The sequence below is a fragment of the Nothoprocta perdicaria genome, unplaced genomic scaffold (assembly GCF_003342845.1).
Source record: "Nothoprocta perdicaria isolate Ctin4 unplaced genomic scaffold, notPer1 scaffold_315, whole genome shotgun sequence".
In the NCBI taxonomy this organism is placed as follows: Eukaryota; Metazoa; Chordata; class Aves; order Tinamiformes; family Tinamidae; genus Nothoprocta; species Nothoprocta perdicaria.
Genome location: NW_020455550.1, coordinates 370,591 through 621,131, shown reverse-complemented (window position 1 = coordinate 621,131; position 250,541 = coordinate 370,591). Strand labels below are relative to the sequence as shown.

At 39.3% G+C, this 250,541-nt stretch overlaps 4 protein-coding genes and 1 long non-coding RNA gene across 8 annotated transcripts; 1 reads left to right on the top strand and 4 right to left on the bottom strand.

Moving 5' to 3' along the window:
- Positions 1–54,108: 54,108 nt before the first annotated feature.
- Positions 54,109–198,555, top strand: CASK (calcium/calmodulin dependent serine protein kinase). 4 transcript variants are annotated; one of them, XM_026042843.1, is made up of 26 exons: positions 54,109–54,215; positions 82,076–82,181; positions 90,413–90,490; positions 92,590–92,662; positions 113,416–113,518; positions 121,887–122,062; positions 124,106–124,228; positions 125,384–125,467; positions 128,111–128,210; positions 133,433–133,450; positions 140,707–140,828; positions 157,867–157,944; positions 159,185–159,265; positions 162,324–162,512; positions 163,255–163,333; positions 168,846–168,931; positions 171,205–171,273; positions 177,645–177,713; positions 179,028–179,063; positions 181,295–181,491; positions 182,637–182,752; positions 187,760–187,840; positions 187,926–188,006; positions 189,433–189,635; positions 190,985–191,068; positions 196,151–198,555. In XM_026042843.1, the coding sequence occupies exons 2-26, from the start codon at positions 82,105–82,107 to the stop codon at positions 196,325–196,327; spliced, it is 2,580 nt and encodes an 859-aa protein (XP_025898628.1). In that variant the 5' UTR covers positions 54,109–54,215; positions 82,076–82,104; the 3' UTR covers positions 196,328–198,555. The 4 variants fall into 4 exon arrangements, with proteins under 4 accessions (XP_025898628.1, XP_025898626.1, XP_025898627.1 ...); XM_026042841.1 differs by lacking the exon at positions 177,645–177,713 and having other exon boundaries at positions 54,164–54,215; XM_026042842.1 differs by lacking the exons at positions 54,109–54,215; positions 82,076–82,181; positions 90,413–90,490; positions 92,590–92,662; positions 113,416–113,518 and adding an exon at positions 118,006–118,205.
- Positions 107,790–111,330, bottom strand: LOC112950344 (probable G-protein coupled receptor 34). The gene is made up of 2 exons (XM_026042845.1): positions 111,256–111,330; positions 107,790–109,568 (listed from the first exon to the last, which is right to left on the bottom strand). Exon 2 carries the CDS (start codon positions 109,543–109,545, stop codon positions 108,406–108,408), a length of 1,140 nt encoding a protein of 379 aa, XP_025898630.1. The 5' UTR covers positions 109,546–109,568; positions 111,256–111,330; the 3' UTR covers positions 107,790–108,405.
- A 13,019-nt stretch (positions 198,556–211,574) lies between the features above and the next one.
- Positions 211,575–216,543, bottom strand: NYX (nyctalopin). The gene is made up of 2 exons (XM_026042838.1): positions 216,522–216,543; positions 211,575–213,070 (listed from the first exon to the last, which is right to left on the bottom strand). The coding sequence occupies exons 1-2, from the start codon at positions 216,541–216,543 to the stop codon at positions 211,671–211,673; spliced, it is 1,422 nt and encodes a 473-aa protein (XP_025898623.1). The 3' UTR covers positions 211,575–211,670.
- Positions 216,544–233,436: 16,893 nt separating this feature from the next.
- On the bottom strand, positions 233,437–241,725 carry DDX3X (DEAD-box helicase 3 X-linked). Its single transcript, XM_026042836.1, has 13 exons — positions 241,473–241,725; positions 241,294–241,393; positions 240,759–240,894; positions 240,211–240,296; positions 239,561–239,659; positions 239,322–239,482; positions 239,001–239,145; positions 238,753–238,897; positions 238,336–238,517; positions 238,125–238,242; positions 237,207–237,363; positions 236,119–236,246; positions 233,437–235,965 (listed from the first exon to the last, which is right to left on the bottom strand). Exons 3-13 carry the CDS (start codon positions 240,877–240,879, stop codon positions 235,886–235,888), a joined length of 1,422 nt encoding a protein of 473 aa, XP_025898621.1. The 5' UTR covers positions 240,880–240,894; positions 241,294–241,393; positions 241,473–241,725; the 3' UTR covers positions 233,437–235,885.
- An 85-nt stretch (positions 241,726–241,810) lies between these two features.
- LOC112950340 lies at positions 241,811–249,204 on the bottom strand. Its single transcript, XR_003249998.1, has 3 exons — positions 249,125–249,204; positions 248,046–248,096; positions 241,811–242,698 (listed from the first exon to the last, which is right to left on the bottom strand). It is a non-coding gene; the product is annotated as an uncharacterized LOC112950340 (long non-coding RNA).
- Positions 249,205–250,541: the final 1,337 nt, after the last annotated feature.

The following is a 250,541-nucleotide window of genomic DNA, read 5'->3' as shown; positions in this document are numbered from 1 at the left end:
CGCGCGGGGGGCGGCGGGGGGAGCGGTGACCCGCTGCTTCCTCAGCCACCATGATTAACCGCCTCGCCATCGCTCAGCCGGGCTGCAGCAGCCGCTTCCCAGCCCCTTTTCTCCTCCCCCCCCCACTCCGTGTCTCCCATTCCTGGCACACCCGTCAGCGATCGCCTATTGGGGAAGGGGATCCACCTATCCACTGGGCCCCTGCGTAGTGGTGCGCCAGGTGTTGCGTTTTTATTTATTTATTTGCTGCTTTTGCTTTGCTGCATAATAAGCAGCTTGTTAGTGGCGGCACCAGTGACACTCAGGTAGTGCTCGGTTTCCTTGCAGCTCTCCATTCTCATTCGTGTGGAAATAAGGATGCACTGGGCAGTGAGGGAACTTGGCCTTTTTCATTTTATTATGCAACCGCTGTTAAACCAGTGCTCAGGGCTTGTGTCAAACCGAGGAGTTAAGGTACTCGCTAGCGTTGCCCAGCTGCCCATTTTTGGGTTGCCACTTGGATTGGTGCGTGAAAATGACAGCCCGAAAACCAGTCTTTGTATAATCACACCAAGAAAATGAGGAGAATCCTCCAGACCAGAGGGCAGTTCAGAACTAAAGCTCAAGTCCATTTTATGCCCTCCCCCCGTTTGTTGTGGCTGTCTGGTTTTGAAATCCATTCTATGTTTATTAGTCATCTTTTGTGGATCTTCTTTAGTTGTGCACATGTTGCAAATTGGGCACGAGGGGTGTAGCAATACTGAGACTTTGTAATTTTCTCTACCTTTCTGATTCAAAAAGTGAGATTGCTGGGGAAGCCTTAGTAGTGATTCTCTTCTTCGGCGCCTGCATTTTTTTTTTTCTTCCAGACAATTTGTTTTATGTAATTGTTTTGAATTTAAGCAAAGCTTTTTTTTTCTGCTTATGCTTTCTTGTCCACTCTCCACCAGTATGCTTTTCAGATGTTATATCAAGAGCTACCTACCCTCCAAGTTAGGGCTATAATAATATTTTGGAATTAATATTTACACAGAATTACGCAAAAATGCTATTTACAGACCTAGCAGGATTGCAAAGTTTCAGCACATAGTTCTGTCATTTAATGACATATTACCTTCCTGTTAACACAACCAACTTTTCAAAACACTGAGCTGCACTGGCCTGCTTTGCTGACGTAAACTGTAAGTGGTGGCTCCAACTTAATGCTGGTGGCTCATGGGGAGCTTTTCTAGGAGAAAACCCAAATTCTGCAGTTAAAACATGTTTTGAAGATCTTTTTTGGCACACTTATTTCACAAGTGTCTTTATGCCGTTCACATACTGTGTTTTATTTATACCTGATTAGTATTAGAGAGAATGTGCAGTGATTATGCTTAAGGTGACTACATATCCTTCTAGAGAATGGATCATTCACAGGGCTGCAAACCTCTTCACATTTCAAACAACTTTTTGTTTTGTGACCAGAGAATTTAAAGAGAGCACAAAAGCTGTGAGTTAAATATTAGCCACAGAATTTTCCCGTGAAATTTAGGCAATACAGATAGCATTGTGTTGCAAATTGATCGGACAAATATTAAATCACATTAGCATAATGATGCCAAGAGCACTGGCAGAAACAGGCTTGATCACTGAAATTAACAGCAGTGATAGCGTGAAGAGTTGATAGTTTAGTTGATTGCTTAGGTCCTGCATGCATGTTATGAGTCCTGTAAAAATATTTAAAATAAAATTTTAGTATCATACACTTACATAAGAAGTATTGTTTCTTTACAGCACTATGTAGGTGACTTCCTAGGGACCATGAATGCAATGTCTATTTTGTGCACAATTTTACTTAGTACTTTCTTCTTGTTCAAGCAACTTGAGGAAGGCTGCTGTAAATCTGCTTTGAAATGTTTCGTGTGCATCTTGGTAAACACCTTTCAGCGAAACATCAACTAAATGGGCACATGTTTCTGTGATTTACTATTGATTGATACTGTAATTCAGTCCTTGCAAATAGCATATCTGGCTTTAATCAGCATATCTGATTTTCGTTTCAAAGGTATGAAATATTTAACTGTGTGTACTCCATCTTTCCTAAGTAGGTAGTTTACTACCCTCATTTTAAATAGATAGGTATTTTCACTAGAGGTGTTGAGAAGAGATTTTAGGCTAAATATTCAGTCATGTTACAGTTAAACTTCTAAGAGAAATCTCTCAATTCCTTTTCTGTTGACTTGAAAAATGTCCTTTCTGTGTGATGTTTTTCTAGTAGAAAATACATGGTCTGGTTTCCTGAGGCTTATTATAAACTTAGATTAATAGTTTTAAATACAGTAAACTGGCTTATTTTATTTAAACACAATGACAATAGCTTTTGGTGTGCTGGAGTGTGTAACTGCTATGGTGTTACAATACATAAAAGAATCAACTGAGATGATAGAATGATAAACTGTTTATTACAGGCATTTCAAGTGTTTAAGTTCTCCAAGTATGCATTTTTCTCTTAAATGAGTACAGGAGAAGAGAAGGGCCAGGAGGAACAGGAGGAAATTTTAATCCATGTTTCTTCTAGAAGAACTTCAAGAAAGTCTTAATTTGTCCATATTTGCTTTACTTCTTTCAATTTCTGAAAGCTATACAGAGATAATAATTGGAGTAATAAATTCAATTTTATGTTGGCATTTATTATACTTAAGTGATAGTCTTTGTGGCACTGATGTTACTTAGTTATTTTTATTGTACTAGATCTACTACTTTCTAGATGTGTTCCAGTGCCTTTCTTCAGGCTTGTCTGACAAACGCCTTTCAAGCAGGAGTAAATTGGAAAGTTTTTGCATTACTCTCAAGAGAAGTCTTAATGTGTCTTGAGATAACAGGCCTCAATAAAAGTCTCAGGCCTGCCACTTTTTTCAGATTTCCTTGAGAGAGGCTCTTACACGTTTTGGAGTGGTTCTCCCTTGGTCTGGATTGGGAAGCACACAATCTAAAATATTTAACTCAGTGTGTTTTGTTATTTTTTAATTAGAATTTTTAGTCAGAATGAATTCAAGAATTCATAAAGTTTAGTGGGTATAGAGTTAAAACATCTTGGGTATTTATCTGATGTGAAAACTAAAAGTTAATCCTAGCAGCTCCAAATATATGCAGCATACAAATATATGTAGCAATAGCTTTCTTTATGCTGAAAAGAACAGGTGTCTTTAAGGTAGAATAGATATAGGTGGTATTGAATTTAGAAGAGTAGAACTGGCTTTTATGGTAGGAATAGTTTTGTGTCTAGTACTTGTTCTGTTTATTTCCTATTATTTACATTTGACTTAGGCACTTAAGATTCATGTTGACTTAAGTTAGCACTGGGGAAGTGCCATAAAGACTGTCAGATCTTTCTAACAGCAGAATTACAGATTGCTTTCAGAATAGTTGCTTATATTGGTAAGCATCTGTGCAAATTTTGAAATAGTAAGTCTTATGTGATTAAAATTAATAGAAGTTCTGCTTTGGGTATTGGTTACAGTTAAAATCATTTGTGTGCTAACAGGCACTTAAAATTCACTGTGCAAATTTTTGTTCTTTTTTTCCCCACATTTACTGGGTCATATATATGTGAAATCTATATGTGCACTTGTGCACAGTAGTAATGCAACTGTTGGTATTTTTAGTACAAAAAAAAAAAAGATGTGATGATAGATGTTAGCACTATTGGAATTTCTAGGATGTCTTTTGCAATGTGACTTGGTTCGGAGTAGTTCTTTTCTTCATTTTACACTGATGACTTTTGTTTGTTCTTTATCCCTCCTTCTTCAGTGATGGTCTGATTCTCTCTGCTTCGCCTCCTTGGTAACAGGAGTTAAATTATGTAAAAGTCAGAAAGTCTTCTGGACTTCCAGGCTTCCTAGTCTTATAGATGACGAAGTAGTATGGGAAGTGTGAGGGTAGGGGGATAGAAGTGAGGTCTTTGGGAGTGCACAGAGGAGGAGTTTTTATGTTCAAAGACTAGTATCTGAGTAAGGTCAGACATAAAGAGAATTGTTGTACTTCCATCCTGAGCTGTTACCTTTGGATGGAGAAGCTTTAGGTTTATGCCCTAGTGAGGGAATGAGTAGGGAAGGAAGGAGACAGCTCATGTATTCCTTGTCCAAAAAATGTGCTAATAACTTTGAGAACTGTGATAACAAAATCATACAGAAATAATTTGATGCTTTTGGTGATGCTGTTCATCATCACTGCCTCCATTTTCGGTGCTGGAGAATGAGAATACTCGTCTCCCACATGTGCCTTTTTCTCTAGGGCACCACTGAAGTTTTGAATAACCTGTAAAATTGATGCAAATAATTTATGGATATAAATTTGAGAAAACAAATGTGAAACAACTGCACCAAACACTCACTGTTTGGAAAGGAGTGAGAGGGAAGGGAACGCATGCAGAGAGAAAGTTATTTGTGTAATTTAACTACTGAATTTATTACTACTGTTTAAAATACTATTTTAATACTATATGTATTAGCAAAACATATTCCAAGTAGTTTCCTATATTAAAGTGAGAGTTAATGATGAATGGATGAATGGGTTATAATGAATTTGGCTTAAGCATGAGGCTGTAGGCATGCGTATTGCTTTGGGAAAGTAACATCAGATTACTTGAAGTGTTTAGTTGCTAAAATATATATTTAGCTAAGCTTCTGTGATACAGGCTTCAACAGTAATATTGACCTGTTTCTACCTATGAAGTTCTCCCCAAATGCAACTAAATACACTAAGAGTTATGTGATTTAGCTGCAGAATACAGCATGTTAACCAGTGCTCTGCTTTCCACTTGTTCAGCTTTTTCTAATGTTGTTTTGATAAGCTGCTGCACTCTTGCATACAACCTCATGATGTAGTACAAGATGACTGAAATGACTGAGAAGTAGAATCTTATTAAGGGCGGCTTTCCAAGGGCCATTAGGATTTTTATTTGATACAAGAAAGTGCAAACTGAGAAACATTGTAAGGACTTTGTAAATATATTTTTGTGGTTAAGCACTCCAGAAGACAGTTCTTGAGGGTAAGAGTAGATAAATAAATGTGTGCAAACTATCCCTGAAAAAATTTACATCTTGCAAATCAGAAGATTTTTAAACCAATTTACTACGAAGATGCCAGAGCAGCTTTCTATAAGAAGCTATAGGACAAAAAGCTGCCTTGCTTTGAAGAATTCCTGAGTTTGATCCCTTTATTAAAATAGTATGAAACTTTGTTGGCTTCAGTAATTGGGACCTAAGTGTTCTCTGATAATCATTTCTCTTTTACCTTCATTTTAATGAAGGACAAGGTAATATTAGGAGAAAGACAGGCCTGTGTATTTTGTCAGCAAGCATTCCCCTACTTAGTCCACTGTGATACACTGGTCTTATTATAATCCGTTGCATACATGTCATGATAGTGAAAAGTAATCAGGCAGTATTAAGCCTAAAATAGTATTGCAATGATAGTCATATTAAATGTGTCATCTAAAAATGTTAACTTTAGAATTGAAAGGGGTTAGTTTTAAAAGTGCTTATTTTATGCTGGATTATGCTGTTAATGGAAAGAAAAGTTTCTTACTAACTCTGCTTTTTCCAGAGATCTTTAATATTTTAACATATAATCTGAAAATGTATGTACTTCACCAAAATTCTCATCCCTAGTGATTTAAAAAGTTAGACCGATCCCTTAAGATAGTGCACCAGTTAGTTAATATACCCAGCAAAAGAACACCCCCGCCAAGAGCCTGTTTAATTTCTTTGCATGTATCAGATAAACATGTAAAAAAAAAGACACCTAAGTAAAGCCAACTAAAGCATGGTGAGAGGCCTTCACTTGAACTCATTTGTAAACTGAACTATATTTTAGAGGGTCAGGTTAGTTCTTTTACTGAACTTCTGCTGTATTCAGAATGAATTACAGCATTTCTTGGAAGATGTTCCTTGATAAACGGAATTCTTCCCTTCCTGGAAACAGAAACATGCATTTTCTTCAGGACATCCCCGCTGGCTATGATAGGCTTCTATAGCACATGAAACTTGTAATTATTATTGATGTGAAAAGTAATAATGCAATAGTTTGGGCTGACCAGAATCCAAGTGTAATGACAAAGAAATTATGATCAGAATGGGCCTTTTCCCCATTACCTGTAGGTTCTTATGCCATGGCTTTACTATCTTAACAAGTGACTCGAATGCGGTACTTGCTTAAGACCTTCTTCCCCCCAGAAGGTGAAGTGTGATATCATATCATGGTTATTTTGTGTGTGTGTAAAACCTGTTTACTATAATGGTGTGTCTATTGTGAAATAAAAAGGTATGAAACATCATATTTTGTGGGGCTGTAGAGGACAGTAGTTTTAATCTATTAGGGTATCTTTAACTATTAGTAAATTTCATTATGTTTGAGGATTAAGACTACTGACCATTACCATACTCTTTCTAGAGTCTTAAGTGGTTTATTAGTTACCCTGAACTCAAACTTTTTTGAAGTAGTCTTGAATTTCATTGTCAGTTTATGTGGAAAAGCCCTGTAGAAATGCCTATGGTAACAGGCATTGATGGGGAAATGCATACTGCAGCCTTCTTGTAGCAGTTTGAATTTCGGAAGATGTACTGATCTCATAGCCAAGTAGGTATACATTAGCATAGTGCAGTTAAAAGGTTATTAAAGGGTGAATATCTGAGGTCATAGTATAGAGCCTTCAAGCTAACAAAGTAATCATAGTTATGTTGATTTTTGAAAACAAAGAGTTTGAATGCAAAAGAATATTCAATTATTAATGTTCCTTATGAACTCTGAGTTCTTAAGCTTTTTCTTTCTGTTAATCAATGTTGTGTCCTATTAGCTTCAGCAAATTCTTCCCCTTCCATGATCTGACCCTGTCCACTCACTGAAACTTGCTGAGGCATTAGATGGCAAAGGAAATAAATTTTGGCATCATTTGTAGACTCATGTCTGATTATGTGCCATCTGAATGGTTTGCTCAGGACTGCCCATAGCTCCATAACTGTTGAGAAAGTTTTTTTTTTTTTTTAAATGCTTTCCTTAAAGTACACATAGTACATTGTTATCAAATGAGAGATTTGGATACTGAAAATAGAGAAACTGGTGGAGGAAAACAGAGGTGGTAGTCACAGATAGTGGAGGCTCAGTGATAAAGGGATACCAAACTGAGAATGGTGTTCCTTGCTTAGTTAAAACACTCCTATTCTATGGCATTCCTGATTCTGGTTATTAATTCAGGCTTTGCTCTTACGGATATAATAACTGAACTTTGACTATGTTTATGGCTCAGTATTCTTAGCATAGATAACTGGATCAAAAATAAGGTCCAGGATATGGTAAAATAGTCCATTGATAATTCCACAGAGAGAAATAAGGAGACTGCCTATTGGGGCTTTTGCATTGCAACCCAATAAGGTTTATTAATATGTTCGGAAGTAATGTGGGACAAAGTGCCAGCTCTTTGACTGTTGTTTTCAAAGCTGAACCCCTTTTATGAGCGCCAACGGGATGTTTATTAAGTGAGCATAACATCTGATTCAGTTGTCTTGTTAGGTTAATGTGTTCAAATGTTGTCTTTGACATGAATTTCATTTTGTAATGCAAGAAATGCTTTCTCATCGTTTCTGGGTTTGTGCTAAGTCAGGCACTCTGTGAGAAGGAAATGGATTAACACAATACTAGTATTGTTATTCAATCAAGTCTTGATACTGGGTAAATTTAGGAGTACAAGGACCGATAACTATATCTTGTCTTGAACAAAGATTTGCTATATTTCAGACTTATGAGAGTCAGAATTTAATACCAATATCCGGAGAAAAACTGTGAAAGAAAAAGAACAAATCAGTTGCAACCTTTGGGAGGATCACCTTTGTCACTAGAGTACCATTATTGCTAATATAATCTCCAGAGATATAGGTGACCTTTTCTTGATTTAAAAAGTCTTTGCTTCCACATTGTTATTTGCTGGAATAGAGTAAGATGGGATAGCCAGAAAGTTACTAGTTCCTCTCGTCTTCTGTTGCAGTATCCAGAGTACCCCGAGAGAAGTGGTAGTATTTCTTTCGTTTAGTTGTCTATCATATTCCACTGTAAAGTGATGCTAAAACACTGACATTTCTGCTGTTAGTAAAACATCTCTGTTATTCAGAAGGAAGGCGCTATTTAGCCTATAAAGAAAATGCTACTGCATTGACAAGAGTTCCAGTTAAACATATTTTCTGTGTTCTTAAATATTACTTTGGTTGCAAACAGTCCAGATCTATCCATTGTATGCCCTTTGGGTTCTATGTATTTTCATTTTCACCAGAGGTTTCCAGATAGCTTTTGGTTAAATAAGTCCTCACTTGGCTACTTCATTTGTTTTGGCTACTGGATGCCATGTCTAACTGTTCATAGCTACTCTGTGGGTGTTTTTTTTTGCTGGCATCCCTATGTTTTGAATAGTGTAAGCAGTAATTGCTCATTTCTGGCATTTAATAGTAAATTTCTAAGGATGTATGGACATATGGATTAAAAGAGTTATAGAGTGCTTGTCTATGAGCATCTATATATTTATAGATAAAGCCTATAGATAGGCTTAAGTCCTATGCAGATGTTTATTGTGGTTTAAAAGGTATTCTGTTTCAGTTTAATTGTTTAAGAAGCGTTTTCAGTTGAACTGAAAAACTGGTTTATTTCAAAGTATCAGCTCTGCTATAGTTAACACTGTTAACAGCTTGGAAAATAATTAAGATTTGAAAGTTTCCGAGTAACAGCCCTATAGGTAGGGAGTGTTTTGGCTGTGTACATCTCAAGTGCAGTGGCCATATTTTTCTCCCTTAAGATACTCAGAACTACATGTCTTACCGAAATCTTCAGATATGTTTATCTTTTTTTTTTTTTTTTTTTCTTGCCAATTTTGTTAGGGGAGAGGGTCTGTGAGCAGAATCTTGGCTGCATTCCTAATGTTCTAGCTTTGAGAAGCTAGCAAAAAGAGTCACCTATTACTTTACTCGCCATCCTTCACTAGGGAAATCCTGCAGCTGCTGCAGCAAATTGAGCTGCCAGCTGCCCAGTTTTCTTTTTATTTCTTCCAGATGTTGTTCCCCATTTTGAGCAGTGAGGAACAATTCTGAACAGCAGGAGGGCACTGATTTACACTCAGATTGGAAGGGTCTATTCACCTGTAAATGGGAAGGATGGTTAAGAAGCAATGGAGTTATTCTTTCTCCCCTCCTTCCTCCCCTCTTCTTCCTTAGCTTTTATGGAGAAATGATATAGAAGGTGGGGATGAGAGTAGCTTGGGAAGGTGAGAAGAAATTTAGGGAATAATGTCTTTCGGTTTTAGAATCCTTTCTGCGTAAGTAGAGAAACTTCTCCTACAAAGTGCTGAATGATGGGGAAGAGAGCAGGTTTTCTGTGGAGCTCTTTGTTTGCCACATTTGTCATGTAACCCAACCTCTTTGGTCCAGCAGGTTTCAAAGAGATTGAGAGCAAATATCCCACTATAGTCAGCACAGGTATAGCCGTGCAGACCAATTAGCCTGGGCAGAGGTTGTGGTGAAATGTAGCATCTCCATAAATTTTTCTGTGTCCCTGCACTGACTGTGGTGACCTCTTCATTCAGGTCTTCATGATTCCTGAGGGAGAACTGTACTGAGTTGTAGCTGGCCTATAGAATCAGTAAGCACAGGGATAGTAGCCTGTTTTTCCTCTTTTTGCACTGATATCTTGCATTGTAGGAATACATAATTGAGTTCACAGCACAAAAATCACACTTTTAAGTTTGTTGCTACTCAAAGAGGAAGGTCTAACTCTTTTTTTTTTTGGTGTGTTTCTGCTCCTTGCTGCGCAAGTCACCCGTTCTTTGTGTCCACTTTAGCATTCATATGATCTTTGTAAGCCAGATGTGCTATATAAGTATTCTCCATTTAGATGGAGTGTTTTTTTCTGATATTTTTGTTTGCTTGGATTGGGCTACTGTGCACTCAGAGCTAGCTTAGAAGGCTTAGAAGTGGGAGAGGTAACAGCTGGACTCTGCACACCTTGCAAGCAAGAATCAAATAGTAGGTAGGGCCATGGTGTGTGCTTGTTTATTTTAAGCATACTTGGCCCTTTTGCATAATAAGCATGAAGATAGTCCAATACCTCTAACTGCAAAAATCTAGAAAATAGCAAGGAAAGGGGGTGGGGGAGAGTGGGAAAATATGTATTTTTGAACTGTCTTCCTGTATTTGTGCCTTGAATATTTGGATTAAGAAGCTTCAAAGTTCTTTTTAGCTTATAATGTGGTCAGTTTTATAGATGTTTTTCAAGCATGCATAAATTTGGTGAGGTCCTTCAGAATGAAAATATTAGTGGTTGCATGCATAGCTTGCAGCCTGAACCTCCATCATGCTTAGTGTTCATAAATGATTCTGCTTTTAGAGAAGCCACATCTAAATCTGTTGCTTCTAGTTCTACTGTGATTGTGTGCAAAAGTACTGATAGTGTGGCAAAGAGTTTCAATTTTTTTTCCTGAGCTTCTCTTTTCATGTGTGTATATATACATGCACTATATGTATGGTATAAGTTTAAATTTAAAATACTTTGCATTGAGCTAAAACTTATTTGAATTAAAAAGCTTTTTTTTTTTTCTCTTTCCTTTCTTTGAAGCCCTCTGTGTTTGGATTGGAGAAAAACAAAACAAAACAGAGCTGACTTTATTTACATAAAACATTGTTTTCTTTTTTTTTTTCAGTCCCTGTGCCAGACACAATCTCCTCCTTGCTTGTGTTCATGCAAGCATCTTCATTCCAAACCTTCAACATGACTGAGATTAAAGCAGGAAAATGAGTCTTCAAAGCTGAAGGTTGAACAGAATTGTTTTGCTCATTTGCATCTGTTAGATTCAGGCTTTTTTCCTTTATGGAAAAGATGGTTACCTGTTGGCTGTATTTCTCGGATGTTCAGTCCTTAAACTTCAACTGTCTTTGACAGCAAAAATAAACAGGGTGCTTAAAAATATCAGGATCTCTTTCTCTAATCTTAGATCTCAAGTGTTCCATTTTTTTTTAATCAGTTCCAGGCACTTCCAGCTGGAAAGCACTCAATCCTTCGTAGTTGTTACTGAACCAGGGTACTTTCGTAGCTTGTGCAGACCTACCTTCTGTTTCAGCTTCTATGTTTTAGTAGTTTAAAGTTCTCCTAAATAGGAATTGCTGAACTCTGCTGATTAAGAATATTTTCAAATATATTGCTGGTATTTGAAAAACATACTCGGAATAGGGACCAGAATAAGTGGTGACGCAGTGATAAGTAGACACGGACCAGTAGGTTTCATTTGAAGTGGGGCCCAGTTGATACATAGGCAAAATAAGCACCAAAACTGTTGGTCTGGATATCCTTCTGGACAGTTTAGCTGTAAGATACCACAGTATTCATCGCTGTTAACATAGAGTGCTTCTCGTGTGCCTGGTTATGTTTTACAGCTAACCAACAAATGGAGAAGTGTGAAGGTTTAGAGTATCTGCAGGGGTGCAATCAGTGGGGCAGGGGGGTGATTGCTTACAATTCTGTAATTCTTACAGTGAATATTTATTGCTTTTGAGAATAGGACTTAAAGTCCTGCATTACTGAGGTACATTTAACAAAATTAAAGTGTCACAGGAGGCTGAGTTCAAAATTGTCTTTCCAGTGCTGAGCCAACTGGGACTTTTCCAGTACTTGCTACAGTCGCAAGGCTTGAAGGAAAACATGAAGCTAATACCTGGCAGAAAAGTGGTTCAGATGTACTGCTGGAACATTGAGAAATCAGTGGTGACTTCTGCTCATATTGACACGTGATAGACTTAAACATGCATATTTCTGATATATGCAAAAAATTAGTCTGAAATCATTGTATTTAAAAACACTTGCTGGGGTTTATAGCTGCTCTCTCTATTGAGCTTGCCTATGTTTTGCAATTGTTTATAATAAAAGGGAGAAAATAGCCTGAAAGGTTTTAGTGTTTTGGACAAGGATATAAGAATTATTTAGAACTTGTATTTTTCATCTGACTTTTCTTCTTGCTGTTCAGTTAATAGCTTGAGACTTTGCTGCCATCTCTAGTTTCTTGAGGAAATTCATCTTGAGCTGTTGGTCATATGTTCTCATCTGTACTTCTAAGGCAGATTTTGGCTGGATTTCATTACTGATTGTTGTTACAGGCTTTACAATACTGGTATTTGTATCAGCGAAGACCATAGCTGTGTCCTGAGTTCATTTCTTTAGAAAGCATGAAGGAGCTGCTCTGAGGAGAAATTTCTAGTATTCTTTCTTGTCACATCTTCAAATCTAGCTGTAGCTATTAAGCCAACTTTTAGCTCTTTTTGCTTTCTTTATACATGTTAAAAATTTACATCACGCTTATGTTCCTGTTCTTACTGTCACCGTGCCTTGAATATCTAGTCTTTTCTGTTTTGTTGCTTTTTTCTTTTATTTATTTATTTATTTATTTTAAGACACTTCCAATACGTTTTATTGTTGCTGAAAAATATCCTAGCTTATGCCACTTTTTTAGCTAGTCTTCCTTCCTACTCCTCTGAGTGGCTTCAGAGCATTTCTGGGCTCCCCAGTATAAGAGGGATGTGAAGAGGGTCCAGCAGAGAGCAACCAAGATGATTAAGGGACTGGAACATCTATCATATGAGGAAAGACTAAGTGAATTGGGCCTCTTTAGCCTGGAGAAGATTGAGAGGGGATCTTATCAGCATGAACAAATACCTGAGGGGAGAATGTATGGAGGAAGGGGCCAAACTCTTCTTGGTGGTGGCCAGTGTTAGCACAAGGGGCAATGGGTATAAGGTGAAACACAGGAAGTTCCATCTCCAGGTGAGGAAGAACTTTCTTGTGAGGGTGACGGCGCCCTGGCACAGGCTGCTCAGGGAGGCTGTGGAGTCTCCTTCTCTGGAGATCTTCTAAACCCACCTGGATGCCGCCCTGTGCTCTGGGTGACCCTGCTAGAGCAGGGAAGTTGGACCAAATGATCTCCAGAAGTCCTTTAACCATTCTGTGATTCTGAGGTGAAGCTAAGATTATACTAGATCTGACCATGCCTTCTATGTTGGTTGGTTAATGAAGGGTTATTGAAGTGATTTGTGATTTTATTTTTTTCCTAGTCTCTTTAAATATCAGCATTTTACTTCCAATTTGAGTCTCAACATAGCTTTACTGTTTTCATAGTCTTCATGATCATGGATATACATACGTGCTTCTCTGTCAGTTTTCATTCTTTCAGTATTTATATTATAAAGCCCCTCAGCAGTTCTGTCGAAGCAATTTTTGGGCTTGCCGCCTCTCCCCAGTTTGGCTTTCCACTTCTTTTTTTATATCGTCACTTTTTATACGTTGCTTCTGAATGTGTGTTGCTGGCATACGCTGAGATCTTGTTTGATTTACTTCAAATCCGCTCAGCTCCTGACAGACTGTAGGATGTCCCCCATCAGACTTGTTGCTCTCATGGGAACTAGTGTGCCACTGAACGGTACTGCAAAATGAGCTCTGCTTCAAAAAGTTTCTCAAATCAAAACTAACACAATGACTTGTTTTTATAGCTACAAGAAGCGAAACTCTTGACTAATGTCATTACAGACATCTCCATGAGTCTGTGGACAGTTCTGAGACATCAGTTGTTGCCCTTAAAGGGAGTAGAAGCACAGTAAGCTCTTCTAGTAACGTCTCCTGAAAGTTCAGATATCTAACAGGTGTTGATTCACTTTTCATTTACTTTTTTGTTTTGTTTTCTTTCATAAAGCTGTAAAAGCCTAGCATATAAGGAAGAGAGGTAGTTCTGCATGTCTTGATTGTGTCCCTGTGAGCATGTTTGGAAGAAGAAAGTTAAAATCAATATTTTGTCTTGCAGGGAAGGAATAAGATCTTGACCTTTTTGTTTGAATAACCATGCTTTTCTACAGGATTAGTTTGGGGAAAGATAGAGGCTTGTTATTACTATGACTCATGAGTATCTGTTAAATCTTTTCTACCTATGCATAGTATAATATTGAGTTGCAGATTTATTTTATTTTGTAAAGGAAAAGATGGCTGTTGTAATGCATCTGGAGTTAAATTAGGAGAAAATGATTCAAAAATCTTCTAGTTTGCATTTAGTAGAAATATATTCTCTCAGTCACTTTCTGATACTTGCAATTCATGGTCTTACAAAGTAGTTGTTCAAACTTTTGAAACATGGGAGCATAAATATTCTGTGATTATTTCTAAAAATGCTAAGGTGGTTTTATAAAATGTAATGACAAAAAATGTCTATATCTAGGGCAGTAAACAACTTCACAACTTTTTTTTCCTTTTTTTTTTTTTTTTTTTCCCCTGAGCAATGCTGAATAGTTTCCAATATGGAAATGTCATAAATTTAAGATAATCTAATGAGCTAATATGAACTTATAATTACTGTTAATGCTTTGGGTAATACAAGCTTCTTAACTCTGTGGACCTGGATACCTCTGAAGGATCAAATATAAACTCAGTAGCAACTGTGAATTCTTGAAGTGATTTCATGATTGATGTAATCATCATAAACTTTTAGTACAAATGTAAGAAGTACAGATGTCTACTCTACTCTTTTTGTGGAATTTCTACCCTAATATGTACTTATAATCACACTGAGGAAGTGAGTTTTCTGTGAAGAAGACAAGATGGCTTCACTTCAAAAGATCAAGTTAGAGTGGACAGTGTTCTGTAATGGTGTTCTCATCTTTTCAAGTGAATTGAGATGGTTGTTCTCATTGTTCACTTTATATCTCTATGCTAGAAAACTGTGTTCTCTGTGTGTTCTCTTTCATATTTGTCCTCTACTGCCTGTAAGTGGTATGACAGACTATTTAGGGATATATGTGAATAAGATGTTGTATCAAACATAATCCTTCAAACTACTTTTCACGTAAGAGTAGTTTAACCCGTACATTGTGTTGCTCGCTACCCCTTCAGCAGGAGCAACCCGTTGCTTTCTGCTCTGTTCAAGCAGCCACCTTTCTCTTCCAGGCAGGTAATAATAATCTGCTTATTTTATCCCATGCAAATATGGGATACAGTGCTAAATGTAGTTCTTTGGTAATTGCTACACATAGTCAATCTCTAGCAGCTGCAAACAAATAAATAAAAAGCAGATTGTAGAAAAAATCCAGCAGCCACCTATTTGTCTTTTGATAATTTACTTTATAGGCAGGGAAACGTGTATGGAAGTGAATTACAAACAACTTTATATTTCAAATTGGAATTAGTTTAATGGACTGCTTTCAAAGTGCTCAGCTCTCAAGCAGCATGCCTAAACATATTCATATACATGCCATTCTCTTTGCGATTTTGTAAGGGCTCTTAAGCATTACTGCATCATTTGTAGCTATTTGTTAAGTATAGACATGATCTAATCTTCCCTACATGTCTTGTCAATAGCAGGAAATTGCTTTTCTACACTTTTCTACTGAGACTCTTTGGGGCACGAGGGGATGTATCAAAGGGGGCAAGGATGCCCTAGGCGCAAACTGAAATTCCAGCTGATCCTTAGAAAACACATCTTTACTGTGAAGGTGGTTGAATATGGAAACGAGTTTCTAAGAAAGATGTTGGAGATGTTAAAAACTTGGCAGGACAGGTGTGATACTGCTCTTTCAGTAAACAAAGTATGGTAGTAAATGAGATATGATATCAACACTGTACTTGTTTGTTCTATTCACAGGGAAATGGGTCAGTGGTAAAATTCTTCTCCTCCGCCATTATCTTTGGCTTCTCATGATGCTAAATATGAACTTCCACACTATCAGCTTATGCACTACTTGGAAATGCTCTAACTTCCTTATGCTGCTTTTAACAACACAGAAATTTCTTTTGATCAGCTTTTTTTTTTTTTTTTTTTTTTTTAATATATGTCCAAAGGTCATTGTCTTAGTTGGTCAAATTTTTTACTCTGGAGTATCTAATGCATAGGAGTGGGAATATAGACAGTATTGATTTAATTTTACAGTGTCCTTTACTTTTGCTAGACTTCAATGATTTTTTTTCCAGCTATTTTCTATATTCTCTCTAGCCATGTTACTCAAAGTGCATGTTCCTAATTCATAACTTGTTTTTCAGGCTTAATCTGTTGCTTCATTTTCTCTAGCAGATAGATTGGGAAAGAGTGTAGGTTAGTGTTTGCAAGCTAGTAATCAGCAATGTAAATGTACTAGTATGACTTGGAATGATCCATTATCTAAAACTGCAATTGTATTGTTGAATGTTTGGCTCTGTTCAGATTGGGCTGAAGAATTCATACTTAACTTTCCAATATTGTTTAGGGGATTAGTTTGACCAATACAATTGAGTAGCACATGTTCCTTCATTACTTAAAGTGGTATTAAATGATTTCTCAATTGATATTCTTGAAAAAAATGTGTGTCTAACAGTAGCGATGCTAGCTTTAAAACTTTGCAGTTGTAACAAGAACTTATTTAAATTACACTCCATACTGTCCTTGATAAACCATTTATATTGTTCCTGTAGTATATGAAAATCTTAGATTTACATAGGTAATTCTGTATTCTGGAAATTAACTCCTTGTGATGAAGATCCAGTACAGATTAGGGGTCGACCTGCTGGAAAGCAGCTCCACGGAGAGGGACCTGGGAGTCCTGGTTGACACTAAGTTAACCATGAGTCAGCAGTGTGCCCTCGTGGCCAAGAAGGCCAATGGGATCCTGGCCTGCATCAGGAGGAGCGTTGCCAGCAGGTCAAGGGAGGTGATTCTGCCCCTCTCCTCAGCTCTGGTGAGGCCGCACCTGGAGTACTGTGTTCAGTTCTGGGCACCCCAGTATAGGAGGGACGTGGAGCTTCTGGAGAGGGTCCAGAGAAGGGCAACCAGGATGATTAAGGGAATGGAACATCTCTCGTACGAAGAGAGGCTGAGTGAGCTGGGCCTGTTTTCTCTGGAGAAGAGAAGGCTCAGAGGGGATCTGATTAACATGTATAAGTTCAGGAAGGGAGAATGCAGGGAGGAAGGGGACAGGCTGTTCTCACTGGTGGCCAGCGACAGGACGAGGGGTAATGGCCATAAGCTGGAGCACAGGAAGTTCCGTCTCCAGGTGAGGAGCAACTTCTTTACTGTGAGGGTGACAGAGCCCTGGCACAGGCTGCCCAGGGGGGTTGTGGAGTCTCCTACTCTGGAGGTCTTCCAAACCTGCCTGGATGCCGCCCTGTGCCACATGCTCTAGGTGTGCCTGCTTGAGCAGGAAGGTTGGACTAGATGATCTCTAGAGGTCCCTTCCAACCTTAAATATTCTGTGATTCTGTGAAGTTACAGCAAATGTAGTGAAAATGGTTCAAAATATTAATGTTGCAGATCAATTTGATCCTCATCTTACATAGAAAAGCATTTCTGTGTAAATGATCACTTGTAAAGATTTTTACACTTATTAAAATTTATATAGTGAAGGAAGTTTTTAAATCCTGTCAAGCAATACATTTGAAATAGTAACTGAAGTTCTTCTAAAGTTAGGGATATTTGGCACTAAAGCGTTTTTGGAACCAAGTTCTGCCTACTGTTGTAGTTAGTTCTGTGCCAAGAGCAACTTGTTGCTGTTCTGTGTAGCTCTGAGACCTGTCTTGAAATCAAATGCTGAACCTCAGCTCATTGTGTCTTGTCCTGGGATGTGATGAGGAGATTGTTGTTTCACGTGTGGTCTCCCTCCACTCCTACCTCCTGCACACTTGCTGTTCCACTTCATGTTCTTGCTCTTTTGGGGGCCTGACCTAGACTGGGGGGGAAGGCTAAAGAATGTGTCCCCCTTGGGTTTTTTTGCAGGCTTCTCATTGAATCCTTCCCTTCATGCATTTTTGCCAGCTTTGCAAATATAGAGCAGTTTCACTGGCAGCCTTCACTCCTACTTGGATAGGAATCAATGAACAAATAGGAATGCAATGGTTGTGAACAGCCATGTATCTTCATGAGAATGGTTAAGTCAGAAGGACAGTATATTGGAGAAGATTACATGTCTTTATCTTCAGAAGGGAAGCACAAGTGATAACTATTTTCTACCTCCCAGGTAACTGTTTTCCACGTTTCAGTGGATTGTGTGTCATTGTCACGTTACGTGCTCTGAAGGTAGATGGCATTCGTATGGAAAGGACCTTGGCTCCTTTCTGCTGAAGCTCACTTAGTGGTGTGTGGAATATGTGCTGTTTGGAAGCTGGTTTGTTATAGGGGAATGTCATATAGTAAACAGATTTATATGTCCCTTGAGGGGTCCATGTGCAGAAATTAATTTATTAATTAACCCGGTTAGCACCTTCCAGAAATGTCCAGGAGGAGAAGAGGAGACCAAGAGAACCAAAAGATCAATAGTGATTTCAGATATATATATATGTGTGTGTATATATATATATATGTATTTACATAATTTATTTTAGTTTGACATAATCTTCCCCCAAAATGTTTTGAAGCCACATTGTGACTAGATGCTGAACAACAGAGTAATGGTTAATAAAGCTTTATTCTTGTCTTGAAGGAAATTTAAGACTACTGTACATATGGGTAGTGTTCTAGCCCTCTGAAGGGAGTTCTTTCTCTTACAATAGGAAGTGAGTAATCAAATTCAGATTAGAAAGTCTGTTTAGAAAGTGTGTGTTAACAATAAGAGGGAAAAAAAAAAGGAAAAATACTACAATTGTAGACATACACTTTAAGCACTGTATCCAACTGCTAGATATAATGATTTATTAGGCATCTTAGAGCACTGCTCACTTCATGGATAATAGGATCTGCTTTTGGCTATAGCAGCTGGTGTTGAGTAAGATTTACATAATAAGTGGGGCTATCACCTTCTATTCTTAGGAAGATGGAGAGGAAGCAGTGTCTATTCTGCATGCACATTCTTCTCCCAGAGGGCAAAAGAGAATCAGAAGTTTAGTTGCAGAAATATGTGGATGATGGCTTTTTTTCATGTAGTTGCAGTTTACCCTCAAAATGAGGGAGAAGTCTTTATGCCCATTTATATTGAGAATCAGGAAAATGAAATCGGAAAATGAAATTTCTGGTAGCTTAATCTGTAAAAACTAGCTAAAATCATGGTTCTAGGTCTCTCCTGCTTCTCAGTGGAATGCAGAGAATGACAGTGTCCATGTTTCTACTAGGCTTTCATTAACATGTAATTGGATGCTCAGATAGAGCTAAGAAGACTTGTTTTTCACAGGGAAGGGTAGATTTGAAATGAATACTTGGACAAAGCAACAAAAGAAAATTTACTTAGCAGCTGCAAGGTTTTTATTTTGCTAAATATGATAACTTCTGAAATATAGCCTTGGGTGTACAGAAGAGTTTTATAATAGTAGATAAGTACGCAATAGCAGAAAATAGTTTGGTTGTCTTAAAGCATATCTAGTGATTTATAGAGTTATCATATTGAAGACCTGTAAATTTAAAAGGAAAATGATAAAGACAATCTGCTGTTTGCCCTCTCATTTTCTTATTACTGATTTCTTCTCCTCGCTTGATTTGTTTAAAATTTGTGTTCCATGCATATATAAAAACAGCAGATATCTAGCAAAATATGTTTTGGTCTCTTATTAGAGCTTGTGGGTATTTTGCTGCACAGGAAGTACAGTAAAATATGAAAAATACTGCCAAAAATGTTTTACAATAGTTTGAAGTCTGTGCCTATATGCATGTGAATAGATTGTTTAACTTTTACCTTGCAGAAAACTTAATTATAGTTTATGTTTGTGGTTTGTTATTAATGTAGATATTCTATGCAGTTGAGCTTTATGTAATGCCATCCTGAGGTGTAATTCCTGTACAGAGATGCACAAATGTCCTTTTCTAAAAGTAAAGCCAGATATTTGGTGTCAGCAACATTTTAAGAGACTCCATTTCCGTAATACACTGCTTAAGTTGCCAGTTCCAGTATTTGCTTGAATAGGATTCTCCAGGAGGAATTTGCTTGTGTGTTAAATTGCTGTAGGATTATGTTCAAACCAGTGACTTCTACCAAAATGCTGCTTTCTCTAGCCTTGCAGTGTGTCAGTTTGTCAGTTATTTTGCCTTTTATGCATGATCTTAATTTCACATGGTGATGAAAAAAATTGATCCCTCTGTTTTGTAGCAATAGAACGACCAGTGTATCTCAGCACAGTCTGGAAACATATGTTCAGATGCCCCGCTTTGGTGAGTGACATGCTCAGCATGAGTTTGAGCTCTGTTACATGGCAGCAGTGAAGGGGAGACCGTGTCAAGTCGGCCTCAACCCTTGAGTGTTCTCAAGAAACGTCCAGCCATTTTAGAGTGTCTTGAACTCAGTGCGGAGCTCTACAGACGTGGTTAGCATTGACCAAAAAAGTCAGGGCAGAAAGAGGAATGAGGAGGTCATTTCCTTTTGTCCAATGGTTAAGTGTACTGGCCCAAGTGCACTCTTTTTAATTTTTTTTTTTTTTGGAAGAGCCTAATTGACTAAATCTGTTTTTGAAATGGACTGTCTTATATGCAATTATATAAACCACATTTTAGTCCATATTATAAGGTTTAACACCTGTCATCATAATAAAAGTAGTAGAAGATAAAATTTTAAAATTTCATTAATAGACTTGAAGATAGCGCTAACAAGTTCAAAAGAAATCTTTGATAAAGGAGGATAGACGATTGTAGATATTTAAATCACTATAAAGTTCATTATAGTTGTATTCTGGATGCTATATATACCAACATATATTATCTTGATAGAAATTTTAAATACAAAGGAATGAAAACTGTAGGAAAAGAGTGGAAGCAAATATATTCTAGAGAATACAAGGCAATTTAAAATGTAAGGAAAAGCAGAATTACTGGTGAGGGGAAGAGGAAGCTGCTGGGAAAAGGAAAATCACAGAAGTATTTGCAGGGTCTTTGTGTTTATAGGAGCTACTGAATAATGTGAATATTAGAATTCTGGTTGAATTCAAGCAGAAAAGATAAATGCAAAACTGTAGGAAAAGTGGAAATGAGCTTGAAACAGCAGTATATATACAGTGACAACAGTATATTTTTGTACTTGGGTATATGAAGGGGCTGATAAGTCTGTAATAAGTCATCTGTAAAGTTTTGTTAGTACATGCATTATTTCATTTGCATGCTAGTAATTATGTTTTGGCCAAAAGTCAATTCTAAAGGGTAAGTTATTTTTGTTGTAAACTTTTTGAAAAAGTTTAGTTTTATGAACAACAGAAAGAAAATATCTCTGTTTTTTAATATTGTGATAGATGAGGAATCTTTAAACTGGCTTCAGTAAAAAACATGTTAACTTTTTTCTTCTCCAGTAAGCTTCTTGTCAATGTACAGGCAGACCGGTGAGAATGCATTACACTTTGTTGGTTAGATTTCAAGTTTGCTGTAGCTTATATGTGTTGCTAAATAGTGTGTTGCTGTGTGTACTTAAGAAAGCTTCTTTAAAGCGGCAAACCTGTCTGCAGTTGCTGTTGGGACAGATGGTCTGTTCTTATGATGTAGAACTACTTTTTCGATTCCGTTAAAGTCACTGCACTTATTAGTGATTTCATGTTAAATGTCAAACTGTTTGCCCTTTCTTTATGCCATTAAGTTAGCATTCCTCATGCATTTTAAGAATATTCTTTTGAACATGGCCGTGTTAGTTATTCCATTCCTTGTCTGTAATGATAGGATTTCTGTAGTGTCCATTCCGTACAAGTAAGCAGAACACAGATGTATAACGAGGTTGATGATCACTTAAATTACTCTTCTTCCTTAAATGTATGGTATTCGTAGTCTAAAATTTCACCTAGGACTATACTGATGTTTCATTCTGGATTTCCAAAATTCATCAGGCATGTCAGACAGAATTCTCATCTGGAATGAAGCCTGAATATGCTGCCTTTTTTTTTTTTCATTTTATTTTTTATTTTTTTTATTTCCTAATTTTGCCTTCTTAAGGAAAAGGAAAATTACATTTCAGAAGGGGACTTAAGTGTCCCGTGTTCCATTCACTTAGAATACATTTGGAAGTATTACTCTTGAAATACAAGCAGTGTAAGTGTAATTTACAGAGCTGAAGATCAATGAAAAATAATCCTGGCTTTTCTTTTTTTATTTATAGCTAAAATATTTGAGGAAACAAGCTGTAGCTTTGTAACTGAGGTTCGTTGTTGTTGTCATGCTCGGTGGAACAGAACAGAATGTTGCACACAGGACTGGTAATACTCAATTTCTCATTAAGTCACATATTGCAACATTTTATGGAAAACATGAAAAACCTGCAACTTGTATGTATATTGGTACATCAGAGAAACCAGAATCTTAGATACTTCAGAATTGTTAAGAGAATTTAACTGATTTGGTATGGTGTATGTTTGACTGGAGGACTTCAATTTTTAGAATTGGTCTGCTCCTTTAATAGGCTTGAAAACTTGCATTTAAAAAAAAAAAAACCCAAACAGTTAGTTTAAGGTGAATGTTTCTTTCTTCCAGGGATGTTCTTTTTTTGTTTCTGCGAGGGAGGGAGAATCATTGAAATCCTGGCAAATTAATCTTTAGCAGGTTGAATCTTGAGCGGAGCGTGTTCCAGCCCACTTCTGTTCAGGAGCGTGATTGCAGTTGGAGCAGGGTGAGAAAGCGAGGAGCAGAAGTTGGAGCTGGAAGCTCTAAAGGGAAAGACTGAGAGTGAATGCAGGAGGAGGAGGAGGGAGGGGGAAGGATGAACAGGCCCATAGGGAGGAAAAAGGAATTCCAGCTGAGAAATCAAATTGGATAATCAGCCCCTTGAGACTCTGTGACTGTCGGCCTGTAAGGACAGAGAAAACAGACTGAGTAGGGATGGGGAGCCACACGTGGAAGTTGCTTAGGAGGTTTATGAAACTATGTTTGAGAAACCATCAGAAGACATTCCAGTTGTGGACATGAAGCAGCTGGTGGTGGGAATGTGTGGATGGGGGTGGGTGGGAAATGAGCTGGAGGGGGAGAGAAGGGTGGGAGAATTCAAGTGGGCTGAGAATTCTTAAAGGGGAGATTAGGATTAGTGAAGTGATAATCAGGCATGAAAGAGGCTGTTTTGGCTAAGTAGAAGGGAGGCAGAAGGAGAGCATGTAAAAACTGATGGGGGTGACATTTGAAGGTTATTGGCATCAGTTCTCCCCCCTAATACTCGGTTGCTTTTCAGTGCAGCGTGTTTTAATTGCATGAATTCATTACTTGATTGATGAGCAGTTTAGCCATATATGCAAACAGAGCCAAAATCAGTCTGTGGAAGTAAACTCTGAGCAAAAATGTTGAGTTCAGAAGCTGTACTGGGCTGATTCATAGTGACCTTCCACAGATGTCCCGCATTAGCTTTTGTTAGCTGTCTCAAGTTACAGTCTTCCTGTTTCTTAATCCTGTATTTTAACTGTTTAAATTATTTTCTCTGCTTCTTAATTCTTGCTCTTTCTCGCCCTTGCCCCTCAGTCCTTTGGGCCTATCTCATTTAAAGCAAACCAGGTTAATTTCAATTCTTCAGATGTGTCTTTACTAACTTTACTCACTCCAAGTCAAAGCAAGTTAGTGGAACAATGGTCGAGGGAAGGGATTGACAGCAGGCTTCAACTCTGGGACAAGAGGCAATAGCTGATTATAGCCATTATCTGATAGCTCCATAGCACCTTAGATTCTCAGATTTTGCATGCACACATCCTACTCTTGCTACAGCTGTTCTGTGAGTGCCTACAGTGTACTAAAAGTTAGACTTTTTATTTTAAATGCCATATAAATAAAATATAACAGTATGTTAAAATTATGCAGATTTTTGTTACTAAATGACATTAATAAATTTATCTGTCCATCATAAATATTTATGCACCTGGCATAAGAATAGAAATCAGTGGTTGTGGTGCTTTGTGAACAAAGCTGTGCATCTTCATAGTTTTCTGTTGTACTCGGATTTTAATTCTCAGTATTTTGGCTTGTGCTGTGGTTGTGGCAACAGAAACATAACTCGAAAGGTGGAATTATCACTTTTAGATTAGAAGTTTTAGATTATAATCTTCAATCTATGTTAAATTTTTATGTACATAATTTGATGACTAGGTTCTGGTTTGGCAGACCTAATACTTCCCAACGTCTTGCACAGAGAATAGAATATCTTGTGATAGTGATTTTTCCCCCTACTCCCCAAATTTTGGAGTTGTTGCAGACATTTAATTTAAAATTTCCTCAAGCAGAGTGCTCAATATGAAGTATTAACTTTATGATCAGCAGTCTTGTAGATAGCTTTCAGCTACATACTGTTTCAACTTTGCCTTCCTTTTGAAAGGACCAGACTTTTCCACATTGAGATTCTTTGTCTTTTTTTCTTCATTGATGTCGTCACGTTACACCTATTGTCATTAAATTTTTTTTGTTGTTGTTGGAAATCTATATATGTAGGACATGCAAGTGTGAATCTTACCATGTTTCCCTGTAATGTTCAATGTAAATACTGTAAAGAGATGGGTTTTTAAATTAGTCATCTAGACTTAAGCGGGCTTAATAGAGGTTTAAACTTGCAACACAATAAAAACCAAAGATGTTCTATCAACATCTTTGCAGTCTTCTCGAGAAATGGTAGGATTGTACAAAGTTACCAGCACACAGAATTTGGCTTGTAGAGCCTCTGTTGTGGATAGTATTACTAAAAAGGAAGGAGGCTTCTGTATTTAAAAAAAAAAAAAAAAAAAAAAAAAAAAAGCTGAAAATTGTCTTCTCCTTACCTGCTCTGTGTTTTGTTTTCATTTAAAATAAAATGAAAATAAAGCAGGAAATTACTAGCAGGTCAGGGGCAGGGGATCCTGCCCCTCTACTCAGCTCTGGTGAGGCCGCACCTGGAGTATTGGGGGCAGTTCTGGGTTCGCCAGTGCGAAAGGGATGTGGAGCTTCTCGAGAGGGCCCAGCGGAGGGGAACCAAGATGATTAAGGGACTGGGACATCTCTCATACGAGGAGAAACTGTGTGAGTTGAGCCTGTTTTCTCTGGAGATGGCTGAGAGGGAACTTATCAACATGTACAAATACCTGAGGAGAGAATGTATGGAGGAAGGGGCCAAACTCTTCTCAGTGGTGGCCAGTGACAGGACAAGGGGCAATGGGTACAAATTAAAACACAGGAAGCTCTATCTCCACATGAGGAAGAACTTCTTCACTGTGAGGGTGCCGGAGCCCTGGCACAGGCTGCCCAGGGAGGCTGTGGAGTCTCCTTCCCTGGAGATCTTCCCAACCCGCCTGGATGCCGCCCTGTGCCCCGTGCTCTGGGTGTCCCTCCTGGAGCAGAGGGTTGGACTGGATCATCTCTAGAGGTCCCTTCCAACCTCAGCCACTCTGTTATTCTGTGAAAATAGCCTTCTGTATAAATACAGCAAACAATTCAGACCATTGCTCATGTCATTTTGTATACTAGGTTAGCAGAAATTAAGCATCACGATTTTTACATTTCCTTCTTTAAATATACAAGATAATGTAGTGACTTTGAGCTTTCTGTGGCTCCTTAGGATTGTGTGATAGCTTTATCCATCACTGGAAAAAGTGGGTTCCCGCATATGGCTGCGTAGCCCGAGGATGATGATTTCCCTCCATCAATCAGGCAGTTGTTTATATTCAGTCAACGATTAGAAACAGCGCTCAGACCCTCCTCCCCAAGCATGTTTTCTGTCTTTTATGCTGCTGGAGAGAAGCAGGTGGCTGTCAGCTCTGTGCTGAAGACTAACAAGACTGGAGGTGCTTAATGTATTATACAGACTGAATGAAGTACAAACTGTTTTGCTGCTGATTTGTCTGAATGTCTGAAGATTTATGGGTGGGAAGTGCAGAATATCCTTTTAATCTTTCATGGCTTTGACAATTCTCTTTCCTGCATGACGACCCATCAGTTTACAGGCAGTCGGATACATAAAGAGGACCTGGGTTGAGCTGCTATGTTTTCAAAACAAATGCAATCCCATGAAGACTCAGATGTGTGAGTTATTGGCATTGTGTTAGTTATGCTGGGCACAAGCCCTGTGTGTGTGCTGTTATGCCACTGTAAATGCAAGATAAAATGGATTTCATAGGCTATAGGTTGCATGTTACACATTAGATTGGAGACCTTCCAGTGACCCTCCTGTTCATAGCAGGGTCAAGCACTGAATTTCAAGACTTAAGTCTTGAAAACCTGAGCAACCCATGTTTAATTATTTTCCAATCCCCATGTTTAATTATTTTCCTATCATAAAAGGGTGGGTTTTTTTTTTTTTTCTATCCAGATGGAACCTTCCATGTTTTAATTTATGGCCAATCGTTTTTCTACTATACACCACAATAAAGATGGCTCCATCTTCTTAATCCTCCCTTTTTAGGTGTTGAGATACTGCTGTTAGTGAAATGAACTGTTGAAATGAGCTGTTAGGGAAATGAAAGCATTTCCCTCTCCAGGCTACACAGGCTCATTTTCCTCAGTCTTTTGTCTTGGGCCAGATATTTAAATTTGAGTTAGATAACAGATTAAACATTTTCATTTTCTTGAAAGACCTTTGTTTGCTACTCATGATTGGGCCCTCTTCATCTTTTCTGAGAAACATGGTTTAGAGAAATAAATGGGGCATCATCTTTTCTGCAGAGGCTCTGTGCCAAGTTTCTTCAGCAGCAGGCTGAAAAGTTTGAGTTTTAATTTGATCTCAGGTTTATAAGCAACATCTTTTTTTATTGTATCCAAGAGTGGAAGGGCCTATGAAAACAATTTCTTGTAATATTGTCCAATTTGCACAAATTGTAGAAATAGGATGCCCAATTCTGTGTGCTCAGGTTTACTCTGATCAGAAATATGTTGAAAATCTGACTGTATTAAATCTTTAAACATGTCATCCTAAATAAGATTTTTCTGTTTCGTACCGAAAATTATCAGACAGCATCCCAGATCTTGTTTCCCTCTAAAACAGAGGAAAAAGAGCAGACGGGGAAGGAGGAGAAAAAAAAATATTTGGAAAAACAATTCACCTTATTTCTGCTGTTCGTCGTTGCCTTGTTCCATCTGTGTGCACAAAGATGCTCTCTCCCCCACGGTGTGGTGCTATTGTGTTCAGCTCTGTAACGCTGGTAATATAACTGAAAGGAATAATCCTTCAAAAAGGCATATCACAGTAGTAGTACAGCTAGGAGAAGATCCTAATATTCCCTTCTTTCCAAACACCACATTTTGGTTAGCTTTGTTACTGTGGAAGTTTTCAGTGTGTTCAGGGTTTGCATGTAGTAATATACTAGGAAGTTTAATTAAGCGTTACAGTTTTAGTAGGTTCACAGTCTCTGTTCATTTTGCCTTACAAACAGAAAAAAGAAATGGGGTGTTTTTCAAAGGTAGTCCTTCAAAGTATCTGTAGCAGAAACATTCATGTTTCTGGTATGTTTATCCTTCTAGATTCCTTAAAGAAAAAGGAAAGGAAATCAATGCACAAAATGCCTGGATCCAATCTAATTTTGTTTTTTTCTTGTGTTTTTTGTTTGTTTTGTTTTTCTTCAATCTCTTGTCCCCTCGTATTATAAGGGAATTCAAACAAGTGTTAAACCTCTGACATGTTGTATTAAGACAGACTGGGTTTTCTTAAGTAGGGCATCAGAAACATGGTTTATTGTTATTTTTTTCTTTAATCTCTTCTAACATAAAATGGGCCTCACTGCTGCAGTTCACAAATACTTGTCATTTCTCCTATATGGGTTTTTTTTTGGTTGGTTGTTTTTTTTTTTTTTTTTCCTTTTTTAATTGTGTGCCAAGAATTTGGTGGTAGTGGCGGTTTCATAAAACTTACGGCCTTACTTAAGACAGCAGTGTTCTGAAGTGCTCTAGTAAAGGGCTACTAGGATGATGAAGGGACTGGAGTGTGTCTAATGTGAGGAAAGGCTGAGATGGCTGCGCCCGGTCAGCCTGGGGAAGAGATGGCTCAGGAAGCATCTGCTTAATGTTTTTAAGTATCTGAAGAAAGGGTGTAGAGAAGATGGGGCCAGACTATTTTCTGTGCTGCCCATAGACAGGACAACAGAAACTGGGCACCAACGGAAATGCAGGAAGCTCTGTCTGAATCTAAGGAATGTTGCCGAAAGAGGTTGTGGACCCTGTGTTCTTGGAGGTGTTCAGAGGCCACCTGGGCAGGATCCTGGGCAATGTGCTGTGCTCTAGGTGACTGTCCTGCTTAAGTGGGGGAATGGGCTAGATGATCTCCAGACATCCCTTCCAACCTCAACTGTTCTGTGATTGTGTGATATGGCTATGGGTGATGCTCATACAGCACTCTTCTCTGCTTTATTTGGCCAGTTCTTGAAGTATCTGTTTCTTTTGCCCCTTGCATTCACTGAATTCATCCTTTTAGGGGTGTGTGTGTGTGTTGCATCTTTCTGCCTGCAATAGCAACTGTGCAGCACTGAATTTTACCCTTTTGTCTCTTAACCGCATGAGTCTGTGATCTTAAACCTTTCTTCTGTTCCTCAGACCTAGTGCCAAAGATCAAAACTAGCTTATTTCAATCTAACTACAGAAGGGTAGTTAGATAAATTCAGGAACTTATCTTGGTGACTTAATATGTATATACATGCTTTTACTTGAAGGTGATGTAGTGTCTTATTTGCTCTGATTGTTCAGTTTGTGTGAATTCATCGCATTTTTAACATCACAAGATCTATAGTTGTTAAAGTTTTGATCTTCAAGATCTGTCTGGGTTGTCGTTCAAGCTTTAAAATGTTTCTGGCAAACTCAACCTTGGCCAGTTTATTTTAAGTTGTTGCATCTCAAATAAGCCAAGCTTCCAATAACTGTTAAATAGGCTAATAAGATTTATCTGGCCATCACTGTATTTCTGCTATAAATAGATCTAAAGCCAGTCCTTGGCATCAGGATACTTAACAGGCTTCTGTGCAGCTTTACAGCTACGGTTCTGTCTGGGAGAACCTGCCTGGTGAGAAAGCTCAGTTTTTAAGTGGACATTTTCAATGTTAAAAATGAATAAGAAAAGTAAAATGTACACTCTTGGGAAAAGAGTGAAGTTGATAAATCTGCCTAGTGATTTTTAAAATCACTATATATTTTTTTTAATCTTGAAGAGTTAAAAACATGCTGCCGTTATCTCTGCAATTAAATGAATAAATTGATCCTCAAATGTCCAAAGAGTGTTCTGTTTTTTTCCCTGTTCCTAGCTCCCTTCACACATCACAACTGAAAATTATAATTCCTTTAGGGGCTGAAGATCATTTAGGCAGAAACTTAATATGCAAAAGAGCATAAAGGATAAAGTGCTCCAAACTTGCTACTCAGGAAGAGTAAGCATAAAATATTCTCTTCATAGCTTAATCACACTTGAACACCAGTACAGATTAGGGGTGGACCTGCTGGAGAGCAGCCCCGCAGAGAGGGACCTGGGTGTCATGGTGGAGGACAAGTTGACCATGAGGCAGCAGTGTGCCCTGGTGGCCAAGAAGGCCAACGGGATCCTGGGGTGCATTAAGAAAAGCGTCTCCAGCAGGTCGAGGGAAGTGATCATCCCCCTCTACTCAGCCCTGGTGAGGCCACATCTGGAGTACTGTGTCCAGTGCTGGGCTCCCCAGTACAAGAGGGATGTGGAGCTGCTGGAGAGAGTCCAGCGCAGGGCTACGAGGATGATCAGGGGCCTGGAACATCTGCCCTATGAGCAAAGGCTGAGAGAGCTGGGTCTGTTCAGCCTGGAGAAGAGGAGGCTGAGGGGGGACCTGATCAGCGTGTATAAATACCTCAAGGGAGGCAGTGAGGAGGAGGGGGGCGGCCTCTTTTCAGTGGTGGGCAGGGATAGGACTAGAGGAAATGGCTTCAAACTGAAGCATCGGAAGTTCCACAGGAACTTAAGGAARCATTTCTTSACTGTGAGGGTGACARAGCMCTGGAACAGGCTGCCCAGAGAGKTTGTGGAGTCTCCTTCTTTGGAGATCTTTAAAACCCCCTTGGATGCAGCCCTGTGCCAAGTGCTCTAGGTGACCCTGCGTGAGCAGGGGGGTTGGACTCGATGACCTCTGAGGTCCCTTCCAACCTTCGGCATTCTATGGTTCTATGATTCTATGAACATTTGTCCCAATTTAAGGAATTGAAAAGAACGGCTTCAGGATTGCTACAGCACATGGGGAGACTGGATATCACCTGGTGCTATTTTAGATATTTAAGTTATTTTTACAAAGAAATGTTAAGATGAGGGGAAAGAGAAGGAAGTTGTAAAACTTTATTCCTGGGAGACAAAATTGAAGAACTGCTTTTAGGAGAACATAACACTGTTCCTTTGATGCCAACTGATTTTGTAGGTATTGAGGAATAATTAGGTCTTCAAAAAATGTATGTTTAGCTTAATTCCTGAATTTGCTTAAAATGGGAGTACATGGATATGTGGAAGCAGTTCTGATACCTCAAAGTTGTTCTTTATTATAATTTATCCCTAAAAAGAAAAAAACTGGGGGGTTAAAATACAGTTAAAATGCTATAGTGTACACTGTGCAGAGCAATAATGTCTTGTTTTCTGTGTAGTACAATAGTGACAAATGAAGTGAGGGATATCATGAAAGATAACAGTATGAGTGATAAATAACACCATGATTTCTGTTGTGCTAAGTGGCTACAGTATTGAAAACTGACAGTTACATACTGTATATAGGCTGGTTTTGTGCTTATACCTAATACTGGAATTAGTTTTAGTAGCCACTTTTTTACAAGTATTGGTCTCTTTGGACATTAGGCAAGTTTCTGGTTTTCAACTCAGTCATATACTTCAGAACAAAACTACTTAAAAACAGTTGTAAAAATAATGGTATTTCACTGTTAATTGTGAAACAAAAGAATGGGAAATCAGTTAACTACAGTAAGTGAAAGAGAAACTTTGCTTGGATGTTCATTCTAAAACCTAAAATAACATTGTAATACGTAAGAAATACTAATGGCTGGAACATCACTAGCAGAGGCAAGTGAGTATGATGAGTAATCACATTCTGTTGCTTTGAAAATGGTAATTCATTAATATGGACACTGATGTTTATCCTGCACACAGGATTAGTTTATAGCACAGTGTTTTAACAGCAACTTGAGGGGCTTCATTTCTCTTGTTTAAGGCTCTCTAAATGTGAGATGGGGGCCTGAACAGATGCTACTAATAAATGACCAGAGCGTTTTCTTAAAGTGAAAACAGAAATGAAGGAGTTTCCAAGTCAGTTGCCAGTGAGCAGTGTTTCTTTAAGACAATAATATTACTGGTTGCCAGCAGAATGGTGCAAGTTAGACACTGACAACTCTAACTCTGATTTCTTTTTTTTCTTTTCCTCTTGGTAACTTAGCTTTTAACTGCATTAACTATATTCCTTTTGCACATGTTGTTTTTTTCTTGTTCCAAAAATGTAAGAATAAGTTGGACTGTTAAAAGAAGTATTTACAATAGAGATATGTACTAAACATAATAAGTTAAGTGTATGTGGAATTCATGAACATTTTTTCCAAGTAAATTTCCTTATTCCTTGCTGCAAAAATTGCTGTGATGCTACTACATGGTATAATAAGCTGATAATATCCTTAAGGGTCTCTATATGTATTCTCTAACAGTCTAAAATACTTCCAAAGTGTAAAAAAGCACTTTAAAAACACTTTTTCTGAAAGTACAGTTAAGACAGTTAGGACACTACAGTGTATGAAATTTGGCATAATTCTGGGTGGACTCGCACTAAATGAATGTTATTTGGTTAAAACACAATCCAAGGAGAGAGGGCAGTGATTGGTATCATTCAATCTCACCATTTATCTCATAACTCGTTATCAGTAGTTAATGAGAGCTACTTAATTCTGCTTCCAAGGGAATACTACTGATGATCTTGAATTTTGCCAGTTAGAGCAAGAGTTTTGTCCTGTGCTTTGGATGCATTAGTTACATGTGTTCCTGCTAAAATAACAAATATTTCTGGAAGCTGGAATGTAATGTGGTTTTATTTCTTTCTCATAGTGGTTACGATCTAAGCACGTTATGCTATTAGTAGAAATTGTTTGCTTAAATTCTGTAATGGTAGTAATAGGACTGTCATTCAGATGTACAGATGTTTAGTAGCTGTCACGATTTTTAGATTATGACTTTCCCTTTGCAGTTAAAAGATTCGAGGCAAATGGAATTCTATTTTAATTAGAGAAGATTCAATATTGTCTTCTTTTTTATGATTCTTAACATCTCAAGGGTTTTTTTTTTTTTTTTTGCAGACAGCTAAAGGCTGGTGTTTTCTGTATAAGATTTCTCCCAATGTGTTACCTCTGTTTTGCTAAAAATAATACCCTCTTGGGTTTTGTGCTTATGAATACACTGGGAAATACGATAAATCTAGCAACTCAGCATATTGGCCTTGTGTTGATAAACCAGTAAACCAAAACAAATAACACAAAACCATGTATGTTAAATGTCCAGTGTTACTGTGTTACTAGTACTATCTATACATAGTCTATGCCATTTCTACATTTTTGGCGTTTTATTTCATAGTTTATATCCCATCTGATAGGATCCGTTTTTTGATGCACTGCCTCTGTTTTGTTATGAGAACTGGTACCAGTAGCTTGCTGCGTGATTCAGAGTCTGGCCTCTAAACTGAAGAACGGAAAGAATTAAATGCTCATAGAGTTTTTCTTTGTTTTTCGTTTTATGGTTGTTTGGTTTTGGTTTTCCCTGATGAGTTAAAGTTACCGTAGATGTTTCCTAAATGAAACATCTGCTTTACTGGTAGCCTGATGAAGACTGTAAAAAGAACAGACTAAATTTGTAATGTAGTGATGTCTAGGGATAAAACTTGGACAAATTACTGTAGTGTATAGTCAAGTAAATTTTACTGCAGTTGGAGAGTATTTGGAAACTTTTTTCTATGTTGTGTACCAAAATAGTAGTATCACTCACTAATGGAATGACAATGTGAGGAAGTAAAGAAAGTTATCTTAGTATGCTTGTTTTAACATTCATACATTGAATCCAGATATTTTCCATAGAACTTCCTTGCATCTTGTCCTCTAGATGGTCAGACTCTGCTTGATGGACTTTCAGGCACTCCAGGATATGTCTGTGACTTAGAATAAGTGGCTAGGGAATACATTCAAGTATAAAACCCACACTAATTGTTACCTTCCTCCTTGGCTTAGTTTGATTGCCCCCTATGTCTCTCAAAAGTGTGTGGAGTTGGTAGCTGTAAACAGTGTGGAAGTGAGTCTGGTGGGCTCTTCTTGCTTGTCCTTAAGTACAGCAATTCGACTGGTTTGCTCGTGTTTGGCAATACAGCCATAAGCTGCAAAGGTCAATGTCTAACTTCTAGCTAGGTGTATAACAGTATTAGCAGAAGTAGTTTGGTAATTATTTTTATAATCACAAATGTAACATTCCAGACTATCCAGACTGTTACAGTTAACCTGTTTGTAAGGTTATGACTATCTGTTTTAATTAGTTATTTTTCCAAATAATCTTAACTGCAGATTGATCTATTACAGAAGAGAGAAGTCAATCAGGATTAATAACCAAAAAAAGTATATAAAATGGGGAAGAATACAGTTTATATACAGAAGCTGGAGTCCAGAAAAGCAGGTACAAATTCTTTGAGACCTAGTAAGTGGAATAAGCAAATTAGTGTGAAGTTTTTGTTTGTTTTGCATTATGCTTTGCATTATTAGTATACACAGATACATCGATACATCAATTTGCAGAGGATCTAAGTAATTTTTCTTGGTTGCTATCATGTGATTTCTCTGGAGGAGGGAGAAAAAAAAAAAAAAGATTCAGGACCCATCAGTCAAGGTGCATTTGAGATGGTACATACTTACCTGCTGAAACACTTTTTTTTTTAAAGCTAATTCTTTGGTGGGAGAATATTTATCATGCTGCTTTTATTATATGCTACCTTTTTTTCACTAGCCTGATATTTCAATAAAAATATGCCCTTTTTCATATGTATATTACAGATATCAGATATGACTCAGAGTGGCATAACTTATTATGTACAGGTCACGTCTATATGTGTGTATATATATTATAATTCTTAATGGTGTTTGGGAGAAGATAATGGCTGTGGGGCTTTATCCAGAATGTTTGAGCCGTATTCCTCTTATTTATTGGATGTTGTCAGAATATTTTCAAACATTTTAGAGCTTACTCATCTGATATATTGAGTCAATGCACACAAGAAACATTTCCTGGATCACTGTAAATCCCTTTCTGTTTGCGGTATAGGTACAAAAAAAAGTATGTTTTGACTTGCTTTTCAGTGTTTCTAACGTGATCTTTTTCAAAGAGGACTGTATTTTTGATAGGAAAAGAATCTTGGAAATCCACAGATTTGCAGTTTTAAGCCTGATGTTTTATTTTACATGAGTGCACTTTTGAATGAAGACTCTTGACCATCCCACCTTAGTATGTTTTGCTGTGTTTCATGTAGTAGAGTGATCTCAGAACTGAAGTGAATTCTTTTGAAAGAAGAAAAACTGAAAAATGAGCTTTGAAGGGCACCTAGTGCACTACAGCTACTGGTATTTAGTCCTTGGCACCAGATGAGAACAAAGCTACTGAAAACACTTGTAGTGTGAATATTTGATTCCCTCTGTATACTTTCACTGTATTAGTCTGTGCCTGTTGTACCACACATCTTGCTAATTTAGACTCATCCTAAATTACATAATTTCAGATTTTTTTTGACGCTAGAGATGCTGAATGTTACCTTTTTTGTTTTGTTTTAGTTTTCCCTGTGAAATGACAAGTGGCTTGGTACTGTAGGTTGTCCTTTTGAGTATGTATGCTATCAAACTCTTGGTACAAATTGGTTTATTGAAACATTTTAATTAACATTTAATTAACATGAAGCATTTTAAAGCATTTGATTGCAGTATTAATAAAGTACAAGTGCTGTAGAGTATGTAGGTGTTTTATTACTTTTAAGTATATGAATAGCCCCATTTACTGTAGGGTTATTGGTGGGTTTAGGGGTATTTCCTGGCTCGTTTGCAGCGTCTGGCGCTTTATCAGTCTGGCACCATCATCAGGGTGTGTGAAAATGACCCTTGAGCGTGTAGCAATTGAGTGCCTCTTCAGCAAAGTTCCTGTCTGGTTTAAGTAGTGGCAAAGAACCATCAAACTGGCTGTCTCCTTTTCTCGGGCCGTGGCTTGAGGCAGCTCACTGCTGCCTCCTGTGCTAGTCAGGCTGCGCTTTGAACGCTAATCTGCTCATTTTGAAGTCTATCTTGGCAGACATAAAAGCTGTCGCTTTTGTCTGGCATCTAGGAAAATTGATGGGGACAATTGCTTACTCCAGTTTCTCCCGGGAAACTATTTCCTGCTGCTTTGCGTGTGAACACGAGCAACTTGTACGAGGGCAAGAGAGAACCTAGCAGGCAGCGCAGTACAAGAGCGAACAGCTTTTGGTTTGTGCCATTCCAGCTGTTCACCGTGATGTGCGTTAAGGCCCCCACAAACCTGCTTATCAGTGGCATGAGCACAGATGTGAAGAGAAGATTTAATGTGTCGTTGGCTTGTCCTGTAACAGCGGAATAAAATACTGCAGTGGGAGGCCTTGTGTAGTACAGACTTCTGTAGCGTTGCCGCCCTTTCTGCCCCTTCGCTTTCGTTTTTGGAGTGATAACGTGGTGGCTAGTGTAGATGATTAGAAATTGGTTGGAATTAAATGGGAACAATACGTATAGGAGCTAACGATACCTTCAGGTTTGCTAATATTTTGTTAGCTGAGTCGGTATGAATTATGACTTTGTACAGTCTCAATGCAAATGAACTTTGCTGGGCAAAAGCAAGTGTGATAAGAAGCACAGGTGGTCTGAGTGCTGTGGAAGATACCACTGTATTGTTTTCAGTATGTGTTTGTGCTTGAGAGCCAAGTCTCTTCATAGATTGTTTAGCAAGGTTATCTCCTTGTTGCTATACATTGAAGCAACTTTAGTATTAAAAAGCAGTATCTTTTTTTAATTGCAACCATGTGAACTAAAGAGTTTGCAGCTCATGTGGTCTATTTGTTATAACTGATTATATGTAACTAAAAAAAAAGGTTTCTTTTGTTCTGGAAACTTTATTGGCTGTGTGTTTCAGTAGGTAAAAGTAAATTGGATGCAGTATAAACTGATATGAAAATGGGATACAATTCAATTAGCAATTGTAAACTAAATATTGCTAATTAAAAAAATACACTTACTGTTTGTCACGTTTGGCTTGAGACTTGTAAGACTATTTCAGAAATATGTTGTACACAATATAACATATAATTGAATTGGATGGGTGATCTTACTGAAAATAAAAGAGGTTATGGAGAGCCCTTTTGTACTCTAGTTTCATATTAAACTAGCAGCACTCCCTGGTTGTTTTTCTGTCTGTTTCTATGAATATTAGAAATGGGTTTTTTGGGGGGTTTTGGTATTGTTTGTTTCTGAACTACTTAAGTATGTTTTAAAATGATTGGTTAATTCTTTGAATCTAAACCTTAGGCAAAGGCAAGTTTAGACAGAAGTCATGGTACATCAATATTGCTTTTATACCAGTGAGATCTTAACTGTCTTGTTATAATTAATGTTCTGTCCAGAGTAACTCACTATTAGTAGGGTATTTTTACTTGTACACTTCAAACAAACAAACAAAAACCTGTTTTGTAAGTAACATTCTCCACGGTGTTTTATTAGGGTAAGTGCAGAGACCTACTTCCCCTACCAATGTCCATAAGCACTGACCAATACTGGAGCTCTGCTTTCCTTTAAGTTCCTTTCAGTAACAACTGCTACTGAAAGAGGGGATATCCAGTAAAGAACTGACAACTAACTGATGCAAGACCAGTATTTTGTGGTGGGTTATTTTCTCTAGGCAGCTTTTCTTGCAGGCTTCATTCTTTGGACACAAACCAGCCAAATACCAACACAAGGAGCCAGAGAAACACATGCCTGGAAGAGCAGGATCTCTTCTTTTGGTGGCAACTCGTAACACTTAGTTTACCTTTAAGCAACCGCCAAGCAATAGTCCTAGTGACAGCTGGACTCGCCTTTGGTTTCGTCATGACTTTTCTGTTCTTAAAAAAAAGCGCAGAGGTGCAGTAGAGCACAAGAAAGTATGTGTGAAGTCAGGCCAAAATGCTGCCTTTGTGTGTAAAGGAGGTGCATGCTGGTTTAGTGTGGGGAGCTATTTGCACAAAATATCTTAAGCTGAAGTTCTTCATAATAAATAAGTTGTGGGGTTGTTTTTTGACTTTTTTGTTTTGTGCTTTTGAGTTTTTTTGTTGTGGGTGCTATTTATTTTTAGCCCAGTGCAGTATACCTAAATTATATGTAAATGATAGTAAGGCATGCATTAACAATATTTATACCATTAGAACATCTACTTAATAACAGTTTGCATTTTGTTCATTATTTAAAACCATGAGGTCAGGAAATATGCTTTTGAATAAAATAAAAACATCATTTATGGTCTGTTTTATATGTGAAGAAACAGTCTAATCTGTAACGTGTACAAGTATCTCAATTTAACATGCAGATTATTTTTAGTCTTGTTAAATATGGTATTACCAAACCATGCATAAACATTACAGTGGGAGAATTGCTAATTACATATCCAGAAATAACCTTTTATTGTAACTTCTGGATAGTTATGTGGCTAAATATGCTATGACCATAGATCATTTTATTAATATTTAAGCTGTGTTTGCTAAAACTCTGTATACTGCATGCAAAAGCCACTTCTTAGTGGTGGAAGAGATAGCTATAAAGACAAGCAGTTTCTCAGTGCTGCAGATACTTGCAGAACCCAGAACTTACATTTCAAAACTCTTCATACGTTAGAGCTGATTTAATATATAAGCTTCTCATGGGTCAGCCAGCACTTGCCTCTTTGAGGCCAAAGGCCACACAGAACCGATGGAAGTTTTCCATCACTATTAATCTTGATTGAGGTATTGCTGGTAAGAGTTGTTGGAACTGCAAAGCTGTTAGTAGCTTCATCACTTTTCTTAACCCTTCCGCTTGCTAGGGGCATGAACAAAAGCACAGGTTTTCAGAGACAATTGATCAAGAAAGAGGCCAGTGACAGTGCTAGGAAATTCAACATCTTTTGCTCACTTTGAATCCCAACTTTTTCTTGCCATGCGGGGAGAGGCCCTTGACCTGTTGCAGAGCTTACTGCAGGAAGAGGGTAAAGGGCAGTCAAACCTACTGCGTTTCTAGCTTCACTGTGCCCAGTGTTTGGCCGCAAATAGTCCAGTCTGTGTTGGCAAGAGTGGGACTGCAAAAAATGGCATTAGGGGCCGCTGACACCCAGCAGCAGGTTACAGTTCCTACAGTCCTTCTAATCTCTAATCTAGTCCTGGTTTCTTTGGTGAGAGAAAGTTAATGGGAAAGCATGCAGTTTTAAAAGAGCGCTCAGATATTGTAGAATTTTATTTTGAGCCTGATTGATCAGGCTGATTTGAGCCTGATTGAATTGTGGTCACTACTTCGCATTGGTACCGAGTCATAGTGGTAATATTTAACCACTATGACATGGCCTAAGTTGAACTTCAAGATGCAAAGAAAGACGGTGCTACATGTAAGGCAAGCTTAAAATAGAAAAGTAATGAATAACTTACAACACTTCTTTTTTTTTTTTTTTTTTTTNTTTTTTTTTTTTTTTTTTTCTTATTTTTTCCCCTGAGTGTTTAGTTTTCATGGAGAGCTTTGCTTTTAATTTTTTTTTTAAGAGAAATTTAAAAAAAAAGGGGGGGGGGCGGGATCCTGCCATAGAGAAGTTTGTCACCTACCAGGATTACAGCTTTACATTCTGTGTGCGCCCTTTCCAAAGTGTCAAGAAATGAAGGTCTTTGGGGGGAAAGTGAACAAGAATACCCAGACACTAGTGCTTTATCTACAGGGTGCTTTTACAAATAGGCAGGTTATGCATGCACAGATGCATCATTGATTCTCAAAACATCTAGTTCACCTTTGCTAAAGCAACTTCATAAATGAGGTCTCTCCAGGATTCGGATGATTTCGTGCAATTTTGCCTATGGATTTAAGCAACTATAAGCTGCTGAAAATGATCTGATGTGTTCTGCTGTTCCATTTATGCTCTCTGTAGGGGATTATTTTTTTACTTAAACCCAGTGAATGCTGTTTCTAGGTAAAGAATTGGCACACATCACAAATATTTTGGTCAATATTTTTGTGTCATCTTCTGTAAGATTGTGACCTGAAGCTAAATTCTTGTCAATGAATGGGTAAGATGGAGGATGAAGAAGAGAGAGGTTTTCACTTTTCATTCTGTCCACAAAAATCTAAGTCTACTTTTGTTTAAAATCCAGTAAAGTATGTTTAGTAATTCATGAATATAGACTTTACCAAACAATCATGGGCTTGCTCCATTGCTCTTTTGCTCTCAGTTTGTGTAGGATAAGTGCAGAAATCATAACAAAAAAATGAGGAAGTCTTCCGTGCTCTAAAGACAGTTATTCTTAACAGTTACATAGCAGGAATTGCCAGGAGGCACGGTAAATTTCAGTAGCACACTGAGTTTACAATTATATTGGAATTTAAATTTTTAACTTAACTTTAACTTTAAAATTTTAAGAAACAGGAAAATCTTTTACTTCCCCTGCCCTCCCCCCCTTACATTTTAGATAATGTGCGAGAAGAGTAAAAGGACAATTAATGAAAGGGGTTTTATTGCTTAACAGACTGACAGGAGGTATCAAAATCCTTCCTTTTTTGTTGTGTCCTGCTGTTCTGTGAAGATGAAACTTGAGGTGCTTTATAGACATTAGTGCTTTCCTGTCTTTTACTAAACTAAGATCCATGACTGTGTTTTGCTCAAATGTGACTTTCAGAAATAGATTAAATTGTAGAATTTTAGCAGTTTCTTTTGTATATATGCTTCTGCTCATAAGCAAACTTAATACGAGGTCTTAAATTATTGGCGTTGCCTCACTGTCAACCCATTATGTTAGATGCTTTTTGTTGCTAGAATAATGAAAATACATAGCTTTATTATTAATGTAGTGAAAATATATCCCAAAGGCATCTGCATTTTAAGGAAGGGTAGATGGAACTGAAAACTTAAAACATAGCAGTGTTTTAATTAATGTTTTAATGAGCTTTACTCAGAGTAAAGTAATTTTCCTCTATGGGGAAACTTTCTGTTGTGACTGTATGTACCAACTCACGTTCTTAAGTTTTGCAAAATAAGAAAAATAAGAACTCCAACATAATTATATGTAGAAGATAATATATTATTGCTTAGTACTGGGTTCAATAAGGTAGTTTCAGGAGCTCTTAAATTTCATTTTTCTTTTCCTTCCAAAGAAGGAAACCAGATTTAAATTTGGGGTTAGTTTCTTTTTTTTCCTGTACTTTTCTGTTGTTGTTCTTTTTGTTTGTTTTTGTGAAATATTTGACTTGAAGATATTTGAAATTGCTTCAGTATACCAGATTTTAAGTTTGCATCTGTGTATTTTTGTGCTCCAGCATGTGTGGACTCATATGTATTTTATTGATAATATGTGTGTATTCATATATCAATATGTTGTTTATTGGTATGTGTGTTTATCTCCTGTTTCACTACTTGTATATTTTACTTATGTATTTCAACTACCCCAGCTGAAACTTAATGGAAAAGCTAGATTCAGCTGGAATTCATCTACTTTAAACTGTCAACAGTTTGAACAAGTGCTTTAAATGTTATTGCAGCAATTAATTTTGCCAGACAATTTGGAATAGGAATTCCTCATGGTAGACAGACATTACTGCTCCACATGTGTTACCATGTGTTATTTGTTTGTTTTCATGTAAGAAATAGCTTACAACTATCAAAGTTTTGCATCTGCAGGGTTTTCTGATCTTCTAATGAAACTATGCATTCTAGCGGAGTATATGGAAAGAGATGATAAAATAAGTTTGAAAATAAAATATTCATCTATGAGCAGAATTCTTACTCTGACATTTATCTGAACAAGTCAACTTTCCATCTAGGTGACTAAGTACAAAGCAGCGTGATTAAATTCCCTTTCATTTCTGGCAGTACAAGATGTCAAATCTTTGTGACTTATTTTTTTCTTTCCTTGCTCTGTATTTCCCATAATTGTTTCTCCTCTTGATTTTTAGATACAGCCAGGTGTACTGGTGAGTTGCAAAATGTGCGTTTCTTGCTCTCCTGTCATTGCTCCCCTTTCATCCCTAAGTCTAGGGTTTTGGTCCAGCCTTTTGCCTTGCTGCCTCCTTGCGGCATCCTGAACTCTGCCATTTCAGGGTCACGGTGGCCGAGATTTCCCCCAGCTTTTTCATCCGCAACCAGTTCTTCCCGCTTTGTAAGTGTGAGGTCCGGCACTGTGCTCCTCATCTGCCTGTTCTCCTGTGTCAGGATGCTGTCAGCAGAGCACTCCAGAAGCCGCTAGGGTTGCTTGTGCCCTGCTGCGTTGCGCTTCCCGCAGGTGGCTTGGCCTTCCCCATAAGGACCAACGTCAGGTTTCTGCCAGTTGTCTGAAGAAGGTCTTGTCTTCTAGTTCCCAGGCAGGCAGTCTATGGCAGATGTTCACCACAACATCTCCTGTGTTGATTGCCTGGTAATGCTGACCCTAAGCTGTCAGCGGACTCCTCATCTTACCCCAGGCAGAGCTCCATGCGTTGCAGCTTCTCCCTTAGGTTAAGGGCAGCTTGCTTTCCTGGGCTCTCCTTCCCAAAAAGCCTGTTCCCACCTAGTCATGTGAGTTATCTCACCGCACTGTGATGGCAGTGAGATCACGGCCCTACAAGTGCATGCAACTCTCCAGTTCTTCTGGTTTGTTCTGCATGCCGCATGTGTTAGTGCACAGGCGCTGCTGAGAGGCACCCACTTGTGCTCGTGACCCACAAAAGATACAAGAACTGTCTCCCTGCTGGCCTGTAGGTGCTTCCTTATTTATATACAGAAGTAGTCCCTTTTAGTCCTGTTCTGTTGCTTCCAAGGATCTGCGCACATCACAGTGCTCATTTGCCTTGCCAAATTGGTCCAGTGCTTCCTCATTTAACTTTTGTCTTCGTCTTCCTCCTTTGTCCTCCTTTGGGTTAAAGGCCCTTCCCTGCCCCGTCCCCAGCCAGCCTGGCGCTGCTGTTGGCCCAAGATACTTGTGTCTCCACTAGCTGCATCCCGTCCCTTCACAGTGCTGCTCGGGCTTCAAAGAGAGTCTCGTGGTGCCGCTTGCCAACAGCTGTGCACGAGTTAGTGTGATGTAAAAATTCCTGGATGGCTGTTCAAAGGAAATACATAACATCATAAGCTCTCATTAGAATTTGGGGGTTTCTTTTTTTGTTGGCTTGGCTGGTTTTCTTTCTACTTTTTTCTCCCCCTCTCCCCCCCATTGGAAATATCAGATGTGAGGCATTTTTAACCTTCGCAAGTGATGCTGTACTGTTCTTTGAAAACTCTGGCAGTTACTTTCTGTGGTTGCAGTAAATATTCTTTTTATCTCTTTCTTGTATTTTTTTAATTATTTTGACTAGAAAAGTGAAATGGAGAAAAAATGTTTTTTTTTTCCCCCCCTTCCCTTCTCTCCCAGTCTTCTACCTCTCCTCTCTTCATTTCCTTTAGTTTCTAAATCCTACATTTCTCTGTAGTTAACATCTGGCTCTGCTTTATGTAGACGCAATTTAGAAATATGGATAGACTTAAATTTACAGTGGAATACCTAGTGTAAAGCAGTAATGTAAGGAGCTGTAGGATTCTGTAGCATATGTTCCGATCTGTTTAGTCCAAAAGCAATTATAAATACTTGCTTTGCTCAAACTTACCACCTCATTGTTTGAAGACTTAGGATTCTTCTACCTGCTTAGTACGTGCCATCTTTCAAAACACGTCACAAACTAAATTGTCTAATTTTGTCTTTTCCTTTAAAGGAGAAGGGAGTTGTTGGTGTGGGTATGTGCTGCTTCCTTCACACGAGCGTGGCCTGGAAGGGCTCTGGGAGCTGGATTGGTACCAAATCACTTCCTTTCTCGTGACAGAAGTAGCTGCTGTAACCAACCGCTGTGGCAGGCAAGCAACCTAAGCTTGGGAATGCCTGACAATTTGAAGCATAAGATGTTGTTATTTTGAGAGGACTTACTTGCAGTCTTGCTGAAAGACTTAAATACTGAAGCAGGAGCAGCAAGTTTCCTGCTGACCAGTCTCGTAGTTCTTTCTTCAGTGCTTATATCAGATTTTTGGTTTAGGACATCAGTGTACAGGTTGCTTTGTCCTTTGAGACTGGTGGTTAAGGAATAACTTTGATTCAGTGATCTGCTGCAGCTGGAATCTGTTGCAGTTTCATCTGAAGTCAGAGTGACGTAGCTGAGAAAGGTGTTAGACTCCTTGCTGATCTTCAGTATGTAACAAAACCAGCAGATCTGCTCCTTGCGTTCAGTATGTTGCTTACCTATCCCCTTTCTTTATCCGTTCATTATCCAGTCCCTGGAGTAAGACATATTAAGTGCTGCTAGTAACTGTTAAAATGACAAACTCTGTTCCTGACCTGGCCCATGATTTCAAATCCTTATGTTTTGTTGCCAAATGATCATTGGAGGAATAAGGATTTTAGTGTGTTCGTGTGTATATGTGTCTATGTACATTAGGTGGAGTGAGTATCAGCTCAGCTTCCTGCTGGTTTCAGAGTTCGTGAGTGGGTGGGTTTTGTTTTGTTTGCTTGTTTGTCTGAAGCAGAGCTAAAAATCTTGCCCTCTCCTGGCAGCATCTCTGTGCAGCTCAGAGATTTCTTTTTTTAGGAAAAAAAGAGTGTGAAATGTGTTTTCTTAGTAATGACTTTATGCTTAGTTTCCTTGCAAAGGGGGTTAAAAGTTTTGCTGAATGTTTAGCAATCAGAAAAATAGTGTTTTGACTTTTTTCAAGAAAAAAAAAAGCCAATACATTTTGATCTCCATATGTAATATCATAATTGTCCTTCATTCGACTGCACTTAACGCAGAATTACTTATTGCTCATATGAGATAGTTTGTGAGGTAGAGTCTTATTGTAGTGACAAGAGGAGGCTCAGAGCAACCTCTGGCTTTACGTTAGCACATGAAGTGAAGAATTGAGTTTAAAATTCATGAAAATCTTTCCAAGAAGCTTGTTCTTCACTTATGAAATTATAACTTTGTTACTTGTACAAACAGTAGCAGTTAGTTTTCCTGGTATACTGTGTAACACTACACCTTCCTTATTTAGTAAGGTGAGTGGCCCTACCAAGTTTTAAAAAATGTCTTTCTGTCTGTATCACCTTTGTCTAAGATGTCTGTATTTTTTGAAATTGAAACTGAAATTTTGAAATTTGAAACACTTTTAGTGCTAAAGCCTCAATCTTAAACAAATGGAACAGACTAATGCATTTCATAGAATTGCCCAGTCTTATGAACTGCCTGGTACTGATGCCTTTACTAATATAAAGAATCTGACTGACTTTGAATAGTGGTTCACATGCGTTAAATGTGTAGAAATATTTTTATCTAGGAATTACGATTCAAAAATTTGAGAGACTAAGATGGAAGAGAAAAAATGACTTTTCTCCTTTGTGTCAGATTATTCATTCTAGAGCATTTTTGAAAATATCAGATTTCAAGAGGTTAGAAGACAGGATTAGACTTTCTTCCTCAGGGAGAGAATTCAGCAGCTTTCTATAAATATCCTGACCTAGGAAGTTTTATTCCTAACATGTAGCTGAATGTTCTTAGTAAATACCATTAATCCCTCCATAATTTTAAATGTTATAAATAGCCCTAAAGGCTGGCTAGTTGAGTTGTAGTAAACTTGATTTCTGAAATACTGGAAGTCTTCCAACATGTTTACATGAAAACCTCAAGTATTTATGTTTCCCTTCACTTCCTATGTGATCTTGACAGCCCATGAAATTCAAAACTAATTCCATACTTCGGAGACATACAAGGCAGACTTTCAGGATGTTTCTCTTTTTGCTATTCTAGCACAAGAATGCGTTTGGCAATTCAGAGGCCAAGTGCATGAAAGAAATGGAAAGTTGTTGGTCCAGATCAAGATTTCTGGGCTGCACTGATCAGTGCTGCACCAGAAAATGCTCTTATTTGCTGTCTCTCTTGCTGACCTAAGTGGCTTCTTTTCCAAAGAATTGGTTTTCGCATAGGATTACCTTTGAGATTTCCATTTTAAGTGACAATTAAATTGAATTAAGATTTTTCAAGCAAAATTTGAGTACACTGAACTGACAAGAAGCAGCTTGGACTGAACTGGCTACCAGAAGTAATTCTGTTTAGATTCACACACTGGTTTTATCAGTGATTCTGAACTTGAGGAGATTGAGTTCTCAAAACTACTTTTCAGGAAGAAAAATAGGTGGCAGATCTTTCTTGCATGGGTTCAGTAAGCCTGTTTATATGTACTATGCAGAAGTTGCTTAGTGAGATGAAGGAAAACTAAGAAATTACAAGCAGAAAGTAATGGACTAAAGACCATGGGAAGCATTTGTAGGGAAAATAGGGAAGGTTTGTCATATTTCATCCTGAGGGTGGTTGTGTGTCACATTATTTTAAAAGAATAAAAGAAAAAAACACTAAATTGACTTGTGCTTTTTCATAGAAGATTTGAGGACTGTTGCAGACGAGGATCTGGACTTTCAACAGAAAAAAAAATGGGGACAATAGTAGTGCAGATTAATTTACAAATAGAGGATCTTTTACTTAAAATCAACTTAGCGGGAGAATTTCGCTGTAACAGCTGTTCATGTGATACAGTTAGGGAAGTACAGGATATACCAGGCATGGTGTGTCCAGCAGAAAAGAAAGCATCATTCCCACTTGCAAGCCTTTCCTAAGACTTCCTCTGGACTCTCACTCACAGTTTGGGTTGCTCCTATTGAGAAAAATTTAAACTGCTGTAGGTGCAGAAAAGAGATACTGGAATGAAAGGGCTTATCTTAAAACGTGCATCTTGTTAGACTTGGCATGATCAAGGGATGAGAAACAAGAGAGGAAGTAGTATGTGAGCTCAGTGATGTTAAAAGGACTTTAAGATATAGGATGGTCATTAATAAGCTTGACATGGAAATTAAATAAAACCCTTACGTGCCTGGATTGGCAGGTGGGAGTTTGCAGCACCACAGTGTGGGAGGATGAGTCCTTTCCTTTGGGTGGCAGGGAGCAGTTAATACCCGCACGATGCCTGCGGGTGTCATTTCATGAAGGAATTTTTGGCGGCAGTGGCCATTCTGTCTTTTTAATCACCCTCATATTGCTCTGTGTTGTCAAAAAAAAAAAAAAAAAAAAAGTGCTTGTAGTTTTGAAATGAACAAAGTTTAGACACTTTTTATAAAACACTTTTGAACTGATGTTCTTGACTTGATGCTTGGCTGGCATTATTTTTTTTCTTCTGCAAACCATTACAGAATTAAAGCCCCAAATAAGGTTTTGCCCGTACACTTTGACTCCATCCTTTTACTGGAGTATTTCCAGTAAATACTAGAAATGCTGTTCAAGTAAACTGTGTTTTGTGTTCAAGTCTCCACCTGCCCTACTTGTGTATGAAATAGATTCTCCTTTACCTTGAGGTGAATCATAAAGAGAGGAGAATCTCATTGTAATCAGTTTCTCGAGTTGTTCACGGATGCAAAGACAAGATCAGTCATCTCATATATTTTAGTTTTTTTCCCCTCATTTAAATAGCATAATTCAGAGACTCATAAAATTAATTATATCTCTATTAAGAGACCACCTCACACACGGGCTTTTCTTTTTTCTATAGCTAGCTAAGCCATCAGGGGGACACATAGTTGGTCGATGTCTTAAAGATTGAGCTGTTGGTGTAACATCTTCATACACTCCTGGAGGAAAGCGCAGGTTGTGTCCACTCCTACTTTGCAGCAAGAAGAGGTTACAAGTGAGTGTTTGGAAGGGGATCCTTGGAGCGAACAACTTGAATTCATTCTGTAATGTCTTGTACTAAATGAACCTATAGAACAACTTAGGAAGGCAATTTAGAAGTTCTTAGAATTTGAGGTCTTACCCTTTCTCTTGCTAATGACCTTTAATGTGTTTCAAGACAGGGTAATATAGGAAGACATGGTAACAGGCTATTGCAAGAGCAGTTCTGTGTCAATAACTATTACTTCCATTTAAAACCATCATCATACTTCAGTGTATTTCAGACACGAATTTGAAGTTATGCACTGTCATCTTCCTTTTAAAAAACTTGCCATCTTCTGTATCCTGTGGTTTGTACAACCTGCCTTGAGGAGCTGCCCCACAGTTGCTGCCCGGTGGTGTTGCGAGAGCGCGTTGCGCTTAACAGAGTGCAGGAACCTTCAGCCTTCCTCCTGTAGCAGCAGCTTTCAGACCAACTCCCGGAGGACTTGCAGCTGCTTGGTGTGGGGGTGGTTGAAAACCTGCTTGTCTATGTGCCGAGGTAGATAACTATTTGTAAAATTTTATTTAGGGAGAGTGAGGCAGGAAATAGTAATATGGATGTGTTGTTTTTAACAATGAATGGATGTTTTGGCAAAATCTATTAAGCATGTTCCTTCAGAAGTTCCCTGCAGCCTAAATTAATCTCTGATTCTGTCTAAAGAAAAAAGAATTTATACAGGTGCTGTCAGCATCAGCTGATAGTTATAGAGTTCTGGAGATGAAGGGTGCTGTATAGTATATGTGAATATGAAAATATTCTCTGAATTGCCTGCACATTCAGAGTGTTGCACGTGTCTGGTGCTGAAATTTTCTCCTGTGACAAAACAAAACACTGATTATTCTTTTCCATTTCTGTTATCCCAACTAGTCAGTGTAAAATAAAGATTTATTTATTTAATACAGAAGATGTGAGTTTTTAAAATACATTTGTTTATACCTGTTGGCATGTACTAAGTGCGTTATGTGCATGCCTAAGAAATTTTATATATAAAGATGTATTTATGTACATAAATGTATGTGTGTGTGTATATATATTTATAAATATATATATATATATAAAATGATAAGTGATACCTCACAATGTGACTGAAACGTTAAATAAATTCTTACCTTTCTGACCAGCAGGAAAAAAAAAAAAAGAAATCCAGGCCACAGTTTTGTTATTGCTAGTGATACTGCTTACAGATCTGTTGAGGATAGTTTATCCTCCTTGCAGACTAGGGCTAGAAGAGACACAGCAGCAGGAGAGAGCTCTTTATGGCAGTGTTTTGCCTTTATAGTGACAAAAATACTTAAGCCTCTGAGCTTTACTGGGAAATCTTAACGTTTCAGACAAGTAATTGTTAGCATGTCACAAATACAATGTCACAAAAAGAAGTGTGTTTAGGAAAGAAAGAAAAAATGCTCTGGAGGTTCATGCCATCTGCTCTCTCTAGTTCTTGCTTGGTCTGCCAACTTTTTAGCCCCGAATATAGTTGTATGGAATTGTCTTTAATTCTCACCTTTTATTTCCTCCTTCAGATTCAAGAGAGGCTGAAAAACAGAGGATTCAAATGTCACTGTGCCAAGAGGAATGCCCAGACCTGGGTCTGGGTCTTCCTGGGTTTCTGATCCATATTGGAAGTCAGTACTTAAGATGGGAACAGCCTTAAGCAAAGCAGCCTTGTTTGTGCCTTAGCTAGGAAAGTGCATAGTCCCTTAAATGACAGCATGGAGGACATTATGTGTCTGTATATTTATTTTTTTCCAAATGGTTTACATGACTTTATCTCCACATGTTCATGCTGTCTTAATGAAATAAGCTGATATAATCTCTCTTAGAAAACACTGATTTTCCATTTTAAATCTCTAGTGAAGTACAAATACAGCTTTAAGTCCTTTCTTTTGTGTTCCAAGATCTTGATAGCTAAACCCTCTTAAAATAAGGAAAAAAGATTCTAAGGCCTTTTTCCTCTAAATGAAAGCTTATTTTGGAAGGGGAATTCTATTCATTCAGAAAAGTTTTGCTCGCTGCTTTCCGGACTACTGGCATTTTTTTTTTTTTTTTTTTTTTTTTAACTTGTCTGTTTATGGAAACTTGATGAAATTGAATGTAGGAGCCAAGATGTACTATTTTATATTCAGTTCTTGAAAAAACATGATTCATACAGGGGGATGTTGAGTAAATTGCTGAATGTGTTGGTGGTCTCATATTTAAATGACTTTATTTAAAGTTTGGGGATTCTGAATCACAGCGATTCAGAAATGGTCTTTATAGCAGAAGTGCATTGGACATGAGAAGGAACGAGCTGTAGTTACTGGCTGCAAGTATTGGTGCTTGCTAGGGGTGATCCAGTTGCTTCTAGTTGCAACCTGTTTCTCACACTTACCTGATTGGCTTGCAGGAGAGGGGAGAGGAAGCAGAACAGACAAATCAACAAATTAAGATCTTTGCTCTCTCCTCTGTGCGCCCGAAAGCTTCCACAATGTCACCTATGAGCTTTGTCCTTCAAGTTGTAACGGCATGCAGTGAGTGAGAGGATTTAAAGTGAGAGAAAAGGCAAAAAGACTTGGATAGTCTAGGATTTCTAGGATTTTTTTTGCTAATTTCAGTATCGTACTTGCTGAAGGAGAGATCAATTAATGATTGATATTCATCACATTCTTTCTAGGTTGATGCATGAGTAACAGTTCAGTGTTAGACATCACAGAAAGTGCTAGAAAAATAGTTTCCGTAGAGTTAAGGTGATGCTAGAATGTGCTCTGCTAACTCCAGCACACCTGAGAAGCAAGAAGAGATCTGGTTATGAGGCATCTCTTTGGCATTACTATTTACTCTCTCATTGCCTATGTATAACATACATCTATGATCATACATACATATAATAAAAATCTGCTTAAATCTACATTGCTCCACTGTATTCCAGCATTTTTGTAAAGCTCTTTTTGATAGCAAGAAGCAGTATGTATCCCAACTGCAGGTGAGGAAAGCTGAAATACATTCTGCTGTTTGATATATGTTGCAGGTAGGAATCCAAGTATTGCAGGTGGTGGAATGTGCTGCTGCTGCCAATGTTGGCAAAATATCACTGGAAGGAATTAGTCAGTCCTCACAAATGTATTTGAGTGGTTCTCAAAGTTTGAACAAGGGCAATCTGTTCTGCTCATGTTAACTGCAGTGAAAAGTTTTGGAAGTTGGGGTAGGGGTGGGAGAATTAGTTGTAAACCAAGGGATTGCGCATCTCAGCAGGCAGGTCTTTTAAAGAGTAGCAGAGAGGAAAAATTAAATATAGAACTTGTTACACTGCAATCTGGAAGTAGTTCTTAATTCTCATGACTGTAGTAGGATGAAGGTGTATTTTGTAACATAATTGTGCAAGTTCCTTTGCTTTAATAAATGAACAAATTTCTCAGATATATCTGTAACACTTCTGATACCTGCATCTAGAGCTATAGCTTTACATACCCTCATGGCCTTACCTCTCTGTTTTAGATCTGTGTAATTTGAGTTGCAAGAGTAATAGGCAGAGGAATCGCTATTTAGCGAGGAGAGCAACTTAGTGCTGCCTCAGTGGCAGACACAGTTGTCGAATCACCTCTGGTATCACCAGTGGCACCTGAGCGAAAAATGTTCAGTCCTTTTCCGTCTTGAGGAAGAGAGTGTGATTTAGTGCTGAGACTGAAGGACTTGGTTGTTGTTTAACTTCCAAATAAGGTTATGGTGTAAAATGGCTATTCCAGAAAACATGGATTGTTTTTTTTTTTTTCTTTTCCTGAGAAGGCAGAGTATCTCTGTGAGGAGCTGTGAGGAAAATATAAAAAAGCAAGCGACAACTTTGAAAGGTCTTTTCTGTTAATTGGTACACGGAAGCCGTAGTAGCTGCTTAAAACCATTGTTTTAAAATTGCCTTTTGTAAAGAAACGCAGCAAAAGTAATAATTATCTTCAAGTAATCTTAGTCTCTCCACTTTATACTCCCTCTCAATTCAAATAGGAGGTTCCAGCAATTGAGAGGGTACCTTTCGTGAATCTTTTAAAAATTTGTGAAATAAGAAATCACCTGAAATTGGTAATAAGTTTTATTTTGTTGCTTTTCTCATTGAATGTATAACATCTAGTGCATACTGTATGTATCGTGTACTGCTTTGAGGTTCAATTATGAGAGTGCTAGTCTTGAAAAATTGGGATATTTGAGGCCTGTGAACACAGGATTATGTGAACATAATCTTGAAATTATGTTAAAAAGAACTTCTGATTTCCATGTGAGACTTCAAATTGATGTATTTTTAATAGAATGAGTGTATAGTGGGCACTGCTGGTTGTTCTGTAAATACCTTAAGTAAGGTTCCAGGTTATAGTGCATTTTTTTAGTACCTTTTGTTGTTATGGAACTGAACGGGTACTGTTTTGAATGTTTATTTGTGATATAAATGTTTCCGGTCTCTTGAAGTAATTATTATCCAATCACTTAGAAAGCGTTTTTGCAAGATAAGAATTCGTGAGAGATTTAGAACTTTCCTTATTTAGGGAGTTATCATCTCCAGGTTTTTCATTGCAGACTGTTGATTACAGTACTTTTGTCCTTAGCATATATAAGTTTAATGTACACGTGTCTGTTTCAGCTCTGCCCCAAACATAGCAGTATTCAGGACTGAGCTTGCTCAAGTTGGGGTTCTAAAGTTTTTTTAATGTACTGAGGAGGAAAAATATAAGTCACAGTTGAGAGAGAGGGAGAGAGAAAGGGACAGAGAGGGGGAGAGGGAGAAAAAGAAGGAGGGAGGGAGAGCTCAGGGTGACACAAAATCCAATCCTTTTGGCAGCCGGACTGTTCTTTTCTGTTTGATGCCTCTCCAGCCATCGCTCCTTGGCTGCTAGGAGTTTGTACGCTTATTCAGGTGGATGGGCAAGACTAGAGGAAATCTGGAAGTACCTTGGCCATCAGTGAGGGAAAGGTTATATTCACAGGGTCCCTATAGGATCATGAGTGAGCAGAAGTCATTGGCCTATTAATCAGTAGGGCTATGGTGCTTCTGTCAGGCTTCTCTACTCTCTAGTTATCGGCAGTTCTGTATAAGATTATGCGAAAAATGTTAATTAACACCTTCATAAAGATTTTCGGCAAAACTAATGAGAACAAAGAAAAAAGAAGCACCTACTTTAGTTAAATGAACTCAAATTCTAGGGATTTATGGTAATTATGGATGAAAATGAATATTGCTGGTGTTATACTGAAGCTGTAGTCAAGGTTTTGAAATGTGTTTAAATTATCATGGTTTAAATACATTTTACTCTATTTAAAAGCAGTTTTACTTTTGACAGGTGCTGTAACAGTCAACGGGGACTTGAGATAAGAAGGTAGCACTGGTCCACATAAACTGGGAATCCTTAATAAACGGTTACTCTGGGCAAGTCAGCTCCAATCCCGACTAGTGGAACCTTTTTTTACTTACAGATATCAGAAGAGTGCTACGTATTTAGAGTCTTAATTAAACACCTTTTTGAAACATTCAGGGTAACTATAAATACTGAGTCATAGTGAGGTGTGGATACAGATAAGAAGAAAATAGTCATCTGTTCGGATAATTTGCTCAGACAGTAGGAGTGTGTTTAAGTTGCCTTCTGTAAGTAGTTCTGTTTGAGTGAGGTTACATAATTTACACATATAGAATTGTGTTAATAAATGTTTTTGTAGCATCTGAATGTTTGTTTTTTCATTCATTATCTGGTTTGGTATTCATACTCTGTCAGAAATCATCCTATTTTAAGGAAACGGTGGAGTATGCTCTTTAAAGAATACAAAAATCAGCTTTGAGGGTACAGGTTTGGTAGCGTAATGAATTATATTCTTTGAGTCATCCAGGTGCATGCTGAAGTGGTAAGAATTTGTGAGTGCCCTCAGTTAGACCTTTTTACCTTTTTAAAGAGCCTTTTATTTGGGGGAATTGGGTTGGTTTGCAATCTCATTGCTTAAAAACCCATAAACCAATTTCCAGTTCACTGCCCAGGTGGAAGAATCCATCTTTTAAGCTATATTTAACCTTTTATTTCACTCAGCAGGTGATGGTTCAATCAGTAGATGAGCTTCACAGCATTGACTCTTTCTGCTCAGAATTTCCCCTTAATATCTTTTTGTGAAGACTGTAAAATGAGTTTCTTCATCTACAGGCATGTCAGTCACTGAATATGTAGCAACAAAAAGGACTGACTTTGTCACAACTGCTGCAGTCTTGAAAGGTCTTGTTTCATTTTCGCAACCCATTAGAACAATTTTTCATGTCTGAATGCCTTACTTGACATAATTGTCTGATTTTATTGTCTGTTAACAGTGTATGGAAGCACCAGAAACCTAAAGTCTTCTGCTGAAAGAAACCTCACCCCATGTATGCATTTCAGTAGTGAGGTTTTTAAAGTGGAACAGCTTAGAATTATCACTGAATTGGCTCATGTTTTGGAAAATAAAATTGCAATTTTCTAAATAACTTGTTATAAGTTAAATGTGGTATGAGCATCCACCTGCATTAGCTTTAATAGACCTTCAGTGTCTGCAATTTTGTGGGGAGGGTGTTTAAAGCACTAAAGTTGAGAACAAGTGATAGAATTTTGTGATATTTCACTGTTGCATAAGCTGTTGATGTGCACTGGTGTCAAATATATTCAAAATAAAGCTAATTGTTTAAAAAAAAAAAAAAGTCCATGACAACTTTAGTTGTTTTGCCATTACTCTAGAGTAATATCCTTTCAATTCTTTCAAATAATGGTAATTTCTAAACCGTAATATTGAACTGAAAGCAAGGGCTGACTTGTCCCCTCACTGTTTTGCTTTTTATTCTCTCTGGTGCTGTCAGTGAAGCTCTGAAGTCAATGCTGCTAATTTTTCTTTTTGAAGTCAAGAGGAATACGAGCTGCAGAATGTGATCTATTAGAGTATAAATCATGAATATTACTCGAGTTAAAAGCACTTCAGGAAGTTTGAAATTCAGTTGTATACATTTTCACTTGTCTGGACTGTGCATCAAAATAGCCATTTAAAATTTAGGAATAATATTATATAAAGTTTCTAAGAATATAGACCTTCTAAACTAGTTTGAAAAGAGAATATATTTGAGCTTTCTTTAATACAGAAATATACAAAGTTCATGAAGAGATCTTCATATTAGCCTGTTGTCAAACTAATATTTTACTTTACGGGCAACAAGGAAGAGTGAAACAAGCTTCTGTATAAATACTGTATTTGAATGATGTGTTGGAATCTACAGTTGAAATGGAAATAATTGGAAAAGAATGGATATTTTATTGCTGATTTTTCTCTGTTTGTCTTTCAGGGGTCCTTTCAGTGTTGTGCGGCGATGTATCAACAGGGAAACAGGGCAACAGTTTGCTGTAAAGATTGTCGATGTAGCAAAATTCACTTCAAGTCCTGGATTAAGCACAGAAGGTAGGAGAGGCACTTAAATCCTACACAGATGCTGTTTAAGTTTTGTTTTGTTTTTGTTAACCGTTTCCTTGCTTGCTTGCTCTGTAATAGCCTGCCTTGTTTGAAGAAGTTTTAAAGCAATATCCTGTACTTCCAATTTAACTTGATTTAACCCAGTGCCAGCATTTCTAAGCTAACAGGAGTATATTAAAATCGTGCAGACAAGAGGGCAGTTCTTGCACAGAAGAAATATTAGATTACCTTCCTGGGGGAATTGCATTTATGAAGTGTGTTAAAGCGCAAACTTAAATGATGAGAGCATTTAGAACATTCTAAGTCTCAGAGTTTTGGCTTTTTCAGTACTGTTTTACTCTTTTGAAATTATCTCTCTACAACTTTCCACCTTCTGACTCTCTTTGAGATATGAGTTTTGGGGAAAAGGACACCTGTTCATCTTAAGATGAACTTGGGAAGATTCTTACTTGGGAAGATTCCCAAAGTAACTTTTAAAGAAAGTCAGCCTTTCCTTACATAGTGTGCCATGCTCTAAAACTTGCTACAGAGTCACAGAATGGCTGAGGTTGGAAGGGACCTCTGGAGACCGTCTAGTCCAAACCCTTCTGCTCAAGCAGGGACACCTACAACACAAGGCACAGGGTCCTCTATTTATATTTCATTCTGTACATCCAAGGGATAGCCCTTCGGGAATACCTCCAGCCTCTGTCAGCAGGCAGGAGCAGCCTGGTATGAGCATGTTAACGAGGAATTACCAGGTAGAATGTGCCCAAATTGCTGTATAATTCTTTTAGCCTGTGACATTCTGAATCTGAAGGATTTTCTATATTTGACTACTGAGAGGGGCTGCCAACTGTTCTTTCTAAATTTTCACTAAGCATTATGCTGTTGCAGAGGCTTTTAGAGATAATCGTGTTTCAGCAGAGCAATCTGTGTTTCTTAAGGACATTTCTGCAGGCAACCTGTGCAGTTTGGGAGGTAATGCTTGGAATTAAATGTTGCATGAATATGATTATAAACAATTGATGGAAAGAGAATGAAGGCTATCAGTGCTTGGAAAGAGACTTTTATTGCTTATGTGTCCATTCAAAACCCAGCCTGCTTCCCTTCTTCATCAGAGTCTCATGGGACCTTCGTAGTCTGAGGGTGCCGATGACAAGTCCGTACATGAATTTCACGTGTATGTAGAGCGCTAAGAAGTAAGGGGTGAGTGTGTCCCTACAGTTACAGTTAGATCTGAAACGTCTCTTGGGTGCTTTGGCAGAAGTACCTGGCATGGGACCTTACATGGAATGGTATGAAGTATGTTTATGGGTGAGAACTTTGAGTCATTTCTAACGTGTTTACACAAGTTAGTAGTGTAGCCCTGTAGCAGAGGCAGCCAGCCACATAGACAAGAAGCAAGAACATAGCCAGGAGGTCAGAGGAAGTGATCATTCCCTTTGCTCTGTGTTTGTTAGACTGCACATGGATCAAGGTGCTCAGTTTAAAAAAAAAAAAAAAAAAAAAAAAAGAATTACTAGAATCAGCCCCACCAGAGTCCCCATCAAACAGTTTAGAGATGGGAGAACTTCATGCCAAAAGAGAAGCTGAGAGAACTGAGCTTCTTCAGCAAAAGAAGAGAAGCTAAGCTGAGATCTTAGTGCTGCCTTCAACTACCTAATAGAAGGGTACTGAGAAGATGGAGCTAGCCGCTTCCTGGAGGTGCACAGTGAAAAGGCAAGTGGCAATGGGGCAAATGACAGCCTGGGGAAATTCTCATTAGATATAAGAATGCACCCTCAGAGTGAGTGAAAACTCTGGCACAAGTTGCCAAGAGAGGTCATAGACTCTGTGTCTTTGGAGTCTCTGGGAACTGGGCTGGACAGGACCCTGAGCCACATGGTCTGGTCGGACCAAATTTAAAGAAGAGTTCAAGCTAGATGACCCCTCAAAGTCCTTTGCAACCTATGTGGTTCTGTGGTATTAGCACCAAAAGCCTACATGTGATCTGTACAGGAATACAGTTTTAACACTGTTCAGGGAGACAATTAAGACTCAACAGTACAATGCTCGAAAAGGAGTTTAGAACTGTTCGATACAAGAAAAAGTATCATTCCAATCTCTCAAAGCCCCCAGGAGACTGAACAGAGGATAGATTGGAAAAGAAAAACCCTTTGCTGGTCTTCACAGCTTTTACTATAGTAATAAAAACAATCAAGCTTTGAAAAATTAATGTTTCAGTAGGCTATTATCTGCTTATCAATTGATGCTTTTATGAGCACTTGTGGCGTTTGATAGAGCAGTAACCAACTAGTAAGTAAAACTTGTAATTAGTATAAACTTTCCATAAGGTTGCTTTATAAATGTGATGTGTATATGCACAGGTATCTCAGGTGATTTTTATGCATCTGTGCAATAGTTTGGTGATAAAGCAAAAAAAAATACTACCTAATAATGCCGAGCAGTTAACAAATTTAATTCGGACTAAATTCTATTGGGTCTAAGTATTAGTATTCATGCTTTTGCATACTGTGCATCGTCAGGCCCTGTAGTGTCCTAACTTATCTGTGTTATTAAAGTCTGTTGACCCTTTGTCTCTGCTCAAGGGACCGCATGATTTCCTGAGTGCTTTTAAAGCAATTGTAAAAATAAAGGACAGTGTCCTATGCATGTCTTTTGAGAGAGGAGAGGAAAAAAAAAAGATTGATAGAGGAGATTGATTTAATCATGTATTACGATCTATTATCTGTCATTTTATGTGGAAAAATATTTCAATCAAAATAAATGTTTACCATGATTGTTGCCACCTTCTAATAGACGAGAGATCTTATTTATTGGACAAATTGATTGGGCAGATTAGTGCAGGTTTGTATGCTCGCAGGCCACTGCAAAGCTTCGTAGAGGAGCTGATAGGAGAACCCCAACTGACTCTGGAAGCAAGTTGTGGAGCCATTTGTTTCGTCTGTGACAAAGGGCAAAACTGTAACGTAGGAAGATGTGTTCTCATTCTTTGATCGCTTGTAGTACTCGCAGGGACTAGGTAATTGAATGGAAGCTAATAGTGCTATAGGCAATATGGTGTCACAGGACAATCATTCCCTTTGTTTGTTTGTTTTTGGAAAAAAAATACCAACTAGCATCAGATTGTTTTTTATTCTACAGGAAGCACCCTGCTCTTTCCCTTGATATTCTTTCAGATTTTGAGTGATTTTTCTTTTTCGCATAATAATGACATTGCTCTTTTTTCTTTTTTTTTCCTTGCATAATTTATCCTTCTTGCGTGAAAGAATTGGGTTTTATTTATTTTCATTTGGACTTGTGTTTGTTAGATTACTTTGTTAGCCTAGTTCATTGGAAAAGCCTTGATTCAAAGCCAAGTATCTTAACCTGTCCATATTGGAAAACTAAGGTGAGTCACAAGCCGGGTTTTTTTTTGCAGAGGTATCGACATGTAAAAGAGACTAACTGTGCAAGAACTGTCCCTACCCCACAGGTTTTAAATGGTTAAACAAAAATATGATGTTACCATTGAGCACAGATCTGAGTGCAAAAATACTGTCAGTCTGTGTGTGGTGAGATTTTTTTTCAAGGGGGCTACAAACCCCTTGTGGGTGACATTTGGAGGAAGAACAAGGGAGACTCTGCCTTTAATTTAGAAATTGCCGCCTACGCCGAGCCTCAAGGAGTTGTCAGTTCTGTGGGGTACCATATTTCACTGCTATTTAACAAAGCATATATAAATAAAGGAAAATTTTCACTCTTGTAAGGCAGACTCCATGTTTGGCTGCTAAAAGTAGTATAGAAAAGGAGATCGAGGGAGGTTTCTTCTGTGTGGTACCATTGCAACCAAACTTAAGCTGTTGTGCCCAGAAAAGGGGTGCCATAATAGTAGCGGGCGGCCACTTGAAGGTGGCAGAGCCGAAGTGTTTTTAACAGTGACAGGGTAGTGCAGCAAAGTAACGGATGCTGATTTCGGCCTTTCAGAAGATTCAGATTGAGCACAAAGGAAAACTTGGCCCTTGGAGGGTAACACAGCAGGGCCTGGGTCACCCAGAGAGGCTACAGAACCTCTGTGTGTGAAGGCTGCAGGATTGCTAGATGAAGGCACAGTTATCCCAACGTGGTCTTGGTAGCAACCTTGCTTTGAGTCAGAGGTGAGATTGGATGAGCTTCAGGGATCGCTTCTCACTAAAATTTCCGTGATTTAGTCAAAATAGGAGGAAGGATTGATACAGATTTTCTTCCATTGGAGGTGGAAATAACAAGACTTTTTCAGAGGGGAAAAAAAAGCTGCATCAGTTTGATTTTGCTTTATTATCATTAACTACATGAAATCTTATCTAAGTGTTGTAGTGTTAATGGTATTATAGATAACACTGTTACACTGGAATATTTTGAAGAGTCACCGAAGATTCATTGAGTATTCGTTGAATTTTGGTACTGAGGGGACGGTCATCTCCATAGGCTGCAAAATCACATATTTAGTGAAACCTTTTGTTAATTTGAAAACACCCAAATACAAGATTTGGAAGCAGACATGTTTATAATGCTCGTAGTCCCCTGTCACTATAAAAAGTGAAACCTTTTTTTTTTTTTCTGAAGACATTTCTGTCTTCATGTTGAAGTTGACTAGCTAACAGATACAATGAATCACAAGAATGCCTGAAAGCATCATAAGGGTTTCTTTTTAAGCAGAAGCGGGTACCTGCGTGTTGGTGGTTTTTTGATTTATTTTTTTGATTGTGGTTTTTTTTTTTTNTTTTTTTTTTTTTTTTTTTTTTTTTTTTCAGGAGTAGGGAGTTACAGAATTCTGTTTCTGGCAATACATTTGCATAGTGTCATACTTAAAAGGTGTAAAATGAGGTTGTATTTGGTCAGGAGAGAGGGTATGATGCTGTTTCTATTATGGGTCCAGAGGTGGGATTTGACTAGATCTGTCCATGGGATAAAAATTCTGAGTGTCACTTGACCAAGTATCATTGTTTTACATCTTTTGGCTTCCCACATAGAATTTGAGTTAAGGAGATGAACAAGAAGATATATAAAGAAATAAAGTCTTTCATCTGGTCTGTAAGCAAAGAGTAATAATGATCAGCAATATAGAGTTTGCTTCCAAGAGCAGCAGGTTTTACAAGCCCATTCACAGCAAAGTTGACAACATAATGCTTTCCTTTCCATCTTCAGAAGGGAAAAAGTAGAACATGTGAATTTGGCACGCCCTTTAAAGAATATAGGAATATTTACCCAATTTTGATAAATTATTGCTCATGTAGAGGGAAAATCTTTGTTTATGCATTGCAAGCAATTTTTTTATTCCTTCCAAGCTGTCTCTAAAATAAGAAGGGCTTTGTTTCCTGTGTGACTTTAGTCCCTTGCTTTTACTGTGTGTCAGCTTACACTAAATTTTGTACGGTACTGAACACAGAAGGGCTTTGGAGAACTGCCTCTCCCTCCCTCCTTATTTTTTTTCCTTTATCTTTGCTATTTGTCTACACATGGTCCTATAACGTGGTTCGTCTTTTCTTGATAGTGCCCATGTTGTAGAAAGGAGTGTTGTGTTTACTGGTTGAAATCACTGTGGACTGTTGCACCTTGCCAGATTAGGTGTCCGTTTACATAACAACAGCGTCAAACTGCTATTGAGAGCTCTGCCATCCGACTGGGTAGCGCTATTAATCACCACGTGTCTGACTTCGTAAATGTAAGCAGTACCTTTCGTAGGATTCCAAATGCAAACATATGAAGTTTATGGTTGTAATTTTAATAATTATTCTAAAAATAACATATTTGACAATTAAGAAAAACTTGCTTCTCTTGAAATTCTGAGAATTCATGTAGTAATGAAATGCATACATAGTTAATACTAAACAATTCTTAAAATTTTAACTGCTGTGTTATGGAATTGCATTTGCTGTTTACATTATTTTTGAAGTAATCATAATGCTTTGAAAAATATTTTCTTAAGTAACAGTGTTTTGATCTTTTCTGTCATTCTGCATCACTTTTCAAACAAGAAAATAAAACCTAAATGGATGAATCTTGTTACAAAAAAATCCTTAAATTTATTATCATTCAAATTAGTGAAAGTCAGTGAATATCGTATGTCACTATGAAGGCAATTCCTCGTTGTACGCATAAAACAGAGCTTAGTTAGCGTTAGGTTTAAAATCTTCACTGAAATAGCGAATATCATTAAATATGCGAATCTTAATGGAAACGGTCTTTTTAGGTAATATGTAATGTGGTATCTTTTTTTCAGAGAAGTACATCCGTGTACATTTTATGTCTTTCCAAGCCATTAAGAAAACTTACTATTTGAGGAAGATTTCCATACTGACTTGTACTGGGGCATTGCTTCTCCTTAATCTGGCATAAAACTGGCTGGTCCTTAACTCTGTTGTTTGGAACCCACCTGTATCTAGGAGTTCACAAATATTTAGAATGTAAATTTCACTGAAAATTACAATTGAAAACGTTAATATTTGATGTGTGAAATGTATTACTTAATAGAATATTTATATTTAGGAAAAACATGCTTACCTAAATCATATTCATATGATTTATGAATCATACGAATCAATCATATTCAGCATAAATCCTCATAGAACTCAAAAGATGAGTGACAGTTGACATTTATTCCTTAACAGCAAAATGAGGACTATCAGGTAGTTGGGGCATTCCCTGCTTTACTGAATACCTTGGGAAAGTCTTGGGGGGAAAAAATACTGCCTTCCAAAGCAAATCCCATATCCTGTGAAGACTGAATGAAGATGAGTCCGGTGTAGAAAATGGTTCTTACAACTCTGCTGTAAGTCACTCTCTCCCTCTGAAAAACAAACAAAACAAAGCAGATCTATCTCACTGCTGATTTTAAATAGGCTTTCAATTTGCAAATTATTGTAAGCTTTTCTGTACCTTTAATAAATATTTACAGTTCTGTGCATATGGTAGTTTAAGATTAGTTAAGTGTATGAAGTATTCAGCAAAGATGTCTAAGAATTCTGTTTTGTGTCAGTCAAGCCAGAATTATCTAGGAGGATTAAATGTTTTAAGTGTTTGTTGCTTTCAAGTGTATTTACACAGATTCTACAGATGTGGCTTTATAAATTAGATTTAATATGATTTCTTATGAGTATTAAACACACACGATTTTTATAATTTGCTTGACTATATAGACCTCTTATGGCTATAAATCTTAGGCTTAAGTGCAAATTGTAAATGTGCAGTGAACAATATGCTGTAAATCTAGAAATCACTTTTTTCCGAGTGAGTAAATTTGAGTGGTTTAAGTGAACAAACCCACAGTAGACTGTTCTCTCCAAAATAAGCTAAAACCTTAAAACGTATGCTTCTTGTCTAAACTCTTAGTTTAATTATATCTCGCTCAAGTAAGCAAACTGTGTAAATTTGCTAAAGAAATCTGTGTTTAGGTGGTAGACTGTAGATATTACTGCTTGTCCAAGTAACTCAGCAGCTACAAGGGGGTGACAGTATTTTAGGAATGCCCTCCCGCCACCAGGTGTGCAGGAGACCCCCAGCAGCCCTCCTGTGGGCAGCCTGGGTCTGTCCTCCTCTTAGCCTTGGTGGAAGGTTTGTGTCTACAGGGCTTATGGGTGCAAGTTAGGAAAGCAGATTCCATTCTAATCCACAGCACAATTTGTCGGTGCATCTTCTAGCAGGTAAGCTATTTTTAGATTTGCATAACACAGCCAAGGAGCTTTCAAAAAACTGCAATCAGAGGGACTGCACCAGCTGCTAAAACTGTCCATCTCTTAAAAGTTAACATTTTCAACAAGTTTGGAGGTCAGTGTAAGAATAATCTACTGCATTGTGAGGAATAGATGAGTACGTCCCAAAGCCCAAATGCCCAGATCCCTCACCCAAAAGGGGGTCTCAGTCCAGAGGAATTCCCTCGGGCAGCATCTCGTGCAGAGGGGATAGTTCTCCACTGCAGGCCTCTGATGAGAACTTGGCTGACACTGGGAAAGTGCTGGGGTTGGCTTTATACCCAAGTCCAACAGGGCTGTGGGCAGGCAGGCATGTTTATAGGTAATTTCACAGGCCTCAAGGTTGTTGCCTCAATAGAAATTGCAGTCGTCATGCTCTTTTATGTGTCAGTAAATTCCAGCTTTCAAAGCTGTTTGCTCATAATGCAATGAATGTGTTAGGAGGTGCCATCAATCTTGACAATCCCATGGCCCTGACAGACTGGGGTAGGGGGTGAAAGTGCAACTGCCACCCCTGCCCTCTGTCACGATTTAGCCTGTGTCCTTGGAGTGGTGGTGTAGTCACCCCATACCTCCAAGATTTAAAATAAGCTGCAGTCAGATGAGGATTTGGCACTTTAGGCCATGATATGGGGAATATCGATATACTCTAAGCTCGTATTCTCAAGTTAGAGAAGTGAATCCTTCTGCTTCCATTAAACCTTTTGTTACAAGGTGTTGTATATGTTCTGTGATTCCACACACATAATCGTAATTAATGGTTGAAGCATCTTCTCCATTCGGCAAGCGAGAAACATAACATGTCTAAGACTTTTCCTAGTCATTCTGTCACATTTCCTTGCTAATGGTAATAGTTTCTTTCATGACTCCCTTTATTCTCTCAAAAAGGTGACGAAATGGTCGTGAGACAGTTGGGATATACACAGAAACAATGATCTTGTGAGCGCTGAAGTGCTCCCCACCCACCCATTTCTTTGAGCATCGTGACATCTGATACAGCCCTGATTTTCGAAGTCATCGTTGTACTGGCAGCTCGCAGTTGCTGATCTGTGAGCACGACGCTTTCCCTCGTGACGGTAGTGAGAGCAGTGCCTTTCTCTCCCAGCTCTAGAATAACTTCTCAGTTGCAAATTCTGGCAATTCTTGCACTGGAGAATGATTCCAGCCGCCCTGGGAGCTTGGATCCTGGCCTTTTCCATTCTTGTCTTTGATTTTGGGGAAGGTGATGCCACCACTTTTATAGATGATTTTATAAGACTCTTGCGCCCTCATCAGACAGATGCCTAGAATAGCACAAAGGCTTCCCTCTCCTCTGCTCCCCATGCCTTACCATGACATTCCACAGTCCTTTCCAAGATTTTAAGGGGGAGCCATACCAGTGATTTCTGGTCTGCTCCTCTCCTGGTGAGGAGGGCACAAGACCATGTTTCTGTAGTAATTCTGCTATCAAGACATTCTGCTGACTGTGCCAATTTAAATGTCATAGGAACTACCTTGCTGCAACGGGCACGTGTAATCTGGAAATGTCCTCCTCTTGAGCCCCAAGGTTCAGATGAGACCCACACACACACACCCTTCTTTTCCAGTGTCCCTCCTGAGGGATGCCTGGATATGGCTAGTTCTGACCCTGCTCCTAACCTTGGTTGAAGGTTTATGTCTATGGGTGTGAATTAGGCAAGTGGATTCAGTTCCCATCCACAGCACCATTTATTGGCGCATCTTCTAGCAGCTGAACTGGTTTTAGATTTGCAAAACACAGCCAAAGAGCTTTCAAAAACTGCCATCAGAGGGACTGCATCAGCTACTAACACTGACCATTCAATCTCTTAGAAGTTCAATTTTTCTACAAATTAGGATATTATGAGAATAATCTACTGCATTGTGAGGAAGAGGTGACTGAATCCCGAAGCCTAAATGCCCAGATCCCTCGTGTGGAAGGAGAGGGCTCTCAAGCAGCCTCGCATCCTGAGGGGAGACCTCTTGGCTGCAGACCTGCAGCTCTCCAGAGGAACTTGGCCCCAGCTCGGAAGGAGCAGGGGGCAGGTTTTATACCCGAGTCGAACCGAGCTGTGGGCAGACATTTACTGGGGCTCGTTCGGGGCCCTCAGGCTTATCGCTTGAGTACAAATTGCAGCCGTCGGGGCCTTTCATGTGTCACTAAGCTCAAGGTCCCGCGGCTGTTGGCCGATAACAACACAATGAAAAGGGCTGGGAGGTGTCAGCTGCTTTCCCCATCGCCAGGGCCTTCAGGGAGAGGGGAGTGGGGACAGGGGGTGAAAGTGCTCATCCCATGCCACTTAAAGTGTAAATAATGCTGGTGGGGTTGTGGGGTTTTTTAACCTTTTCTTTTTTCCTTCTTTTTTTCTTTTCTTTTAGCCTTTTTTTTTTTTTAAAGTGCAGTAATCCAAATCATAAATGTGTGGTTTTTAACTCTGCTTGCAGAGGGTTATAATTACATAATTATATAATAATAATTATTCAATGTAATTATACTTATGCAAATAATTCTGGAAACATGCTTTTTAAAGCAACTAATTTTTAAAATGGCCTAAAGTCTTGATTCTTCAATATTATTGTTTTTTGGGGAACTTCTGTTACCCCAAAATGCAAGTGCTTTCCAAACGCTTCTGTCGATGTGCGCAGGCTGTACTCGTCTAACCAGTCACAATTCTTGCCAATAATTGTCCTGAAATTGGCTTCCAAATAGGCTTGCCTTGTTATGGGCTGGTGATAAACACAGGGAAGATGAGCAGTATCAGCTGTATTTTCAAATATTTTCTATTTGGAGACAAACATGTATTCTGTTCTGGTTCTGTTCTGGTTTGCAACAGAACTCAGGATTAATTGCAGCTAAGCTGCAATTTCTGATAATCTGTTGGTCCAGAGAGACCCTTCTTTTTTATTTTGCTGCTCTATTTGTTGTCATGTGAATCTAAAGCCGTATGTTAGTCTTCAAGTGCTAGTCTTTAAGCTTTTCATGTTAGGATGATAAATATATATATTATGTCATAGCAGCAAGCCATAATAAAAAATCAGCCTTTCAGTTGGATAGTTTTTGCTTGGGACAATTCACATCCGGTGAAAATCTGGTCTGAAATTTTTCTTTCCAAAAAGAGAAATGATGCGGTTTACTTTGTCAAGGTCCATATTTTTTGTGCTCTTCTGGGTTGTCTGATAAGATAGGGTAGGAATGTCTTGATCTCGGATAATCTTCTCACAAATCATCTTGCAAACTTAGTTATTTTCTTCATGTATTGATATTTTTCCTGGATAACTGATAAACAAGTTTTGAGCCATAGGCAATGGAAACCCGCAAAGTGTTAGTGAAGTTTGAAGGAAACCTAAGTAATAATATTGAACAGAGAACGTTTTTTTTAATCTCATTTTATTCAGATACTTGGTTCAAAACTCTAGTACAGATATAGAGAAGGACAAGAATGCTATGCTATATTCAAATTAGTATTATTCGTATTAGACTTTAGTCCTTACTGCTTCTTGATCTCTACCTAAAAGTTACAACATAACAACCTGATGATTGATACCAGTTGCTGTGAATTGTATCAGCCTTGGTAAACAGAAGCTCTTCACTTTGTGATTTGCTGCACACACAAATGTGGCTGTAAATAATGTGTTTGTGGAAAAAGAACAGTTTAATTAAACCAAAACACCGAACAGAATCCTCTCACCAAATAACAGGTCTTCCAACTGAAAAATTAGTGAAATGCATTATTCATGCTGTAGTTTTAAAAATAAAAATTAGTGAAATGCATTATTCATGCTGTAGTTTTAAAAATAAAACAAAAAAAAAACCCTCTGTTCTTCAGTGATGCTGTTGTTCTGATTTCATTCTTTTTTTCATCAGCAAATATTTATGACTAACATATAATTCATGTAGAAGTTGAGAGGTCTCTGTCTTACGTTGAAGAATAGAAATACTTGGAGGGGAAGAAACTTCAACATGTGTGAGGTACCAGGAATTGTTAGTGTGCCAGTTGTTTGTTAGAACCAGGTAATTGTGTCAAATCAGCCCACATTAATTTTGTGAGATGCCAAATAACCCTCTTCTTGAGGGCAAATCAGTGGTTTTAGTCCAATTGTAAGTTTTGCTAAACAGTACTTGCATTTTCCAGGTTTTATTCCTTGGGGGAGGGACAGGGACCGTGCACACACACACTTTGGTTTCTCTTAGAATAAGGAATTTTTGGAGAAAAGAAAAAAATTTTAAGAGGAGCAATACCTTTATCTGATTAAAAAGTGATGGAAAAATGTTAAAAATGTTCCCATGTTGTTGGGAAGCTGCTTTTAAGACAATTAGAGAAATTAATAACATAGGAAATGGATCTTGGATAACATACAGAGCAGAATATTGATGATTTTTACTTTCTTTATGAAGGGAAGATTTTTGGTTGAAATAAATCAAAACCAAGAAGGATATAAAAAGACCTGTGATGTGAATATTATTGCTTAAGGACTTTCTACCTTTTACCTGCAATTCTATGTCCTACTGTGTCAAAGTGAAATGTTTTGTCAGTTCTCTTTACTGTGTTATTTTATTTCATACAGTGAAAGAAATGAGATACACGAATATGAAGCGATTTAAGAAACAATCGCTTAATAATCACAGAAAAAATACTTAAATTCATTGACTTTAAGTATTCAACTAAGCTGTTTTCCTCCCACCTCCAAAGTAATGTAATAGATGATGTGTGGTTTTAAAACAGTTTGTTCACTTAGCTGCCTAAAAGATAGAAGACAGAATATTTAATCTGATTTGGGCATTATAACATGATGGCAATGTTGATGGCTTAGCAACTTTTGTTAAGTTTTTTTTTTGTTTGTTTTGTTTTTTATTTGGTGCCAGAGGCTTTTGGAAGGGGACTTAAGTTTTTACAGCTTAGTGTATTGTTGCAGTCCAAGCTCTCTAAAGCAACACCCACTGGTTTGTCTTTCCCAGATGCAAGTCATTTACTTGAATGAAAAGTAATGTATATGAGGGATATCTCTGCACAGTCTGGTCATGCATGTTGGATTGTATACATGTTGTATGTATATGTATGTAATATGAATTCCATAAGGAATATGAATTCCATAATGTAACATGAATTCCATTAGGATAAGGGGGGAGATGTTGTTTCAGTTGTCAGATTTTTTTTTTTTTTGAAGCTGTTTTTGAGAAAAGAGCCTGATTGCAAAAGATTAGTATTAAAAAAGTGATGTTGTTTTTTTCAGAACATCTTAGCCTTTGTCAAGGCACTTAACTGAGAATTTCTTTTTAATATGTCATGGAAATTATTTCGGGACTGATTCTTAGAAAAGTCATGGGGTTTTTTGTTTGTTTGTTTCATATTTTTAAATGTGCTTTCTTACCACTTCATTGCTACTGGCCTTGGTGCTTTTTTGCCTTTTGCGTTGGCATAGTTCATTAACCCAAAATGGGGACTTAAAGGGAGTAGGGAAGACTTGCAGCCTAGTCTTCTAGTTTTCATTATCTTGTTGATTTGTTTTCTTTCTTTTTTTTTTTTTTTTTTCATTATCCCTCCTTTAAAATCCTTTCAAGTTTCAAGGCAAGTTGCTTTCTTAAGGGAGAAGTGTAAGAGAGATCAGCTTTAGTTAACTCAGCTGCTAGTTTGGGTATTGTCTTCAGAAGAAAATATTTCTTTGTGATGTGTGCTAATACAGAATCTGAGGTAATAAATCTATGTGAGATGCTTAAAAATCAAGAGAGAGAGGTTTACTTCTACTAAGGGCCACCAGGTTTTCTTACACATGAATCCAAACTGGTGTGGGGAAAGGAAAGGAATGAGAAGAGAAGATTGAGAGGAGATCTGATTAACATGTATAAATACCTTAAGAGGGAATGTAGGGAGGAGAGCCAAGCTCTTCTCAGTGGTGGCCAGTGACAGGACAAGGGGCAAATGGGTGTAAGTTGAAGCACAGGCAGCTCCATCTCCATATGAGGAAGAACTTCTTTCCTGTGAGGGTGCCAGAGCCCTGGCACAGGCTGCCCAGGGAGGCTGTGGAGTCTCCTTCTCTGGAGATCTTCCAAACCCGCCTGGATGCCGCCCTGTGCCCCGTGCTCTGGGTGTCCCTGCTGGAGTAGGGGGTTGGACTGGATACTCTCTAGAGGCCCCTTCCAACCTCAACCATCCTGTGATTCTGTGAAGTGTAGGAGCTTGTTTCTTAAATAGCTGTGATTGCTCGCTCAGTTGCTCCCGAAAGAGCTCACAGGCAATTGGCTTGGGTTTCTTTTTGCCTTATGAGCAAGCTGGGGCTGGAAGGAGTGGCACAAGGAAGTGAAACTCAAGGCTAGAATCCTGCCCAACCTGCTCTCCATTGCCCTGCTCCTGTCCAGCAAGTAGGACTGCCCAGAAGCTAAATACTGGTGTTGAACATCTGTGTTCTGTTTTAGAAATATATCTTGACTTCCAGGGTCTTTTCCCTCAGCCTCCCATTTGTTGTTATGGCCTGTGTGGGTGGCGGATGGAGCTAGGTGGTTGATCTGGTTGAGATTTGTGTTTCCTGTCATCAGTCCAGCCCCCTCAGTACTGTCCCTTTAATTTTGCTCGTATTCTAATTCCTTTTATGAATTTCTGCCTTTCTTTTGTTACCACTTTCTGGAAATCATCTCCAGTCTTGAATTTCAGTGTCCTATTTTAAGAGTTGGTTATATGCTGTTATTGGGGGAATGGTGGAGTTAATTGATCACAAGGGACATACGGGTAGGAGTTCAGTCCGGAATACTGCTTTATTCTTGGCTTGTCCCTTTGCATGTTATGCAACAAGAGAAATGTCTACCTTGGTTCTGTTGTATTCAGTAACTTCTTCCCTTTGCAGACCTCAGTTTGCACAAACTTTTCAGGAGTTCTGTGCATTGTACTCACTAACAGAGCAGTCTGCAATTCAAGGGCATCATAATCTCTGCAAATGCAGTGTAAACCTGCTTGAGGTGGAAGCACTGGTCTGGAGATTGAGAGCATATATATGTGTCACAGTGAGTTCTTATCACTGCCAAAAACCTTCAATAAAAGTATCTTTTAACAATTCCTGTTAATAATTTATATCAGCAGAAATGTTTTACTTTCTAATTATTTCATTGTCAACCACTGCAAAATGTCGGTGCCCTGAGTGATATCAAAGCTGTTGGGGAGAGACAGATCATTTACGTATAAAAGCTGGTCTCTTCTCTGTTAGTACTTAAAAGTGATATATGATAGAGCAGAGCTTTAGAGATGCTTATTGTGAGGTGGCAGGTTATTTGCTGATAGGCAGCTAGGTTCATATCCTGCATCAGATCTGTATCTTTATGTTACCTTCTGATAATTTGATTGCTCCTTGCTATCTGCTCTATCCTTGATATCTCCTTGATATTAGTTGCTATAGTGGTGTCACCTTTGTGTTTTAGAACCTGATTGCTGGATTGGATGTGGATATTTTATCAGATGAAGAAGATTCTGCTATCTTTCTGAAACTGTGATTGCTCTTCCTAGCAAAAAGCCCAGGAGCTTCAGTTTCCGCAGCATGCTTTGTTTCCTCAATTCTATGGCTATGCTTATGATCCAGTGCCTTCCCCTTCCTCTCTTCCCCCCAAAAAAGGAATGACTCTGTTTGGTCTTAGTTCTTAGTTTACTTGTAAGGAATACAGCAAGAGTAGCAGTTGATAAATTTGCAGCCACTGGCTTGGCTAACATGGGGCTGATTTCATCATTTGCTTCAGTCTTGGAAAATTCTCTTCTGTACCTGCTAATACAGAATTTCCGGATCATGCATCAGTCTGCATTTGCCACGCTAACATTTTGTAGATGCTGAGTGGCCCTTACATATAACTTGCTTTGCCCTTCTTACTTGCATATAACTTACTTACATATAACTTTCTTTGCCCTTCTTACTTTCCCGTAAGGCTCTGCCTTACGGGAAAGCTAAGAGTTGCTTAGTGGAATAGACTTTTGGTTTGGTATTCCTGGAAATGTACTTTTCCAGCAGCTGTCTAGAGCTGTGAAGGGCTCAGGAATCTTGTTTCTTTCATGGTGGGATCCAGTCTGTGTCATAGCACTTTATTTCATGTGTTCGTGTGGAGTTAACTGGTGTTCACTTAAAAGTCATATGTAGAAAAAGCAGAACTTGTTAAAAAATGACCCAGTTCCCAATGGAGTTTAAAGGCTTGGAAGACTTCAGTGGGGCTACACTTAGCCCTTTTTGCAGCGTGATATTTGTTAGGACTAATTTATGAAAATGATGATCTTGGTGGCAGACAATTCCTTTATGTGATATGGGGAGGATAAGGTTCACTAAGGTTAATTCTTCTCAAAGTGTTCTTTCACAAGAGGATGTTTCCTCAAGTATTCTTCCAAAGACAAATTCCACTGGGATAGATGGATGGATGTTGACTTTTCAGCTGTGCTCTCAGAACGCTGTAATTCTGTGGCAGAAGCTGTGGTTTACATCAGTTGAAGAATAGAGGAGTCTTCTGAATACTGGGAGTGGTTCCTAAGGCAGTCCCAATGCTCTGTGTGCAGTTAGTACATATACCTTGAGAAACATCCATCCTCACACACTGATGAACAATGAATAATTGCTGCATTTAAGATTTACTGTGACACTGACAGTTTGTAACTCTCTTCAGTTGTGAAAATTCGCTCCAAGGCAGAAAATACTTTGATTGCCCTGTTCAGTAATATCTCCACCCTGATCTGTCTGCTAATCAGCCACCTGGAGCTCCATGCGGATTTGAGTAAGCAACATGCTTGAGCACCCCTTCTTGGCAGAGGTGGTCCTGCAGTCAGGGGGCTTTGCTTTCAAAAAATGATGATTATGAGCTCTTAATCGTGGAGTCTTCAGAATCTGATCTTTTAAAGAAAATTAATTCCATGAAGACCGACTTTGAGATGTGAGGGTGACATGCAAATTCACCTGAATCCTCTGCTCTCCAGGCTCCCACTACTCTCAAATTCCTCGAGCATCTGGTTAGAGTGAAAGGGGAACTGAAGAGAAGCCAGTTGTGTTAAATCATTATTACTCAGCAGCTGTCGTGAGTGAATAAACTGGTCATACGTAAGTGCAATGAAAATATTGTTGGGAAAGCTGCCATTACAGACTTCCTTTTGCTCTAGCTGTAGAGTATGAAGCCTGATGGTACTGACCCAGGGTGGGGATTCAAGTTGGCTAATTGGGCCTGTTCTCTCTGCTTCTACTCTGGAGCACCAGGTGTTTTGTTTTGACATGACTCCATAATGCAGCAACCACTCTAATGATGCAGTAAAGCGGGGAGAGGAGGAGTTTAGGGTAGTTCTCTGTCCTGAAGTCAGATGATTTGCTTTGGTTGTTAGAAGAATTCCATCCATCGGCAAGGTTTCCAGGAGAGCTCTCTGATGGTGTTTCATGTACCTGCCACCTTTTCCTCTGTCAATAAAGACCTTGTAAAAACGAGTGAAATCTGTTTCAGGCTTCAAGTCTGATGTCTGGGCAGGTCCTAGTTGGTGCCTGCTGCAACTCCAGGACTTGTTAGATCTTCAAAGATTATAGAATGTTAAAGAAAAAAAAAAAAAAAAAAAAGCCACCTTTCCTCTTCATCTGATATGGTGGTGGTGCTGGTTATACTGAAAAAATAGTAATGAAGGACAGAGGTATATGGGTGGAGAAAGATTCCTGAGCTCTTAAAAATAGATTTTTTTTTTAAAAAAAGTTTTCTTACTTTTTTCTGCTTATTAATTACATTATGAATATATTCTGCATAGATAATAGATTATAGTATATTAGATCAAGTATATTAGATTATAGTATGTTATAGATCAAGTATATTAAAATACCTTTACAAAATAGACATAATGAATGAGATTTCCATGGATACTAACAGACAACTGGTTTCATGCCACTTTTAATTAAGTCAAATTTGCTATTAAAAACAGCAAAGCTCTGAGAGCAGTTAGTAGGAGAAATAGTCAGTATTAAGTTACAGTTCAGTCACTTTTCTCATTAAATTCCCCCGTCCATTGCAACTTGCTTTAAAGTTTACCTTGGCATTTAACTTTGTAGACTTCTGGCACATTAGTTTTTGCAGAAACTCTTCAATATTCTTATGAGAGATGCAACTTTGCTTTAGTCATTCTTTGATTCTAGTATTCACTGCTGGCATCACATTGCACTTTTGTTTCTGTGTTTGTTATTGAGACAGGAAAACATCAGTTCAACAGAATTGTTTGTGGTAAGATAATGTTTAAGTTCCAGTTTTGTGATTTTCTGTGGCTTTTAAAAAGGAGAAAATGAAAGGTAATGTCACAGAAAAGCTTCAAAAAATTTCTAAGTTTCAGGTTCAGATTTAGTGCTGAAGGTTCAATGATTTAGAAAGTTTTTTTCAGAGTTTTCAGTGAATTTTTCCCCCACTTACGGTTGTGGTGCTGTTTATTTTGTTTTAAAGTTATAGCCATGCTTACCTAGACTGACTGCAGTGTGTGCAAAGCATCTGATACCTGCAAACTGTGAACTTCTCTGTGCTCTGAAACTGCTTTGTTTCCTTAGTTGTTCATAGATCTAGATTAATACAAGACGATGGTTGAAACAGCCAGAGAAATGACTATGAGTAGCTGATGAGAAAAAAAAAAAAAATCCACCAAGGTGAGTGCAATGGGATGTGTGGGAAAGCAGGAGCCTGTTCCCAGTGCACACCGTGAGCTTGTGTTTGGCACAGTTTGCAAGCTCTCTGCAAAAGGGACCGTTCAAAGGGTTTCAGTTTTCTTGGTGCTCTCCTCCTGGCGGTGTTTCCACACGCCCGCAGATCCACAGCACAAATGTCATCCTGCCAGCTCGTGTCTGGCTGCCCTAATAGCTCATGTGCAATCAGGGGCACTGAGGCTTTCGGGTGAACTTGCATGGAGCGAACTCAGCTCCATCAGGGTTTATTAATTCAGATATTGACTGAAAAAGACTATCCTGTATCTGCATGCCTTGAAGTGGTTTTACATATACTGCCTTTAAGCTAATCAGTTCTGGAAGTTTGTTTTGCCAGTGCAGGGTGAAGAGATTTGTGAAGGGGAGATCAGGCCAGGAACTAGTATCTGCTTCCCCCGTCAGCGAGGGCGTCAGAATGTGTTTTGTCCAACTTTGATTCAAGTTGTTTTTCAGATCAGGGCAATGCTACATTCAGCTGGTGATTTCACCTGCCTTATGTTAAAAACCCAGTTTTGATTTTGCTATGTGGACAGAAAAGGTAGTTTAAGAGATCTATGAGTTGGAACAGGGCTCTCATTACTTGCATTGGTTAGCTAAATTTTGTTTTACATTTCTAAGTATCCCATCATATCCATGAAATCTTTCATCCTAATGAATGAAATATAGATAGGCATTTATTTATTTATAGCTAATGGGGAAAGGAAATTTGTTTGCCTCAACAAAAAGGCCCTTGTGAATTATGGTTTTTTGTTTTCCTAGTGCTTTTATAAAACTGAATTTTGCAGAGAGGATATGAATAATAGTTCTACTCTCTCTGTGAACTTGTAATATGTAATAGCGAACTTTGACCATTTAATCTGAAGTACAAAGCATATTGTTGTTAGCATAAGCTTTTGCACTCAAGAGCCAAGAAAAGAAGAAAATGCACCAGCTATTTGCTGAAAGCGCTTCTGGATTCATGTGAGTCCTGGAAACACACAGTAAAACACCTCACAGTGGAGAAAATGAGTCTGTTTTTTGAAAACTGTGGCTTCTGTTCGTAATGATTGATTCAGGTGTGGTTGTAGCCATTGACACCACCTGGAATTTCAGTGGGAGGGAGAAAGTCCCTCTAAAATAGTCAGAAAACAGTTCATGGGCAAAAGTAGTCATTGGATACGTTCAGCTGTAATTTTTTTTATGTATATAGTGTCTGTCAGTTTCCACTAGTTTGCAGAGAAAAGCTTTAGTGACTGTTCAGAAAATATTGCAATATTCTGAATCTCTTGTGCAGTCCCAGACAAGTTAAGACTTTATTCCTACAGCTGTGATTTGGGTGTTGCTATAACCAAGTTTTAGCTCTGTTGCACTCGCAACATCATTAAAATTAGATTTTTTTTTTTTTTTTTTTTTCCGAGTGAGGATATTTTAAGGGTACTGATTCCAGAGGCTGCATAAGCAGAAAAGGGGAAAATGATGTCTTTGAAGCATTGTTACTTTAATAGTGAATATCTAAATATACTTTATGAGTACATGGAAGTAATAAATTTGGTTGAATCTTTGCAGCATTAAATCCTGACAGTACTGAGAAAGAATGGATTCTGCAGAGTCTGTGCCCATGTCTTATAGAACTTGTTTTATAGTGTGTCAGGTAACAAAGGAGAGAAAAAGCTTGTCTTTAACTTGCTAATAATCGCATGCAGAAGAATAACTCACATGCAGAAGCAAAAACAAAACGAACTTTTTTTTTTTCTCAAGACCCTGGATTTTTACTGCTTGCTTTCATCCATTTAATAACCTCACTAACTGATGGTAATACTTAGAGAAAAGAGTTTGCTGGTTTCCGGCAGTGTTCAGTCATTGAACCACAGTGGAAGTTTTGTTAAGGTAATTAGTTATTCCTCAGAATTCATCTCTCACTCTGCTATAGTCAGACATAATTGGCATTATGCTAAAAGCTTTCCACTCACCTGTTCCTTAGTGCGCATCTCTTCAGTGCCTGATAGATAATCTTTATTTTAGAGCTTTTGCTGCTCGACCTGTCCCAGTACAGTATCATATAGTGGCATTTGCATTAATTTAGCCACCTAAGCACAAGAATGTATGAATCCCTGCTGCATTTCATACTTCCACAGCTAAAATGCTGTCATTAACTGAGCTATGCAACATTACAGAATTAATCTGTCTGGAGGTTGTTATTTCAGCTTCTGTTTATGCCTGTATTGTCTGGGCTTGATGCTATAGGCAAAACAGGTGTATAGTTGCTGCCTAACATGAGGAAACAACTGCTTTTTTTTTTTTTTTTTTTTGTCGTCTGTGCAGACTCCAGGAGTTCTAGACAAAGAAACTCTGATCCAAAACACTAAGTTTTGATGTTTGAGAAACACCTTTAACTGTGGTTCCCTTTCTGGGATACTTTTGGGCACCTTCTCGCTGGTGTTAGTGCTCAGCATCAGCAGTGTAATGGCTTATTTAACCCCTCTAGAAAAGTTTATCAGGAGTAGATGAATTTCTTAAGAATAGGTTTCCCTTGTCTTTCAGATTCCTGAATTCCTGTAAAATTGAGATTCTGTGCCGATACCAGGAATGACACAGATATGTGTCATTCAGGTAGAAGCTAAGCAACAGAAGGAAACGTTTCAAACTAAAGGAAGACAACAGAAATACAGATTTTACAGTTTTTAGACAATTTTTTAAAAAGTGTTTACACAACTTTTTTCAGGATCAGTATTTCGAGATTGTTCTTGATAATGTTCTTTTGCCTTTGAGGACGAAGTATTTGAGGTAATCTTAACTATCCTCACAAAACAAAAACTCATTTAAAGGCCTGATGAGACTGATCTTTAGCTATCTTGAACTGCTCAAGCAAATTTTGGCCAAAATACTTGAGATGTCCATGCTACTGCATAGTGAAATGTTGAACAGGAGAAACCCTAGAGATTTAAGCAGAACTTCTCACAAGGTCTGTTTTTCTAATGTTTTGTTGCTGGACTTTGAAGCAATAAATCCAGTTTTCTGTTGCAGTTTTATTTAAACAAAGAACTTCTGGCTTGCAGCAGCCAGAAACTCTGTTTAAATATATTATGGGCCTTTAATACAATTATTAATGTGTTTAATAGCAATATACAGTCATGGGCTCTGAACTGTTCCCACAGTGAAGCAGACAGAATGTTCTTCCACAGCATCTTGATAGGAGGTACTTAACTGTGGCTGTAGGTTCATTATTTTGGTGTGGAATACATTTTCTGTTTCATTTTGTGGTCTGAATTCTCATCCTCATTAATCAGACCAGTAGTTTAAAACTGACAGGTTCCTTCTCCTGAGAGCAGGTCAAGGCCTGATCTGTGTTGCCACCTTGTGAGAAGTCGGTGGGCACAGGGGCTGCCTCTGGGCGGCGGGAGCCCCACAGGCTGAGGCAGTGGAGAGCGCCCTGGGGCCTGGTTTGTAAGGGCAGTTTTCAATTTGAGTTTGAATTTCAGTTGAAAGTAGAAAAGTATAAAGCTACCACAAATGTGCATAGCCTGATAATACTGGAAAAACTCGAGATTGGAGTTTTCTGATTTCATCAGTCTTGATGCGGAGGAAACTGCTGTCATAAGAGACTACTATTTGACTGATTGTGAAATGCTTTAAGCCAGCACTGCTGCTGTCGCTGACGTGGGAAATACTGCTGTAATCTGGGCGGTGTAGCAGTGCTTGCTTGTGTTCATGCAGATATCCAACCTTTAAGGAACTAGTTTAACTGAGAAGTAGTTGGGGAGAGGAAAGGGAAAAAATGCGTTCACTGAAGTCTGTTCCCTATTCCCGTTTACTGTGCAGTTGCACAAATAAAATTGCGCAAGTGTGGAAATGAGGTGGTGCAGGAGAGGAGAGCGAGTTGTCCTGTAGGGAACAACAGTGGCTTTTAATGGAGCTGCTGCTTTAAAGTATTTGTCAGTTTGTTTTGCCTTTACAATTAGAAAATCATAACTGCCTTTCAGTCCTTTCATTAAAGGCTGCCTTTGTGACTTTTTAAGGATGAGCATTTTGCCAGGTCAGTGCTCCTGACAGAGGCCATACACTTTGACTCTTATTTATTTATTTATTTTATTTTATTAAAAGCAAAAAAATGGAAAAAAAAAATCACTGCATATTCTGACACATCTGCTCCATCCACTTCCTTTTAAAAAAGTTCATTGAATCACAAACTTTTTTTAATTGTGGCTTGTAATGTTAGCAACATCTAGTAGTTGGGAAGATTTTGAATGTCAGGCTATTATGCATACTAAGAACATGAAATTAAATAAAATATGGAATAGCGCTATCATTTGGGAACCCTCTTCCATAAAGTGGTACACTGTAGTTTGATAGCCAACAGCTATACCTAATTTTCTTTCGTTAACTGTTGAAGTCTGAGCAAAGCTGGAAGGAAAAGAAAGGCTTTCTTATCTTACAGCGGAGGTTCCTGAACTTTTTCGGCCACCCTATTTCTGTTTGGACACCCACACTTCTAATGGAGAGATGCATTTCTTTTTCCCCTTTAAAATAATGTATTGAGTTTATGATTCAGCTATTTTGCAGCAGGAAGCAGAGAGCCACTAGCATCGTTTTCCAGTACAGATTGTGAACTTGAATTTCAGGAAGTCTTCATTTTGCTTATGCGCATTTGCCATCTGCTTCCCTGTCTCCCCTACTTCACTGACCTGCTGTTGAGATAAACTGAGAGAAGGCTTATCTACCATTTTTGTGTGTTTGTTCAGTTTGGGAAAGGTGACATTTAGATTTTTTTATTATTATGATGGATACTTTATAAAAAGTGTAAAAAAAAAAAAAAAAAAAAAAGAAAAAGCTGGGGAATGAAAGTTGCTTTGAAAAGGTTCAAGACACCAAGCTCCTGATGAAAAGTCATTGTTACAACCAAACACAGGCTGAAAAATGAGTAGATAGATTAGAAGTTACTCAGAATGCAGAAAACTGCCTGTAAATGTCTGATGCCAGCAATCAGATTTCTTCCTTTAGTGTCTCCAGTTGGGAGAGCCCAAAAGGTTTCTGCATGGGGACTCAGAAATGGTAACTTGTTGCTAAGTATTAGTTGTTAATCACATTCTGCCTTTTTTTCCTTTTTTTTTTTTTTTTTTTTTTTTTTTTTACTTTTAAAGAATGATTTTGGGGGTAACTCTCTCACACGTGTTGTGGATTTAATTGTTGATTACTCTGCTGACTGCTTTTTATCAAGGGCCACATGCATTTGTTTCTGATACTTGCTTTAAGCATGTTTGTTAAGGTACAGATTGATTATAGAAGGGAAGATTTGGAGATGATGGAAATGCTGTGCTTAAGCTCCCATTGCCACAGAAGTTTCCCTCTCTGGACCTGTGGCCTCAGGCATGAAGCCAATTGGTAAAACAGGGATTTGCCGTTGGGCTGGATGTGGAGTTTGTTGGGTGTTCTTGCTGAGTGTTGTCCTGGGGCAGAGGGGTGCAGCAGCGTGTCCAGCTGGGAGCTCCTCCGACTTCCTGAAGCAGAGTGTCTGGCACAGCCTGGCACCGTCAATGCCAACGAGTGACGGTGCATTTAGAGAGTGAGACAGATGGTGCTGAGAAGCCACCATCTGCATTGTATGTGTTCTGGGAGGGATACTTGGAACTGGCACCGGTCTGGTCTTGCCACTCCAATGTCTGTTCACAGCTACGGTGTCAGGAATGTTCTTGGAGCACATCCTCCAGGTTAATCTTACCTGGAAGACTTGCGGTTCTTGTGCTCAGCACCTCTTCCATGATGTGAACCAAGGGATGGTGGTAAGTGGCAGCGACTGGAAGATGTGCTTCAAAAGTGCTCTCTTGCCCCAAAGTAAAACACTAATGTGAGTAACTTACTGTTAACCGGCCCGTGATCCATGACACTGCTGTCTGCAGTTCATAATCATGGTGAGAGTGGAAATCAAGTGGTAGTGAAGTACAATACTCTTAATTACTAGATGTTGGTAGGTTGGTATGTTGGTAGGTTGGGATGATTTCTCTGAGAAAACAAAAAAGATGCATTTATTTCATTCTAAAACTTAGTACTACCACTTCTATTTAAACTATATACAATCATAGACTGTATAAAATGTATAGAAGCATTATAAACAGTTTGCTGGTGATACAGATAGATACAGCTTTTCAAAATACTGTTGTACCCAAAGTGTGGATAGAGAATTAATTTTTTAGATGACTAAACTTGGACAATCAGGATACTGTATGTCCAAAAATGACATTTTCCTCTCTTCTGTCTAGCCAAGAAACTTGATGTCCTGCCCCAAAAAAGATGCAGCTCCTGCAGTCTCTGCATATGTCACTTTTAAGATTGTAAAAAGATTCTAAGGATGTAAAAACAGTACAATAAATTGGGCTGCTTGAGAGCTTCCATGCTGCAGGATACCATGAACATAGTTCAGTATATTTGATATGACGTCTAGAGCTCATATATCAGATTTTGAAAGGAAAATCTGAGTGTTTTCTAGAATGGTCAGTATGCTCAGGATATAAGATAGTCAACTCCCATGGGAATTTTTAAAGTGGTGCCTATGTTTTACGTTTTCTGTTAAGGAGTAATCTCTATTTTCTCACTGTTATTTATAGCAATTACCCTTCTTAATGCTTTTGAGGACTCCATTTTGGGGGTCAGTGTCCAAACACACATCAGCTGCTTAGGAATAGTAACCAGTGAGTGCTGGATCAGTGCCTCAGTGTGATGGAAAGGGGTTTTGTGATGTGAATTGAGTAGTCCCTGTGCGTGAAGGAGTATTTTGAATAGTGAAAACATACCACAGTTCTCTTATTTAGTAGAAATTCATCTCTCTGTAAAGATCAAATTTTACATTAATTTCGTTAAATTTCTTCTGCATCAGGAAAAGTAGGCAGCTACTTGCTTCTTTTCAGTGCTCTATTTGCACTTCTTAAGATGATGTTACATAATGATCCTTAAAGAATTGCTCTGCTCAATTTGCTTCTAGGCTAGAATTGCGAAGTTGTCGTGGACTTGTTCATATTAAAAGTGTGTTATGAAAGTTATAGGAAGTAAAACTGCCCTTTATGTTCCTGAAAAAAATTATTTCCTTGGATTAAGATGCAATTATTTCCAAATTTTGTATTTTATTTCTGAGTTTACTTTTAAAATGACTAGCAAATTGAGAATGTAGTATAAATCTTTGTAAACTGTTGAATGCTTTTTCACATGAAAGAATATTCATGTTGCTTCCTGAAGTCCTGAATGCTCTTAATTTATATTAGAAATTTGGTATTGCCTGTATAAAAAAAAAACTGCATTTTAGCTTTCTTTGTTGTGTAGCACAAGAGGATGCTTAAGTGTTCTTGAACAGAGGAACAGATTTTTTTTCCCCCTAAGCAGATATGTAGGTGCTTCTTGAACAACGGAAAGTCACACGAAGGGAAAGTAGAAAACTAAGACATCTGCTTCAGAACGTAGACTGACGTTTCCTTTCGCAAATTGTGATTGAGGCTGCTGTCTGTCTATATTCTGCTGTTTTTTCTAGAGTGAACCTTTTTAAAAAAAGTTTAGTGAAGAGCTTGTAATGCAGATAAATATTCCTATATTTTTAATAAATGAGGGGGAAAAATCAGTTCAGCACAGCATTTTGTGTGTGTTTTCTATGAAAATGGGATTGATTTGTACTCAGAAATAAAGAGCATTTGATATTAATATGAAAACCTGGTAACCTTTGAGAGATTTGATAGTAGCTTCTTCTCTTACCTTATTCACAACTGTTGGTTTGTTTTTTTCTTTTTTTTTTTTTTTTTAAATTCTCTTCTTTAGAACAGGAATCCAAGCTAAAACAGGTCACCTAGAATAAATGTCATCTCAAAAATTACAGAATCACAGACAGGCTGAGATTGGAAAGGACCTCTGGAGATCATCTAGCCCAGCCCTTCTGCTCAAGTAGGGTCACCTTACCCAGGACCCTGCCCAGATGGCTTTTGAATTATCTCCAAGGATAACCTCTCTTGGCAGCCTTGTCCAGTGCTCTGTCACATCCTCACAGTGAATTGTTTTTTCCTTATGTTCAGACAGATCTTCATGTGTTTCCATTTGTGCTCATTGCCTCTCATCCTGTCCCTGGGAACCACTGAAAACAGTCTGGCACCATCCGTCTTCCCTTCAGCTATTCATACATACTGATAAGAGAAGGCTGAGCGGGGGATCTTCTGCAGACTCGATACAGGCCCAGCTTTCAGCCTTTGCTTGTGAGACATGCTACGTTCCCCTGATGGTCTTGGTGACCCTCTGTTGGGCTCTTTCCAGTAGTTCCCTGTCTCTCTTGTACAGGGGAGCCAAGAACTGAAGCTAGCGTCCCAGATGCAGCCTCACCAGGCTGGAGGGAGGGGTGAGGATCACCTCCCTTGGCCTGCTGGCAACGCTCTTCCCAGTGCACTTCAGAATGCTATTGGCTTTCATGCCCACCAGGGCCCATTGCTGCCTCATGGACAGTCTGCAGTCCGCCAGGATTCCCAGTTCCTCCTCCACACAGCTGCTCTCCAGCAGGTCAACCCCTAATCTGTACTGTTACCCAGGGTTATTTGTCCCCAGGGGCAGGACCCTGCACTTGTCCTTGTTGAACCTCATGAGGTTCCTCTCTGCCTGTCTCTCCATCCTGCCTGGCTCCCTCTGAATGGCAGCCCAACCCTCTGAGCCTCTCAGCCGCTCCTTCCAGCTTTTATCACCAGCCGTCTTGTCAAGGGTGCGCCCTGTCCCTTCAGCCGTGTCACTGATTAATAAGTTGAACAATGCTGGACCTAGTATCGGTCAATAGTAGGCAACGCTGGAGCTGGGCAACACCGTCAGCTACTGGCTTCCAACTGAAAAAAAAAGAAAAAACTTAACTTTTTTTGTTGTTATGAGTTTTTGTTTGTTTGTTTTTGCTAAAATGGTGATCAAACACTGGAGTGGATTGACAGCGAGACTGTGGAGTCTGCACAACCTTAGGCAACCTGCTGTGGTTGATGCTGTTTGTGCAGGGAGTTGGAGATGTTGGGAAGTGCTCCCGCAGCAGTGCTCCCTGAGCTCCTCTGTGCTTCTGTGTGTGTTGGAGTTAACAGTGCTGACTGCAACGGAGTGCTATCCTGAATCTCTTGTATTTAGCGATAATTTTTCAGGGATGTGGGATATTTAGCATGAAAATCTTGATGTGGTCTACATATATGCATTGAAGGAATCTGTTACCATACAGCTCTTCAGGGTATGACCCAGAAGACATTTTGCTAACAGGTCAAATCATGAAAGCTTTTGTGTCTTTTGTGTCATAAATTTTTGTGTCTTTATATAGGTTATTTAATTTAATTCATACCTGAGGGCTGAAGGAGAATTATTATCTTGTCAGTGTTATGTATATTAAGGAATATTTTAGAAATGTTAGTTGTGTGCCTCCTTCCAAATATGTGTTCTAACCATTTTATATTCTTCTTTTTTCTTATTTATTTCTATTTTTAATGTACTCCACAGCTTGAATATACAACTAATATGCTACTTTGTCTTCTACAGATCTGAAGAGGGAAGCCAGTATTTGTCACATGCTGAAGCATCCTCATATTGTGGAGTTATTGGAGACGTACAGCTCAGATGGAATGCTTTATATGGTTTTTGAGTTGTAAGTTTCTCTCTTCAGTTTTTACCTTTTTGTTGCCGTTTGCTAAATAAAATCCTTTAAACTATGTTTGCTTCCACCTGCCTGTTTTGTAGCTTAGAAGTCTTGAGTGGTATGAAAGCATTTATTTCTGGCATGTATAGATTGACACAAATTAAAAAGCTATTACAGAGGCTAAGTGCTTCATGGTGCTTCTTGAAAGCCTTTTAAGGGACAGACTGTGCCTGCCAAGTGTCTAATACAGTACATGAGAGTAAGACTTAAGTCTCTTACCTGGTGGCCGTCTCTTTTGGGTGACACATAGTGTGCTGTTGTGGTTGTAGGGTTTTGTTTTTACACACAGTTTTTTTGTTGAGTACTTCTCCTTTACTAGATAAAAATGTATTCTGTGATTCTTAGAATTCATTATACCATTAATTTCATGTGGAAAAAAAGATGCATTTGTTCAAAAATGTATTTAGAAAGCTTTAAGGCAAACATTTTGGCACCATTACAGTATGGAAGAATGAAACAAAACATTACTTTTGAGCAGAGCTATTTTCACTTGAAAATGAGGGGAGAAAAGGAGAGGAAGCCCCCAAGGCTCCACATTCCTCCCTGGAAGGAAAATTACTAGTCTTCCTTAAGCTTTAGCTAACTGTGAGGAATGAAAACTGGCAGGTAGAGCACTAATTTGTGCTTCTTTTGTAGGTCTTTCAAAGTTTGTGGCCTTCCATCTTCCCTTTAAACATTAGTTTTCCTGTGTGTACCGCACAGAGCATAGTAGTTGGGTCACCTGGAAAAACATTGTAAATGTGTCTGCAACAAAGTTAATACATTGGTTTGTTCTTTCTTTTATGTTTTTCCATGCTCAGTCTTCCTTTTTTTGTGTCTATCAACTTGTTTTGCTGTTTGTCTATACAAGCTCAGACACACCATGAATATGTACATTTATATACTGTTAATTTCCCTCATCTTTCTACCTTATGTTACTGACCACGTCACGGTAGCCTGAATTGATACTTCCACAAGAATCGAGAATTTGGCTTTAGATGAGTAAACAGACAGTTTTCCTCATACAATGGGTGGTTTTGGTTGATGTTTTTTAAGGTAAATCTATAAAATTATATTTTTGTGAAATAATTGTTTTATACTGTCCTTTCTGCAAGCTTCACTTCAGTAGTGACTTTCATGTTCCGTTTTATTCCTCAAATCCCAAAGTGTGGACCAAGGGACTTCAATTATCGTCTTATGAAGTAGTTATGTATACCTTAGGGAGACATACAGTGATGATTAACAGGATTTTGAAAGAGGCAAAAACTTCTTTTTTTTTTTTTTTTAAACCTTGTTGGTAGCTCAGAAATATGAGACTAAAGCTGTAATCATCTTTGAGTGATGAACCTATAATCACTTATACTGTTTTATATAAAAAGCAAGTCTGACCAATTAGAGTTACAACACAAATATTGTAGCAGACTTCAGGCCACGTGAGAGAAGGAAATGAGGCAAAATTACCTGAAGGATAATGATTCTTTCTTGTCCAGCATGTGCCTTGTCTGCCCATAATGCTACTTTGCAACCACAACTTTACATTCCCTACTAAATTTTGAGAACAAGAAGTGTTATTTTCCTAGCGCTGCTCTTTACAAAGAGCTGCTGCAGAATGTGCTGTGCTGGAGGGGATGCTGTGGTAAAGGATGAAACAGGAGATTGCATCTGCTGTGGAGGAAGGCTGTGTACTTGGATCCAGGGCTGAGTTAGTGGCCTACTGTATAATTATGGCTGCCCTAACAAATGTGCTGATTAATAGAGAAGCGTCTGTGCATACATACATAAGTAAATTATTCGCTCTTGTGTTGCTTTCTGTTTATGTTGTTATTATGAGAAACCTGACTACTTTGCAGCTAAACTTTGTCTGCAGTAATAAATGTATTAGGAGATAGTTATTCTGACAGGACCACAAGGAGGAAGGCAGCACGGATCTGCAGAGGAGATGTGTGCCCAGCTGCTGACAGAAAGCCTCTCTGTGGACTGGCAGCTGCTTTGCATGAGAGCTAATTCAGGACCAGTAGGTAGAAGTACAATATCAGAGCTTAAAACTTCAGGTCATCAATTGCATATAAATGACACATAGTTTTTTATGTATTGGAAGCTGCAAGTATGTGTCATATAACTTAAGTACCAGCATAGTTTATGTACTGACTTCACTGCCCTGTACTGTTTTATAAGCTGTGAGCTACACAGAGCAGCTGCTAAAATGACTCTGAATAGCTTGTCAAAGTCAAGATACAAGTTTAAGGAAATGCACTACATGTGTAATGAGAGTGACAGATTGTACTGCTCAAAAAGAAGTATAGCTGTGCCCATTTCCAAAGGTTTTCATTAAATGTTAAAAAAAAAAATCACAATTCACAGTATTGAAGAACATAAACAGCAGCACTGAAGCTTCACACCAAAAGAATGAATTTTTAACATGGCATTGGGCCCTTTTCCACTCATGGAGGAAGTTACTTGGAGGCTCCTGAGAGGCCGTAACAGCCGCAGTCTTTATCGTACAGTCCCAGGTTACTTTATTCTTCTGTGGTATTAATTTGAATTTGCTGACAGCTGTATGTCAAGGGATCTATGATTAGTCTTAACTGTGACCTTTTACTGAATACAGGTGTTCTTGTTCTACCTAATCATCAGATCCTTATGTTTGGAAAAGACCTTTATGTTCACCAAGTCCAACCATAAACTGTCCCCACCAGGCCTGCCAAGCCCTGTCCCTACGGGCCTCATCCACGCGTTCCTTGAACACTGCCAGGGACCGGGACTGCGCCCCCTCCCTGGGCAGCCTGGTCCAGTGCTTCAGCACTTGTTCCCAGCAGAATTTTTTTCCGTAATATTCTAACCTCAACCTCCTCTGGCACAACTTGAGGCCATTTTCTTTTGACCTATCAGTGGTTATTTTTGTGTAATTAGTTAACTACCTCAACTATAGGGCATCAAGATACATGAAACCAGTCTTTTTAAAGGATTTACTTGCCATTGAACAAAGCAGTGTAGAACTGCCATGCTGTTTAAAAAATTCATTTATGAAATAAGGGGGAAAAAAAAAAGCTTTCTTCATATTTGTTTGGTATTGTCCTATTCCAGACAATACTGGACACCACAGAATGGTTGCTTTGCAGCTTGTACGTATATAGAAGGAAAAGCACTGTTTTTACATAGAATATTGTTTTGTATTTGCTGTGTAATTATTGCTTTTGCTTTTACAGTCTCTGACTCCTTTTTGTCTAAGCCCTGTTGCTCCTTATCAGTGAGACAGCACTTTGATAATCATAGAATAGAATCACAGAATGCCCAAGGTTGGAAGGGACCTCAGAGGCCATCGAGTCCAACCCCCCCTGCACACGCAGGGTCACCCAGAGCACGTGGCACAGGGCTGCATCCAAGCGGGTTTTAAAGTTCTCCAAAGAAGCAGACTCCACAACCTCTCTGGGCAGCCTGTTCCAGTGCTTTGTCACCCTCACAGTGAAGAAATGCTTCCTTAAGTTCCTGTGGAACTTCCGATGCTTCAGTTTGAAGCCATTTCCTCTAGTCCTATCCCTGCCCACCACTGAAAAGAGGCCGCCCCCCTCCTCCTCACTGCCTCCCTTGAGGTATTTATACACGCTGATCAGGTCCCCCCTCAGCCTCCTCTTCTCCAGGCTGAACAGGCCCAGCTCTCTCAGCCTTTGCTCATATGGCAAATGTTCCAGGCCCCTGATCATCCTGGTAGCCCTGCGCTGGACTCTCCAGCAGCTCCACATCCCTCTTGTCCTGGGGAGCCCAGAACTGGACACAGTCTCCAGATGTGGCCTCACCAGGGCTGAATAGAGGGGGACGATCACCTCCCTCGACCTGCTGGAGACTCTTCCTGCTAGCTCTTCTTAATGCACCCCAGGATCCCGTTGGCCTTCTTGGCCACCAGGGCACACTGCTGCCTCATGGTCATCTTGTCGTCCACCATGACACCCAGGTCCCTCTCTGCAGGGCTGCTCTCCAGCAGGTCCACCCCTAACCTGTACTGGTGTCCAGGGTTATTTCTCCCCAAGTGCAGGACCCTGCACTTGCCCCTGTTGAACCTCATGAGGTTTCTCACCGCCCAGTCCTCCAGTCTGTCCAGGTCCCTCTGGACACTTATAAGGGTCACTTATTAACAATATCTGTATAACAAAGAAGCTGTTGCACTTGGAGCATCTGAAAAAATGGCATTTTAGTTTAGAATATACTGCATTTTATGTAGTTTATCCTCAGCATATTCAAAGCACATAGACTGATAATGCTGAAAAGCTCCAAATAGACTGCAAATAGCTTATTCATTTACCATATATTCTCTCACTACTTAAGTGGTGTTAGCTTTCTTAGTGCATTCAGAGAGGGATTTATATCTTTGGACATTAGATGTATTGGTCTTATTTGGATTTACCTATTAGACCATATATGTAGTTACATAGTTGTACGTATACACTTTTGTCATTTAATCTATTTAGCAAATGTAAAAATCTTCTAGTTACATAATCTCAGCATCATAAAAGCAGTAATTTAAAATTGTGGCAGTTACTGAGTTAATTATGGATATAAAGTAATGAATGTTTAAATGACCATCAGTGCATTCAGTCATTCAACTTTGTTCAAGTGTTAAGAAGAACTGGAGAAAAAAAGGACTGCTCCATACAGCACACACAGTACTGTGACATCTGCTATCTAAAGCAGCTCTGGGTGCTTTTTTTTCCCCCCCTATGGACTGAAAGCCTGAAATGGCTATTTTTAAATGCCTTAGGACAGACAAATTCATCAAACTCCTACGTACTCAGAGTATCAAACGCTTTGACATAACAGATACTTTTGACATAACAGAACTCAGATTTACATGAGTAAATGCATGTGAGGTGATTTTTTTTTGTTTGATTTTCAATGCACTCATACCCAGTGCATTGTAGTCTGATTTGTGGAAAAAGAGTTTTCATCTCAAGGTTGTTCTAATAACTGTTGATTTCATCCATCTGGTGGATAGGAATTTACAGGAGACCAAAAGCCATTAGTTTTGATGCTCAAAGAATGGTCTTTGGGTGTTTTCTTGTTGACAAAGCTGTGTAAGGCTTGCAAGTCACAGGCTTTTTACCTTGGATAACATCTTGCCTACATTCTAGTAAGCAGCAAAATTTAGCAGAGAAACTGAGAATTCAGTGCATCAAGACACTGATGGATTGAAATTTGAGCATTAATTATAACTCTCCTCACTACAAGATGGTGATTTATTTTCTTAATTTTAAAGTTTCTTTTTTTTTCCTTAGCAAAAGTTCAGAAAAATTATAAGTAAAATTTATGTATAGGAACAAGTATAATAAATAGAGTATGATAATTCCTATATTTGTATTTTTGAGAATTCATATAGACAGGAAGAAATTCACAAATAATTGTAAAGTGAGTATATTTGTATAACCTCATGATACTGACTGACATGTGGAGATTTCTAAGATTTCATGTTAGATCAGAGTCTGTGTTAAAGATTTCAGATAGGTACCGTAGTTCTTTTATATTACCATGAAAGCAGTATTCTTAAGGTTGGTTTTGTTTTACTTTTTAACTGTTTAATAACTTTTTAATTGTTTAATAATTTAACATAATCATTGTTATGAAATCAGTAGTAGATTTTTTTCTAAGCATATCTACTCAAAATTACTGTTCTCCTAAGCTCATCTTCTAAACTGTAATTTATGAATTATTCAGTGATCATGTATTATTTAGAGAGGTTGTTTATTACTTATAACTCTAAATGGAGTGATGTAGTTTGTGAAGAGCACCAAAATTCATCTCTTAAATGCCAACAAAATTCTAAAAATGTCTCAGTTTCAAGTGTGGAAAGGAGATCTTCCAAGTAGCAACTGACAGGAGAGAAACTCAGAAGCATCTCACAATTACCTGGAATGAGCTAAACAGTGGATTCATGGACGACATGTAGGAAAAGAAAGTTCTGTACATTTTGATTTTAATTTTTGGAGAAAACTACAGCACTCCGAGGAAAGCTGCTGGGCTGCTCTGCATTTTCATCAGGTTTGTGCAGAACAGCAGAGAAGTGGTCCTGGTTCACAACAGTACTGACCAGAGCTATCAAAGCTTGCATCCCGACCTAGCCCCAGTTCTCTTGCGAAAAATGTGGGAAGATGAATAATAGCATATGGAAAATCCAGGAATGTAGTTGGCACTCAAAATAATTCAAATGTGGCTTTGTTCTGTGGAGAAGTCTTTTTGCTCTTCAGAGCTGCCTTGGATGGCACCCTGGGCATGAATCTTAGCTCATGACACTTCCAGGAGTGCCCTCTGCTGGTGTCTGCTGGCATAGAGGCTGAGATTGGCTGCAGGAATTAAATCACTTCTCCAACTTGATTGTGGCATCCTTAGCATTCGGCTACACTACATGTGTATTTGTGTGTGCATATATGTGTTAGTCTGCTTATTTTAATGAATTTTTAACTTAGCTCAGTTTTAAATGTTTTACAGTTTTTGCATGCCTAGTGCTGATAACCCTATGGTTTGCACCAGTCGTCTTGAATTTGCGTTCATCAGTACCTCAAGACTTACATTACCCCAACCTTTTCAGTTGCTATAGAAGTCTTATGTGATCCTGATATTACTGAATTTTTAGTCTGTAAATACACTTGAGTATTCCAGGGTTTTTTGGTCTGCTTTGGTTTTAATGAGACTGACTCTTGTTCTTGCAGCCTCAATTAGAATAAAAAAGTTCCATAAGGTTCTTCAGCCAAGTTCAATGTTGTCCCTGCTTCTTTCGCTGCTGTAGAGTGCAATGCATAGCATAGCACACTGCTGTCCATGTGATGTTTAGGTGTGTGTGAGAAATTGACCAGGATGGAAAAAATACTGGAAAAGGCTACGGAAGAATGTACTGATGTGATGAAGGCCTGCCACTATTTTATAACAGAGATTCACAGTTTGTAGGAGTTGATATCCCAATACCAGGTGCTCAAATAACTGGCCTGGGAAAGTCTGGCCCCTGCTTAAATGGATGTGCATTTCCTTTGGTCAGTAGTCTTTTTATCATCACGGATCTACCTGGTTTGTTTTCTATGGGGAAAATCTGTGGAAATTAGAACTTCTGCACATCATATAAAAGACTGCTGGCTTTGAAACAGTGTCTTGATTTCTTTTGAGAGAAATAACTCAGGTGGATTCTAGTAACAATATCTATGCAGAAAGGTAGCAATGAGATGAACTGGTAGTAATTACTTAGAGAACATCTGAGGGTTCCTGTACTCCGCAACCTACTTCTTGATGTTCCTGACCATGTTGCCTTTCTACATGTCCTGCAAAGTCTGCTTTTTTACTCCTTGAGTCTTCTTCAGTAGAGAGGAGAAAGAAAAGATGTTGGGACTGAAGCTGACAGAGGTTATAATTAATGTTCTTGCAAGCGCGTGTTAAGTTTCAATGATGGAGTGTGATTTTAACTCTCTCCTTGTCCCATCAAGCAATGAGCCTTTTTGGATATAAATCTACCTGAAGCTGCCTACAGAGGAAAGGAGGATGGTTAAACTACATCAAGCTTCTCCAGTAGACAAGTGGTAGCCTAATTGTAGCCTAGAGACTTTAAAACTAATATACCTGACTCTTCAGTGTTATACTATCCACATTTATTAGAAGTTATCAGGAGAGTACAGGCATTTAGGGAGAAAAGGAATGAGGTACCGATTAGTGATGTAGTATCTTTGCTGCCACAGTTTCCAGGTGCCTTCAGGAAGGCTCTGAGGTATAAACATCTTCTTGACCTCTCACCCTTTAAAGATTTTCTTTCTTTTCCCTTTTCTCTTTTCCCTTTTCTCTTTTCCCTTTTCTCTTTTCCCTTTTCTCTTTTCCCTTTTCTCTTTTCTCTTTTCCCTTTTCCCTTTTCTCTTTTCCCTTTTCTCTTTTCCCTTTTCCCTTTTCCCTTTTCCCTTTTCCCTTTTCCCTTTTCCCTTTTCCCTTTTCCCTTTTCCCTTTCCCGAGAAGCGGGGGAAGGGTAGGGAGTCACAATTTAAAGTGCAGTTTGATTTGGATTTTTGTATAACTGCAACAGTTATTCTCTGTTATACATTCTTCCAGTTCTTCCAGAGTATTTTATGTAAGATTTGAGATTTATAAATGAAATAGCAACATAGTGACATTTTTGGAGATACTTTACGCAGTGATTTTAGCTCTCTGTCTTAAACGCTTTTTTCCAACTTTCTGTTTTACAGTATGGATGGAGCAGATCTGTGTTTTGAAATTGTGAAGAGAGCAGATGCTGGATTTGTGTACAGTGAGGCTGTAGCCAGGTATGTATCATAATTTTAACTAATCCTACAGGAAGAATAGAAGAGAAAGGAATATATTGTTACACAGTCTGGTAGCTAGAAGTAGGAGGAACAGGGTACATAATACCCTTTCCCTGATCCGATTGTGACAGTAATTAGTGTAATTAGAATTCTAGAGAATTGTTTTATTTATTAGGTGTGTATTTGGATGGATGTATTGAAGAAAATACTATTTCACATTCAGCATTTAATTTTCTGTATTTGCCATTTAATGGATCTCTCATATGGCTTAACCTGATAAGAGTGGATTTTATTGGTCTTGCTAGGTTGAGAGTGTTGTGTTTTGTTATTTTGCATTTTCTTGTTTGGGGAGGGGAGAGGAGGAGTGTGAAGAGAGGGAGGATTTACTTTGTTTTTAAGCAACTTTTTCCCATGTGGCTGCTTCAACTTTCTGCTTGGTAGGTGTACTAACGTCCAAATGGACGTAAAATCTATATTTAAAAAAAGACAATGAAAACCCATTATGTGATTTCTTTTTGAAGTGCTTAGTTCTCTTAAGTATCACTAGAACTCAGACTTGGTGGTTGTTTCCTTTCAGTCAGATGGATTTTTTTTATCATCTGATAGTACGTTAGCTGAGATTCCGTGCATCCATGGCGGGGAAAATAAGTACTTGTGCCTTTTGATGAGGGAGCTTGGAAGCAGCATCATTCTAGAAGGAGTGGAAATTACATTGAAGGAAGCAGATGGGAGACTTCATAGCAAAGAAAATCCTTTGACAGAATTTGTATATGATGGGATAAAATTAATACTTTGAGAAAACACTCGCCCTCTTTTCACTGAAAATGGAGGTTTCTACTTTACATACCACTAACATTTGAGTGCCTCCTGGATGTATGAAAAATCAGTTTATTCCTCTAGTTATATTCTATGATATTCTTATAGAAGATAGTGTCATTAATTTTGCTGGTGAAGAAAATATAATGTCAGGAATGAGAATGCTACGAAATTCTGTTTATGCTCTTGAGGAGGCAGGGGAAGCTGATTGAACACCGCAGAAATTTGCTCAAAGAGGTTGGAGTCTTCACCCTTGGAGACAGAGCACAAGGGGACATGGTCCTGGGCAGGCTGGTCTAGCCGACTTTGATTTTGAGCAAGGACTTTGGACTAAATAATCTCCAGAGAACACTTCCGTCCTCAGTGATTTTCCCCAGGAAACTCTGCCTTCACAATATAGTTTTATAATAAAATTGTTGTAATGGAAGCTATTATCCTTTTTACTTTCGTTATCAGTTTTTCCATTATCGTATAGGTTTTTGTGTCATTCCTTCTTCATTTACAGATTTTCCATCTGTCATTCAATAACAACAACAGTTTTGTCGTCTTTCCGTATATTGGAAATAAGTGATTTTCATGGTTTAATAAAAAAAGAATTTTCAAGACCTTATCTTTTCTAACAAACACTTTTGTTTTATAGTAGATTTGTGTGTGAATTTTCCATTTAAAAATCTGCTGTGTCATTCAAAATAAAAGTCAAGATTGTTTATAACTTTTTAGTGCAAAATTTACCAGAATACTTTCTTGTGGACATGCATTAGTGGCCCAATGGCAATTTACTGTGCATGGCAAAAGAGTGCCAACAAGGCGGGTAGAGAAATGATCCTAATATAGTCACTTGTCTGTGGGGGGCTCCTTTCAAAATAGGGGGACAAATAAGTTGTCTTTCATCTGCCTCAGGCAAGTCAAAGTTTGATTCTTTGCTTCTATTCAGCACTCATGGTCATTTTTTTTCCTATCTATGCCTCATTATTAAAAAAAAAAAAAAGTTCCTTGGTTCTTTGTCATGTGAACAAAATTGCTGAATATTTCAAACTGTTACATAACAGAAAATGGAGATTTTTCTTCCCTTATTTTTCCTCAGCTTCAGTCAGAATAATCCTAGAACTTCTTCCTTTTTTTTTTTTTTTTTTTTATTATTCATTGTTATAAACATGGCCCCTGTGCTCCTACGTTAACAGGAAGCTGGTCGGTTATACAGTTAGACTCTTAATTGATTTGTAGCATGCGTATAGTAACTTTTCCTGCAGGTTTGTCATGTGTGATGTGTTTGGTTTTCACAGTCATTACATGAGACAGATATTGGAAGCTCTGCGCTACTGTCATGATAATAACATAATTCACAGGGATGTGAAGGTAAGGCCCTTTTTTTCCTTCACCACAATAATACAAACTACCCAAATTTTGGTAACTTTTGTAATGTAGAGGGACATGAGAATTAGTGTTTATGAGTATTCTAGTGTGTGTGCTTGCTCCTAAATGTGTCTTAATGTTGTCCATGGCTAATACTGGCAAGATGCAACGTTCAGGAAGTATGTATGCATTTGACTGTAGCTTACTTGGAAAGTCAATTTGTTTTCTAAGTTTTGATTGTTTGTATGGTATCTACTTACATTTTCTTTTTTTCCACTGGTATAATTTGACTACATAAATTAAACTGGTATTGGTAGATTAATGATCCATCATTTTGACTGCGTAATGACTAAATTCAGCCACACTAAATCCTGAGATTTATTAATGCTTAAGTGCTACAATGTTCATGGTATTACCTACTTTTGCCAACAGTTTCCAAACATTTGTTACAATGAAAACTTGTCTAATACAGTTCCAAACTAACACAATTGAATTTGGGAGGAGAAGTTCAGTTTTTATGAAACCTATGTACACATAATCTTTAATTTTGCATTTTTTTAAATATATGTATATTTATGGTATTAGCTTATCCTAAAGTACTGTCACATTAAATAATTGAGAGTTTTAATCTAGGCACTTGGATTTGACTCTCCTTAATTTGAGTACACGTTCCTTGTAATTTCATTCACCAGGATGGCTGTTCCGTCTTGGTTACCCTAAGACTTTGTTTCTTTGTTTCTATCCAGATTGAGTCAGGTACTGTATAGCAATTAATGAAACAGCTAACAAGGCCTGAGGGAGCCGGCCCAAATTCCGGTGAGCAGAGATGATGGAGAGGGAGAGGGGCAGCTCCGTGCACCCCCCAAGTGGTCCGCGTGGGCATCAAGCTCATGGTTTACCTTTAAGCAGTTGTTTGCTCTCAGGTGGTATGCAGGCACTGTAGGCCTTCTGCCAATTCATTTTTTCTTTCCTTTTTTTTCTCATTTTCCTCCAGACAAAGAAAATTATTCTACATAGTAGAGTTTTGTTTTATGTTTGTTTGATATCTTAAAGTTTGATACAGCAAGAGCTTCTGAAGGTGTCATCTTAGTCACTTACTGTTTTGTCTTGAAGGTTCTATATTCTAGTTTACTCAGGGTACGTATGATACTCCGTGAGAATTTTAAGCTGAACAAAAACCTTTACATTGCTTTGGTATCCTGAAAGTTACATCAGTTTTTGTTGGACTATATTCTTCAACAAAAATAAATAAAATTCAGAGCCAGTGGCCTCATTCAGTAGAACAGGAATTTGTTTTGCAGCCTCTCTGGACTTAAACTCCTAAAACAATGCTTTTTTCCTTTTTTTTTTTTTTTTTTAAATTAAAAACATTATTTTTGGAAATAAACCTGTTTAATAACAGTGAGTTATGAATTTTTAATCTTCCTGTCTGAAGTGAATGTGACTTGGTAGATATAGAGACACGTAAATACACACCAGGTGTTGTTTATTCTTGGCAAAAGCTGTGTAGAAGTAGTGTACCCCTAGGTTTGGGTGTAGAGCATTAAGCTAATTGCAGTATCCCAACTGTAGATGTCACTGTGGATGTTGTTTTAAAAGGAATTAATTGTCTAACTGACCAATTTCCAAATTATCCAAGCAGACGAAAGGAGTTAAATTAGGACTGCTTCAGTCTGCTATAGTCTGATGCCAGAGACTTCACCCAACTTCCTTAAGGACAAGATCTGCTAGAGCCTCGGGAACGCTGTGTCTGCAGCCTATATGGCCTGCTCCCATATGGTCTTGGCCTTGCTTCCTGTGCCAGAACCAAAACATGAAAAACTTGCTCAAGATGCTTTCTACTTGCTTTAATTTTCTTCAGTTGTCTGTGAAAACAGTCATTTATTGAGCAACTGTACCTTTGCTTCATCTTCACTTACCATGGTACTGCATTCAGCACCTACTGCTTGTAGCTGGCATCTTACTGTTACTAAAGCAGAAAATCTTGGAGCAGGAGGTTGGAAAACTCCAGGCCAATATTCTTCACAACATGAATCTCAGAAACAGTTTTCTTTCACTACATTTTCCTTTTAGTATGCCAGCTTGATGAAATATGATTCAACCTTTCTCTTTGTTCTTTCAAGGCCTTGCTGCATCCAACAGAGAGCTTCAGAAAGTAGCAACACTGAAATGGTCTTTTCTGAATGTTCTTACAGAATAGTTTGTGTGTAGAATTGTGCCTATGTAAAAGAACAAAAAAGGGGAGCAGGAATAATGAGGGTCTGAAATGCACCGTCTTCAGGAAAAAGGAAAAGCAGTAATATCTCTCTTAAGCTTTTAATTGTAAGGTATATCACTAATTATTGCAATTCCCTAGGCTCTATGCTGTATAGATTCATAGATCTGTACATAATCTTTCGGTCATCATTGAGTCCCACCATAAACCCCTCCCTGCCAGGCCTGCTAAACCACGTCCCTCATCTCATGTTTCTTGAGCGCTGCCAGGGACGGTGACTCCACCTCTTCCCTGCACAGCCTGTTCTGATGCTTCCCCACTCTTTCCATGGAGAAATTTTTCCTGGTAGAATTATTTTATAATTATTTGAAAATACGAAAGTGGCCTTCTTGGTGTAAAGAAATGGGTTTCAGTGTTGCCAGGTCTTACTACGCTTAATGTGATCTTAGAAAACCTAAAGCCAGATTTTCTTTTTCTCACAGCCACATTTGGTCAGTACTGAGTGTTTTGAGTTGTTAGGTTCTTACTGTCAGGAGAAATGTTTTTATCTTGGCTTGACAATAGAAGTGATTCAGGAGAATTTAATCACATCAAGAGCTTTAGAGACCACGTTTTATTCTTTTCTCACGCCAGATAGTTGATCCTATGATTTCCATGTAGTTTGAGAGCTTGTATGTGTTCCTGTGATGAATGAAACAACTGATATGCAATCGTCAGTCAAGCTTTGTTTTGCCTTTCGTCAGGCACAAAAGTTTGTTTCCAATGTGTGATCAGCTAAGTAGGTAAACTGGCTAAAGCAGATTCTGCCTTTTCTGTTCTTAAGATTTTCAGTGTAAAACTCTTTTTTCCAGACGGTAGGACTAAGCAGTATGCACTGGTTTGTGTCATGTGCAAATCTCAGTCTACGTGATCTGAGACTGGATCTGCCGGTAGATTTGCAAGCTGATTATGTGTTAGATGCAACTGAATTAAGCATGAAAATTCTCAGAGCACATTCAGTTAAGTCTGTCTTTAGTCTAAACTAATTATGGTCAGACACTTTTTGCCAGTGAAGTTCAAAGCTCCTACATGTCTGCTTTAGGGTATACCTGAAAACTAAGAAAGGTTGTACATGGTGGGGGAGCTGCACGCATGTGTGTATTTATTCCTTTATCTGTGTGCTTCTAAATGCAAATATATTTTCAAATATATTTAAAGTAGCCTGAATAGAAACTATTCTTTAATACCCATTCTCTTTTCAGTCTCTGAATAACAATGTGAGCACCTTCTGAGGGCAAGTAGTAGTAGTTGGCCTGTGTTCTCCAGAAGTTATTAGGTCTTTTGGATCCAGCAGGCATCTAGATTGTGTAGACTTTGTTATATACTCAATTGTTAAAAGAAATTGAGGTTTCAGAATAAATGGCAGAGAGAGAATTAGGGTTTCCTGTGTAGTTTTTCATGCAGGGAATGGAACATCTCTCGTACGAAGAGAGGCTGAGTGAGCTGGGCCTGTTTTTTCTGGAGAAGAGACGGCTCAGAGGGGATCTGATTAACATGTATAAGTTCAGGAAGGGAGAATGCAGGGAGGAAGGGGACAGGCTGTTCTCACTGGTGGCCAGCGATAGGACGAGGGGTAATGGCCACAAGCTGAAGCATAAGAAGTTCCGTCTCCATGTGAGGAGCAACTTCTTTACTGTGAGGGTGACAGAGCAGTGGAACAGGCTGCCCAGGGAGGCTGTGGAGTCTCCTGCTCTGGAGGTCTTCCAAACCCGCCTGGATGCCACCCTGTGCCACATGCGGTAGGTGTGCCTGCTTGAGCAGGAAGGTTGGACTAGATGATCTGTAGAGGTCCCTTCCAACCTTAAATATTCTGTGAATCTGTGAATCTGTGAATCTTGTTCTGAGTATTACTTCCAGAATAATCCTTATGTACTGTGTTTTTCTGGAAACATTCCCTTATTCAACAGGGAAGTTAAGAGGCCCCAAGAGTAAGGTATCCACTTTTTTTTTTTTTTTTTTTTAAACACCATATTCTAGGTACGTTCAGCCTAGATCTTTGTTTTCCCTCCCCTAGAAATGAATTCCTGTATTTTGCTTATATAACTCACAAGTCACTTGCTAGCTTTGAGTCAGCACACATGTCTGAGCCGTGCCAGGAGTTTTAGCATGAGCTGTGTTTTGCTGAAATATTTCTCTGCCTCTGTCTTGATTGTCGGTTTTGTGACATTTTTAGTTTCTGAACTAGTCTGCAGAAGCCTGGAGCACCGTATTACGTGATTTTTAGTTTCTCAAATTGCCTGTACTGTGCAAAAGCTTTTCCAGCAGCTAAATCAAGAAAAAAAAAAAAATCAAGAAAAGCTGTGATGCAATTCAGAAACTTAAAGGACATATCATACAGGAAACGAAGTAGAAGCGTATGTCATTTCATCACCCTAAGTAGGAATTACGGAGTTCTTTACGAATCTGTCAGAAAGTTGCATTTGATTGCTAGTTTCCAAAATTTTGCCCATCTTCTTCTCTTCTCCATAATTTCAGCACTGGGGAACAAATGCCTGTGACTAGGAAGGTGGAGAAAGAATGATGTGAGCCTGTACTGCCCCAAGACACTCTGTGTTGAGAATTTGTTCCTCAGGCACTTGCTGAGGTATCCTGTGAACAGAGCTCATTAAAAAGTGAATTTAAGGATAGACAGAAGTCACAGGTACTCGTTTGCACCGTGCAACACAGAAGCACTACGACTGTAAATGGGTTTGCTTTCCCAAACATTTTGCGGCCAATCTAGAAGCAGAAATCTAAGCAACACTGTGCTGTTATGAGACCTTAAACTGCTCAATTTAGTCCCAGTTTAGGGTTCTTGCCATTGGCTGCTTTATACAGTAAAACACACACCCACACAAACCATTTTTCTATGCTCGTATACTCTGTTCCTAGAGCACTATTCCTACTGGATTTTGTAGTATTACTCCCTAGAGTTGCCCACTTAAGGTTTATTCCCAGAGCCATTTGATAAACATCACATGGGAATCCTGTACTGGAAGTGAACACCAAATTATTTTCTCCTGGGTATTTATTGTATTAAAGTATTATGTTCCTGTGATTTTTCTGTCTTTTTCAGTTGCCTTTTTATTCAACTTGCAGAATCCGAAGCGAGTTGTAGATGATACGGGGGTCTTTGGGTCCTCCCCAGGGAAGTTCATCCAGATCCAGAGGGATCTGGACAGGCTGGTGAGTTGGGCAGAGAGGAAACTCATGAGATTCAATGAGGACAAGTGCAGGATCCTGCACCTGGGGAGGAATAACCCCAGGCACCAGGACAGATTAGGGCTCGACCTGCTGGAAAGCACCTCCACGGAGAGGGACCTGGGAGTCCTGGTTGACACTAAGTTAACCATGAGTGAGCAGTGTGCCCTCGTGGCTAAGAAGGCCAATGGGATCCTGGCTGCATCAGGAGGAGTGTTGCCAGCAGGTCAAGGGAGGGGATCCTGCCCCTCTGCTCAGCTCTGGGGAGGCCGCACCTGGAGTATTGGGTGCAGTTCTGGGCTCCCCAGTATAAGACGGATGTGGAGCTTCTCGAGAGGGTCCAGCGGAGAGCGACAAAGATGATTAAGGGAATGGAACATCTCTCGTATGAGGAGAGACTGAATGAACAGGGCCTGTTTTCTCTGGAGAAGAGAAGGCTCAGAGGGGATCTGATTAACATGTATAAGTTCATGAAGGGAGAATGCAGGGAGGAAGGGGACAAGCTCTTCTCATTGGTGGCCAGCGATAGGACAAGGGGTAATGGGCGTAAGCTGAAACACAGGAGGTTCCATCTCCAGGTGAGGAGGAACTTTTTTCCTGTGAGGGTGACAGAGCCCTGGCACAGGCTGCCCAGGGAGGTTGTGGAGTCTCCTTCCCTGGAGGTCTTCCAAACCCGCCTGGATGCCGCCCTGTGCCATATGCTGTAGGTGTGCCTGCTTGAGCGGGAAGGCTGGACTAGATGATCTCTAGAGGTCCCTTCCAACCTTGAATATTCTGTGATTCATACCTGCTGGCAGGAGAGTAGGGGACCTACCCAACATTTAGTGGCACTGTGTGGCGATCCCAGGAGTCAATGTCATGGAACTCAGTAGACTACTGAAGATAGAAGAGCTCGCTCGATTTTATTACTTAATATTGAGCAAATGACTGGATTTCTTCAAATACCTAATGTTCTAGTCCACTGAGCACAGACAGTACTAAATCCCTTTTGGTCTTAGTTGCAAAGAAGAGTCAAGAATGGAAAAGACCGTTAATTAATCTCAAGTGTTTTCCATTGAATTGATCAAAATTCCTGCTTAAGTCATCAGGATATTCTAATTTGGGGGGAGGGAGAAAAGAGAAATTCCCGTGCTTCATACTCCTAATAAACAGGGAGTGATTAATCAGCATTTATGTCTTACGTCTTCCCAGTTAAACCATAACATTTACCTGACAAGACTAGCCTGTATGTAGAAATTCTGTGATTTTTTTTTTTAAACTCAAATATTGCCAGATATTAGAAATAACTGCATGTATGCATTTAATCCTTTTTTTCCCTCAAAATTTGTGTATTCCAATATGTTACAATATTGTAGATCTTTTGTGTTAATCTCATGCAGCTATCTTCTATAAACAGCCCGGATTTAAGTGTTGTTTTGAACAACAAAATACTTTTTGTAGTAACATGTTTTAATTCACTTTTGAGAATTATGTATCACTTTTATATGAATACAGTATATTGAGCACACACAGGCCATGTACCAATAATGTAACCACTGCTGAAACTGTTCGTTAAATATAACTACCATGAGTAAGATTCCAGGAAAGAAAAACATTTCCTGACCAGCCTACAGAGCACCTAAAATGTGTTCTTCTTAAACACCACTTCAAATATTTCTGCTAGGCCACAAGAGATCTCCCAGGCTCTGGATCCTTCATCCATCTGCCAGTGCAGGTTGGCAGTCACCATCAAAGCTTTCTCTTCTGAATCACCCTGTTGCAGATTTAATTTCCATAACACTCATGATAGGAAATGCCAGAGCAAGATGATAAATGATCTACATCTTAACTTTAAGATTACCACAATTTTAAAACAAAGCTATAGAAAAGCTCTTTCTGTGAGGCAAGAATTAAAAAAAAAAAAAGCCTATAAAATATTTGAGTAGGGTTTTACTCCCAAGGAAACAGTTATTATAGCAAAATGCTAGTCGTGGACATAGGTAAAAAATATTATTCCCATTAAGAACTTTCCTTCCTAACCCAAATAATTTCAGCATGCCTTGTGATTCATTCCCCATTAAAAAAATAAAAACTAAGAAAAAAATCAGCCTCTTAGTCAAATATTCTTGAACAAAGAATACTTGTTGAATGCATTTTTTAGTCTTTACTATTTTTTTTTGCCTTTTTTAAGTCTGATAATAGTTCAGTCAGTGCAGAGAAGATACATCTATGTGTTTTTTTTTCTGTCCTATTCTTTGCTATGAAGGAAGCTACTGTCTGAAACTTAGAAATGATGGAGAGCTGTGTGATCTGCTTCAGCCTAGTTTCAGCCTGCTTCCCTGACTACTTAGATAGGAGTACATTGTTTGGATGTACGTGTAGGATTTATGTCTGATGCTGTAAGCAAAATAACTTAAAATAATACAAGTGATTTTTTTTGCATTTTATTTAAATACTTATTTCACACAAGTCTTGATATAGATAGTTAAAATGAGTTTATTGATAGTCATATTCCCTTGGCGTTGTCCCATCATTCTTCCTAGTTGGGGGTGTCTCTTCAGTAGAATTATCAGCTCTACGTTTGTGGTCTTTTGATGTGCATTTTCCAAACAGGCTGTAGAGACTTTCCTTAAACGTTTTATCTAGCAAAAGAGTTATAAGTGGATCTAAGCTACTCTTAGCAGCAGCAAGACAAGTAAGGAAGTTTTTGATTTCCACTAGGTAGTTTAACCTTTGGCAGTCTTTATTTGTAAGCAGAACATAAAAAAATGGCCTAAAAGTGTGATATGGGAGAAAGCAGACAATTAATATTATCTGGATGATGAGAATGTTTCTCCTGACTGTTCTGTAAATGAGATGTTTCTTGCCAATACAGGTATTTTTTTGTATTTTACTCAGATGCCTGGTAAGCGAGTAGTATGACATCAACACCGTAATAAAAGATACAAAAAAGCAGGCAGTAGCAACAGAAGCCGCGATCCTCGTGGTGTATTCACCAGATTCTACCTTGATATTATAGCACTGGTGAAACTCCTGCCCAGGCTTTGCCTCGGCATCGTACGTTATAGCTATTACAGTTACGCACACCACAGTAATCCATATAGTGATGCACAAGTTCTTAGCGAATTTTGGCTGGCGAAACTTTTCGAGGGCACGCCTGTAAAAGCTTTTGTTAACTGGCCGAGCGACCTGCGAGAAGTCGTTGCTTTTCTTCAGCGTGGCGTACTGGCTCAGAGCCGTGGAGCACAGAATGGTGATGGTGACGTACATGTTGACGTGCAAGACGACCGTGCTGGGGTGGTTCGCTATCCTGCATATGGCGGAATCGTATGGCCACTGAAACCCACCTGCAAAGTAGGCCGCCAGGAAGGGCATGGTGCTGCATATGAGTAAGTTGGCAGCAACAAGGTTTGCCAGGTAAATGTACTGTGCTCTTTTTTGCATTGTAGGTATTTTCCTTGAAAATATCCAAGCAGAGAGAATATTTCCCAAACTTCCAGTGGTGAATAGGATAGAGTAGATGACTGGTAGAGCTACAGTAGTAGCGAACGATGGCTGAAGGCATGTTGAATTTCTCATTGATGCCGCTTTTCCTTAAATGAATGGGCAGAGCTGAAACACAATTGAACACGTTATTTTTATGTAATAATGCATCTCGCTTCTCTTTTAATTGTTCTTGTTTTAACTGTTCCCTTTTCTCCCCTGCTTCTCTGTTACTAAATCCCGTGTGGCCATCTTGAATTTGCATGATGTTGCTCCCTGGGCACTTTCTCACTGATAGGTTTTACCGAAAAAGCTCTCCCATATCAAAACCCCAAGATTTTATATGCATGAAGTCTGATAACCCAAGTGAGGAAGCAGATGCTTTAAGCTAGGGCATGAGAATATCTTGTGTGGTCTCACTTAATCTTTTTGAACAGCTGTAACCAGCTTCGGAAAATATTTCTCAGTTTAAGTTAAATATGCAAAACAAATGCAAAATATTACCGTAATGGCAGATATGGAGTATTCCCTGCCTTCATTTAAGTAAGAAATACAGCTATATGTGATTCTGAAATCTGGCTATGTACGTTTATTTTGTGCAGATTGTAAACACCATCAGAATCTCATGACACCTTGTTCAAGCTGTATTCTTGGGTTATATATTTTGCGTAATCAATCCAGTGTCTGTTTCTAAACATAAGAAATGACTGCTGAACATACAAATACAGGGTTTTTTTCCATGTTTAATTTTCAATTTATTCTTGATTTATAGACCGTAAATAAGAAATGCAATCTATTTGGTGTTTAAAACTCTTTATAGCGACTGCATACAAAAAATATTTCAGTTTACTGACCTGTAGTGAAGATAGATCCTCTCTTGTACAGATATAAATTTAGTGACATGTATCCTAGTGAGCATATTCCATTAACATTCCATTTAAAAGCATATGTAAAAATTCTGACAGGTTCTTATAAATTGTCGAAACTTTTTTTCAGAAACTGAACTCAAATACTGAAGAGTATTCTGTATAACTCTGATTAAAAAAGCAGACACCAAGTAGATTAGCCAAATATACATATATGCCGATTAAATTGTCCATGTTTTACAATTTGAAAAATGACAGTTTTATAGTTGTTTTATCTTAAAGTCCCATGTAGATTGTTGAGTCAAAACTTATTACATTTTTTTATCCCAGTGAGTTAAGCTCACAAACTAACTGGTAGATTTAGTTATTTAGAGATCTAATGTTCGTTTCTGTGGGACAAAATGCCCACATTTTGTCAGAGGAAACAAAGAAGTATCAATTTAACCTTACCTATGCAAGCTGCAAGCACCTTCCTTTGCAGGGAGGAAATATTTCTGTTTGAAGCACTTCCTTTGTATCTCCGCTGCTGCAGTTTAAAGGATGGTATTTATTTAAATCTGGAAAGTACCTTTAAGTACCTGTCCTTTATAGGTAGGTTTTTCAGAATTTTTCCTTTCATGTACACAGTCAGCAATGAGCCAAGCATTAAAAGTTCAAAAGCATTAAAAGTTCAAACCTAAAGATGTGATCTGTGTAACAAAGACTTTGAAATTAGATCCAGGTGTAACTCCATTAGAAGAATAAGGAGAGGGAGGTGGTGTGGAAGAGTGACTGTAACAGCCAAAAGGCTCAAGAAGCTCTGGTGCAGGAAGAGCTTGTGGGGTTTGTGCAGCCCCTTCCACCTTCTGGGCGTGGAGGAGTGGATCCTGCCGGGCTCTTCAGGGCCGCCCACTTCCCAGAATGGAGAAGAGAAGTGTTTGAGGGGTGAAAACCGGTTTCAGTGCTGCTTAGCTTCAGCTCCAAAAGACTTCACAAAAGCAACAGGCTATTCTTGACAATGCTGCCCGTGCTGGGTTAGTATCCGTATCCTCATTCCAGGGTTAAGTGACCGACTGAATACATTGCGTACGTCCAGTTAGATGATGGATTTTGTGGAAGCAGTTTACAGCTGAGGTGATACTCTAGGATTACCAATCAGTTGGGGAAAATTCAGTGTTTTTCTGTCCAAAGAAAATAATATTTTGTACAAATCATCCACAAGTCTGCAGAAAGCAGCTTTCCCACTCCATGAATAAGGTCTAGTCACAGATCAAGTTCTGCTTCACCGAGCTTAAGACTAGATTTTTTTTTTTATTTGTTTTGCTTTTGTTTTTCTGTCGGAAATGTCTGTGGTTGTGAAGCAGGGCTTTTTGTCAGCTATAAATAAATTCCTCTGTGAGAACAGAGAAGATACCATGTAAAAGGTTCTGCAGTAAGATCCTTGTTTTGTTACTTTTGCCCTATTTTTGAACATTCACAGTGAGAATACACTGCAGTGATGTACTGTGAATTTTACTGTTCAATTTCTTTTTTTATATATATATATATGCTTTTTTTCTAAAATGGTGTCATGTATACTGGCCTCTTATTTAAACTAAACAATTACATTTAAGTGAGGGAAACATACTATGACATATTAGTAGTTAGTCTGTAATACTGCAGTTAAGTTGGTGTGCACTTTATGTCTTGTTCCTCTTAGGCTTAGTTGAACTTTGAAAAGTATTGGTTGTATATATATTTTTTTCTTTTCATTTGAATGCTTATATGTATTTAAAAGTTATTCTAGTAGAACCTTTGAATTCACAAACAAGAAAACCATGAGTTATGATCACAGAATCTTAAACTCTACAGACTGTAACCAACTGAATAATAATAAACTCCTCTGGTAACTGTAATTGCTCACACTGTTTTTGGCCTCTGGATATGCTCTCCTCTCAGAAATTTTTCTGCATGTATTGTTATTCAGTTGGTTATAGTCTGCAGCGTCTAAGATTCTGTGATGATAATTCATGGCATGAGAAGAGATAGTGCTCAGTTTTTTTTCTAAATGTTTCTAAACTGCGATGAGAGATATTTACATTGATTATAATCTAGCACACTTTGTTTTGGAACTATTTAGTAATATAGATGACAAAGAAATGGAATATTATAAATGATAGAAAAGCAAAACAGAAGTATGTTTTTGATCCAGGTTGTAAGTACCTTCATTGGATATTGAGTATTCATTGAATGTGGCACAAGTGTGTCATTTGTGCAATTCATTCTACGTTGTCCATGATGATTTCACATATGTTCTTTCACCTAAATATTGTACCCATGGCTTCTGTTCTTTGGCTGTCATAACATAAGCAAAGATGAGTGTTTCACAGGATTTTTTTTTTTTTACATAGACAAGACAAAAAGAAAACAATGTATCTCAAATTGGAAAACTTGGGTTGAATAAAAATCATTTTGCCGAATTCTTACCCTGCATGTCTTTAGTGCTAAATACTGCCTACATTTTTGTCTTTCCCAGTGCAATTCATTGTGTGGCCTCCAGAGGTCTCCTTTCCCGTGCTTATTTTTTTTCTTTAAAAAGAAGAAGTGGATCTGTATTTAGATCATGTTAAAAGTAAAAAATATCTTTAGAATTTGTTTTATATGAAAATTGAATTTATCATTATAAAGAAATTGTAATCTTTTACTATGCTTTGCTCTGCCATGTATTGGTAGAGCAAAACATAGTAAATGGAGAATCTACCATTCTCCATTCTTTTCAAATTAAATATATTTGTGTGTAACAACGTTTTGGTCTTTTTCGTGTACCTTTTGTGAAAACGTGAAAATAATTAAAAAATAAATGGCAGTAGAAGTGAAACTGTTACTGAAAAGACAGATTCTATTGACTCTAAGCAGGGAATTTGAAGCTGCAAAATGAATTACCCCGGGCTTTGTTTTTCTGCACATTTATATGGTTGTCTTAGCATAGTGATAATTTTGGTGGAAGGAATAGCAAGTATCTTTTTTTCTTCTCTTCTGCACCTGAAATTTTGTGTGTGTAATATGAGAATTCTGTGAGGAAACTAGCCTTGCTTTTTGGTTGAAAGGTAAAATACCCATCAGCATTTACAGACAAAAGCAAGAAAATTTTTGAAGGCTGCAGGTAGTGAAATAGGACAAAGTGGGGTCTTGAGTAAAGAAGCAAAATATGATTCATGCAGGTTGTACAAGGACATATGTTAGATTAGCTGCTTCTGACAGAAAGAAAGATATGATTCCAGAATAATATATATATAATCCCAGAGTTACCAATGACATGAAAATGAGTATCTGTAAAAGCAACATAAATTGATAATTCTGCAACATGTAGTGGACTTATGTGTAACAAAGATGCTAACTTATGTATAACAAAGATGCTACTGAAACCTAGAAAACTAGTCAAAGGCTGCAGAATGTGTATTGTGCAAATGAAATATCACAGTTTTATTTACTACCTGACATTTGAAAAGGGGGTGAGGAGTGGGCTGAATGGGTTATCAAGTCTCTTGTATTTGTGGCTCTTTCTGGGCATAAACTGAATGATGTTGGAATTCTCCTAAACTCAGACCTAGGAAGCACAGCTAAAAACAGCAGCAAGAAACAACAGTACCAGTAATATGATTACTGAAAATGTCACAGCATAACTTTCAGCAGACCTCCAAAGATGCTTCAAGACTATTTCTTTTTCAATAATATTGGTTTGCAAAACTTGATATTTCACCTTCAAAACTGGGACAGGTTTTGTTGGTGGTAGTTTGTTTTTAAAGAAAAAAGAACAAAAAAAGAACTTGCAGATTAAAACTGATAATTTAGCAGATACCTGCCTATGGTTTTTCATTCGGTACATATCATTTCCCATGTGACAGTGCTGCTTAGATTCAAATCCCTTTCTGAGCCTGTTTGTGCATTTGGTCTCCAACATCTAGAAGCATGGGCTAAAAAGATCATCAGTCCATTTTTGCAATTGTGCAGTGTCCTTGGATAAAAATCGATTTAATTAAAATTCTTGTATGAATGAATGAAGAAGAATTTTGGAATTTTTAGTTTATGCAAGTCCTGCAGTGGCCTGGTGATCAGTGTTGTCCAATAGTCACTTAGATTACAGCAAAAATAGATAAGAAAAAAATGCTGAGATAGTGCCCATGTCTTGTAAACTATTGATTTATAAACTACACACTGGGTTTATCTTAGCTGATGTGACTTGTACTATTGTAATGCCTTCAGGAGAAGAGACGTACTGTTTTGGGCATTGTGCAAATATACTGTGTGAAGTCAAGACAGTTCCTGCTCCAGTGCACATCTCAAAGGGTGATGAGATAATACATAAAAGCTTCTGAAAAAGGTTTGGCACAGTTATTGTAAGAATAAAACAGAAATTAACTGTAAATCTTCAATAGTTACCAAGATACTTTTGCAAAAACTATATGTTTATAAAAGCCCCACACTGTGCCTTTTAAAAGCATGACAAAATACACTTAATGTATTTTCATTCAGCTTAACCAAATCTGAAGTAAAATCACACTAAAATTAAGGTTATAATTAGCAGAGGTGAAGTTTTAAGTCTACTGTGTTTAATGTGAGTTTTAACAGTACTTTGTAAAACCACAGTATTGTACAATAATGATAAGAATTTGCATGGTTTGTTATAGATTTGTCCTAAAAAGTCACAAAATATATTAGAGAAATTATTAATAGACATATTAATAGTTATATCAGCCCTTGTGCTCCAGCTTACCTAAGCCCTATTACTTATATATGTTTACAGTAATAAAGCCTTATTTTGTAGAACTAATGCCTCATACCTGATTCGTTCATCTTGCTGACCTCTCATGCTGGACAGAGTTGTTTTCTTTGTGTAATCACTGGTCTTTGCGTCTCTAACACCCTTCCCCCTTGCACGTGTGTGTGTCGTCCTCCTTCCCCCCCACCCTGCTTAAATGATGGAACAGCTTGAAATCTTTAGTTTTTGTCAGAATAAATAAGACTGCTTGGTTTTAATCCTAGAATATAATTGCATGTTGTATTATTTTTTTTACATTGCATCACCAGTTATCAAAGTTCTTTTAATCACATGAAAACAGAATTTCTCTGCCAGGGGAACGTGCAGCTTTGGAGATCTCCAAGGCTTTAGGTTTAAGAACTGGGAGTCTGAACAAAGGCCAGAGCTGATGCTTCATAGGTTCACAAGAGCTAAATATCCTCTTCTGCTGTGGCTGCAGATACCAGATCTGTCAGTCAAAGTTTGGAAGATATCTTAGATTACCAAAAACACCCTTTTATCTTCTTTCCTGTCTGGCCTTTCCTAACTCCTTGCTTGCTTTTCTTGAGATATTTGACTTTGACATTCAAGAAAAGGTTAAAAATATAATAAAGGGCTTAAAAGGTGTGAATATTTTAAATATGCTGTTTAATAAACAAAAGTATGTCTTCTGTAATAATAACTGAATTAATGGCTGTGTTGTTCATTGTAAGCCATGTTAAGCTCATTGTTAAGCCACATACGTTAAATTCTCAAATATTCATCTGAAAAAAAGTAATTCTATAAAATACAGTTTAAACGCTTATCTCTTTGACAATTATTAAAACAGAGAAATACAGAACATTTGTGATAAGTAACATAGCTCCTTTGAATGCAACACAAAAGAATTACTTTTGTAAAATTCATGCTGTTTACATTCCTAGCTGGTAATATTGTTGTGTATGTACAAGTTTAAATGCAGGTTAAAACCACTTTGTGGAAGTCTCCCCAAAGAGTTAGTGTTCTAGATTAGTTCCAAAGAAAATATCCAAGATTATTTTCTTTGTGCAAGAAAACAAAACATGAAACTTCCTTGAAGTTAATTACACCTAAAGAGTTATTTCTCCTTTTCCGGAGCAGGTTTCTCAACAGGAAGACAGAGGCTGGATTAGTAGCTGTGTGGTATTGCGTGGCTTACACCGATGCTCCACATTGACAGAGAGAAGCCGTTATCCATTCATTGCAATGATCAAATCAGAGACGCCTTCTTTACCGAGCTTGAATAGGGAGTGATGGTCGATAACCGCTCTTGAGTATATTGGCCAAGCTGCATTTCTGAAGTACTTTCTAAGTTTACACTTGAATCCCCATGCAGTCTTCTGCAGATAAGCTGGAGTACAGTCTTACGCACGCTTCTGGACATTAGGAAGTACATAACTGGGTCTAAGCAGCTGTTGAAAGATGAAAATATAAGCATAACCTCATTGCATTTGTGAATGATCTCCTTCCAATAACAAGATGGATTTTGTAACTGTGAAGTAATGTAGATGAATCGGAATACGTGATAAGGAACAAAACATATGGTGAAAATGATCAGCACAATGAAAGAATTCCTCGCTGTCTGAGTGTATTTTCCTGCATTAGGGAAATGCGCTCTTTTCTTAGAAATTTTCAGAAGGTTCTTGGCAATTTTAACATATGAAAGTATCAAAAGGAAAAAAACTATCCAAAAAATGATAACAATAATATAATTTAAAATTGCTTCCGTCTTTGCCTTGTGTTTATTTCTGTAATGAAAGCACATAGTGGAGTTGCTTTCCCCACTTTTAGAGAAAGATGGGGCAACCACTATTATAAATCCGGTCAGTGCAAGTGCCCATACAACACAACAAGTATATATGCTTCGGGTGGTAGTGAGCATTTTAGGACGCTTCACAGACTTATTTATTTTTATATAACGATCTAGACTAATCAGTCCCAACAGTACTATGCTAATGTACATATTCATGTAAAAGAGAGTTCCTACAATCTTGCATAAAATCGGTCCAAACTTCCAGGTGTTCTGGGTAATGTGATACAATATTCGAAATGGGAGACAGAAGATGAGCAAAAGGTCTGCAATAGCCACATTTAGTAAGTAAACTTGGATAGAATTCCTTTTCTGGTGAATGCAGAGGAAAGCAAACAGTGCTATAATATTTCCAGCTAATCCAATGACAAAAATAATGGTGTAAAAAAGTATTAAAGCAAATGATAACGAGTCATCATTGAGGGAACAGCTCGCGTTTTGGATTGCTGAGAAGTTTCTGGCTAGGTTTGTTTGGTTATACCAGATAACTTTCCTGTATGGAGGAATATTCAAAAAATCAGCTGAAGTTGCAGCCATCATCTGTTAGGATTTTCTTTGCTGCTCTGTAGAGATGTAAAGAGAAATTATAAGAATTAACCACCAAACACCTTGATATACCTCCATGCTTTATTGCATACACAACCTGAAATAAATGCAGTAAGTAAAAAAGTGAATTAGCCCAAGTTGAGCTATGTTTTGTGGAATAACTTTTTTTTTGTGGACTTTTGACAGATCTCACAGCACGATGTAATCCTTTTCTTAGAAAAAGGAAATGTTGTTGCTTTTTATATATATATATATGTGTGTGTATATATATATATATATATAAAGTGGACAAAAACAGACAGGTTTGGAGTACTCATGCAGATAACAAATCTAATAACTGCTGTTTTAAACTCTATCTTGTTTTGAAATAACTACATTTTGCTGCAAATTTTAGAAATTGTTACCTTTTTCCCCCATCTATAATAATTTTTAAAATATGATGTTCTGTTATTAATACTGACTTTTGTGATCAATGATTTTGTGACAGTGAGATTTCTTAATCGAGATGCCAAAAAATGTGGAAGCAGAGTTAATTGAAGTATTCTCAGTGTGTTAATACAAAATACATGGAAATACATCAAAATTATACTAAGCAGTATTAATTTTTGATAGGCAACCAAATCCCTCTTTTGTGTGAGTCGCTGGTTATCAACTGCCAGTTGATCTTCTAAAAGAAAACTCCTTGGCTATGTAATCTACTATGAGTAACACTATGTGAATTCCTGATACAGTACCTCCCTTATAATAGTATCTTCATATAAATTTTAATTTTTTTCTGGATGTTATATTCATCACTGTGCAAAAAACTACATTAAGGGTGTGACAGTTTTTTATGTTTTCATAAAAATACTAGTTACTTGTCCCTTTAAAGAAAAATCGTGATATACTTTACAAATTCTTTTATCAATATGCTACACAAGTACAGAATTCATACTAACACTAACTAGTCTTAACTATTTTAAAGGTTCATATGTTTTTGTTCCCCTAATCTCATTCAAAAAAAAAAAAAAAAAAAAGGAAGTTTTTCATAATTTGACCCAAGGCTTACAGAATAGTAACAACAAAAAATGCCCTTTGCCATATGCATGGAGTTCTTTGTATACTGGCACTTAAAAATACATATTTAAATAATATAGCTACAGAAATAAAAATGACAGCTTTTTAAGCAAAAAAAGTCTTAGAGATGTATTACTGTATATACAGAATATGAATTAGCGGGTGAGCATATAAACCTTCCATGCTGGCTGATCTTATAATTGCCTTGAGTATGTCCACACTGCCTTAGCACTATTAAGAAGACTGCTGCCTTAATGTTCTTGCTATTTAGTATTAGCTGAAATAATTTTAGAAATTTCTTCTGGCAAAGAAGTCAATGCTTTCAAATACATCTCAAAAGCTGTCTTCCATTTTGATTTCTTGTTAATGTTGCTGTTCTTAAGCCCTTGAAGTTAACGTTGCTGTTCTTAAGCCCTTGACATATACTTACTTACATAGTTACATGTTTATAGTGAATGAGAGATGAAAAAACAATTACATTGTAGATGCTAAAAGTTATGTTTTTAATATACAATAAATGTTTTCACCTATAAGCATGAAGCACATGTGGCTCAAATCTATTAAAGAAGGTAATTTGTCTCTAATACCTCAGTAATTTAAATTTTAATAGCATTTTGCTTTACTGTAGTTTAAGAGGAAACTACTTACCGTTTATTAAGAAAGGCTGCTGATTTTCAGAACCAGTGGTGAAGAGAGGAAGGAGTAACATGCGTGTCCTCTTACTAGAAAGTTAAAGCACCAGCTGCTCTGCAAAAGTGATAAGAATCAGCTGACACAATGCAAATAGCAACAAGAGGAAGTTGATTTAGTTTTATTTTTAAAGGTATTTTTAACTAGCAAAACTCAGTTTATTGAAAATACCGATTTTGATGTTAATTTGCACCTTGGTGGGGAAGTTCTGTTTAAGAAAAAAAAACTCTGAATTTCACTCTTAGTTGGACAGTTTATTTTTTGTCATAGAAACTTTGTTTCTAGTGACCATTCTCAGTATCTTCCTTTCTATTGTTGGGTCAATCTTCTTTTTAATACTCTCATCAAAACAACGTCACTTTTTTACAGTGTAGAGTAGAAATATATCAACATTTCATTAAAAAAGACATCTTTTCCTTTCTTTAGTTCCCCTCCATCTCCCCACCACACAGTGAGAAATTTGAGGTTAATTTTTTATAATGATAGAATATGAAAGTATTTGGAGAGCACAGTATAGTAATCTCAGGCTGATGTAAAATATGAAGGGATAATACCATTTTGAATAGGATGCAAGAGATTGAAAATTATATTGATAAATCATAAATTTACAAGGGGGTTCTGGAAGTGCTAATAATATAGCCTAAGTCTATTGATCATTTCAAGAATATCATCTTGACTTAATGTTCTACTTAGTATTTGGAATGGGAATTCCCATACTGACACTCTTAAATATATCATCTGGCTAGGAATCAATTTTGTAGGGTATTCTTCAGACTTCAATGATATTCAAAGAGTGTATGGCTTATTTTTTGAAAGTGCTTGTTACTTTACAACTGTGTTTTTTTTTTTAAAGGAAAGCATGGATGATGACTTTGCAGGTAGTCAGATTCTGCCATGTAGTTCCTGCGCATTAATCTGGCCAAAAGCTGTAAATTCTGTTTTGCTGAAGTGTTTTCTGTCAATTATTTAGGTAACAGTAATATCAAAAATCTTGAGTGCTCTGCTATATCGAGAAGTATCAGAGGAAGTTATCTGCTGTGCACATATGGAATGGACTGCAGAAGTGCAGCTTTTTTAGTCTTGATATAATTTTCTTCTAGTCTGATATTTAATTTAGTAAATTTGTTTTGTAGAAGTTATTGTAGAACCATGGAGATTTTACAAAATGATCTCACAACCTAGATTGTCCAGCTGGTGCACACAGAAGTATAGAACTCATATACGGATTTTTCCACAGTTTATTTAATCATTCGTGAAGATTGCAATGATACTTTTTCATATTGGAGCAGTTTAGTTCAGTCACTGCCTAATGTGACTTAAACTCTGCAGTTTAGTGTCTGTGTAATGGGTAGCTGCTTTATTCTCGAAAGATACAGAAAATTCCCTGACAAGTTCCTGGCTGAGGACTACTACAAAATAAAGTCTCACTGAAGGCAGCCCTTTTGTGTCTGGTGACAGTGTTCGCTAATGCAGGGACAGTATCTATTTTGAGTTCTTAGTTTTGTAACTTATGTGGTTATGTGTTCCCAAGAAGCAGTGCACAGATTTGACATTTGTCCTTTTAAAATGCTCTAATACTGCTGACTGTGCAGAGTGCTGCAAGCAATATAGGAAGTGGCTCTACATTAATTCCAGTACTTTAGTTATGTATGTTAAATGCTAAATTGTGATTAATAAGTATTTATATAGTTTCCTCCTAGCCCTGTTGTCTATCCTTGCAAACAGTTGTGTAGTATTGTTCTGTTCTCATATTTTGCATCTCACTATTATTGATGAAAAGAATGTGGAAAATTAAATGCAAGTACAATTGTACAGGGAACCCAGTTTAAAGACCTAAGCAGTTTTCTCCACACTAGAATATTTACAGTGTTACAGTTTCAGCTGAAGACTTGGAACAGTGTCGGGCTTGAGTGTGAAAGGTAAAAAGAAAAAGTAATACTAGGAAAGAAATTTTTCTCAGACTGCCATCATTATCTCCATTCCTTACTATTTCATTATTTGGAGTTTAAAAAAAAATGAAAGAAAACAGCTTCTCTTGGCTAAGTTATGAAGATGTTCTCTTTAAAGGAAATTATACTTTTCAAGTATTGTAATAAATCTGTCTTTTTTTCTTTTCAGCCACACTGTGTATTGCTTGCCTCTAAAGAGAATTCAGCTCCTGTAAAGCTTGGTGGCTTTGGGGTAGCAATTCAGCTAGGGGAGTCTGGATTAGTTGCCGGAGGTAAGAAATCTAGTACCTTTCTTTATTTTCTTTCAAAGAAAAATACTATGTATGTTGTACTGGTGAAGTCTGTTCTTCCAACACAGCCTGACCTATAATAGAACTCCAAAATAATCCTTCAGTAAAGATTTTGTTAACTTTGTAAATGCACACAGTAAATCCAAACAGCTAATCAACTGCACTGCATTGTTCTGTGTACATAACATACATACTCTGTATGTAGAGAGTATTCTCAGTGTTATTCACTAAGGTCTTGCACAGGTTTGATCACAATAAGGTTAAAAAATGAAAAGATTTTTGCATATTAATATAATCCTTGACCGTGTCTGCACATGACAAACCAAATAAGGTAAAAGTGATACCAACATTGAAATGTGTGCCAAGGGACTTTGTGCTCCCCCAGTGACTCTTGGCAATTTCCATCAGAATTCTGTTTAGCAGAAAAAACTTATTAGTGATTACGTGTAATTCTTCTGTGTTTTTATATTTCATTCAAAGTATTGCATAAGACATCAATATCTTGATACATATGTATATTTTTGACTGTGTTTTGTTTTTTGTGAATTTTATTTCCTCTAGCTGCCTTCCATATTGTTCCAGACAATAGGGTTATGCTTTACTCATCCTGCACAGATGAAGACCCAATCAGTTTTCTGATGCTTTCATTGCCAGAATAGGGGACCACAAGAAAGGATTTCATTAGGGATTTTTTTCTTTCTACGCAAGGAATACTTCCCAGTTCAGTGCTTCTGCAAAACCTCAGCTTTCCTAACCTAAGTCTTTTAAGATGTGTGTCATTTTGGTTTTTATATGTTCTTTAAAATAAAAGGCATCCCCAATATAAACACACCAAAAGTTCTAATTCTCTTTGAGATATGTCCAGTATTTTGGATATTCTTATTACCTAGGTGAGCAACTTAATCCATGTCTTCTGTTTCAGATACTCTTTTGGAGCTAGTCACTCATATTGTACTCCCAGACTACCAACTGTCTGACAAAAAATTCAAGTGAACTTTCTCCCTGAGTTTGTTATATCCTTCTTTTCCTGATACGATTCACAGTTCTGTGATCCCACTCATTCACGTGCTCAAACTTTATGCATTATTAGTGTTTATCTTTTTTTTAGTTTTTTTAGTGTAAAAATGTTTTCATTCCTTTCTGATTCTGTTGGCAGTATTTGTAGAATCTTCTTTCTTTTTTAATTTGCATCTATACAGTATTTCTTTGCATGTTGGTCACCTTTTGTTTTGTCTGTCTAAACCTCTACCACATTAGTCTACCTTCATATTCTCAGTCTCTCTCACTCATTTTCCACTTATAGCCTTTTCTTTAGCACTTCTTACTTTCAGCTTCAAATTTAAGGTGCCTTTCTTATCTTCAAGGTTACTAAGATTTGTTTCATTTTGTTTATATATCATATGAAGTCTCAGTTCTACCTCTTGTCTCCAGTTTCCTCCTCCTGTCTTTCTTCTCATCCTCCATTGCAGCCTTTTACTTAAAACTCCATCTTCTACTAGCAAGTCTTTTCTCCTCCCGTGTCCATTCTGAGCACATATTACTAGAAGACCTGTACAGCACTTGCAAGATATTTCACCCACTTAGCTATGTTGTCTGAATCAGACTGTAAATTTCTTGTAACAACTTGGTGCTTTACATATTTGCATAAAACTAAGCTATATAGACTCGTTTCATTTTGTAATAATACTTTTTTAAAAAAATTACAAGCACTACTTATTTGTAGTGAATGAAATAGAAATGCTCTACTTGAGCAGAAGTTTATGATCAGCGCAGTACCCACTCTGTGCACAGTCACATTCTTTTCCTAGTTATTAATATAAAACATTAACTTTGCTTAACGTAGTAAATTGTTTCTTCTGCAGCATGTAATTTGCTGTATTTGGTGATTCTTTTCAGGCATAACAACATACCTAATAAGAAATGCTTGATTCAATGAAAGCTGCTATGACACTAAGATTCTCTTACTGACCTGAAAAATCCCTGTGCTCCTAAATTATCTTGGTGTTCAATAGATATTAAAAATTTTAGCAAGACTAGAAATTCTAGTTACAGAAAAGTGAAACACTTATTAACCTTTCACTGTCTAGGTAATTAATATGTATTAGCACAATACTCTAGGAGTGTATGCTCATTTCTCTTGTAAATCTTCTTGTAGATTGTCGTGGTATTTGAGGACATAAATGCTTTTTATCTTTCCTTATTTTTTCCCCCAATATTTGTGATGGTCAGTCTTTTTTCCAGTCTTGAGATACAAGTCAAAGGTCAAATTGCACTGCTCAGAAAGATCAAAACTGTAGTGTCCTTTCAAGGAAATAGAGGGTTATTTAACAAAGTGTTAGGGAGCCCTTGTCAACAGGCAGATACTAGTTGGCATTAATGAAAATGTCTTGGGATACATTTTATGAAAATAATTTATGAGCTATCAATCCAATGGAGTTTAAGAGAGTTTAAACATTACCAAGCAATGGCAAAAACCAATGGACATTGCCATAACTCATTTTGCATAAGGCCAAAGGGAATATGTTAGGAAATATTTTTGTTCAATTATGTTTGCCTAAGGCTGCAATACAGTATGTTAGAATCAAGATGTGTCGTCCTAAATTACAGGAAATTGTTTTCATGAGATACCCATCTCTGAAATACTCCCTTTTGGAGGATGCTTAGGATCCCAAGGAGAAAATCAGTGGTATAGTAAAAATAAATTTAAAAAGTGGTATAATAAAAATAGTGGTATTCATTTGATGTATTCAAGTAGGTCATTTAAGGTTAAATTATCTCAATATAGACAGTAGTTATAGATCATCATAATTTATAAATGAAGAATGTATTTAACAGGATGTAGACAGGAAACAGTACAAGATGTTTGCATGATTATGATGCAAGTGGAAAGGTAGTGGAGCCCAACAAGTCAGTGAGTTAATAGAGCAATTTCTTATTATGATCTCATTCTTCTTCCTTGGAGGAATTTTATTCCATAACTTAGTATGTATTTTCACAGTATTTTCTTAAATGTGGTGGTCAGATCTATCAGATATATCACATATATTTGTTCTGATCAGATGTATTTTAGGTGCTAACTATGTTTTAGTACAGAAGTACTGTATAAAAGTCTAAATTAACAGAAGTCATTGAGTTCCTCCATTCCTTTTTCTAATTCTGCTGGTTTCATCTAGTAGAAAATCTGCCTCATTTTGAATGGTATAAGATTTTGTTCTGTTGTGTTTGTCTATGGATAGTTGACAGCTTATCTATTCACTTTTTATTATTAGCTGCAAAATGTAATAGGAACCATTATGCGAGCCTAGTCCAAAACCGATTTTGGTTCACCAAGTGTTCGTTAGCTTTCCAAAGTGCCTCCAGACTCATAGAATATCTTGTGGATCCTAACCAAGCCATCATCATCATCATCTTGCTGGAATAAGTCTTCTATGTTCTGCATAGAAGTACATCACGCAGACACCAACTGTTCCCAGTGCTTCATCAGCCAACCTTTTGGCATTAGCATAAAAATGGCAAAGGAAAACATTGCCGTAGGTTTCCCTTCGTTCTTTCCCAAAGAATTGAATTGGGGAAAGAAAACTCAAAGTAACTCATTAGTAATATTTTTCTATCAATGTGAAGTAATCTTCTTAGTGGTTTTGTATACCTCATTTGAAAAATAGTGTTTTGGGACTGTTGTATTTTTATGCTGACCAGACTTCTTTGTTTGCTCAGCATCAGTGTCCAAATGGCACAGAAAATCTTTCATTTTTCTAAGGGGAAATAAACATTTGTAAACAGATGTCCTTCACTAGTATTCTTCTTTTTGCTAAAGTAGTAGTATTTTATTCTTCTGCACAGCAAGACTATCTCAATATTTTTTTTTCTAAATAAACAGATATTTGAGTCTCTTCAAAGCCTTGTCTCTGATACTTTGTTTTATTTCACAGATATAGCTGTATTTTGCTTTCTCTCAGAATTTCCACTTCACATCTGGGTCAATTTGAGAGTGCTTACAGGAAGATAATGTGGTTAAAAAATCAATTTAGATTGACTTCTCTGTCATCGTTTTGTGGCTAAAAAAGGCCAATGGATCAATTATTATAATTTGTCTGGCTGTCCTGTGGTCTTTATGCATTTTCTGGGCACTAATACCCAGGTGCCCAGGTATCTGCTGATCCATCTTTTTAAATACCTTTTCTTCAGACAGTCTTCTGTGCTGAAGTTGAAATGTTTTTGTTTTTAATCTACTCATCTTCCCTGTACACCAGCTTTAAACATCTCTGTTGTCTGGAGTAATGTGGAAAGGAATTAGAAGTAGTAAAACATGATCAATCTGATCAGTTGTTTGTGTGATTCTTTGATTTCTTCCACATTATTCTGGACATTCCACTCTTGTAGAAACTCCTTAATTTAAGAAACATATTTCTATGTGAGAGGTCAGATGGTGATGTTTATTAGTACCTCACATTTTTTTCCTAAAAATTATTTGTTCCAGTTGTTTCCTTATACATCGTTCAGATACTACTGCTGTTGAAAGACTCTCCTTCTGATATCTTGATCATCAGTCCCCTGCCTTAGGGATGACAAAATCTGATTGGGTCTCTGTATAAACTCTTCTTCTTGTGGAAAGCATAGCCCTATTGTCTGGAATAATATGGGAACAGTCATAGAAACTAAATTACCAAAGGTAAGTCAAAATTTATCTTTAGTGCTTGTGAATGATAGCAGATTGACAGCACTGAGCACTGAAGCTCTGTCTTTGTCACAGGAGAAAACAGCATGAATAGCAATTTTACACATTTTCACAGGATCAACATACTTCAAAGCTAGCTGATGGGGAAGCTTGCCTCTAGAAATAAGATGTCTGTTAGACTAAGCCCATTCAGGCACTGAGTGCTTCTTCAGAGAGCAAGCACTTTGATTTATTTGCAAAGAATTAAACAGAGGCAAGTATCACATTCAGCACGTCAATGAAGAGTTTTCATAGAAATGATGAATGCTACTTTAGAACAAGTAAGAGGAGCCTAGAAGTAGGTAAAAACATGTAGTCTTTCATGTGACCTTATTTTCATACACGAACACAACTGAAGTAATTTGTGTGCATGCATCGAATATTTATGTAAATAAAGTTTATCCTGGGCAGCCATTAGAAGATATCCCTGAGTGTTTTTATATCTGGAAGAATACAGGCAGAAGGTGTCTTTTCGGAGAGATAGCAGTGTCTTTGCTCACTCTTCTGTCTCATCTTACCTCCAAAAAGATACAAAGGTTCCATCAAATCGCCAAAGAAAATTCAAAAGCTTATAGAATCTGTAAAGATAATTGAACTGTTGTGAAAAATATGTTCTTTAAAATGTTATACTATGGACATGTTTAGAATCTGAACTTGTCTGCTAGATAATTAGCCTACTTTTTCAAAAATTATTAAATGTATAGGCAATGGGTAAGAAGCTGCTATTAAAGAAACAGAAACATTTTACCAAAAATTATGATAGATTATCAGCAAAGTGCTACTTTGGTCTAAAGATTAGACAGTATCTGTGACTTTAGCAAAACTTGTTGTATATAGATTTCATATAATAAATGAACATTTATTCTGTTAATGACATATATGTTACAGTTTTTGTAACTGTGACATAGCAAAAATCCATATCTTTATGTAGATTTTTTCCTTTCATTTTGCAGAGAAAAATGCAGTAGTTTTCTCTTAGACAGCAATTTTTAGAATAACTTCAAAATATCGTTTGCTACCGTGATAAACATGGAGAAGTAGTCGTTAGTTGTCATGAGGAAGATGTCCAGCAGTCCCTTAAATGATTTTAACCTTTTTAATAGAGTTCGTAATATGTGGATGTATTTATTCCTGTGTAACTGGACAGTGCAGGTTCCAACTGAACAACCTTCTGTTTGTTTTGGATTTGCCCTTTCATAGAGGTGAAGTGTTGATCTGCTTCCATGTCTTAGAATATCAGGATTTTGAAATCATCACTATAAAAAGGTTTCAAAATGAAATTATTTTGTAGTTTGTATTGACATCCTTTTTGTTTTTTAACCATTCCCTTCTGATTAATTATATTGCAAGGAGTGGTAAATGGATGGGTTTTATTAAGTTAGTGTACTCCTCTCTCTCATTTCTTGATTTAAGCTTATATACTTATTTAAAATTTAAAAGCAAGTGTTAAGATTTAGTAATACTGATTTGTCAACAGGTTATTAAGTAGCATTCGTTTTTCATACCATGGTAGCAGAAATGTGTTGAAGGTCTTAAAAGAGTATGTAAGATGTGACATATTGAGTTGCCTAGTCCTTCTACTTAATGTTAAGCAGTTCCATTAAGGTGGATTTGTCCATGATATGTTACTTTTGAACCAAGTCAGCAAAGATCCCATTCTTTTACTTGTCATCTAAGGTCTGTATGTTCGTAAGAATGAGAAAAAGGATTTGAGCAGATCAGAGAGGGACAGGTTTTTTTAAACTCCGACTTACAAGTCTGTCAGAGTTTGTCTGTGATAAAACATGAGTAGCAATACACAGGCTCACAGCCTGGGCATGTATCAGATAAAGTAAATGAGGAACCATGGGGTATGAAGAGGCTGCAGTTTGCCACGGTCATACAGACCAAGCAGGGGCTAAGCCTCAGGAAGCTACTGAGCTTTTCTTTTTCTGCTTTTAAAAAAATAATAACCAAACAAAAGAAGTGTATATAGAGAGAAAAACTATAATATGGGAGCCATTGATAATGAACATAGCGGTGTCAAAATAGATGTGCAATGAATAAAAAATTCTTGAGTATTATATTTTGTCTGCAACTTTGGTAAGTTCACTGATGCAACCTGTGTTTGCTTTTTGTTGATCTACAGTAGCTTTGTAAGTATTTTTGTATTTCCTTGTCAAGAAGAGTAGTAGACAGGAGAGGACAACTAGAAATTGTTGTCTACCATCAAGACACTTTCTTTCAAAATTTAGGGAAGCTGATTAATGTTCACTTTTAAGTCAATGTTTTCTTCTGCATATATTTATAAATGAAAAAGTACCATCTTTCTGTCAATTTCTTAATTCTTATAGATCAAAAAAGGAGTGGGAACTAGTTTACAGGGCATGATTAGATCACATTCCTGCATCAGGTGGTGCAAATGGAGGATGCTCTTCACTAAATTACTGTCAAACAGTCTCCTATACGTTGCTTACCAAAGCTGTCCCTTAAGATAACTCACATTCCTGTGTTGCATTGTGTGGGACAGGCTCACCTAGCAAGAGTCTTTGCCAGACGACACAGAGTTAAGTGAATATTGTGCTAACCCCTTTGGCTCTCTGGGCTCATTATAAACTCTCCTAGACATGAGAATGGTGCTGCAAGCCTTGAATGCAGCAAGTGAGCAAGAGTAACATGGGCCCCTGATGCAAGTGGTAAAACAGGTTGCTGGAGTTGCGATTTTTTTCTTCTTCTTTTGGTACTGAAAAGAACCACTGTAGCCCAAAGACTGTGATCATTTTTCATATTCAAGAGTGATATCCTGGTCTTTCAAAACTTAATTCTTGTTCCTTTGTAAATCCTCTGCAACGGAGACTTGTTTAGCATGGGATGCCATTTATAGGGATAAAAAATGTTTGTTGCTCTTATTTGGCTTAACGTTACATAGTATTAGAATGACAGTATTCAAAATCATTTGTTCACACAAGAGATTAGTTGACAGTAAATCTGTTTCATCAAAATCAGTAATGTCATAGAACGACTGCTGTGTGGCAAACATGAAATGCACTATGTGAAACACATCAGCATTATCCTTTTATCTGCTAGAAGGTACTGTGTACTGCAAGAAAATAAACAGCATGTTTGCTAGCATTTTGCATCCTTTTTGACAATTCTTGTAAATCAGCTAAGATTAGAGCGGGTAACAGACCAAACCTGCTCTCACATACTAGGGGAAGACTTTGCAAATGAGCTCTGTAGACAATATGATTGTAATCACATCATCTGCCAATGAAATGATTGTGTACAGGTTCTCTGGATAAATAATTTGTTTGCTCAAGTTAATATTTTTATGTTTATAGAGACTGCTCCGCTGAAGAATCTTTGTGCTGTTAAATGAATGCTGTTTCACTTTTTTCAGGGATAGGATAGAAGATTACTCAATGTACAAAAGTGTAAATCAAGGAAAAGAGAAACTAATGACTGGTCTAAATGGACACATTCAATAAATACTGAACTGGAGGAAAAAAGCGAGTTTTGAGAATTCAATCTGCAAATAAAACTTATTAAAATTGTTATAGTTTAATGCAGTACTGTTCTTTATTTCTGTCTTTCTTTGTTCTTTATTTCTGCATACACACGTGGCTTTGACTCACTTTTGTTTTTATTTCTATTTAGGACGTGTAGGAACACCTCATTTTATGGCCCCAGAAGTGGTAAAAAGAGAACCATATGGGAAGCCTGTAGATGTTTGGGGTTGTGGAGTGATCCTTTTCATCCTGCTAAGCGGCTGTTTACCTTTTTATGGAACCAAGGAAAGATTATTTGAAGGCATTATTAAAGGAAAATACAAGGTAAATGACAGTATGCCTGAGATCTTCTCCAGTAAGATGAAGTCTGCTCTTAAAATTTCTCCAAGTTGATGACTTTATTTAGCTTGAATTGAACCTAAAGTTTATAGAAAGCTGTTTCTGTTGCTCAGAAAGAGGGATGATTTTATCTCTCCAATCAATGTTTTTCATACTGCGTTTTGTATCATTGGTAGCATTTAGAAGAAAAATTGATTTGCTGAGATGAAATGATGAAGTGCAGCCACTAGCCCCAATTTTACATTGTGCACAGTAAGATTACACAAAATATAGCTGTAGAATACAGCAATCCATGTGTTTCTTTTGCTTATAGATCATTTAGTTTTTTACCCAAATAAAAGCACTTTCATAAGAACTGATCCTCTGTTGCCTTGATTCAAAGTAAAATGCTGTAAATACTGTAAAATACTGTAGAAATGTGGTTAGCCATTCTTTCTAGTGCTGCATGTAGTAAAGCTGATTATTCAGAAGGAACTACGTGCAACTCAAACTGCTGTGCATGTGAGATAAGCATGAGAGCCATGAGATCCTGGAGCCACTCCGAGACAAATTTAAAGCTGCTACTTTGGTATTTTTGCTGCTTTGTCTAAGATCACACTGTTTTGCAATACTTTTTCTCCAAAGATCATACATGTTCTCTGTGTTAGCGGAGTAAATACAGAAACAAAACTGTCTGATAGTCTGTATGGTGTTGTATGAAGAACTGTGGGGTTTTGTTTTTGCTGTATGCTGGCAGCTGTGCAGTAAAACCTAAGTGACAGCTGTGGCACCACACTTGACCAGGAATTTTTAACTCTTTGCATTCACACTCCTAGAAACAGCAGGATTTCTTCAAGGCACTGATTTTTGAGTTTTGCTTAGACTCAGTTTCACTTGGAAGACTTGAATCTCTCAAGTCACAGAAACTTCTGGAAGTTTAAAAGTTAACTATTTTTCTTCCTTTTTTAACTTAAGTCATTGCTATCACGTTGTGCCTTCTCAGTTCCTTTTCTGTTCCTGTTACCACAGCAATGTGTCTATTCAGTGAAAATAGTTAAGAGATTCAAAATAGTCATGTTATAAAACTGCCATTACCTTCAGTTCATTATAACTGTGTATTTTATAGTCAGATAAGTATTCCCGAGTTCTCTAATTTAAAGGGATAATTTTTGCTAAAGACTTGTTATAAATAAAATAGATATCCTTATATGAACTGTTCAAATATTGCAAAAAGTCTGGTTAGAACTTTGAATTCTCTTTTAGGACCTCATAAAGTTAACAGTGTTTCATTTAAATAAAACTTAAGCTGTTCATAAATCAAACATTAGAAATAGCTTAAGGATGTATTCCTTTACTGCAGAAACAAATTTCTTAATTTAGTAAGATTTGATTGGTTATCCACTCTCTTGAATAGTTGGACATTACTGAAACGTGCATAGATGCACAATATGCAAATATATTCTAAATTAACCTTCATGTCCTTGCTTTCTAAGGATACATCTCTGCTCTAAAAAGCATCAAGTCCATGCTTGCTTGTGTTGTTGATAACCTATCAGTATGCTGGCCTGAGTGACTGAATTGTATATTACTTCTTATTTGTTGTAAAGCTGTAAAGAATTTTCTGGGGAGAAGCATTGCCTGTGATAGCTACGGGACAAGTACTTCTGAAAGAATAACCAGATTCTTACTCAGAATCAGTGGCATGGCATTATGGCATTATACAGACAGACTGTTGCCTTTCCTTACACTAATTTCTGGAGTAGATTTAATTTCCATAGTTATCCTAAGCACATTTAACTTATGGACCAAGCCTACCTTGTTTTCATTTTTCATAGTGAAACGAAATGTAAGGTGGAAAGTATTAGAAAATTATACTGTGATTATATCACAATACTAAGAATAAAATTCAGCTTTTATGTATGGTCTAATGCTCACTCATGTTATCAAGATATTGATAAGTACCAGCTAATGTGAATCTCTGTGATTACCTTTATAAAGAATAGCAGTTTTGTAATCTTATTGCTAATTTAATTTCTTTCTCATAATCAGATGAATCCTAGACAATGGAGCCATATCTCTGAAAGTGCCAAAGACCTGGTACGCCGTATGCTTATGCTAGATCCAGCAGAAAGGATAACAGTATATGAAGCACTGAATCATCCTTGGTTAAAGGTAATAAGTCAAGCTCTATAAATACCAGTTATCTCTTCAAGACAGAAAACAAATTTGTTTACTTGTTTGAATTTTTCAAAGTAGACACATTGTATTTCATATGATATCATATTATATATCATATCATATATAGACACATCACATCGTATAAAACATGTCATAATATACTGTTCCTTAGCTGCAACAGCAAGTTTGCTTGTGCCTCTTACACAGCATCAGAGTTTGGAGATCAGGGCTGTATGGAGTGAAGTTTGAGGAAGGAATTCTTGTGGCTTTCAGACTCCAGGACAGGGGAGGGAAGCGCTCAGCTGCTATAAGTTATTTCCCCACTGCCTGCTGTTTGCTAGAAGATTTCTGCTGTGCATCTGCACTGGAGGTTTCTTCATGTATCCAAAAACCTGGTATCACCAGCCATTTTGCTGACGCTTGCTGTTCTGTGTAGGAGACACATCCCAACTCCCAAACTTGCCTCCAGTTTCAGGGACCTCCTAAGGCAGTACTTGCTTATGTTGCTTTCCTGGGACTTGAGTATCTAAAGCAGCAGAACTGCTTACTTTGTGCTTTGCCAACTGTGCAGTAACTTACAACATAATAGGAAAACAAAAAGTTAGGCTTGTATTGCAAAGTGGGAAACAAAATTAAAAAAAAAAAATAAAAAACAAAGAAAAGAAGCAAGGCTCAAATTTAAAATGTCTCTGGAGCCCAGTTTATTAGGATTGTTAGCTAACCAGCCAGTAAAGCATCTAGGTTTAATTGCTTAGATACTTTTATCATTTAGAAGAAATAAAGTCTCCATAAGGCACTATAAACCATGTTGTTTATGTATGATGGAGGCACAGAAAAATCAAACTGTTTAAGAAATCTTTATAATCATCAGTGTATGTGTAACTTTACATCAATGAATACTAACTTTAGAAAATACAAGCAATCTACCACGTTCTCAGATGCTAGAATCAAAATTTAATTTAATTCCTATTAGTTTTTTAAACTTTTCCTTAAGTTGCTTTGGGTCTCCCAATTCTTTTTGCAGTAGTAGTACAATTCTAGTGCATTTCTTATCCAATTTCTTAATGTTGAGAGAATATTGAAATTGAATATTGAGAGAGCTTGCATTCATATTTTTTTTATTTGGCTTGTTTTTGTGTGTTTTAAAAGGAGAGAGATCGCTATGCATACAAGATTCATCTTCCAGAAACAGTAGAGCAATTGAGAAAATTCAATGCAAGAAGAAAACTAAAGGTAAAATGAATGTAGTCTTTAAGCAATACAGTTACATTTTGTATGATATTTTATTAATTTTTAAACATCTAAGAAAAATGTAGGGCTTGCATAAATTAATGAAATTGAAGCAGCTTTTAGAAGTATTTTAGCACACTGATGTCCTATTGAAGATATTTGTCCTTCATATTTTTAATTCAAACTAAATCTGCATCTTAAAGACAGGTCTGCATCTTAAATTAATACAGCAATACTATATAGTCTTAATTATTGGGAAGGGCGGAAAGGATGCTGTGGTTGCTTTGATTAAACTTAAGTTAAACTGAACTGAATTTAAGATAAATAAATAAAACAGAGATATATTCTTCAGTTTACCATCTTTTTGTTTAAGAGCACACAGGGGCAGTTTTCATTATTGAAGATAATGTTAATATTTTAGCCAAAAATGACATGATCCACTTTTAGAACAGTGTTATTCCTTTCTTGGAAAGGCTAACCGAAGCACTGAAAATTGGAAAAAAAATTAAGAGAAATACACGAAATTACAGTTTCTTAGTCTTTATGTTAAAATAGTGCTTTAATTAAAATCTTAGCCAGAATGTTTTGAAATATAACCTGTTTTCCTACTCTAAACACAGCTTCAGATCTTTCCCATATGTCTTTCTGCAGAAGCCCCTACTTCTAATCTCTTGACAGCTTTTATATCTTGAACATAATTTCTGCTATTTGTTTTATACCACTTTATCCAAAGCCTTGCTTTGCACAGTGTCTTCTAAAACTATTTGCTCTCTGTTTTATCTACTGCCACACCTATAAAATGTTAAAAATTCACTGGTTAAAACATAATTCAATTGAACAAGTAAATGCATGTCAAATCAGGAAATTTTTCTAAAATTTTTTTTGCAACATCCCATATAAGATTCATGCTGGTAGCCTGAGATTACAGATTTTCAGATATGTCATAGATATCAAGTATTTTAATGCTGTCAATATCACGTCCTGATAATTGTCTGAATTTCAACGTATCATTTTGATTGAAAGCATATGTCTTTATCGTTGATAATCTACTCAATCTAGGTAAGAGGAAAAGGGAAATCAGAATACTTTGTTAACTTTCGGCTATGGCAACTTATACCTTATGCTCTTATTTTATCTGAAGGTCTTCATATTTCCTAGTGATGAGATAAGAAACTGCTGTTTCCACTATAAAACGAAGAAAATAGCAGTCATATCCACGATCTGTTTTGCAATGACACAACTCAACCAGGACTTGATTAGGGAGATGGCCAGAATTTCTATCCTGCCTTCTGCTACCTGCACATTTTACTGTTTTCTTTAATCCCTACCAAAACAGGGCAATACTTTTTGCTTCTGATAGTTATTATTTTAACATGTAAAAAATACATTTGAGTCTGGAAAATGCTGAACTGTGTAAAATTTGGTTAATTGCTTTTTAGACTTCCTACTTAAAACCAGTTGACTCTTCATAGTTTTATCTGCTCCTTTTTTTTCCTCCTCCTTTCATGCATTGTGCTTGAACAAGAAGTCAACAGTTGATGAATGCTGATAAAAAAAAAAGTGAAGTTATAATGTGATTGGACATTAACTCCTTAGAGTTGCCGTGAATACTGCTTAATATATAGAGCTGAAACTGTTTGTAAAGTACATTAAATTCTAAGCAGTCGGACTTCAAGCTTTTCTGTACAATAAGCTTTATGCTTTGTTCTCAACTCCTCTCTAATTTTTAGGTTGTATAAAATTGCTGCAAAAGCGATTGGAATGGACTTGAGAAAAAAAAATCCATAATAATGATAAATTTGAAATAATTTTTTCTCCAAATGATTTCAGTAGAGAAGGTTGGGAAAAAAAGAAAAAAAAAAAGCTAGCTTGTTCTTTTTGTTTAAGGCTATCCTGAAGTTTTATGGGCAGTTTTTTGGGGGGGGTTCTTTTTTTTTTTTGGTAGATGTTCTAGCATTTTAAAGGATTTTAATACCCTTTGCCAGATTCATTTCTGTTCCCTTAGATCCTTTCAGTATGAGTAGCATCCAGGATGAGTGTATAAAATGCTAGATCTAAAAAGTTTCAAGAGACAATGGATATTGTAGTCCAAGTATCATATTAGTTGCTGGTAAATTCTGTGCATTGCATAGAGCTGTACTTACTGGTGTAGATGGACACCTGCTTCAGTGAACTTAACTTGTAATAATTTTAACTTGATTTTTATGAAATAAAATATGAACAAAATGTATTCTGTAAAACCTTTAATTTGGTTATTTATCCTTATTGAAAAGTGGTAATTTTGGAATGGTGAATTTGTCCTTCTAAAAGGAAAGCATTCTTTGTTTGATATGATTTGAAATTGAGGGTTTGATTCCTGCACTACTGCTTCTTTAGAAGGATTTTTAAATTCTCTATGAGAAAGAATTGTCCTCATGAATCCCCTTGCAAAGAAGATAGTTAATGTCCATTAGAATATAGCATGACAGCTCTTCTGTTGAATGTGTTCAGTGATACCTGTGAAGTAGACCTGGAGAGAATGAATTTTTCCATCTACTCTTCACCAGGAAGGTCAGCATAGGAGGCAGTATGGGAGGCTGAGTGGTGCAGGGTGTCAGGGAATGGTTGAGCTTTGTGTAATTCAGCCTTTACTGTGTTTGTGTTCAGGGGGCAGTACTAGCAGCTGTGTCAAGCCACAAATTCAATTCCTTCTATGGTGATCCCCCTGAAGAGCTGCCAGACTTCTCTGAAGACCCTACCTCCTCAGGTATTTTAACAGAAAGTGTATGTACTGCAGGAAGCCTCTTTTCAATTTATGCTGACGAGAGTAGCAAATATTTGTTAATTTCTCACAAATTTATAAAGCTGCATATTAAAATAATCTTGAAATATGAAAGTGTAAATGCTCTTAGTGCTAATACTGCTGGTAACTGGAGAGAATCAGGAGGCTGTTCTTCAGAGTAGTAAATTTCTACAGAAATTCTGCCTGGATTTCTATTTAATGAGCGTGCATTTAATTACAAATACTACATTGCCTCATATTTCTCTTTACATGGCTTGAGTGTGAGAGCGTGTTGGACTGTGGCCTGTATTCTGAGCAGCATTATTTATGAATTACTAATTTATTTTAAAAAGAGGAAACAACTGTATAAACTTTGTGTGTATATCTGTAGTTTCTTGATTGCTGTTTTAGTGTGATTAAGAGGTCTTGCCTTGTAAAGCAGGGGAGACCATATTTCTCATACTGTGAACCAAATCCCCAAATCTTCAAGAGCCAAGAGACAAAATGCACATTCTTCAGGGACCTCCCAAAATAGTTCCGATGGGAAAATAATACGCTTGCTGCACTGTGGGCATGGAGCTGAGTCTTAGGCCACACATAATATTGGTTGTTGTAGTCCTTTTGTCTTCAGCTGGTAGTCAGGGATTTAAATCATCTGTCAGTCTGTGTACTAAGACAGCCCGGTTATAGTTATGTATCCTAATTTTAGTATGCATACTTCATCTGAATTCACAAAAGTTGCAGTTCAGAAATCTGATGTGGGCTGTCTGTTCTAATAGCAGAATTTAGGATGTTTTTTCTTTTAAAGTTCAAAAAACTTTCTTTTTTTTCCCCTTTCTTAGACAATAGTGATTGCATAATATTTGAGTTGTAAGCATAATACTTTAAATCTTTACTAGAAAACTATTTCAGGAATTTAATTATATACATTGAACTGTTGTTATAGTAAATTCTCTCTCCTAATATTTTTGTGAGACAAGTATGGACTGTAGGTGTTCTGTAACCCTTTTCTACTCTTTCATAGGATTGATTCATTTCAATATCATTAATATAAGATTTTGGGGATATTTGAGCTTTTTTCAGATTTTTTTGTTCAAAGTCTTAAATTTAACTTCTTAAAATTTACATTTGAGTACTTAAATGTAAGCACTGTTTGGTTCGTAGAGAAGCTTACTGTTCTCAACTTCCACCGAAATGATTGGGAATCCCAGGTCTTTTATTGCAAATGAGTAGTTACAGTTTCATAGCTTATCTTCAGGCAACCAGCTTGGAATCCTTGATGCACGTAAGGGAACCACTTTGTTCTTTTTAAGAAGAATCAGTTTTTTTTGACCTCACCCAGGATTACTTGCAGTACCTTAACTTTTGTTTCCAGCTACTTCCTCCTTTTCAGCAAAGTGAATAGGCTGCTGACATGTTTGGCAGTCACAGCTTTCCTAATCCAAAACCTGCAGTTCCCCTTTGCAGTTTCAGTCTCACATCAACATAACATGTGTCTTCCTCATGGGGTGATGTAGTTGCAGATCTCAGAATGCACTAAAGGTACAAGTTCTCTGTTATTTTCTCCTCATAGAATGCATGAATCCAGTACACTTTCCATACATTCTACATAACTTCTCAATTGGATTCACCATTGTCTTGTATTAGCTTCTGCAGTAATTAAACCAATAGCTTAATTTTCTCTCAGGAAGGCTTTGTATTCTTTAAGAAAACATTATGGATCTCATTGATGGGAGATCATAGTGATCAAGAAATCATATTGAATAAATAGCTTTCATGCCTCCCTGATTGATTAAATTAACTAATAAAATGCTTTGTATCTGAGGATAAAAATGTTAAAGCTTCCAAGAAAAGATATTGCAATTTTTACCTTAAGAAATAGCTAGATAGAGAAATTTATTAGTTTTCTTCTTCAGAAATGCACCAGTTATTTTCAAATATTTATGGCTCACAAAAATTAGGCTGTTATGATTCTAAACTGAAGAGTTAGCTTGTCGGAATACAGTTCTCAAATTGCAGTGGAAACTTGGCTGTTTTAAAGTAGTTAAAGTTCCTTTCCTAACAGATCATTGTATTATTGCAGATAATAAACTCTAGCAAAGAGCACTTTAATATTTTAATTATTGCTACCTATTTAATCCTCCCATAAATCTCATGATTTGAGAAGCTTAGTATTGAAATGAAATGCTTTGTCAGGAATGGGGAAATATAGAAGTCCTACTGAGGTAAACATCCTGAAATGTAGACATTTACCAGATTATGCAAATCTTGTACACTGTCTCGCTCTTGTTTTTTCTACACATGGAAGGACAAAATTTTAGTTTTGTCATTTTTGCAGATTAATCCCTGTATGTTCTTCATAAATTGGTGAATCTGGGATTGCTGGGCATTGTGAGATTCTTCCTGTGCTCTCAAAGCAGTGGTCTGCAATATGAAGGTGCTATAGGTGGCAAGTTAGACCACTTTCTCACATGCAGGATTACAAAAGTTATTCTGTCTTTGTGACTAGAGAGCTTTCCAGCAAGGAAAAGCAAAGGGAATAACTCAATTTGGTGGCAATTAGCATAGACAATTTCACTGATAATCAGCCAGGTATTTTTCTAGACACGTCTTCCTTTCTTGGTCACAAAATGTTAGTAATTCTTAGTGCATCCAACTAGTGATTATCAATCATATGCTTGTTCTGGGTGATCAATTTTCTTATATCACCTGTTGTCCTCTGAAGGACTTCCTTAATCCTACTAGGTATTAATTAATAGCTGTTACTAATTTATAGTGTTTTGCAGGTAACAGCAGAAGTAAATCATGATGGATATTGAGAGAGCATAGCAGAGACCTTAAGAATTTTTGAAAAATGCAGTAAATATATATTAAACATAAAAATGTATATTAAACTAAAATACTACTTTACTGCTGAATGATAGTTTGTGTTTGGTAGCTTCTTTTGCAAAGTCAGGAAACAGCTCAGGCAGGTGTCTTGCAACATGTTTCTGGTAGAAGTTAACACCTATTTGACTGTTACTTGAATTCTCTTCAAGAAATTGTAGAAAGTCAGGTTTCCAAATTCAATATTATTTTAGAACTTTTTCTCATACAGTGAAGCAAATTTAAATGAGAAGTAATCAGTCATTAGCTCTAAAGACTTCGTCTGGCACCTGAAAAACACTGTCCCAGCAGAGAGCACTTAGTGGACCACCAAGTGAATTGGAAGCGGGGTGATAAATTCAGCAGCCCGTTTGCTCTCTGCTGCCCTTCCCTTTCCTTCCCCCACACTTGCTGCACATAAGATCAGTGCCAAAGATTTCCTCTGCTTAGGACCTATGGTGAGTGTCCATGATATGACAGAAGAGTGAAGATGTGTAGTTTTGATGTGTCTTGGTAAGTGCTGCAGCGTAAAGAAGGGGCATTGCCCCCTCTGTGGCAGGGCAAGGAAAGGCTGTGGAAATGTGTGGCATGTTGGCTTGGGGAGCTGAATTGAGAAATAATCATTCAATTTGGGACTTTTAGGTCATTTCAGGATGTATAGGTTTTTAGGGCAACACTTAGAAAAGGCCATAAAATGAAGAGTTGTATAATAACTTCATGTTTCCCAAAATATTTGTTGTAGCTGTGTTTTCAGCACTGTAAGAGTGAAGTTGGTGGACAGTCCGTCTTTGGAGCATCACATACTTGATTTTTAGTCCAAACAAATTTTACTTGTTAGTTCAAATGACTTTCCTCCGTGCCACATGGTCAAATTGTTTGATTTATAGTACTCGTATTTTGAAATGCAGCTAACTATTTCAGGGCAGCTTATTAGTGTTTTGCTTCACATGGGTTTGGATGCTTTTAAGACACTGTAAAACATTGTGTTTCAGTTTAACCACAGAGAAAATGGAGCAGCACATTTTCTGTAAGACTGACCTAGGCTACCAAATAGCACTGTTGCAGTATTTCCTGAATATTTATCTGCTTTCTGAACTCTGCGGTCAGTATGTAACACAATGAATATAGAAGCAGCACTTTTTCACTGCACATAAAGCACAACTTTAGGTCTACATTACAGTTTCTGACTTGTTTGAATTTTGAGGTGCAAGTTTCATATGGTGTCTTCATAAATGCACTTTGTCATGTTTGTCAGGGTTGCTATAGGTAAATTGAAAAGTTTATGCATTTTTATTTTCTTAGTATATTTGCTCATAAGAGATGAGGAAGGTGAGGACTTGTTTTTCAGATTTGAAAGTCATATAAAAGAAAGATAGATCTGAAAAGCAGGCTTTCATAGTGGGATCGAACAAAGGTATATCCAGGTTGTAAGCTCCGCAGTTTGCAGACCTGTGTGGTAGTAACTTAACTGACAAGTAATTCCATGGAATTTAGATTCCTTGAAACATGGACAAGGTAAGCCCGTATCTTCATAACTATCAATCTTATCAACATGAGAAAGAATACCAAATACTATTATGCCAAAGTTTTGCAGATGTTTGCTAAAACCTTGTGTCCTTTTAAGCATCAGCATTTGGAAAAACACAATACATTTCATTCTCCTATGTACTGTTATCAATACATTACTGCCTAACATATTGATAGTACGTTCATAACTGACTCCCTATTTCGTTACGGTCACCAAAGAAAGTTCTGAAAAGGGAACAAAATCACAGAAACTAGCAAAAAGTGTAACACTGTCAACTCACTGAAACTGCTTTCTATAACTTCTTTCAAAGCTTTTAAGTATTGGATTACTAGAAAATTTTTAACCCATGTGGTGTTGTAGTTATGGGTCCAACTGTTTCCAGTGATCCATTGTTGTTTTTATCTTTATACTCTTTTAGCCATTTAACATGGTTCTGATATGTTCAAGCAATTTTAAAACAAACAAAAAAAACCCTAAGTCATTTACTTATATCCATTAGTTTAACATAGTGCAGCCAGTATTGGGAGGGGGAAAAAAAATCTGATTTTACAGATGCTTAACAATGTGAATGTAAATGTGCTGTTTGCCATTTGCTCTGATGCCAAGTACTTGTTTCCCTCGCATCCCGCTCCACAAGCCCCGCTTGGTTCACATCCAGAGAGCGCATTTAAGGAGAGGTTGGGGGAGGGAAACCTGTCCATTGGTTCATACTGTCTTCTAACTAAGCTAGTGTGCGAGGTTGCAGCTGTATAAATTGCTTTTTCTGAAATCTTCCTACTGTTTGTTGTTTGTCCAAATGCTGCCTTCCTACTAGGACTTCTAGCAGCAGAAAGTAGGTATCCCTTTGTTTTCCTTTATGGCATATAATTCAGCTTTGCTTTGTGTCTTTGCATGTTTAAAATTCAGCTTTTTCCCCTCACTTAGCTATTTTCCGTTTTAATACTGCCTATTCAAGAAAATCATCCTGTCTGTTTTGGACTAAAGCTTTCCTTAACTTCCAAAGCATGGTTGAGCAAAAGTAGAATGATTTCCAGACAATTCTGAGCATTCTAGTTTAGAGGCAGTATTAAAATTATGTGCCTTTTTTGTTGCTTTCAGTAATACTTGCAACACAACTGATAGAAAATTATTTTTTGTTAAATTAATGCAGGATAAAATAGTTTGGGTATGCCTGTTGATTCCTGAATTAATATTTTTGTGGACTAATTTTTTTCTCTTGTATGCTAAAAGGTATCTTCTATACTTTTATATATCTTCTATACTATTATCTTAATCTTATCTTAACCTTACATATATCTTATATACTATTAGTCATGTATTATTTTCTTGCAGTACCTTTGCATGGACTTTCCTGATCATTCTATGTATTTATGTGATATTTGCATATTCATTGTGTATATGCATACAGTTCATTTGAAACTGCATACGGTTTAATTTGAATAACTGTCTCCTTAAAGAACAAGTATTACTGACATGTACAGAGGACATTGCGCTTTGAATTAGCTGCATTAGCCTTTGTGAGAGAGTCAAAGTTCAAGCACTTATACCTGAATCCTGTATTAGGCAGAAGTAACTTTATGCAGAAAGGAGTGTGAAATGTTAAATTTCTAGAAATTCTACAATTAGATATAAACAACAATTCCAAAAACCACAATTCAGCCTCTCAAAATGCAAGCCATAAAAAGTGAGGCGCAATTTCATTATAGGTCACCATAAACCTGGTTCTATTCTGTTCTTAGACTTTACCTGAATTTATATATATAAAGTCACTTTAAATTATATATATATATATATGCATATATATATAGTGTGCATGTGTGTGCGCATACACACACACACACACACATATTTTATTCTCTCAACTGCTTTCCCATAGTATTCCTAGATCTGTGTCCTTGGAAGGCTGTAATTGCAACTCTACAAAATATGTAAATTTGACTGTTCGGGACCTTGACTGAATTTGGCTTCCTTGACCAGGAAGGAGGAGTTTGGGAAACACTGTAGAGCTCAAATTAGGATAGGAGAGGTGCCACTGTTATGACTCTATGTGAAACATGCATCCTTGACCTTTTTTAAACTGTTCAAGGTATATATCGACATGCGCTTGAGCTCTTTTCCATGCTTGCAAAGATATCTGCAGTGGAGTGTAGTGAGCAGCAGTGAGCAACAAATTATCCTGCGGGTTTGGAGGCATCCCAGCTCCAGGGATTCATGCAGATGTGGTTTGTACTAATGAAGACTGCCTGGTCCTCAGCTGGTGTTCTCTTAAAGTACAAAGTTACACTGGCACAAGTAGGGGATAGGTGTCTTGTCTCTGTAAAAGATCCTTTTCTTTTGTTTCGTCAAAACAGCATATATTTCATATTTCCTTTGCAGGGCCAACAAGCATTCTTTCTTACTAATTATTAATTCCTATCCCCGGCTACCAAAGCAAATCTGGGCTAGTATGTAATGTGGGAACTTCACAGTTTTGTTATTATTGAGTCTAAAAACACTGCTTGACTAAAGTAGGCAGTTTTAATGTATATACAAGTGTAATTTAAAAACATCAGCAGAGATTCCATCATTTCCATGGCAATTTTACCAACTTAAACATTTATGTCTTGTTTTTTTGAGTTTTTTTTAGTATAATCAAATGTCAGCCAAACAAAACCACTGAGGCACTGATTTTTACAGTTATCACTACATAGGTAATTTAAAGATGAAAGTAGTGTTTTGGTGTTTTCTTTGCAGAAGCAAAGATTCTTTGATTATTTGTAATATGTGGGGAAAAAAAATCCAATGCAAATCTTTCAAGTCTTACCCTGGGAAAAACGAAGTTACGGTCCTGTCATCAGGTGTGCTCCCTCAATGTTGCAGAATACCTACATAATCATATTTCTCCAAAGATCTGTACTTTATAATAATGCTCAAAGATTACGTACATGTTTTTTTCATGTGACTGTGAGTATTCAGCAATTCTCTAATGCTTTAACCTTTCTAAAGGATAGTTCTAAAACCTAACAATTTCTAACTATTTGAAAGTGAACTCTAAATGCTGCTTTCTGAAATGCCCATGCTTTGAAGGCTGGGATTGTTTTTTACTTTCAGTGTATATATTCTTCATCTCTGTCATCAGTTTGAGGTTTTGTGGGTGGTTCATACAGAACTGCAACTTTAACAATACAGCTACTAGAACTATTTAGTTCAGGGACTTCAGGTGTGATTTTTTTCATGTATTTAGCACACATTTTATATATATATATATATGCTTAAGCAGAAATACATTTTTTGCAGCATCATCATATTATTCACACACAACTACAGTTATATTCTTTTGTCAATGCTGTAATACGTCAGTACAACATCAGTGCCAGGCTATAATCTTTCCATTCTGTTTTTATCAAAGCCATAAACATGAATGACTCAATTCAAAATATAATAATAATCATACTGGTTTGTTTTAAGTGGTGTACCTGGACTAGGTAGTTAAGGAGCTGTATTTTCTTTCCTATCACCTTTAAAATATGTATATGCTTTCTAGCTAATAGCGTTTGGTGTGTATTCTTTGCTGCCTATCTTAATCTACTTGGAAGTCTTCGAATGCCATGGATTTCAGTGGAATCCATTCCGCTTGAAATCTACGTGGAAGTCAGTGAAACATTAACAGAGCCCTACGTTGTTCATATTTAAGATATACATAGTTCAAAATATGAAGTAAAGTATTAATTTTTCTGTTGGTTAGTATTTACTTTTTCCACACACGATGCTCAGAAGTTTTGCTTTTGAAATCAGTATCCATGATGTACATTTTGAGTCTGTGACAATAAGATGAACATCCCTTGGACTGCATACACTGAAGAAAACTACATATGTATTAGATCAGTTAGGGTTTTTGAATAGTAGGTGATGTGGCTGTACCATTATATCCACAGAATTTCAGATACATTCCTCAAATCTCTTCTCATGCTTATGAAAATAAGGTGTAATCTGAAAAATTAGCCTGCCAATTCCACATTCTTTATGGAAACCTTCAGAAGGCTTTTGTCACAGGGCACCAAATCACTGCAAACATCTGAGTCAAATAGTCTGGTCAGGCAGGGCTTTATGCCCTACTCATCAGATAGAACCCATCACCCGAAGATGTTTCTCAGTGTGCTAGGTTCAGTACATCCTGCTGCTCCTGAGTTCAGCTGACTTGGTCACAGAGATAAAGTCTCAGGTGCAAAGCAGATTTCAGCATGTTCCTCAGCTTTGTAAGAACATGCAAGTCATGGGATTTCAGTGGAAGCTTCTTATCTTTGAATATTAAAGACTTTTTTTTCTTTTTAAGAGAATAAGTAAGCAGCTCCTTCCCAGTTGTAGAAATCAGCTGCTCAAGGCAAATCATCTGTACCAAATAAGAAGAATAACTGAATGCCAGAACAAAAGCACTTTATAGCACCATCCTAAGGCTTGTGCTACTTACAAGTTGATGAAGCAGTGGCTGTGATGCTTGATGACCTCAGATCATTTCAAGGGCTTCCTATGAGAACTGCAAGGACTTTAGAGACAGAATTCAGTCATAACAGAGGACTCATCTTAAACAGCCTTCTCTGTGAATTAGATAACAGATTCTGTAGGACATAACAATGATAACTTTTGCAGCGCATTTGGGTGAAGAAATAATACCAGGTTACTGCCTAACAAAGAAAATAAGTCTAATTTACAGAGATCTTCTGCCTCAGTAAGCAGAAAGGTACTCACTTCACCCCACATGTTAAAAGCAATCACATTTAAGAAGTAATTCTATTAACTGTAAAAGCATTTCACATACTAGTAGTGACTGCAGACAACTATCATAAGCCTGACTACCTTGGAAAACACTGTAAGCTCCTTATGCAGGCAACTTTTACAATCAAAAAGGTGATAGGTTTCTGATACACATCTTTATATGGCAGCTTTATGGCAGCTTTTCTCTCATGTTAGAGAAATTAAGATCTTCCTAATGCCGATAGTTAAGAAGTGACATTTCAGCAGCTTAGTCCCTTGGATATGCCTGTTTTTGTGGTGATATTTTTATTCTTCAAGATGCCCAGACATAATATCCCAGAAGCATAAGATACTGGTTCCAGGCTTGCAGTGATTGAATGTGATTGACTAACCATTGACCTCTGAGAATTGTTTTTTGCTACCAGATGGTTCCAGAAAAATAACTGAGTAGAAGGCTTATGTTTAGAAGCAGAAGTTATCTCCAATCAGACCAGACTGGTATTTTCTGGTCAAATTTTTCAATTGAAGATGATTCAGTATCAATTCCTGAAGCTGCAGCCAAAGCAGGTGGAATTGGTATTTGTTCCATCTCGTAACTGTAACAACATTTTTCACTCCAATACAGCCATATTTAGTGAGATGTAATCAGGTACTCGTGAAATTTTTAAGGCCACACTGAACTTAAATTTGAATTTAAAGCTACACTCAACTGACCATCTCCTGTGTAGGGTCCAAAGTGTCCTCCTGAAGGTTTAGAGTCTCTCCTTGAGCAGCTCTTGAACAAATTACTTCAAATAGGCTTTTTATGAGCAACCAGTGCTCCAAGCCTTTGAGACACGGTTTCACTACCTATGATTTCTCTGTATGAGATATTTCTAAGACTGCATGTCTGAGTTTCAACTCAGTCAGTTGATTTCTTCTGTAAAGTAGGTTCTATGCTGAAAGAGAGGAAGGTGTGTTTGAGCACTGATGCCTTTATTACACTCCAATCCTTCAGACTCTTTAGATACCACGAGCCTATTTCTGTCCCAATGAAAGGCCAAATTACATCATTATGTACATAATGCACTGGTATATATTATTAATTAAAGGGTAGGCTCTTTAAATGAAAGGATAATTTTCTCATCTGCATCCAGCTGTAGACATGTAATAACATCTGGGAGATGTAATGTAGACCAAACCACAAAATTGTCACATTGTGCTGATGCTGTGGTGGCACATGGAAAGAAAATAAAAATAAATTAAAAGTCTCTTCCTTAAGAAGGAATACGGTTTACTGATCTCCTGTGTAGGAATTCACACTGGCATGCATCCAAAGGCTGAGTGATAAAAAAAGAAACAGTTTATTTTATTTTACATAATCTTCCATCTGCAGTTGAAGCTCTTCTGAAAGGCTTTTTGGCTGAATTGGATCTTCTCTCCCTCTTCAAAACCCTGAGTAAACAAACTCAGCAAAATCATTTTCTTCTGCACTTTCGAGGGCTAGCTGCAGCCGTGTCCTGATCAGCAGGTTCGCAGGCTCCTTATTCCCTCCGGTTTTGTGCTCTGCCTCGTGGGCTGCCAGAGGAGGAGCAGGCAGAGGAGGGGAGCAGTTTCCCTCCAGCTAGAGCTTGGTTGTTCACTGGCACACGTGAAGCAGGTTTTTCCCTTTTTCTGAGCATCTGATCTTACAAGCACCAGCAGAAAGCAAACAATTAGTCTTGTTAGTGTCCAGCCACCATGTTTTCAAAAGAACATGACTTACTAATCAGCCATATCGGTATTAATGTAATTTATTTGCTCCAGTAGTCAGCTGTGTCTCACAGCCGAGATCAAAGGAGTCATCTTATGGCTCATGAAGTCAGTGAAATAACGCGGCTGTTATCCTTCACATATGTGCAGGAGAGTCTCTGGTTGAGAGCTGTGCTAAATGCATTGCAAGATTTTCTAGATTTGTAATATACTCCTAAGCCCTGAGGTCACAATTCTTACCCAGTGCTTTTTGTGTGCTCTGTCATGTTTATTCCAGTTTTTCAAGGTTTGCAGAGAAGTTACTGATTTAGCTTGTCTCATTGTGGTTGGAGAGGTTGGGGGTTGTTTGTCTTTATTCAATTCTTCAAATACAGTGAATTGCAAAAGGCTTGGAGAGAAGGAAGGCTGGTAAGAGGTGCTCAGGCTGGTAAGAGGTGCTCATACAATAGAGTCTAGAGTTTCAAGATATACAGCAATCTTCAGAACCTCATATATGAGCTGACTATCTTCATAGCAGGACGCTGCCAAAATAAACAACATATATACGAAGGAGAAGTTACTATAATACAGGATGTATAGAATTCTCTATGCAGAATAAAGAATTTATTTGTGAAAGTGCATTCAACGTTGTACTGTTGGGCAGTGGCATCTTTGCAGACTGATACAGGATAGGGTAGTGATCCTTCCAAATGCTTATGGCAGGGTGATGGAGGAACTGTGGTCTGCAGATGTTCAGATAAGTCATTGAGAACATTCTAGTAATACACACAAGTGTCAGTTGCCAGTGATAATTACCTTTGAAAATACGTTGTTCCACAAGGAAATAACATGGGCTCATCCACCCTGAATTTGTTTTGTGTTTCTTTACCCTCCTATGCCGTGAGTTCATCTCTCCTCGTGGAGTTCACGGTCCACAGTACCTCCTGTTTCTCCCTTTTGTCTCCATATCCTTCACGTCTTCCTTTCACCCTGTTCCCATATAAAAATAACCCCCTTTTTCCTGCAACCCAAAACAATCCACTGGGCCAACGGTAACCAAGGCTTATAACTGCTCTGAGATAACCAGGCAAACAGGTCAAACAGGACAAATAATGGAGCTCGTGTTGCAGCACTCTCTTTCTCTTGAGCTGATGCAGCAGTCCAGGTCTTTCCCCCCTTTACCTAGATGCTGAGTTTCAAAAGAATTTGTGAGAACATCACTCTTTTCAATGACTTTTGCCTTTCTGGTAGATGTGTGTGAAATTGGCCAACAGTTCAAAGTTGAGGAAAAGGGAGGTAGGGGAGAGAATGGTGGGGACAAATCGACAAATAAACTAAGTGACTTCATTAGATGGCCTTAGGAAAACAGGCTAAAATAGAACTAAGAAAAGCATAATACAAACATGTTTTAATCTTGTTTAAGCTAATCTGTTTTTTTTTCACAAGAAATCACAATATATATGGGCACTGTTCAAATGGGTAATGTTTATTCAGTGAAATTTCCTGTGAAACATTTGTTTTTTTAAAAAAGTTCCTGTTTCTATTATACTGGAAGAAGTATCAAGTGAAAGTTGCCTTTTCCAAAGTTCAGTTTACCATGAGTCTTTGCTCTATTGATTTTTTTTTCTTCTGTTTATTGCCCCATAGGAGCAGTTTCACAGGTGCTAGACAGCCTGGAGGAAATTCATGCACTTACAGATTGCAGTGAAAAAGACTTAGATTTTCTTCACAGTGTTTTCCAGGATCAGCATCTCCACACGCTACTAGATGTAAGTTTCCTGTGATAAACAGTTTGGGAAAGTTTCCATATCTCTTGTTCATTATTTTGTTTTATTTTGCATATCTTACATTATCTTGCTTCTTACTAAAATGAATTTACTTCAGTATGGAAAGCTGAAATTAACTATTTAGTATACTAAAATTAACTTTAGTATATTTCATTTACAAACTATTTTAGAAAGTAAATAATGTTATTTTAATCATATGTAAGCAGCTAATGGCTTGGTGGCTTGTTTTGAATGAATAGCTGTGTTTTAAAACAATTTGCTACTAGAACAGACTTCTTTCAAGAAAGGCTGTATTTTATTTTTTCATTTAAAATCTGAATTGTAATTTCAGTGTACAGGGTTTTTTTTTTTTTATTAATGTAATCCTAAACAAAATCTCTGTATATTCTTATCGTAAGAACCACTTTTTTTCCTGTGTTAAACAACTAAATGTACTGATTTGTGTCCTGTGCTTGGACACAGTAGGTGGTAGGCTGACTCATTTAGATCATTATTAACATATAGTTCCTGAGAATCATTAATCTGTAAGACAGCAGCATGTGCTATGCATTCTCATAGACACCAGGATCTAGCCTCTCATTTCCTCCTTGTCTATCCATAAGCACAATTCACTGTTCTGCTGCCAAGGTATCAGTGGAACACAGCTGCTCCTGGTGTGGGGCAGCAGCTATAACTGGTGTCAGGTGGTTTTGAATTTTTTTTTCTTCCAGAAAGCTGAAGTGATCTGTTTTGCAAGAATCATTTTGAAAAACAAGTAGTGTGGTGTTCTGAGTGAAGAATGCTTTTGTGCTACTTATCTTCCCGTGCTTCAAGGATTTTCTGCTTTCCAAGTTCCTGCTCTCCTGTCTCTTGCAGAGATTATGTTTATAATTTTCAATAGTTGTTTAATCAAACAGTTGCTTAAGCACTGCAAGCTCGCGCTCCATCCTTCACATTTAGTTGAAGAACCCTCTTCTAAGGACCAATTCAAAAGCAGAGCATGTTTTAGTTGACTACCGTGTCTGCATAGCACAGGAGTTTAAAATAAAGGTCAAAAAGAAACAGAAGAGTGTTCTAGCTTTGACTCTGCCATATGTGGATTATTTCATGTTGAAGACTAAGTGTTTCTTTTCAGCAAGACAAACTTTTGTCTCAAACAGTCTACACATTCAGTAAGAAAATTGCTAAGAAAGAAAGAATCAGGTGGCAGAGCTAAACTCTTAAAGACAGAGACTGTGTCTGCGTTAGCAAGCTGTGCAACACAGCAGTAGTAGATGTGCAGAGCAAGGGAGGCAACATGGAGGACTTCTGCACTTTGCTGGGGTTTCAAAGGTTTTACTTTACACAACTTGTGCTCTAGTCCTATGGATTGACTAACCACTGGTGGCTGAAACACATTTTCTCATTTATTGTCATTCAAAATTAAATATGCTCTGGGAACACTCTGCTGTGAAAACCGAAGGATGGTAGGTGAGGATAATCAGAAGATTCATGTCAAAAAAGCACTCAGGAACCAAACCAAAATGCTCATGTGACCATGATAATGAATGTGATTCACCATCATGCGACCATTGATAATGAATGATTTGATACTCTATCTTAAATATAAGAGCTTGAATTCTTCAGTGAATATTACAGTTCTAAAAAGATGTCTAAGCTTTTTACACATTGAAAGTCCAGAAATACAATTCATTCCAGCTATTGTACTCATTAGATAGATGGTTATTGCAGTGGAGTTTCTGAACAGTTCAAGAAAAATTCTTGGTTCTTTTAATCTTCTTTGCACTCTTGCATTGGTAGAATTCAGATATAAATAGTGCCTTCTTTCTTCGAATGTCCAAACTCTTTATTTAAAACACAATAGAAATTGCTTATACGCTTTTTACAAACTTCTTACATGTTCTTCTTACATGTGCTTACTTACATATTCTTACTTACATGTGCATGTTCTTACTTCTTACAAACATGTATAAGTTCAGGAAGGGAGAATGCAGGGAGGAAGGGGACAAGCTGTTCTCACTGGTGGCCAGCAATAGGACGAGGGGTAATGGCCACAAGCTGAAACACAAGAAGTTCCATCTCCATGTGAGGAGGAACTTCACTGTGAAGGTGCCAGAGCACAGGCTGCCCAGGGAGGCTGTGGAGTCTCCTTCTCTAGAGATCTTCCAAACCCGCCTGGATGCCGCCCTGTGCCACATGCTGTAGGTGTGCCTGCTAGAGCAGGAAGGTTGGACTGGGTGATCTCTAGAGGTCCCTTCCAACCTTGAATATTCTGTGATTCTTAGTAAATAGTGGGTCACCTGGATTTTGTGCATCCTCCAACTTCAAATGATTCAAATCCACATGTTCTTCCTTTCAGAAGAGCTTCCAAATCACAAGGCTTGAACCAGCCTGTTTGTGAATATAAGCCTCTGGGTACAGCTTTCCCACGACCTAAGTGATCACACAGGAGTCCAGGAGTCAGCGATAGTGAGCTAGGTGTTAAACAAGGAGGACATTCCCTGGCATGGGCAGCTCTACACGCTGCTGATCTGTGTTCCCAATAACCGTCCGTGCGTTTTCTATTAAACGAGCCTTGGATTACAATCATGGGGCACTTAGGAAGACCTTCCTGATGACTTTCCTGAGCGACATTTCCACCAGCTCATTTAAAAGTACCTTTCTACTCGTGTTAAAATATATATAGCCCATTTATCCAACGTTAGCTTAGATTTAGCTTCTTTTACAGACACTTAAATGGGTCAGTATAGAAATCTTTCTATACTGTATACTGCAGTGTAGAAAGGTGATCAGATAAGATGAGCAAGATATAAAAGTCTGGACAGAAAAAGAGTAATGTAAGTGTAATATAAAAACCTGAAGACCTGTATCACTTACGGAGAAATGTTTCAGATACTTATTAATCATTATCTGGTCATCCTAAAAATTCATTGATAAAGAATTTTTTGATAAACCAGATGGCCTTAGCTTAAATATTTCACTGGATGATATGCCTTCTTATGTCTTCTGGATATGAAAGCATGCTTTGCAATATTTTCACTTTTTTACTCTGTACTTTTTCAGTACTAGTCTGTCCACAGTATTTCAGTAATGATAGAACATTGTGTAATGGTCTGCTGTAGACTTTTAAACAAGGAAAAGCTGCAAAGAATTCATATAATATTACCATGCTTTTAAAAAGCCATGGTCATTCTCTGAGAGAGACAAAGAGATTCATTTAGATGCACTATAGCAATATATTTGTGGAAACAAAACAATATGAAAAAACCAATTTTGTTTTATTGTGCTATGTTGAAGAGAGGAATGACAGAATCTTCCCAAATATATTCAATAATTACAATAATAAAAAATAAGATTTTAAAGATTCCAGTGTTACAAAACATGTATTTGAAAGAAGTGGAGGAAGTTTTTGGCAGCATTATTCAAAAGAGCAAGTTTTTCAATCTATGCCTTTTATCAAGCTTTGCCTTTTTTCTTTTCTATCAGAACTCTGAAAAATCATCTCTTGTGCTTGAATGAATTCTGCCAGGGAAACTGTTTATTCTTCTCACAATATTGGGGGTTAATGAGGCCACCAGAACAAGTTACCTGTGAAGCACTCTTATTTCAATAAGTAAGAATTTCATAAGTAAGAATTTCATAATCTGTCATGGAAGTTGTGGCTGACAGATTGCATTAAAAAGTGCTGTTCCTTTTTCTTGGCCTTTTTCCACGGTTAAATTTGTTCTCATGTTCCTACTCTTTCTCAAGAGTCATTCTTATTTTTAGATTAGGCACATGATATATGATGCCTCCTGCTTAAATACCTTCTTTTGCTTCTGAACTGAAAAGCAAAAAAGGGAGAACGGCCTTTAATGCAAAGACTGCAAGTTCCCTACTTGCCTTTATGCAAAGACTGCATGCAGCCTTTATGCAAAGACTGCAAGTTACCTACTTATGGACTTGTTTTTCCACAAACTAGAAGATTCTTCCTTTCTAATGAGGAAATATATTAACTAAGTAATGTGTTAAGTAAGACATTGTGGCTTTCTATAGTCCCTCAGGGCTATAGAAAGTAAAGTTCCTATCATTCTGTTGATTGTTTTAATTAATTCATTTCCCTACATCTATTTACATAACTACCTTAAGATTCTCTTCCACCTTCCTTAGGTGCCAAAGCAGTTCAAAAGAACACTTCTCAAAATGTTGATGCTTATTATGATTTAATACTGTAATCCTTACAGGTGAAATACATTTACCGTAATATTTATCTTTTGCTTCAAGTAGTATATTTATTTTCTCTTAGGTGACCAGTATCCAATCATATTTTTTCCTTGATATTCTTTCACTACAATCATTATTTTAAGTTAAAAATACAGCTTCATTTTGTATGGTTGAGTTTTAAAGAAAATATTTTTAATTTTCTATGAATAGCAAGATTATGTTGACAAGGAATGATTTGTTTAATACTCATTTGTTTATATTTTGCTGTTGAGTAAAATTTTTAATACACTGTTTTTAATAAGAATTAGGAATTAATTTTTTTTGTACAGGAAAAGGATGTCAACTTGCCGGGTAATTTATGTTCACTCTGGATCCAAATCAGCATATCCCCATGTGGGTTTTATTGCACAGTTTCACTGTATGATTTTTAATAATTTTGCAGAATCTCTTTTTTTTATATTGAGTGGTTTTTACTTTACAGAATTTAAATGCTTCATTATTGAAAATTCAGTTGCCTTTACCAAAGAAAAGGGCCATCTTAAGAACATTTAGAAATAATCAATACCTAAAAGCAATACATTGTTTGATAGTTCATATTTCATATAAAGAAAAAAAAAGTATATTTGGATTGGGCAACAGCCAATTTTGTCAATGTTTCAGAAATGTTGACAAGACAAACATGTCACATTTCAGAAATGCAATCAAAATTTGGTGAATCCTGCAGGAAATTCCTTTATGTGTCTCTCCTATTCCTGGGTTTGTTCCCATATATAGATTGTTTCATTTTGGTGTCCAATTTAGATCATAAACAACATAATAAAGTTTAGGATGTAAGTGATTTAAGGGAAAGACAGAGTTAGTTTTATGTTTTGAACAAAAAAGACTCTATTTCTGCCACTAATAGTTTGTTAGCAACCTTATCAAGTGCAATTTTTTTAATTGACTTTCGAGAAAGAAGTCCTGGGAGGTATTGCTGTCAATCAGTATCAGCAATACTGATACAGAATAAATGAGATTACTGCTTTTGGAGGCATTGGTGTTTGGTTATTTTCTGTATCATGACAGAAGATTTTACTTTAATGAGTATTTGTTTTGAAAAGTAAACCAGGCTTCAAGGCCGTACTTACGGGGAAGATCTTAAAAGCTGTGTTGCATCTCTATCCATACATCAAAGGAAGCCAGGTTTGCTGAACAGTAAAAACAGAAGCTGCTGTAGGACACAGCTGCCTGCAGTGAGGCAAACAAGAGAAATCTTTCTCGTGTTGAGTCAAGTAGTTTAGTCACCTCTTTGGGGACTGTTGCTGGGAGCGATGCTGAGTGCAGATGTCCTTCAGTTTACAAGGGAAATTTTCACTCAGCAGGAGAACAGTATCAGCTTTTGTGTGACTGGGGCCTCTCTGGGCTGCAGGCTGTGTCTGTGTCTGTCCCCAGTCAGATACTTCTCTAGGCAGATAAGTTTTAGCTGCTAGTTTTGGCTGCTAGTTTAAGAAGTTTGTTCCGTTATTTTCATAGCTGGAATCTTTAAGGTAAGTGTAATTATTTCTGAAACAATATTTGAAATAGAAACATTACGAACACTGAAAAGATTTTACCTTTTGTCAGTACATTACACACAAATAGTTTAACCCAAATGATCCTTTTTGATCTTTTGCTAAATTTTGATGATTTGGTAATGATACCTGTATGTGTAGTCACTTCTTCTTTAAGAGATTTTTTTATATTTGTAGTGCTTATATTCAGGACACAGTGTTTTCTGAAGATAGCGTTGTTTCTATTTGTTATCCCTTGTGGCTAATGGTAACTTTCCAAAGGAATATGCGTTGGGATGCACTTTAGAGTTCCCTTAATATTTATTTTAAACTCAGCCATCCAAGCAAACTCAGTCCTGAAATCCAGACTTTTAAGGAAACATATTTTCTCCTTTGCTATGAAGAATGTTGTTGGAACCTCGATTCAGTTTCTTAGACATGGTTGGCTAAAACTTTTTACTGGTTTTGTTCTGTTGGTGTTGTCAATGTTAGATGCTGGCAGGATTAATCTCAGTGTCTTTTATAAAGGCATCAGTTGTTCAGTGATGTCCAGCCATGATTCATACTGTAATTCTATATTTGAAAATGTTTTAATCTGTTATATGACACAGAAAAAAACACAACAGCAAAGAAGTCTATCAAAAGCTTTAACATTTTCAGTAATTGTCTTGATTTTCTCTGTTTTGATCTGAATGAGAATGGTTGCTCTTTTTTTCTGTAAAGATCACAGTGTAGTTCTAGTTTGTTGGATCAACACTTGCCCTTACTCTCTTGAATACTGATCACACTGCAACTAATAAATGGGGCATGTTTCAGTGAAGCATGAACACACTTCTTTTGCACTAATAATGAGAAAGTGAAACATGTACTAGATGCCTGCCTAACCTCTCCCAGGAAGTGTTACATTCATGCAAAATAAACCCATCTCATTTTTAAATCATCTTTTTTTTTAATTATTCTTCAAATGATACGTTTTTAAGACAAAAGCGAGTGGAAAATATTTGTTTAAAAAAAAAAAAAAAAAAAAGAAGGAACTCTGCTGGCAAGAAAGCACCTTGCTATTTGGGGAACCAAATCTGGCTTCTATCCCAGTCCAGCAGAGACAGCACATTCAGCCCCAGGGAGTGGGAGGGACCGTCTCTCCCTCTGCAATGGAAGCTCCTTTCCCAAGTAGTGTAGAGGGAGCAATGAGCAAACCTTAGAGAGAGCTGCCTGCAGATTCCCTGCAGCAGGTGGACTAGATCATCATCATCATTATCATCATCACCACCACAGTATGCTCTTTCTCTAAAAGGTAACTGATCTGAAAAGGGCCGTATCTGGAAAAAAAAAAAAAGAAGAAGAAGAGACTAATCTAGAGCAGAGTCTTTGGTGCTGTATCATACTGTTCTCTAAAATGCCTTCCATCTTCAACTTCACTTATGTCTTTCAATTTTACTTCCTGTTCTCCTAGGAAACTGGCATAGACCACTGTGCTAGTCAGCATCATTTAATTGTTTCCTTGTTCTCTCTGTTTCTCTGTCTTAAAATGTATATAGATTCTGCTTATATGTAGACTTCAGAGCAGGAACAATTTTTGGTTCAGCATTTTTGTGTTATCTACTGTAATACTGATTTACAACAGAGTCTGTTAAACACAAAAGTGATAAAATTAAGAGCAAATATTTTTGTATTCTTTTTTTGAGAAATATAGGTAACCACCACTTTTTAAGAACACACAATTCTGGGTCAAGTTACATGGCTCTGTAATAGGGTTTTTTTTTTGTTGTCTTTAATTTCTTTCTTTCCATAACTTATGTTTTGTCATTCCGAATATTTACAAGCATAGTACTGATACAGTGAATCATCAAGTGAAATCCAGTTTAATTATATGCATATTTCAAATGAGAAAAGCACTATTTAGGTGTTACACTTGGCCTATGTTATCCTCTCTGTAGTAGTATCACTGTGAGTGGTTGTGTGTCTGTGTGCTATGTTACTATATGTGCATATTACTGTAAAAGCATATGCATTTTTAGCATATAGAAACAAAGAACTCCTTTCACTTCAGTGTATTTTGCAGCATTGGGTCCTGATCTGACAAAGAACCGTAAAATTGTGTTCTTGTGGGACATATAATGTCTTGTGGGACTTTACTGATACTGTTTTTCAAGGCATAGAGAATAATTTTAATATTTCACTGCATACACTTTCTTATTTTTTTTCTAATATAATTCAAGTTTTACTTAAATACTTTTTTTTAATAATTATCAGGGCCACCTGGTTTTATTCTAAAAAAGACTTGAAATTCTCAGACAACCTTTTTTTCTGCAGGAGCTTGCATATTTGACAAAAATAAATGCTGCAGCGCCTGAGATACAGTTCACAAATATTAAACAACATTTCTGGTTTTTTGGCGTTGGGAGTTTCCTCCAAAATGGAGTTTCAGTCTACACAAAGTTTACATTAAAATACCTAAAGGCAGTATAGTAAACATCCTAGTAGAAAACACTCCTCTTTGAAGTCAGTCAAGCCTCACTTCATCCTACTTCCAGTTACTCAAGTGGTTGGCTGGCACAGGTTGATTTGTCTGTGTGCTGCAGAGCTCATTGCAGTGCATTTTCATTTTCAGTATATCATTAGGTAAAGTTTACCTGAGTAGGGAGAAACAAGAAGTGTTTGCAGCTCCCACCCTCTAATGCAAGATGTGTTCCTTGTCACGTAACCGGTGAGCAGCTGTGTCCTTTGCTGACCCCCTGTCCGCATTGTGGCTTTAGCCAGTTTTGTTTGGCTTATGTCTTCAATGAGGCTGGTGGTTCTTGACATCCTTTTGTTCAAGATGATGATCTAGCCCTCAAGAGTTGGGTTCAACTGACCGAAGAGGGGCTGAAGCCTATATAGCTTAGCCTGAGTCTGTAGTTAAGGCAGTAGCTTGTATTTTGGGAAGAGAAGCTGGGCAGGAGGGAGGGACAACAGGCATCTTGTGCAGGGATATCAGGCATGTGAACTAAACTCATTCATACCATTCCCTGTTTCACTTTGTTTTGTTTTTACTTGGGTGTACTTTTATCTGATTAATTGCTAGGCATCTTCTTAAGAAAGTGGTGTACTTTTTTTGTTCCTAAGATCACTGTAATTCAGATTACTAATTCAGTGATATAATTAAGTGACTATGCAGCTTTACTGAAGTGTTGGGATGGTTTGAGGCCTTGATGTTGCAAATATGTTGAAGTACCTGGTTAAATCATGATAAAAGTCTCAAAATCAAGAAAAAAAATGATTAAGAGTTAATATTCTCATATTTTTGCTATCAGGTTCTAGTGCTTTTGAAACAGGTAACATGATAACACATGAATTTACAGAAACAGAATGAAAGGGGCCTCCATTCATATTTTGCTTCTGTGTTTTTAAAATTACAGTAAAGGAAATTCCCTTCTCACTGTGGCCCATTCCAGTGTTTAATTGACTTTTTAATTACACAGTTTTCTCCAGCACCTCTAGCATCTTAAACAATTTTTTGCATGTTAAAAATATTTCTTATTGTTATTAGTAAATATGAGGAGCTGCTGATCACTGCTATTTTTGCAAAATGTGAATATTTGTTCACACCTTCAGGGTTTTTTTTTTGTTACATGTGAGAAATCTGATTCCTTTGGATAATCCCTATAATCATGTTTTGTAAATTTCTCTGTACTTAACTGCTCTTCACTTGGATCAAAACCAAGCCATAATGTAGAAAGAACATTATTTAATATTTCTGAAAATGGCATAATTATCATGTCTTTCAAAATGCTGTTTCTAGTACATCTCAGAATGAGGGTGACCATTTTCTTTTTTAAATTTGGACCATAAAATGTCATTGTTGTATTGATTGTGTTGAGTGGCCATTCCAGCTCTGTTGGTACTATTTTATGCCTAGCAGTACCCTTGCCTCACCCTGATTTCATTTCTTTCATCTCTCAAAGAGAAGTTAAAACGTTGACAGTGGAAACCAGGAAACCACTGGGATATGGAATAGGAGGGGAGCCCACATAAAAAATGGCTGGAGGGTTTGGTGGCAAGAAGTCCCTGAAACAGAAAGAGATTAGGTGGCATGCAGAAACTAGTGTAAAGGGTTGGAGATGCTCTGGATGTCTGCAGTGAGCTCAGGCCACAGGAATTCAAGCACTTCCACCCCTTAGAGGAGAAAGAAGACCTCTTAGTCTCCTCAAATCTAGGTGTTTTTGAGGTTTGCCACTATTTAGTTAAGATTACTTAGTGCAGGTTTTGTTACCACACTTTCTGCTTCCAAAGAATACATGTTTGCTCATATGTATAATACATGATGTAGAATTCTGCTAAATTGCACCTTTTTCTTCTTTGACAAGCTTCATTCATGTGCTGTCTAGTGCTATCTTTCCACTTCTGCTGTCAGTTTTTGAGAATTACTCTTTCCCAGTCAATAAATTATATAATGTAAATTATTTTTATATGAGCATTGAGTTTTTTTCCTCAAAATCTGTAACTAATTACTAGCTTAGGGACCTACTTTACTGTGTCTGTAAGTTAATCTTCATGGTAAAGAAAACAGTGAAGTGTGCTGAGAAGCTACTCAACGGGTGTCAGTCCTTTTCTCCACACTTACCTCTCAAGTTTGAAATCTTGCTGGACATCATCGCACCTGATCATGTGGTAAGCCAGGGTAAGTGAGCATCTTTGAAGCCACTGTTATCAGCTAACGTATATCTATATATCAACTTAAAGGATAGGTGAAAGGTGAACAAAGTGGAAAAAAAATGCCCTTCTATGAAGACAGTAAAAAACAACATGCCATGTAATGTACATTGACTTCAGGTGGAATTTTGTGCCGTTTCCATGTTTATACTTGTTGCAGTTCTAGTGCAGGATTGCTGACAGAATTTAAATATGGAGTTTTTGTTTTAATCAAATAATTTAAATACAGCAGATATTCCAACATTTATGTTTATAGCAAAATGCAAAAACTTCTTCAGTTCTCCATATCTCTGTTTTAGAATTTCCTTGGATTTCATAGGAGCAGGTCTTAGCACACAGCTCCATGTTGCAGCTTCTTTAGTCCAGTACTTAGAGGAATTTCAGAAATATGTTATTTTGGGACATGTTATACTTATTGTCTGTGCCTTATGAGCTAGAGGCATTCTGGTTGTATTCCCAGTTTGTCTCAAATCTGCAGTATGGTTGAGTCTAAGAGCAACAATCACAGTTAGCTCCTCTCTTGCTGTCAAAATGGATTAAACTGTGTCTGTAAATTGTCAAAAGAGAGGAGGGAAAAAGGGGGAAAAAAGCCCAGATTGTGCAATATGGTGCGATTGGATAGCTTACTATGGTGATGGTGATTTTTCCTCTTATTTTTTTAGTAGTTGGACATACAGGTATGTCACTCAATACTGATTTGGAGCTGTTCTACAGAAACAGTATTGAGACTTTTCAGGACCTAAACAGAAGCTAGGGCTGAAAAAACTTTTTAGGCCAATATTTCATTTTGACCTATTTGTCCATTTACATGTGTAAGTTGTTGCAGACCGCACAGAAGGGTCATCTTCTGTGATCTGTATTAAGTAGAAATGAAAAGTGGCTTGGTCACTGGGTTAGTGCATAAAGAACACAAATTGAGGGAAATATATGGGGTTTTCTAAATACCAATAAAAGTAATAAAGGCAATATAACTTGGAGAGAATGCCAGATTGGATGAGGAAGAGGCTGACAGGAAAAGAACAGGAAAGAGTTCATGAAAGGAAAAAAAGTCGAAGGGAGAAAATCAAAAAATATCTGATTGGATTCCTTTAAATTCAACTGTAATCATTTTTAAATGTCTTAACAATGGCATCCACAAAATATTTGGCTAAACTAGCTATATTCTGTAGTTTTTATGGGCAGGTTGCTTTAGATTTTGTTAGGAAAAAAGATCTTTTCACTACTTAAAATCTTGTAATCTTCATGAAGTATGGAAGTAAAACATTGTGTAAACAAGTGTACTGCCTTGACATGGATCTTACACCACATATGAAGAAATTTGAGGGAGTTAGATATGCCAGTGATATTAATGCAGAGTTTCATTACAATATGAGATTTAGATGATAAAATACAGGGTGGTAATGAAGTGCCGTTTGATTTTTTTCCTGTTGCCAACACTGACAAAGGGCCCCGTATGCTTTCCTTGCAGCTGCCCATGTTATCAAATTGCTACCAATGCCACTTGGTATATAATACCACAGTACCCTGGGAATGCAATGATAAGGAGGGTTTCCTTGTGTATTCATTTTTAACCTGTGGGCAGATCATGCAGGGCAATTCATATGCACTCATTTCACTCCGCACTTTTTAGGAGTTAGAAGATACATTTACCTTTCAAAAGGAAGTCTGTGCTAATTTGAGAATTCCACCTTAATAAGACTGTTAGGATACCTGTCATCCTCTGCCTTTTAGGCTATTTCATCCCCAGTAGAAAAGAACCTTCATGGTGTGGACAACTGAGGTGCTGTTCTGGCGACTCAGTAGGACCGCATGTGGCAGGCAGTGGTGGTTCTCATGTCTGGCTCACTGAAGGATCAAGGATCCTATTCTGGCAGCACTTTAAATAGATCAGTTAATGTATTTCCTTCTCCTCCAAGTGGTAAGATTTTCCAACTGGCATTTAGCCTCGTTGTTATGCCAAGTTTGCACAGTCAGAATTTCAGGTTTTGTGTAGCTGGGCGAAATTTGTCACTCTTCTCCATAGAAGACAATGTTTGCCAGTTGTGTGCAGTGGGAATGAAACTAAATTGAGGAGAAAAAAGATCTTGGCTCAGTTTGCCTGAGTTGTTCTTCCTCCCCCCTCACCTAAGTTATTAGCTTAATGAGTGTTATTAAAACAAAGCAAGTGAAAAAGCCCAGATACGGGCTGGTTCCATAAAAGAGCTCACTGAGTTCATATGGTGCTATTTTTTCTTCACAGTTGCTTTAGAAAGGGGACAAGCAAAACCCATTTTAGTGTTAACTTCCAAGACAGGTAGCAACAAGTGCAGTTTTCTTCTAGAAGTAGCAAATTAAGACTATGTGAGAATACACGTGACTTGCAGGCCAAGTCCAATATGAATTTTTGCAGATAGAAATGCCTTTGAAACAAGTGAAAGAGTATGTGTGTCTCAGTTCCATTACATGAACAATCATGAATAAAGTAAAATTGCAGGATTCTATTTGCTACTAGAATATTTTTTAACAATACCGATAATTTGTTTTGCATGAGTGTAGAAAGATATCAAGTACTTCTAATTAATGACTTTGGTTACCATAAGTGCGAGTGCCTGAAGCAATGAGCTGCAAGGTCAGCTGCTCTCAGTTCTGCACGATGAGTTAAGCCGGAGGAAACATTTGTCTGTTAGACAGAATTAGTGTAGTCCTTAAAACTACCTTGTGCTATGAGCACTTCGTCTGGAAACCTTTCCTGTAGTTAATAAAACACTTCCTAAAACATTATCCTGGACTCGTTTTTTTTGGCTAGTAAATAACACAGCATTTTCAAATATGAGGAGCTTGAATATAAAAGTTGCTCCTACTCATATACTCATAAAAGAGGATATACCTCTTTTCCTTGTAGAGGAAAAAGGTCAGCGCTGCGAAGGGTTGTAACCTACAGAGTCTTAGGTATGATTTGGACTGCCATCTGGGATGAGGCAGTAATATGCATCACAAGTTATTCTGGGAAATGAGTGGAAATGAGTCTGATGCTAAAAGCTAACTTCTAGCACAGTCCTTGACAGTGAGAAGCAGAGGATTTAGAAGAACAAACTGCCGTTAAACAGAAGTTAAAGATAAAGCCCTGGCTGACTGTGACCTTCACTATGTAGAGTGTTGTATGTAGGAGTTCTTATCTTCAGAAAAGCCCTTCCATGAGGAGTAGAACCACAAGGAAACAAGCAGGCATCGAAGGTTAGAGTATTTTGCGTGGAAAAAGAGATTGTGAAACTGAGTTGGGAGAGCAAAGTTTTATCAGTTATCTGGTTGGCTCTTAGTTTTTAGAGCTTGTGCTGTTGGATATTGCTGCATTCTGTAAGTCACAGGCTTCCTTCAGTCTTCAACCCAGGAAGCTTTTGTGGTCACTCTAAGGATTTGTGAAAGGTAACAAAGATTAAGAAGTTTGTTTTTTAGTAAATGTTGCACCATTGTACATGGAAATGGAAGCAGCGCCTCCACTGCAGAGTTTTAGATGGTACAGAACTTGAAAATGATTGTAAAAATCTTCTAATATGACAGAGTTGCAAATTGTTTTGCACAGAAAGTTAAATATATAGGGACATACATTTTTAGTAATTATTTCTAAATATTTGAATATGATGATATAATATTTGAGGTTGGCAGCCCTGTATATGCCCATCTGAATTGTAACTAAATCCTGCGATGTGTATTTCTGTTTATAGATCATGTTTGTTTATATTCTAGCTGTTCTTGTTCTGAGTTTAAAAAAAGAAGTGTCTGCCTCACATCATAGAAATGCCCAGATTGCAGCAGAGAAAGCTCTACCTGATTTTATCACACAATTTAACATTGATTGTGTTCAAGACAAGAGCAGGCAGCACGGCTGGATGTGTGCTGCTTGTCAAGGAGCTAAATGTTAGACTGTGACATGGAAAGGGGATTGCATTCGGACAGTGTTCTGACTCTTGTTACAGGAAACAGTTAATGGGGAATTTGTGCACATCTGAAAAACTAGTCAGAGGAGAAAAGTTTGTTTTGTCTCGCCTGCCTGATTGTGGAATGGGCTTTTGCGTAGTCTGCTTTTAAGTATCAGAAGAAACACGTTCCCTTTATACAGGCAGAAGGTAAAGTTTCAACTCCTGTGAAGAAAGCTGCTCAACTGATAGTGAACTGCTCAACTGCTTGACTTGTTGTGGGTATTCTCTTAATGTTTGTGTTGTAGCGTAGACAATTTAAAACCACTTATCGTTTTAAGGAGCGGTACTTTTCTGTTAATTTGGTCTAGTTTTTGGTATCAAAAGAGATGGAGGGAAGAAAGTGAGATGATCAGCTGGAGTTGGAAAGCAAAAGCATAAATAGCTTCAGAAAGCAATTAGAGTTTCAAAAAAGCAAAGTTTAGCGAGAGTTTTAAACAGAAATTGCATTTTATGTATGGAGTTTGAGAGATTGTTTTTCTCTAAATTCTGTATTAATCTCAGTTGTGATTTCCAGAATTGATAGAATGTGCATGCATGTATTGTTATCCTGTGCTCTAATCTATGAAAGAAAAGAGCGTGTGTGTGTAGTGTATATACTTATGTATGTACATATAATTTTAATAGTCTTTTCAATATAATGTTCACACAGTATTAAAACAGTCTTTTATCTCGTTCTTATTGCTTATAGCTGAGAATTGTAGCTGTGGATCATGGTGTCTATATACTAGACACTATATTCATGTAGAACAAAAATAGGACACCAGGCTGCAGTGCATAGTTAAAAATCTTTTGGGGAAAGATAAATTGTATTACAAAAAATGCTTGGCATTTAGTAGAGAAGTGGGAGTTATCTAGGTCAAAACTGATGGGAAATAATAGGGGCCAGGTAAAGATTATTTTAAAATTAATATTGAAATAAGTAGATCTCTTTTTCAAAGTTTTGAACTATGCAGTAGAAGAAAAATGAACTACTCAGCAAAAATGGTTTAAGTGACTTAAAAATTTAAGAATGCCATATCCCATAAATCCTAAATACAAACAATCACTTTATGTTATACTTTCAAAAATAATTTGAAATTATTGTATTGAATTGAATACTAAAATACATCATGTTGGAAAAAGATTTTCTTTCTTATGTGAATAAGGCTTTTAGCTAGCTGCACATAGAATAAATAAATAATGTGTTCTGTAACCACAGGACATATGAAGCCTGGATGTAATCAGCATTAATGTTTACTCTATGTAGTGTGCAAATAAGTTCCACTCATAGTTTTGTGCCCATTTTGCAAAATGTGCATATAAAGAAGTTTCAGGAGGAAGAGAGCGGGGTTCCCTTTATATTCAAGGAAACAAAGTTCTTGGTGTTGTGTATACATGAAACACTATTAATTCAAATGCATTCAGGGATGGACTATTAGACTGTAAATTCCAGCTCTGTGTACGTGAGAAGTATCTGCTTCTGATGTAACCATAGCTTAAGCATAAAATTAATTGAATAATACTGCAGAACAGTCTTTTTTTAGACGACTGTAAAGAAGATACGAGTGCCTCACCAGCTCTTGTTGTGCTAATGTGTAGTACAGATTTGTTCTCTCTTGCCAGCTCCTCGTTTGTTCTGGCTCAAAGCTTTTTAACCATCATCTATAATCAGTAAAGACTAATTATGGATAGAGTTAATGTGGGTTTTTTTGTTGTTGTTGTTAGACTTTTTTTTCCGTCCCGCTTTTTTTTTTTTTTTCCAAATAACTTACTGCTGAAAAAATGTATCCAGATTTAACACACTGATTGCTAGATTTAGGAATGAAAAATACAAGATAATAATAACGAATCTTCCTTTTGGTTATACGAATATATACCAAATGAAAATGCTTCTGAAGTAGACTTTCTTTTTAAAATGTTGCAAAAAAATTTGAAAGCACTGTTGAAACAGTGTATTAACACATAAAGAAAGAACTATGGAGTACTAATGCAGCCTGTGTTTCTGGGTTTACTTAAAAATTGCATTAATAAAAGCTACAATAATAAAATGGAAAGGGTCACTGGAGTTCTTATATGCATCAAATACAAAGTTCAAGTGTGTTTACATTACACTATAGACCTGGTTTCTAAAGTTATTGTTATCATCTCATATCAGCCACGGTGAGGTAATAGCAGTAGAATAGACCATGAAGAAGAATCGACTTCTTTTTCGATTCCAGCAATGACTTCAGTAGTAATAAATGAGCTGTGAGCACCTCTGGCGGATTTGATAACATTCAAATCAAATATTTCATTTAACCATATCCAGTCAAGGAATATAGAGAGACACTTTTAACAGAGGGGTTGTTCAAAGCAGCAGATTTAGATGGCTTCAGTTACGCTCTGGAGAGGCTTGTCCCTTTTCTCTGGCCATCAAGGAAAACAAACAGTTTGACTATTTATAAATATGTGAGCTCTCTTCCCCTTTATTTGAATTTGAATATAATTTATTTCTCAAAACTGTGTATTTCACCTTCATATCAACCAGCTATTCAACCCTCATGTATGAAGAACACTTCGTCTCATCAAATAGCTATAAGGCCAGTTCACCTCATTCATGGTTATACAGACAGACTTTTGTTAGGGTTTGTCGTAACAATTAAAAGCATGTGATTTCAACAGTTTTTTTTCTGGTTATTTCAGCTTTATGACAAAATTAACACAAAATCTTCACCGCAAATCAGGAATCCTCCCAGTGATGCTGTACAGAGAGCCAAAGAGGTAATCATTTTAAAATATAGTTCTGACTTAGAAAGTTTTATTGTGGAACATTTACATCATCATTTGAAATACCAGATTGGTATTTTGACTTTTTATGCTAGTGAATCTCTGGACTGACTTCCAACATTGTTTACTGAAGTTACATAACATGTTGCATAAACTTGCAGAATTCCATTATATCTGCAAGGATTATATAGTTTCATCATTTAACCTTTGACATGACAATAGCAGTATTAAAAGGAATATTCCGTTTAGGCAAATGCAGTGTCTTTAATACTTAATATAATCCCATGAAGCAGAAGTTCGATATTTGTATTACTTTTTCCTAAAATACATATATAATTTTTTATAGATACTAGCTTTTACAGTTGAAAAAATAGCAGTATCAGTAATAGTCCTAGGAAAAGTGAATCTAGAGATGGAGTATATTCCAGAATTTCTTAATTCTTAAACCTGACAAGTGCAGGAAAAGTAATATATAAACAGCTGTATTATATAGCATCGATAAAAATAGTACTATTGTTCAGGATGATGTTATCTGAATATTTCATTTACAGTGCTGTTAGAATGAACAAGAAGACTGTAAAACAGTGTATAATAACTTGAGTCATAACAGTAAAAGTCCCGAAGTTTTATTTACATAAAATTTCCTAGCCACATATCCTTCAGAGGTACTTCCAAAAGCAGAACGCTTTGCTTTCATTGCCCAAGTAGTTGCATGTTGAAAATGCAGGGGGAAATACCATGTTGCAAGCAAATGAGCTGAACCATTTAATCCCTCCTCCTTCCCCAATAGTAAGCTGAAATACGGCCCAGATTTTATGAAATCTGGAGCTTGGTGGTGGTGCAGCAGATGTTACAAACATGATATGTAGATGGTCCAATTTAATTTGTAGAGAGTATTTTATGTGTATTTTTAATGTTACTTTCAAACATTGTTTTAGTAAGTTTGAGACTGTGTTGAGGGGGCGAAATGTCACCTGTGCGTAGTGCTTCATTTCGGTCTCAGTGGTACTTAACTGTTGGAGGAGTGTTGTTGGTTGGTTGGGGTGGAGGAAGACAACAACTATTTCCTTCAAATTTCTTTCATCTCCCAGAAAGCAAATTGAAGTGAGATATTTACATTTTATTTATATTGAAGTGTGGTGTTTTGATCAACCAGTGAGGGTTTCCATTTGTTTGTTTAATAGCGTTATTTATAGGAAAGTCACTGATATTTTTTTTCCTGCTTGCTTTGCAGGTATTGGAAGAAATTTCATGTTACCCAGAGAACAATGATGCAAAGGAGCTAAAGCGTATTTTAACACAACCTCATTTCATGGTAGGTTAATGATACTCATGTTGTTTTTAAATGTGTCCCTGACTATTAAAAGAAAAAAAAAAAAGTAAGTTATCCCTAAAACCTACAAATTATGAAACTTTATACAAATAAGGTACCTCTTCATAAATATTTCTAGTCTGCTAACTGACAAACAGCTACAGTTACCGTGAGACCAATATATTTGCAAGCAATTGCATAGCATGCAACTGTTACAAGGGTAAGCAACAGTTTTTTAGGAAACTTTTGTCCAAAGGAGAAGTGCTCATCAGATAGGACAGGTGTGTATGTTTGTTTTTTTTTGTTTCGTTTTGTTTTTGCTTTACTTTCTTTTGTTTCAAAAAGGAATTATAAGGGAAGATAGCATGAAAAGATGTGATGATCATGCTGATAACAGGTATTATGTTACATTGGCTGAATGCTCTTCAGTATTTTCACTAGCTCTCTATGGTTAGTGAAATGGTTAGACAACTAAAAATTCATTGGGCCAGCCCAAAGGCCTCTAGTTTAGTGCTTCAGTTTGAAGTAATATAAATTATGCTTACAGTTTTCATGGTCTTTTGGAGCTCGCTAGGAAGAATGCTCTTTGTGAAAAGAGCAAAGCAGCCTTTTGGATCTCCATAGCCAGAACTGGGATTCTTTATTCTTCTTTTCTTCCCCAAGGTCTCATAGGATAAAAATATGTGAATTTGTTCTGAAGTACATTCTTGCTTAACATTACATTTCAATAAATCAATAGTGTACATTGCCTAGTGAATTTATATGACAGATCAACGAGTGTTTTGCATACCCATTCTGTGGACAGTAATGGTCTTAAGATCGGGATGTGACCACTTAATAGCTTAATTCAAATCACTGACGTTCGCGATCTTTTGACATTAGCTGAAGGATTTCTTCTGTTCACACTGTGAATGAAGTTCACAAGCTTCAGAAATAAAACATTGTTTTCTTAAATCTGATATACATTATTGTCAGTTTAAAGTCATGTATTGTGACTCTCCCTAAACCAAGGATTATATGCTGTGGGCTGTGTGGAATTGCTCACCTGAAAGCTGAATTACTCTCTTGTAAAAAGCCTGAAGGATAAACCTAAGAAAGAGTGAGCTGAAACCACCCTCATGTTCAGGTATAAGATGAAATACGGATAGCTACATGACCCAGTATGTTCTTCTGATGATCAGAGTAGCTTTGGGTGCATCTGTTTTCATGCTAGCAGTGCTAAAGGAATTGACCCTTCTGATTTTCTCTGTACGGTGCTTTGGCTGGTATCACACACAGGTCTCTAAGCATGCAAGCTAGATTCCCATCAGATAAAATTAAACATGAAGGTGGACTCCAGAAGCTCCTGTGTAAGCAAGCTGCTAAGGGGCGTTCAGTTCACAGGGCAGAAGGAAACTGTCATGATTAAAAGCTCCCAAAACACATAAAGTGTGAAGGGCAGGTCCTCAGCACCCAGAGCTGTGTACCCCACTGACCACTCCTGGCATTTGAGTGGTATTTGAGGAATTTATTGTTTTCTACTAATGTTTATCAGGCATCTGCAACTGTGTTTGTGTTGGATCTGTGCTTTGAGAGGAGAGGGAATTAAGGCACTAATTGCTAATGTAGGTGTTAACAGTCATTTTGCTCTGTTCTCTGTAACAACCCCCCCACCATATGCCACTGCCTGGAGATAATCCCAATCCTGATTCTGTAGCAGATGTGGTTCAACATTTAACAGGGATAGATGCTTGAAATAGAGAAGAAAAAGAAAAAAACACAAGGTACAAAGGTATTCAGCCATGTTCTAAGAAAAATTTACAGAAAAAAAGAAGAAATCAGAAGCAGTACTAACTGAAACTTGGCTCCTTGTTTGGAATCTGATTTTTTTTTTTTTTTTTTTTTTTTTGTATAAGTGCTACACAGAATTGTACATATATATATTTTTATGTATACATATATATATGCACTCTGGAGAGAGGCCATTTTAAAAGAATAAATTATTTTCAAAGTAGGCATATGCAAAGTATGGCATATCAAAATTTAATATGCTAAATCAAACAACAAAAATGAGTGAAATCATCTTTTATAGGTAACTGTTTCCAACTGATTATCCTCATAAATTTAAAACCATTTGTCTTAGTTCTCTTCCATAAAAACATTTTTGATAAGGACTAAATAGTTTTGATAAATTTAGGAAGTTATCCGTTATAAAATGGTATAGTTTAGAAGTGCTATTATGGGAACAAATTCAGGATGGTAGTCTTTGAATACTGCTTTGTAAATGTTAACATTTTATCAAACTCATAAAAATGTGTTACATTTTTAATATTTGTATAGGCTTAATGTCATTGTCCTAGCTTAGCATGCTTACATAGTCAGTAGCTGTACTTATCAAAGAATATTTAAGCACATTTAATCAGTTGTGCGGTTCATTGCAGTAGGAAACAGTTAAAAAAAAATGAAGTGGTATTTGAGGAATTTATTGTTTTCTACTAATGTTTATCAGGCATTTGCAACTGTGTTTGCATTGGATCTGTGCTCTGAGAAGAGAGGGAGAATATGGAAGAGGTTATGTTAATAAAAATAAAACAGCATTTCATCTTTCAGTCCGTACTGTCTCATACTTTGTTATAATGAGCCGCCATGGGATCTGAATAGATTTGCATGTTACACGGTACTCATTATAGAACAGTTTGCCCTAAAATTAGTTTCCTAATCTCTATGTCTAGGCATGTAAATAGAGATCTGAGCTGAATTTGACCTTAACCATTGCCATTGCTTTCAGTACTCCTTGCAGGTGCTAAGAAGGTGAGTGAGAGGTAGGGCAGCGATGGTCTCCCTGGTGTGGCTGCACTAGGACGTTTCCCTCATGCACGTTGCCAAGGCTGGGCACGTGCATTCGTGGTCTGCTGAAGTTTATCTTAGGTTCTTTTACCTGTGTAGAAAGCGAGGCAGTAACCTCATGGATTTGCTCTGTGTTCTGGAAAAATCCAAAGGCACTTATAAAGAATGAGCATGGGCATCTGAGCTTATGGAAGCTGATGGAAGTCTCCTATTTTGTTATTGTGGTTTCCTCTAGGCCTTACTTCAAACTCATGATGTAGTGGCACATGAAGTTTACAGTGATGAAGCGCTGAGAGTTACACCTCCTCCCACCTCTCCTTACTTAAACGGAGATTCTCCAGAAAGCGCCAACGGCGACATGGATATGGAGAATGTAACACGGGTTCGACTGGTACAGTTCCAGAAGAACACAGATGAACCAATGGTATGGAAGGAACCATAGGTGTTTTTTTTTGTTTTTTTTTGTTTTTTTCTCTTTACAATTATTAGTAATAAAGACCAGTGCTATGTTGATTTCAAAGCAAACTTCTTCACTTTGAAGTAGAGCTGCCCGTATCACAGAATCATTAAGGTTGGAAGGAACCTCTAGAAATCATCTAGTCCAACCTCCCCTGCTCCAGCAGGGACAATATATTTGGAATATAGACAATATTCCAATAATATATTGGAATTTGTATATTTGGGATAATTTGGCGTCCAGTGTATATACTTATCCTCTTGTGTATATCCTCCTGGGAAGGAAGACAACTTAAAATGCCACTCATACATGCTAAAGACTGTATCACTATAGCTATTTTAAAATAACCTTGCAGTGGTTATACTAGATCAAGCTTTAAAATGTAAAACTGTGCTGAACTCTTTGGGCTTTAATGCAAAATTACATTTTTAACAAGTCAGAATCTTATATGATTGTATATTAAATTATTGCATCTTCATCTGCTAAATAGCATGTTTTCATTGCAAGATAAGCCATCTGTAAAATTAAATATAATACATATATAAATATATACCTTGTCAGTATTTAAATGCCATGTTTAAGCAAAAGTTTTTATGTTAAAACATGTACCCTATTTTCAGACTTTCAGCAAAAGTGACTGCTCTTAGCCACTGAAGAATTACAATACTGAATGTTTTACTGTTTTATCTTAATCAATTTCTTTCTCTAGGGAATCACTTTGAAAATGAATGAGCTGAACCATTGTATCGTAGCAAGAATTATGCACGGAGGAATGATTCACAGGCAAGGTAATCATGTGTCGTAAGTAGTTTTATTTTCAAATGTGATTATTAGGATTATTCTGTAAGAAGTATGTAGCAACACCTATTACTCTTTTTGATTGCTACTGTTATGTGGTAGTGGATCCCTGTCTGGATGGAGTCATGTTAGTGGCCTGGATCACCTTGCAGTTTTACAGGTCTGTTGGTGTTTTCAGCTGGGGGCCCATATGTTTCAGTTAGGCCTTAATTAAGGGAATGAGATTATAGCTGATCAAGAGATTGAAGTATCAATATATATTTTTAAACCATACTTATGTAATACTCTGCTTTAAAAAAATATTTAGGATAGTTACAGTATTCATCCTTGCAAAGTGGGAGAGCTTTATTGAGTAAAGAAAAACAGGCTTCTCCATATCTTTTCACAAAAATTCTGGTGATCTTTGTGCATTCAGTGTTGAAGATTATAAAAAGATTTAGGAAACAGAAATATTTTTTGTGCATACAGCTTGAATCTTTATTTTCAGTTTTCACTTCTATAGCTATACACATTGGATTAAATAGGGTATATACATTACTATATTTACTATATATATACACACACACACACACTAAATAGGGCATGTACAACTATATACTACTACAAATGGTCATAATTTGTCAGACTAAAGTTCCTTGGAGACCACTGTTCTTTTTCAAAAGAAGATAAGGTCAGACAATCAGGAAAACAAAAAACAAAATGTAGTGGTGCTTTCCGTGATACATTGATTGCAATACCTCAATCAAAATTTTGAAAAGGCATAGAAAATTATTTCCATCAAGCAAAGATGAGCGTTTACATAGATTTCTATATTCCTTTTAAAGGGTCATCTGAAATAAATTTAATTGGATTCTAAAAGTCACATTTGAAAGGAGATTGTTCTCTAAGACTTGTAGGAAGAAGGTTTTTTCTAACCATACTTAGCTAATGGTTATCCTCTGCAAAGTGTTTTCAAGTGACCATGTTCTGTTGCAGGATAGTAAAAACCTTTCAGAATTTACTAGAATATTCCAACTATACACCCATTAGCACTGGTTTGTTTTTTTTTTTTTTTCTTTTTAACAATATAGTACCTTTTATTTCAAAAACTTTCAACGAAAATTTAACTTATTCTATGATGTGCTTCATCTAATTAAGGTAGTTCTTAGGCATATAGGTTGAGATGGAAAATGAACCACACTTCAGTTTTTCTGTAGTACTGTCATCTTTTTGGTGGGGAGGGAGAGAGAGTAGGTTTGTTAGCACTCTGGATGCCCGTTACTTCACCACTTCGGTCAAAATGCCTCTATCTAGAATATTTCTACTGAACAGAAAAGCATAAATGTAAACTGATAGTGATCTCAGGCACACTGTGTCTTTTGAACCCCATTGACAGGTTCTGCGGCTTTTTGTTTTGTTTAGTTTTATTTTCAGAATGTTTCTGCTTTGCCTCATTTTGTAAGGTAGGCTGCCAGGCACTAGTGGCAATGATCCAGTAGGTATAGTGGGAGCATTCCAGTAACTGTATAAATTCACCTAATGCTATCAAGAGCAAAGTGTGAGATTCCGAATTACAAAATATAGTAGTAGTTGATGTGAAGTCTGCTGCTTATCTAAATGCCAGCTGCATCTGGTTCTGCTGATTAAAATTATGCTTTTTTTTATGAGGAAGTTAAAGTAGGAAGATAGGATTGTAAAGATACTATCTCATATTCTAGAGGGTGCAGCTCAATTAATATGAAATGCCAGTTTTAGTTGTTCAAATTTGTCAGTTCATTAACATGTCTGCTTTTAGAGGATAAGTATATGATTTGTATGTTAGGTTTAAGTACATCTTGGTTTTACTTTGGTTAAGCACTCTCACATCTGTGCTTTAAGTTAGCACAGGTGCCTGTCCATTGATTACTGATGTAATCCGTTTAGATTCCTTATGTTGTAAATATCCTTTCAGGGCATGTGCTACATATAGTCTGAGCTCTTGGCAGGTCTCATTGTCATAGGCCACAGGTATTTGGGCAGAGAGGAACCTCATGAGGTTCAATAAGGACAAGTGTAGGGTCCTGCACCTGAGGAGGAATAACCCCAGGCACCAGGACAGATTAGGGCTTGACCTGCTGGAGAGCAGCTCCACGGAGAGGGACCTGGGAGTCCTGGTTGACACTAAGTTAACCATGAGTCAGCAGTGTGTCCTCGTGGCCAAGAAGGCCAATGGGATCCTGGCTGCATCAGGAGGAGTGTTGCCAGCAGGTCAAGGGAGGGGATCCTGCCCCTCTACTCAGCTCTGGTGAGGCCGCACCTGGAGTATTGTGTGCAGTTCTGGGCTGCCCAGTATAAGAGGGACGTGGAGCTTCTCGAGAGGGTCCAGAGAAGGGGAACCAGGATGATTAAGGGAATGGAACATCTCTCGTATGAAGAGAGGCTGAGTGAGCTGGGCCTGTTTTCTCTGGAGAAGAGGGGATGGCTGAGAGGGGATCTGATTAACATGTGTAAGTTCATGAAGGGAGAATGCAGGGAAGAGGGGATAAGCTCTTTCTCATTGGTGACCAGTGATAGGACATGGGTTAATGGGCATAAGCTGAAACACAGGAGGTTCCATCTCCAGGTGAGGAGGAACTTCTTCACTGTTAGGGTGACGGAGCAGTGGAACAGGCTGCCCAGGGAGGTTGTGGAGTCTCCTTCTCTGGAGGTCTTCACCTCCAGAAGATGCCACCCTGTGCCACATGCTCTAGGTGTGCCTGCTTGAGTGGGAAGGTTGGACTAGATGATCTCTAGAGGTCCCTTCCAACCTTGAATATTCTGTGATTCTGTGATTTTTCCTCATAACTGACTGCTTGTGGGATGTGCATGCCAAAAGGTGAGTTAACTTGAAGGTTTGTTTTAGAAGAGGTCCCACTGCAGCATTTTTGAAAAAGTTCCCAAGGGAGAGGGAGGACTTGCTGATTGCCTCTTTAACCCGACAGTAAAAACAGTAGCTGTACGTTGTATGTACTACTTTCTCAAAATGACTTAATGTCAATCCCACCAAAATAAAATCATACTGACTTTTTAAGACACTGATACACATGGGTAAGGTTTATTCAATTCTAAGAAAATCCATTTGATGAAAGTATGATGTAATATCCACAGCCTTAGGCTCTCCAAGCTACAGAATTTTGCTTTGTCTACAAGAACATGTTTCTGAATAGAGACTGAGAATTTGTTCCTTCTTCTACCTAGTAGGATAGGAACTCAGAAAATTCTCGAGAGGGCATACACTTAACAAAAATGTCTTCACTGTGGCATGTAAAGAAGGATGGTTTACTCCAGAAATCCATCTGTCTTTTATTATTACATGAATAAATCACTAATAGCTTATATTAAAAGTTCTGAATAAACGTAGTATACACAAATACAAAGGAAGCTACGTTAGATGATTAAGTATATCTGTAACAGATCGTAGGAACAACAAAGGGGAATATTCATTATTTACAGATGTCAAGAATACTCTTTTTCAACAAGAATATATATAAAAAAATAATTTTGCAAATAGAAAAAAGCTCTTCCCTCAGTTTGGAACTTTCTTCATATATTCTACCAACCCATACACCCTTGATGACAAAATGACCATCTGTTGTAAAATGGCCATTCTCTGTTCCCAACTTCTATGAATGCTGCTGCATTTCTGTTAAATACCGAACAAAGTTCACTTCTGCCTGAGTAGAAGAAAAGGGAAATTCCAGAAGAGGGGATTTTGCTTAAGTGCACTATTGAAATTATTTGATACAAAGCTGTTAGAGTCTGATTCTCATCTAATATTTAACTATATTAGATTTATGTTTTGAAAAATGCTAAAAAGTCAATATACTTCTCCAGGGCATGTGTTCTTTATGATTCAATGTTATTGTTCCATAACAATTAAACTCATTTCAAATTCAATCTAGGTATGTTATGATACAATAAAAACAGGGCCACGTTTCTTTTAGAATATCTTTTGAAAATTGGGGAATTGGAGAATTGGATTTTTCTGAGAAAATCTGCCAAAACTACATTTTCAAAATGTTTCACTAGAGATCTGGTCATTAATATTCTGTATGTGAACTATATCCATTTGAAATTCAAATACAGGACTGTTGCATTCACACTCAATAAACTATTAATTGCAATAAATTATCTGCCAAAGAGTAGAATTGATGAGTCTTGTTATCACTATCAACAGATTAGCTTCTGTAGAATTGCTCAGAGCCCTTCTGAGCACATGTGACTGAAGAACTTAATCTTGAATGTACTCATTTTTTTTTGTAAACTTTGAATTATCTTCTGCAGTATTGCCATGTGAGGTTGGCACAGCAGCAAGGCAGTTCGGGGCAGTTCTCCTTCATTCAGGCTCTTTGGAGGGGGGATAGTTTGTCAAGCACAGATTTTGAACCCTCTGTGTGTGTGTGTGTCAAGTTGAATATTTTACTAGTGTGAGTGTCCTTTGGTAAAGTGACTATCTTAATACAGGATTAAAAAGAAAACTTGCAAAATTCTAGCTGATCTGCTTTTTTTCAGATGCTGGTCTATAGCTATGTTTTGGGAAAAAAATCATGAGCCGTTTCTTTTCCAAATAAAATCAATTGTATCAGGTACATTGTTTAGAAAAAGATAGTTGCATAAATTATTTAGGTCATACAGCAGAAAATAATATACATGAACATAATGCTGTGTCAGTGTGGAATGATGGTCTTGTCACGTTATTTCATTATAGAGGAAAAATGTTATCTGGCTAGCAATGTTGTGGAGTTTTCTTAAAGAACTACTAGAACATTAGATGGGCTTGAACTACTGTGGTCCAAAATTACAGTCCAAAAAGCCTCCTCAGTTGCTTCTAATCTAGAGGGCATATAATTCATTGGGGCATCTCTGCTGACCTTTTGTAGATTTTCTTAAGAGTCCTGTCATTCTACCTTGGGCCATGCCGTTCCCATTTCTGCTTCAGCAGATCCATTTATGACTCTTCTAAGACAAGCAGAAATTGGTTTCATGGTCTGAGTTTATAGGCAGTCACACCAGGCATCTGCATTCAAGTTGAAATCAAGTATGTGTATAGAAAATGCATTTCAAAATCACAGAAATAAAGAAATACAACAGCTGACAGATAAAATAGTGTGTGGCCAGAGACCAAACTGCATTAAGCAGTTGTTTGATAAAATACTTTTCTTCAGCATTTGATTTTGATGGTTTCAGATGGAAATCTCTGAACTTTCAGCTACTAGCTGCAGGTGGCTGTCTATTCAACAAGTAGGTTTTTGGAGTGTCCTTACAAGTGGGCTGATTCTTATTCCTTGTCCTGTATATGGTGCCAGAGCATCTTTATGTTGGTTTGTTGGCTTTCTTTCTGAAAGATGGACTCCTAATGCATAGCTGCCAATGTTTTTATCTGAATTTAGGCCAATTTTTTATTTCAGTCTTATTTCATAGTTATGGCTTTGTATGAATATTTGTATTATAATACAAATTTCTTATAACAGTATGTGGTGATAATCTGTTTTGTTAATTCTGCAGGTACACTACATGTAGGGGATGAAATCCGAGAAATAAATGGGATCAGTGTGGCAAATCAGACTGTAGAGCAACTACAAAAAATGCTTGTAAGTGACTGAAAACTTGCAGATGTTCTTTATAAAATGTTGTCCTTTGACAGAACTCTTCACTGCCGTGTGGCTTCTCCTTTTTCTTCCATTCTTGATAGCTGACATTGACCTGTAAGATTTGGGTTTACAGCATTTAGGGAACAGGCTCTTCCTTTTATTTTCTTAGTGTCTTTTTTGTACCTTATACAAGAAGACACCTCCAGATACTATTTTATTTATTCCGTCTAGTCCCAAGGAGAAGATCATAGTCACATAATCATCTCCAATAGATATATGTTTTACCTGCTCTGGAAAATTATTTGAATGATGGGAGGTTCCTCAAACCCTGGGCTGTTATATAATTGTCTTATATTGGGGGGGGGTTGTATGGGTTTTTTTTGTTTGTTTTTGTTTTGTTTTGTTTTTTTTCTAATGTCTACATCTTATTTGTTGCAATGCAGTATTTCTTTTTTCTCATGGATATGACAAATAATACTGTCTACTTCCTAGTACTTATAGTTAATCTCTGAAGATTTTGCTCTACTTCTTCAGTTCTTCAATCTGTACCAACTATGGTCAGGGTATACTCGGTGAGAAGAGAAATTCTGCCTGCCTTTTGGATTAATTGCTGTACAAACTCAAAGGCAATGAAAAAAAGCTAAGGAGGTCTCCAGTCCAATCTCCTGCTCCATGCAGGGTCAAGACTGAATTCAGCCTAGGTTTCTCAAGCCTTTGTCCAGCTGAGTCTTGAAAATCTCTTAAGGACAGAGATTTGACAGGACAAATGCCTCTTTGGGCAGCCTGTTCTAATATGGGTACCATCATAAGGGGAAAAGTTTTGTTTGTATCCAGCTGAAGCCTTCCCTATTTCAGTTTGTAGCTGTTGTAGCTCATTCTCTTGCCCTACCTCAGTGAAGAGTATGGCTGCATCTTCTTGGTAGCCTCTTCTTAGCTAGAGGCTCTCCTCATACCCTACGTGCTCCAGACCTCTGGGCATCTTGGTAGCCCTCTGCTGAATTTACTGAAGTTTATCAACATACTTGTATGGAGGACGAGGGTGGCATGGCGAAGAGGGTGATCACAAAACTGGGGGCACAGTATTTCAGTGGGGGGTTAGTGAATGTCAAAAAAGGGGGTAAAATCACTTCCCTCAGTCTTCTATCTGCTGTCTCCCTCAGTCCCAATCACACAGCACAGCGTGCAGTTAACATGCCTGCTGTGGAGCACCGCTGCTTTCCGTGTCGCTCACTGGCCACCACGCTCCCCCATCCTTTTCTGCAGAGCTGCTATCTAGCTGCTAGTGCAGTGAGTCTTATCACAGACGCAGGGTCGTTATCACAACAAATGTTTCTTCCTTGCCAGGTGCAGGATTTTGCATTTGGCCATGTTGAATATCTTGAGATTCCTGCTGCTTATTTCTCCAGCCTGCTTAGTTACCTCTGGCTGGGAATCCTGCCCTAAAGCAATGTGTGTGATAAATTATAAATTCACTTCTCTCACAGCACCTGTTGTAAAATGATTTTTTAAAGAAAGAGAAATAAGCAGACAGTGAAGTGGAATTAAACAGTAGAATGCATTTATATTTGTAGCCAAAGAAATTAAATTACGAGGCCATAAATTGTCATAGGAGCTGAGACTCACATCTGTATATGGCCTCATTATTCCTTCTTTAGTGCAAATGGATGTGCAAATACATTGTCACAATCATAGCCAATTCTGCAATTACTGCTTGTTATGAAACTAGCAAACTAGCAGGTCCCATCATCTGTCCTGAGGAGGGACTATCTTGATTCTACCATAGTGGAGTGATATGTGAACCTTTCAGAAAGTCTGAATATTATTTTAAAAGGGAAGAAAATGTCACTTTTGTAGTAACAACAGTGCAAATCACAGGAATATAGTTACAAAGAAAAAGTTAATATGGAGGAAGCCTACAAACGTGCATGTCTTCACTGAAAATTCCATTCTATTTTCTAGAGAAAATATTTTCTAGAGATTTTTTTTCTAAAAAAAAAATGAACAAACTGATAATGTATGTTTGACTTTTAGATTATTAAGAGCTGATCTAAAAGCTTCTTTCCAAGTGAAATTACAAATAGGCCACGATATTTCAGCTTTTCTGAGTGTTCACGTTAGGGAAAAGTACTTCTACTCTTAAAGCAGCAGTTTCAACTTTCAGTGATGGTTTCAATTCCTTTCCTTTCAAGGACTGTTTCCTTTCAAATGTTAGTGATTTTGGGGGTTTTATCTTCAATGTCCTAGTCATTAAAGAAGCACTCCTCTTCTTGCAGAGGGAAATGCGAGGGAGTATCACCTTCAAGATTGTGCCAAGTTACCGCACGCAGTCTTCATCATGTGAGGTAATGAATTTAATAAACCTTCCCATTTCTTCCTCAGTCCTGTAACTAACTGCCTGCTGATGGCTGAATGTTACTGCTTTCTGGGAAATTGTTTCTGCCTGTCCTGTTAGATCACGCACACCAATTTTACAACAAAGATAACGGAACATGAGTAGGTCCCACCTACCTACTCAGCCCTGCCTTCATATTCATCTCATCAGTACCTTAACTAACTCTTTACAGCCAATTTTTGAAAAGGAAGAGAAGGAGAAGATCCTCTAGAGTTCCTTCAACTCAAACATTTAGGAAGCTCCTTTGAAAATCACATTTTAAAGTGCATTCTTCAGGAAGTCTATTAGTATTCCTAAGCTGAGGAACATTCCTCCTTTTTTAAGCATAAAACACTATTTTATTGCTTTGGGCTGTTAAGGGTTAATTGAAGAATCTGTTTCTGTATAACCCTGTTCAGGTAAATTTGTGATGATTGTCTGTAACAGTTACATGTGGCTTAATATTATGTTTCCATGCAAAATTAATATTTTGTCATTGTGAAAGAAAAATAGGTTTGGAGTTCAATTCTCATCGAGCTAGAAACTGGATGTTGTGGGGGTTTTGCATAGTAAAATTGAGATTGTGAGAAAAAAAAAGAATCAAAGTTATGTTCCAGATTGCATTTGAAGGGAATTAAATTCTAGAAAATGGCTTCTTGAGAGATCCTGTTGCAGTATAAGCATACAGATGGCATATGCCCTATGTAGATGATGCCAGACCTTCTGTGCCACATACTGAGCTACGTAAATAGTCCCCAAATTAGAATATAAAAGCATGAAATCACAATTCCTGTTGAAGGAAAGCACCTTAGGTTAATTAGACCTGGATTTCATCTCAGTTGTTTGTGTCTCAGCAGATGCTAGAACGTATAGAAAGTACTATTTTGTTTCAAAGCAATCCTTTTGGGAAAAAGAATAGTCTTCCTTACTTTTAATAGAAGTTATCAAGAACTAAAAGGTTAGGATTTCAGAGACAGAAGGAATGTTTGACAGATTTTTCACCTGAGGTCTAATTTCTTTAAGAGGTATAAATATAAAAGCAAACAAATACTCTTGGGAGTGAGGTACTTTTTATATTATATTATTACTGTTTACAGAATAGGAGTCAATACATAAATTCCTCAACACATTCTATAATTTTTATTTGAAACTTTTTTACAAGACTATCTTTATTAGTATTAGTATTCAGCAATTGGCAAGACTACAAACTTCTGGGAAGATGATTATTTGGAGAAAAATAAGTCTAACCTATGAATTTAAATTAAAACCATTAACTGTCATTTTAATAATAATAATAGGTCATCTCTTTTCCTTAGTTTTCTGTCTTTAGGTTCTTTGCAATATTTATTCCACAGGAAAGAGGAACATGGACTATTATCTTCATGTGGACAAAACAGGGAAACTTATTTATTCCAACCTGTGGCTATTTGCATTCTTTCAATCAGAGGCACCTAAGTCTATTCCAACTGCTCTATTGCAGCTATGACTTTGAGTAGCTTTACAAATGCTAAGAGTAGCTTTACAAGTGCTACATAAAAAGTTAACATTTCAGATTCATCCTATTAAATGATCTCTAGTCCTTTGTTACAAATAGAAATTTTCCTTTTCAGAATTTTTCAGGATTGTGATTCAGATGAGGAATCAAGATTTTAGTATCAAGTTCTTAGCCATTCATAGAGGCCAAAAATGGATGTTGAATGTCATTAGTAACCCCCCAAAATCATTCCTTCTACTGCTCTCTGGCAAGATGTATATAGAGATAACTGGTCTTCACTAGTGGGTTGCTGCTCTACTACTTGGGCTAATTTTGACAGCACTTTACACATTTCCTGAACTCTCTTGGGTGTTTATTTCCTGCCTTCCTTCATAGACAGTTGCTAATGTAATGTACTTTTATACCCACATTGGAATATAGAATAGAATCAGCATCTCCTACTGTGATCGTATAGGATTGCAAAATATCTTGTTGATCTTAAATATTCGGAAATAAATATCAGAGTATCAAATAAGAATCAGAGATAGTCTGCCTACATGCTATTTTATACAGAATCTGCCTATATACCACTGTATACAGAGTAATGGGGAAGGGTTGAAAGGAACCTATTTTGACACAACTGAGATTTGCATGTCACTTGTCATTTTTTTTCTCTTTTGTGGACATTTCAGAGAAGTGTTGAGGGATGATTCCTTTCTGAATATGAAGCCACTTTTGCAGATATAGAGAAGTCTGGTCCTTACACATGTATAAATACTTGAGTATTGTTCCCAGTTTTCACTGGGAAGCTTTCAAAATCTCAAGCAAAAAAAAAATCAATCTTTTTGGTATTCATGCAGCCATGCCTTCCATTCAGTGATCAGGGTTTTCAAGGCATTCTTAAGGGTTTTTTGAAGGAGTTGGGAGGTTTTATGGTGCTCTTTTTATTACTTTTTAGCTTTCATATTAACATATATCGCAATTATACTTCATTTTAAATTTATTTTTTCTTAATATTTGTTAATTTTTAAGAGAAGCAGTTCAGATATTCTTAAAAAGATAACTTAGTTATCAAATCTCCGATGCCAAGTAGGAGTTACCAATTAAGATAAACTATTCATTGAAGCACTAATACTCTTGTAGATTATTTAGGAACACTTTTGTGCTTCAAAAAGGTTCTTTGACATATTTGCTCTGTACTTTTTCAAACTAGTCATGACAATTATTTTCTCCACAAAATTTGAAAACATGTCCCTAGTCTAATTTCTGCAAAGAAAGTAGAAACTGGCGCAAGAAACTGGTTTTAAGGTCAGGTTTGGATTTATAGTCTGTCATCTTGACAGTCAGTTTAAGACCTAGAAGCTTTCAATCACTAACACACACTCCTGATTTTGTAGAGTAGACTATGCTTGAAAAACTATTACTTGTGAATTCCCATAGAGTCTTGATCTGTTGATCTGTTTGAACATCTGTTATTTAGTGGTCAGCACAGTACATACCTTTTAGTTTTTCATGCATCTAGGTAGCATATTTAGCCTAGATGTTCTTTTCTGCTTCACGTCTCAAGGAAATGGCAGGCTCATGCATGCATGTAAACATAAGTAATTATTACAGCACAAATTTCTCATGTATGATAGCTATATGCTATTCAAACATTTCACCTAATCCTATATGCAGATGAGTATACCTATCTACATGTATGTTCTTACTTTCCACTGAACAAAACTGACTAACTCTTTATAGTTTTAAATATGTAAAAATGCCAAGGGAAGTACACTTGTTTTACAAGGAGCTTTCCATATAAAAAACAGCTCATGATTTAGAGTGTTTCTGTGAAACATTTCCATTCCTTCAATAAGAAGAAAAGCCTTTATACACATATATGTAAGATTTTAAAAATCCAGTGGTAATCATCATGGATTTAAGAATAATATTTATATAGCTTTTATGTAGCCTTGCAATGTTTGCATTAGCACTGAGACTGTAAGCCTTTTACAGTTGTATTATAAATACTTCCAGGAAGATTCCTCGAGTAAATCAGGGACTGAAGAATACTTGCAGATTCTGGAGATCTGGTGACTGTGTCATTGATCTGGTTGTTCCTGTCAAGCCACATTCAATAGATGTAATTGATGTCTATAGGATTACATGTTCAATTACATGTCTTAACTTTTTAATTGATCATTCATATTCAGCACATAAGAACAAGGCATCAATCCCGGGCAAGTAGTTTTCACTGTGTTTGTTCCCTTTAAGGATTTATATGTGGTGCTTGAACTGAAGAAGGATCCAAAACTCTGCTTCTTTCTTATTTGGCCTAGGGTTACTCAAATTCGAGAATTCCAGATATTTAAGTAATACTGAAACAAGTTGGTATCTCTTCTGCATGACTCAGAATCATCTGAGCTTCCAAATGTTTTTTGGCTCTTATCCCCAGGGTAACTAAGACTCATTTCTTGGAGAAATAAACTCAAGAGGCAAGCTGAGGTTTTCCACTTGAGTTCTAAGCAGTCCTAGCATTCTGCAAGGAAGTCTCTACTCATTCCATTCTGTTCTTACTAGACTGTGCATAAGATACAGTTTTCCTCTTATCTTATCTATTTTCACAAAGAAAAGCCAGGTTTAGTGGAAATAAGAATATAAGTGCTTTTGAAAATTTGGCTAAAGTGACTTTATATTTAAAAGCTGTATAGATGCTTCTTGATTTGATTTATTTATTTATTTCTTGGAGTTAGTCCTGAAGTCGCCAATAGTAGTGAAAATGTAGATTTTTCCCCCCATTTGTCATGATGAAAATATGCCATAAATAATACGCTGTTTCTGAGAGTTGTGTGAGGAATATCAATCAACGTGTTCTCAAACCAAGAAAATTTCCTTCAAAGGGATAAACCATCAACAGAGTTCAGAAATACGTAATATATTTTCAACTTATTTTTCTCCAAATTTCTTGGGTGCTTGCAGCACTTTCAAAGCCTTCCCATGCCAAACCAACTCTTGACTAGATCACAGCATGTAGATCCTAACAAACTAGATTTCAAAAGTAAATTTTAAAAATCCCACTGAAGTAAAATTGATCCTTCACCTCTCTTGAAAGTGAGAGAAATGGGCAAAAGTGGAATTATTAAGCCAAAAGTTCAGCTACTTTCTGAAGAGGATAGGTATAAGTGAAAGATTTATTTATGAGAGAAAAACTACTCTCAGCCATTACTTGATGTTAAAGGTTCAGATGATACATCATATGGAAAAAAAATACAAACAGTCCTTTTAGGCATATATAATCTTTTTCTGCAATAAAAAGTAGTTCATGTGGTCTCATTTGAATGTGTGAAATTCTTATCCGAGAATGATTTTGTTATTAGAACTAGGACAGATTTTCCCTCCAAGCTGTTAATATATCACAAATAACTGGGAGATCTAAATGAGCATCCCTTTTGCTCTTAGATATGTAGCAGAAGGATGCAGACCTACCTACTTAGAACCACAAATACTTTACAGTCATAATATTATTAAAACTGTAGTTAGCTGTATTAACAGCGAAGCATGCTTCTAGATAGCTAGGTATGAAACTCCATATGAAGTCAGATCTAATTAGTCTAACAAAAAGTCCAGAAGCTCTAAATTAGTTTGTTACACTTCAAATATATGGGCAGCAAAAGTGATAAAGTATTGCTTTTTATTTTAATTGTTTATCAGTGCCTTAAAATAGCTGTGAGTTCTGTCACATAATTGCTAAAAGTTAGTGAATGTTAATGGAGGAACTTAACTGGAATGTTTTCACTTGAATAATTTATCTGCTATTTTGATATTTAATTTGATCACTAAGGGCACTTGTGTCGATAAAATGTAGCAGGGATAGCCTTTCATTTGGAAACTCAGTCCTTCATTAGCAAACACTCTTCAATGGAACTTTAATGCAGAATGTTTTATTCCAAAATTCTTTTGGAGGATAGGAGATTTTTTTTAACAATGTGTAGTTAAGTATTTGATTTCCTGAAGATGTGGCTAATTAAATTCAATTTTCTGATCTTCCAGGAATTAAGTTTTGCTATACTTTTAAAAAATGGGGAAAAGTTTGCTCAACAAGCGGCTTTTTTGCCTTTGTAAGATCCAGTCACAGATTTCTATTACCCTTTCCATAACCTTTTCTAGGATGCATTCTCTGCATCTAGTCTGTTCTCACTGAAGTGCAGAGCTATGCCAGTAGTAGTCTGAGGCAAGAAAGGTGCCTTTTTTTATTTGATATGTTTTACAAAGTTTAATATTAACACTCGTAACATAATTGGAGGAAAATTACAGATTGCAAATTAGAATGGACGAGGAGTGGGAAGAAGAGAGTATCCAACTTTCTTCTCCTATGGCAGCTTCAGCTTTTTCTGCTGTCTTTCAGACACTGCATGTAGGTCCATCTGACAGAGTAGAAGCTGAGCAACATTAACCTCAGCATATGTGAAGAAAAAACAGATAAAAGCTCATTTAAAATGCAATGTGTGTCTCATTCTGCTCAAATTACTCAGTGTGTAATGTTTTGGTAACTACCTTTAGCAAAGACTCCAATGTGGCCAATCACCTTCAGCCTTGTCAACTGCTTGAGAATTAAGAGCTCCAGGACATTCAGTAATTAAAAAGTTGTTTGATTGCTAAGGCAAATAGAAAAGTAGTTACTCTGTAGGATAGATCAAACTGTCAAACATGGATCTCCAACTACAAAAAAAAAATGTTCAGATTTCTGGAGTTTGTTGTGTGGAAACTTTCGCAGATGAACCAGCTAAGTAGATGGTTATAAGGCTGTGGATGTAACTGTTCATTTAAATATATCTATGTTCCTGTGATAGTGTTGTGTTGTTAATGAACCTTGTGTCTTATTTCAGAGAGATTCCCCCTCTACATCCAGACAGTCCCCAGCTAATGGTCATAGCAGCACTAACAATTCTGTTTCGGTAAGATTTCCAGTTCCACACAGAGCAAGTGTGAAAGTTTTGTTGGTGCTCATCTGCCATTACTGTTCTACTTCTCGTGTGCTCAGTGGAAAATTATGTTCTGCTGATGGAACCAAGGTTATTACGTACTGGTCTCCCCGTTTTCTTTTTCAAGGGTTCTTTTTCCGACATAGTCGTCTCATTAAAAACCATGTAGTAAGTTAAATGTTAATGACTGTGAAGTGCCACCTCAGTCATCCTTAAAACATTTGTTAGCCGTTTCCAGAAAGCTAAGTAAAGAGGAAGCCTGATTTCCACCCTAAACTTTGGAAGCAGCGTTTGAAGCAAGAATACTTGTGCAGTTGGTACTCGGAGACATTTTTAAGTTTTGTGTGAGACCTCTGGAATGTGTCCTGGTTTCCGCTATCTGAGTTAATGAATTGGTGTGCCCTCTGCTCTTGTGGTACGTGCACATACTGTGTGACAACATGAGCCTTGCCTGGATATGAAAAGCAAAAGGAAGTGGCTTTAAACTGCACTACGAACCGAGCTACTCTCATAACATCTTTAACACAAAGTACTTCCTATCTCATGTGTATTCAGGTAGAAAGGTGCTCTCGATCTCCTGGATTGGGAAAGCGTAGTGGATGTTAAAATTTGTGTTGTGCATCATTTGTCGTTGTTCTGACCGATGTGGTAACTGTACATGCAAGTTCCTTCAGTCAGTGCTGTCAATACTGTGAGTTCTTGGGACTGGCTAAAAAAAAACACAACTAAGCCTTTTAACTAATGAGAAAATTACAATTTAGAAATGATTGCCACAAGGTAAAGTACTTTATTCCAATGAAAAGGAGATGTATGGGTGAAAAAAAATACAAAATTTTGGTAAATTCTTTTGAATTCATAACATGATTCGTGGTAGTTATTCTGTGGAACAATTTATCACATGATATATTTCCTATCATAAATTTTCAATATTTCTTATAGCATCATTCTGATAAAAATCAAGCTTAAGCATTAAGTGGAAAAAGGCATTCACATGAAAAGCCTCTTTCCCTTACAGGTGCTTTTGTGTTGAAGATGCTGCATTGTTTATTAAAAAGCACATTTTCTACCTGCTTAAACTTTTTACCTGCTTTCTTCAGCTTGCTGCTAAACAGCCTGGGTTTGAGTTTTCTTTAAGAAAAAAGTATTTCTAAAAATGGGTCAATGCTTTATACTTTTGTCTGACTTGCAATTTTATTGTTATATAATGTGAATCACTAACAAATGATGCTGTGTACCCTTAAAAAGTAAAATGAAAATTTCTTTTCCTGGGTTGACTTTATTCTGCAGGACTTGCCATCGACAACACAACCAAAAGGACGACAGGTGAATAGAAAATCCTCCACGGGAATTTTTATAAACTTAGCTGCTAGTGAACACCCCTGCTTATCTTTTCCCCTTCCATATCCTGTATGTGCTGGACTAAAACATTTGAGCTTGGAATTTTTATTCCATTTTCCCATTTTTCTTTTTAACTCATTTGTATGTGGCTAATCCAAAACACCATTTGTTCATGTGTCCATAAATGTGACAGTTGACTGACACTAAAAGGGAAAGTTTATAATAATTTAAAACACGTATAGACAACTTCTGAAGCCTCGGTAGTTCATATTTAACTACTTCTACAAAGTTTTTCAAAGAATATATTCAAAATAGTTTCTATTTAGAGCTGATAACCCTGAATATAATCTCGCATGTTTTCAGTTCTGAGGACCAGAGTCATGAAGATCCCTAAGTGGTGTAACCTTCACCTGAATATTTGTTGTACATGTCATTTGAAACAAAAGATCTTCCCTCTCCAGAGAATTCCAGGAGATCCCTTTTAGGGTTCTGCAGATGATTCCTAGTTATTCACTGAACAATTTTAAGGTTTTTTTTTATTGCACGCTCTAAATGAGCACACAGCATGTGATTCATCTTCAATAACTACTCATTTTATAAGTAGCATTTCCAGAACCTGCTTCTAAATCTTTAACCATGGAGACAAGCCCTTACTCTTCCAAGGGTTTTAATAATATTTGTGACATTTTTTCTTCATGCAAAAGAGTGGACTCCATGATCTGTAGTCTTTGAAAATCTTTCTGTACTGTTAGCTCAGTTGTGATATCACATTTTTAAATCTACAGCTACACGGTTCCTTTGGGTTTCTGAGTCCTCTAAGCTTTTCAAGGCTGCCTGAACACAGTCCTTGGAAGGCTACCCACTCCCTCTCCACACACACAGCCCTGCATTTTTCCTAGGAGACAAGAGTTACTTAAAGACAATATCAAAATTATGTTTCTCCTCAGACTTAAACCATCTATACCTTTTTATTTATTTAAAAGAATTCTTCTTATCCCTGAGACCACAAGGGATACACTGGTGTATGTAAGGTGTTACAGGCTTGTAACACTCCATGAACAGACAATATTATCCCTGGAGCAGGATTAAATAGATAAGTAGGGCTCAAAATGGAGCAAGCAGTTTAACGATATAACAGTAACGATAGTAAACGTATATAAAACAATTTTATGAAAATAAGTCTAGTCAGTTTTTAGTTAGAAGATCATCAGAGTGCACGTGGCTGTTTGAGTCTCTGTAGGGTAATGTGTGACATTCATAAACTGTATAAATTACCCAAACCCTTGCATCTGATCTTATAGCTAACATAATTATTGAAAAGGGCATCTGATTTTTCCCCTTCATTCTATATCATGGTGTTTGTGACATTTAACTCTGATTTTTAAGACCCTTAGACACACCAAAACTGTATTTAGCAATCAAAACTGGATTTCAGTGTTATTTTTATTTCCTAGGGTTGTTTATTTCCTAGTGTCAAGGACCTCACTAATACACAAAGCAAGGTTTGCTATATTATTAAAATTGTGAAGTCAAAGTCCCCAGTCTTACTGTTTATGTCCCTTAGAGAATAATATACTCAAACCATTAGTTTTAATTTTTATGGGAGTAGAATTTTATTGTAAAAACTCTGCAGAGATTTTCTACATTCCCCCTAAACAACTATATATTTTAGGCACAAACCTGTCACTAAATCCTATTTAACCTAAAAAAATACAGTATTAAATTTTAAAACTAAATATTAATGATTCATAATGTAGCACAAGTTCGTTGGACTGTTCAGTAATATTTTGGGTCGTGATTTTTTTTAATTTATTTTGCTACTTTAGTTGGAAAAAAACTACAGCTCAAATTATAGGATACTAGATTTGAATCTGTAATGATTTATTACAAGTAATATTGTTCTGAGGGACTCTACCTGTTTATATTAGATCCACACAGAGTCTTCAAAAGTGAAAATGTATTTATTGCTGTTCAGATTTTGCAGTGTGTAGAAGATATGAGTATTTAAAATAACACCACGTCTCCATTGTTCACCATTTTTTCCCTCTCATTTTGAACTATTGCATATGCTCTTGCCACTCAGTTTCCTCCTCTGCTTGTTTGCAAACAGTGTGTGTGGCTGTGTGTACATATCAAAGTTTCACCTGTTATTTTGTAATAGTAATGTGCATACCATTAATAATATGGCAGTGTCTTTTAAAAATTCTTCTTTATAGATATATGTAAGAGCACAATTTGAATATGACCCAGCAAAGGATGACCTCATCCCCTGCAAAGAAGCTGGCATCAGATTCCGAGTTGGTGATATTATCCAGATCATTAGTAAAGACGATCACAACTGGTGGCAGGGTAAACTGGAGAACTCCAAAAATGGTACTGCAGGTCTTATTCCTTCTCCTGAACTTCAGGAATGGTATGACTTAGATTTTATACAGAAACAAATTTACCTTTGCTTGTATTTCTGTCCTTCATATTTTTCCACTGATGTACAGCTAGTTTTTATGTAATTTTTTTTACTTTTTTTTTAAAGAGTATTTTTCCTCATATTCTATGGCATTGATTATGTTTTCATATATACTAGCATGCAATATCAAGTGTATAGGTACATCAGAAAAATAAACACCTTTTTAATAAACTTTATTTGTGCATTCTGATATGCTTCGGGGAACTTTGGACTGAAGGCTAGGTGCAAATATTTATATGAAGGGATCTTTTTATTTTCTTTTTTAGATTCTAAGCATTGTTTTTACTACTATTACTGATTTGTGTGTACATGCTTAGGAATGAGGTGTTAAAATATTTATCAAGCAGAAAGGTCGTAGAGGGAGCTGAGTCTTTCCTCCCCTTCTCTTTATTCTTGTGAAAGTCAAGAAGTAGAAAGAAATCCTAGCACAGAGATTCATGAATGGTAGGTAGCCTGTTTAGTAAACATCCAAAGTGTTTGCTAGAGTTTGGACAAATCCCAAGTCCTTCACCGTAAGTGTTCTCGCCATACCTCAAGAGAATTTGTCAGTGTGGGTTGTCTAGCCCAAAATATTTCATATTGGGTTGTCCGTGTAAAAGAACTAGAACTCTTTAAGAGTATAAAAGCACCCGTGCTGGCTGAGAGAGATTTTGCTAGAAGAGAAGCCAGGGGTAGAGGGCATCTCCAGAGCTCCCTTGCAAGCCCTGCTGCAACAGGGACACTCGTATGCATCACAGCAGGGAGTGTCATGCAGTCCTTCATCTTCAAGGTCGTCGTGAAGAGGCTTCCACAGCTTGCCCTGAGATAATTCAGACCATTGTGGCCTTTCCAGACTTTGGACTCTCCAGTCCAGACTGTTGCAAAGGGGTCTGCAGCCATTTTAGTTTCCCTTCTTCCCATGGTCCCATGATCTGTGAGTTTTATGACCTACCACCATCTTTATAGCAAAATATCTCTGTAAATAAGTGCTTGTCATCAAAATGCAAGTTTTGAAAAGTTTAGTGTATTTTGTGCATTGAGTGGCCTTTCTCTAATTCTAATGTCTTTTTAAAATATGCTTATTGCAATAAACTATATTTTCTACTCCATGTCAGGCGCGTTGCTTGTATTGCCATGGAGAAGACCAAACAGGAGCAACAGGCCAGCTGTACTTGGTTTGGAAAGAAAAAAAAGCAGTACAAAGACAAATATTTGGCAAAGCACAATGCAGGTATGAAAAAAAAGGTGCAAGTATCTTTAATAGGTTAAGTGTTTAGCAGTCTGAGCCTTGCCTTAATTGTTCAGCTGGCACTGTTACAGAAACCTAATTAGTTACTTAGAAAAAAAAATATGTAAAATCCTATTTATGCCGACATTGTTTTGCCTGTTCTCTGCTATTTAAACATAGTGCTTAACCAGTGAGAGTGAATGCAGGCAAGCTGTGATAAAATAAATGAATCATAGCATAAAGTAACTCCATCATAACATTTGCTTAAATTGCTTTGGTTTCTGTATTTAAAGGAGAAATAGAAACAACAGGATATGAATTTTGCAGTTGGTATCATCTTTTTAGTATTGTACTGTGCACTACAGAAGACTGTCTGGAAGCATCGTTGTTAATAAGTGCATATAGTTATAGATTGTATATGTGAAAACATTGCTAAGGGCCATATTTCTTGGAGACTTACAGCTAGAAGCAGAAGTAAGAGGCACTGCGTATTCAGCATGGGTTTCCCCCCAAATGGGTCAAACTGGAAGCTTTTTCTCCTCACAGTGGTTTATGTCTGAGGTTTTAAATTCTCTCTAGAGTGCTGACAAAATGAATAGTTCAGTGGGAAAGAGGAAGAGCCCACTCTTCATGAGAAGATTTAGTTTGTCTTGTTTTGTAATATAAAATAATATGCAATCTGCTTTTACTGCTTTTTCATTAATCTTGGGCACTACATTGACAAGTATGTTGTGGTGGTGCCTTGAGCGAATGAGATTATCAAAATTAAAGGACAAGATTTGTCGAATTATAATGAAGGTATTTTTATATAGCATTAATTTGGAGACAGGGACACTGCAGTTATTTTCTTAAACACTGAGGAAGTACAGATATGTATTTTCACATTTCTTTTTATCTTAGAGCAGCATCAGAACTCGTAATATATCAGTACTACAACATTTAAAGTTGATTTGAAAGTGCAGTGTAAGAAAGTCAAGGAACAGTAATTGTCTCCTGTAATTCTTAATTCACAAGCACTTTTGCGAATTTTGTGAATTTGTGAATTCATAGTTCACAGTGGAATGTACAGTTGGCCGTTAGTTCAAAACCCATTTTGTGCCGTGTACGATTATGAGACAAATACAGATTGATAGTTTTAACTTATTTTCATTCTTTTTGTGCTCTATCATTCTGGATATTTTAGAGCTTTCATTTCACTGCAGTAATATTAAACCATCTTTTACCAGTTAATAACAAAAACTGTTGAGGATAAACTGGACTTTTATGACCTAGAGTCTTTGACAAAACTGTTTCTAAAGTATTGTCAGTTTTCCCAGTATACATTTGCTAAACAGGCTTCTCTGCTCAGTTGTGCCTATGTGACAGTTTGCAGGGCCATGCTATGAATTGGACTGAGGTTCTGAACTGGCCCCAAAATCAGCCCAATGAAAAATGTAGATTCTTTTTCTTTAGGGCAGATATATTTTTTTAATCCAGGTTACAGCGCAGCTACATGGTTAATAATATCAGTGGGACTGAGCATGGCATGCTGCAAAGGAATAAGCAAAGGAAAGGTTGGCCAGGAAAGGAGCAAGAAGTGGCGCTGAGCCAGGTTTGTCGTTTATGAAGACACTGATCAAAGTAAATCCCAGTTAGAGGAGAATAATTTGGACTTTTCTTGATTGGTGTAGGAGGGACATTTTAGAGTAGGTTGCTGGCCCTTTGACTCCACAGTTTGCCCGCCTCAGTGCTTACCACTATTAGTGCTGTTGGTCATTTTTCATTAGAACACAAAGTTTCCCAAGAATTGTAAATGTTAACATGAAAAATTGTCAGAGTTGTTGTTAAAGAAAATACCTGTTACTTGTAGAATGCCACTCGACACGTCTCCTTTCTCCTAAAACATCAAAAGTTTGACCAAAGCACTGGTTGGAACCAGAATTTCTTTTGAAGTGTGAATTCATCTCTAGGCTCCAGGAGATATAGTAATGCTCCAGAGAATGAAAAAAAGTGTAGGATATCAAGGGGTTTGCTGAAATGATCTAATGCTAATGTTAACAAGTTCATTAAGTGAGGTGGTACAGAATTCTATGTTTCATTTGTGGTATCATTAGCCACAAATACTACTACACTTTTTTTGCAGTCTTTCAGTGCATCTGTCTCAGAATTCAAAACTGATCTTTTCTTCTGTTGGATCCAAAATTTGGATTATTGATTTCTATTGAAAAGTGTAATCTAGATGTCATAATCTTGATCTCATAAGAAAGCTGATGTTTTTCTCTCCTAGACATTAGCATATAATTTATTAGTTTAGCGATGGGTAATCCTTTAGGAGTCCTCAGTTACTTCTCTGAAGGATGAGATTGTCCTGGGATACTGAGAAATGAGATAGTAAAACACTTTGCACTTAGTTAAGATTTCTATAGCCAGCTAATGATTTGAGAGCTAAAATTGTGGTATAGTTATGTCCGTCATGTTGCTAGAACTAAAAATGACATTATTCTACATCGAGATTTTTGATTTTGAAGCCGAGAGGAAAATACTGCAGTTACTTCTTATAAATAAATGTCAATATTTTCTCTTCTACAAAAAAAAAATCATCATAACACTTTTCATCTCTCCATATTTGGCCCTAGGGTATTGCATTATTTAAGAGGCAATTTCACAATTGTGTGTCTCAGCAATCTAAAGTTTGTTTTAAAACACAGCCCACAGGAAAAAAAATATCTTACACATTAGGTTCACTGACGTTTTTATAAATGCTCTAATAATGACATTTGCATGTTACTGCAGGATTTCCTAAAAGAACAGTGAAAGAAAACATACTAGAACTATGCTTCGTATTATGCTTATACTGATGTAAAAATTGCCAAGTTTATTTTGTAAAATATGTTTATCATTTCTTAATGTGATTTATTTGCCTTGTGTTTAGACTATTGCATGGTAAAGTTTATTTTGTGCATATACTTTTTATTTTACTAATATATTATGAGCCATATCTCAATGACCCCTGTACATTTTTCATGCTGTCTTACTCCCAATGGCCTCTGTGCATGTAAGTAACCTGTCAAGTGACAATGCCTCTTTATTTGCTTCTTACTGTTTCCTTTCAAGAACTTCTTTTCTTTATTAGCTAGTAACACAGAAGCATTAACAGATCAGGCTCTAAATGTGCCCTGTGCCCCTCCTCTCTTGTGTATAAGAAAAAAAAAATAATGTTCCCTTTGTGTTTGAAGACCCTGCAATCATTAGATAACTGCCTGTAGACCAAGACATTATCTTCTCCATGCTCCCAGTTTGTGATGAAGGCATTAATATGTCTCATTTTTGGTGTTTGTTCTTGTTTGCATCTAACATTAATGTGGTTTTGTCCAAGAGGAATATTAAGGTTTTTTTGTTTTGTCTTGTTTTTTTGTAACAGGGAGGGATACTTGCTGTGCTAGATGGTTAGAATGGTAGAGCTGTTGAACATCTGTAGATCTTTACCTCTTCCTAATATGAAATGAACTTACTGGTTAATTTAAGTACTGTGAAGGTACAAAAAGGGCAGTAGAAGGAATTGAAACTCTATGTTTGTAGTTGTGTGGAATGCAAGGAAAAAAAAGACCAAGTTTGCACTCCAGAATACAAGATTGAAAGACGTTTTCCTTCAAGTTGGAATTCAAAATGTTGCAAGTGGACAATTATGTCAGCTGTGGTGTAGTGGTAACAGTGTAGTAACAATGAAGTAGTTACACCTTTCTTGGGGATGAAAAGGCAGCAGTTGAATGCAAATACAAAAAAAAAAAAAAAGCCGCCCTCTAAAAAGGAATATATTGATTAAATCCTTTACCGTATTTTATTTCTTTAACTGGGAATATGCTGCAAAGAATGTGTGTTTCCTAGTAAGCTCGACACCCTTAATGTCCCTTGATCATGGTGAAGATTTCAGGGGCAAGCAAAGTGTCCCCACTGCCTTCCCAGAGGAGTTTTGAGGAGGGGGAAAGAAGGAAGGAGGAACCAAGTCTCTTCCTGGAACATGGACAGGATGTGGCTGAGACAAATACAGCAGCCCCGGGGCTGGAAGCCTTCGGAAATCCCATTGATTAGGTGCTGTCTCCCTCCTTACGGCTGCAACAAAGACAAAACTGGAAACTCATTAGTTGTTCTTTTCACACTTTCCAATTGCTCTGTTTTTTAAAAAATATAGTTAAAGGTCTTCAGCTTATTTTTTATTAAGAGTTCTGCAGAAATAGCCAAAAATGCTGTGTTATTGGGCACAAAGGGAAACATACTGATTTTAAGGAGCAAAACTTGATTTGAATACATTATATACCTTGGCAATTGACAGTGGGTTGATTTGATGGAGTGGATAGATATGGTGAAATTCATACATTGCAACTGAAATTATTTCTGAAGTAATGACTATTTTTACAACAGTGGCGATTCTTTTATGTAGAGTAACAGCACTTCTCATTAAAACTTTTCATTCTGTCACAAGTTTTAAAAGCATGTGAATTTAACTTGCACTTGTGTTTAAAGAGAACTCTAATTACAATTAATCTGGTAGTTGTTTTGAAGAAGAAATATTGTGAAGAATTAGCCGTCATCTTATTCGTTCGCATAAATCTTGTTTAAATACAATTGTGAAAGTAAGCGCTACCGTTAGTGTAAATAGATGTTCTCATACTGTATTCATGTTGGTCACTGTCTACTGATTTTTTTTTTTTAGTAGTATTGCTAGCCCTTAGGAATGCAAACGTGAATGGCATGCTTTTTTAGCTGATTTTTGTTGTCTGCTGAATACTGCATGAAAGGACATGCAAACTCTTCAGAGCATTTCAGTAGCTTTGTGACTGCTTTTTAACAGCTTTTAAATGAACATTTTTGTTAAAATTGCTTAATAAAGTGACTTTGTTTTCCTTAATGTATTACATTTTATTGTAAATCTAACACTGGTGAATTTGTTATTTCTTAGCACAATTAATTAATTATCTCCCTTAATATGCCTTTTTCTCTTACCCCGTGGGTTCTTTTTTTTGTGTGTTTTAGTGTTTGATCAATTAGATCTCGTCACATATGAAGAAGTAGTAAAACTACCAGCATTCAAAAGGAAAACACTAGTCTTACTAGGTAATTTTGAGTTATTATTCTGAACAGCTAGTCTTGAACCTCTTGTAGTGGCAGATACGTAATTCATTTTTGTGTTGTGGATTAGGTGCACATGGTGTTGGAAGAAGACACATAAAAAACACTCTCATCACAAAACACCCAGACAGATTTGCATACCCTATTCCTCGTAAGTAGCGATATTAAATGTTGTACAAATTTGTATATAGCACTTTTGACAGCAAACGCTTTGTAGTACTGCATATGTTCAGTTGTCTTGAGATGATGTTTATGCTAAGGATGAGTGAAATGTGGTAGTACTGGATATATTTCTGTTTTTCTTTTTGCAGAGGGAGGGGTAATTAATAACACAGCTTTTACATTGAATATGTCATAGTATTTACAAAGCTAATTAAAGCATATTTCTCTTTTCTCCAAATGTCTACTAATTTAGTATGAAGACTGAAACATCTTTTATGCACTTTTATTAATTGTACCATGCCTAAATGTTTTAAATTACTTTTTCAAAGTCCAGCCTTGAGGACTGGTAGTATATTAAAATAACTTCATGTTTCCAGACCTAACAATAAGGAAAAGGAAAGTGCAATTAGCTTGGCTGCTCACAAGCGAGTTGCTAATTTGCCTTTGATGACAGTCTCTGCTAATACCACTGCAGGAATTGCTTGTGCTAATAAACAATCTACTAGATATGTACCCATTTTCTAAAATGAAGTATTATGAAACAGGAGCATGTCATGCACATATATGAAACAGGAGCAACTAAATCTGTGCTCTCTGTTTCAAGCTGACTTCAGAACCACCATACCTTGCTCAGAAATGACATTGATGAGCACTGTACATTAGTACAAATATCTGTATACTTTGTTAGTGCTTCACTTTAAAATTGCAAACGAGTATTTTTCTAGGGATTTTGTTGTTGCAAAAAGTGTTGCTAAAAGATACTGCTCTTAAGAACATATCTGTAAACCTGTTTGGAGGAAGGAATATGGTTGGACACCACTGATTTAAGTTCCCTGGAGTCACTGAGGGGTCAGATACCCAATGGCAAGCAAAAGGAAAACATAAAAAGCTAGACTTTAAATCACCTTAGCATTTCACATTACTGTGAAACTACACTGAATGCCACTTTTCTGACTGCATCTCGATACTAGTATATGGAATTAGATGCTTAACAGTGCAGTGTTGGAAGGGTATGATGTACATTGCATCATGTCATCCTGTGTAGACAAGATTATATGGTTAGGAACCCAGCCCATCTGTCCTACAAAAGGAGGAGTAATACATGCTTTACATACATAATACATGCTGTACATACAGAGTGCCTTTCATCCAAAGCCCCTCAGGTTGCGCTGCCGTAGCGGGGTTACGTGAGGAACCTGTTCTTTAGTCTTCAAACCCCTATTAAATGGGCTCATCTATTCCTGCTTCTTAACTATTAGGTTAGTGCTTTACTTCAAAATTACCCATTTTTTTTAAACAATATTTATTGCAATTTTATGGAAAGACTAAGAAGATTTGGAGGAGATACAGCAAAACGGCCAACCAAATTGCCGTATTTAAGCTTAATAATGCTTTTGTATTCTGTGAAATTTCAGACACAACCCGACCTCCAAAGAAAGATGAAGAGAATGGAAAAAATTACTACTTCGTATCACATGACCAAATGATGCAGGATATATCCAACAATGAGTATTTGGAATATGGCAGCCACGAGGACGCAATGTATGGGACAAAACTGGAAACAATACGGAAGATCCATGAGCAGGGACTAATTGCAATACTTGATGTAGAACCTCAGGTAATTTATATAAAAAAATGGGACTTCTGCTAGTCTTCTGGTTAGAAAAATATAGAACAAACAAAAACTGCATAGGTTAGCTTGGTAGAAGACTGCTATTACTTGAAATGCTATTTCTTGTAGAATGACCAGGATGCAGTGTAGCTTCCTTATAGTTTTTTGTTTGTTATGGTATCACAGCTTTTTGAAGGAGAGAAGGAAGTGAAATTAGGAATTCAAGAAATGTCAATAGTTTGTTCATTCACTATACAAAATCTTCAGTGGAGTAGTCTGATATATTTTCCTTGAAGCACACATATGGTCATGGCTTTAATCCACGGGGATGTCTTTATGTATTTTGTTACTGAAATAGCTATGGTGCTTATTATAGCAGGTAGGAGAAAACAGGAAGAAAGACTGAAATACCTTGAAAGATGATTGTGAGAAAGAGGAATTTAGTCCATAAGGAAACTGTTTCCCGTAGTAACTGTTCTATCTTGACAACCACAAAACAGGTCTGCAGATTATCAAATGCTAATCAAAATTGAAATTGTCACTAGAGATGTCACAATTTGCTTTCTTCTTTCTTCTGAGCGAATGGATCCAAGAAATAAATATTCTTTAGTAAGAATTCCACAGCAGATGTAGGATGCATAAGTGATTTCACACCACTTGCCTGTTTTTAGTAAGGTCTTTTTAGTTATGTGAGTTTCCTTGACTTTCATAGAATCATGGAATCTTTATGTTTAGAGGAGCTTGCATTGGTGATATCTACAGGTGGCTTTCAAGCAGCAAAGATGAAAACCTTTTCAGCTTGGGAATAGGATGGATTTTTGAAAATTTAAAAAAAAATAAAGAAAGAAAGAAAGAAAGAAGAAGAAGGGGAGGGGTGCTTAGCAGTCTTCCTGTATATACTGCATATTATCCGGCTATTTGAGTTCAGCTGAGGCAGTTTTACTTGTTATCCTACCCTTCAGTCTGATCTGGAGAAAAGTTTCACTTGCAGTAGCATTTGTTAAATCATGACTGAGTCAACTTATAATAAGAGCTATCATTCCCTTTGCAGAGATGTGGTTCAGAGGAGCTCTGTTGTGCGTTTACTGCATTAATGCTATGCTCACTATCCTAATAATCACTTAATGATAAATGTACAATCAGCTCCCCTCAAATCAGGACAATAATAGAAGCAAAGTGTTTGCATTATGAAGTGCTTTACTCTGAATTAATTAAAAGCAAATGCTAGCTTTTACAAATCATAGGCTTTTCTAACCTTTTGCTCGTGTGACTAACCTTATTTCACATTGATCTTCTCAACTCTTCTAAACTTCTGGACTCTTCTGAAGTACCTGATTTTATTTCATTTAACCTAGGCGCTGAAGGTCCTGAGAACTGCGGAGTTTGCTCCTTTTGTTGTTTTTATTGCTGCACCTACAATTACCCCAGGCATTAATGAGGTAAGTCATGCTACAATGTAATGACTTAACCAGTGTCAGAATTAAGGATGGAATTCCACTATGCTGATTAGACTTTTCCATGTCTGTGAATTTCCTTGTCTGTGAACAGAAAGGCTGAAGGAAAGTTGCTATACAACAACTTTACTGAGATGTATTTAGCATTTAGAGACTGATTTTTCTAATTCAAAATAAGAGCTTCAAATTGGAGTATGTATGCTAAAATATGTATTGCTTTATTTCAGTCTCTCCTGTAGCCAAGATGACAGATAATTAACACAAGTTACTCAACTGTGAGTGCAGTGCTAGTACCAGATGGCAACTGTCCTGCGCTTAAGAATGGAGGTGCATGACAGTGCTGTCATTCCATTTTTATGTTGAAATTTGATTTCTATACGGCACATATCAGGAAGAAGCTTATTAATTTCAAAGACTATTCTCTAAGAATTATAAGTTTTGACCAAAGGGATAGTTCTTTATGGAATATTTTTAAGTATTCATGCCAGTGCACATCCCAAATTTATACAGGCTCACATTTCCTACTTTGTATTTATCCATTAATCTATCCATTGATTTCAAGTAATTCAGGATTTAAGTCACATCAATATGAATATTTGTCCAGAAACTTAACCTGCTTGAATTTGTTTGAACTCTCCTAATAAATTGTTAATTGTTTCATTTGTCAATGTTTAATTGAATTTGACCATAAACCTGTTCCAAATCTCCTTGATCTCTCATTGATCAAGACAGGAGAAAATGTCACAGTGATCTTTATCTGCAGAGCTGGTCTGTTCATGTAGAAGTTTATCGCAACATCACAAATACAAAACCATGACTTGACTGCAGAGGCTTGTGGGAAGATAAGGAACAGGATAGACTTCTAATGTATCTGTTCTAATAACTCTATCTATTCCAATAATTTGCTGTTGCTGGCAGGAGTGGGTCTTCTAGCTTGTATGCGTTGGCCATGGCACTTGCCAGATCCTCCAGGGAGCCACTTTGGCTCTAAAGTGATTTCTGAGAGTTTTCGAGCAGCTCACGGAGGATCTGACAAGCCCCAGTGTCACAGCAGGCTGCTAAAGTCACGGCCAGGAAGAGGTGGCAGAGGGGCAAGGGATCTTCTCACATCCATAGCAGTACCTTATGTCCTGTCACCATGTCCTAGGAACCATTCCCAACTCTATTTTAATTCCAAAACGTTGTATTCTAGAACCCAGCACTGAATTTGTCTCTGTGCAAGTAAATGACACAGCGTCACTTAAAAACATAATCACCCCTAGATTGCAGCAGACAGCTATTCTGCTTACAGCAGCACTAAGGAGGCCCAGGTTTTCTGTGGAATTATGTGATCACTTGTGTGTGTTAATCCATACCTGTGTTTCAGCTCCCAAACAGTCTTATCCTTGGCTTCACTCCTCTGCCCATGATATTTGCCTTTGAATCTTACAGCTGAATACGCTGAAATTGGGCATAGTCAATGTAAGGGAGAAAATGTTCTCCATCGTTCACTGAGAAGGGGAGAGCAATACACCTTTTTAAGAATGGTGGGGAGATATTAGCATATTAGCAAAAATTTTAGCAAAATATTAGCAAAATATATTAGCAAAATAAGGAAGTATTACCTTTTAAATATTGAGGTTCATGCATTAGGAGTATCTCTTTATAAAAAAAAAAAGTTCTAGTGATTAAAGTCTCTTTGCACACAAGGATTCTCTGAGGGATGTAGATTGCTGAACATGGACCACACTTATAAATTATCCTAAATTATGATAACTCGATTTAAGTTGAAAGAAAAGAAATAGTAGTAGCAAGAGTCCTTGCCCTAACCCAATGTCATGTTTTGGAAGATTTACTGTATTGCTTAAAGAGATAAGCAAATTCTGTCTGTATATTAGCCGTTTACAAGACAGCAACATAATGTTAGAGTGAATGCTTCATATTCCTCATTCATTCTTCCTTTTTGAAAGCTTCATGTGCATAAGTATCCCTTTCTGTTTACCCTCATACCCTACTTTATTTTACAAGCACCCTGTGAAGACACTTTCTATAAATTACTGTCCTTTCCCTTCCATGTTTTTTCTTGAATTTCATCTTTGCTTTTCTTTTCATTTTCCTGCACTCGTACTAATTGTACATAGCTGCCAAAGTGGTGCAGAAAATTGCCTGTAAGTACCAGCTAGGAGCTGATAAAGGTGTAGTCCTGATAATTTTAGTAGTTTTAGAATGTAGATATGCTTGTTCCCATTCAACTTTACTTTCGTTATTGAATACAAATTTAATATAATAAAAACTTTAGACATTTTTGCTAAAATACGTGTAATAAGGATTATTTGCTAGTAAAAATGAACTAGAGGGTAATATTTGTGCTCTTTTAACTGTGTATCTATGCTTCATGGTAACAGCAGTGCAAAGGCCTAACCTCAAAAATATCTGCTTGAGGAAATTTAGCCTGTTGTAAAACACACAGAGTATTCCAGTATACACACAGTAGGATCACGTGGTAGGAGTCAGGACACAAAATATTTTGCTCCCAAATTGAATATAGAAATGCTCTATGAGGAGTCCTGCAAAGGACATAACCAATTTAAGCCATATAGGAAATTTCCCATCTACCTGCCTATCTCATTGCAAAGGAACATGAAATCAGTCTGTCAGCGGGGTAAAGCAGGGAGAGGAGAGGGCACCTTGGGAAACAGGGGGTTATTCCGCTGCTCCAGGGTCACAGAGGATCTGACAGACACCACTTTCATGACCTAGATCTTTCTTCAGTCATCTGTAACAACTTCTCCCTTTTAGCTACACTTCCCCACTTCCTGTAGCCATAGAGTAGAAAGGATTTTTCTTGCAATGTTTGTAGTTCATCAGTTGTTCAAATCAAGGAGATTTTTGTGTTGCTGTTGAACAGAATAGGCAAAGGCCTGATGGCTTCTTAATGTTTGCTCATGGTCTTAGAAGGGGATATTAGTCCTTTGTGCCTTGGCTGTAACAAATGGCAGCTATTCAGCTATTGTTCAAGGCCAAAAAGAAAAAAAAAAGCCTATGGAAGGCAGAAGAGACCAAGGATTTCGCTGGTGGCCATTATACATACAGGGAGATTTCGTGTGTAAAAGGAATGTTTCGCTCCTTTCCATCTCAGATGTGGTGAAGAACGTAGTTCTAGTGATAGGCAAGAAAAGTCTATTCCCCATAATGACGCTCTGCAACTAAATACACATATAAAATTTATTACGTGAGAGCTGAGTGGAAGGGAAAAGACAGATATTCTCCTCCCAAATATGAAATATAAAAGTTGCCATTCATTTGTCTGTCTTCATTTATCTGAATATTTTGATAAATATCTTGTTTATTGACATGAATTGACATGAAGCATGAATTGTGGAGATGTGGAGAATGTTCACAGCAAGAGATTTGTTTTAACGAGAGAAGTTCATACTCATACCTGTTGCAGGACACCAGAAATCTGAACAACAGTTAGAGCTACATAGGAGTTTAGAGTTCCAGATCTGGTACTGAGCCATTTAAAATATTCCACAGAAATATTTAATATTAGTATTTACCATATTGTTCAACCTAAAAACAGTGTAGAAAAACTTTGCAAGCACTGATATGTTCTACAGAAGCCGCAAGCACTGCTGCAGCTGCGTGTTATTCCGTAAAAGTAACATCCCCTATGCACAAGTGCATGTGAAGAGTACCCGTGTGACTCTGTTTAGGTGGAGTTTTGAGTTCTTATCGAGAGCAGGTGACATTCCCTGCCCGTGTGGGGCTGCAGCTCCAGGAAACGAGCAGAACTGTAACTTTGCTACAGAACTTCTCAGGAAGTGGTCGGTTTCATCGCCTAGGGAAGGAGAACCAAGGAGAAGTATTTCAGCGCAGGTTATTCCCTTCAGAGGACCTGAAAGCCACTGGTTTGCATCTGCTTGTCGGTGCAGTTAACTTTCTGAGTATTTGCAGCAGGCGGGTTTCTTATTAAGCAGATAAAGGTCTGTTCCTAAAATAATTTCTTTTGTAAAGGGCTGTAGGCACAGCTTCTGTGCTTCCTGCAGCCTAATGCCCCTCTTCTAGTCAAAAAATGCATCCTTGTTGTTAGAACAAGTAGGATAACCACATAAATACTACAGAGCAGCAACTCTGGTCATATGAGTACTGTTCATCTGTAGCTTTGTCCCATATCCGCCCCAAACGATATGGGAAGGGAGAGAATTATTTATTCCTCTGGCTGTTTCAAAGTTCTTGGAAGCAGCAGTCTGTAGAATGTAACAAGTGATCTTTTGAATTTCTTAGGGTGTTTACAAGAGGAAAACTCAAATCCCTACTTCCTTACCACTCCAGAACCCCAGAAACAGGCTTCCCATGGTCCCTGGCCCGCTCAGAAAGCCAGGCCAGGGAGCCCAGCACCCTAGCACTGCTGGCAATAAGGAATCAGGCAGAGCACCAGAAAAGGGGGAGATTCACACAAGTCCACGAAGGATGGAGTTGATTGTCCCCCTTTCTTGACCTTAATGGCACAGTTAGTGTGCAGAACATCCCCCTCTGAGGTGCTGGAGAAGTGTATTCAGCAATAGGAACTGCCATGTAACACAAGAGAGAGAAGTTGCTTAACAGGAAACGACTTTAAAGGAATCGCCCCCCTGCAAGAAAACCCATATTGAAGAGTAAAACATTACCAAAACTGGGAACAGCTGCTGCCCGACAGTATCTCCCATCCTGTTTGTAGTGGTCCGGCCTGGACGTAGGCCGGGCGGCTTGTATCTGTGCTCTGTGTACACGTTGCTCTCACGTGGCCTCTCCTGCTCCGTGTCTGTGCCGCTTGCCTAAGCTTTCGTCCCATGCCTTGCCTCTGGAATCCTAGGCGAGTGCTTTGTCCCAATATTGCCAGCTAATGAACTGTGTTTGGATGTGAATTTCGAGACAGAAATTGTTCTGTTTCTTCCTTGTAACTTCCACAGAGTTATGAGGGCTTCTAAATCATCCGTGTGTATTTTTTTTTCCTCTTTTCCTCTCCGTAAGCAGCAGCTAGAAATCTGTAGCGCGGGAACGTGGAGGGATCCAACTTACCTCTTTCTTTTTCTGCTCGTTGAATAGGACGAATCGCTTCAGCGGCTGCAAAAGGAGTCTGAAATCTTACAGAGAACATATGCACACTACTTTGACCTAACAATTATCAACAATGAGATTGATGAAACAATCAGGCACCTGGAGGAAGCCATTGAGCTTGTTTGTACAGCATCCCAGTGGGTTCCCGTCTCCTGGGTCTATTAGGCCGAGCTCCAGATATTTGGGGGAAAACAAACAAAAACAAAACCTTGCCATTGCCGGGAACCACCTCATACATGGAGAAAAAAAAAAAAAAAAAAAACCTCTTCATTCTTGACCTTGTGTCAACAGGTCTTGGCCCCTAGAGACTACCTAGATGTAGTGTGACCTAAATTTATAATTATTGTCATGTCCTAATAGATAGGAGGAGGGAAAAAAAAGAAAAAAAGGAAAAAAAAAAGCGCTAATTTAAAGAGACAGTATCTTTTTTTTAATCATTTCTCCTAAACTTTAATAAAATGTATCTTTAAATGTATGTATTATTCAGTCTTTTGGAATGTTATATTTTTGGAAATCATAGCTTTTTATTTCAAAGGCCCCTAAAAACTGCACAAAATAGATGCTGCTTTCTATAATCTATTTTAATAGTAATAATAATATGATTCTGTTACCTTTACTTGGGGGTGGAACACTACATTCTTTTTAGAGTCTGATTTTATGGATTTGGAATACTTTGCTCTCCTTTATTTATTTGAAATAATTAGTCTAGAGGTTACAAAACAAATTCATAAATTTTCAAGGCCTTTCTTCGCTTTTTTTTTTTTTTAGAATAGTATTTTTAAGTATTTTTGTGTAACATCCAGGTAATGTGATACTGTCTCTTTGAAGAACTCTGTAAAACTTTTAGAAATTTGAAATTGGGTCTTGACTCTTAATGCATGTGGACAGTCGCAAGCGTTCATGCCGTTGGTGTATCTGTGTTGAAAAAACTGTAATCTACAGCAAAGTACATTCCGTTCATGGGGAAAAGTACCCAAGGGAATAAAGTAAAATATTATTCTGACTAAGTTGTAAACCTATGCACATCCCTTGCATTTTGGGCAACTTTATAAAAAAAAATGATTTTTATTAATAATAATCATGTAGTGAAATGTGTTTGTAATTTTGTCTCAATTTAATTTGTTGTAAGGTGGGAGGGGGCAATTACTGGTTTCACCATTTCAGATCTGTGTTGTCTGAGAGTATTAACGTTTTAATTAAGTTGAAGCAAAGAAATGCTGATTTTTAATATGTATGTAATTGTTTAAAAATGCACACATTTTAGAAGAAAATAATGTGCAATGAAGAAACCAGTTCAGGCATTGCGATAAACTGACTATTCCAAAAGACTCATCTACAACAGCCCTGTAAATTCCTTTAAAAAATGGTAATTGACTCTACAGTCTGACCAATTTTTTTTTTTATTATTATTATTTTAAATATACTTCCTTTTATGTGTTCAACAATTAAATGCTTTTGGGTCCTTCATTTCATCACAGATTTATTGAGGGAGTTTGAAGAACAAATCAGTGACTCTTGTAAGTGAGAAAACTCTTAAAGGGCCCTGGTAGTGATGTGGTCTACAGCGTTTTCCAGGGAATCTGCTTACGAGCGCAGTTTGAGCTAATTTAGAGTTAGAGCAGAGGCAAGTAAGAAAATTTAACCATGTAATAATCTTATGTTATGTTTTGTTTCCCTTCTTCATGCCCTCCCAGCCCAAATGGTTTGTATTTCTCCTGCAAATGGTTGACAGCAATGGTTGACAAGCATTCCCATGTCTTTTCAGGTGTCAGAAATAGGATTCTCCTTAAAACAGTTTATCTTCAGAGCTCAGTTGACTGCTCAGTTGCATAGCATGAAGTCATAGCGTCTGTGTTGAAATTGCACAGTGCCCTTGAAGGGTTTATCCTTCAAGTTGTACTGTCAGCTGTAATTGATCTACAGACTGTTTGTTGTTTGCAATCACTGCATATAGTCAGAAAATGTTCTCCCTGTTAGGCCTTTATCATAGGCTGCTGCTTCTGTCCCTCCTCCTCTTCCTCCTCCTGCAGATGAGGTGGCCTACCCTCTCTCTTCTTGACAAATCCATAGGAAAAATGTAGGTCCAGCTACGCCTCCAGGACAGCCCAATGAGACAACGTGTTTATTATTATTTATGAGCCAAATGGCTGGAGCCAAAGTTGTGCCCTAAGAACAGAACTCACTGATGCTACAAGGGGAATCACTGTGTGACCGAGTCCCAGAGCAAGGATCTTCCCCCACCCCTGTGACTTTATAGTTTGTAGAGAACTGGCAACTAAATGAATGAGAAAGTATCTTGTATAGACCAAGCATAAACAAGCCTGTGAATAAGAAGGCACCTATCACATTAATAGTAGCTGCTCATCTGTTCTGGATTTAGCCCCTTTAAAGGGGGTAGATATAAACTGTGAACTATATAGTGAGTAACAGGTATTTTTTCAAGTACTAGTATGTCTTTTTAGTTTGGGATGAATCTTAGCAGGTGTACTTGTAGATCAGCCGTTGCAATGGTAGTATTAAACACTAGCTGAGCTCATCAAGTAAAAGGTCAATTCACTCTCAAAACTACCTCTTTTCCCAGTAAAGCACAAAGACGAGAAGACCTGCTGAAAATCAAGCAGTGGAGTGTTTCTGATGTTAGAAATACAAACTTCTCTGGTAAGCGTTGGTATCTGATTTCAGTGACACATTGTGCATCTCAAATGTTTATGGCATTAAACAGGTAAAGCAGTTTTGGTAATTAGGGTATAGTCCACCATAAATGGCTTGACTACACACTTTTGACTCTGTTAATGTGAATTTCTTGAAGATTCTGTGTATTCAAGCTAAAAGGAAAGAAAACTCATAGACCTATGAGGGTGCTTCTGCCTTATGTAGATGAAAATAAGTAGTGATTTAATATAACTGATATGCTTTTCTTCTCTAAATGGAGTTTCTCATTCTGTTAATATTACACAGTAAAAGCTCTGACTTGGAGAGCTTTGGTTCTTATATTTTCACTGCATAACATTTTACCAGGAGACAAAAACATGAAGCATATCAGTTAGTGTATTGTCCTGCCTTCTCTTTACCATGGACTGTTCTCCTTGTAATAACCTTAAGTAGCAAAAGAAGTTTAAAAAAAAATGTACTTAGAATCAACCTAGGCTTTAAATACAACCAAACCATACAACCCAGTTTACTTTGTGAAGCAGTTGCAGCACAGTTCCGTAATCTGTAGAGCAAACCCAGAATTCCTTAGCCTACCTGATCCATACCTCTTCTGACTCCTGCCCAAACACTTCTGATCCATCAATACTATTGGTATGGTGTGGAGAGGGCAAAAAGATGCCATAAATTGTACTGGAATTTTCCGTTGTGTGGGGAAGGCTTGTGCAGATGCAGAGCTAACATTACGATTCTTTTTCATAATTTCCAATTGGAAAAAGGACCTCCTAGTAGTATAAATACTACTGCATAATTTAGAGCATCTCTTAGACTTCTCTAAATTTATGCTGAATGTGACCTCAGAAGTGGCCCTGGGTTTGGGAAGAAACACATTTCTGTTTGCCCCTTTTATACTTTATTTTTGTACAGGGGCTAATAGATTTGTAAAGAAAACTTGATCTTATCAGTATGCTGCCTCTCAGTCTGACTGCCTGTGGTTTCAAGGTGTTAAATTGGTCCAATAAATGTTCATTAACCTCTGCTTCCATTTACTTAATAAAAGTACACTAGGTTATTCAATGTCTCAGAGTGATAAGATTATTGTATTGAACTGCTTACCTAGTTTAGACAATCCTGGCCACTGTCATGCAACTCACTTAAAAGTCACTTAAACTCAAAAGTTCACTCAGACTCACTTAAAAAAAGCATGCACATATTCAAAGTCCGAAGGATGTTTCTGATCTCATCTCCAAAATTGAACTTGGCCATATGTTTTAGCTTTTGCTTGTTTGTTTGCTTGTTTGTATCTGATTTGGGTCAAGAAGGATGATGTAGCACCATCCTCTAACCAAAATAATCACTACCTGCTTTAGTAACCAAGTTTAGTCACCAAAGTTACTCAATTGATTTTGAAGGGACATCTTAGGAGACAAGATGTAACAGCCTGAGCAGCGTTGAACTTGATTGTAAGTTTTAAGAATTGGGTTCTAGAGTCATTAGGAGAAGTTAATCTACAGACTAACTTCAGTATTTGTTCATTTTTATTCTTTGCTGAAAGGAAATTATTTTAGAATATTAGTGCTATTTGTATGAATATTTGGAAATATCAGTAAAGATACATTACTTTTTATGAGTCTAGATAGAAATATTTGATACTAGCAGTTCTGGTCCTGTTCTGTTGCACTGATTGGTTCTTGATATCTTTAACAAAGGCATTTGGAATTCACTTTAGGTCTTGAAAAACTCAGTAGAATAAAAAGCACAAGAAAATTACATTTCTAGATTGATTCATATGACAAATTAAAGGAACAGTCCTAGCTAAAGGACTAAAGTAAACATTTTTAGAGTCTTTTTCAAACTCAATCCTTTTTCCCTAAATTCACCAATTTAGATGTCTAAACATATGCTCACTGTGTCCTATACACATTTCTGTTTATCAAATAAATATAACAAGAGCTCTGTGTCAATTTAATATGTCATTGAAGACTTCTAAGGCTATCCAGTGGGCAAAAGAGAATAAATTCCACAGTGTTATTTTATATCAATTATGAAAACCTTCAAAACAGATTTCTTTTTTCTTACTTACATTTAGAGAAAAAAATACACTGAGCTGTGTAAAGCATAAAAAGCAACAGCTCAAAAACTCACAAATAATACTGTCACCATAGGTTTCCTGAGGAAATATTTTGGTTTTCTCTCTTGGCTATGAAAGTAAGCATTTCAGTCCAGCCTTCAGAGTATTTGTGAAGTTTCATGAGAGAAACTGGAGAGAGATCCTGTTTCCTATCTCTGCTGCTTCCAGGAAAACATATCTGGTTTATTTTAGCAGCTTGGACAACTTGCCCTGCCTGGGGTCTGCAGCTGAAGGGTTTAGTGCTGCAGAGCATGGTTCTGCCTGGCAGTCTGAGGGTCCTGCTTTAGCTACGTTATGTTGTTATGACTTGTGATTTTAAATTAGGAAGACTTCAGGCAGAGCACAAAATCTTTCCGCATTCTTGTGTGTTACTTGATTCGGTGTTTTTCTACTGCCTGTTGTTTGGCAAACTCCTTCAGTGCGAAATTAATCCATTCAGAGCCCAGTGATGCCCAATAATTCCAAGCAGCTTTGATTTTTGTTCAAGCTTTGTGTTTTCACTGCTGTGTTTTCAACATCCTTAGCTATTTTTGATCCTTAAAGCAATTAATTTGCAAGTAATTGGTGAGGGTGTTGCTGTTTAGGTACCCATTCCTGCCCTCCATCTCATTTTGGCAGCGGATGGGTTCCTTGGAAAGCTCTGGTGCTGTGTAGAGTGTTGTCTAATACTGACTCTCAAACTAGAAAGGATCTTTTAAGACAGCGATCAGATCCTCTCTGCCTCAGTCTCTCAAACTGTATTCTTGATTGCGGGAAGAAATGAAGCATGAGGGAAGGATACCATAGCTTCCATATAATTTTATATATGAAGAAATCTTACAGACTCTTGGGGTTGGGATTCAGTGTCTGCTGCCTCCTGAAAGACAGTCTGGCTTTGTCCAGGCCAAACAAATGGTAACAGCTTTTGCATGGGGAAATTTCCATTCCTGGGAGATACGTTTGGGGAAACACAGCTGACGGAGCAGAGTCCCCTGGAGACACTGGTCAGAAGATCGTGGGAGCAGAGAAGAGCTGTGAGGATTTGGGCCTCCATCTCCAGCAAGCAGCAAATTGTTACGGTTAGCACTGTATCCTGACAAAAGCCCCCAAAATGGCGAGTGCTACAGAAAATGCTCTGCTAAAATAACACTAAGCATCTGTATCGATACTAATGATAATGATGAGAAAAAAGGTGATTGTAAGTTACGGGTTCAATCTACAGAGCAAGGCAGAGTTTAGATCAAGACTTCTCTCTTTTTTTTTTTTTTTTTTTTTTTTGTTTTGTACTATTTAACAATCCCTGAACTTTACTTAAATAATCTCCTTGCTTTCTTGGAGAGCTCATACCCAGCCAGACTTTGCTTCCTATTGTATCTGTTGATAGAAATTATACAGTACGGTTAAACCAACAAAGAGAAAGGTAGGCTGCCTGCAGAGAAAGTGAAGTACAGTGATTCAGTGGAGCTGCAGACCTGGGACACATGAGAACCGTCATCTGTGTTTGACGCCCATATTCGTCTGCTGAGCACATGGGTAAGTCACTTCATCCCTGTCTGCCCACGTTTTCTCTTCTGCCGTGTTATTTGTTACTGTTTAGGTTGTAAGCTCTGAGCATAAGGAGCTGACAGCCGCTGTGCTTGTAGTCTCAAGCATAGGAGAGGCTGCTAGGCAGTAATAATAATTCTTCTGGTACTTAAAACTGACCATTAGGCTGAACAATTGTGGTTAGAGACAGTTGCAGGTGTTCTCCAAATACTTAGGGTATGGTAGGAATTGGGTAGGTAGGACTTACTTGGTAGGAACCCAATAACATTCCCTGTTCTCTCCAATATGGATTTAAGGAGGTGCTGCGAAGACAGGCATGGGGCTGCAGCCTGCCCAGAAGACGGGTGCAATTCCACCATGGCATGGATGAAAGAGTGAAGTATTCCAGTCCGCACAAGCTCCTGGCTCTATTCAAGGTGTTTCACAAACCACCTTTTTTTTTCAATATACACCTGCCCTGGCAGTATATTTCTTAAGGTCCTTCATGGACTGAAGGCAGAAAACCAAGAAATGCCTTAAGCTAGCGACAGGGAGGAGGATTCCCCTGGTGCTCTCTAGGGGAGATTCCCTTTTGCCCAAACAGCAGCCAACACAGCTGAAAATTCTGGACTATTTGCAAGACATTTTATAGTAGTAGTAACTTTATAGCCATTTGCTTGCAGCAATTCATGCTTTACTTTATTTGAGCTCTATTTCAGGAGCAGACATTTCATGTTGTGGTAACTGGCTGAAAATAGTTGGTCAGTTACTTCCCCCAAGAGGATTAGAACACTATTAGGCAAATTAATTAGATCTAAAGAAATCAATAGATAAATATTGCCATCCTGATGGATAGGGCAATGACACAGATCCTTAGGAGTGGGATGCAAAATTGCTGTCTGTGCTCCACTGACCTTAGGGACAAACATGTCCTGAGCTGGACCTTGAGTATCACAATTTCTGAAATTGAGAGTCAATGAAAACGGTTCTCCTCAGTGTCTGGAATACTTGCCAACAGACCAAGCTTAAGCAGAGAACAGGGAAGCTCTGCAAGGAAGGAAGTGCAAGAGCCCTGTGAGCCAAAGCAGACCTCCAGGTCTGCTGGTCCCTATGGGTGCACCCTATGCAGCCCTGTGGCACCCTGTGTGGCCCGGTGCCGTGGCCAGGGCAGCATTGGTTAATGGGCTTGACACCATTCAAATGACACCAAGTTCTGCAGCTCTGCTAGATTTACCATCTCCAAAGTCTCTACTAACCTAAGCCAGTCCTCTCAGCCTCAGCTAATAACAAATCTTTGTCCTGTAACAAATCTTACCTACTTCTACCACGGAGCTTTTTCTGCTGTGTCTTTTCCTAGGCACCAATATCCCAGATGAACATGTTCTAGATGAGGATGTACTACTAAGAGGCATGATGGTTTATTGCATTGCAATTTGTTTTTATTACTGAGTGTTTTGTTTGGCTTATGGCAGTTGTTCTCGCAGCTCGTTACAACAGTTCTCAGATCTTTCTTCCTCAAGAGCCCAGCTCTTCCCATAATAGTTTGTGTTGTGTCTTCCCAGATGCATTACCTTACATTTGTCAACATCTATTTTATCTGCCATAGTGCCCCAAATTAACTTGGCTTCCGGGATGAATTTGGAATTCATCCAAGCCTACTTCTGGCCTTGCTGTCCTAAAGGCAGATATTTCACTGTTACCTTTTGCCTGTCAAAAGAATCAACAGTTTCAGCACAGGTATTCTCAACAAGCTTTATCTCCCTGCAAGTTTGTCATGTATTTCTACTTTCTTTTCTGACCTCTGCCAGTCCCGACATCAAGAAAGAGCCTGTGCACACAGTTACTGATACATACCCTTTTGTGATGTTGAGGCCCAGTCATTCAGTGTGGTGAGGAATTGCTACTCCTTCCAAATTTGTAGACACGCAGCTAGTTGTCTTTTGTCAGTGATTTATCACATTTGCCCATTTATTTACTCCTTGCCCAGCTTTATTTCCATTCTCAGAAGGAAAACCCTACAGAGCTGCATCTCTGCGCAAGTTTGCTGCACGTTCACCCCACTCGGCACTCAGTGCTCCCTCTGCTGAATACAACAGAGACTTGGCACCAGGGTGGTTGCTGTAAATGGCATTTTCTTGTGTATTAACAGGCATCCTCGTTATTTGCCTCCTTTAGAAGCACATCTCACTTGCTGAGTCCGCTGAGTCACCGAGCAGCTGCCGAACCTGGAGTGTCACCAAGAACCATGGAAGTGTCTCAAAATGCCTTTCGTGTTCTTGCCAGCCTGAAAGACCAGCACCACACTGGAGGAAGCAGCACGTGAACCCAGGGTAAGTGTAGTTCTGGCTTCCTGCCCTCTTGAGTGCAAGATTATATCATAAACCATGCCAGGCCAAGAGTCCTTCACGAGTTATGAGCCCATTTTTCTCATAGCCACAAAAAAAATCAATGTCTGTGCAGGACTACGGTATACGTGTCCTTTCTGTAGCTAATACATTACATTTCATAGGAAGACACCTTAGAAAGTTTCATGTGGCTGAGGCAAATGCAACTTCCTTGTCATCTTCCCAAGAGGGATTGTGTGTCCCTGGGCAAAACTTAATAACGTGCCCCTGCTCGGGCTGAAGTTGGTTAAACTCACGTAATACACAGCCAGATGTCATCTGTTGTTGGATTTTGACTCATTGATCCTCATTTTAATTAAAAGCAGCTTGGAGACTGCCGAACTATTGTTTCAAGGAACATACAGGAAAAAAATAGAAGAGCTACAAAAATGTAATTTCCTAAAAATAAAACTGTGTTTGCACTAAGGAGAGCTAATAAGAAAAACCCCTTAACAGCAGTATTTTTATATTGTGGCTGTTAAATACGGCCTGTTCTACAGCTGTGTTTCTTAAATCATTCAGTTGTTAATATTCAGTTTCTGAAAAAAGAGAATATCAGTCTTGCACTTTGGCACCAGACCGTGCTATCTTGAGTAAAGAATAGTATATAATAGTATAGTACAAACCAGTAACTGAATGCAGTCTTTTGAACTGAGATTGCCCCAACCTCAAATTGAACAATTACTATTTTTTAATCTCCATTTTAAGCCATTTATGTCCTCCTTAACTCATAAAAAATTAGGAAAGTCATTGGGCTTCCATTGTCAAAAAGGAGGTTTGTTTGTTTGTTTGTTTGGGGTTTTTTGGGGGGGTTGTTTTGTTGTTTTTAAGCTGGGACGTTTTAGTGGGTGAACTTGCATGCCTGGCTTCCTGTAAGCAGCGCACCGAGGGCAGTAGCCAGAGTCAGCTTGGAACAGGAAGGAGCTGTTGCTGTGGAGGAAAGATGTTTTATGAGGAGACTAGAGGAAAGACAGCTTGAAGTAGCTTCATCGCAGACCTACGGCCACGTCAGGAGGCCCTAGGCACAAGTCAAAGCCCCCTTGCCTTAAATGCTGAACAAGCACAAGGTAAAATTAGCTCTTAAGGCAAAAAGCAAATAGGATGAGCATGCGAAGCAAAATATGGAATGGGTGAGTGTAGCAAAGCTGCTGGCTGGTTGCAGACCTTTTTAAAGTGCCTCTGGATTCTTTGTAATGTAAGATTTACTTATTTATAAATTAAGACCTTACTGTAAGAAGTCAACCTTTTAAAAGAGAGATGAAGAGGGAAGTAAAAAAAAATCAAAGGATGTGGTGAAGGTCAAAGATGAGAAAAACTGCAGAAGTAATGAACATTTCACATTTGAGACTAAAACTAACCACAGAGTACAAGATCGGACTGGTTTACTAACTGCATAAAAGGGTCACAACATCAGGTTTGGGTAAGATCTGGTCTGACCAGAAAAATCTATTTTCTCATTCTCTACTGTTTTTTGTACTAGTGATTAGAGTATAAAAGAAAGACTTTGCCCAGGGCAAAAAAGTTACATACTATGTTAGATTCACTGAGTTTCTCATCTATAGGTGCTTCTTTGTAAAGTATAATCTAAAGCTTACACCATGCTCATCCAACAGCTGGATACTTGTTAGTGTCTCTTGACATAGCTTTGTCTTAGGCCTTATGTATTTTCAGTGTTATCTTGTTATGCTTAAGTAATTGATTACATGTGTTTTTCTTTAAAGTGATGTTTGTGCAGTATTTTTTAATGATCCTTTAATGACCTGATTTTTTATGACCTTCATTTTGTGTTTAAGATTTTCTATGAAACCCTTTTCAAAACAACCTTTTGGAGATTTCACTGTTTTTTGAACATCTCCTACCTACAGAGATGGCAAAGGGAGAGGGAATAAATACTATCAATGTTTGTGGAGCAAACCCTGTAGTGTAACCTTATCTTGACTCTCCAATAGTGGGCATTTAGAAAGGTGTGCTCAGTCTAACTTGAATGTATTTTTCATTTTCCAGATTGATGCTGCCTGACAAAGTCCAAAGTGGGTCAACAGTGACCATTACAGGCTATTTTCTCCCATGGGTCTGTATTTTCCAGAAGAGAGGAAGAGCAGTTTTCTGGAACAATAATTTTTTTCAGATTTGATCTGGTGTCTCTGGAATTTGTGATCATAAAGCAATCAAAGAAAGACTTCAGTTTCAATATCAATTTCAATATTTATTTTTAAGGGATAGCAGCCAGACATAGTAAAGACAAGAGTTAGCTACATACATAACTACCCATTTTCAAAATGACAATAAGTCCCAGGGTCCCAGCTGGCTAGCGTTTTCTGCCATCATAGTTGTCTTCATTCACAGTGATTTTTCCTGCACTGAACTTGACTTTTCTTCCCAAGTAGAAAGATCCCATAAGACTCCACAAGATATAAGCAAAATTGCTAATAGCTGTATTTCACAGGAAGCTACTGGCTATAGCTATAAACTTAAAGAAACAATACATGGGACATAAAGCCAATGTTAATGTTGACACCCTATCTCTAGGAATACAACATATAAAGAGACGCTATAGAGTTCTGAGTCCAAAAATGATGTATAAAATCAGGTTATTTCTTTTTTCTATCTAATCTGGCCCCTTCTTTCTTCTAATGTAGCAGCATTGATTAGTGAGTATATAGTAAATAAATAAATCACCTTGCATCAGTGAAGAGTGGGTATCATGTATAAGAAGAGCTTGCTTTCTTGCAGGACTTCAGACAGTCTGGGGACACAGCTCTCTGAATGCCCTTCCTACAAGAGGTCTATCCTACCACTGGGCTACTCGGATGAACATCCCACTGCCTAAGAAAATGCCCAGCATCTGCTGCTGGGGGCGGAACTGGAGAGGAAAGTTCCCTATGGGCAACCCCATAACCCTCCCGGCTGGGGCTCTGCTGAAGTTCGAGGTTAATCTAGATGCCAGTTTGGCAGATGTTTAATTCCATCCCTTGCAGATTATAGGCAGTAAAGGCAAACAAAATGAATCAATCCATCAAAAAAAAAAAAAAAAAAAAAAAGAATCTTCTAAGATTTCCTTCCAGCTCTGCCCCTATCTTCTGTCCAGGGGAAGTGTTTCTGTACCTGACCTGGGACAGGGGTTTACGTTTGGTGTAGAGCAGTGATTTTGCCAGCTGGGACACTGCTGGAAGGATATCATGGGTGAGAGGTAGGACAGTGTCCTCCCCCATACGCACAGAATTGCACCACTTCAGCTAAAAGGCCTTCAGATAAATGCCAATGAAATGCTCGCCCCAGGGCTGTTAGACCATCCGGGCTTTCCCCACACCCGCGTATGGAGCACAGGGCCCGGGAGCACCTCAGTGAATCCATGTCTTGTCCTTCATGCCCATGTGCTCCTGTGGGAATAGCAGCGGTGCGCATGGCATGGGATATGTCTTGGAGCAGGGATAAAGTGCTCCACGTGCCTCTGACGCCTCCCTTCCGCTCTTGATGTGGTTACAGACACCGCTGCCGTACAACCGCCCTGCTTGTCCTGCAGCAGCATCTTCATGTGGTGCCAAAGAACGAGCTGGCTGAGGCTTAAAGAACCTGAAGTCCTCTTTAGGCCTGGCTCATGTTTCCCCATGCCATGTTTCCCCATGCCATGCCTTCCCCACCTGTGTGGAAGGAGGTTGCTCTCAGTAAAGTTGGACTTGATCTGTAGTTCTGTGACATCTTGGAGGGTGGCTGCAGGCCAGAGACAGATTTTGCAGATAGTGTTGGTTTGTGAATGACTCTGAGCCCTGGACTCACTGCTAACAAGAGCAGCCTTAACCAGCTGAAGCAGTTTTGCAGCAGGACTCTAGCCCCAGCAAATAAAAAAGTTGAAGTATTTTTTCTAATTATTTATTTCCTAATCAAAAAACTCAAACCAAGAAAAAACTTGCAGTGATATGTTGGCATCTACCCACATAATTAAGTGCTGCAGTGCAACAAGCCCTTTGCTAAGACCTGGGAAGCAAGGATTGTGAAGAGCAAACTGGGCATTTCTAATCTAATCCAAGCTTCCCCAGCACTGAGACCCGTTTTTGCAGCAGCGTTTTTTTTGCTGTCCTTTCCAGAAAGCTACTGGAGCACATGGAGAGGAGAGATCTCCTTGCTCGGCCTGCTGTAAGGAGGCGTACAGGGAAGGCGAGCACAGAGCCCGGCGCGGCAGCGGCCGCGCAGCCTCTGGGCAGCCCCAGCTGCGTCAAAGCAGCGCAGGGAGAAGCTTCGGGGCAAACGCAGAGCATGGTGACCACGCGGGGCCTTCAAAGGACCCATGCCCAAGAGACACTGGCCCAGAATTAGACCGTTCTAGACCTGCCTGTCGTGTAAAGGGAAGGGTTAGGTGCAGTGCCCTTGTCTTTCAGCTCGCAGTGTGAGCTCTGCTAAAACCTGCATTTTGGGACACTTCATATTCACATCTAATCTGTAATAGAAAATTAAGGGGAAAAAAAACATATCTTTGAAGCAATAATTAACTTGAAAGGCATGTTAACACTAAGAAAATGTTCAGCTCTAATGTAATTGGGAGCAGAAACTGAAAGCAAGAGTTATAAAAACAAATCACTCGCTGGGCATCCATACCTTCAGTAAATGAAAAATAACCATTTGTGCCCAATATGCTGCTGTCTGTGTCAAACTTCTGTAGCTAAACCTTCCCTGACAGGATGAAATACTGCTTCTGTAAAGGCATCCTTAACCTAATGCGCCTCTACAGCATTTGGCTGGACCAGGTTTGAAAAACAGCCTTTTATAATACACAGATGTATTTAGCATTTAAGAAGATTAATGGATTCATAAATAGCCTGGAAATCCAAACTCATTGAATTTAGTGCATGGAGCAGGTCAAATAAGCATTTATCAAACCATCTGGCATCTTCCCTTGCCAGGGAAAAAATTGTGGTCTCCCCAGAGCCCTCACCACAAGCCCTGGGTGTGTTTCCTGTATTTAACTTTCCCTAAAACTTGTGGGGTGCTAAATACAGAGCAATAAACCTCCACCTCCTTGGGCAGAGCGCCGCAAAGCAAACCAGGCGACCTGAAAGAACGTGGGGTGAAGCCGCTGGAGACGCTGCTGCAGGCTCCTAACAGCAGCAGGCTGTTGCGGGCTGGCCGAGGGGAGAAAAAGGCTCTGGCTTCTCACGAGCCCCAGCTCTAGAAGTCATGGACAAGCTTTTCGTTTTGTGGGAGGCCTGTTAGCCTCCAGAGCAGCTATTTATTGCGGGGGCTGCAGGAGCTTGTGTGGGGCTCACCTGGAACACTGGGGCATCGTGCACTGGAGGGCAGGAGTGGGGAGGGAAGAAGGGGCTTCAGAAGATGTTTGCAAGTCAATCCCTTTTTTAAATTGTTTCCTTTTTGACTTCTATTTCACATCATTTTAGCAGTAATAGAGGACTGCCTGTGTTATAGGGCTGTAGACCACATTATGTTAAGCCATGTAGTTTGATTTAGTGTAGCTGAAGTATCACCAAGTGTGTCTGTACATAAACACTGTTTACAGCAGTTGCTGCTTCCTGCAGATGCAAGCACTGTCTGGGGCTCCAAGTCAAAGTGTCTGTCCCGCAGGCTGCAGTGAGGCAGCTTGCCATTTGCTCTGGAATATAAAATCAGTATTCACATGTACCCACTTGAGTAGCCTACAGAGAGCAGAGAAATTCAAGGATCTTAAAATAAATGTTTTGTTTACCAGTGCACTAAGCAATTAATTTATTTTCAAATATTGTTTTAAAATATCAAATTGTTTTGTTAATGACATGCTCTGTTACAGAAAACGTGACTTTTTTTCTGCCTATATTAGCAGTATTCATTAAAGATTTCACAGATAAAATGTATTAGATGCCATTGAAGAAAACGATGGCATAGTTGGTTAATATGGCATAACATGGCATAGTATGTGGCATACATTGATAGCAGAAACACAAAATGACTTGGCACGTTTAGGCAGCTGCATCTGTCATCATCCTCTTCTGCTTCTGCTGTCCTGCCCTGAAATAATCTACAAATAACAACAGTATATTCTTCGAAAACTATATATTACTTGAAGAATAAAAGCATTTGAAGCAAGCTTTATTAAATAAACTGTTAGGTTTAAATAGCTTTCTGTTATAGAAGACTTTGACCAAAAAATGAGTCTGGTTTTATCGCACAGAACTGCGAGGAAAGATAGAAAATGCTGGCTGTGCTCCCAGCCCAAGCACGGTGCTCACCCGGACCCTCTGCCCGTAGCCACAGCCTCGGGCAGTGACCTCTCCCATGGCCCGTTCCCTGTTCCTGGGGCTGGTGCAGCAGCCCTGCATGGGGCCAGGAATGGGCCGGCTGCCCCCGACATGCGGGTGGAGATGGGAAGTAATTCGTAGCACCCAGAGGCCACCGAGCAGAGCCGCCCGGGAGTGGGTGCCGGGATATGAAAAGAGGTTGGATGTGGCTGCTTGTCTTGCTCCATTGGATTGTGGTCATGGACTGACAGGGAATTGGAAAGGAGAAACAGTGCTTTACGCTGACTTTCAGTACGGCAACCTTTTCAAGTCACTCCTGTGAGGAACAAAAACCACAGGCCTCTAAGGTAATTCAACCTTGCTGCTGTCCTCTCACTGCCGACCATCCACCAGGATCTGCTGGCGCCTCTGAGAGCCCGAGAACTCGTGGTGCAAGTTCCTGTCACCGAGAAGGTGGCGATGGAGCGGGGCCCAGCCTAGAGGCAGATCCAGCCAGCTCCCCGGAGCTCGGAGCCAGGTCCCCACCTGCGGGCCCCAGAGCCAGCTTTTCCCTAACCACTACCTGTACAGAGACTACAAAAGCCTGAGCAGGAGCCGTGCTCCAGGCAGCCTGTGGACTATTTACTCTGCAAAATAACCGCTGTAAAAATAATCATGTTAAGGGGCAAAGAGGCGACGACTTGGCTGCCGTGTTCCCCCGCGCCAGAAGAAACCCCGTCAGTCAGTCCGTCTGGCAGCGTGGTGTTGCTGAACAGCTCCGTGGTGTTTGCCACATCCTCGGAAAGGCCCACCTGGAGCAGGAGTTTCGAGATAAGGCTGTTGAACTTGCTCTCCGTGGTAGAGAGGGGCTCCCCGCTCGGCGCTGGGCTGTAGGACGTGACATTCAGCTCCACGGGGTCAAGACAGAAACCGTCTGGCGACCTGTCGTAGAGCACATCCATCAGATCGATGCCAGCCACCGAGGACGGGGAGGCACAGGGGATGTCCCGGACCAGCCGGTAGCTCTCCATCCACTCCTTGAGCCACTCGATGCGGCAGTCGCACTCCCAGGGGTTGCGGAAGAGGTACAGCCGGCCCAGGAAGTAGACGGGCTGGAAGACGGAGAAGGGCAAGGTCGTCAAGTTGTTGCTGTTCAAGTGCAAGACGACCAAGCTGGTGAGGTTCTCGAAAGCCCCTTCCTCGATGTAGCTGATCCTGTTTCGGTCCAGGTAGAGGACCTCCAGCTCCACCAGATCCCGGAACCAGGTGTTGGAAATGTTCCTGAGGAAGTTCCCCCCCAGGTTGAGCATTTTCAGGCACCTCAGGCCATCAAAGGAGTTTTCCGGCAGCTCTCCGAGCAAGTTGTCATTCAGGTACAGGTACTCCATCTTCTGGCAGCCCTGAAACGCTCGCTCGTGAATGACGTTTATCCTGTTGTCCTGCAGATTCAGGTATTTCAGTTTGGTCAGGCCCTGCAGAGAATTATAGGCCACCGCTTCGATCCTGTTTCTCTCCAGGTAAACGTGGGTCAGGTTCTCCATGCCCCTAATGGCACCCGGGATCCTTCGGAAATTGTTCTGGAAACAGAAGAGCTCCTGCAGAGCAGGCAGCTCGACGAAGATCCTGTCGGGGATATTGAACAGGTTGCAGTCGGCCAGGTCGAGCTTGGCGAGCCGCCGCAGCGCCGTGAAGGTCCTCATGTGCAGGTAGCGAATGTACTCGTTGTGGGCCATCCTGAGCTCCGTGAGGCCGGGCAGCCCCTTGAACGCGCCCGGCGTGATGAAGGAGATGTTGTTGTGGTTGAGCGAGAGCGAGCGGAGCGAGGGCAGCGTGCCGAAGGCCCTCTCCGAGAGGAACCTGATGTTGTTCTTGTCCAGGTTGATGGCGGCGGCCTCGCAGGGGAAGTCGGCGGGCACGTGGGCGAGGCCGGCGCGGTCGCAGAGCACGGAGCAGCGCCGCTCCGGCGTGCACACGCAGCCCGGCGGGCAGGAGCGCGCGCAGGCCCACGCCGCGCGCGCCTGGGGCACGCACAGCAGCACTGCCCCGCGCGAGGCGCCGGGAGGGAAGCGGCACACGTTAGAGACATGTTTGTTAGAGGCTGCCGTTCGTTGACTGGTAGTCGCGGCCGAAAAGAAACCTACCGGTATCTCTTGTGCGGCCTCTCTTCTACCCAGGGCAGTGGCTGTCACCCCGTACTCACACACATACACTGAGGGGGGAACACTCATGGAAGCTTCCGAGAAGCCCTCCAAGAAGACATCAGATCCCTCTTAACTTGGCCTCTTTGGAATTTCTCTCCATGGGGGCAGGAACCCCCCCCACCCTGGGTATTTCACAGCGTCTCCCTGACAGACGCCTGCTGGCGGGGACCGGGTTTGGCCAGCAGAGTAGTCAGAGATGCTCTGAAGGGCAGGAGCTGGGATGGGTTGTAGTATTTTCATAGAATCACAGAATCACAGAATGCTTAAGGTTGGAAGGGACCTCAGAGGTCATCTAGTCCAACCTCCCTGCTCCAGCAGGGACACCCGGAGCACGGGGCACAGGGCTGCATCCAAGTGGGTTTTAAAGATCTCCAAAGAAGGAGGAAAGGGTGGAGGAAAGGGCAGGGCAGGATATGCTGGCCTGGCAATGCAGAATACTTAGTTGCCTGGGGACAACCAATATCCATCTTCTTGCTTTTATTTTATTTTCCCTTTGTCCATTCAGTCTAACATTTCTGCAGCCAGAAGCTAGGGCAGCATTCTTGGGTGAACTACCAGCTGCTAAGGACACAGTACAGTGCTTAAAAACACATTGACACTATGTTTTGGGTAGAAATATGTGAGGAAGGACAAATTCAGGAACAATTTGGGGATGTTTTCTTCATGATCTCATCACGGATAAGACAATGTTATGCAGCAACATTTTGCTAATTCTCCAGGAAGTCATCGTGGTATTTTATACTAGATAGAAGATGTCCTGTAAGTGACTGGCTGCTGTGGTTTCCTGACAAGTTAACCCCAATCAGGTGGTGTGCCATGAGGAAGAGAAGGTATAAGCCCTTGGAGGCAAATCAAAGAACAAAAGAGATGGACATGAGCCTCCACAGGGAGATGTGTTTGTGGAGAAAAAAAAGAAAAAATGGAGGCAACCAGACATCTGAGAAATAAACTTGTAAACTTGTTAACGAGAGCGACCTGAGAACAGATTTAATTTGCCAGTTGCTCTCGAAGGTGCCTCCTGCCTGTCACCGTGTCACTCACTGAAACGGCAGCCCCAGCAGCAAGATCTCCTTGCTGCCATTAGAAGGAGATGGCGACGCTGCGCTCTCCTATTGCAGCTTTCTGATTCAGACTTCAGCAGGACGCGAGATGCCATCTTGGCCACCACGGCGAGCGAGGGCGGCTGCTCCTCTTGCGGGCTCTTCTTGCCAGAAGGGCAGGGTCAACCCCTCTGGGGAGCCCGGCCCTCCCGCTGTCTGCCCGGGCTCCCGGGCTCCCGGCTGCACCAGCTCTCCCGGGCATTCCCAGAGCAGGGATCGCCCTCGGCTGCGGTGCTGGGCGGCGCTTTGAAAGACACTGCACCACTTTGTGCATGTATATATATATATATACACACACGAGGGAGGTGATTTGCTAGGAAGCATCAGCTTCAGCTGATGTCAATCTTTTATTTTTGCAGCCCCTGAGAATTTAAGACGCAGACCGAGCTACAGTCTGAACCGCAAGTGCTCTGCCCATTCCCCATTCCTTTTAAAGGCGGCCCGCAGGGTATTTCTGACTTTGCACCGGCTGTGGCTTCCGCACTAGCTCAGCTTGCAAAACCAGCGGGCCCCCGCTGGCATCCTGCGAGCTCGAGAGCCTTTCAGCAGCGTTCGCTTTGAACCATCTTGGTCACCTTGAAAAAGGACTTAGATATGAGCGCAGGGAGCATCCCCAAAGGACTTCTAGTTGTGGTCTCCCTCTCAAAATTCAGGTCCCACTCTCTTGTGACTGGAGAATTAGCAAAACAGTGACGCCTCAAGAATAAACAATAGTGAAGCACTGTGAGAGGGCAGGGATTTTGTCAAGGTTATCATTTTTTTTGTTTGCATGCTCTTCTCTTTTCTATTTTTCCTGAGTCCCTGTTTGACAGCCACAGCTGAAGAAAAGTTCCCTGCGTTGTTTGGGGCCCCGGGCAGACAGAAGGTGAGGACCTTGAGGATGAAATGGGGGACAGTGCTCCAGCCCCAGGAGCTTTCAGGGAGGCTGCCTCATTTGCTGCCTCTCGCTGTTCCTCTTTGCCGCGTGCAAACATTGCTCTAGTTTTGCAGTTACATAAACTTAGGTCCAGACAGATCGAGGATTTGCCTGGCCTCAGGTCCAGAGGTCTCCCTGCAGGTGTCCATCTAGGAACAACAGATGGAAATACTACTGCTGGCTGGAGAACCTCTGCATGGGCCCAGGGTGACATCCAGAGGGGCTCACGCACATGGGCCCCGTGAGAGGGTCCCGAGGCAGGTCCACGTTTCGCTACCTCTGCCCCAAACCCTGCTGCCCGTCTGCCCTGCAGAGCAGCCTCCCCGTGGGGCTCGGGGCGGCAGGCTGGTGAGCAGGCTGCTCCCAGCCCCAGCCCTGTTTGCTCCCGAGGCGCTCAGTAATGCAACTTGATCCCAAGCCGTTTCCCAGCTCCTTCTCCTTAAACCCAGTTAAACTAAAAATATATAATTACATGATTTTTTTAGTGCTAGGCCTGGGTTTATGGCTAATGGCCTTCCACAGCACACGTCTAGCATTTCTAGCTACAGGGCTATCTCTTCCCCTTGCACTCTAATATTCAAGAACTAAAAAACATCCTCCAGGAGCAGGAGCCCCTCAGCCCCGGAGTTGTTGTGGTCTCTACCCTCTTCTCTCTTTCCTCCTCTTTCACCTGCAGAGGAAGCCCCCCCAAATCCTCCCTCTGGACACTCCCAGGCCCTTAGAAGTGCTGCTGTTGTCCAGCGGAAGGATGTTGGTCCAAAACAAACTGGGAGAAGGAGTGCAGAAGTTTTCAATGTATAAATCAGGTGAAAACAGCGGGAAGCATTCCCATGTGTCCTTCCTCATTCCCTCCCCTGCACAGAGAAGGATGCTCTTTTTGTGTTTAACACTGTGGCAGACAGGAGAGCAGCTGGAATGTGCTGCCGACTCACTAATGTAAAGGGCTGGTGCTCAAATTAAATGATTGTTTCTTATTTCTTTTAAAAAAATAATAGATGAAAACTCAGCAGTAAGATTAAAAAAAATGAGATGAGGAAATGAACAAAATTCCACCAGGCGTGGTTTCCTTTGCTCTTTCAAGTAACGCAATAATTCAATATTTGCAAGGAAAAGAACAATTAAATAAATAAGTAAATAAATAAAATTGTTTGCAATGTTTCTAGAAGGATAAAGAGGCAATGCCCACAATACATGCGTATTTAATCTACACCCTTCGGGACAGTCTGTCTAATCCACTACTGGGCAAGGCGGAGAGGTAGGAGTGCTACTCACCATTTAAAATGATGGCGAACATTACCTTGCTCATTCACTAGTGGCATTTCAGGTCTGGCAAGCGAGCTTGAGGGATCTGAAAGCAGACAGGAGGAGCTGAGACAGGTTTCACTCTCTGTCATTTGCCCGCATCGTCTTCCCATAGTGAGTTTAGAAAGGACGAGCGAAAAATAGAGACTCTCTCCCCATAGGGCTCCAGACTGACCAGGTCCCCATCCCCGTCCCCATCCTGCTGAATATCTGTCTTCCCACACTGACCTTCCCAGCGTATCCGGCAGCTTTCTGCTGTTCTCCATCAGCAGTTTGCCCGCACCTTTCCCATGAGGTGTTGGAGACTGGCCGATCCCTTGGGCAGAAGGCGGTGGGACAGAGCAGCATGACATGCGGATTAGCGCAGAGCAGCCAAAGGCAAAATTCCTGGTAGGAATCCTCCAGCTGCTCCGCTCACCTCGCCCGGCTGCAGCCGTGTCCTCCCTCCTGCCAGGACTCTGCCCGGAGCTGCACAAGTCTCTCTCCAGGGCGCTGGCATTTTTTTTTTCTCGCCAGCTATCATTTAATGGCAGGAAAATCCTCTGTATCAGGGGCGGATTAGCAGAAATGGAAGAATGTGCCTGTCCTCTAAAGCTCCCAAAGCGAAACACGGATTGCAGGCGGACCAGGCAGACTCTGCCTCCCCTCTGCCCATCTAAAACATGAAAAATGAAAGAGCAGCCAGGACCTGGACTCCTGCCACGCGGAGGGCATTACTGGAAGTCATTACCCAGCACCTATTATATAATGGCAGAGGAGGGCCACTATATCGCAGTTATCGAGTTATCACAACCTCCCATGCTTGAGTTCACTGCACACACCATGTGAGAGGGAAAACAGCTCTACTTCTCATTTCTGTATGAATTAAATTTTTTTTTTTTTTTTGCCTTTTTTTTTTTTTTCCTCCAGGAAATGAAACACTGGTTAATTTCTGCCCAAGGCAACAGGACAGATTTCACCAGGCTGCAGCCTCCTGCTGCTTGGCACTTCCTGCAAATCACAGCTGATCCCGTTCTGCTCCGCACCGCTTCCCGGCTGGCACCTCGGGAGCTGGTGCGGACGCCGGCTGGGGAGGAGGGTCTGACCCTCCCTCACGGAGCTGCACAAACGGCCCCTTCCCAGAGCCACGGGGGCACCGCGGAGTCCCCGTTATTCTGCACACAGGAAATCTGTTCAGAGGCCGTTCAGCTTGTGAGGAAAAAAAGACGAGTCGTGCAGGAGAGGCGCTCTGGCCTCCTTTTCCCACGCCGCTGGCCGTGTCACTACTAGTGGCATCAGCAACCTTCCCGCAGGTTCAGCACGAGGCCGCCAGGGCCGGGGAGAAAGTTATGTGGGGCTAAGGGACAAACTGGCTCGTGGTCAGTCAGCAGCTCCCCGGGGACTAGCCCTGCTGCTTGGTTTGCAAAGTTTCATATACAGAAAGGGACACTACATAGAAATATATACATAGTATAAACTATCCATACACACATATATATATGCACACATACATAAGTGTATATATATATTTTATATAAAGCTATGTATGTTTACAGGCATATAAAATATGCTTATCAAAAACAGGAAGGAAGGACTGTTTTGCACCAAGGCACAAGGTTTTTCCCGTGCCCCTCTGCGTTTCTTCCATGAGGGACAGGCCACGAAGGACCAGAGTGGACCAGAAAAGAGCTGGTGGGAGCAGCAAGAGAGCAGTTTTTCCCCTGATAGCCCCTGGCATCCTGAAGTAGCAGGACAGTGTGAGGGGCTGTCAGAAAGGGGCCTGAAAAGGAGTTTCTAGTCTTCTCTCTTATTTTTAAAAAACAGCTCAAATTTAAATGCCAGAAGGTAAATAAAAGAGGCTTCCATTTATTTTTAAGCGAAGCAATGCTGTTGCACCACAGCATTTTTCAGAGCGTGACTCATAACTGGTTAACACTTGGGCTGCAAACACGGCTGGTGCTGGGGGGGCCGCGGAGGCTGCCGGCTCGAGGCCGGCGCCGAAGCTGCATCCCGCGCTCCTGCAGCCCGGCACCGGGAATTCACCGGTATTTGTCCCCCGACCCGCTCTTCACGGTGACCCGCACGACCCTTTCAAACCCAGGGAAACTCGGGGGAGCCAGAGGGCTGTGACTTATCAGCAAGGCCACTGATAAAAAGAAAAAATAAGAAAAAAAAAGTAGTGGTTTTATATCCGAAAAACCCCGGAGCAGTTGGCCCCGGTGGGGAAGCCCTTGGCTGTGGCAGTGCCAGGAATGGCCAAGCCATTTTTGTCCTTAAAACAAAGGAAGAGTGCTCAGATCTGTGGGGCTATGGGCATTTTCATGCTCTCCACACAGCCCTGCATGTCCACTGTCCTCGATGTCCTCAGCTTCAGTGACAGCAGCTACAGCTGCTCCGGAGGCACTTCCCTGGCCGCAGGAGCAGCTCCTCTCTGTGCACATAAGCCCTGTGGTGACCTGCAAAGAACATTCCCGTGTTTTTGCCTCGGCATTTTTGTGTGGGTGCCCGGTGCTGGTGTGCGCACGCCGCGGCGCCGAGCAGGGGCTCCGAGGCGTTCGGGCTCTGGTGCTGAGGGCTGCTCTGCTCCAAGTGCACAGAAACACCCGTGCGGGAGGTTGGGGCGTTGCAGAACCAGGAGGATTTTATTTCATTTTTAGAAAGCCGTCAGTGCAGCCTCTCACCGGGCATTCTCACTGGAGAATGGGGCAGGCCCTGGCGCATCAGGCCAAGGCTGGGCTGGAGCGGGGCGTTTCGGGGCCAGGGTGTCCCCCAGTGCCTTGCTAGGAGCTGCCAGCGGAGCGGCTTCCTCGGCACCGCGCGGCTCCCACGTCCTCAGCCCTGCAGGCTCCAGCAGCGTCCTGAGCAACGTCGGGAACAGCCTTGGGGCAGCTGCCCTCACCTGCAACTCCCTAGGGCACAAAAGCTGTGACGGCAGCACAGCCTAAAAGCCTCCAAAACAACCACGTAGCAAAGGAGTGTGTTCAGCAGCAGCAGCTTCGCGTGTGCGTCTGTGCAGTCACACACACGCAAGCGGGATCCGAGGGTAGGCGGAGGCCCGGCTGCGGCTGCGAGCTAACGGAGGGAGGTGGCGACTTGCTGCTTGTTTATTGCTGCTGGGCCGGCCTTCCTGCGCCGGGGTGATTTCCCCGGCTGGGCTGGTCGCAGAGGGACAGCTCTGCCCTGGCAGCGCTGTGTAAGGGGTAACACGAGCGACCATCCTCACCCTCTCTCCCTCTCCTTCACCCGCTGTCCCCGGGGCAATGTCTCCTTTTGCCCTTTCTCCTTGGGTCACGCCAGGCTGCTGCCAAAGGCCCAGCTGAAGCTACAGGCAGGTGTTTCCTGGCTTGGCAAAAGAGGATCCTGCCTCCGCTCATCTCAGTAGAGCCACTTCCACATCTGCCTGCGGGCAATGCACATTTGGCGTGAGCACCGAGCACCGCAGGCAGCTTCTCAGAGCGTCTGTCTGCAGCAGGGACTGCACATGAGACCGCCGAGCCGGGCTCCATGCCTCAGCACGGAGGAGCCCGAGCCCCTGGCACCTTTGGACTGAGGGCTCTGTGGGGCCAGGGCTTCACGGCAGTGGATTTGTACCACACGCCACGGTAATTCCCCTGCCTGAGTGTTGCCACTGAAATCCGGGCAGCAGAGAGCACTCCCTAACACACAGCATGGGAGACAACCACCAAACCCTGAGTACATTTGAGTAATGTCATGATCAGCTCCCTAACTGGCAGGTTAGGGCAGTATGTGCTTCCAGGCCCTCTGGAAAAGTTATTCAATGAATTTCTCACACCTTCCTGACATACTCAACATGGAAACGCACTCACCGAATCCTCAAACCCAGGTCAGCTGAAAGCCTCGGCTGACAGCACAAGTCGGAGAACCTGCCGTACGAAACGGTGTTAACGTGAGGGTTGAGCCTGGTTCCAGCGAGCATGTGCTGGAGCACAAACCACCCTGTCCCCATGTCGCTCCGGGAGAGCCGCAACAGGAGCACGAGCGCCCAGGGAGGCCCAGCACCACTCCAGCTGTGACGGGAAACGGTGCAGCCCCCGGAGCCCTTCTCCCAAGGGCTGCGGTGCTTTTCCCAGGCCTCGGCAGGGTTGGCCTGCAACAGGTTTAGACGATGGGGCAGCTCCCGGAACGCTCTGGCAGCCACAGCCTCACGCATGCCCGGGTATTTTTGGTCTAAAGAAGAAGGTCAGCGCCTGGCGGAGAGAGCCTTTATCCCTGTGCAGGCCCGGCACGGCCGCAGCACTGCAGCGTGGCTCACGTTGCTGTTACCTTGCACTCGGGAATACGGTGCAGCCCTTAACACGAGCTCGTACCAACCCTCCTTGCCACTCTGCGATCTCCTGAGCCCACAGCAAATCCCTGCACAGGGGGCCGTGTCTGCATCCCACGCGAGTGCAGCCCACACGGAAAAGCTGCTTCCCGCCGCCTGCAGGAGACCGAGTCACCGCGGCGGGAGGAGGAGGCGCAAGAGCCGCCCCGTGACGGGGTGAGCGGCGGCCAGCGGGCAGGACTGCGAGGCAAGGGCTGCACTCACAGGATCACAGAGTGGCTGAGGTTGGAAGGGGCCTCTAGAGATCATCCAGTCCAACCCCCTGCTCCAGCAGGGACACCCAGAGCACGGGGCACAGGGCGGCATCCAGGTGGGTTTGGAAGATCTCCAGAGAAGGAGACTCCACAGCCTCCCTGGGCAGCCTGTGCCAGGGCTCTGGCACCCTCACAGGAAAGAAGTTCCTCCTCACATGGAGATGGAGCTGCCTGTGTTGCAACTTACACCCACTGCCCCTTGTCCTGTCACTGGCCACCACTGAGACCTCATTCCTGCATGGATGAGGGCAGAGGCAATTCCCAAGCGTAGGCACAGGCAGAGCTCCCCTCCCACCGCCTGCAGATCCCTGAACTGCTTGTGCGCCGGGATGCAGCTGCCGAAGGGAGGGAAATCCCCCCAGGCTGGTCCGTGGAGCCGCTGTGCCTGGTCCGGGTCATGACGGAGTGCGGGGGATGCGGCGGCCGAGGGGAAATAACCCAAGAGACGTGGTGGGTGCAGGAAGGGGCAATGCTGCTGAACTGCATCGAGCAAGCCGAGCTCTAGTACAAGCAAAGCCACGCAGCACTGAAAATAACAAACCACAGCAGAGCTCAGCAGACACCGCAGCCCTGAAAGAGAGAAAAGATTTCTCACGGTTACTGTTTTCTTTTGATTTGGGCAGAGCCTTCCAGCCCCTCCTCGGCGGCGTGTGCTCCATGACAGGGCGACAGCGGCTCAGAGCAGCGACCGCCATCCCCTGCAGCGGTGACTTACAGTGAGACACCCCCGCTTTGCTCAAGGCCCAGCAGGCAACTTTCCCTGTGGGATCATCCTGTGGGATCCAGGGGCTCCTCCTGGCCCAGGAGCAGGCCTCTAGCCCAAGGCCTTGCCGCACACGTTGCTTTTTTCCTTGCAGCAGGGGGAGATCTAAGCTCTGAATTCATTTAAGCACCAAAAGTGTTCACATTCCCATTAAAACCCTTCCTGGGCATTTCTCCCTGCCCCCTCACGCCTGTGCGCAGCCAACCAGCCTGGAGCAAACGCCGGTCGGGAGCCACTCCGACATCGCCCACGGAGCCGGCGCCTGAGCCCATCCAGACACACTCCGTCCGCTCTGCCGGCATGCAGAGCAGCCCCGCTCCCAGCGCTCCGGCCTTGCTCCCGGCCGAGGCGCCCGCCCACCCCGGAGCTCCTCAGGGACAGAGATGCTGCGGTGGGTGCTGGCGTCACCCGAGGTTTCCATAGTGGGTTTTCCGAGCACACAAACCTCCCGCAAGGAGCTGCCCTGACACCCTCAGCTGCGGCTGTGTGGATGGAAAGGGGACTATCCCCCCCTCCTGTTGAAACCGCGACACTGTGCAGCAAAATTAATAAACATCAGGAGGCGCCCGTGCGGCAGAAGCAGATACTGGTGGAGAAGGAGGAGGAGGCGGAGGAGGAGGAGGAGGAAGAGGAAGAGGAGGAGGTGGAAGAGGAGGAGGAAGAAGAAGAGGAGGAGGAGGAGGCCGGGTTTTGCAAGCGCATCCGGTGCGGGGAGGCATTGCCTTCTGTTTCCCGGGCAGCTTCTGCATTTTGCAGGCAACTGCTCCGAGGATAAAATGCAGAAGCGGAGCCCAGATGCTGAAAAACGCCTCCCGTGCTCCGCGAACGCCCTTGCAGCCCTCAGTGCCTGCAGCCCCTCTCGAGGCCCGCATGCTCGTGGCCATGTGCACGGCGAGAACTGAAGTAGATTAAAAATACATATATATGCCAAGGCCCACAGACCTCGGGCACCAGGGGATGGGAAGGTGCGAAGGCCAAAGTGCTCGAGTCCTAGTAGCTTGTGGTTTGGGTGCTCACGTCCCTCTCGCCTCTGGCCAAGGAGTCGGGAGCTCCCACAGCTCCCTCTGGCCCCCTGGGTTGTGGCCTTCCCTATAGGAGCACCTTTCTCCCCACGGATGGAATGGGGAGCTCAGCGTGGGCCCATTGCACTAATCTGACACAGGGCAGGAAAGCTTAACCGGGGCCTAGAAGGGCCCTCATTACCAAACTGAAAATTAAGAGGTCTCTAATTAAGGTCTAATAGCGCGAGCTATTCATTTCTAGAGGAGGAATAAATTAGACAGGGAATTAAATCATCAGGCATTCGCAAAGTGACCGGTTCTGCAGGGATTCAGCTAATTACCTATCTGCTAATCACGTCGGCTTCACTTTCTGCTCCTCCAGAGAGACCAAAGGAAAGCTGGAGAGCAGGAGCTTGGCACTCCCACCGCTCCCTGCCCGAAACTGCACCCAGAGGCCCCGACCCCCATTCCCAACCTTTTTCCTCGGCAAATCCTGACTAGATGAAAGACAAAAGCCTCAAGTAAAGCACTGATAAAGTGCAGCTGGGTTTCTCTGTGTGTGTGTGGTTTTTTGTTCTGTTTTGTTCTGTTTTAATTGGTAGGCAAGCGAGAAGGAAGTTTCCTCTACAGAAATGGCTCAGAGGGTGATGACTCACCTCCCTGCCCTCCCTCCACACCGAACAGCAGGAGCTCATAAAGGAACTGGAGCCAAAGGCTGGGGCCGATGCCAGCGCTCTTCAGCAAAGCCCTCTGCCACCAAGTCAAGGCAGCATAAAAACGCCCCTCAGGCCCACAAATACCTAGTTTTGGGGGAAAAAAGAAAAAAAAAAAAAAAAGGAGAAAGGAAGCCTCGTCTCTGTGAGATTTCAGTTCAGCTCACGCTGTCCGAGCCCGAGCTGTGGCCGAGCTGGTGAGACCGCCCCTCGCGCAGCCCTGCACAGAGCCCAGCAGCTGCGGCACCTTCCCGGCTGGATGGGGCCTCCTTTCCCTCCAGGGATGCAGGCAGCTAGCGCAGTGTGCATCACCAGCTTCACGGGTTCATGCTGTCAGGGTCAGCTCCGTGCCAGCTGCGGGACGGAAGGACATGACACCGGCTCGGCCGGGGCTGCGTGGGCAGCAGGCGCCTGACGCGCAGCGCTGGTGGCCAGCACAGAAATAGCTCCCCAGAAACACTGCAACCCGCCCGGACAAGGCGGGGGGGCTCCTGGAGCCGGGAAAACCTCCCGCAGCAGCCGGGGGCACGCGGGGGCAGAGGCCAAGCGGTGGCTCCCGCACCCAGCCCAGTGCTGCAGGTGAAATCCCAGGGCCGGGAATGGGTGGAACCAGCACTGAAGTCGCCTTGGAGGCGACACGCGGGCTGGGTTTTTCCAGGGAAATAGCAAGCTGGTTGCTCCCTCGGTAAATGAAACTGGCGCTTCCTGGTTTGGGAAGTGGCTTTCCAAGCTTTGTGTTTTTGTCCCCTGACACTGCGTGCAGCCCGAGGGCTCTGCGGGAGCTTGCGGCTCAGAGCTGAGGAATCATCATCGTGCCCATCCTAAGGGAGCGGGGGGGGGCGGTGAAAGGTGTCAGGCTGCGTTCATGAGCTCACGTTACAGAACAAGATATTCTCCCTCCCTCCTGGAACACGCTGGGCCTTATGCAGATTCAACCTCTACGGCTGACGCAAATGCTGTAAAAACAACCGTGAGTCATAGAATAAAATCACATAATTCCCTGAAGCCAAATAAGGCCATAACGCAGCCCACACAGCTCTGCCTTCCCACTTTCTTAGCAATAATAATTCTTTCATCTTTCCCTCTGGAAGATACTGTTGCCTTCCTTCTCATGGCAGATCCCGTGTCTCCTGTCTCTGCGACTGGGAGCACGTGCCTCACCCGGGTAAACACTGAGGTCCCCTCCTTGTGTCTGTAAGGTCTAATGCAGACACTTGGCACTCTCTGTGCTAACTGGTACAAAATCCTCAGGAGAAATTGGGAAGACATCTCCCAGGCTGTCTGTGCTTCTGTTTTGCTATGCGATTTTTGTTTTGTTTTGTTTTATTTTACCAAAATTTCATTTACAACCAGAGACAAGCATGAGAATTTTGTCAACACAGCCTCTAAACAAAGAGCACATGATGCCCTAAGTCTTCAGAATGCTTTTTAACTTCGTGGCACAATCTAAACGCATTGCTTCGGAGCCAGCTTTCCCATGCCCCGGATTGGGAAAAGGCCTGTGCAAAGTCTTCGGGTATGTAAATAAACCCTTGAGCCTTCACCTACAGTTGCTGTGAATCACGAGCACTGTCTGGCAGTTGTTTTGCAACAGCATCTGCTGAGGCTTCTGCTTGGAAACCTGAGGAATATGGACTAATAGGATGGGAGAGGGAAGAGAGCATGCAAAAACCAGATGCACCTGCAGTGTGCATGAACGTAACATATACTTATTTTCATCTTTTTTTCCCTTCTCCCTGACTGGCAGCATCTGAAGAAGTAAGAGGCACATGACAGCTGAGTGGCTATGCTGGAAATACAGGTTGCAATATTTGCATCGTAATGAGGCGTAAGGCTGATGATTGAACCGTGAAGCAAAGGAGAGCTATCTGTGTCCTTGCCGGTGAGCAACAACCACGTCTCTTCGGGTCCTAGAGGATCTGGCAGCCTCTCCCCGCCTCCACGTTTTGCAAAGCAAAGCCTCTGTGAGCAGGTGGCAATGCCAGAAGCAGCTGCTTGCATAATGCCACCGCCCAGGGATTCAGCATTATACATATATGTATGTATGTATGTATATATATGTGTGTGCCCAAGTCAGAGCCACACACACTCCTGCAGACCGGAACCATCCACACCATGAAGGAGAGGCACCTCAAGGGCAATATCCAGCAAACAGGAATGAGCTGTGTCAGGGTCTGCCAGCCCTCTAAGCTGCACAGCTTGGTGCATGTAGCAGCTCCAACCTGTGCTGCTGTGCAGCCTTCCCTCCTCCTCCTCCTCTTTCTCCTCCTCCTCCACCTCCTCCTCCTCCTCCTCCCCCTTCTCCTCCTTCTCCTTCTCTTCCTCCTCTTCCTGCCCCTACCCAGTGTCTCCCAAGCTACTGCTAGAAACCAAACGTACTTAATGAGCATACCTGAGGTCTCCAAGAAAAGGAGTGACCTCATGCACATTTTATGGTTTTATGTTTGATGGTGACGTTTGTGTGCATGAGGAGTATTTTCCTCATCTGTTTTATAAACACAGTAAATTCAGGCCAGTTTTAATCCTGTTTCTCCTGAAAAAAAAAAAAAAAAAAAAAAAACCAGATTTCTGAGCAAGATGGTATCAGCTGTTTGTTACTTGAGTAACGGGAAAAAGAAAAAAAAGCCATTTATCTAGCCCCTTTAAAACTCTTTTATAATAAGTTGTACGTAATGTAAATGTTTGAGAAATGAAGAGAAGAAAACATGTCTTTATTAAAGCACCAAGGCTCTTGTCTTTTTGATTAAAGAAAAGCAATTTTATACCTCCCATCTGAGACTTCCCACTCCAAATTCTTAAGAGAGATGAAAAAGGCAGAAAATAGTCTATCTGATGTTCCTCACTAGGAGATGAAGAGAAATTTGTCAGTGTTTCTTTATATATCACTCACAAGCTAGCTAAAAAGAAATGACTGGATTTCCTACTTCCTTGCCAATTTAATCCTTTGATGAGCCTGGACAACTCAGTGCTTTCACCTGAGGTACAAGTGCACATGCAAATAATAAGTGAAAATTGCACGTAAACATCTTTAAACAACAGAAGAGGCATCATGTGAGTGTTTGTATATATATATATATACGTATAAAAATGCATATATATATATGTATAAATGCATATATATGTGCATGTGTGGCTGCCTGCAGTAACCACCAAGAGCTTTCAGAAAACCCCTTCAAACACTTTTCTCCGTCTCCCTAGCCCGTACAGTCACGCAGCCACGGAGCTGTCGTCAGTGCTGGCTGTCCTCATGGCTTCTCTTTTCCATTAAGAGCAAACTTCTGCACTGAGATATTTCATGAATGGCTTTCGCAACAAATTGCTAACGTGCCTTTGCAGCCAAATACTTGTGAACAGCCAACACAATCAAATCTGAAAGCCAGAACCCAAGAAGGTCACTGGGGCGCTTTGTCCCTGTAAATCTACACCCAGGAGTGCTCTGTTTTACCCCCGCACATAAAGCCTGCAGTGCAAACACAAGCACACTCCCAGGCTGCCAACGCATTTTATGACCCCTGCATTTTGCCTCCCGTCTCCCCCTTCTCTCAGCAACAGCAGGAGCTGCAATTCCTGTTGTCAGGAGCGAGGGGAAGTCCACGGGCTGCGCGGATGCTCCCCCGTCGCCGGTGCTGCTGCAGCACTTGCCAGTCCCCGGCTCACTCACCAGGCCGGTTTCACAGCTGTCATGGCAAAATATTTTAAATGACTTGGCTTTTTTTTGCCAAGTCCAAACACATCCACCAACTGCGAGAGCATTTCAGGACAAAGCCTGTTTCTATTTTGGCACTGCAGCTTGGAGCGAGAGCGTACAGATCCCGGGATTGTCACAGCTGGATCCTGTTTATGGAGGGAGGTTAAAGTGCAGATTTAGCAAATCTCCGAATTTCCTAAAGCGAAACATGCTACAAGGCTTGTCCATCCCCCACACACCGGAATTTCAGCAGACAAGGGCTGGAGCATCTCAGAGCCTCAGCTAACCCTAGGTACTGTCACAGGGAGTCCTGTGTATCCCTGTGGCAGTTCAGACAGGACACTTCCCCGCTAGACACCATGTATACATGGAACAGAAAGATACGGGACACCAGCATTTCCCTGTAGGCCAAGCAGGATTCATGTTCAGATACAGGACACCAGCATTTCCTTGTAGGCCAAGCAGGATCCATGTTTTCTCATCCTTTCATGGCTACACTGGGCTGACACGTGGATTGACACCCCATGACACCAAAAGCAGAGCCACCCCCAAGTGTGATAAGGAAATAAATGTTGGAAAGGAGGCAGTCCCAACAGCTGGCAACAATCAAGATACTCCAGAAAGAGCTCACTTGGGGGTCCCATGGGCGTTAAATGGAGGTGCCTGGGTCCCTGCATGTGAGGTAGAGACAGTGCAGACAGTGACAGGATAGACGGTGAAGCAGCTGGAAGGTGTCCAGAGTTTGACAGAGCTCGGGAGGGTTGTGTAGGTCTCTGCCTCCTGGCCTTGTGTGCTGCAGGCTTCCTCGAGCTTGCCTCGTTAAAAACATAGAATATCTAGAGAATAAAAAATATATTTTTAAAATACGTGTGAGCACGTGAGCAGCTGTATCGCACATGTGTACTCAGATAGGGAGCACAGGAATATACACAAGCAAGCAAAGCTGGAAGAGCAGGGCGCAAGGTTATGTTTGCATGTATGAAGCCCTCGCCCAGGGCGAACCCGGTGTCGCCAATAAAAGAAGTGCCCCGCTCCAAAACCAACAGCACCCGCGCTGCTCGGCGCCCATTTCGCAGGGCCTCTCCCATCTGCAGGCCAGGGAAGAAGGAACAGGGCCGTGTGGGGGGCCAGCGGAAGCACCTCGGGGCTGGGGGACCCTCACAGCACCAGGAGCAGCTGCCGCCCCATGGACAGCCTGGGGGCCGAGGGAGGCCGAGTGGCACAGCCCAAACCTCCCGTGTGCGTGGGCCTGCCTCCCAAAGGTGGCCTGCTCCTTCCCAAAGGCAGCCTGCTCCTTCCCAAAGGCGGCCTCCTTCCCAAAGGCAGCCTGCTCCTTTCCAAAGGTGGCCTCCTTCCCAAAGGCGGCCTCCTTCCCAAAGGCAGCCTGCTCCTTTCCAAAGGTGGCCTGCTCCTTCCCAAAGGTGGCCTCCTTCCCAAAGGCGGCCTCCTTCCCAAAGGCAGCCTGCTCCTTTCCAGCCGCTGCCTTTACAAGCAGGGGTGCCCACACGAGTGAGCGCAGGCCCTATCTGCCCCCTTCCCCGCTGTTGGGGGTGACCCGCGCGCGGGCGCCGGGCGGCCGAGGCTGAACCGGCCACGCAGGGTGCAGAAGGTGCGTGTCACGACACGGCAGAGAGGCTGCTCTTGTGCAGGGATGGGGAATGAGGCTGCTGCCGGTCGGAATTGCTTCAACAAAATCGTTTTGTTGATGCCAAAAAAATGCTGATTCGTCAAAGGTGGTAAAATGGGGTCAATGTGGGAAAAAATGGTCCCGAGTCCTCAAAACTGGGCATTCTTCAAAAACAAACGCATGTTTGGGAATTGGGTCTAGAAATCAATTTGGAGTTCAATGACCTAGAGGGGATGTGCTTAAATAACCTGAACTAAATAGTATTTCTTCTGCTGAGGAAAATCTTATACAGCTGCCTTGCTGGGGCCCAGTTAAGGGCTCCCTTAGGCTGCCCTTCTGGAGTGGGCCTGAAACCTCTCCATCCATAGGCAAGGATTTGCGACCCTAAAGGGGCTGCAGGCTGCAATAGCACCTCTCCCTGTCCCTAAAAGGAGACCCTTGCCCTATGGAATAGCCTCCTGGGGGCAATATATATTGCATTGTAGAAACCGGCCTCCGGGAGCAGCAACTGCAGGGGAAACAACAGCAGGTGGTTTCTGAGTTGTGAGGATGGAGATGGATCCTCTGGATTTCAAAGCGTATTCCAAGCAGGATGTTGCAGGGTTGGAAAGCCTGGGAGAAAAGGAAGGCTTGCCCGGTTCAGAAAAACAAGGGCAGGTCTCTGGGAACCAAGGGAGGGCTCAGCAGGATGAGTCAGGGAAGATGGGAGGAGGATAAAACAGGCTCTAAGATGCAGTGGCGCAAACAACCCGCAGAAACTGGCCACTGGGCCCGGTTTCATGGCTGGCAAGATAACCCTCCATGTCAACCCTCACGGCAGTGAAGATGTGGCACAGAAATAACCCCTAGGTGAGAGCATCTTGTGAGCGCACAAGAAAAGCCACCCAGCAGCCAGGGTGATGAGGAAGCGCTGCGCCAGTCTGGGCACTCTCTCTCGCTTGGCCACTGGGCCCTTGCCCATCTGTGCCTCAGTTTCCCTGCCCGTGAAACAAAGCGGGCAGCGCTGACCTCCTCCTAATGCGTGGCCAGGCTCACTCGTGAGCGCTGCCTGAGCACGAGCGGCTGCAGGGAGGCGTCATTTGAGCTTAGGAAACACACGGGGACTTGAACAGCTTTGGCAGTTACTTTGTGTTGTCCCTAAAATAAATGGTGATGCCGAAGTGGTCTAATTGTTAGGACTTGTCAGCAGCAGGCAGAGAGCTGTCCGATACTGTCGGAGGACTGGGGTGAGCTTTCAGGTACGTGATGCCATTACATTATCTTCCCCATGCAACTGAAATAACACGATTATGTACATAGCAATTTACCCCTCAGACAGCCCTCAGCCTATCTTCTCCGTGCAGAGCTGAATGAGATCAGTAATGAAGCACCGTGTTTCCCTGGACTGGTGTCCAGATTTGAGATGCTTTTGCGTTTGCTCGGAGCATTTCCCATAACCTGAACCTAATCTCTGACTAAGGCCAGCGCGCAAGTGGTATTTAAACAAACAGCCTCACTTACGGCTCCCGGCCTGCTTGAGTTTCTGTCCCTTCCTCCTTTGCAAATACCCCTTCCTCAGCACCCTTTTCCCTAGCTCTGCATGAAATGCCCTCAAACACATGAACGTCCAAGACCTGGAGCACCAGAAGCATTTGTTAGAGGGAAAACAAGGCCAGTTTTGCTTAGAGTGCAAGAATAAACAAGTATTAAAAAAATTGGAAGTACCTGAAAGGTAGCAATTTGAGAAGTGTTAGCAGAAATCCCATTTACTGTCCTGCCGCACTAGAACAACCCAGGGACATAAGGAGCCATGTTGTGTAGAGCTTCCTAACGCGGGAGCGGTGCCCGGCCCAGCCTGGGGCGGCCCGTGCGGCAATTCCGCTGGGAAGAGGCCCCAGGGGGCCTGACCCTTTGCCGAGCCCCGGAATTGGCAGCGTTTCCTCCCCAGGGTTACGGCTACTCTCTGCCACCGAGCCCTGAACTGAGGGCACCCGTATCGGCACTTTGGCTGTGGAGAAACTGGGCTGCTCTTAGGAAGGCTGTTGCGTTTTCTGTGTTGAAGCTCCTGAATGACAAATGGCACCAGGTTCCTACCCATCTATTCTGGATTGTGCTTAAGCCTTCCCTGCAAAGTCTGCGTTCTCTGGGCTACAAGAACATTCCCCTTGTGAGAAATCTGTATTTCACTGTTACAAACCACCAGAGTGAGAACGGAGCTTTCATCACGCCACGTGTGTAGGAAGTTGGCACTGCCAGGGCGCCAAGATCTGCTTGGTCGCCAGACGGATCCAGCACCTTGTGCTGCGTACACGGCTCGAACAGCCTGTTCCTTCCAGAGCAGGGATCCCTGGTGCCAGCAGCTTCACGTGATCACGCACTGAGGAGGGGATTCCTGGTAAATCCAAATCCATTACAGCAGCTTCTAATCGCCTGCAAACCTCTCTGCACAGGCGCAGTGCCTGCGACATGGAATATACAGAAGAATTCCCTTCCACCTTAAATAAGGAGCCAGCTGGCTGGACATCCATAGGGCTCACAAGCTTGCATTCCTGGCCTTTCCCAAATAATGTTCCCTTCCCCCCAAAAAACAACAAACAAGCAAGCAAAAACAAAACCCTGAGGACAGAGAGCATCAGAAAAGGACGGCACTTTGGTAGAGGAAGGAGCAGGTACAAACTCTGCCACCACTTGCGCTTTCCTGGTCCTGGCTCCGGTCCAGCCTTGCTGTTAAGCACCACGAGGCCAGTGCAGCAGCATGAGTAACATCTCTGCAAGCTGCTCGTAGTTATGCTTGCTACCTCCTGGGGACTTCTTACGCCCGTGCTACCCACGGGCAGGGCTGTGTGCGTGGCAGGGAGCAGCCGAGCAAGCAAAGCCACCACGCAGAGGCGGCTCCAACGCCTGCACTAGGGCATTTCAGGAGAAAACGGACACGTCTCCAGCAACGTTTCACGGCCCTTGTGCAGCCTCAGCCCCCTCCTCCTGCCTGAGCACAACAGCGAGGCCCTGTGAGGGGCCTGTCTGGGCCTCTGCTCTGGGTCCGAGCGGAGCAGGGCAGACCCGCAGGCCGCTCCTGCGGCCCCACAAGCAAGGGCTGGTGCTCGATGGCCGCAGCCGAGCGCGGATCCCGGCCACGGGCTGCACGAAGCAGCCCAAGGAGCAGCAGCAAGGGCTGCACGAGCCGGGACGGCTCACGGGCTCTGAAGGCCACGGGCATGCAGCAAAACATGGGGCGAAGGTGCCTGACGCCAGCGCTCCCCCCTCGGCCTGAAAACCCCCTCAGGACACTGCCCTCGGAGCTGTTCCCAACTCGGCCACCAATGCATGCCAAATAAGTGACTATTTATTTTTACTTTCTTCCTCCAGCCCCAGGCCAGGTCAAGAGCGTGCTGGCATCTCCCCAAACATTGTGGCAGCACATGGCACCAAAACACTCCCTTGTCCTGCTGCGACTTGCTCTTCTCCCTACTCTAGGGCCATCTCATTTGTCTTTGCTTTCCAGAGAGCACCACACAAGCCCCACATCGCTCCTGTGGTTTCAGGTGCCGGATGACTCAGGTGCCACCCACACCTCTACCCCGGCACTGCCAGGTACAGAGCTGGTGCTCAGCTATAAATCCAGGCCTTGCTGCTTGAGCCTCGGCCTCCTGTCTCCACCAGGGCCACCTCCACCCTGCAGCTCCTGCTTCCTTGCACAATTCCAGCTGAAACATGGAACCATCTAGCAGGTTGGAGCACGTGGAAGCTACGCAAATGCATCTTGGACACACAGGGACATGGCACGAGAAGACAGAGCCCTGCAGGGCAGAGATGAGGACAAGGCTGAAGCATGGAAGGCGAGCGGGGCACTCTCAGCACAGCCCGGCAGAGCTGGCAGGTTCCTTCCCCTTGAAGGGCGTTCACCTTCACTGAGGGATTCAACAAGTGACACCACCTACTCCTCCAGCATCCAGCCTTGGAGCTCACTCGAGCCTGGCAACAGCTCCTGTTTACATGCTTGTCATTCTCGAGTCTGGCTTTAGAACCATTCTTAAGTGTTGAGGTCCTAACCACAGGTTTGGGAAGAGGAAAATGGAGAGAGAAGTAGCATCCCTTTCCCTCCAAGCTGGTGCATGCTCACTTACAGGGAAGCAAAGACATTGGGGAAGCAAAGACATTTACAGGGAAGCAAAGACTCTCCTGCAAGACATTCAGGCTAAACTCAGAGACTCAGACCTAAGACTTAGGACCTTTAAGAGGAGAGCGGCCATGGAATCAAGGTTGAGCTCAAGCTCAAAGCTCACTGAGGTACCAGCCTGGCTCCAGCAGTGGTAGCTGAACTGTGGTTCTGCCTCCACCCCTTCTCCCTGGTACCGCAGCCACAGGAAGGGTGAGGGATTTTGGGAGCCAAACCTGCACCACATAGGTAGCCCCTCAGCTTCGGTTCGGGCACCATGCAGCAGCCCTCGCTGCCAGCGCCTGCCTCCGAGCAGCAGGTGACCGAGTGCTTGAACCAGGGGAGTGGCGCCGAACAAACCAGCAGACTGTGCAGTTCAACTTTTTTATTTTAATAAAATCAAGAATATGCACAGCACATGCAGTGCTAGCATCTAAACTAATACAATAAGCAATTCTAAACCTACAGTGACTTGAAATTCAATTTTCACATTCAGCAAGTTTCAATCCATTCTTGCATATTGTGGTGAATCCTTATAACTGAACTGAAAATATTGCTGGCTGATAAAACTTGCTAAAATGCACAAGTCACTGATTATGCCAATACAACAAAGATAACCACATGTTTGAGGATTGCAATGTGCCAGACATTCACTGAAGAAAAAAAAAAAACCAAAAAAACCACACAACTAAACAAAACTCACGCAACAAACATCTGAGAATCTGGACACTTCACATCAGTGTTTAGAAGTGTTTCATTAATATCTTAAGACAAGTGTATCAAAACCTTGGCATGTTCAATTTTAAGTTGCCAATTTTTGTTTTACTATCAGAAAGTTATGGCTACACTGCCAATGCCGGGTCTGCTTAATTTGACTTAAGAGTTTAATATGACTTAAACATTAAAAGCTCACACTACCCCGAAATATATAATTTCACGCATACGGTGACATTCAACATTCAAGTGCCAGTGTTTTTGTACTGTCTTTTGGTCAAGTTTCTTTAAACTTTCAAAGAATCACTTTTAGGCTTACAAAAATAAATATTTGTCAAAAATGTTCAATAAATATTACACAAAACTAGCAGCAAAAAGTATCTAGAAATCTGTCGTGTGCAAATAGTTTTCTTCCCAGCTATCATTCCCATGGTCCCAAATAAGTTTTAGAATCTATTTCCTTCTCCTTAAACAAGCTGCGTTCAATCTCCAAGAGACAAAATAAGATTGGAAGTTAAGGACACGCACACAAGACATATATAAAATTCTCTGAATGTGCAATAAAAGAAGTATTTTGTAAAAAGTTATGGGCAAAATGTACAAGGGCCTAAACCTAGACTTGAAATAGCACCATAACAAATGACCTCAATACTGTCAAGTGCACCTACTTAATAAAAGTTTTAGAACAAGGCACAATACACTTGAAAAAATCTATTGCACTTTAGGAGATTTTTGCCATTTTCCTATGCCACTGTAGGTTGGAGTTGTTACCTGTCTGGCCACAAAGTTAGCACAGAAATTCCACGTGGCAGAGGCGATTTTCTGGTGGACAATACTCATCTTTGGCCAGATTTAGCATAAACAGACTATAAATACAATGGAAACCTATGCAACTAAAACTGACTAAAACTGCACTTTAATAGCAGAATTGAAACCTTGTGCAGTTTATGTACATTTCCAACCTCTGTGATCTCAGATTTGTTTGTTACTCTTCTGGAGCCATTTTACAAAGTCTACAGTAAGCCAGTTTAACATCTCCACGCAGCTTGAACAGAGTAATGTGAATCTGCATTAAAATAAAGCCTGCTGCATAATTCTTCCTGTTCATACCCTCTTGACCAAAAAACATCAACACTAGCATGCGTTATTAGACCAAAAATTCAGTCAGGCCCTTGCGGAGGACCGATCACTGTCATGGTCAGCCATTCTACCATTTCAATTTCATATGGCAGGCATTTTTAAAAAGTCTAAATAGATGAATTCTCCTAAAAACTATTTCAAGTTATCAGACCTTTAAACGTTCCCTGTAATATTCCGCCCACAGCCGGCTAGCTCACGTTAATGATCTGCCTAAATATTGAAAAAGGAATTGCTGTATTTACTTGCATTAACTTCAAAAACAGTGCTTTTAATGTATGCATGTATCCATACATCATCTCATCATGACTGGAATGGCTTATTAAAGGCTATCAGGTTCTAAGTACCTATCCAGGATAGAGTGAGCAAATCAGAACTTTAACTTAGTACAGTTTTGCCACATTAGAAACTAATCGCATTGATATGCTTCAAGATGTTTTATTTTTCAAATCTGCAAAGATCAAAAGCCCTAATGCAGGCTACCGCATAAGTTTTTTCTTTGTAATATTATGGATGAATCAGTGATTCCTGTTTAAGTTGTATCACACCTGTGTGCCAAGGTTTGATTTTAGCCCAAGTTCAGTAATTTTTTTTTATTTTGTCAAAACAATTGATATCTTGAGCATTACTGAGCCAACAGGACATCAAAATAAAAGTTGTCTAAAGTTAAAGGCACAGTACATTAACAAACAAATGATCCTCAGTCACAAAATCATAAATGCAGTTTCTGGGTGGGGATGGGTGGGAGGGGAGTTAATCCTGACTACAGCAATAGAGTCTTCAAAACCACCTTCAAAATAGGGCTACTTATTCCTTTGTTTCCATCTTGTGACCTTGAGCTCCCTTAAAAAAAATTTCAGTGGAGAATCACAGCTGGTAATGTACTGCGAGTTCTTGAAGCTACACAAGGTATAGTCTGGCTAAGTTACATGTGGTTTCCATATTAGCTTGTTTGGTAGGTATCTGCTACAAGCAGACTCAGTTGCCCCACCAGTCAACCCCCTGGGAGTTGTAGTTTCCTCCGTATCCATCGCTGTTGTAGAAGCCTCCATAGCCACCTACAAAAGGCAAGAAAAGCAGTGAGGCCCAGGTGCAGCAAGAAAGACCCCAGGGTGCAGACAGGGTCTTTCTTAAATGAACTCCTACATTGGGGCAAAACACTGCAGGCCTGGTTTTGCAGCTGCCCCCCAAAAACACACACAGCCTCTTACCTCCAAACCCTCTGCTGCTGCTTCCTCCGCTGCGGCTGCTGGGGGGCCGACTGCTGCTAAAGCTACTGCTGCTGGACCCGCTGCTCGTGCGGTAGTCTCTGGCGCCAAATCCGCCGCTGAACCTACTGCTGCAGAGGGGAAAACACAAAGCACTTCAGGACAGGCAGCCACGTTGCAGAGCGCAGCTCGAGTCAGAAGCACAAAGTTTAATCTTGGGTTACCAGCCTGTAAAGCGGACAGCTAAGGCTCCGCTCAGCTCTAAGCGCCCAGGAAGGGCAAACAAGCACATTCTCAGCAATAGAGTAAACTCTCCTGTGAGATGTTCAGCTCCTCACATTAAGAATTACTAATTACTCCCTCAGGGCTTAATGAAATCTGATCCCCTGAAGACTCTTTGCCATGGATCTCCCAAAACCAGAAAAGCTGTTTGGGTGATATATTTATCACCAGCTACCACACGACAGCAGAGGGCAGCCAATATATGTGTACACTTACAATGGATTTTTAAAGGATTTAGATAATGCAAGTTGACCAAGTAAGGTGAAACTTTAATAGCGAAACACAGCTTTATGCATCTCACTAGCTCACAGTAGCTGTATTAGCTAAAAAACACCATTTTTTGTAACAGAACTACTCTGTAAGTGGCCTCTTGCAAAAGAGAAGTTCCACTATAACCCATCAAACTTTAGTTCTATTTTAAACTAATACTACCTTCTTACCCCTAAAACCCACAGCATCTGTAGTCTAGCTCCCATACCTATTCTACTTTAGGTCAGAAACCATGCATCAGCTTAACATTAAAAATTGTTCTTAAAGGACACTCTTGCACATGCAGGTAAGGACTTCTGCAAGTGTTTCACAAACACTTAAGACTTGTTTCTCAAGCAGCAAGCTGTGCCTCTTATTTAGGACTGGATTAAATAAATCTAAACGAACACCCCGCTGTCCCCTCCCAACGTATCTAGTACTAGTTTACACTCATTTCCTCAAGAAAGCTAAGAAGCTCAGCTTATTTCTGAGACTCGGAGTGAAGGCAGGTCACAGCAGAGCATCACAACAGAAGCTTCAGTCACAGCTCTGGTCCTTACCTCTTGGACCGCCCTCGGCTGCCACCCCCTTTGTGATGCTGCTCGTAAGCCATGTTCTCCAGCCAAGACGGCACTTCCTGCTTAGCTTCCACAAGGAGATCAAGCAAGTCCTTGGTGATGTTGATATTCCTCTCATTGAAGAACGAGGTGGCAAGGCCTAAAAGAAAGAGTCAGTTTTAACAGGATGTAACAGACTCACTGCACCAGCACTGTCTAACTCCCACACAAACTTCCTGCCCTTTACACGACAAAAGAGAAGCCAACTTAAGAAGGTGTCAGAACATGACACAGAACAGGTAAGAGTACTGACTATCACTAAAACACTAGTTACTTTCCACATTGACTGGAGAGAAGCAGAAGGAACACTTGTCAAATCAAGACTTGTGTCACAAAGACACTGAGCACTACTCATCTGAGGAGTATTCAGAGAACACTAGTTTTAGATATTGCTTTATTTTAACTGCATATCACAGGATGAGGAGAGTTTGAGTTCTACATATCCTGAGACTCCCCATAGAGGCTTGCTTATGCTCCCATGCTTAAGCTTAACAGCTACACAAAAAGCAATAAAAGGACAAATACATGGGGGTCTGCCATTTGGTCAAGACTTTAGTTCAGTACAATCCTGCAGCCATTTCCAGAAAGGCCTTCTAGTGTTCCAGCTAAAAACAGACCCTCCATTTTCTAGGCTCATTCAGTTTAAAAGCCTTGACTATTAAGCTCACTTCACACATTTTTCAAACTGTAACTAACAGCTTGAAAAAGACATTCAATCTGTCAGAAAGACAGATTTAATACTGTAGTTGAGAGCAATACTTTTTGGTCACATGAATGTATGCACGGACCTCTGACTTTTTAGTTAAAGACTACTTAAGCAAGCAGGATTTTTTCCTGTATGAAATCTGAGGTTTGACTTACCAAGGTTCCCTACACGGCCGGTACGACCAATACGATGTACATACTCTTCAATATCACTTGGCAAGTCAAAGTTTATGACATGCTTTACATTCGAGATATCCAGTCCTCTTGCTGCTACCTGGTGAAGAGATTTAGTCCCATCTTAGCAAAAAAAAGAATCCACAGCAGAATATATCCCCATCTCCCCCTGATTTTCCTGCATTCCACTTACGGCTGTGGCAACGAGAATGGGGCTCTTGCCCGAACGGAACTGGTGTAGCGCCTCCTCCCTGTCTCTCTGGGAGCGATCCCCATGGATGCTCGTACAGGCGTACCCTTCATGGTAGAGGAAATCCTCCAAAGCATCCGCACCCTTTTTGGTTTCCACAAACACCAGAGTCAAGGAATCTTTGCCTAACAAACAGTAATTAAACCACAGGTTAGCACCCAAAAGACTGCACAGCCCAGTACACCACCATAAACCCACTCTCCCCCCAAAACTTTCAGTTACCAGAGAAGCTTACATCCCCTTAAAACACTGTGCAAAACATTCACTGTGCAAGAAAATAGCTTCTTCCTTCACTTAATAGAAGCTGTTATATCTCACTCAGGCATTAGATCCGCCTCGAAATTCTCTGGAAGCTTTTACCTGTAGCATTGAGCAGATCAAGCAGGAACGACCGTTTGTCTGACTCTTCCACCCACACCACTTTCTGTGTGATGTTCTCAGACGTAGAGCCCACTCGGCCCACGGCCAGGAAGATGTATTCATCAAGGAAGTCACGAGCAAGCATCTAAAAAAAATGATAAAGTGAGTTCCCTACCCCCACCTCCTTTCTAGGGAGGAAAGTCAAGGCTAAACTGCCGAAATACTAAACCAAACTACAAGAGAGATACCTGGATTTCCTTGGGGAAAGTAGCACTGAACATCATGGTATGACGGACCCCTTTGGGTGGCATAGTATCTTGTTCAACAATTCGACGAATTTGAGGCTCAAACCCCATATCAAGCATTCTGTCAGCTTCATCTAGCACTAGGTACCTAAGAAATTATTAGAACAAGTTAGTCTTAACAACTTTAAAACTTTACCCAACACAGATGGGCTAAAGTGTTCTCTCAACTTGTTTAAAAACTGAGAGTCAGACCTGAAGTGTTATTTATGTCACTTACAGGTAGTTTGAAACCATCAGCATGTAGATATGAGCAGTTGCACTTACTTGCAGAAGTCCAGGCCAATCTTCCCCCTCTCCATCATATCAACCAGTCGTCCTGGAGTTGCTACAAGCAGGTGACACCCACGTTCCAAGTCACGTATCTGCTGCCCGATGTCGGCGCCGCCATACACGACACAGGGACGAACTCTGGAACGGTACGCGAACTGCAAAACAAAGGAAGTTAATCTTCAGAACAAAAAAAACACTCGAGATGTTCTGAAGTACTTAGCACCTGAACATACCTTCCTGGCTTCCTCATAGATCTGCACAGCCAGTTCTCTAGTTGGAGCCAAGACCAGTGAGATTGGATATTGCTTACGACGTCCATACCTCCCATTCTCCTGAAGAAAAAGGACACACGCTTGGATTGAGTGCAAGCGGCAAGTAGAAACAGGCCCCTGAGCATCACTTAATTGGTAGGAAAAGCAAGCTGCCTCTGAGGCATGCTTTTGAGAACTGCTACTCTCAGATTTGCCATATTGCAGCACTCAGGATTCAAGTCCTGATTCATATTAACAATGAGTGCACATGTTTGTTCTCCCCAGTCAGCACTGTCATCTAACCTTGCCACAAAATACCACCATGTCTGTTATTTCCTATCCTAGAGCCACTGTAACATGCAGCTATTGGTAGGTAGCTTGCTTATTTTACGACAAGTGAAGCAATCCAAGCAAGCTTACACAGCTAAGCACCACTCAAAGGAAGTAACTGGCTGTTCCACAGCGCTCTTTCAGGGAAAAGTTGAAGGCTTCCAGAAGTTCAAACAAGGTTCCCTACTGCCCACCCCAGATAATGGGACAATCTAGCTGGGGAAGTAACAGTGAGACCTAGTTGTTGTGCTCAGTGGCCAGAAGTCATCATACAGGACAGAACTTGTTAATGAAGTACTTGCCTTCATAGCTCTCAAGGCATCACCAGGGCCATCTGCATAGATCTGGCTCAGTATTGGTAGAAGAAATGCAGCTGTTTTCCCAGAACCTATTAGAAAAGCACAATTAAATGTTATTAATTCAAGCTTTCTTCAGAGTAGTTCTGTTAGCTCTCGAACCAAAAAAATCTATGTAACTGACATATTTCCAACAATATCCATACTAATACATTGACAGTATGGCATCAGAGCACTTGTTAGCTCAAAAATGCTTCCAATGACAAAAGGAAACACCTCAGCACAACATCCCCAAAGTTAATGTGTTTTCAGTCGTGAGCTTCTCCCCTCCAAGGGAGGAGCAGACACAGTAAATCCACTCAAGTCCCATCTACAACAGCAGCAAAAATTAAGCTATTAGTTTCCAATACTAAGCCTATTTATTTCAGTATATGCTTTAAGTACATCCTCAATCACCTTAACTGCAGCTTGAGGAGACAGAGAGCTACTTCTACTGAAAAGCTAAGTAGCTGCTTAGTTTACTTCTTGCTAAGTAGAAAGAGCAACCAACTTACCCGTCTGAGCACAGGCCATCAGGTCTCTCTTCTCCTTAATAATTGGTATCGCATGTTTCTGGACTGGAGTAGGGCGGGTGTATCGTGTGAGCTCAATATTTCCCATAATAATCTCTCCCATGTCAACATCGCTGAACTGCAAGATATTTGGCAAGTTAAAATAGCAATTATTTCCTTTCCACCAGGTCCCTCCTCTAACCAGCTAACAGATCATTCAGTTCAATAAATTGTCTGTGCTTGAAAAGCACTTCTACTTGTTTGTGTTTATGTGCTTTGTCTTGGAGATAAGAGTAACACTTGTAAGAGATATAACACTTGATAAGAGATCAAGTGTTACTGAATACATTTACACAACTTCTCCCATGTCTTAATTCATTCCATGCAACTCTATCCCCTGGCAAAACAGCTGAAACAACCTTGTGCCTCCTTCCCTCCCCAGGTTAGGAAGCATGACACCAAGTTTCACTTGGAAAATATGTTTAGGGTTTAGCTTTGATTAGTGTCTCTGTTCGAGAAACAGTTTACGGATACTTACGCTTTCAATATGTGGAGGACAGTTGCTGCCTGTTGCTTCAACAGGAATGTCATCGTATTTCTCAAAGTTAATGCCAGTATTGCTTCCTGAAAAGAGCTCTCTAAAAAGAGGAGAGAGGGCATTTTACTTGCTAGTCAAATCAATCGCATTAATTTTCATGTTACAACTCTATTACTTACTGTTCCAGACGTTCACTTGGGGGAAGAGGCTTTGACCAGTCATCTTCATCTGATTTGTCAGACCAGCGGCTGCTTCCTCCGCCACGATCAAATCTTCCAAAGCCACTCCTGTCATAGTCACCACCTCTTCCACGTTCTTCATACCTAAACAGAGCAAAACCATCAGACCACCACACAGAGGCAAGAGGCTTGTTGGATGTGCAAAGCGACAGCCTAGTCCCAAACCTTAAATCAGGGCATAGTGTAATTTTGTATTAAGGTCATAAAGTTTATTTTCTGGCATGAGTTGGCAGCTTGATGCAACTTAAAAATATAAAGCTAAATCCAAACAGATTAACAAAGTTTGAGTAAGTATATCTTAAGGTAGAAGAATATGCGCTCTGCCAGGAGGGCTGCATTCTTTCCTGGTTTTGCAAGGCTACTAAAACTCTTATGAGGACACTTGCACTTCCCCAGAGTTCCATATTAGGTACAATATCTCGAGACCCAAGCGTTGTGACATGTTCCTATTGTCCCCCCACCACCTACAACCCAACTAAATTATATAACCTCAATTATGCATCACACTTAAAAAACCACCAACAAAAACAACCACTTTTACAGACTGAGCTCACCTGTATTACTGACTTGCAAAGAAGGTGGAAAAAAATTCCTTACCTCAACTGTTTAGTTTTTGGCCTGGTAAACCATGTTTGAGAAAAGGCTGGACACAGGACTAGCGTCAGCTTTACTAGTCGATAAAGGTCATTCACCACACTTGTGCATATGCATGATGTGTGTAAGATTGATCAAGTAAGGCAGAGAACCTGCAAGAGTCTCACCCAGTTTTATTAACTACACTTTTTCAACATGGGGGGGAAAAAACTCAAAAAAAAAAAATCAGTTCCGATGTATTTTAAGTGTTGAAAAGTTTCCCAAGAAAGTTTCCCATCCTGGAAAGCCTGTAGTTTTAAAGCAAGGTTCTCACTCCAGTTTTCCCTCCCCAGATCCTCCTCCCTACTTTATCTTATTCTTCCCATTTAGGAGGGTCTTTTTTTAAAAAAAAAAAAAAAAACCTCAAGCGCTGAAGAATTAGCACACACTGTCCAAAGAAAGTACTTGCCTTCCTCCTCTCGACCCATTTCCACGGTCAAAGAAGCTGGATTTTGCTCCACGGTCAGATCGCGCACCAAAGCTGCTGTATGCATCCTTGTCTCTGCTAGAGCTCCAGCCACCACTGTCAAAACCTGGCAAGGAAAGTGTTTCCATGTGTTACATAGTTCATGCATTTGCAAGAAAAACTGTCCATTAGATCTGCCCTGTGAGGTGTATGCAACAGAAACAAGACAGGCAGTCCTCAAAACAAGGAAAAGTGTCCAAGTATAAAAGTTACAGGTTAAACTAGCTTCCTAGTAAAGTCAGATTGGCAAGGCAAATGGGGGGAACTTTTTTGGGGGGGACATTTAAAACACATAACACATGCCAACATTTAAGCTGTTTACTTTGGAGATATGGGTTCTAAGGGCAGCAGGTTCGGGGCCTTCAGAATAAAGCTGACACAACATGGCTGGGGGATTCTGGACAGCTAAGTCTTCATAAGCTTTAATGCCCTACAAATATAGGGCAAATTGAACAACATAGACACATTGTAAATCCTGCCAAATGTAGAATTCTTCCATTTGCACATTACCTACATTTACCTTACATTTACCTTTACATTACCTACATTCCATTTGCACTCTACCTACAACGGGTCTTGACATTTTAGAGGTTTTTTCTTTGGGTTTTTTTTTGGGGGGGGGGGCGCAGGGGGGAAGGAGGACACAGCAACAGTAGTAGGGGAGGCCTCTGATAAATACAGCTAGCCAGAGTCTGCATTAAATTCTGTGTACTTGTGGAGCTTTTAATTGTTCTGTGCAGACTAAATAGATATAAAAAGTCTTGCTTTTGTTCAGCTAATGGAGCAGTGAGGCAAGAAAATGCAGAACAGGAGACACTGCTTTGGTGTTAGAAATGAATTTATAAATAAAGTTTTGGTTCTGAGTTCAACCTTCAGAAGTTTGAAAATACTTAAGAGAAAAATCACCTCTGTATTTTTGCCGAAAGATGGCAGCTTTGTTCAAGTGCCCTTCCCTACGCCCACCTCTGTCAAATTCAGATGTTTCTCTAGTTGCAAACCCACTATGATCATTATCCACAGCCATTCAGTTTGTCACCACTGTCACAGCCATTCATACAGACATCACCTCCCCAAGGAGAGTTTCAGCTGGAAACTCTTTGGCATTTAGGTAAAATAAAGGGGGATGTCACTCGTACCAGCAAGTATGAGGTTTTCTGCAACCCCCACAGTACTAATTCAGCTGCTGCATTACACCAACTTGCCACACAAAACACAAGCAACAGATACCAATACAACATACAACACATATCAACACAATATCAATACAATAGTTTCAGAAAAAGGAGATCTAGACTGCATCCCTAATTGCAGCTCAGAGTAGCTACAACTACCCCTAGCTTGTTCAGTGTTCTTTGAAGAGTTCATATCCATGTAAAACCACCGAAGCCTCTGCTCTGAGGCTTCTTGTGGAAAGAGATTCACTCAACTACTTAAGGAAAAGCTAACCTTAAGCAAAGACTGCTGAGGAAAGTAAGAGTACCATGATAGTTACTCATTAATAAAAAAACCTATTCAAAAATCACCCAAAAAAGTATATTTTAGTATGATTAACTCTTGATAGCCAGCCACACACTGAACACTGGAAATGTTTTATCCTGCCCAGAAATAGCAGCAGCCATACCAATAGAGCAACTGTCAAACAGAGTCCAGAGAACCAGGCTGCTTCTGTACCACATCAAGAATTTCAATGACATCTGGACAATTCCAAACAGAAAGATTTAGACTTACAATGTGTTCTCATGTAGCTTGTTAGATTACTAGAGCTACATCAATTTAAGCTGCTGTCTTGGCATGTTTCTTTAGAACCTTGATCTTCATTTTGACATGCTATTTTGATTTTCATGTTTCTTTAGGGTAGAACAGGAGAGAGATCCAGGTAATAAAATTCATCCCTTAAGAGCAACCAAGAGAATGCCATAACCATGACTGAAAACAAACTATGATACATTAAAACCAATGGCAACAAAATTAGTGTCTAAAACAGATTTGGTAATGGATGTTTTGTTTACTTTGGAGAAGACAACCCAAGGATCTCATGAATACTGGAAAATTAGTCTTTAAAATTTTGTTTTTTAAAGAAAAACATATCAGAGATTTCTCAGTAAAGGCTTAAGTTTGATTTCAAGAACTTAATGCACTTCCAGCAATGTCGCAGTTCTTTCTTATAAACACAATTATCAAGCTGCTTCTCAATCTTTCATTGTCACATGTTTCCACAGAATAACCTGTAACTTCAATCACGCCCTGTAAAGCTCCTATCTCTGTCAGATGACTTGAAAAAACACCATGCAGCAGCAATTATCAGATCTGAAATGCAAGATTACATCTAGCATTTCTTCCTTGATCTACTACTACACAACAGGTTTTGCTATTCGAGAGTACCTTTCAGGAAGCTTAACAACTGATCTAATATCATGCTATATTGATAATCTGAAGTTCACAGTGCAAGAGAGGCTTCTGACCAGACAGCCCAGTATACTGAGCTCCCTAAACTACTGCTTATATTGTTCAAATGTAAAATTACCATTATGTCACCCACACATTTTTATGCATTTCCACATTTCTTGTAATTCTATACTTTCTCGTTCCCAAGAACAAAGCCAGCAGATTAGTGTTCAAGTAGGAGGCAGATCTGTATGTGCATGGAATTATGGAACCTGAAGCTACCTAAAATACTAGGGCAACACTGCAGGGTTTTTAAAAAGAAACTTCTCCTGCCAATAGCTCAGCTAGAAGCATGATCCTCACGTACAACAGAAAACCAGAACAGCTATTTTTAATTGCCCAAGTCATCTTCCTTAACCATTTCTTACTTAGTCACAAGTCCATTACACCATTTTAATAAGGCATCTGTGAATTACTGCACCACAATCACTTAGAAAACAGACAGCCCCAAGCTAGACATCATAGCCTTGCTCTTCTACAGTGGGTCTATGAAGACATCAGAAAAAAAAATCCTTTATTCCTTACAATTCCTTACCTTTTGAAGTGAGAGCTAAATTAAGAGCTGCAATATATACCCAATACTTGGAAAACCCATTGGGTCACAGAGTCACAGAATGGTTATGGTTGGAAATCATTACGATCAAGACCATTCCATTTGATTACTGAAGACCAACAGAAAAAAAACACAAAAGAACTCCACTACTGCACTTGGAGAACAGTAGTGAAAAGGAGACCTATATAGAAGCATTTAGTTTATGTTTAAACCGCAAGACTTCAAATGGCATTACAGAACAGTTCTGCATCACTGCACTGATGTCATTCAGCAACAGCTCTTCTTGGTGGGCGCCAAGTCACTTCCATATAGCTAATATGTTGTTCCTGTCACATAGAACCTTGAGAAGTACAGCAATGTAATACTCAGACAGAAATGAAAAGTACTAAATGTTTGGTTACTCAAAAAACGCATATACCAAACCTAGATTAAGATTTCATACATTGGAGATGCACCAACTGCTTAGCATAGCCATCAGAAGAAAAATGCCACGAAAGAACCCGGAATTAGTCTTTGCATAAATCATTTTATCTTCTGGTCACCAAGTAATAAAGGCAAGATTCAGCCAACCTTGGGATGAGCGAGCTTTAAAAATGGAATACCTATGCACTTTCTAATTTAAAAAGCTACTGAATTCATTGAGCAGGCACCTCAAATATCTTGCTCAAGTGAAGCAAGATGGCTGCCAACTCAGAAAAAGATTTGAGGACGGCTTTTAATATGGACACTTAAGGTAACTCTTAGGCAGAATCTAGGATAACAGGTACTTTTTCTGCTCTAAGTCACCCTTAGGTTCTGTCTTCATAATCGTAAGTGCACTGTGATGCTTCAACACAGCCTTCTACAGAAAGGTGAAAGACGAACATCCTACACCTACAAGCCATGCTGTGAATTGAAGAAAAACTCTGTGGTTGATATCCTCAAATATTAGCTTGAGAGTTGGTGCAAGTTACCATATAAGGAAAAAATATAAACAGCAAATGGCCACAAGTCAACTCACTCTGCTTTCCTCATATTCAAAAAAACAACATGTTCTGATCAGGCTCAGCTTACTGACTTTTTGGAAGTGTGCCCACATGGGAGTGAGGCAACTGGGAATTTTATGAGCACGGAGTTGCAGAGCAGTCACTAACTTTCCTCAATTCATTCAATCCTCCTAACAGGCTGTTCAGCATCCTTTTGTGCTGTACGCTAGGCTTTCATTAGGCAAAAGACTACTTGAGAAACATGTGAAAAAAGGCCACCACAGAAGTCAAAAAGTACAACTTTTTTCTTCAAGTGGCACAAAACAAGAGCAGAGCACAATTTTTAAACTAATCCCGAATTCCATATTCAGAAGTATTGTGTGAGAAAGTTGTTATCAGTATGTATTTCAACATCCCAACCTCCCTCCCCAGATCTACTCCTCTTTGGAATAGGAGCCTGCTGCACTCGAAAGTTTAGTTGCCATGCATAATCTGTAACTGGAACAAAACAGTAACCAAGTCCAGTGTTGCTTTAGAAACAGATGGGATTAAGCTCACTCATTACAGTAACAGGAAACATCAATCACTACTTTAAACTCTACCATAGGGCAAACTGTTTTAGTTTTTTCATTCCTGAAATTTAGTAGGTGTTGGACAAAGCACATCTTTCCTTGTATCCGCACAAGAGCATTATCACCATATGTAGCAATGTAACACCAGCATGTGACTCATCTTACAACTTGCAGTCACATTTTACTTCACTGAAGCATTGCACAAAACACTTCTACATCCTGTTTTGTTCTAGAACAATCAAATAAAGAGAGTAATCTTCCAGTAAAAACTCTACAAACACATGATCAACACTGGTCACGCATTTCACACTTCATGTGTCAGCATTCCACATCACACTCTGTAATTAGCATTTTCCCACTGAAAACTATAAAAATTAGGAAAAGGAAACATCTATACGTTCATGCATCTAGACTTAAGTGCAAGGGCAGCTAAATCTGTTTAAAAAGAGAACCTGTACTTACTGCACTGAGAAGCACATCAACTCTAAGATTAAGAACTAGTTACTGAAAGTTTTACATCGCTGTCGCTAACAACATAATTAGTACTGCCAGGAGTCATTCAAGCTGATGCACAAGAGTGCAAGACAGAAAAATTTAAATGCAGACCCCATCTTGATTCAAATCACGATTAACTGCTTGGCAAGATACAAGAGACAGACAGACAGGCCCAGATACCAAGCTCAAGATTTAACATGATGAAGGCATCAACTTTAGTAGTCTGCAAGCAAGATTAAATTACAAGGCTTTGCACAGAACAGTCAAGCAGTCCATATACAGTCACTTAACAGCTGTGCCAAAGCCCTTAAACAAGCAGTCTTTTAAGACAGGATTCAGAGGACAGAGAACCACAGCTGCTGCCACCATTTTTCTGATACATACCCTGTTTTGAAGCTTCCCTGTTCCGTAAGTGAGGAGGAATGTATCGGCCTTCTAAAGGAAGCAGGGGAAAAAAAAAGTGTTACAAAACTGCAGGGTTAAGGTACATTGAGAAGTAAATTTTTTAAACAGTTTTTAGTTAGCTGTCTTGCCCGAGTTGTAAGGCCATTCATGCTGTTTAAGTGCTGTATTAAAAGGGCTCCTTGCTCAATACACTTGACAATACAATTCAAAAGCTCTTCAAGATGTTCTCAGCAGGGAACAGAAAGGTCTCTGTATTTACAAAAATAGAGGGCAGCTATATAAATCAATAGTCCTGCAACTCTTCTGCCCAATCAAACACATCTTGTATTGACACAGCCACACGTTCAACAAAACCTGTCATGCTAAAACTCATTAAGGCTTAAACAGGTTCTAGATATTTGAAGATTTTGGGTCATTCAAATGACAACAGCAGTCCTGTAAGCATCCATACTTTTCCTTCCTACAACCAGTTCAGCTCATGGCTTCTGAACAGTGTCCTTCACCTACAACTCAAATCATTTGTCTGCTGAACAGTGCGAATTTAAACATACTAGAGGCAAGAGCAGAACTTAAATCCCTGGAAGGTCCCTTCTCAGTGTAGTTCTGTATTGTTTATCAGAGAAAGCTCACCACAAGCGATGCCGTGAGCTACTAGGACTTTATTCAGTTCTAGAACAATCTTTTGGGACGTCATTACGTTACTACTGCAATCAAACTCGGATTTCTGAGTAGAGAGGGCAGATAAAGTAGCAACAAATTGAAAGACTGAGCTCTTAGCAGATATAATGTAGGGAAGAGGAAAAACTAGCAACAAAAATCAAGACGCTGCAGTTCTCTCAGGCCAGTTAAACAGCCAAGACAAAATACCACTAAGGTTTTTCAATTAAGTTTAGAGATGCCATTCCACTGCTGAATAAAGTGTTCCTAACTAAGCCAGACAATTAACAACCTCAACACTTCTTCATCAACCCCTGCAAATCTTGGCTTGAGAATTCTTTACAGCTACAAGAGCTGTCCATTTTTAAAAACTATGTACTTGCAAACTTGCATATACTTACTGCTTGTAGAGCTTCCTTCGCTCTGGGAGTCTGAGGAGTTCAAGTCTAGACCAGAAAACTAGAAGAAACAGAACAGCCAAGTAAATATCTGACATGTTATATAAGTTTATACTAATACTAGAAATGAGGGAAAACAGCTTATTGATCATGAGGAAGTGTTCCAAAAAAAAAAAAAAAAAAAAACACTGTCATGAAGGAATTTGTTTCTATGGTATCATCAGTGGCAAACAACTATAATCCTTGGAATCAAACACAAACAGTACATCTTGTCCTCAAGTGTCCTCGTGGCCGCCATTACATGTGCACTGCGCAGTCACCTGAGCTTGCTGCCATATTACATTCATCAAATCAATACACACAGACTTCTTGCTTATAAGCAAGGTGAGCATCACTCTCAAGTGCCTTTCAGCTCACTCTGACTAAAGGCAAACGCACAGGTTTCAACTTGTAATGCCAACAGAGAAACTACAGGAGCTAAGTTGACAACAAGCTAAAATGGAAAAACTCATTTGAAAGTAGTAGTATTTAATTTTTCATTTTCACCAATAGCAAGTGCACAGGGGGTCTTCCAGCAGGACCTCCATCAGGCCAAAACCAGGATTCCAATTTATTACCCTTTAAAATGCCTGATCATATGCACTGCCCATCTGAGCCACTAGGGATTATCAAAAGGCCTCTGACGGGGCAAGCAGCTCTTGGGATCTTTTCCACACCCAAGACCCGCTTCGATTTGCGCATCTACGCAAGGCTGAAACACCCAGTCCATTCCACGCTCGGCCGTGTGAGTACCGGCTGCGGCCGGCTCTGGCCTGGGGTCCGGGCGGGGAGGGGAGCGGGGCGGCCGTGTCAGCGCGGCGGCGCAGCGGGGAGCAGCCGCGCACCGGGCAGCCGGCCCGCGTCACGTGCCGCCTCGCGGCGAGCGGGGGGGGGGGGAGGCGGGGGGTGCGGGCACCGGCGCCCTGACCTACTTCGCCCGGGACTGCGGGGCAGCAGCGGCGGGGGCCGGCGCTGCGCGCCCTGCGCCTCGCCAGGCCGCGGCTCCTCCCCCTCCCCCCCGGGATTAGATAACCATCCACCCCCTCCGCGCTGGGAAGCGGCCCGCGCCTCCTGACTCCGCCCCGCGCGGCGGGGGGAAGGGAGGGAAAGGAATGGGGGCGGACGCGGGGGAAGGGGGTGGGGGGGGAAGAATAATTAATTTAAAAACACAAGCAGCGAGCTGCGCGGTGCCGCGAGCCGCCCGGGCTCCACTGCGTCACGGGCCCCGCGGAGAGGGAAAGGAAAGCGGGAAGGAGAGCGGGAGAAGGAGGCGGGCGCCGCTGACGCAGCGGGAACAAAGGCGGCCGCGAGCGCCCCCTCCCCCAGCCCCGCGGCGGCACGGGAGGGGGGAGGGGGCGCCGACACAAAGCGCGCCGCCCCC

Excerpts from the sequence above, each read along its gene's own strand:
- NYX (XM_026042838.1), bottom strand. The coding sequence starts at position 216,543 with ATGTTCGCCATCATTTTAAATG. Across the intron at positions 213,071-216,521 it reads GTTCGCCATCATTTTAAATG|TGCTGCTGTGCGTGCCCCAG; the intron begins GTGAGTAGCACT and ends CGCGCGGGGCAG.
- CASK (XM_026042843.1), top strand. The coding sequence starts at position 82,105 with ATGCTGAAGCATCCTCATATTGTGGAGTTATTGGAGACGTACAGCTCA. Across the intron at positions 92,663-113,415 it reads TAATTCACAGGGATGTGAAG|CCACACTGTGTATTGCTTGC; the intron begins GTAAGGCCCTTT and ends TTTTCTTTTCAG. Across the intron at positions 181,492-182,636 it reads TCTCCTGAACTTCAGGAATG|GCGCGTTGCTTGTATTGCCA; the intron begins GTATGACTTAGA and ends ACTCCATGTCAG.
- DDX3X (XM_026042836.1), bottom strand. The coding sequence starts at position 240,879 with ATGGGAGAGATTATTATGGGAAATATTGAGCTCACACGATACACCCGC. Across the intron at positions 239,660-240,210 it reads ATGCCTTGAGAGCTATGAAG|GAGAATGGGAGGTATGGACG; the intron begins GCAAGTACTTCA and ends CTTTTTCTTCAG. Across the intron at positions 238,898-239,000 it reads CTTTCCCCAAGGAAATCCAG|ATGCTTGCTCGTGACTTCCT; the intron begins GTATCTCTCTTG and ends CATTTTTTTTAG.
- LOC112950344 (XM_026042845.1), bottom strand. The coding sequence starts at position 109,545 with ATGATGGCTGCAACTTCAGCTGATTTTTTGAATATTCCTCCATACAGG.